General features: G+C 37.7%; 3 protein-coding genes across 8 annotated transcripts; 2 read left to right on the plus strand and 1 right to left on the minus strand.

The window, feature by feature from the left end:
- The first annotated feature begins 27,991 nt into the window (after positions 1-27,991).
- LTV1 (LTV1 ribosome biogenesis factor) lies at positions 27,992-42,517 on the plus strand. Its single transcript, XM_043964003.1, is given in 13 exon segments — positions 27,992-28,707; positions 30,832-30,963; positions 32,636-32,794; positions 34,526-34,613; positions 36,115-36,241; positions 36,585-36,840; positions 37,342-37,381; positions 37,384-37,468; positions 41,150-41,283; positions 41,590-41,642; positions 41,804-41,831; positions 41,834-42,004; positions 42,134-42,517. Coding segments are annotated over 13 exon segments (1,455 nt in total). The 5' UTR covers positions 27,992-28,704; the 3' UTR covers positions 42,313-42,517.
- A 1,186-nt stretch (positions 42,518-43,703) lies between these two features.
- ZC2HC1B (zinc finger C2HC-type containing 1B) lies at positions 43,704-74,015 on the plus strand. The gene is made up of 9 exons (XM_044003501.1): positions 43,704-43,729; positions 45,667-45,776; positions 48,755-48,816; positions 53,718-53,837; positions 55,532-55,670; positions 61,687-61,826; positions 66,131-66,239; positions 72,170-72,249; positions 73,883-74,015. Exons 1-8 carry the CDS (start codon positions 43,704-43,706, stop codon positions 72,232-72,234), a joined length of 771 nt encoding a protein of 256 aa, XP_043859436.1. The 3' UTR covers positions 72,235-72,249; positions 73,883-74,015.
- Positions 74,016-76,593: 2,578 nt separating this feature from the next.
- PLAGL1 (PLAG1 like zinc finger 1) lies at positions 76,594-238,897 on the minus strand. 6 transcript variants are annotated; one of them, XM_043964343.1, is made up of 7 exons: positions 238,309-238,579; positions 202,364-202,484; positions 117,647-117,818; positions 115,657-115,806; positions 96,251-96,425; positions 95,923-95,992; positions 76,594-79,694 (listed from the first exon to the last, which is right to left on the minus strand). In XM_043964343.1, the coding sequence occupies exon 7, from the start codon at positions 79,688-79,690 to the stop codon at positions 78,428-78,430; it is 1,263 nt and encodes a 420-aa protein (XP_043820278.1). In that variant the 5' UTR covers positions 79,691-79,694; positions 95,923-95,992; positions 96,251-96,425; positions 115,657-115,806; positions 117,647-117,818; positions 202,364-202,484; positions 238,309-238,579; the 3' UTR covers positions 76,594-78,427. The 6 variants fall into 6 exon arrangements, with proteins under 6 accessions (XP_043820278.1, XP_043820275.1, XP_043820274.1 ...); XM_043964340.1 differs by lacking the exon at positions 238,309-238,579 and adding an exon at positions 238,772-238,897 and having other exon boundaries at positions 95,923-96,425; XM_043964339.1 differs by having other exon boundaries at positions 95,923-96,425; positions 238,309-238,580.
- Between the last annotated feature and the right edge of the window lie 38,738 nt (positions 238,898-277,635).

The following is a 277,635-nucleotide window of genomic DNA, read 5'->3' on the forward strand; positions in this document are numbered from 1 at the left end:
AAGGTAAAGGGTTTTTTAATATTAGCTGTATAAGTATTGCATAAAGAGGTGTGGCAAGTTAATAATAGTTCATATGAACAAGAGCTCAGATTATATTAAACTATAAGCTCCATATGAGTCAGTAACATGACAAAGGGTATGAGTGTGTGTGTGTGTGTGTGTGTGAGAGAGAGAGAGAGAGAGAGAGAGTCAGAGTCAGAGTCAGAGTCAGAGTCAAGCTGTAGTTAGTGATGGTTAAGCCATATCTGGAGTATTCTATTGACTTCTAGATTCCACATTTTAGGAAGGACAATAACAAACATAATAATGAGGGCATTGGAGACCATGTCCCAAAGTTCAGTGGAAAGGACCACAGATGTTTAGAGTCAGGATGTAAAGAGAAGACTGAAGAAGACCAAGGAAGAATGTGATAGTTGTCTTCAAGTATTTTGAAGAGCAGTCATAGGAGCAAGAGGTGGAAGTTGTGGCGTAAGTTTGGTGTGAGGGAAAATTACCTGATACTTTGAGCTGTCCAAAAATGGAATAAGATGAAGGAGAGAATCATTTCCATTCATTAGATGTCTTTTAGTAAAAGCTGAGTAGCCTCCTAGGGGTGTTATAGTTAGGATTCCTGTGAACGTACATTTGCATTCTGAGAAACTTTGGATTTGAATCCTGTTTCTGCTACTCATATTCTGTGTGTGTTCAGACAATTCAATAACTGCCCCTCAATTTTTCCATTTATAATACTGATGTGATTGAACCAGGATCTCTAATGCTGCAGTAGCTTAAAACTGCTCTAAGAATTTTGGAACACCATGTATATATGGAATTTTGTATATTTCAGTATTCTATCTTATTTTTCACTGTAGGACATATGTTATGGTCCTAATTTGAGCCCGATTAATACCAATCCCTGTTCTCACCCCTTTTTCTTCCCTTCCTCCTCCCCATTTTAAGGCAGGATATGTCAAAAGTGAAATTTGGTCATTGTATTCATACTATTTTATCATATTTGGTGTTTCTTTTTGTGCATGTTATAAAAAGCAAAGTATAGCAACTAAATAAACATGCACACTCAATGATAAGGTTTCATTTCAATTAAGACCAATACAATAAACATTAAGCACCTACTCTGGAGATATAAAAACCAAACAGTCTCTACCATTAAGGGACTTATCTTCTATTTAGGGGCTATAATGTAGAGTGGTAAGTAAATACAAAGTAATTTGAGGAGTTCCAGGGTGCTAAAGACTGGAGGAACCAGGGAAAAGCTACACAAAGGAGGTGGCACCTGAGCCAAGGCAGAAATGAGGAGGAAGTATGTTCCAGTCATGGATCATAGATAGTCTAAATACACAGAAAGAGGAGATAACATGTCAGTGACTGTATCTATCAAGATTTCAGCACTGAGATTGTGTGCCATTATGTGTGTATGAGAGAGAAAGAAAGGACAGCATAGAATAGGTTAGGATAGGAGCAAGGATACAATTTGAGGTGTTTTCCTTGATCAGGTGAAGTTTTCAAAGAGTTTTGAGAAATGGAAAAAGAGATGAAGGCATTTGGTACTACTGGTTTCAATTTTCACCATAATGTAGTCAGTGAGGTAATTCCAAAAAAGACAAGAGGCCAAAAGTGGTATTGGGGGATAAAAGGAATACAGGTTTGGGACATCAGTTCTTTTCATATACTGTGAAAATATTAATATATTTAGAGGAAGAGAAACAGAATTTTATCTATGAGAAAATGTTTTGCAGTCTATTTTGAAATATCTAAGACAGAAAGCAAATTTATAAAAATTCTTCCAAATACTTTTAGCCATAAACAAGTCTCATAAATTTTATTTACAGATTAGAGGAAATTAAAATAGTCACTAATAAACTATATCTTAATTATGCATTCCTAAAAAGAGTTGTCTAGGAAAGATAATCACATTTAAAAGAAGACATTTAGTTTTCTGACATAGGCTCTGACTAGGAAAGAAATAATATACCAAAAGGTATATTTGTTTGAGAATAATTCCACTAAAGAAGCTAGACCCTATCTCTTGGCCTGGCCCTTTCAATGTAGTCTGGAAAAACAGTACAGTTCTATATCATTCTTTATTAGGATGACATCACTACTCCATCCCAATTATTCTCATTTAAATTTATCTACTTGTAAACTCAACACTCTTGGTTATGTGCTGGTTTCTCTGACTTAATGGCACGTGTTTGCACTTCAAGAGGTTTGCTCTTTGGAATGGTGTTTTGAAAATAACAATTGAGCACCATTTTTTTTTTAGCACTTTAACTCCTTATTTATATATACCTCTTGATCCAATGAAGTAATCTTCCACCAAAATGAGTTTCAGTTGTCATTAAAGACTCTGTTCCCTAATTTATTATTTATGTAAGTTGAGAATTTCCATATAGTGGTTTGTTGTTGTTGTTGTTGTTTTAAATCAAATTGTGGTAGCTGATAATATCAATGCTGTATTTTCTCCTTAAAGATAACAGTTTTGTGATTCAGAATAACTCTTTGGGTTATGTTCCTTGAGTTGTGTTTCTTTCTAGTAGTGATGAAACATTTATAGTCTATACGCTGTAACTGATTTCCCTAAGTGACTAGTGGCATGCATTTGCAAGAGAGCTATTAAGTATTAAGAATACATTTATGGTTGAGAGATGGAATGTTAGGAGAGTCCCATGAGGGACTCAAACCTGTCCCTTGAGTTTCATTAGAGCTATGTTTGTACTCATAGTTTCTCAGACAGTGCATCTCAATACTTTTGTGCATGTAATTTCTGCATTTTAGGCTGGATTTTTTTAACTATACATCATAGCGCCAAAAGAACAGAAATCATTTTGAAAGGTCATCAAGATCCAGAATGAAATTATTTATACTCAAACATACAGAGGCAAACTAGATAAAATATTAGATTTTAATTAAAAATTAAACCATAAAGTATTTGATATTTGTAGCAAAGTGTAGTCAGAAAACCACAGGCTTTGTATCTGATTATCTGGTGCAACCCCTAGCTTTCATGAAGGTGTAAGGTATTCTCCTCCTGAGATATACAAATAAAATGAATTATTCTATAATTCCTAAAAATGTATATAAAAATGTGACAAGGAATTTTCTAGGGGGACTCACAAGGAACTGTTAATTTACCTAAGGACCAAGGAATTATGAAAATTGAGAAAGCTATTATAGTGGTCTATTGGCATGTGCTTCTTACCTAAGACAGTCACTAATTAAGTATACCATAAATGCAAGGAATGTGTACGTGAATGTTATAACATTAACTGTTTAGACTCCCTGAAAAGAGATGTTGTTATGGTTCAGTCTTCATGATCCCATGGACCATACAGTCCATGGTTTGTTGTTGTTGTTCTTTGGTTGCTTAGTTGGTATTTTATTTGTTTGTTTTACAGAGATACTAGAGGGGTTTGCCATTTCATTCTCCAAGGGAGTAAGGCAAACAGAAGTTAAATGATTTTCCCACCATCACACAGCTAGTAACTGTCTAAGGCGAAGTTTAAATTCAGGTCTTTCTGACTCTGGGCCCAGCACTCTAACCATTGGGCCACCTAGCTGACTCCTCTAATAGAGATAGCATGAAACTTTATGTAGTAATAATAGCCCACAGTTAAATAACACTTTAAGGTCTGCAAAGCACTTATTATTTAGTTTTATCCTCACAATAAAAGTGGAAGTTTAACATAGTCGATAGAGTGGCCTTGAAGCCCAAAAGACCTGGGTTCAAGTCCCACCTCTGACACATACTGGCTATGTCACTTAACCTCTCAATTCTCTAGGCATCTCTTTCAGACTATGGGTTGCATAGAAAGTGCCAGCCTTCATCGATAGTTGGAGTTTCCTCATCTACAAGTTGTTTAAACTACTAAAATCACAAGTCTAGTTCCTATCCCTAGCTTTACAATACTGGGAAATAGGTTGCTATTATTATCCCCATTTCATTTGAGGACTGCAGCCCCAGAATCATAATCCTTGATCTGTGAGAGACCTGTTCTATATGTTAGGGGTTTTGCCTGTTGGTTCAACAAACATTTACTAAGTGCCTCATATGTATGAGATCATCCTAGATGTTTAAAATGAGTTTTATTCCCAGAAGTTTACAATCTAGATAAATTGCTAATCTAAGATAGAAAATGCCAGAGTCAAGCTTTATTGTAGAAACCAGGAATTCAATGGAATGTCTAAAATGAAAGAATAGAAAAGATGTTCATTTTGTCCTTTCTTGACACACAGTACTAAATCTCAGGTTGCAGGATTCCATAAAAGCAGGAGCCATGTTTCTCATGTTAGGTATATATCCTTAGTGTTTCAGAATTATACTGTACTTTCCTACAAGGAATTGATGTTCCTGACCAAACAATGGGATGTGTACCATGTTGCCTCTCCTACCTTATCACCTATTCATTCCTCTTTTCCTTGAAATCTGGCTTCTGGCCTTACCACTCCACTAAAGTTACTTTGATTACAAATCCAATGGACTTTTCTCAGTCTTTATCTTCCTTGACCTATTTTTAGTATTTGATACTATTAACCAATCCCTTGTCCTCCTGGATAGAATGACCATTTTCTACCTTATATTAAATTCATTTATTCACATGGTTTATCCTCACTTAGAGACTGTATATACCTTATGGGCAAAGTCAAGGACTATATATCATTGTTATCTTTGTATTCCCAATTGACTCATGCTTGAGGTAGGAACTTAATTTGTCAAAGTTAGTTGAAAACTGAATTGAGTTGAAACCAAGTCTATTAGTGACTTGTTTATGCTAAAGCAATAAATCCCTTTCTTACCTGGTCATCCTTGTGCCAGGTCAACAAATTTAACATATTGCAGGGGGTATGGGTGCTATAATCTGGGCTTTTCTTTGGTCAAAGCAAATTGACTTATATGATTGAAAGCTCTCACATTGACGTAATTAGCAAAGACCTTTAACCAAATTAACTAATAACCTGGAGATACCCCTAAATGCAGTTTGGTAATTATAAATTGGGGTTCATTAGTTTTAATCTTTGACTAATAAAAATTCCTTTAATTTTCTAACAATATTATTAGCTTTTATTACAAATATTTGAAAGTTTTATAAGATTCATTCAGCATTTAAGTGAGAATTCTGTGCATGTGTGACATAAATAAAAATAATAACTTATGCTAATATTATAGCTTAAGGTTCACAAAATATTTTCCTCACAACAACTCGGTAGGTGGTACATCAGTTATTTTATAGATGAGGAAACTGAAGCTCCAAGAAATTAAACAATTTGCTGAAGGTCATAGACCTAATTAGTGTTAGGACTGACATTCAAATCATCTAACTGCAAGCCCATTGCTTTTTACACTATACATACTGCCTCATGGCCTCAGTCCCTCAGTGAGCTTATAGTCCAAAAAAAAGGGGGGGGGGCCTTTGAATTTCAGAAAAACCTGGGAAGACTTACACAAACTGATGCTGAGTGAAGTGAGCAGAACCAGGAGAACATTGTACATAGTAACAGCAACATTGTGTAATGATCAACTATGATTGATTTAAATATTCTCAGCAATATAATAATCTAAGACAATTCCAAGTCTCATGCTGGAAAATTCTATCCACATTCAGAGAAAGAACTGATGGATTCTGAATACAGATTGAAGCATACCATTTTCACTTTGTGGTAGTCTTTTGTTTGTTTGTTTGTTTTTCTTTTTTTCAGCTTCTTTCACAATATGACTAATAAGGAAATGTTTTACATGATTGCACATGTATAACTCATTCAAAAAAAGAAAATATTTACATTATTTTTTTTATTTATTTTTGCGGGGCAATGAGGGTTAAGTGATTTGCCCAAGGTCACACAGCTAGTGTGTCTGAGGCTGGATTTGAACTCAGGTACTCCTGAATCCAGGGCTGGTGCTTTATCCACTACAGCTGCCCCCCTATTTACATTAAAAAAGAAAAAAAAGGGCCTTTCAATTTGAAGGAATATAGGATGATAGGAACCTTAGAAATCATCCAGTTCAACCCCTTTGTTTTACAGATAAGAAAACTGAGATACATAGAGGTTAATTATTTTTCCCAGGGTCACACAGGTAGTAAAATGCCAGTCAGGATTTCAATACAGGTTCTCTGAATATAAATCTAGTATACCTTTAACCATACCACACTGCAGAAAAGGGAAGTATGGGAGCATGTTTGCAAAACCAGTACTTAGAATCACAGGTCATTAGAGCTAGAATATACCCTAGAGATATTAAATGCATGGAAGAGAACTGAAGCCAGAAAAGGTAGAATGATTTGCCCTAGCTAATTAGTGGTGAGGTCTCTTGATTCCCAACATGATGATCTTTAGCTGAACATGGATCCCTGGGGCATTATTCCCTTGGAGGAGACCTCCTTCCAAGTTGACATCAAGCCATTAATAACTATTCTTTGTCTGGTCCATTCAACCACTTCTGAACGCATTAATTTGTACTATCACCTAATGAACATAGTTCCATTTTCTCCTTAATGAATAGCATAAGAAACTTTATGGGATGTTTTATTAAAAATCTAGGTAATCTTTATCTGTAGAATTTCCCTAATCCATCAGTTTTTAATAACCTAGGCAAAAAAGGAAATAAGGCTAATCTGGAATGATCTTTATGAGTCCAGCTTGCTCTTTGTGATCACTTCCTTTTTTAAACAGTTGGAATATTTGCCCTTCTCCAGTTGTAAAGCACCTCTTTCATTTACTTTGACCTTTCAAAGATTATTAACAGTGGTCCAGCAGTCAAGTCTTCCAGCTTTTTAAAAAAATCCTGGGGCAGCTAGGTGGCACAGGGGCAGATAGGTGGTGCAGTGGATAGAGCACTGGCCCTGGAGTCAGGAGTACCTGAGTTCAAATCCAGCCTCAGACACTTAACACTTACTAGCTGTGTGACCCTGGGCAAGTCACTTAACCCCAATTGCCTCACTAAAAAGAAAAAAAAATTTTTTTAAATCCTTATTATCCCCTTACTTAACTTAAGTACCAATTTCCTTTTAGTAATTTTTGTTTTGACCCCAATAGCTCCAAGATCATTTTCCATGAGAGGAAAAAAAGCAAGACAAAAATTGAGCAGCTCTGTCTTCTCTGCATGGTCAATATTATCACATCTACCCAGACCAATAATCCTACCCTTGTATGCCAAAATAGCTTTTTCTAAAAAACATCCCTTTTGTTGTCTTCAGGCTTTTTTAAACTTCAGATCATTATGAGCTGTGGTATTTTAACTCTATTCTTAAGAGAATTGTGCCTTACTTTTATATTCATCTTCTGTTACTGACATATTTCCATCTTTTGTACATATCATTTAAGAATTTAATTTAGTTGATGAGTTTCTTGTGCACCCACATCAGTCCCTTTAAACAATTCCCTTTTTTTCCCCTCTTCATTGGAATTTTTTGTTTTGTTTTTTAGTTTTGTTTTTGTGGGGCAATGAGGGTTAAATGACTTGCCCAGGGTCACACAGCTAGTGTCAAGTGTCTGAGGTCGGATTTGAACTCAGGTCCTCTTGAATTCAGGGCCAGTGCTCTATCCACTGCACCACCTAGCTGCCCCCCACCCACACTCTTCATTGGAATTTTTAAAATGTCTTTAGAAATTAATTTTTGTGAGTTTTGTCTGGGTAAAATTCACCAGTACATATTTATCCATGAGATCCACTTATATTTCTTATGGGTACTTGGAAGTCTGCTCTCTCATTGTTATGAGCATATTGACAATAAATTGATGCCATCAAAGGATACATCAAAGAAAAAAGAGCTGTGGAGTCTTGGAAGAAGTCCCCACATTTAGAGGGCAGTAGGTAGAAGTAGAGCTGGCTAAGGAGAGAGATATGAGGCAGAGATCATTCTGTGAAGAGACCAGGGAGGGAGAGAATATCTATATGAAAGGGGTTTCCAGTATGTTGAATGCTTTAGAGATATTTGGTGACCAAGAATAATCATGAAAAATGCAAGAGTGTAAGAGATCAAATGAGTATATAACAGAGTAGATGTAGTGCATATAGTCTTAGTTTTCCAGATGTTTGACAAGGAAAGGAACAGTTAGTTTCAGAGGTAGTGGGGGTGGGAGTTAGAGGTTCAAGGATAGGTGTTTTGTTTTGTTTTGTTTCAGTATAGGGAAGAGTCCTTAGAATATTTGTGGGCAGAGGGAAAGAAGCTAATGGAAGAGAGAATGAAGTTTCCAGAAAAGGGATAGATGATAGAGCAAGATCCAGAAAGGGGCCTGAAGACATGAGTCAGAGATGTAGGTGGAGGGATTAGCCTCTACAAGGAGGACCATCTCTTCCTTTGAGACAGGCAAAAAGAATGAGAGATAGAAGGATATGTAATGGGAGAAATGGGGTACGGGTTTGGTTAGGGGTTGGGGTTCTTAGGAATTCCTCTTTAAAGGCAGACACTGCCTATCACAGAATTAGGCTTGATTTGATTACTTAACTCTGGTAAAGCAGGCCACACCCTGTCCTGCATTCAGCCTTTCCAACTTCCACTGGAAAAAAAAGCGGTCATACTTTACTCCTGATCTGATAAAGTCCCTTTTCGCTTTTGCTCTGGTCAGTTTTAATTTTTTCGTTTAAGTCTGTTCCATCTAGGCTCAAGGATTCATGACACTGTTCCTATGTGTCACCTCTGGATCCTCTGGGACCCTCACAGCTGCGAGCATTCCAGGCCCTCTCCACTTCTCTCCCCTCCCCCTCCCTTGTGCTGTGATTTCTTCAACCCCCAGTCAGCATGAAGCAGTTTCAGAAGAATCTTCTCCCCCTTTCCTTATATATAGAGAAGTGGGGAAATATCATGGGGTTCAGAGCACCCCAGAAGTTGTCTGGGGCACATCAAGGAATCTTTTTGAGAAACTAAACCTGAGGACAGATATCCTAGAGAGATAATAGGAACCAGTTTGGACTGAGCTAGCTTTGGGACCTCCCACCCTCTATTCTGGTCTCCCTTATCCCTTGGAAGATAAATTTGGGTGTGGCTGCTGCCTTTGTGTCCTGAAGAGAAATCCATAGCCACCCCTCACCCAATTCCTCCAGCTACCATCAGTGGGGGATGGTCCTCCCTCACTAGGGGAACTTTCCACAGGCAGATGGTCCACCCTCATCAGTCCTCTATAAAAGTACCTGCCATTCTCCTGCTTGAGGAGCTTGGTACCTCTGAGTCACGTGCTTTGTGCCTATCTCACCATGAGAAGTCTAAGGATTTCTTTCATGGTTTCCTTTCCACTCCCCCCCCCCCAAATAAACTACCATTTTATTCTAACTACTTTTTGTGTGCAAGAGGGTGTAATTCTTTAAAGAGGAATTCCTAAGAACCCCAACCCCTAACCCAACCCCATATCCCATTTCCCCCATTACAGATGGATAGAAACATGGATCTCCAAAAGGATTTCTAGAAAAAATTGTGGCTATGTTTATCTCCAGTACAAGACTATTCGTGGAATTCTACTGTAGTTTAAATACAAAGTTTATTTCATTCAGTTCAATGATCCAAAGCTAGAATTTTAAAAATTAATACACATCAGGCACTTAGGCTTTATATTTATTGTTCCAGGTTTCATCGCCCCTAATGAAATGCAAGACTATTGTGAATCAATCATTTGCTGATAACCTTTGGGGAAAGCATTGTTTCCTGAAGACTTGAGATTGCACTGGAATTTGAATGTGTGTGTGTTGCAACTTAACCTGTGATAAAGAAAGTGGCCCTTGGTTTTATTGGAGAAGAACTCCTCCCTTTTTATTGGTGAGCTCTGATGCGGGGCAAAGGAAAAAGAGAAAGACACAGTAATCCTTTTTTTGTCCAGCAAATGTTGATGGTAAGAGATACTCTGCTTCAGCCATGACCAGCTGACATGGCCAAACAGACTTTTATTCATTTGAATTTTGACCAAGGAAGAAGAGCAGAAGACAATCGTGGGCTTCCTTTTTTCAGGAATACAGAGTTTTATGGTAATCAAGAAAAATGTGGAATGGGATTATGAGGCACTGGGAATCAAGGTGGAAAAGGAAAAGGAAAAAAATAAATACTTCAACTTAGTAACAGAAATCAAACTATAGATAAAATGTATTTTTTTTATATATAGGAATTTGTTGGGTAAGAATGATCACCCAAGAAGGATTTACAAGTATGACTACCTAATGATTCTGTCTGTACCAGGAAGACTATTCACATTTCATTATTACTTTAGTAAAAGACAGTAGTTTTAACTTATTTGGTGCCAGTGAACCCAGTTGCCAGGAATGAGTCTGAGTGTTTTCATACATATTTTTCATAAATGCAAGAGGCTTGCACAGACTCTAACAAGCATGCTTAAAGAAACAATATTGCATGCTCAAGTAGCAAAACTAAATATGCTTTACATATTTTTATACTCTTACTCAATGTACCTTCCATGATGTTAGAATTACAGGAGTGGGAGTAAATTAGGAAATAATGTGATTCTATAGGACTGCAGCAAGTTTAGAAACAGACTGTATGGTCTTTCTCTGAAGCTATTATCCCAGAAATGAGAACACCCTAAATATGAAGAAAAACAATTGACAATCATGATACCATTTTAATTTTGAACCCAAAGTCAAAACTCGAGTGAATTATAGGTGTCCTGCCTGTAATTAGTTTTGAACAGAAATTAACAGAACTGTAGTTTTTATTTATTTATTTTTATTAGTTTGAATGCTGCATTATTTGGGATCTTTGGACTGCTGCTAACAAAGAAAAATGTGTGGATTAATAAGTACTCAGCAAGAGACTTTAAAACTTCACATAAAATCTGTTACATTGTGTATAAAATACCTAGTCAAATAATTTGTAAAATGTATTTCTGAGTATAGTATTAACTATAAAAGCAAATGAACAGTAAGACTGGAGTATGGAAAAAAATCAGGTTTTCTTATGTTGGTCAAAGGTGAGGTCAGTATTGTTTACACTAAGGTATCCTCTATTGTCTTACTTGCCAACACTTCCTATCCAGTGTGTGCATTACGTGACTTCTCTGCTCCCAAATACCTGTAACCACAAAGAGAAGTTTTGTTTTTTGTTTGTTTAAAATCACTTTTAAATGTGTAAATACTGTTGTATGTTTAATAGTAATTTGTATGCCCCCCCCCCCTTTTTTCTTCTAATATATAAAACATATTCATGTAAGGCAAGGTCTGGGTGGGGTTTTCTTTTTTTTCCCTCAGATCTTGAGCTGGATTTTCCTGAATGTCTTTGGGTCATAATATTGAAGGATATAATTTTACATTTCAGAAGCAAGCATGAAACCTGGTAGCTAAATTTAGATCCTACTATTTATTGATATTTTCAGGAACAGCCAACTGGAGAGTTTGGGGATGATTTTTATCAAATATATTTAAGCATCAGCTAGCTCTTTTTATTTTAAGTAGGCTCCATAGTCATTTCTTCATGCTCTATATTGATATGCCCATTTCAGTAGACTGGAGAGTTCATATTCTGTCAGAATCCCATAAAACATTCAGAACCTCTTAATTCTATAGCAGGAACAAGCAGTACTCTTGTAGCCAATGAAAATGAGCATCCCTGGGTCATCCCTTGATGTAATGAATCAATAACAGAATCAATCAAGATTCTGGAGTGCTATCATTTTATAAGTATTAAAAGACATGTTGCATTGAGGAATTGATGAAAATAGGGTCCTTCTGCATGTGCAAGTGCTTTTAACTTAGTTTTTTCCATTTCTATAGTAATTTCTATAAATAGCCATAGAAATTCATTCTGGACTAAGATGTGGCAACATGATTTTCTTTTATATCATGTTGTGTTTTTTTCAACTTGAAAAAATACCAAAGAATATATTGTTTAACATTTTTATATTTAAACTTTGCAATCTTTAAAAATAACAACTACCACCCATGGTTACCAATAATTAAGCCCCTATGTAAATAATGAAAGACAGATATTTATACCAACCTTTCACACTAGTGATATGTCATAGAATGTTCACTGTTTGGCTGATTTAAAAAAAAAAAAGAACTCTTCTTTTTCAGTAAATATTGTATGTTATCTAGTTTTTTCTTACCTATATTGAAATGCACACAGATTAGGAGAAAAGCTGGTCATCTGAGTAAATTATATGTTATATATCACTATGTGCATAGACTTATAAACTGCATATAGTGTTTAATTATAGCGACTAGTGTGGAGGAAAGCTTGAAGGACTGAAAAGTTCACTAAGATAGGTCCTCATCTGGTATTTATGTAAGTAGAACCTCTGATCATTTTCCATGGGCTTTTTCATGTTAAAAGTCAAAACAAGAACGAGTGACAAGTCTGTGTCCTCATCTAAAACCCCTAGAAAATAGTTTTTCTATTTCAAATTGCTGTATGACTCTTGGATTTCTGACAGATTTCTTTAGGTAGACAGTCTAAATAATTACCGAATGGACCTGGGGGCTAGGGCTGGGATGGCAGGAGCGAATTGGCTATTCCCTTTAAATCATATAATACCTGAACAAAGTATACAATGATCCTTTTTAGGATAGTGCTTAACCAAACCTGAATTTCTAGCAAGCTTGATCAGCAATTAAAAAAACAAAACAAAAACTAAATCACATCAAATGGGCCCAGTTTTAAGCAAGTAAAATTTTGAGGCTTTATCACTAAAGTAAAACAGCCATTTCATAGATCAGCATCACCTAGTGTGTGATAATTTTCTTTAATCAGAAATCTAAGATGAACCCATAAGGAATACTGCTGTCCTTTTATTTCTTATATTTATATCTGAACTAAATCTGGTCCAAATTTGTTAAATTTTATAAAATGGCTCAAGGTATAATTTGGATTTATTAGATGTTTGTTTATATTTATGTGAAATTAGAAATGTTATTTATATGAAATATAATATAAAATCCCCAATTAACTAGGAAACATATTTTTGGCTACTCAGATAATTAAAGTGAAAAAAGTTATCAAGCATCTAATTCTTTAACAATTGGGATTAACTTTTTGCTTTCACTGTCTCTTTCCTTTTTTGAATGAATGAAAAACATTTAAGTGCTTACCATGTGCCAAGCACTATGCTAAGCATGTTAATAATATCCACCATAATATGAAAAACACATAATCTCAGCATTAGTTTCAATTCGACTACAGATGAGTATATTGTAAGGAAACATCAGAAGCACTGAATATACAATAAGAATCACTAAATATTGTAAATTAAAGATAAAATCCCTAAAGAATTAAGGCTCATAAACTTCCAGTTACTTCAGTCCTGCATCAGCACTTTTTGTAATAGTGGCTAATAATGAAGATGTGAGCATTAACACTGCATTTTCCAGTGTATTGCCACAGTATCATATGAAGTGTTAATAGCCATTTTACTTCTCTTTTGTGTAGTTAGAATTATACAGCTGCCAGAAATTAGCATCCTACTGTGTGCAGGATAGAAAAATAAAAGATTGTTTCCCAGCTATAGAGGCATGTCTACACATACTAAAATAGTGGCTTTCTCTTCCCACTTTTTATATTCTTAAAAACCAATTCAAAAGCATGTAAAGTTATCATGCTCTAATTGATGACAGCATCAAATTTTGCCCAGTTCCAAATCTTGCCCCTAAGCAATGTAATGGTGATATCACACCCTGTGCAAAATGTCTAAGTCTTTTCTGCTTTTATACAGGTTGGTTTCAAATTGCTCACATTTAAGTTCGGGGAATGATTATTACCACAATGAAAAAGTCACTAAATTGGGGCAGCTAGGTGGTGCAGTGCATAGAGCACCGAACCTGGAGTCAGGAGTACCTGAGTTCAAATCCGGCCTCAGACACTTAACACTTACTAGCTGTGTGACCCTGGGCAAGTCACTTAACCCCAATTGCCTCACTAAAAATAAATTTTTAAAAAATTAAAAAACAAAACAAACAAACAAAAAAAGTCACTAAATTGAGAGGCCTAATCATACTGATTAAACTGCCCACTTTGGAAAATGAATTTATTCTTTCAGAACATTAGGGTACCTATTGGGTACAAAGGAATAACTTAGGTTGCAATAAATTTTCTAAGTTGTGTCCTGGTGTCTGTTTCTAGCCAAGGCATTCCGCTATGACAATTCCTGAAGAGAAACCAAGAAATTTTAGTGTGGTATTTCCTTCTGCAAACCAACTCTTACTTTTTAAAGTTATTTGGGGAGTGGGAGTGGGAAATAATTTCTTATTTTTCTTTTTTTTTTTTTTTTTTGCCAGGCAATGAGGGTTAAGTGACTTGCCCAGGGTCACACAGCTAGTAAGTGTCAAGTGTCTAAGGCTGGATTTGAATTCAGGTACTCCTGAATCCAGGGCCGGTGCTTTATCCATTGTGCCACCTAGCTGCCCCCTTTCTTTCTTTTTTTTTTGGGGGGGGGGCAGGAATAATTTCAATTCACATAGGATTAATGGATGGTAAGTCTCATTTTATTTGTTCTTATCTGTAGGGCCAAACTTTCTAATCTGCCTATGATTTGAAGGAGTTGGAGACAGGCATCCTTTCCCCCAATAAAGTAGTCACCATCATTTCTTCCATCCTCATGGTGTCCCTTCTTTGAGTCTTGAACACTTTCCATTCTTAAAGAGTTCTCCATTACCCCTTCCCTGCCAAAAAGAAGTATCTCTGGTGAGGGAGTGTGTAATTCTGGTGAAGGAGTGTGTAAATGTGGGATTCAGAAGTATTCTGTATTAAACTAAGCATTTTTAGCCATCTCTTTAGTGGGGATCACAGGGCACCTTACTAAGAAGAAGACCCTAAAGAATGATTCAAAAGCTAGGCATTTAGCTGAATTTTAGTGCCAAATGCTAGTTTTACCTATTTCAAAATTGTGTCTTAATTGGTCAGACTACCTGCCAGTTTTCCTGGGGTTGTTGATTCATTTAATAAAAACCAAAAAAGGGGGTGAGGTAGAGAAAAAGAGGATAACATTCGACTTATAGAAACTGAAACTGCAGTTTATCAACTCATCATCATATCTGACCAGTCAAACTCCAACCCATGTGTTCAAAATCTATCACTGAAGCTACTGGACAGGCCTTTGACCATTGTAAGAAAAGCCAAATGGTTCAGTTTTTTCTAATAAGAATTTTAAATATTGTATTAAATAGGAAATATGGATTAACCATGCACTGAACACACATTGTTAATTTATCTTAGGTGACAGACATTCATGAAAATCATACCAAGTTTTACATAGGTAAAGCATTAAAAACAATACTGAAACATGTCCATTCTATTTGCTGCTACTTTTTGCAGCAGCAGATTAATGTTAGCAGTATTTTAAGACTGTGTTGAGAAAGTTAAATTTCATCAAAGACAGAGATGAATTAGCCATTTAGCCATCCTTTTTTTAAAAGTGAAAATGTTAAATGTATTGTTTAGACAGAGTTAATTGGATTAAAGAATGACTGTTGTGAACTTTTAGATGGTGCTTAAGAAGTCTTATCTTTCCAAATAGGAAGTGGTTTTTGTTTTTGTTTTTAGAAATAAAAGGAGTATGTAAGACAAAGTGCCATTCCATGCTCAGGTTATTTTTTATGGTATGTTTAAATCCAATGTTTGTGCCACTTACCAATTTTTTGGATTTTTTTTTCCCATACTACATAGTTGTTATAGTTAACAATATATCTAAGATTATATCATTATTACATTGCTTTGAGAAGCTTCACAACTAGAAGTGGCCCGTGATGGGTTAGTTAGCATTAAAGAGGTACTAATTCACCCAAGGTAAAATATATATAGGTCAACTAAAATCAAGGCACTAATTTTTGTTATACTTTTCCTTTTTCAGTATTTTATTCCATAATTTAGGATTCCCCATATCTCCAAATTTTTCTGCATGAATTTCACAAGGCTTAGTACTTGGTAAAGCCTAGAACTTGTCAGTCATTTATTTGCTTTTTCAGAGTATATCAAATGTAATAGAAATGTTAAAACAAAGAAATGTACACTTTTTTTATTGTAAACTTTGGTTATAGTGACAAGAATGGCGAGCTGTGATCAATATCTGATGGACTGATATTAGATTTCCAGTGAGTGATCTGATGCTGTATAAAACACAGGAGCGATACCCGTGAATGTAAATAACTGGTTAAAATGATGGTTTCTTTTTCGTTCTTGATATGTACTGTACTACAATATGTGTGTGAATATGGATATATACACACATGTATACGTATTCCACTCTTATAATCTGAAAAAAAAGAATATGTATTATCTTTTTATACAGTACCTGTGTTTGTGTTTATTATTTAAAAAGCAAAAATGTTTTATCTAGTTGTATAATATTTTAGGATATTTTGCTGTGCACAATTCCAAGTGCCTTAGAACATTGTGTAGCTTTCTTAATTATATATATATATAAATGCATATATGTGTAAAAATGAGAAATTTTACCTCAATAAAACAGTTGGGAAAATCCCCACTGAGTTTCAACAGTGTCTAAGTTACCTGAGGTAAGAACTTGGAAGGCTTATACTTCTATTTTAGGGTAACATGGGAATGTTCCTTAAAAGACCTGCTTTATCATCTCTACCTAACTTTCTGAAAAGTGTGAGTGTACACCTTTTATACTGATTTTATTCCTAAAAATTACTGTCCAGTGAATTAATATTCATGTTAATCAAGTCAATTTTGTAATGTTTTTGAATTTAACAAGTTAAATATTGTGCCATTGTGCCCACATACATAAAAGTAGCTCCTGCTCTCCAGAATTTAGAAGATAATGAAGCAAAAGGAATGTAGTCCATATAGCCTCATCTTTAATGACTTTAAAGTTTTACTTTAATATTTTGTTGGAAATCACTAGAATGTGTAAGAGGATGATTCTGGGTCGGTTTTGTCTAGTACAGGCTTTGTTCTCAGTATATTTCCAAAGAGTAGTTTTTCAACAGTTGTTGATCAATAGCAACAGAAGATCCCGCTTTATATAAACAGTGATTTTAGCCCTTCTGGTTTTAGGTGTTGCTTCTGCACTGGTTTCCTCCCGGTTAAAAATGGTTTGTTTGGGGTTTTTTTCTTTTTTAAGAGGCTATATTTTCGTGGTTCTTGGTAAAGGGTCATTTATAGCAAACTATATAATAGAATACAGTAGAACATAAAAGGTACGTTCTAAACAATGATAGCCATTTGGTTGGCAAGAATTAGTGATTTGTTTGCAATGAGCAAACACATATTTTTTAAAAAATTTTGCACCAAACATAATTGTTATAAATCTCTACCCAGGCCACGGACTCACCAATCCCAAAAGAGATGTGCAAGGAGAAAGTGTCTCCAGGGAACAGAGGTAGAAATATCCTCCAAAACCTATTGTATAAATGAAAAAAAAAATTTTAAACCAGGTATAAAGACTTTCAACAACAAAAAAAAGTCTACCCAGGTTAGTAACCTAACTCTAGGATATAAGTTCATGGCCTTTCCATTTATATATATATATATTTTTTTTAGTGAGGCAGTTGGGGTTAAGTGACTTGCCCAGGGTCACACAGCTAGTTAGTGTTAAGTGTCTGAGGCCGGATTTGAACTCAGGTACTCCTGACTCCAAGCTCGGTGCTCTATCTACTGTGCCACCTAGCTGCCCCCATTTATCATTTTTTGATTTAAAGATTGCTTTGGATACTGAGTATTAACTCCACCTTGGGCTTCTGGTTTTATGGCTTTTCATTTGCCTTAGTGGTAACTGGCTAATGGTAATTCAACAGTATTTTGCTGGCTACAACTTCATATATGGTAAAAGGTGGGTCCTTTAAGAAACTCACTGTACTAATACAACAAATGGTTTAAAGATTTTTTCTGCACAAACCAACTATTTCAAGTTTCAGATAATAGCTAGCATTTAATATCTTCAAACATAATTATCTCCAAAGAGTGGTCATTGATAATGAAAGAATTAATTAATTAGAAAGTATTTAAATGTTAATTCTGTGCAGCACACTGTGCTAAGCTCTGATTCAAAGAGAAAAAATAAGATAGTCCCTGTTCTCAAAGAGATAGATCATAGTGCAACTAATTGTAAAAGCTTGAAGATTTATTTCCTTACCTTCTAAATCAGTACACCCTTTTTAGAGACCCAGGAAGAGGAGTTAGAGGTTAATTTCTATAATATCATGAATAGATCTATCTCTGGAGAGACTGCTTTGGTGAGGGCAAGGACTCAAGACTTATCAAGAGTACTGTGGTAGGGCGCAGCTAGGTGGCGCAGTGGATGGAACACTGGCCCTGGATTCAGGAGGATCTGAGTTCAAGTCCGGCCTCAGACACTTAACACTTACTAGCTGTGTGACCCTGGGCAAGTCACTTAACCCTAATTGCCTCACTAAAAAAAAAAAATAGTGTCTGTCCTTATGGAGTTTAATGTCTATTTGAATGAAGTATAATTGCTTTCTTATTAAAGATACTAATCCTAATTGTTTAGTAAATCTATTGAGGCTTCTAAACCATCCTATTGAACTATTCATATATAATTTATATATTTGTAATTTTAGTATTATGCTAGTTTAGTTTTCTTTAAATCACTTTCAAAACTTTGCACATCATAAATACTAAACCTTTCTACAGAAAATTTTTATATGTAAGTTTTATCCAACTAATAAAACACCACTACATTTCATCCATTGCTTTTTTCTATCCACAGCCCCAATCTATTAGAGACCCTGTCATAGCTAAAGAATTTGGGGTGTTAAGGGCTAAAATTCTAGCTAGTCTGTCTAAAATATCTAATGAGTGGTCACCAATAAATTATAAGCTTTAGCAAGAGTTAGGCTTTTAAGCATTTATTAAGGAGAATAAGAATTTGGTAAAGAGAGAGAGAAACGCCTACATTCACCTATCTATTAAAGGGAGAGCACATTTCTAGCTCCACTCTCCACCAGAGTCCAAAGGAAAGAGACCCAGTCAGAGGGCCAGGCTCCCCCTTCTTCCTCCCACAAGCAGACGTCACTTCCTGATGCCAAAGAAAAGACTCCTGGTCTTGCCCTCAAAGACCTTCACTTCATGGGGAGCTTTTCTACAGTAAGTCTCCAGCAGGTGGCGTCATTCCAATCGTTACAGGGGCAGAGGGAAGGTAAACTACCCTTGAGCACTGTTTTCAGTGCTTTAGCAGAAGAGGTAAAGCAATGTGCCTGGCACATAGTAGGTACTTAATAAATGCTAATTGATTGGTTGAAACTATATATATATATATTTTTTGAAGCTATATATTTTAAAAAGGTACAAATTAGATGAGCTAGCCCTCAAAGAGAAGTTAAAGGAATAACTGTGTTCTCCTCCTGTCTCCCCAACAAAAAAAGAAATATAGAGACTAATTACACAATGGAAGAAGGGAAAGTGTTTTATAATTATAATATATATAATCATGGTAAAAAATTATTTAAGTGATATAATTTCCAAGTACATTCACAAAATGAAAGTTATATCCTATAAGAAATGTCTCACTGGGCAGGCAAACAACCCAAGAAATGGAATAAGATCATGAGGTCAAAAGGGTTAGAGAGGCTAGGCAAAGGTTAAGTTATATGCAGTATCTTAGATGCCAGGACAGGAAAGGAGGTAAGGATTTTTGGTGAATACCCAAAGTAGGCAAGTATCAGAGGTCAAGGCAGGCAAATGATCAGAAAGGAGCAACCATGCAAGTTGTCACTTCAACTGCAATCAAATACTGTTAGTGTGGATCTAATACATAGTTACATTTCAGCCAAAAACTTTTATGCATTCCTGCCTTACATACAAAGGACCTGGTGGAAATGCGTGGCTGGGGCTGAGCCTGCAGGTAAACTATAAAGTAGTTGCATATACTTGAGAGAAGGCAAAATAGCAGCAGTTGAAGGTAGGTTGTGACCCTCAAATTCACAACACTGTAGTTATTTAATATTGGCTATGCAAGATTCTTTCAATGTCTAGCCAACATTGTAGGTTGTGAATTAGGTACCTTCACAAGTCTAATAATTTCTACATTTGAAACAGCTAGGTGGCGCAGTGGGGAAAGCACTGGCCCCTGGATTCAGGAGGACCTGAGTTCAAATAAACCTCAGACACTTACATACTAGCTGTGTGACCGTGGGCAAGTCACTTAACCCTCATTACGCCCTCCCCCCCAAAAAAAAGAAAAAGAATTTCTACATTAGATGTTACTTCACTGTCCAAACTAAACAATTTCTCTTTTAGACAAAGCATGATTCTGATTCAGTAGGTCAAAGGAATTAAATAATAACTATGTGCAGGTACTGTGCTGAGTACTAAGGATATAAGGAAAGGCAAAAATAGCCCCTGCCTTCAAAAAGCTTTCATTCTATTTTTTTTTTTTTGAGAGGCATTGGGGGTTAAGTGACTTGCCCAGGGTCACACAGCTAGTAAGTGTTAAGCGTCTGAGGCCAGCTTTGAACTTAGGTCCTCCTGAATCCAGGAGCTGGTGCTTTCCCCACTGTGCCACCTAGCTGCCCCAAAAAGCTTTCATTCTAATGTAAATATCTAGGTATATTCAAGATATATGCAGAATAGAATGATCAGAAGACATTAGCATGGGGGCAGGAGAAGACTGAGAAAGACTTTTTTTTTTTTTTAGTGAGGCAATTGGGGTTAAGTGACTTGCCCAGGGTCACACAGCTAGTAAGTGTTAAGTGTGTGAGGCTGGATTTGAACTCAGGTACTCCTGACTCCAGGGCCGGTGCTCTATCTGCTGCGCCACCTAGCTGCCCCATGGGAAAGACTTTTGATGCAGAAGGTGGGATTTGAACTGTCTTTTAAAAAGTCAGAAAAACTAAGCCAGAAGTGAGGGGCCAGAATACTTCAGGAACGGTAAACAACCAGAGCAAAAGCACGGACACAGAATATAGAATTTCCTATTGGGTAAGCTGCAAGTAGGCCAGTGTTCCTGGATTGTAAAGTGCATAGAGGGGAGAAAACCAAGAATACTAAAGGTAGGAAGGGGGCAGGTTATGAAGAATTTAAAATTCCAAACAAAAGACTTTATATTTGATTCTGCAGGTGACAGAGAGCCACTAAGATTTATGGAATGTGTGTGTGTGTGTGTGTGCGTGTGTTGGAGGGGAGGTGGGCAAGGGAGTGTAATGAAAATGAACCTAGGATTGTAGGCTTAATATTCCTATGGGCCTACTAATTTCCCATAGGAAAAAATTGCTATTCACAAAAGAAATTGCACAAGAGAATGTTAGCAACTCAAGATGAATCCATAACTCCGTAACTTATGTAAAATAACTGAAAATGTGGCTTGCTTAATGGAAGGTATGTACTGTTATACTGGCATATAAAATGAGCACCTTTTCTGTACTGTGCCAATGTACTCATACTAGCCAAATGCTATATGAATATATATGTACAAGTATTGATCACTTCAGCTCACCATATAAAATAACAACATAATGTTCATATACTTTCAGCCTATAAACTTCCTCCAAAATTTATTAAAACCCTTTTTTATAGAAACCTAATATCCATAACTTTCAGATTTTGAGGAAAGCAGGTCTCTCAGAAAACACTGGACACAAAGTAATATTTCCTGGGTCCATGCTTTGGCACAGAATGTCCCATGGGCCTGTAACATACTGTCTCCTCACGTCTACTTCTTATACTCCCTGGCTCTTTGCTCAGCTCAAAAACTGCCTTTTGCATGAGGACTTTCCTAAGGCCACTGCCTCCCGCCACCCAAAAAATAACTTTATATCGGTTTTGTATATATTTGTGTGTATTTGATGTCTTCCCCATTTTAACACAAGTTCCATTAAAGCCTGGGATTTCTTCATTTTGTCTTTCTAATGCCTAGAAAATAGGTGCTTTAAAGATGTTTCTATAACTACTTAATTGATGGATAGTAATAGAAGAGATGTTATCAACAGCACTTTTCCATTTAAAAAATTTTGAAGGCTTCTTACTTTGACACTGAATGTCACATAATTAAAGTTTATTATTAGATGAATTTAGTCCAAATTATTTCCAATTCCCATAATAAAAAAAAGAATGATTAAAAAAAACTTTAAACATTGTAAAACATTTAAAAATATCAGGTGATTAAACAGAAAAAAGATAATTCTGGAAAAGATGTTTGAGAGAGGAAAATATTTAACTAATAAAACAAGAAATATCTCACTTTCTTCTCTAAGAGTTCATTTCACCCCCCCATAATTCTCTCCCCCCAAATCATGAAATTATGTTGAAACATATAAAATCCTTCCAAGAAAAGGAATGTAACTCTCTTGATATGTAATTACAATCAATTCTCATTCATGGTAGTTACATTGTATAAAATTGCCACAGACACTGAATTAGCAAATGCTAAACCATTGCTCCTAGGTCTAATACAGGGTTATTAAGTTCCTGCAGGCTATGCCAATATTATCTTCATCAACTAATAAATATATCACCTTGTTTTTTATGTGTTTCTGTTCAACGACATTATTTAATATATATTTCTTACAAATAATCACATGCAGTATTTTCTTTATAATAAAACAATGTCAATTACAGCATTTTTGTGTAGTGTACTTTACAATACTGTGATTGTGCTATTTTAACTGTCACACGCATGCACACAATACATATATATAATAGTAGATTTTACAATACTGTGAACATACCATATACTGTGCAATACAATAAAGTCCTGAAAAAAAATTAAACAAAGATTAAGCATTTAAAGTTTTACAAAAACGTTAACTAAAATCTCACTCATGATAGAGCCATAGGATGTGTGCCGGGGTAGTGCACTGTGCAGTTAAATCTCTCCACTGTGGCTTGCCTCAGGAAAACCAAAGGGAGAGGTTGGTGGAACTTATTCTGCAGAAGAGGAAGGCATTGACAAGGAAAGCATGTCAATACCTGGCAGTTCTACCTCAGTAGTTTGGCTCTTGCAACTTGTTGATTGATGGCTGTGGAGATTTTCCCTCCTGAACTGGCTTGACAAATTACATCAACTTTGCCTGCTTGGTTTTTTGTGTCAAATTTTTAAGCATCTTGGTGTATGGGGCAAACTCAGTAGAGATTAGGTGCTTTAATTTCAGGCTGTGTTCAAGCATAGGGTCACATTCTTCCATATCCCTGAACATTTTTTCTAATGCAGAATTCCATTCTGATATTTTGGCCTCTGTGAGGACCACAATTCTCAAACACTGATTTTTATGACCTTCCTCATCATTGTTGACTCTCATACCTTATTTTGCTATTTCATTCAGGTCTTCATTGGTGGGTACTGCCTTTTCTGTCCATTTCCCCCACATTTTTCATGTTGTCAAAGTGCTTTTCACTTATTTGCCTTGCAATATGCATTGTTTTGACACTTTTTCATATTTTCTCTAATACCTTCAAAGCCTACAAATGTTTTTGCAGTCTAGCCAAATATTTTTCCAACTTATTGATGGTAGCCTGCTTGATGCTGTCCCAGACTGTGCCAATATAATCAATAACGTTGACTTCCAATAGTCCATCATGGTGGTTTCATTGTTGGTATCAAGAGCCTCACAAGCCTTTCTATATAGTTCCCTCATGTAATGTGCCTTGAAAGCTTTTATTATGCCTATCGAAGGGTTAGATGAGAAATGTAGTGTTTGGGGCAATAAAAGGAACTATATTTGGGTGGGCATTTTTAAGTACTCCACAGCAATGTACTGGGGCATTATCCAAAATTTTAAAAACCTTGAAGACAATAGTTTTGCCCTGGAGATAGCATTCAACTTCTGGGATGAAGCAATTGTGAAACCAATCCCAGAATATGTCGGCTATCAGCCATGCCTTTTTTTTTTTTTAGATCTTTACAAGCATTTATTTTATTTTCCATTTACATGTAAGGATAGTTTTCAACATTCATTTTCATAGGATTTAGAGTTCCAAATTTTTCTCCCTCCCTTTCCTCCCTCCTCCACAAAATCGCAATCAGGTTATATATGTACAATCCACAAGTGTTCTTTTTATCAGTTCTTTCTATAGCAGTGTATGTAGTATGTTTCCTCATTAGTTCCTTGGAATTGTCCTGGATCATTGTACTGCTGAGAGTAAGTCATTCACAATTACTCATTGAACAATACTGCTGTCACTACGCACAATGTCCTCTCAACTCTGTTCACTTCACCATACATCGATGTTCATTAGTCTTTCAAAGTTTTTCGGGGATCATCCTGTTTGTCATTTCCTGTAGCACAAGTCCATTCCACTACAATCATATAACACAGCTTTTTCCATCATTCCTCAATTGATGGACATTCCCTTGATTCTCAATTCTTAGCCTCCACCAAGAGTTGCTATATTTTTTGTACAATTTTTCCCCCTTTTCTCTTTTTCATGATTACTATTGTTAACTGTTTCCCTTCCATCCTATTCCCTTCCCCATGATATTTATTCTATTATCCATCTTCTTTCATCCTATGACTCTTCAAAAGGGGTTTGCTTCTGTCTGTCCCCTCCCCCACTCTGCCCTTCCTTCTTTTGCCCCTCTCTCTTTATCCCCTTCCCTTCCTATTTTCCAGCAGGGTTATAGAGATTACTCTACCCAATTGAGTGTGTACATTAGTCCCTCCTTGAGCCAATTCTAATGAGATTGAGGTCTTTGAGCCAATTTTAATGAGTGTTAGGCTCATTCCGGCCCAGATTAAATAGATTACTCCACCTAGTTGGTGTGTCTATTAGTCCCTCCTTGAGGCAGCTCTGATTTTAAGATCTTTGAGCATTTTCTGAAGAGTGTACAATTCATTTCCTGCCCTGCTCCTCTCCCATCTCTTCCCCTACTCTATAAGCCTTTTCCTGTTACTTTCATGTAGGATTTCACTTCTGCCCTTCCCCCTCCCCCAATGAATTCCCTCAATTTAACCCTAAAGATGTTATCATCTAGCTAAGTAACACAGTGGACAAATCATCACCCCTGGACCCAAGGGGATCTCAGTCAAAACCTGCCCTCAGACACAAGACAGTTGCCCACTGTACGACCCCAGGTATGTCCCCCAGCTCCAATTTTTTTTTTTTTATGGTTCTCTAGAGTCTTGTATTTGAAAGTCAAATTTGCCATTCAGTTCAGGTCTTTTCATCACAGATATCTGAAAGTCTTCTTTTTCATTAAAGTCCCATTTTTTCCGCTGAAAGATAATGCTGAGTTTTGCTGGATAGGTGATTCTTGGTTGTAATCCCATTTCTTTTGCCCTTTGGAATATCATATTCCATGCCCTCCGGTCCTTTAATGTAGAAGCTGCTAGATCTTGTGCTATCCTGACTGGGGCTCAACAGTATTTGAATTCTTTCTTTTTGACAGCTTGCAATATTTTCTCCTTGACCTGAGAGCTCTGGAATCAGCCATGCTTTTTTGTTCTACTTCCATTGGAAGTATGGTTCAGGTTTTTCCTTTTAAGTGCTTGTGGATTTGGGGTTAGGGGTTTGCTCTTAAAGTTGTCCTTGGTATTGGCACACAACAGCAAGTTTGCACTGTCTTTGAAGGATTTAAAGCCAGGGGCATTGGAGGCCAATTGTGTGATATAGGTTCGTTTGCCAATATCTTTGTAAAATAAGCCAGCCTCATCAGCATTGAAAACCTGCTCTTCCACATTACTTTTTTCCTGTATAACACTTAGCACGTATTTTTAAAATTCCTCCACAGCCTCCTGATCTGCAGAACCTGTAAGTTGAACAGTTTTCATGCAGTATCGCCTTTTGAAATGTGTGAGCCAGCCAGCACCAGCAGAGAAGGGTTTAACATTTTGCTGACCCTGGGTAACATGACTATAAATTTCTTTGGCTTTCTTCTTCACAACAGTGCTTATCTACTGGGGTTTTTTTTAATTGGTCATCTCATGAATTCATAAAATTAGCCACTTTTCTATCTTTCCTATAGTTTTATCACACACACAACACAAGTTGATGTTAATTTAGCACTTTGTGGAGCAGCCTCCCATACAGACAGGCGAATTTCCTCTTCCTTTCCTGGATGTACTGTATTGTTGATTCATTATCATTGAATTCACTGCCAACAGCACCATAACTCATGCTGAATGAAGCTTATCTAACACTTGTATTTTCTCCATAAGGTACATCACAGCCTTCTTGTGCTTAGGAACACGAGACAGCACTAGCATTTCAGCACTACGCTTGGGAGCCATTTTAAATAGTGAAATTATCAACAAAAAGCGCATGATTGTGAAAAATGTGGCACTAAAATAGATACGAAAAGAACACTTGTTTACAGGATGAAAGCTGAAACAAGAAGTCAAAGAGACATCACTCTGTTTTGACCTTAGCTGGGAACATGCAGGAGGGGTGACTCAAATTTCTTGCCACTCTGCACGTGTCCAGGAATGACTGCAAAAGCACAGCCAGGGTTGATTAAGGAGTGACAAACAAGTTTTAGCAAGTAGCCAAATTTAAAAATATGGAGTCCACAAATAATGAGGATCAGCTATACTTGGTATTGATGGAGCATGTATGAAATATCTGAAGAATGAGCTGTGCATTCATAATTTTCAGTTAAGTATACGTAAGATTTTGAATACTTTTACCAGCTCATATGTTCACATAGGAAAAATATTTGCAGAGGTTTTGTAAGGAAATACAAAGTGGTTCAAACACAACCTGAAACTATTACAGCCTTGAGGACATATGGCATTCCCCCTAACCAAACTGCTACAGAGTGGGGGGAATGGGATAAACATTCCAGGTGTGCTGGAACCAGCTTGGACTTGCAAGCCAATTGTTAAATTTCAGTGTGAGTATTTAACCTCTGGAAATCTAGGAAATCCAGCTAATGCTATAGATAAAGACTTGATTTACTGTTTTGTTGCTTGGCTAAATTCAAAAAAGTGATGGAGAAAATGTTAATAGTGTAGATTAAACTTAAAAGCGTGCCTCACATACTTCTTTTCCCCTCAGACAGTTTAACATTTTCCAGCACATTCTTGGATAAAATCAAACAAATTTGCAATAATGGGATCAGACTTGGAGCTGGAAAGGGCCTATTTAAGGGCTGAAAGGTCATCTGGTTCAAAGGTGTCAAGCCCCCATAACATAACTAAATAATATTGAACAAAACACTACAAACGTTAAAAGATACTGTTGACTACTACAACAAACCCCACAAGACTACAAAATAATGTTAAATACTTTAATAATGGGATCAGACTTAAAGCCGGAAGAAGCCTCAGATGTCTTCTAGTTCAGGGCTTCTTAAACTTTTTCCACTGGAGACCCCTTTTCATCAGAGAAATACTTCGCAATCCGGGTATATAGGTATATAAAAGAGATATACCAACCAAAGATTTACTGCCGAATTTTTCGTGACCTCCACATTAAGTTAAGGTGTCCCAACCCACAGTTTAGGAAGCTTTGAAGTAGATCAGGGGTGTCAAACACAGCCTGTCCCCCAAAACTATCAGATTAAAATGTAATTGGAAAATATTATTTATTATCTTGTATTTTATTAATTACATGAAATCAGACAATATTAACGTGGTTTCCTAAGTCAATATGCAGCCCACAGGGACCCCCAAGTTATGGTTTCTGAATTTTTGCACCACTTGATCTAGTCCACTTATTTTTTTTTTAACTTTTTTTTTTAAGTGAGGCAATTGGGGTTAAGTGACTTGCCCAGGGTCACACAGCCAGTAAGTGTTAAGTGTCCGAGGCCGGATTTGAACTCAGGTACTCCTAACTCCAGGGCCGGTGCTCTATCCACTGCGCCACCTAGCTGCCCCCGATCTAGTCCACTTATAAACGAAGTCCATACCGTACGAGGGCGGGCAGAAGAAGCTGGGCATGTTTAAAATTTGGGGAGAGGATTCTGGGGGTCCGTGAGAGCTGCCCTGAAGTGCAAGAGGGATTAGATTTGCTCTGTCTGGCTCCCGAAGACGGAACCACGTGCAGTCGGAGAAAATTACAAAGGCTCAATCTCGACAAAACAAGAAAACATGATTCCAGCTGTCCCTAACAAGTCAGCATCAGGAGGGACTCGGTTCCTCCTCACTAGAAATCCGTAAGCAAAGACAAGGTGACCATTCGCAGGGGATGTTGTAGAGAGAGTCTCTAACTACTGTTTCTGTCCTTGCGGACTGGAGATGAGCGGACCGCCAGACTTGGAGAGGGATGGAGATTAAGGCTAACGCCATTTTCCGCGGAGGCCTGTAGAGGGAGCTGGAGAGAAAACCACGCTCCTTCCCAGCTCAGCAGCTTCCACGTCTCCCAGACAACGACGCCTCTGACGTCACGGGACGCCCCGCCCCCCGCCCCCCCCTTACATTTCGCTTCTCGGCCCCCAAAGGCACCTGGGCTACTGTCACCCCTCCTCCTTCTCAAGAAAGTGGATAAGATGACGCTTTCCCTTTCTCCTGCACCTCTGCACCCCACCCCATCAAGACATTCACCGAGTAGAGGGAGCAGGGAGAGAAAATCGCCCGCGTCAGGCCTTGCCCTAGCCCCGAACGAAGCTTCCGGGGGGTGGGGCGAGAGACGTTTCTCAAAAGGTCGCGAGGAGAGAGGAGAGCCTCGCACTTAGCTCCCTCTTCAGGGATTGGCTTGTCCCCTCCGACCTGCGTGGTGACGTGTAGGGAGCGCACACTCAGAACAGATCGGGGAGGTTCCGGAAGTGACCTACTAGGGCCCCGTGGTCTCAACGTGACGCGACGACCGGCGCGCGAGCTAGTGAGTTAGGGCGACCTAGCGTGGGTTACCTCAACCAGTGCAAGGAATACCCGGGAGTGTGTGACTGCGGCCGACCCCGCGGGCGTGATTCTCTACCGGCTGCAGCATGGTGAGCAAGGCCGCACTCCCGGCAGCAGGACTGACTAGGGCCTTGGGGCGGGGGGGGGGGGAAGGGGTGTAGACGAAAAGGGATTGCCCCCTGCTGGGCCTCGGGGGTCAGGCGTTGGTGCCAAGTTTCGTTCTGATCTCCCGTGGAGCAGTTCTTGATGTTAGGGGAGGCCGCTTTTTGGTAGTTGCACTTGCTGCGGGTGGCTCTGCTGCAATGACGAATCAGCAAACGACTCCAATGATGGAGCAAACTAGATCCTCCCCCACCTTCTCCCCTCTTCCCTCTCTCCCCCCTCCCCCGCCTCGCCTTCATTCAGTAGTAAGAATTTCTAAATCTACCTAGTTTACACTAGTAACCTAGTTGTCAGATTGATATTTCTAAAGCACAGGTCTAACCTTCATTTTCCTCCTCAAAAGGCTTCAGGGGGTTCCTTTTACCTCTAGGATAAAATACAATCCCTTTAAAATCGGATGCCAACCTTTTCTTTTTTTAAATCTCCATCCTTCTTCCAGCCTATATACCAAGCAAACTAGCCCACTTGCTGCACAACACCTCCCCCCCCATCCATCAAGCTACCTGTCGGTCTATTAAATAATTCAGTGTAACAAACATTTAGGTTCCTGTGATGTCTGTGCACTTCGCTTAAGCACTAGGGTTACAAAGATATAACAGACTCTTGTTCTCATTCTTGTAATCTGATGAGAGAAAATGACATATATGAAAATAATGATGGAAAAAGGTGGAAGAAATTTTAGGCAAAGTATTGTGAGAAATTTGAGTTGAAGAAGAGTATATTAACCTTGGGAAGGTGGCAAGAAAGGTCTGGGGAAGCTTCATGGATTAGTCTGGGATGTTGTATAGGGAATTCCTGTTTGAGAATAGTTTTCACTAGATAGATCAGGGGTTGGTAAACTATGGCTTCATCACCTGTTTTTGTACAGCTCTCAAATTAAGAATGGTTTTTACATTTTTTGAATAAAGTAGTTTGTTGGCCCCTGGACTGCATGACTAGGTTTCTTTTGACTCTTGAAATTCTCTGAAGAGATGACACCTGAGTTAAGGTCTTACAGGAAATAGGTGAAATCAGGGCAGGGAAGAGAATCCCTTCCAATGATGAGAGATTCTGTGAGGAAAGGGTTGGGAATGGGAAGAGGGCAAGATGAGAGCGAGATGGAGAGTGGCTTTTAGTTTGTCTGGAACCTAGGATTATAATAGTCTTTGAAGGGAATTGGTGTGAGATAAGACTGAAAAAATCAGTTGGAATTCAGTTCATCAGAATCAGTGGGAAACATGAAGTTTCATAAGTAGAAAGGTAATATATATATATAATTCAAATAGTGAGTTGGAAAGATTACTTATGGTGTGTTTAAAAAGAGATCAAGTAAAGGAAGTTGGGTGCCTGTTCTGTTGGTTCAGGTTACAATATAATACCTAAAATAGCACTTTGAAGTTTACAAAACTCTGTCCATTTATTATATCATTTGATTGTCAAGGAACCCTATGATGTAGGGGCTATTATCCACATTTTATAGAAAGGTTGAATGACTTGTCCAGGGTCATGTAGCTGATTATGTCTTTGGCTGGATTCAAACTGTGGTCCTCCTGGCTCCTCCAGCACTCTAGCCTCTCTATCTACTACAACACCTATTTTGCATGTAAAGAGTTTTGCAAACTTTTAATTGCTATTAAGAATAGCTACTATATATATAAATTTTATATATATATATATAGCTATTATAACGATATTTTACTTATTTGAACTAAGACTTTGAGAACACCTTGTATGGTGGAAGTTGAATCGACAGAACATTGCAGTTTCTTAGGGGGAAGGCTACAGGAGGGACGGGAGTCAAAGATAACTGAAGTTTTACCTGAAAAAATGTCAGCTGTCAACAATTTTAAAAGTTAGAATTTTGAATTTTAAAATTAAAATTTTAAAGAAAATTTAAGTTTTGATAGAAATAAGATGAGTTCAGTTTGGGACCTGTTAAATTTGAGGTGTAGGCAGAATAAGGATTAGTAGGCAAGAGAACTGGGATGAGTATGGGAGAAATAGTCCAGAGAATGAATCAGTATGTTGGGTCACCATTCTAAGTCACCTGTTCTGATGCTTCCTTTTTGAAGCCTCATAAGAAGAAGAAGCCCTTTATAGACAAAAAGAAAGCTGTGTCTTTCCACCTAGTACATCGAAGCCAGAGGGATCCCTTAGCAGCGGATGACACTGCACCTCAGCGAGTTCTATTGCCTGCACAGAAAGTAAGTACACTGCATTTTTCTGTAATCCTAGAGTGGGCTGTTGATATGTTTATGTTTTTCTGGCCTGTCAGAACAGTAATGACTAACATTTACACAGCACTATGAAATTTACAAGGTGCTTTACATACACTCATTCATTTGATCTTGATTATAATCTTGTAAGGTTGATACTACAGATATAATTATCCCTATTTTACTCATGAGGAAACCAAGGCTCAAACAGGTTGAGTGATTTCCCTTTGGTCACAAAGCTGGTAAATGTCATATGTGGAATTTGAACACAAGTCTTTCTGACTCCTAAGTCCAACGTTCTGTGTTATACCTTGTTGCTTCCATTAATGCATTGCTTGCGGTGGTTTAGGATTTTTTTCTTACAGCATAATCAACTCTTAATAGTAAAGATGTCTTTTTTCTCTGTGAGGGAAATTTTGTTTTTGTTTTCAGAGACTAACTATCTGACTAAGCAAACTTGATTAGTATTGACAGACACCTCCTGGCCTGCAGGTATTGATGTTGATCTAGTGTTATTCTTGGTTAGTTCATTTAATTTAAGGGTGATATTTGGGGGCAGCTAGGTGGCACAGTGGATAGAGTAACCAGCCCTGGATTCAGGAGGACCTGAGTTCAAATCCACCTCAGACATTTGACGCTTACTAGTTGTGTGACCCTGGACAAGTCACTTAACCCTCTTGCCCCGCCTCCCCCCAAACAATACAAACAAAACCATTACAGCTTCAATGAACAGGTGGTTTCAGATGATAATTTTTAAAGATAGGCCACATGGAAGGGAATGTTGATTGGACATGAGCCTTTGCAGACATCTCTGTATATAAATATATTCTGGAATTTTGTTCAGATATAAAAGTTTTGGTTTTTTGTATATCTGTTTTGGGGTTTATTGAGAGTGCTTTTTAGTTAAATCTGTAAAATGTTCTATCACCTTTACTTGATAAAATGAAATTTGGATTTCTTAATCTCTCAATATAAGTTGAGTAACTGCTTTTCATTTTGTTTAGATTTTAAATAACCTTGTTACTGACATGTAGTTTGGTCAGTTTGTGTGAAAGTCAAGGTTTGGAAGAAAAATGACTAAAATTGTACTTCCTGATAACATAACTCTTATTGTATAATAAATGTATCTAAAGTCATTACAAAGAGATTTCTTCACAATTGCATTTTACAGATAAGGAAATTGAAGTTCAGAGGGGTCAAATAATTTGCCCAAAGTCATATAACTAACATTGGAGGTTAAGTCTAAGCCTTCAAAACTTAAAAAAGAAAAAAAAATGTTTTCCCTGCTCCTCCTAAGCCAGTGGTGTAACTTTGAGTCCTTGATACTCCTCCTGATACCCTGACTGTTCCTGTTAGTGCAAACTACTGTCACCCAGTAGGTTAAGCATCACACTTATGAGAGGCATCATCTTCTGGTTCCTTTGTGGTAATCCTACTGTGTAATGATTGCTGCTATTCCCTCAAAGTCTGGAGAGGTTCATGTGAGCTTTTTGTGAGTAAACAGGTTTATCTCAGGCAGACAGGCTAATGATTTGAAGGGCTTATCACACCATGGACTGAAAGCGTCCTTGTGGTCAGTTTCCTGTGCTGCTCTGTCTTTTGAAAGGGTCCTTACTAGACTCCAACATGTATGGCTAATTCTTCTTTGTTTATATCACAGAGAGATGATGAGGAGAGAAGAGCAGAACAGAGGAAGTATGGAGTCTTCTTTGATGATGATTATGACTACCTGCAGCACCTGAAGGAACCATCTGGGGCCCTCTGAACTCTTCCATCATGCTCTCTGAGTATGAAACAAGAAAAAACATTACTGATTCCAGTAAGAATATACTTCATCTCTCTTAGTTTGAGAAATATCAGTTGATTTAAGAAAAAACAAACCAAAATATAGTTCTGTTGTTTTGGGGTTGGGTCTTTTTTATTGTTCCTTTTTTTAATGGATATATTTTATTTTATATCATGTTCATTAATAAATGTTGTTTTTGGGTGTTTGAAAACTTTTGGGGGAAAATACAAACGACCTCGTAGGGGCAGCATTGGCTGAGAATAAGTAGCAACCAGTTTGCAAAATGGAGTAGAAACTCCTGATTGGAGAGAGAATATTGGGTGAAAGTTGAAGTATAGGCATAAAATTGGGACAGGGGCCACTGTGTCCCAAAGCAAAGCCTAACCTATCAAAATTTATGCAACCATAGACAATGACCTAATGGACTCTACATGTAAAGTGCAAGCATAGGGACCAAGAGGAAACTTATATAGGGCTTGCCTATAAAAGATTTAGAACTTGGTATCCATTTAGTTACTCAATAGGATTATTGATAATAGTGACTTTGTGTTTATATAGCACTTTACAATTCACAAAGCATTGTCACATCCATTATCTTGTTTGATCCTATTATTTTAATATGACATGCCTCCATAAATTAGAAGGGAGGATCTGATAACAATTGTACTTAAATTTTCTGAAGTGTTGCAAGGTCTCAAACTAATACCCAGCATAAGAAAACTACAGAAATTAATTTTACTGCATTTCCTGTGACTGTCTTTTTAATGCTGAACTTCAAACTAATACTTAGAAAAAGAAATTTTTTTTGTTTGGTTGTTTTTGGGGGGGGGGAGGGCAGGGCAATGAGGGTTAAGTGACTTGCCCAGGGTCACACAGCTAGTTAAGTGTCAAGTGTCTGAGGCCGGATTTGAACTCAGGGAGTCCTGAATCCAGGGCCGGTGCTTTATCCACTGCGCCACCTAGCTGCCCGAAAAAGAAATTTTTAATGTAAGCGGTAGCTGAAAGGACATTTAAATAATTTGAAGCAAATAGTCCTTTCTGTGCCCTGAGAAGTACCTCATGGAGTAATATTTGGGGTTTGGTTTTCCCGGTGACATTGGTTGTAAAGTTGTGTGACCACTTCTCAAAAAATTGTAGCCAAAAGCCAACAAATCTTTTATTCATTAGTACCTAACACCTTGCAAGGAGTATAAGACACATCCCACATCCCTTCAAAGAGTAATAGCACTTTTAAATTAGAAAGGATTCTAAAAATTATCTAATCCAGTTTCATGTTCATCTAGTTGGGAGGATACCATGTGAAAGAATACTGATGGTAAACCAGGGGGTTGTTATATTTTCTTGAGCAACATGATAAGATAAAATTGCATAGCACTTAAGGGAAGGGACTCGTTAGAGAACTATTGGCAGTAATCCATAGCATGAGATGATAGATGGTCTGTGGCTTTAAAAATATAGAGGCAGTAGATATATGAAAGAATCTAAAAGAAGGCCAGATGGAACTTGGTGACTGGGTTTAGTGTGTAAGGGAGGGCTGAATCATACAAGATTGACTGGGAGGGTGGTCATCTATTCCATTAAGAGACAGAAAGGTTAGGAAGGTTTGGGAGGAAAGTTGAGTAGTTTGGAGCACCAAGTTTGAGGTAACAGTGAAACTTTCAAGTAGAGATGTGGAAGTAGAGTTCACGTGACATACTGTGTAATGCAATTCAGAGTGGATATATACCTACCTAAAATTAATATTGCTTCCCCCACCCCCTCAAGACACCTGGAATTAAGTTGCCTTCATCAGTATTTGCGTCAGAGTTTGAAGAAGATGTAGGACTGTTAAATAAAGCAGCTCCTGTATCAGGTATGTTTAGTTTAAATTTGTGGTTTATAAATTGATAGATCGCAACATATGTTAAAAGAAAAAAAATGTATAGTGCCAAAACAGAATTTTCCCTGCTCTGTGTAGGATTTCAGTAAGGATGTTCTAGAATGTTCCCTGAAAATTCAAGTTAGGCTTTATATTATTATTTTGTACTTTTATATGTTCAATTTGAGTCCTAAGACATTGATTTTTTTCAAATGAAAATGCTATTTTGAGAGGAGAAAAGAAAGGGTTTTTTTGAGTTTGGGTTTTTTTTTTTTGCAGGGCAGTCAAGGTTAAGTGACTTGCCCAGGGTCACACAGCTAGTAAGTGTGTCAAGTGTCTGAGGTCGGATTTGAACTCAGGTCCTCCTGAATCCAGGACTGGTGCTTTATCCACTGTGCCACCTAGCTACTCCCAGAAAGTTATATTTTTATAGATTATTGTGGAACCATCTCTATTTAAATCTGATTCTCAAATAGAATCCTACATAGATCACACTTAAATACTGCTAGTGCAATCTTGATACTACAAATTTGTTGTTATTCAAAATGTTCTCTTAGAAGGGTTCATTTTGTTATTTATAAATCCTTATTACCCTTTAATTAACATTTATTGGAAAAAACTAACAGCATTATATATATTGTTGCTCAGTTTTATTATTCCCATATGATGGTATAAAATAAACAAAACCTCACAGAAAGTCTTTGAAGACAAATCACTTGTGAAATAGCTCTATTCATTTCTGTCCTCTCCCTCTAAATACTTGAATTGTTGACTGATCTTTATATCATATAATGGATAACAGAATGGTCTATGTCAAAGTTCATGATAAAGCCCAGGGTTAGGATTTTTTGTCATATTGGAATTACATTCTGCTTGACAAGCAGCATAACGCCATACCTGCTAGCACCGTGTATAGAACCTTGGAGTCAAGAAGAACAGTGCTGTGTGATGCAGGGCAAGTCAGTTTACTTTCCAGTATCCTAGGCAACTCTCTATAAGTTGCAGAGGGGGAAGTTACCAGTTTATGTTGATGGATGGACTTTCTATACTTGGAGGCCCCCCATAACAATGAAATCACAGGTCCAGACCATAAAAATTTTGTTAAACAAAATAGGCTTAAAAGAATGATTTCTTTATGCCATTGTGGCCTGGAAGTGTTTTGTTTTTCCTCGGGGGAAGAACATAGCTAGTCAGGGAAAAGTTAGTAAGCCACAAAGTTTGGAGTAAAATTGGAGCTGGAAACTATAGGATACCTTTTTACTTTTCTTGCTCGAGCATTATCTTACTTCTAATTTAATTGAAGTTAAAACTCAGTTTACCTTTTGGAATTTTAAAGCTATGACTCATTGCTTGTTTTACTAAGCAAACACTAAGCAATCTCCATCAGCAGTTGGTAACTTTTATCTATGCTTTTTAGAAAGAACCGATTGTATAAAGTTTCATCTGTTGTCTTGGGAATTACCTTTCAATTTTTTCTACACATCTCTCTCTTTAGGTCCTCGATTGGATTTGATCCTGAACATTGTTGCAGCTCTGGATGATGATTTTGACTTTGATAATCCAATAATCTTCTTGAAAGATGATTTCATTTTACAGGCCAATGAGCCACAGGAGAAGAACGAATGGACATGGGAGTATGTGTGTCTGGAGTTATTGATAGGATATCATGTACATTGTTTGCCATTAGTGAAATGACTGTCCTAGAATTTTATAAATAAGAGATAGCGAGAATCATAGAATCACTAGAACTGTAACCCTTACTTTTTGTAGTAAAATGGGGTCCCATGGGGGGGTAAATTATGCTGTTGATGATTCCAGCAGCTAGCTTTCCTCACTCCTAAATGTTCTTTCTACTATGCTACTTTGTTTGATGGCATCCTTCAATTTCTTCACTCCAGATAATGTCCAGAAATAGGCTGCTTTATAAAGATTGCAGTTACACGTGGCTTCTGTTATACTTGATACAGTTTTAGGAGATATGAAATTGAAGGTGACAAGGATGGGAAAATATTTGGATGATGATATGGAAAATGGCAGCGATGAAGACATTATGACTCATGAGGGTCTTTTGTCAGATGAAGATTCATCTATCCAAGGAGAAACCCATAGGGATTTGTTTTTGGAAGAAGAAACTAAGAGTCGCTTCACAGATTATTCTCTGACTTCCTCTGTCATGAGAAGGAATGAACAACTGACTTTGCTAGATGAAAGGTTTGAGAAGGTAAGATTGTAAAGAAGCAAAATTTTGATAATGCTGTCCCCAGGAATCTGACTTGGGAGTCAAAGACAAGAAATGGTTTCTCCTTGAAATGATAGGAGAGTCTAACAGTGTTTACAAATTATGGATTTATTTCAATTTCTTTTTGACTTAGCATTTGGTATCCCTTTCCTCCCTGCTTCCCACTTCCTAGTTGAAGGGCATTACCTGTATTATTTCATTGCCCTGGTAAATGAGAACCCTTTTTCATCTGGGTTACGACAGAGAAAAGGTATTGATGATATAGCACAGATCCCACTCGCTATTTCACAGTGTTTTTAGTGTTGAATATATTATTAATGACCCATGAGTATTTAGTGGTAAGCAGTAGTTAATAGGGAAGTACTTTCAGATTATTCAGGAAATTTAAAAATTACTGTAACAATGATTAAAAATTTCAGCATACGAGTCTGTTAAGTAAAACACTATTTCATGGTATATTTTGTTCTTTTTGTCCCTCTTTAGTTCTTTGAGCAGTTTGATGATGATGAGATTGGAGCGTTGGATATGCAGAATTGGAAGGTTTTATTCATGCAGATAGCAACCGTTTACAAGAAGTTCTGAATGACTATTACAAGGAGAAAGCAAAGAAGTATGTCTGTTTTTTCCTTCTGCTTTTATGAAGCCTGCTCAGAAAGATCATTGGTCAATAGGCCTTTTGAAACATTTGCCATTTTGCCATTTTTGACTCTTGAGAAATCATAGTAAATAACTTATTTATATTTTTGGTGGTCGCTAGGCCAGTATAATTGACCTTTATCCTAATTCAAAATGACCTAATTCAAAATGGAGATTGGTACCTTCTGTCCCTCTTCTCTGGCATGCTGTTTGCCAAAACCCAGATAATTTTTTGACTGTAGTCAGGAAATGACTATGAATTCTGTTTGTTTTAGACTCACTTCTCTTTTATTCCTTTCTGAAATGCCATGTGTTCTTGATGTAAAAAGAGTTCTCAGACTTTAGACCTACAACCTCCTTCCTTCCAAGATTGACCTCTCCGTTAGTTGACAAGACAGCATGGATTTCAAAACTGTGTGACACTCAGGCTCTTCTGGAATGGCCATGAACTAATTAATTAAAAGCACATTTTTTAAAAAAGAAAGAGAAAATGGGGCAGCTAGGTGGCGCAGTGGATAGCCCTGGAGTCAGGGAGTACCTGAGTTCAAATCCGGCCTCAGACAATGACACATACTAGCTGTGTGACCTTGGTTGCCATCACTTAACCCCAATTGCCTCACCAAAAAAAAAAAAAAAAAGCACACACAAATTTTCTGTTACAGCTGTTTGCTTTGTTGATCTGTTGTGGGTAACAATAATTTTATGTGAACTGATTAAGCGTGACACAGACTGGTAAGAAGAATCTCAAAGAGGATAAAGTCCAGAATGAGCAAAGTCTTGTGAAAAATACTTAACAACAATAGATGTTCCATAAAAGATAAAGAAATTAGAGGGAAGCCGATTTCAATGTACATAAGGACCTTCCAACAGATAAAGGTGTCCCAAAATGGATTGTGCTATTTCAAGAATTTTCCATTAATTCAAGTGTTTAAGCAAAGACTAGTTGAACATTGCCAGGGATGTTGAAGAAAGGGATACCTTTATTGTTACAGATTGGACCAAAAATGTTGATGATTCCTTCCATCTTGCCTTTTGCTGAGATTATTGTAATAATTGGGGGCAGCTAGGTGGGGCAGTGGATAAAGCACCAGCCCTGGATTCAGGAGGATCTGAGTTCAAATCCGGCCTGCAAAAAAAAAGGAAAAAAAGAAAAAGGAGATTATTGTAATAATCTCCTGATTAGGGGGCAGCTAGGTGGCACAGTGGATAGAGCACTGGCCCTGGAGTCAGGAGTTCCTGAGTTCAAATTCGGCCTCAGACACTTAATACTTACCAGCTGTGTGACCCTGGGCAAGTCACTTAACCCCAATTGCTTCACTAAAAAAAAAAAAAATCTCCTGATTAGTCTCACTGCCTCCTCTCCTTCCCTTCAATGCATTTTCCACAGTCACCAAATTGATATTCTTTTTTTTTTTTTTTGAGGCATTTGGGGTTAAGTGACTTGTCCAAGATACACAACTAGTAAGTGTTAAGTGTCCTGAGGCTGGATTTGAAACTCGGTGCTCCTCAATCCAGGCTGATGCTCTATCCACTATGCCACCTAGCTGCCCCAAAAATTGATATTCCTAAAGACACAGATCTGACCAGATCACTTATTCTTCAGGAAATATCATCGGGTCCCTGTTATCTCTTGGAAAAATAACTTTTCTGACATTAAAAGCTTATCACAGTCTGTATTCAATTTACCTTTCCCAGTCAATTTCACATTTCTTCTCAGCTGCTCTTTCTTTTCAGCCAAGTTGGGGTAGCCTGGTGGTATTAGTGGATAGAGCACTGACCCTGAAGTTGGGAGGACTTGAGTTCAGATCTCACCTTAGACCTAGTGGCTGTATGATCCTGGGCAAGGTCACTTAACCCCAATTGCCTTAAAACATCTAGGGCCAGGGGGCAGCTAGGTGGCACAGTGGATAGAGCACCGGCCCTGGAGTCAAGAGTACCTGAGTTCAAAGTCCCGGTTTCAGACAGCTTAACACTTACTAGCTGAGTGACCCTGGGCAGTCACTTAACCCCAATTGCTCACTAAAAAAACAAAACAAACAAACAACAAAAAACCCAAAACAAAACATCTATGGGGCTATCTCCCCGTCATCCTAATATATATTTTGCAACTGACCCAGATGGCTCTGGAGAAGAAATGAAGTTGGTGACTTTGCACAGCTCTCCTTCACAAATCCAATTCAGAGCACGTCACGATATTCACCCTGATGTCATGGTCCTCTTTGAGAGTGATGAACAAAACATTTCAGCCAGGTCGGCCTGCCTGCTGCTACCTGTCCATGCCATTCCGTCTCTTCCTTCTGGGCTTTTGCTCAGAGGAGCACTTATTCCTGGAATGAGGGTTCCCTACTCACTGCTCTCTTGGAATCTCTCCTTTGCTTAATGGTTCAGCTCAAGCACCACCTCCTTCGCACTATCTTTCCTCAGTTGCCCCAGTTTTCAAAGCCCTCCTCCTCTAGAAATTATCCTGTCATTTTTATTTGCATGTATTTTGTATTGGCCTTCACTATTAAATGTTATTTCACCCCAAAATAATATAAATCCTATGAATACAGGGACTGTTTTGTCTTTATCCTCATAGCCTCAACACCTAGCAAGGTCCTGGCATGTATTAGGTGCTTGGTAAACTTGTTAAATGAATGAAAAAATAATGATCTGAATAAGAGATAAGCCTTCAGAAATAATTTTTCTAGACTTAAAAAAAAAAAACCTCACCCTTTTTCTGCCTAAGAGAATAGCAGTGTGAAAGGTAAAAGTAAAGACCTTGCAAGGAGCAGATTCTCCACCTATTCATGATAATAATTGTTGCCCTGATGGTATGCCTTTGCTATTTCCTCCCCAGTAAAGGTTAAGACACTTAATTAGTTGAGTAACTGGGCAAATCATTGACCTTTTCTTAGCCTCAGTTTTCTCATCTTTAAATTGGGCATAATAATAACACCTTCCTCACAGGATTGTTGTGATGATCAAATGAGGTAACATATGAAGTGCTTTGTAAACCTTAAAGTACTTTATAAATAGTGGAGATGATCGTGGGTTCCTGAACACTGCCAGCAAACCCTAAGCTGTGGCAAGTCTTAGCAGACCGTAGATGCTCCAAAATGATGAACTGAATCTGAGACCACTCTAGCCATGTTTAGGGAGGTCATCACCAGATTGGTCTCAGGATTCGACCTTTCTCAGCAAGTTCACCTTCTGTTAAGGACATCGTAGGACTGCACTCCATATGAATGGAAGGAGTTCTCACACTGACAAAATCACAGTTGTAGGAAATATTCAGCTGTAAAGTAGGTAATCCAGTTGTTTTTTATTTGTTTATTTATTTTAGGTAATAAAATTATTATCCCTATTTTACAGATGAGGAAAGTTTGACTTCCCCAAGAACTAGTAAATGAGTTAAGGATTGAACTGAAATCTGACTCCTAGTCCAGTGTTATTTCCACTTTACTCCTTCTTTGAGTATAAAAAATACCCAGCAGGGGGAGGGAGAAGTAGGAAAGCCTAAATGGAAGGGACTGGCATGGAATCCTCACTGACATTAATGAATGCTTATCTGCATAACTGATGTTATGATGTGCATGTTAGAAATTGTATCTCCATAAACATATTACAAGTGTTTTTTCCTTTATTTTGACTTTTAAAAAAATTCAACCAAAAGCTGTGTCAAATTGGATACTCTTGAACCCCTTGAAGAGAACTTACTCATCAATGAAAAGGATGAGGATGAAGAAGAAATTGTTTCTGTAGTTATTGAAGAGCCCAAAGAGAAATGGGATTGTGAATCTATTTGTAGTAAGTATTTTTATCGTTAATGTTTGTGATGTTATGGTGTATTCAGTGTATCATATTCTTATTACTTGGGTTATTAAGATTTCATATTGTATAAAATATTTAAAGGAACTCTAATATCTTTTGAGTATTGAAGAAATGGAGATAGCAGGTTTTTTCATTTTTCATCTCAGTGCTTGATTTTTCTTAAGCAAAATCTCTCACCTATGTCATCTCAGGCTCTTGATAAATGTAGTGAGTGAGAACTGCCTTCTTTAATTGGGTTTATTGGGTTTATTCATGTGTTATTATTGGTTTTTCTCTTTTTAGGTACATATTCAAATTTATACAACCATCCTCAGCTTATCAAGTGCCCACCAAAGGTATGCTGTATGCCAGTCTATTTCTTGGGTAAAGAACATGATGCCATTAAGGAAAGCATACTGGTGCTATCAGCAAAGGGACATACATCTGCAACAGAAAAGGGGGCAAATGAGGTATGTTATGAATCAAAATATCTCATTAGCTTTTATTTCTTTCGCAGCCCAAACACATCCAGATCTCCTCTAAAACAGAATACCTCTAAACGTCTTACCACAGAAAGGACCTACAGCAAAACAAATTGAACGGATGCAGATGATTAATGACAGTGATCTGCCTAGAGTATCGGTCCAGCCGCGTTGTAAAAATGAAACCAAAGAAGACCGAAAAGCGAGAAAACAGCTATAAAAAGAAAGAGCGTAAGGTAGGTAAATGGTTTTCCATGTGGTTATGAAAAGAAAAGCAATGGGAAAGAAAGGAATGGAAACTGAAGGGCTTGTGTTATAAGTCTTTTGTGTGATTGTCCAGTTACTGTAATCACATCCTTCTGCAGGACGCCGAGTGGAGAAGAAAGCAAACAGATTAGCCTTCAAATTGGAGAAAAGAAGACAGGAAAGAGAACTGCTCAACTTGAAGCAGAATGTTTGCCGGCCTGAAACTCTGTTTAATGGAACATGGAGAACTGGCCCTTTGTGCTCCTTTGTGGACTCTTTGCTGAGTATTCCTTTTTGACTGGATGCGGGGAAAAAAACAAAACTGACTCTCTTGCCAGTTACAAGAGGATGTACAGGGAAAAGAGGGTGTTTGGGATTGTTTCATACCAGCACTTTGTTGAATGAACATCTTTTTGCAAATATTTTTCAAATGCTTTGATTTGATATGCATATTTTTTATTTCCCATAGAGCAAATAACTTCATGAGTATTAAGTATTTATAGATTCTCTTGTAAATAACAGTTGATTAAAGAAAATATAAATTGAATGGCTTCTCAGTGATTTCGTGGGATCTCTGTACATTTGGCAGCATTCTTGAACATACTTGACAGCGTTTCCCTACACTGCAATGGATTAATATAGTTGATTATAAGTGGATTGATATAGAAAAGTGGTCTCATAGAGTTTAGCTTTGTTAAATCCTAGGTTTGCACCAACGTTCAGGTGAACTCTCCTCCTATGAGTCCCCTTTCTGTAGGGAGAGATAATTTGTAACCAATTTAATAGCAGTTTGCTTTTAAGAGAGAAAAACTTGCTTTTTATGCTCTTTTTTTGTGATTTGAGCTGAATGAGTTGAGCTAGTGTAAGTACTTGATAAAATATAGAAATAGACATTTAGGAGGCTTCTGTTGGAGTTTTCTGATTTTTGTTGTTCTCTTCTTTAAATCCCATCCCATTTTGTAAGATTCATGGATTGTTGTCATAATTGTCAATTGTTTTAGTAGCCTTGGACCAGGTGGCTGACTTGCTGCAAAATCACTCGGTAAGTATGATTTCTTCGGGAGTCCGTATCTACTGTTAGCTTACTTGTGTAAATCTGGTGTTTGAGCAAATCAATGGGAGGTGATGTACGGAATGCCTTGGGAGGAACCATTTCATCAGGGAATAGAAATTTGATGTCGAAAACTTTAGCATTAAGTTTAATAGCTGACTAGTTCTACCCATCTTCTCTTGTTGTTTTCCAAAGGAGGCATCGTGGAACAGTGGAAAGAATTTTGTATTTGGAGTCAAACCCTAGTTCAATCACAGCTTTGTCACTACTTGCATAACCATAGCCAAATCAGTTTCACCTGTCTAACCCTCCCTTTCCTCATCTGTAAAAGGACTAGATGATCTAAGGACCTTGCTAGCTCCAACAATGATCTATTTTTTTTTTAATTTTTTTTTATGTTTTTGGTGAGGCAATTGGGGTTAAGTGACTTGCCCAGGGTCACACAACTAGTAAATGTTAAGTGTCTGAGGCCGGATTTAACCTCAGGTACTCCTGAATCCAGGGCCAGTGCTTTATCCACTGCGCCATCTAGCTGCCCCTAACAATGATCTATTTAATGGAAATCTTGTAGCCTTATATTCCATAGTTCTGGTAGTTACTTGATTTGAACTGTGTATCAAATACTATCTGTTTAACTCATGGAATCATTAGAATTTGTTCAAGAGTGTGGAGAAAGCCACTGATATATTAGATGCTGTAAAAGCACCAAGGTCATATGATAGAAAGTCAATAAAAGTTTGCTGAATAAATATTGAGAAAAGTCAAACTAGGAAGGAAGCCCATGGGTTTTTGTTGTTGTTGTTTTGTTTTTTGCAGGGCAGTGAGGGTTAAGTGACTTGCTCAAGGTCACACAGTAAGTGTCAAGTGTTTGAGCCCGGATTGAACTCAGGTCCTCCTAAATCCAGAGCCAGTGCTTTATCCACTGCACCACCTAGCTGCCCCCAGGAAGCCCATATTTAAAAACCACTGTGAATGGAGGATTGACTCAAAGAGAAATCATTTGGTCTGATCCTTTTTTTGTGTGTGTTTTGTTTTGTTTTGTTTTGTTTTTTACAGATGAGGGAATGAAGGCTCAGAGAAGTGAAGTGCTTGTCCCTGATTACCTAGCCAGGTGGCAGCAGAACTAAAATCTCTTGTCTCATGATTTCCCAACTAAGTTGTCCTTCCACTGGTAAAAGCCTCCCTAAAGAAGAGGTGTGTTAACTAAAGGAGCTGCCTAGTCAATTGAAAACAATTTCTCAAACCGGAAAAGGGTTTGTAGATATTTGTTCTAATTCCAGATAAATTTATCTTGTGGGCTTCTAATTTCATTATGTATGAATTAAATAGTTTAAGAATATTAGTAATAGAACACTGCTGAGCTGTGAGCAGAGATGACAAATGTTAGCAAAGGAAACTGTTTAACTTAAACCAAACATTTCTGCCTCTAAAACCTCATACCCCAGAGAGGAGCAAGATAGTCTGATTTTGGTTCTGCAGAGCTGCCGGATATTCTTCCATGATGGTTTTTTTTGTTGTTGGTTTTTTTTTAAGTGAGGCAACTGGGGTTAAGTGACTTGCCCAGGGTCACACAGCTAGTAAGTGTTCAGTGTCTGAGGCTGGATTTGAACTCAGGTACTCCTGACTCCAGGGCCGGTGCTCTATCCACCTAGCTGCCCCCCGTGACGTTTTGAAAGCTAGAACTGGTGTATGTTGATTAAGGTTATCATCGATAGACGTGAATAAGTTTATTAGTATGTACTGTCTAAGTCACTGTGTTAGCCCTGGAAATACAAAAACTTAAAATGCAAGGTCTCTCCCATCAAGGGGCTCACTGTCTCCTTTGGGAGGAGATATAGATATAGATGTATATAGATATATATTAGAAATGTGTGTGTGTATATATATCACATACATGTGATAAATATACATACACATACACATTGAAAAGATAGCATATGCTTTGTGAGCACAAAGGAAGTGTCCTCAAATCCTCAATTTGGAGTTTTAGTGGGGAAGGTGAGCCTTGAGCTTGGGTACCTTCTTGAAAAAAGGGTAGAATCATCTTGACAGACAGGCATTTCAGGCAAAAGGAATGGAAGTCATGGGAGAAAGAAGGAATGAGTTTGTGTGGCATATCTCAATGATAATGAATAGGACAAATTTGTGATCATTTCAGACAACTAGGTGGCACAGTGGATACAGGTGCTGTAAGTCTGCAGTCAGGATGACTCATCTTCATGAGTTCAAATTTGACCTCAGACACTTACTAGCTGTGTGACTGTGAGCAAGTCACTTAACCCTGTTGCCTCAGTTTCCTCATCTGTAAAATAAACTGGAGAAGGAAATGACAATTCCAGAATCTGCCAAGAAAACCCCAAATGGGGTCTGGAAGAGTCTTACAGGACTGAAAAACAACATAATTAAGACTTAAATTTTTAATTTCATGTAATTTTTCCCAAAGATTATTCATGCTTTACTATTTTAGAAGTTAATTCCTTGGTGATAAGCAACTTCTTATTACCTTTTTCATTTATTCTCTGTGGTATACTATAGCTATACACCCACCATTGTGATGTCACTAGATAACTACCTTCTTAAGTGAAGAAACTGATAAAGAAGGGACCCTTTCTTTATTGAAATGTTAAAATTCAGTCCTTTAAATTGTTACTATGCTTGTGGTGTCTCAGATGAAACTTTTTGGCCTGATTGGCTATTCCAGTCAAACTCAGGTCAGTAATAGGTAAAAGTGAAAGACCTTTTAGTGGTTAATGACCCTTGTGACCTTAAAGCAACTAGAGTTCCTTCTAGAACAGGAAACATTGACCTTGCCAGAGTTTTTGATCTTGCATTTGCTTTATTTGCCCAATTGGCAAGAGAAATTGGATGAGAAAAACATCTTCCCTGCTTTGCCATGTCCTCTTAGGAATGGATGATCTGTACATATCTGATATAACTACCCCCAGAGACATCATCTCTGGTTCCAAGTTAAAGAGGATTTGTAATAAGAAACTAGTTAGGGCAGCTAGGTGGTACAGTGGATAAAGCACCAGCCCTGGATTCAGGAGGACATGAGTTCAAATCTGGCTTCAGACACTTAACATGTACTAGCTGTATGACCCTGGGCAAGTCACTTAACCTTTATTGCCCTGCAAAAAAAAAAAAAAGAAAAGAAAGAAACTAGTTAGCTCTAGTAGAAACCAGCCTTAGCCATCCTTTCCTGGTAATATGGGGCCAAATTACAATAGTTCTAAATTCCTCATATTCCTTTGGTTGCTGCACATCTGGTATCATGGATGTTTTGCAGAGAGTGGGGGAAGATGCCAAAAGAGTCAATTATAGATAAAAATCAATCTTTAGAGGCCCTCCAGTGTCTTACATATATTGTACTCAAATATTTCAAGTCAAAATATTTGCTGAATGAATTAAGATTAGGTAAAGAATTTTCTCTTTCAAAGGGATTTTAAAAACTTTTTTTTTAGGTAATTATGGTTTCCATGTACCAATTTGTGACCCTTTTGATATGGGAGCACCCTGTAACAGTGCACATCAAAAGCCATCCATTTATTTTACATTCAAGGTCTCTAAGTTGATGCCCTCCCGTAAATCCTATTAAGGTACCAGGTCCACCCTATATGGATGTACTGAGTAGTTTCTTCTAGATCTCTTGACATTGTATGGGTACTCATGGAGCACAGAGGCATCTCTTATTCTTTCCTCTTGCCATATGTCCAACCCACTTCCTTTACTGGTCTTCTATCTTCTTCATCATATCTTTTATCCCACTTCTTGTCTATTTCATTGGTTATATGCCACAGCCTATTTATACTACCCATATTTCTCTCCATTGAGCTGAAACTAATTCTTTGAAGATTTGGGGTTCTGAAATTCACAGCTATTTAACATCACTAGGAGCATATTGGTCATTAAAATGGGGGAAGGGGGGACTATGAGGTATTTGCTTGCTATTTTAAGAAAGCTTTGCAGTTTCCCAGCTGCAATCCAGCCTGCTGTGTTCAATTTGATACAATGGATATAAGAATTGACTTTGAAACCAGGAAGATGTGGATTCACAGCCTTTCTCTGACTAGTCTCTTTCCTTGCTCTCTCTTTCCTTTCCATTTGGCAGAAATTTGGAAATACTGTTAGTAAACACTGTGGAGAATCCAAACTTTGAATCCTTGGATTCATTTTTGCTTCATCTCATTCGTCCCCTATTTTTAACTAGTCACTGAGTTCTGTTGATTTAATAATAATAATAATAACTATAATGCCCTTGCATCCCCATTTCTTCAGGAACCACCTTAGTCCATTGCACTCAGTCACCATCTTATGGCCTAAGTGGTTTTCTTGGGAATCTCTTGCATTTCTAATCCATTCTGTATCCAAGTTTCCCATTTTTACTGTGGCTCAAGAACCTACAATAGCTCTCTACTTCACTAAATCCAGATTTATCTGCCGGGCTTTCAGAGTCTTCTATGACCTGCTTCCAATCTATTTCAACCAAATTTCAGACTACTTCCTAACATGAACTCTCTCTGCCAGTCAGATAGATCAGCCTTCTTTCAGTACATGTGCCATACTCAGTCATACCCATATGCCCTTGGCCATGCAGTTTCTCTTGATTTGGAGAACACTGTCCCTTATCTCTCCAGACTCCATCTCCTCCTTCAGGACTCAACTCTACTCCCACTTCATGAAGCCTTCCCTGACTGCTCCAGGCCACAGTCTTTCCTTTCCCTGAACATTTCTAGCTCTTGCCGTTTATATAACACATTTGGCTATTTTCATAAGTTTTAGACCTGGAAAGTGACTTTAATCATTCAGGTCAGGCCTTTTATTTTACAGAGAATACCAAAGCCCAAAGAGGTTAAGTAAATGACTTAAAGCTATGTGGCTCAGTGGATAGAGTATTGGGCCTGGAGTTAGGAAGACCTAAATTCTGTTTTTTTTTTTTCCTGTGGGGCAGTGAGGGTTAAGTGATTTGCCCAGGGTCACACAGCTAGTATATGTCAAGTATCTGAGACCGGATTTGAAGTCAGGTCCTCCTGAATCCAGGGCTGGTGCTTTATCCACTACTCCACCTATCTACCCCCAGAAAGACCTAAATTCAAATCTGGCCTCAGACTGTGTGGCCCTGAGCAAGTCACTTAACCTCTATTTGTCTTAATCCACTGGAGAAGAAAGTGGCAAACCACTCTAGTATCTTTGCCAAGAAAACCCCACGGACAGTAATGTCCATAGAGTCACAAAGAGTCAAATGCGACTGAACAACAACAAGGTCATAAAGGTATTCAGTAATAGAGCCAGGCAGGAATCAGACCCAAAAGTATTCAATGATTCCAAACCCAGTTCACTGTACCACACTGCAAAACATTAACTTTCCAGCATTCAAATTTTATGCTTTCCCTTTAATTTGGTGTGTATCCCCAAAGGTATTATTAGGAACTTAATTTTAAAATATCCTAAAAATGGAAAAGCAAATAATTATGCCAAGGCTGCCTGGGGGCTGTGAAATTTGCTTGCTCAGTGAGGTGAGAAGTTCACAATAGAAAAGAAAAACACAGGTGGATGTACAAAGGCCTTTTCTGCAAGTAGGAGGTGGGTAGGGAATCATATTAAGCAAACGTGGGCTGTTCTGAACATCAGTTTCTTTGTGGACAAGAAATTCTGTGTAACTAACATTTTGTATTTTTTGAATTTGATACAGATGGCAATCTGAAGTTATATCGTTGTGATGTCTGTGGGAGGAGCTTTGCACCAGATGTTCTGGTAAAATTAAGACATTTTGTGGATGCGTTTCATTGGAATTAAATGAACTGTAATATCATTGTGGAGGAGGGAAAAAGATTAAATGCAGATGTGGAAAAGAAAGAAGTGGGAGGGGAGAAGTACAGTCTGTTGCTGAAATTAAGGTGCACTGATATAAATTGGTATGGGTTCTTTTAAAACATCAGCTGAATCCCATAAAATGTCTTTTAGGAGTCATCATTTAGAAAAAAAAAAGATACCAGATGGAGGTGTGTCGTGAAAAAGCCCTAGATAAAAACACTGGCCAGCCCCTCACAGCTATTCTTGCTTTTCTAACAAGAATTTGTGAATTTATGTTTCAAAGCCAGTATACTATAAAACAAAATGGACTGAGGACTCGACATAGAAATCAGAAGAGCTGCATCCTAACCCTAACTTTGTCATTAAGCCAAAGCTTTGCCCAAGTCAGGAAGGCAGAACGTGGAAAATGCCTCTGAATCTGGAATCACAAAATGTTACAGTTAAGTCCAGTTCTACCCTTAACAACCTGTTTGATTTTGGTCAAACCACTTAAATTTCATGATCTGTTTCCTCATCTGTTTCTAAGGAGGAAGTTGGCCTAGATGATCTGTAAGCTCCATTCCAAATGGTTTAAAAGCTGTTTTTGGTTTTCCATGTCAGTGAGTTTAAGTAAAAGTCCCTGTCCCTTCCTATCTCTGAGGGGATGTTATGTAGTGGTCATATTAAATGATATACAAGGCAACTTGCCATTAGAACCCATCATTAAAACATACGACTATAACTCAAGTTACAGCTTCTGAACTGCATTAACCACACTGTATAAAGAACCTGAATTTAATGTGCTCAGCCTAGTATAGTAATACATGGGTCCAGTACCTTACCAGCATTCTATATGGAAGGCCAGATGAGAAATAAATCCAAGATGGTGACATCTTGAAGTTAGAAAGTTTTCCATAAAGAAAACTGGTTATATTTATGCGTTTTCTGACTAAAAATTATTGAAGCCTTGAATACAGGCTACAGAAGGTGTTATGAGTATAATGTCCAAAGTATGAAGACAGCTAGGGGCACAGTGGATAGAACTCCAGACCTGAAATCAGGAAGAAGAGTTCAATTCTGGCCTCAGGCACTTATTAGTTGTGTGACCCTGGGCAAGTCACTTAAACCCCAAAACAAAACGAAACTATGTTAAGTATGTCTCTTCTTTCCAGAGTAGTTAACCTAAAGTTTGGGTCTTAGAGAAAATGAAGGGGCTTGAACTCCTTCAATGTACTACCATGCATAACTTCTAGGGTACAAGTATCTCTTCTTTTAAATATGTTTCATCGTACCAGGAAGACTTGAGCTTGATACACTGGAAACTGTGATAAGGAGAAAGTTGTTGTATTTCAGCTGGGTTGGAGGTCAAGAAGACCTGAGTTCAATTTTGGCCTCAGACACTTGATTGCTGTGTAAACCCTGAGCAAGTCACTTAATTTCTCTGAGCCTTATTTTCCTCATCTGCAAAAAATGGGACTAATAGGAGCACCTATAGTTCTCAGGGTTGTTGCATGAGTCAAATGAGATAGTGTCTATAAAGCATTTTGGAAATCTAAAGAGAGGCATAAATGTGAGCTGTAATTATCATCATCATCATTATTACTCTTGAAATCTGGTACCTAATTTTAATACCTTAATACAGCTGACTTTGGAGTCCCTGACTAAGGGACTTCATGATTTTGTTTTCCTTTCTCCACTTCTCATTTTCTTCTTGGCTGGATGTATGACCTAACCCAACCAAGTGGTCAGTGAGTTCTGTTGGCTCTGTAAGGCAGTACTGAACTCTGATGATGGGTTATCCCTGACCACTTAGGTCATGTAACTCCATTTACATCAACTTCTATTTTCATGTGATATTTTTTTTTTTGGCCAGGGAACAATATTTTAATGTTGTGATAGAAACAGAGAGAAAAATATATTAACATAATCCTATAGAGGTATAACAGGAACTTCTAAAAGCAATATAACTAAGATGAAACTAAGATGAAACTAATAAACTAAGATGAAATTTGTTTAATGAGGAGATGTATAAAGACCTGTACTGAGGTTTCAAGGAGAGCAACTGCCCAAGTGTAGAATGGGAAAGGTGGGTCCTGCTCATTATCGCAGTGTGATGGAGATAGAAACTGGACCTGTGATTTTATTGGTTTTGACCTATATGTACAAAAATATTTATAGCAGCTCTTTTCTGGTAGCAAAGAATTAGAAATTGAGGGGCTGCCCAATGGGGAATGGCTGAACAAATTGTGGTATGTAATTATGATGGAATGCTATTGTGCTATGAGAAAAACCTGAAAAGACTTATGAGCTGATGCAAAGTGAAATGTACTGGGGCAGCTAGGTGACGCAGTGGATAAAGCACTGGCCCTGGATTCAGGAAGACCTGAGTTCAAATCCAGCCTCTGACACTTGACACTTACTAGCTGTGTGACCCTGGGCAAGTCACTTAACCCTCATTGCCCCACAAAAATAAATTTTTTTTAAAGTGAAATGTACTGTATACAAAGTAACAGCCATGACAGCTATTCTCAGCAATACAATGATCCAAGACAACTCTGAAGGACATGATGAAAAAATGTTGTCCAAAGAACTAATGGTGTCTGAATACATACTTTTTTTTTTTTGAGGTGTTTTTTTTTTTTTTTTGGTCTGTGTTTTCTTTTACAACATGGAAATGTTTTGCCTGACTACACATGTTGTGAGAAATGGAATGATACCCCCTGCTCGAATATAGTGAGCTCTGGCCTGAAAAGAAACCATGTGACTTTTTCTGGGGTTTCAAAGGTCAGTTCAGCGTCAGGAAGTGATGTTTGCTCGTGGCTCCTGTCAATCAGTGTTACCAGCCAATTAGCTTGGAGTTGTGTGTGGGTGGACAGCCCTGTTTCCGGTTTCTCAGCAGGCTTGGCGGGGTGAGGGGGAAGCTGCTGAAGTGTTGGCTTTTCAGTGGGAGACATCAGCAGGGGAGCAAGAGACAGGCAGGATAGGGAGAACAAGCAAATTTCATGCTTGATCCATCTGTTTCTCTTTACTAACCCCAATATACTTTAATAAATAAGTGTCAAGTGTCTGAGGCTGGATTTGAACTCAGGTACTCCTGAATCCAGGGCCGGTGCTTTATCCACTGCACCACCTAGCTGCCCCTAATAAATACTTAATGCCCAAAGATTGGTGCTATAAGTTTTCTAATTTAAGGTGACCACTCATTAGATTTTAGACATCATTGTTAGAATTTTAGCCCCTTATGATGTATAACCTATATCAAATAGCATACCTTCTCAATGAGGAGGAGTGAGGAGAGAGGAAGGGGGAGAATTTGGAACTCAGAAGTTTTTAAAATATTAATGATTGTGTTTAAATGTAATTAGGGGGAAATAAAATGCTAAATTAAAAAAAAACTCCTTGGTGAGGAAACTCTTGATCTATGGAGGTAGGCACCTTCTCTTCAACTCATAGTCTTAGTTGCCCAGAACATTGAGAACTTAAGTGACAGTCACTTGTTCAGGGTTACATAGCCATTGTGTATCAGAGGTAAGACTTTAAGATCAGCTTTCTATCTACCAGACCACAAATGAATATGATCTCTAGCTGCAATAACAGAAGGATAATGTCTAACTAAATCAGGGCCACTGCCTTCATACACTTTTCCTTGATATTCTCCTGTTCCACAATTTAAGTACCAAGCAGAAAGTGCTCCTTCCCACTGTGGTTATGCCTTTATATTAGCACAGAGCTTTGCACATAGTAAACACTTAACTAAGGCTTATTATTTCATCATGTTCTGTTCTGCATTTAACTACATGGTTTATTTTACTGTACTCTTTGATCTTTGAGGGACAGGGCTTATCTATTATTTATTTGTTTGTTTCTTTTTAGTCTCTTTTAGCACCTGCCACAGTTTCCTGCACATAGGAGGCATTTAATAACTATATTCTGATTGTATTGAATTGAGGGAAGAAATAGTCCCATTGTATGTTATCCCCATCAGATTTCTTCTGGAATACTGTGTTGATTGCCAGGCACCTTGACAAACTTAGGCCTTTCCAGAGGAGTGTAACCACAGTATATAGTGAAGTGATGTGAAACTCCATCTTCTAGGGGCAGCTAGATGGCGCAGTGGATAGAGCACCGGCCCTGGAGTCAGGAGGACCTGAGTTCAAATCCAGCCTCAGACACTTAACACTTACTGGCTGTGTGACCCTGGGCAAGTCACTTAACCCCAATTGCCTCACAGGAGAAAAAAGAAAGAAACTCCATCTTCTAAAGGAACTGAGTCAGCTTGGAGAAGAATGAATCTTGGAGGTAGGCAGGATCTATATTTGAAGAGCTTTCATTTGGATGTGGGTCTGGAATTCCTGTGTATTACTCCAGAAAATAGAACTCTAAGAAGTTAAGGGAAGGAAGATTGAGGCCCTATATAAGGAAGATCTTCCTAGCGATTAGGATTGTTCAGCAGTGGGATGGGTTGCCCATCACTAGAGGTGTTCAGGCAGATGATGGATGCATTCATTACTAGTCAAGGGTGTTGTTGACAAGGATTCTTACTTAGGATAGGGTTCTGAATGATATAACCTCAAAGGTTCCTTCCAATTCTAATACGTTTCTGCTATTCTCAGGCTGCTGTGAGTTATACTTTCTTATGTTGGAGATCTATACATACTACGTTCTAATAAGAATATTGGGTGGAATAGGCCAATACCAAAGTGACTGGATTACACACATAAAACAAAGGTTAACACTAGGACTCAGGAGTGTGATTTGCATAAAACATTGGGCTATGCAGATAAGCCCTGTGTAATGAAATGAAACAATCTTAGGTAGGCCTTAACATTTACAACATTATAATCATCTTTTCTATTTCCTAGGAAAGGCACGGGCCAATATGCAAAAGACTTTTCAACAAAAAACGTAAGCCTTTCAATTCCTTGAAGCAAAGGTTACAGGGCACTGACATCCCCACGGTCCCAAGGTCTCCCCAAACCAAGGTACCATTTAATCTTCCCTGTTTTCCAGTGACTGTCTTAGATATACTCCTACCTATGTTGGTTACTATACAATGTTCAATTAAGATGATCAAGAAAAGGCACATAAGTGAACTTAGGGTGGTTCTTCCTTAACTTGAAGGCATCAAGAGATGTGGACCCTGTTTAAGTTCAGTGTTGGAGGTAGTTGTTCCTGGTAAGTGATATTATGTCCATGACACATTTGAAGGGTGCTATCTAAAATAATGTTATTTGAACATTTTTCATTATCTTTTTGCAGATGCCATGAATAATACCCTACCTAACTAAGTGATATTTCTAGTAGTTTCAAGCAAAATAAAAAAACAATAAACCGAATCTTTGGGCACACAGCCAAAGCCCTACTGTGAACTTGTATGTAATGCATCTACTATAGATAAATAAAAACCAGAGCAGTTCTCTCATTTTGCTTTTCCTTTGCTGGCATTATTGAGCCAATGGTAAAAGGCAGAGGTGAAGTTTCAGGAATAGATCTGTGACATTCAAAAGAAATGACTGCTAGAAATTTATAAAGGGATAGATAAGAGACATAAAAATAGTTGGAAGACAAAGTTATTAGGCATACCTTATATTTTCTTTTCTTTCCTTTCCTTTCCTTTTCTTTTCTTTTCTTTCCTTTTCTTTTCTTTCCTTTTCTTTTCTTTCCTTTCCTTTTCTTTTCTTTTCTTTTCCTTCTTTTCTTTTCTTTTGGTAAGGCTAATTGGTGTTAATAACTTGCCCAGGGTCCCACGGCTAGTAAGTGTCAAGTGTCTGAGGTCAGATTCAAACTCAGGTCTTCCTGACTCCAGGGCTAGTGCTCTATCCACTGCGCCACCTAGCTGCCCCAGACCTTATATTTTCCTTAGCATCATACACATTTCACTGCAGCTTTTAGTGGTCAGATAATTTTAAGTAGAGAAAAGGCTTTTAATTGCCATGATTCTGAATTACATGTACTTACATGGAAGGGAATTTTAAAAGATGACAACTTTATCTTAGTTATTTCAAATGATTTTTTGAAATTCTCAAAACTTAACTGAAAAGGTTTAAAAATACACACACACATAGATATATACACACATAGGAGAAGCAGCATGGTATACTGTTGTATGGATAGAGAATGGGCCTTGGTGACAGAAGGATATGTGTTAAAGTCACACCTTGACACATACTGGCAATGTGAACCTGGAACAAATCAATAAAACCTCCTTTTGCCCTCTGGCCACTCACTGAATAAGTTATAGAGGACCAAAAGCTCCACCAGTAAAATTGTCTATCTAGATCAAAAGTATATGTATAGATGTGTTATACCTATAGGTATATGTATTTAGAATTGTGCATGTATTACATACATACATACATACATCATATGGTACTTGAATTGTGAAATCAGACAAGTGACTACGAGATATCATTCCCAAAAGGTTAGGGAAACAACTGCTTTACATCTAACTTGATCTTCAGGCATTATACGTTCCATTTAAAAATTGGAGTCTACAAAATGTCATCATCAGATTTTTTTCAGATCTCTTTTGGGTCAGTTATTTAAGTTGGAAAAAAAAATCCTTTCCTCCAGTTTCACATGGATTTGTATCCTCAACTGGGTTATTTTATTTTATTTTATCCCCATTTTTATTTAGGGAAGTGTAGTCTACTTTGATGCTTATGGTCTTTTATAGATGCCACCCGTGAAGAAATCTAATTGGAGACAACAACATGAAGATTTTATTAACGCAATTCGATCAGCCAAGCAGTGTACCTTAGCCATTAAGGAAGGCCGCCCTCTTCCTCCTCCACCCCCTCCAACTATCAACCCAGGTTGGGGCCTTTTATGTTTTGGTTGATCTCTGACATTTTACTTGAAGCTCTGTTTTCACCTTGGCCTAATACTTCTCCGTTCCAACCCCTATCCAGATGACAATCTACAAGGGAGTACTCTTTTTTAAAAATCACATTCTAATGTAAGGTAGTGTGGGATAATAGATAAAGAATAGGCCTTGAAGTGAAAGGGCAATTCCCCTTCCCTTCCTGCCCAGCTTCAATAAGCAGATGTTTTTGTCACTAGAGAGCTTCCTATACCAAGAAGGCATAGTCCTAGACCTCCAATATTCTAAATATTATACATTTGTTTTTACCACATTTTTTTTTTTTCTATTTCAAATTCAGTCTCAAAATGGAAAGGCAGCTTAGAAATATTATTTCAGCTTCTTACTCCAGATATGTGAAAGTAATGTCTTTCATAGTGAGTCATCTTAATATTTATCACTTTCCTTTATGTCCTTGTTCACTTTTGAAATATTCATCCAATTGCATGTCCTCTAATTCTGAAGCCCTTCAAGGGATCAATAAGAACAACTAAGGGAGAACTATAGAATAAGGAGATGGAAAAATTAAGAACTCTCCTTGGAAGTTCCATGATTACTAAATCCATTGATTTTTGCTGTTTTTATTTTCTTCAAGTCATCCTAATTGACTGGGCTGAATTTCCACTGAGAAATCATATAGCTCTTTTAACTACTCCATTTCTCCCTGAAACAAAGTCTTATCTCTGAGATGCATGTAAAAAGAAAAATAACAAATCACTTGAAAATTTGTGTAAGAATTCTGTCACTTAGGCCTGGGGCAATCTAGGGAGACTTATTTGAGGGGATGGAACTTGAGCTGGACTTGATAAGTCTTTCTTTGGGGCAGGAGAGGGGTGGTATTGGACACGATTAATCACTTAAGTTTAGAGCAGAGCAAGAGCAGGAGTGCTTAAAAATCAAGATGTTACTGTAAAGCTGGAGTCCATATCTAGCCATAGTTAACAGTCAGTGCTCTTGGATGTCTCAGATCTGATCTGCTTATTACTAAACCATTCAATTAGAATCTCATCTTGAACTTGTGGTAAAACTAAATTCTGCATATCCTTTTCCCTTCTCCTCCAACCCCCTACTTGTACATTGGATTTGGCACCTCAATACAGGAGCTTTTAAAGATCCCGTTTAGGACTCACTTCAGTGATATAAGCAGGATTCAACTCACCTCTAGGCAAATAAGCAACATGTAGTGTGAGGGTTTGGGCTTTTAATCTTTCTGCTCATTGTTTTTCCAGATATTGAATGTCATTGCATTCCTTAGTATAGATACAACTTGGTGATAGTGAATAAGTTCTTGGGTATATTTCTGTAGTCTTTTTTCCTAAGGTTTTTCTTTTAAAATTTAGCATCAATATTAACTAATTATATTGGTCTATAGTTCTCATTCTTTAATTATTCTGTAATTTGGGTTTTTAGGCTACATTTATCTCAGAAAAAGTGTTTTTGTTAAAGTTTTTTCTTAATTTTTGAGAATACATTATGTTGATGATACTGTGTATAATGTTCTTCTGGTTCTGCTGATCATAATTTGTATAGCATCATGGCATTCGTTGCTCTTTAAACTGGATAAAATTCAGAATCTTCATATAAATTTTTCCATTCTTACAAATAGTAATAGCTATTGGTTTTATATAAATGCTTTGTTTTGAACATCTTAGGGAAAGATATTTCTATGCTTTTTTTAGATTTTTAAAAATAAATGAGTTATGTATTTTGTCAAAAGCCTTTTTTGCATCTACTTATATAGTCATTTAATTGGGTTTTTTGAGGATTTTATGTTTCAACATTAATTTTTTTATTTTGCATTCCAAATTCTCTCCCTCCTTCCAGCTCTTCCCCAACTCATTGAGAAGGCAAGCAGCATAATTTATTAATATGATTAATTATGCCAATAGATTTCCTAATGTTGAGCCAACCTGAAAATCTTGTTACGAATCCAATTTGGTTGTATTGACTATTTTTATATATAGCTGTCTCATATTGACTAATACCTTATTTAATGTTTTTGTATAAGTATAATATAAGTGGTATTGGTTGGTATTCTATTTCACTAATTTATCTCTCACAATTTGAGTATCAATAACTTATCTGTGTATTAGAAGCTATTTCATAAGTACCTTTTAAATTTTTGTGAACCATCTATGTAGACAATGGTTTATTCTTTAAGATGTTTAATAGAATTTACTTATAAATTGATCTGGTCCAAGAATTTTTTTCTTTCTGAGATTGGGTGATTTCAGGTCTTTATTTCTTCTTTTCATCTGGTTGTTTTTACATTATTTGCAGATATTTCATCTTTTTCACTTTTGATTGACTTAGGGCAACAAATTATGATATAATTTTCATAACTTTAATTACATATCATATATATATACATATAATTATGCATAGTAGTTTCCTATGCTTTTATTTTATCTCTTTTCCTATAAATTTCCCTTAATGATTTTTATATTTGTAATTTAGTTTTCCTTTCTTTCTGGATCAAATTAACTAGTGGCTCATTGGTTATGTTGCCTTTTTTAAAAATTGGCTTTTTGTTTTCTGTTTTATCTTTTAATCTTAAAAAATATTTCTTCTCTTTGCTTTTCTTGAGCTAAGTAATTTATTAGTTTTTTTGTTTTAAAAAAATCTTGTGCTTGCTGTTCATTTATTTTCTTATTTGTTAATATAAATTTCCCCAAATTATAAATTCTCAAATATGACTTTAGCTTCATCCTATATATTTTAGCATCTCATATCATTCTTATTAACTTAATATAACTTATTGTTTATTATTTTTATCATTTAGAATTTTGTTATTTAATCTTCATCTTTTGTCCATATTTCCCTTATCAATTATAATAATTTTATTGTGTTATGGTCTGTAACAAATGTTCAGTTTGCCTTTCTACATTTATTTATGAATTCTTTAAACCTTTGTACTTAGATCATTTTTATAAAGGTTTGTTTATTACTTTAAAAACAAAGTATACTTTTAGATTCCATTCAGTAATTTCCATAGGTCTAAAAATCTAATTTTTCTAAAACTCTGTTTAGATATATAATTTGTTTCTCTTTCTGTTAGGCTTTCCAATGTCTGAAAGAGGTATGTCAAGATTGTCCAAATATGCCTTATTATGGTTTTTTGTGCATTTCAGTTAGCTTACAATGCTATGCCTTTTCAATTCAATATTCAGTTCGGTTAACATTTATTGAGTACCTAATTATGGGCCAGCACTATGCTAATAAGCTCTGGGGATACAAATAAAATAGACAGCCCCTGCCCTCAAGGAACTAACAGTCCAATAGGAGATGACAACACACCAAAGGAATTTTGAAAAGGGAGAGGCACCAAGGGTACCTGGTATTAAAACATGATGTTCTGTGGAGTTCAAACCAAGCAGGTTGGCTGATAGGAAATGGAGTATGTACTTGATGACGCATATGTGTTCAATAGGGATATTGTTTACCCTATGGCACATTGTTATGCAGCATTATCTTGAGCCTCTTGCCCCTCAGTTCAGCTCTCCATGTTCCCCCTATGTAACTCAGATTCTTGTCATGATCACTATAATACTACTGGCCCATGCCATATAAGCCTTTCCTTTTCCCTTATATTACAAGGTGTTTTACCTTTGTCACGAAATCATCTTGGTTTTAGCTCTCTTCCATGCTGGGGGAACATTGCACCAATGTCCTGGTCACTCTTTTTCTATAATACAGTGTTTATAAGTACTACTGTTTGGACTTCACCCAATATTTCTACTCTTCCACTTGCTGCTTTGCCACAAATCCTCATTCTGGCTTGAAAATTGAGGTGTATTCTTTTACAAAATCCTAACTAGCAGTTCTGATACCCCAAGGAAAAAGCATGAAGGTGGCCTTGTTGTTGTTCTGTGTATAAGACACTCAGTCTTTCAACTCAGTGCATTTTCAGTGGCTGCCCCCAAAATCTGGTATTCTTTCCCTCCCGGTCTCTGTCTCCTGACTTTCCTGGATTCTTTCAAGTCCTGCCAGAATACCACCTTATATAAGAAACTCTTCCTGATCCTCTTTAATGCTAATGCCTATCCTATGCTGAATATCTCTTAATTTATTTGTTTTATTTGTATATAGTTATTTGTATGTTATCTTCCCCATTGGATTAAACTTCTTGAAAGCAAGGACCTTTTCTTTTTTGACCTTTCTTTATATTTGCTGCCCTTAGCACAGAGCCTGGTACATAGTGAACAGTTAGTAAGTACTTCTTGACTTGATTTAAATCTATGATGCCTTTAAGTATAATGTAATTTCCTTGTTTATCTCTCTTAATAGTAACTGTTGGGGCAGCTAGATGGCGCAGTGGATAGAGCACTGGCCCTGGATTCAGGAGTACCTGAGTTCAAATCCGGCTTCAGAAGCTTGACACTTACTAGCTGTGTGACTCTGGGCAAGTCACTTAACCCTCATTGCCCCACCAAAAAAAAAAAAAAAAAGAAAGAAAAATAGTAACTGTTTTTACAACTGTGCTTTATCTAAAATCATGATTGTATGATTGCAATTCTTGCTTTGCATTTAAAGAATATTAAATTTTTATCCCCATCCCAGAGTTAACTGTTTTTATATTTTAAGTTTATTTCTTGTGTGCAAGAAATTGTTTTGTTTTCAGCTATTCTTTTATTTTACTAAGTGTGTTTGGACCATTAATATTCATGGTTATAATTGTTAAATTTGTTTTTTCTATATCAAATTTCTTCTTAAAAATGAGTACTAAAGGCCTGAAATTTATTTTGCTTAAAACTATCCAGTTAGGGGGCAGCTAGATGGCGCAGTAGATAGAGCACTGGCCCTGGAGTCAGGAGTACCTGAGTTCAAATTCGGCCTCAGACACTTAACACTTACTAGCTGTGTGACCTTGGGCAAGTCACTTAACCCCAATTGCCTCACTAAAAAAAAAAAAAAAGAAAACTATCCAGTCAGAATCTCCTTTTTCATTCCTAGGCATACCCGGTGCACCCCCCCCCCCTTTCCTGCCCAGACCCAGATCTCTTGATTTTACTTTAACTGATGTAATTTTTTTTTAGTACTTCCTTTGCCCAGTCCAAATAAAAGTGTGGTTCAGATTCCCCTCTCCCTTCTTTGTTTGAATTTCCTTTATCACATGACCCCAAAATTCCAAGAAATGCTAATTCACTTACTTCTCTGACCTTCTTTTATAAGACTTTGTATATGTATGTATATGTGTATGTGTACACATACATAAATAAACAAAGAAGTCTTATAAAATATTGTGTCTTGGGGCGGCTAGGTGGCGCAGTGGATAAAGCACCGGCCCTGGATTCAGGAGGACCTGAGTTCAAATCCGGCCTCAGACACTTGACACTTGCTAGCTGTGTGACCCTGGGCAAGTCACTTAACCCCCATTGCCCTGCGCAAAAAAAAAAAAAAAATATCGTGTCTTGGACCAGGGATAAGCTCCCCCAGTTGTCTATATATGAAAGTATTACCTCTCTCCTCAAATTTCTCATGTTTTCCCTGGACCTCTCTTATACCAGTCTCTGACTCTCTCTTGCATCGTTATCTTTTTCCAAGTCTTTCCCCTATGACTTCTTCCCTCCTCCACTTTGTCCCTAGTTAAATTAACCTCCTAGAAAACAGGGAATGCATTGCATCTGTCCCTCTATCCTCAGCATCCAATGTAGTGTCCTGCATATGAACAAGGTACTTCAGACCCTTAATAAATGCTCGTTTAATTTAATTTTTCAATTCCTGTCTTATAAGTTTCTATGTACTTGGGAATTTTGTTTCTCCTATATCCCCTTTATCTTTGTGCCAGTCCCTCTAGAATAGGCTATTTCCGACCAAAGTTTAGGACCTTATTCTTTCAGGCACGACTTTGTGGTCAAAGTCTTCTGGATTAGAATTCATACTCCTATTTGTGCTGTTCAGAATAATCTGGTCCACCAGAGTGTTTGGGGTTGTTGACTTAATTGATAATGTTTCTTTGTCATGTTTAGATTATATTCAGTGTCCTTACTGCATGAGAAGGTTTAATGAAACTGCAGCAGCAAGACATATTAATTTCTGCAAGGATCAGTCATCCCGCCGAGTTTTTAATCCAGCCCAGACAGCAGCCAAAATAGCATCCAGGGCTCAGGTAAATATATTTATCCATGGATTCTGATTTATGTCTTTGAATGTCAAGGAAGCGTGGGCAAAGGTCAGAGTCTTCTGATGCAATTCAGACTCATCACATAGAAAGTTCCTAACTAGATACTGAGAAACCTAAATTCCTTCTGCCTGGGACTCTCACCTGGAGCTACTCAATGTCATCATGGTGGTTAGAGTGCAGGACTTCGAGTCAGTCAGCCAATAAACATTTATTAAATACATACCACATCCTGGGCACTGTGCTAAGCATTGGGGACAGATTCAACATTCATGAACCTGGAAGTGGATGAGGGCAAGATCAAGGGTAGACGATTTTTGTGTGTAGCTGAGGTGAGATAGGGAGATAGATATGTGAAATAAGCAAGTTGGGCAACTGCGAGGTTAGGGTCTTTGAGGGAGTTTCAATATGTATGTTGAAATGCCCTAGTATGAGGCTAGAATTGGGGAGTCAGCAGATTAGAACTGAGAGTCCTGCTGCTCCTGGGGTGTAGGCTTCTATTCTTTCTGAAAGAGCATAGCAGCACCCAAGACCAGGATGCCAGCTAGAGCTGGTGGTGACTTCATCCAAGCACTGAAACATCCCTGACTAGAGCAATCTGCAGCCTTAGATTGGAGTGGAAGCAGTGCAGAGAAATGAGGGGCCCTTAGCATCAGCGGGATAAATTGTCCCTCTCTGTACGTGCCTTGGACGTGTGCCTCTACATGCATACCTCTCGACTTGTGAACTCTGTGTGTGTCTATTTTTCTTACTGACATTCTGTATTTGTGGCATTGTGGCCTAGGTTTATGGAGAAGATGCTTTGTTGCCACTGTTATACTGTTTTAGCAAATACCTTTCCTTTGAGGTGTCTGTGTCCTCTGGCTGACTAAGATCAACGTCAAAGTATTAGTGGATCTTGTTAACTATAGTTTTAAAAGTGTGGGTACCTTGAACCTGGGATAGTTGTCCCGCAGGGAACCCAGCATTCAAGTGTGAGTTGGAGGAGGTATCCCAAAGGGACAACCACAGTATGAATGGTTATCTGGTGTTTATTTTGGGTGCCTGATGCATTTATGCAAGGACCTACTGGAGAGATTATTCTCTGGTATCTGTCTTGGATAACCTAATATTAAAAGGATCCACTTGAGGAAAATGGGTACTTTTTTATCTCATTTAAAAACTATAATTAGTTTTCTGACTAAATTTCAAATTGGACTAGTTGCTTTGAGATAACTTTTGCGTGGAGGAATGGCTGAGTATTGATAACTGTTGTATTATGGAAGTTATTATGAGCAATATGAATGTAGATCTAGACTGTTAGCTCTTTTGGGACATGAGTCAGAACAGATTGTATGAAGGCCTTATAGACTATGGGTCCACATGATAAGGTTTACTTTATGATCTAGAAAATCAGTAATGCCCCTTTTGGGGCACCCCGCAGATTTTAAAGGCTTTTCTGAATTTGCTTGATTTTTAAAAAGTTGTTCAGCTTATCCTTTCATGGGGTGAGTTAGGACCTCCATTTGAAATATCCTCTGTATTGCAAGGATCCTTTAGAAAAACTTTGGGAACCCTAAGTGTTGCAGGAACCCACTGGAGAAATTTATGACCCGTTAGAAGAATTTTCCCACAGGATGGTTTGATTTCTCACTAGAAGGGGAAAAGGTAACTTCTAGTCAACCCTACCTCTGCATTACCTATTGCAAGGACCACACATGCTCTAGGAGTTGATTTGGAACCTGGATTTCTATGTGAGAAGAAAAATGTTTTTGGTTTTTTTTCTCTCTTCTTTTATTGTTGTTTCTTTCCCTTTTTGTTTCTTTTTGTTTTTGGGTTGGGGCAGGTCTTTACACCCATCTAGAAAGGGTATGATAATTGTCAAAAATGTTACTTATTTTTTAAAATTTGCACAGTGATGGTTTTGGGAGAGGTAGTAATTTCAAGGTCTGCTAACCATGGTAGGTCTAGACCTTCAGTAAACACTGCCAATTATCAGCTTATCTAAGAATTGTGCCCCATGAACTTTGCTGAGACTCACTAGTAACAAGTATCAGGAAGGAACTTAAAAGGACCCTGGTGAGCCTCCCCAAATCACTAGAGAACTATCCAGAATTGGAATATGGAATTGCAGTAAGTTCGTAGGCAGCAGGGAACCAGCCAACAGTGAGGAAGAGATTGAAGATCCAAAACTGAAATATGGACAAATGGTTCCTAACACTCTAGATAATTTTTAGAGGATGACAAATATTTAAAGGAGTTTAAAGAAAGTTTAAAGGAAGTGACTCAGTCTCTGATCAAATTAAGGAATTTTTCTACAACCCAGCAACTCAGAGTATGAATAAATTTCTCTTTCAACCTGATGGAATTATAGTGTGTTGGCTGAAGACAAATGAGGGACACACGTAATAATCTCTAGTGCTGAAGGATATGCCATGCCCTCTCTTCTCCTCGGGAGATGGTGATGCTCAGAGCTAAGACTTCAAGGGAGCAGAACTGGGGAGGTTCCTGCTGATTCTGGGGCGAGGGGTTTACTTCTTTCCAGAAAAAGGGTGTAGGCCAGGATTTCAGCAGCACCAAAAGCTAGAGGGCAGTGGTAATTACACCCAAGCATCCAGTGGAGACTGAGAGGACATCTGGGGTCCTACAGCTTCAGAGGCATGCCTTGCCTCTTCTAACATATACCTTGGCCACAGGTTCCCTATGTGTGTGCCTCTCTACTTCTGAACTTACTGGTACTGATACTATGTCTATTTGTAGGAGAGTATGCCCCAGTAGCCACATGTTTTGTGGCTACTCTTCTTTCTATACCATTTCAGTAAACACTATTGCTTCGAGCTAACCATGTCCTCTAGGACAACTGGATACCAGATAAACACCCCGGGGGCGGGGGGGGGGGTGCTCATGAGCTGTAGTTTTAGAAATGCAGAATCACAAATACCTTGAATCCTAGGGTGGTCATTCCTGGAGGACCCAGTCTGTAAATGTTATTAAGGCCAAGAGTTGGGGTTAAGGGGCGGGTAGACTGGCTCTATAGGTATATGTTTGTCTTGAGTGGTCATAATTACTAGCTGTGTTCCCAAAAAAGAGGTCAAATGAAGCTTTGGGTTTAGGTGTATTTCAGTTCTCTAAGGACTGAACCCTTCAATGTGCAGGGTTAACTCCTCTGAGAGTATGTTATTTGACTTTGTGTTGTATTTCATTTATCAAAAGACGCAGCCAGTTTAGTTAGAGGGTTCTGTGTCCCACCTTGTGACTGGCATTGTGCTGCCACTTAGCAGGGGAAATTTTCTCCTTTCTGGATTTCTCTATTCCCTGTAAACCAGGGAATCTGAATGACAGCATTTGTTTCCGTTTACAAAACTTTCTGATTACACCCTTGTTTCCTGTAGTAAAAAAGCTCCTTTTCAAAAGGAAAAGGCAGGGGAAAATTGCATTAGTTGTGAAAGACTCTTAACATGTATTAAGACAAATGAACTTTTGGTTTAAAAAATAAATTTTAAAATATACCTGCCTTAGCCTGAAGAGAGATCACCATGGGCTCCAAAAGCTCTTTGTTTGGCCAATACAGGCTCTCTCCTGGTAGCTGTCAGTGTAGTCTGCAAATGAGAACTCTCACTTGTGGCTGCAGGTGACTTATCTACTTTGGTTTCCATGGAAATCAAGTCTGGAGACAGTCACAAGGTAAGAAAGAGTCTTTATTTTAAACCAATTGTACTTGGATTTTTTCAGTCTTAAAAAAAGCTACAGCTACCTGTTTCCCAGACAACAAGTCACCTGCAGCCCTGTTTAGGGGACAGAATTGGGACATTGTATTTAAATCACAAATTCCCATTTTCCCTTTTTTAAAAATGTATAAAGTCACCTGGCTTTTCATGCAGTGAAAACTACAAAGAACTGCCATTATTGTCTGTAGATTTGTGGGTTACTGCTATAATTCTGTTATCACTTTTTTTTTCTTCTTTTTTTTTTTTTAGTGAGGCAATTGGGGTTAAGTGACTTGCCCAGGGTCACACAGCTAGTAAGTGTCAAGTGTCTGAGGCCGGATTTGAACTCAGATCCTCCTGAATCCAGGGGCGGTGCTCTATCCACTGCGCCACCTAGCTGCCCCAGGAGCTTTCTTACTAGGGAGTTATAGTCCCTATTCCTGGAAGCTAGAATGGTTTCCTGAACAGAGTAAGCATTAAATCCTTCTTAAATTGAAGTTTAGAAGACCATCCCAAGTGCCATCCTCTCATGTAGCCCGTTTTCTAGGAGCTTAATAAAGCATTGCCAAATATTGTATAGATGATCCATTCTTTTCTTCTCTGTAGAACAGAGCTCAAGTGATTCCCAAAAAAGAACCAACTGTAACGAGTGCCGTGGGAACGTTGCTTCAGAACAGGACAGTGGACCCCTCAAGTGACCGCACTACCAAAGCAGGTAAGGAAAAGCAGGGGGGGAGGTAGGGAATAAATAGCTTGATAGATAATTAATGTCAACAGAAACCCTAAAGGTTGATGATGGCAGCTAAAGCTATGAGCATACCAAATGACTGTACTAGAAGCAGAGAAATTTGGGTTAGATGTTAGCCTCTATATATTGTCCAGTTCAATATGAGCAAAGATATACTTCATCCTAACTTATGAATAGGATGAAGTATGGAGGCAAATGGCTAAAAGAGCAGATCCACTGATCAAGAACCAGATTTCTTGGAATGTTACCATCATTTTTAATTAAAGTGATGTTGCCAAAAATCTGGAACCCACAATACTAGGTATGGCCCATTAAAAAAAAGAAAAAGGCATTTTAATTTTTTAAAACTATCTTTATGATTTAAATGAAGAAAAGGCCATTGGAGTTTAAGATTTTTGCCATAGTTCTATAAACCAAATAACTCTGCTTTTTTTCTGGTTCATTAGAACTCAGTGTGGTTCCTTTTACTTTCCATAGAAGAAATCACTTATATTAGTAGTGAGAAATAGAATAGAACAGTTCACGATTTTCTCTTAAACAACAGTGATGAGCATTACTTGGAAAATAATATTTTTTCTAAGTATGTTGTTTTTAGTGTACTTTTTCCAAAAGGTTGTTCAGTTAAAATGACCTTGCTCTCTCTATCAGATAAATTTATACAAAATCGACTGTGATATGAAAGCAAAAGCCATCCCCTCTGTCCCCCAAGAAAAAATTTCTGGTTTTTCTCTTGAAATTTTTGGAGTTAAAAGATATCTTGCCTAGAGGTAGTCTGCAAGTCTTTATCAGTACTAACTAATCGTTAGCATTTTATTAGCTTGGTCAGTCCAGATCTTTTAAAAGCTGACACCCATGAAGGTGTTGCTGTCCTTCTCTACACTGTTAAGATTACTAAATGATCTGGGACAGAATGAGGACAGAAAAATGGGAGAATACTACTGTTAAGAGACCTGATGTTAAGGAAAAAAATACATCTCTCTCTTGGAAATGAGCATGTCCCCTCTTAAAAGTGAAAAACTTATGGGTTGGTTAATTTGCTTCCAAGAAGGGAGAATTTTCCTTCATCTCTATCAGCTTTAACAAGTAGATCAGAGGGCAGCTAGGTGGCGCAGTGGATAAAGCACAGGCCCTGGATTCAGGAGTACCTGAGTTCAAATCCAGCCTCAGACACTTGATACTTACTAGCTGTGTGACCCTGGCAAGTCACTTAACCCTCATTGCCCCACAAAAAACAAAACAAAACAAATTGCCTTTTGGGGCAGCTAGGTGGCGCAGTGGATAAAGCACTGGCCCTGGATTCAGGAGGACCTGAGTTCAAATGGGGCCTCAGACCTTGACACTTACTAGTTGTGTGACCCTGGGCAAGTCACTTAACCCTCATTTCCCACCAAAAAAAAAAATTACTAAATCCAACAAGTACATTAGATTGTAAAGTGTTGCTAAGGTGGCAGCATGATACAGTGTAAAAATATTTGGAGTTGGAGGATGTGGGTTCAAATCCTGACTCTGCTACTCACTACCTGTGCAGCCTTGAGCAAGTTAATTAACATCTATGGACTTTAGTTTCTTCCTTTATAAAATGAGAAGATTGAACTAAATGGGTATTTAAGCTTACCCCACCCCTCCAGCCCAGAGATCCTCAAGAAGTATACCAGTTAGGGGGACAAAATAGACAATCATGTAATATGTACTTTTTGTGTGTGTGTGTGGGGGGGGGGCAACAAGGGTTAAGTGACTTGCCCAGGGTCACATAGCTCCTAAGTGTTGTGTCTGAGCCTGGATTTGAACTGAGGTCCTCCTGAATCCAGGGCCTGTGCTTTATCTACTGCGCCACCTAGCTGCCCCAATATATACTTTTAAATTACTCAAATCAATAAATGAGCAATTATGTGCCTACTGGATGACAGACACTGAAGATTCAAATAATAACAGTTGCTAACATTGTTATCTTCTTAAAGGTTTGCAAAAGGATTTACCTAGATAGGTTCATTTGAACCTCACAGAATCCCTGTGGCATAAATGCTGTTATTATCCTCATTTTACAGATGAGGAAACTAAGATGGAGGGAAATCTAGGGACATGTCTGGATTCACATAGCTAACCAATTATTTGAGGCAAGATTTGGACTGAAGATTCTTCCTGACTCCCAGTCCAGCATTATTCACTGCACTTCCTACCGTACCCCAACAAATACGAAAGTGGGACAGTCTCTGACCTGAAAGAACTCATACAATACAATACAATATACAATAGCTTGACTGCCAGTGGCATAGTTTTTTGCCCAATCCACTTTAATATGTAAGAGTAAAATTTTAACAATTCTGAATAATGTTCTCCATTTAAATACTTCAAGTATGAATATCTCTGCCACAGTAATCTTGATAAATATGGTTCTTTGTGAGTTTTATACATCCTGCCTCAGGCTTATGATGCTTTGATTTTGGAGGGTGGCCTCACCCACCTATGTGTAAAAATAAAATCACCAAGGTCAATATGATAAAACATCAGATTCTACTTTCTGGGGATCAAGGGAATCTTAGGAAAGCAGCTAGCTAAATGCTGTAAGTTGGCTAATCCTGAGAGATGCATCTTCCTGAAATAGGTTCATGTAAATACCAAGAGAGATCTTTTAGTCTCAGCAGCTTTTGTTCATGTCAGCATTAAAATCCATGAGTAATTTGAGGCTTCCTCCCATTTTTTTGTACTTTGAAAGCTCTGGAGAAGAGGGGGAAAAAAAAGGCTGGTCCACTTGGTATCACTTTCATTCCAAGTAAGTCCTACCATAGCCTTTTTTTTTTTCTACCATAGACTTTTAATCAGACAGATCATCAGGTAACTAAAGTACCCACTCTCCTCTCCTCTTATGTCCCTCTTGATTTCATTATATTGAATTAAAAATAGCTTCCTCTGGAGCCTACACAAAAACTAGCTGAACAGTTCTTTTCATGTAACATATTTTGGGTCCTTACCATTTGCCAGATACTGTCTTAGGATATGGAAGAAAGAAAAATGAGTAAGACACAATCTATGTCCTCAGAAAGCTTACTGGTTAATAAGACACCAACAAGTAAGCTACAAGGCAAAATACAAACTAGCATCATGGGAATTCTGAAGAGGGAGTGAACCTCTGGCTAGGAGATAACAATAACAATTACAATTAATTACAACGATAATAATAATAACAGCTAGCATTTATACAGTGCCTATTATGTGCCAGGCATTGTGCTCAGTACTTCACTCATTTGTTCCTCACAACACTGAGGTAGGTTCTATCATTATTATTATTATTCCCATTTTACAGTTGAGGAAACTAAGGCAAACAGAAGGTTATGTGACTCATCCAAGGTCACCCAGCTAATAAGTGTCTGAGATGGGATTGAAACCAAGGATTCCTGGCCCATCACTCTGTTCACTATACCATTAGCTGCCTGGGGAAGAAAGACCTCAGAGAAAGGTGGCACTTGTTAGATGTAGAAAGATTGGTGGAATTTTAATAGCCAGAAAGCAGAGCACATAAACAGAGTCCTTATGACAAAAAATTAGTCAGTCAACAAGCATTTTTTTGTTTTTGTGAGGCAATTGGGGTTGACTTGCCCAGGGTCACACAGCTAGTAAGTGTTAAGTGTCTGAGGTCGGATTTGAACTCAGGTCCTCCTGACTCCAGGGCCGGTGCTCTATCCACTGCGCCATCTAGCTACCCCCAACAAGCATTTTTAATTAAGTGCTTCCTGTGTGCCAGGCACTGCTAAATGCTTCCTGAGGAGTATTCAGGAAATGATGATCTATTTTACCTGGAGCCAAGGAGATGTATATGGGTAATAAGATTAGATTGGTAGTTGGGAGCCAGATTGTAGGACACCTGGAATTTCAGATGAAGGAGTTTTTCCTTTTATTTGGTAAAATGCCGCCATGTTTGTTCCTTAGGACTGACACGAACAAGAATTAGTACATATTTTCCTTACCTTTTTTTCTTTGTTGTATAATGTACTATTGTGTATGAGATAGGGCAGAAGGCATCAAAACTCTAATTCGTAAAAGTGTTATATTAGCCCCCTAGAGTTATTAGCTACAAGCATTTTTTCCCCTAGTGTTCCAAATCTGGTATGAAAGAATTATTTCTAATATTTTGCTAGGTGCCCATCTGTGGCTTGGCCTAGCATGCATTGTGCCTGAACATTTTTTGAGCTGGCCACATCAAGAAGACAGTATCACAACTGCTTTTCCCTGCTGGGAGGACACAAATGAACAGCTCTTCTTCCAATCTCGTATTCAGAGGCCATGTGGAAGTTGTAACAATTAGACACATACACATAGTACCCCCAAAGTTGGTAGTTTATTGTACCACTACTGCTGCATTTTTATTGATCGGTGTCCTCACCTAGTTTTTGGAGACAGTACACCTAATTGTCCTCAGATATACCTACACTTCCCCTCCTAATCAACTCCCAATGGTAGGATGCACCTAGCACAGAATGTGGCACACAGTAGATAATGAATATTTGATTTATTGAATTAAAGGGCAGCTATACAGACTTGCCTATGATTCATTTGCTAAGGAGAGAGCCTGCATCCCAGACCAGGACAAAACCTAAGACACTGGAGCATTTTTTCCACTGTTTAACCCTTTGAAAGTTTATTATTCAAAAGGTACGTTTGTGCCTTTCAAAGGTCACACATCTTTGGATGTACCATTGGTGCTACAGGATGCTCTGATGAGTACATGTATCAGGCGAGTCAATCGTGGGGAGAATGTTTAGAATGCTAAAGGTTAGAGATATACCTCTTTCAAAACACACTGAGAAATATATGGAAAGTATAGGGCAATAGGTAGTGGATTTGAGGAGTAATAGGCAGAAGGTCTCCTGTTCCCAGATTGATCCCTCTGGCCTTACTGGTACCCCAGATTCTGTTATTGTAAGATTTATACCCTTGGATTAAAGTAGTTTAAAAGTCTTCTGTTGGGGGCAGCTAGGTGGCGCAGTAGATAGAGTACTGGCCCTGGATTCAGGAGGACCTGAGTTCAGATCCGGCCTCAGACACTTGACACTTACTAGCTGTGTGACCCTGGGCAAGTCACTTAACCCTCATTGCCCTGCCCAAAAAAACCAAAAAAACAAAAACAAAAAGTCTTCTGTTAAAATACTAGTAGTCTTGGGGCAGCTAGGTGGCGCAGTGGATAGAGCACCGGCCCTGGAGTCAGGAGGACCTGAGTTCAAATCCAGCCTCAGACACTTAAAACTCACTAGCTGTGTGACCCTAGGCAAGTCACTTAACCCCAATTGCCTCACCAAAAAAGAAAAAAAATACTAGTAGTCTTGGAAGAGGTAGCATCATATGATATATTTATTAGATCCTTTCCAATGTGATCTCACTGAGAAAGGGGGTAAAAATAGGGAAACAACATAGTTAAGTAATGACAAAAGAGGGTAGGAAGAGAGATCTAAAGCAAAGAGAACTCCTTGGATGATTCTTCCAAGTTAGGTGTAGAAAGATAATGAGGTGTAATTAACATTTTGCCCACTTCATGACTTTACCTGGGGTGCAGTGAGGGGTTGCGGGAATGGTAGATGCAAGAGGGTATCACATACCTTGTATGTAAATTACTGTGGAAAAGAGAATAGAACTTTCTTTTTTTTTTTTTTTTTGGTGGGGCAATGAGGGTTAAGGGACTTATCCAGGGTCACACAGCTAGTATCAAGTGTCTGAGGCTGGATTTGAACTCAGGTCCTCCTGACTCCAGGGCAGGTGCTTTTATCCACTGAGCCACCTCGCTGCCCCAGTATAGAACTTTTGAATCTAATGGGGAATTCACCATGTCAATCAGCTTCCTTTCCATTCCTTTCTTGTTAATGTTTTATTTTTGCATAAGGATGACTGTTCTGTGTATGTTTTGAAAGGATCATCCTCAGAGGCAAGAACTGGATTAAAAGTCAAGAAGTCAATGATCTCCAAAAAAAATTAAAGTCCTTTGATCAAGGTAAGAAATTAATTATGTCTAACCAAACCCTTGTGATAATCTTGTAAGGGTAAGGATGCAATGCTGTTTATGACATTATGTTGAAAATAACAACTCTAGATTTAGTGAACCACAATAGGCAAAATCCGAAGAGAAATTTGGATAAACCCTGGGCAGTGGTAACATACGAAAAGCTCATGTCATCTGCTTTTTGTTTTGTTTTGGAGGGGAGGAGAGGAGAGGGAAATACAGGGGAAATTTGCATTGTCTAATTTTAGGTTTTTAAAATCATGCTTAAATAGACTATTTATTTGCTATTTATATGTTAATTTAGTGTTAACTAAATCAAAGCAAAAAGATTCTAAGTTTTCCATTCATCAGGGGAAAAGAGGCTACTTCCTAGCTTTTGCCATACTGCCCCTCCCTGACCCCATCCCAGAATTTCAGATTTGGAAGGAACCTCATTACCTTACTTGCCCAAAACTGCCTGGAAAAGTATACCCACTGATAAATACCTGATAAATGATTATCCGCTTGAAGAGTACCTCCTATTTGGAGGAAGCTACTTCCTATCCAAGACATCAAGACTGAATTTGTTTCTTTGTAACTTTCATTCATTGTTCCTAGTTCTCCTCTGTGGGGCCAAAGAAGTATAGTCCGCCCCCACCTGATGACAGTCCTGAATAATAAAATAATAATAATAATAATAATAAGCATTTACTTCTGTAATTTTAAAATTAAATTTCCTTTCATTTCCCATTAGACTTACAAGTTCTTCTCCCCTTCTTTTCTTTCTATAATAATAAGAGCTAGCAATTATATAGCCCTTTGTAGTTGGCAAAGTACTTTTTAAATGTCATCTCTTTTCGATATTGAGGTGGTGGTGGTGGTTGTCATTTTTCAGTCTATCTGACTCTTTGTGACCCCATTTGGGCTTTTCTTGGCAAAGATACAGGAATGGTTTGCCATTTCCTTCTCCAGCTCATTTGACAGATGAGAAAACTGAGGCAAACAGGGTTAAGCAACTCACCCAGGATCTCACAGCTAGTAAGTGTCTGAGGCTGGATTTGAACTCAAGGAGACTGTCTTCCCAATGCTAGGTCCAATGCTTTCCACCCGATTATCATCGTCCCCATTTTACAGATGAGGAAATCGAGACAGAGATTAGGTGACTTACCCAGGATCACACAGCTAAAGTGTCTTAAGCAAGATTTGAATTCAGGTCTTCCAGGTCCTCCAGTCCAACACTATAAACTGTGCCATCTAGCTTTCTGCAGTAAGAGGAATGTGATTCCCCAAGACAGGTTGCCCCTTTCCTTCTGTTCCTGTGGTGCTTTCCAGTAGACAAAGGTGGTTGTTTTTTTTTTTTAATTACTTCCTGTAATAAACTTCTGTTTTAGTATTTGCAAAGTACATATCTATATTAGCTCAAGAACAGAAAAATACTACTATTCCTATTTTATAGATGAGGATTTGAAGTCAGCTAAGTTAAATAAATTACTTGCCCCCAGCCATACAGTTTGGAGGTGAAAGAAATATGATATAAAGCTAGGTCTTCCTCACTCCAAGTATTGTCAACTATGTCAGCCTAGATACATAGTAAGATATTACTGGTAAAAATAATATGTCACTTTTCCTAATTTCCTAATTTCAGACCGACCTATACAGAAGATTACTGGCTCCTCAGCATCCTCTATGGCTGCCTTCATTTTGAGCAAGTATTACCTTAATTAACGCCAAAGAACCACAGATTTCCATTTGCATTCCTATTATTCAACTTGGAATACCACTCAAAATGTGCATGTTTAATTGTAATGATTAAAACAATAACAAAATTTTCTCTTTGTTTAATCTTTTCTTGTAATTTTTCAAAATAAAATTAGTGAATGATGCATCAAACTGGTGTCATTCCTTTAAAAAAAAAAACCTTAGGGGGCAGCTAGGTGGCACAGTGGATAGAGCAACCCCTCACTGCACCCCAGGTAAAGTCATGAAGTGGGCAAAATGTTAATTACACCTTATTATCTTTCTACACCTAACTTGGAAGAATCATCCAAGGAGTTCTCTTTGCTTTAGATCTCTCTTCCTACCCTCTTTTGTCATTACTTAACTATGTTGTTTCTCCTATTTTTACCCCCTTTCTCAGTGAGATCACAGGAGGACCTGAGTTCAAATCTAGCCTCAGACACTTAACACTTATTAGCTGTGTGACCCTGGGCAAGTCACTTAACCCCAATTGCCTCACTAAAAAAAACCAAAAACAAACAAACCTTAAACAATACAGTATTTTAAGAGGCATCAAATTGGATTTAATAACATTAGAAACCCAACTTCAAAAGTTAAGACTGGGGGGCGATGGGGGGCGGGGGCAGCTAGACCCCATAACCATTATTAATTTACTGGCAGTTTCTGGACAAAGCCAAAATCTTGGATAATAATTTTTGCCATTGACTTGCAATGCAGCCCCCACCAACCCTTTATACATTTGGAGAAGTACTTGTCATTTATTCCTCATATCTTGTGAGTTTAAGGATCAAAGAATTAAGTTCTTTAAAAGCATTTAATTACACTTTTTGAACCTAAGGTTTATTTTTCTTCCCAAAATCTCATTTTCCTTATTTCCTCTCTTCACTCACACAGTCATCCCTCATCACCTCTTACCTAGATTATAGCAACAGCTTCATAACTGGTCTCCCTGACTCAACTCTCTCCCCATTCCAGATAACCCTACACAAAGTGACCAAAATAATTTGCATTAATCACTAATCTGGCCATGTGATTTCCCAACTTAATTGGTGGCTTCCTATTGCCTCTAGGATAAAACAAATTTATTCAGCTTTTAAAAGCCTTATACAACCTGGCCAATCTTTGTAGCTTAATTGAGCATTCCCAGCCCTCCCCCCCCACCTGCATTTTTCCAGTGAAATTGGCCTTCACTCTGATGCTAATTCACGACAATCCATCTCCAATCTCCCTATTATTGCACTGACAAGCTTCACTGGGGATGCACTCTTTCCTCACTTCTACCTCAAAGTCTTTCTCTTCCTTTATGTTCAACCACCATCTTCATGAACTTTCTCATCTGACCTATTTTGTATATATTTAGATATGTACCTGTCTTTCCCATTGGAATGAAAAGCTCTTGCACAAAGGAATTGTTTCACTCTTTCTAACTTATATCCCCAGTGCCTAGTACCTGTTGATTGAAAAAGATCAAACCATTTTGTTCCATCCAACCTGAAGGATTCCACCTTCCAAGATACAGTATTGAACAAATCCTTCAAATAAAACCTACAGGGCAGCTAGATGGCGCAGTGAATAGAGCACTGGCCCTGGAGTCAGGAGGACCTGAGTTCAAATCCAGCCTCAGACACTTAACACTTACTAGCTGTGTGACCCTGGGCAAGTCACTTAACCCCAATTGCCTCACTAAAAACAAAAAACAAAAACAAATAAAACCTACCTTGTTCTGTGTAGATGTAATACTAGGTACTAGCAACATTAACTGCATTTTGAAAAACCTTGTGGACCACTTTTGGGGGAAATCACTTGCTCCTTTTATAGATCATGTAAGTTAAATGGGTAATATTTCTAAGTGAACCAAGAGAAAATTTAGCTAAGGCCAGTAAAACATATCTGTCCTCCATTCTTTAAAAGGAGGAAATAAGTTGCTAATGAGGAATAATGAGCAGTATAAACTTGAATCACAGAAAATTATATAGAATTGTCTTAAAAACGTATTTGGCCCCATGGTCTTTAAAAAGTATTTTTAAAAAACCCAACAACTGTGTGTATGAAATATTCTTGGATTTGTTGTGTTAATCGAGGGCATGGTTTCCATCAAATAAGGAATAGCTTTGCTATTCCTAGCCCGGAAGGTGCTTCTAACTTGCCTCCCAGTTTTTTCAAATGCATGCATGCTGGGGCAGCTAGGTGGTGCAGTGGATAGAGCACCGGCCCTGGAGTCAGGAGGACCTGAGTTCAAATCCGATCTCAGACACTTAACACTTACTAGCTGTGTGACCCTGAGCAAGTCACTTAACCCCAATTGCCTCACTAAAAAAAAAAAAAAAATCAAATGCATGCATGCTTTCAGTCCCAAGGGGGAAAATGACCCTCTATGATAACTCCTCTGGTCCTGGCAACCCATGAAACAAAAACTGTCTTTTAAAAAAAAAATTCAGTGCATGGCCCAATACATGCTAGATAGATCCATCTTAATATGCATACAAAGAACAATGTTGTTACAATTCCTTGTAAACTGACAGTTCTAAAATGTTTTTGGTCTGCATATCACCTTCACTTCAAGCTAAGAAATTTACAGAGCAATGAGTTTATGAAAGGGACTTTATTGGGCAAAAGACTTTATGAACTCTTTGATCCTCTTAGTTAACATGTGGTAAATAATGCTAAATCATGACAGAATAATGGGAAATGGCACTTTAATAATATTCCAAATATGGATATCTATAAATTACTAATTCATGCCAGAAACAAAACTTTAGACAATATTATAAACGGTATTTTAAAAACCAATCCATACCTGGAAAACTCTTATGGACTATGACACCTTTTTAGACTATTATGTCTTCAGAGAAGTAAATATATATATATGGAGGGAGAGGGGAAGGGGGCATGGAAGAGGGGGAGAGAATAGGAGAAACTGTGATATTTTATAGTAAATGGATATTATTATATAACTTTATAGCTGAAAGAACCCTAGAAATTATTTTGTCCAACCCTTTCATTTTTCAGATGAAGAAACTGAAGCTGAAAATAGCTTATTTTCCTAACAAAAAATAAGTTATTTTCCTAATGTCCCACAGCAAAACCTTCATTCCTAAGCTGGGAGTCTTTTGCTATACCTCTATTTTTAAAGTTTGTTTATGCACTTTTGATATATCTAAAATTAAAATGTTAAAATAACCATTTCAGAAACAAAAAGAACCTACTAAATCCAAAGTACATTTTCTCCTTCACATTAAATAACATTCTTTTTTGGTAAAAATAAAATTACTGTTTTACTTCTTTTATTTGGACATAAAGTTCAAAGAATAGGATTTTTAAAGGCCAAATTGGATTAGTAATTCACATTTAGAAAACATAAATGCAAGGGGAGGGATGAGTAAAGATCAGAACGTGACTTCAAATAAATGTATATTTTTTAAGAATTGAAAAATATTGCATTTATTATGTGTTGAAAAACAGCATTTAGGATCCTAGGTACAGTAATATTTAAAGCCCAACTTATCAAATAAAGATCTTGAACAAGGGGTTTTCTTTGAGACAAAGTAATTTCATATTCCTACTGAAATAATAATAATAATTCTTGAAATCAGCAAATGTCTTTCTTGACTGACCTGTGCATTTTTTGCACAACATCAGAAATTCTAACCAAGAATCAGTCCACAGGGACTTTTCCTGCTGAATTTGTCTAAATAATCATTTAGGTCTTTAAGAGAAACTAGGGGAGTCAACAAAATATCCTTGTCATTCTGTTGAAGATGGAAACTAAATAAAAATGTTGGTTTCTTTTTTTTAAAAAACAAAGAACTTTCTATAAGAAGCTGTTTGGTTTTTTTGTAAGATTTTCATTTTGCTATGGCAGTAGTAACTAACTATTTCCAACCCTGAAGACAGAAAAATCCCTGAACTGCTGAAGTAGACTGAAGTCCACAGCCTAGTTAAATTTAATCCCCATAAAGTTATTTTATTTTTATTAAGAGAAAGAAAAAGAAGCATTCCATCTTCTCAACTTGAAGAAATCAGAAGTTTCCCAAAGTTCATTTACTAGGTAGGGCCCTTGTTCATGTAGTGGTCCACCTAGAAGCCATATAAAAATGGTCACTATTTGTATATCATCTTTACTATGATGCATGGCTTGAAGTTAATTTCCCCATGGCCCATACTTATATAGCAGCCCTCATTTTGTATGCCTGTCACGGCAGTATTTGCCGTTCCACTATAAAATACTCAATATAAAATTTGGTACAAAGCATGAACACTCATGGCAGATTGGCACGAAACATGCAGTTGGTTGGTTTTATGTGTCTTTTTCAGAATTCTGTGACATGAAGCAGTCACCCTTGTGCAGATAATCCTGTTTTTCTAATCTTGCATTATAGCTGGCCTTTCAAACACATGGCTTCGCTGCTTGAAACCTTTTCTAGGACAGAAAAGTACTCTTTTAAAATAGAAGTCATCTGAATGCATGGTGAAAATGAGGCAGGATAGCAGAGCTGGGGCTGGCAGGGAAAGTGTGAGGAATGTGAGGAAGATGTAGCTGATTGAGAGTCACACTGCCCATGGCTAGCTGTGGTTCTTGTGGCTGTTGCCCAAGACAGCTTAGTCTATGGGGTAGTGATTCCCTGGGTCCCAGCGGCATAGTGCTGTTCCCATGGACATTTTGGGTGAGGGAGGGAGGCAGCTGCCAAAACCCCAGGACGTGTGAGATATCCAAAGAGGCAGGTGATGATGATGCCCTGTTCATAGCATCAGCAGACATCACTATTTCCTTGTTAACATTTAATCTGTCCACAACCCCCTTAGCCAGATCGAGGTCTGGGCTAATTCTGGCTGCTGAGTGAGGCTCTTGCAAAGACAATTCCTCAAGGAGGTTCATATTGCAGAATCCCTTTGAACCTGTTTTGAGGGGCAGAATTTTGGGGTGGGTGAGTGGTGAGTATGAGGTAGAGCTTGGGTCATATTCAGGGTGCTGAAGGTTACAAGAAGGTGAGCCTGGAGATGCTGAAGGCGGGATGGCTGCTAGAGAATCTGGAAGTGGTTGTGAGTGTTGTAGGCTTTGTTCATAGGGACCAGGTGTGTTGTCTTGTATGTCCGCCTGCAAGCTATTCCCAAATCCATTCTGTACACAGACCCCTAAAGGAAAAGGTGATAACCCAGCAGCCCCTTCTTTGAGCTGAAATGGAGGAGAATGTGGATTGAGTGAGCCCAGCAGATCTCCATTTTGCGGCTGGTCTTTCATCAGCTCCTGTGAGTGCGTTTTCTTGGTATGTCGAGTAAGATGGTCTTTTCGCCCAAATCGCTGGGCACAGAACTGACAAAGGAAGTCTTTGCAGCCTGTGTGGACCACCAGGTGGCGCCGAACATCCTTCCGAGTGTAGAAGCATCTCTCACAATGGTCGCACTGATGCTTCTTCTCCTTGGCTCCATTAGGGGGTTTTCCCCCAGTGTGGGCCTTGAGATGATCCAGCAACACTTCGGTGCTCCCCAGCTCTAGGGCACAAACCCGGCATGTGAGGTCTCCACTGCTGGCCGCATGGAGGGCCAAATGCCGCTTGTAGCCCAGCTTGGTGTTATACTTCTTCCCACACTCATCACACCCAAAGGCCATTTTGTTCGGATCATGAGTCTGGAGATGATTCTTCAGGTGGTCTTTCCGGTGGAATGTCTTCTCACAGTGAACGCACTGATGGGATTTCTGTGGTGAATGGGTGGCCATGTGCCTAGGATGAAAAATAAATAAATTGGACAATTAAGAATTTCAGAATCTTTTGAGCTGAGGAAGGTGCTATTGCTTCAAGAGAGAACCATACAATCTCTGAAGGCAGAGCAAATACAATTTCATGTCTATACAGTACATATTATAGGAGAATACATTTTAGAAATATACATGAACAATGAGTTTAGCAAGGGTCCGAGCTTGATAATTATATACAAGTAAATGAAAAATGTCATCAAAAGAGGTCTCCAAATCTAATTTATCTGAGTGTTCTATAGGCAGGCATGTGCTAGAGGTGTGAAATGCTCATGTGAAAATTTCTAACTTGACCTCTTCAGAGTATTACTAGTCTAAAGTTACCTAAGTGTCTTTTGCATAACAGCATCCCAGTTGGGTGGTATTATCATTATTTTCACTTAACACAGAAATGTGGAAGGGAGGGAGGGAGGGAGGGAGGAAGGAAGGAAGGAAAGAAGGAAGGAAGGAAGGAAGGAATCTGTTAAGGTTTCCCAGTTTTACTTTGAGCCTTAAAAATGGGACTTTTGGAAAGACCAAAAGTCCCAATGTCCCATTCTTTCCCTGTCCAAAATACTCCTCTTTAGCCTCTACTCCAATATATAAGTTAAATTTTAAATTACAATTTCTTGAGGGCAGGAAATTTTGTATAAACCGATGAAGACTGACATAAAATTATCTGAAAAGAAATAAAACTGATGTTACACACGGATCTTGATCCTACAGAATCTACTGATGCTGGTTGGGAGGTGAAGGGATGGAGATGAGGCTGAAATGAAAATCTGTGTTAAAGCTTCCCCAGGAAGTACATTGAAAATGATCAGGGAAGGACTTCTGGCAAGATGACAGGGAGGTTATGTATAAACTCAGCTCCCCTTTTTACCTGAAAACAAATTAAAATGTACCAAATAAACTAAAAGAACAATATTTAAAAGGGAGGAAATGCTTACAGGGAAAGCCACACAGAGAAGAAAAAAGCTAGAAGAAAAATTGAATAAATGAGTAAGCAATTGGAATCCCAGGAAATAAAATGTAATGACCATAAGGACCTGGAAAGCAGTTGGAGGGTCTAATTAAAAACAAAAAAAAGAGACAGCTCTTGTAGTAAACCTGGAGTTCTTAATGAAACACTTAAAAAGTAAAGCAGTGGCTTAGAACTTAAGTTGGAAAACTTCATCTGAATAGTGTATACTCAAAATGGTAGAAATATAATAAAAAAACTTCAGAGATAATGAGAATTATGCAATCCAAGTCAAAAGACAGCAAAATTGGAAGAATGGAAGATATCCAAAATTAAAAGCAATTCTTGAAAAACAGAACTTGAAGAATCCAAGACACACTGGCCTCACCAAAAAATATGATAAATCTGAGGTTTTATTCAAACAGAAATGTGGCTGCCACACTTTGAATCTCCAAAATCAAAGGAAAAGTATTACAATCCAGGAAGAGACAGATCATACAGAAACTTCAGTCAGAATCACACAGGACTACTCACCATTAATGAAAAATGAAAGGAAAGGTAAGAATGTAATACACCAAAACATAGTGGGAAATAGTTAGCACCAAAGAATAACAATGTACGAAGTTAAACATAATTTTATAGGGAAAAAATGAATCTATGAGAATATATGGCTTGGCAAACTCCTTTTTAGAAAATATCAGAGATGGACAGTTATTTGAAATACAAATGCAGAGAACAAATTTAAGAAAGGTAGGCAAATATGGATATCTCCAAAGGACTAGCTGATCATCCAGGGCTCACATTTTCAAAAGGGAAAACACAATCAGCAGTCTTTGGGATTTTTTACTTTGTGTGAGGGTCACTGAGGAAACAAGCCTTGAGCTTGGTATTCAAAAAGTACACTAGAAAAGAGGCAAAAAGAAGATGGGAAGGGGGAAGAGAAAGAAGGAAAGAAGGAGGGTAGGAAGGAAGAAAAGAAAAATTTTATTTAGAGGAATCATAGGTAAAAATGATTCAAGTACAGAGGTGGGGATGATAGTAAGAAAACATCTCATGAATCACACAAAAAGGGGGCAGCTAGGTGGTGCAGTGAATAAAGCATTGACCCTGTACTAGCTGTGTGACCCTGGGCAAGTCACTTAACCCTCATTGCCCCCGCCAAAAAAAAAAAAATTATAGTACTGTGGGTTGAATTAGAAGAGGGAGGGGCTGTCTGAGCTGGAGAGGTGGGGTTAGAGAAGAGACTGATTCAAAGAAAACGCTATAGAGAAACAATTTTTTGTTTTGTTTTGTTTTTGGTGAGGCAATTGGGGTTAAGCGACTTGCCCAGGGTCACACAGCTAGTAAGTGTCAAATGTCTGAGGCTGGATTTGAACTCAGGTCCTCCTGACTCCAGGGCCGGTGCCCTATCCACTGCGCCACCTAGCTGCCCCGAGAAACAATTTTTTTAAGAGAGAAAGTGCAAGAACCCATTTTTTGGGAGAGGGGGAAAGGCAAAGACAGGATCAGGATGTACCGAAACAAAAACTAGAAAGGATTTTTTCTCACCACCATCACCCCCCACTTCAAAAAAAGAAAAAACAAACAAAAAAACCCTCCACAATATTTGATAGAAAAAACGGCTTAATAATTATAACCTGATTATTATAAGCTTTCCCATAAAATGAACAAAGGTGAGAATGGATTTGAAAATAAAACTGCACCAATATGTATATATACATATTTATGAAAAATATTTAAAATATAATGGTATATAGAAGTAAGATGAACAGTTAGAGTACATTCATCTCATATGAATGCAAAAAAGCAGAAACAGACAAGATCTCAAATCAATGTAAAAAAATGCATTCAGAAAAAAAGTGAAATTACATTTTGTTTCAAGTCAACATAATAAAATAAAAGCAAATCAAGTAAATCCTAAAAGATAATATTTAGACAATCATGGCGCTTTCCGCTTAAGATAGTGGAGGAGGTGTGAAGGTAATCAGGTTCCTCATATACCTATCAAAAAACAGCAAAAAGAAGAAAAATTCAACATGGGAGGTCAATATGAGGAAAAGTATGGTATGCCACCAAAAAGACTACTTTGATCTTAAACTTCATTTAGGGAGGTATGATGTCTAGCAGATGAAAGTGATGGTCCCACTATACTCTCTTCTGGTCAGATTACACCTGTGGTCTTGTTCAGTCCTGATGCATATATTTAAAAGAACATTGATAGATTGAACAACATATGTAGGAAGGTAGTCAAAAAGGCAAAAGGCATTAAAATCATGCCTTGTGAGGATCCTAAGAAGGTACTGGATATGTTTAGCCCAGAAAAGAGAAGATTTAGGGCTGGCTTCAGGTATCTGAAGGGCTCTCATACCGAAGAGGGATTTGATTTGTTGTACTAGGTCTATGAGAGAAAAATGAGTACTGGGTTGAAATTGCAAAGAGGTAAATTTAGGTTAATTAAAAATTCCTAACAGTCAATTCCTCCTCCTTGGAAATCTCCATGCAAAGGAAAGATCACCACTTTTCAGCTATGTTGTAGAGGGGATTCTTTGTTCATGTATTGGTTGGCCTATGGCCTCTTCTGAGGCCTCTTCCAACTCTGTGATTCTGTGAAAAACAGCTTTAAAAAGACCCCAAGAAAATAAAAACTTTGCAGAGTGCTGACAACAGTTTAATAATCATTTTTTTAAAAAACCCACCATAATGGAGTCAGCTAACGCATCAGAAACAACAGAGATAGGGAAGGAAATGATGCAAGATTTCCCAAAAGATGTTCTAAAATGACTAAAAGGTACAGTCAAAGAAATTAAACAAGAATTAAAACGAGTAAGAAAATTACAACAGCACTTAAGAGGCTGAAAAAAGTTATAATGCATGAGGAACTCTAACATGGGCATCTTACCCTCCGACCCCTAGTCAAGCTATTCCAGGCTCAGTGACCTATATGGAAAATATAATAGAAAAAAAATCTTAGAGTGAGTGTGTGTGTGTGTGTGTGTGTGTATGTGTAAATAAATATAAAACAAAGACCAAAGAAGTACACATACTGCTATTAATTATGTACATACTATATACTAGGCACTGTGCTAAATGCTTTAGAATTATTATCTCATTTGGTCCTCACAATGATCCTGGGAAGTAGGTGCTGTCATTATACCCAGTATTTATACCCAATATTATGTAGATGAGGAAACTGAAGCTAATAGAGCTTAAGTGACTTCTCCAGAGACACATAGCTAGCAAGGGTTTGAGGCTGAATTTTAACTTCCCTTTAGACCCAGTGCCTATCCACTGTAGCTGTACCCCTACTGCCATTGATTATAACCCTGTTGTTTATTCATTCTCCCACTGAATTATCAAGTTGTAACATTCCCCTGACATTTCATTTCACAAAGTTGTCTTAACTTCTTTTGATCTATCTAATTGATCTAACATCAGGCAGGGTAAAGGCAGTCCAAGATTAGGATTTTGGTCAGGGCATAGCCAGAGTTTCCTTTTCTTTCTTTCTTCAGCTACAAATCTCCACTGCAGGTTTGTCACCAAATACTGTCAAAGAGCCAGGGTCTTGTGTTGGATCAAAGAGTTTGCCTGTTCTGCTTTGATCAGGGGCAGTGGTACCAATTCAGTGACAGAAGTGTAGGCACAGGCACAGAGACAAGTCCTCTGCTTTCCTGGTACAGAACACATCAGCCAAGCCCCGGTAGTGAAGGGGAAAGCAGCTCAAAAGTGTCCACTAGGGCAGCTAGGTGGTACCGTGGATAGAGCCGGTGGCCCTGGATTCAGGAGGACCTGAGTTCAAATCCGGCCTCAGACACTTAACACTTACTAGCTGTGTGACCGTAGGCAAGTCACTTAACTAATCCCAATTGCCTCACCAAAAAAAAGAAAGAAAGAAAGAAAAGTGTCCACTGGTGGTAAGGTGTAGTAGCTGTTTATATGGTACCCTGGCAGTTTCTGGAAAGAGAACTGATCTGCCAGGTGCTGTTTTATGAACAGGCCACAAACATATCCCCATATCCTGAACATCACTAGAAAAGGAGTGAAGATGGTGTGGCCTAAAATCAAGGTTTCCTGATGGCTGCTTGCTAATAGGTCTGGTCTCATGAGACACCTGACTGGATTAAAGCAAGAATCTATCAATCATCTTAATCATTATGGAAGAAGCTTTGGGGTGACTGTATGCCCTCCCAATGAGAGGTCTGTGACATTTCAGTACTTCAAAATACACTAGAACTTTGTGTCAGAGGACTCAGTGGTCAGAAAACTCCGGCTTTTCTTTCCATGACGGATGGGAGGGAGATCTCATTGTTGAAAGCAGGCAGAAAGTTCACTTAATCTACCTCCAGTTCTATACGGGAATCCTCTGTAACATGGAGGAAGGGTTGCTGGCTGAGATGTCCTGTCTTTTAGATTTCTTGTTTCCTGTGTCCAACCTTGTGGTTGCTGAGGGGGTATCTCACCTGATAATGGCTGTATTGCTGACCATACAGAAATAGCACCCCAGTTTAGTCACCTCGCCCGTGCCAAAGGGGTTAGTTATAAAACATATGTGTAGAGGCTCCCCAGCTGGAAAAGCTCTTCAGGCTTTTCTAGATTTGAGTCTGTAGGATAGTCTCACACCTCTGCCCCAGATGGTCTCCTCTACCCACGTGACACTATGTCTCCTTTGCCAAATCCTCATCCAGATCGTGCCCTTCATTAGATGTCCCTCAGAATTATGTTCTGAGCACAGTCCTCTTCTCGCTCTATATTACTTCACTTGGTGATCTCATCGGCTTCCTCTCTATGCTGATGATTCTCAGACCTACCTATGGTGCCCCAATCTCTCTGCTGACTTCCAACTTTGCATCTCCAATAACCATTCAGACATCTCAAACTTACTGTCTAGTAGACACATGAAATTCAACATGTCCAAAACTGAATTTATCACAGTAAGTTCTTTATTGTTCAGTTATTTCAGTCACGTCCAATTCTTCTTGACCTTGTGAACCTCTGTCCGGGATTTTCTTGGCAGCGATACTGGAGTGGTTTACCATTTCCTTCTCTAGTGGCAGAGTTAAGTGACTTGCCTAAGGTCATACAGCTAAGATGTTTCTAAAGCTGTACTTGAACTCAGGTCTTCCTAATTCCAAGCCCAATGCTCTATCCACTCAACTGCTTAGCTGTCACAAGTACATGCTTGATAAATGTTTATTGATTGATTGCTGTGTGAGGGTGGGCAGAGATTAAGTTACTTCTTCCTTAACTCATCTTGAAGAACTTCATGAAGTCCCTCTCTGAACTGGTTCATCAGAGGCTGCTTCGTTTCACTGAAGATCATGTCTTAGGCTTCTGAAAGATCCAGAGTAATCAATCCATGACCAGACAAGCCCCTTCCTCTCAAAGAGAAGCTTGCCAAGCATGCCAATTTGCAATTTCAGGCTACAGTAGTTCTTTATAAGCTTGTTAATGTTCAACAATAAGCCACATGCCCATCCCTATGTTTTTGGAGCAGAGTTTCTACTCTGTTATGAACAGCACCAACCCATTGTATCATGAAATCCAACAGGCACAAGGCTGAATGCTGAGTTTCCCACAATCAGTAAGCAAGCCTTGGTGGCAGAGCTTCCTGTAAAGCAGGGTTTGAGCTTGGAAAGTTCCTAGCACCTTGGAGAGATTCAATGAGCTGGGTGTGCTCAAAGGAGTCTGAGCCAATTGCCCACAAAGCTGAATAGTCTCTTTCTTGAAAGCTACCAACCATGCATATAGAATGGTGCTCCGCAGCTGTACTTGCCCAAGCTAGCTTTTACTCATTTCTATCCTGCTTCCGGCAAACATGCCCAAGTACCTCCATCCTTCAAAAATCTTTCTTTCCCCTTTACATTTCCTTTAGTAACATCTCCAGTGCTCTCCCTATTCTAAAGACTCGTGATAATCTTTGACATCTCTCTCTTCCTTATTCTTGCTACCATCACATCCCCTCTAACACATTAACAAGTCCCAAGTCAAGACACTTGTTCTTGATGAAAGAGGTGACTGGTAGAGTGATCCAGAGCATCTTAATCCAGCCTTTACAACCTCACACCTGGACCCCTCTACCAATTCGTTTACTCATATATTTGCCATCCCAATCTATCTAGCATCCAACAGTTAAAAATCCCTTTTTTCAAGTATTATTTTTATTGTATCATATCACACCCCTGATAGCTTCTGTGGCTCTCAATGATCTCTTTCATCAAGTTAAAATTCTTAACCATGGACTTCAAGATTTTCCATCAACTGTCTCAAACTCTCCTCTTTTCCCTCCCCACAACTTGCCATGAACTCTTCAGGTTCTGGTCTGTTTTAACCTAATTGGTTGCATCTCTTGCTGCACTCCAGACTGTACTTTCTTCTCTCGTTAGGTAAGTCTATTTATCATTTCTCTTTTGATCTTTAAACCATCAAATGCAGCTTATGTTACAGTGGAGACAAGAAAGGAAGTAGGATGACAGTCCATCCCTCTAAAAGCCTAGAACTATATGGTCACTGTTTTACACATCACTTCCCCCTCACACACTCTTCTGTCATTCCCCTAACCGCTTTAGCTCAGGATTTAGGGCATGGGGCATGAAAGGAATTTGGGTAGTTGTGGGAGGAGACAGCAATTCTTGCTTAATCTGTCCAGGTTCCTTTTTTTTTTTTTTTGGTTCTACTTCAAGTACAAAATTGAACATGTTACTTCCCTTGGCCAGAACAGGCTTCCCACTCTCCTCCACCAAACCACATCCCTCTTCTCTTTCTAAATTCTGCTTATGACACCTCCATTAAGTCTTACTAGCATTTCAGTAACCTTATGTCTCCACTATCTTTCTCAAACATCTATCATTTATGTATATATTTAGAAATGCACTTATAATCTATCCATAGTTTTACTGTCTACATTTGCATCTCATCTATGGTCAGTACTGCTTTCAAGTAATATTAAGATTTTAATTAGGACCTCTGGTATAACCATTTCTCTTTCTATTTACTCTAACCTTTTTTGGATAAGGAATTCTAACTGCCAATTAGGAGGGTTTTAAACCTATACAGTGGGGGTGGAGGAGAGGCATTAAACGCACAGAACTCCTGATACAATCACCCCCAAAATAGCAATAAAATAACTCTTGGAGCAGAAAAACACACAAAAATACGGGCTGAGAGTTTTCTCCAGCTATAGATAGATTTCAGGGGGCCATGTTGGGCCACAAATGAAGTCTAACCCTGCAATCAGGCAGACACACCAGACACCTGCCCGAGGAATTTGCCCCAGTGCCTCTGAATTGGCTTCAGCACTGGGATCTTCTGGAACTAAGCTCGCAGTCAGGTTGAACAGCTGGCCAGGGAGGGGGGGGGGCCCGCGGAGGCGGTAAGTGCAGGGGTACCAGTGGACTAGGGGGAAGAATTCGACTGTCCCACCCCAGAAGGGAACCAGGAAGAAATCCTGAGCAGCAGGAAGCCCAGGTTGGGGAAGGGAGAAGGGGAGCAGGCTCATCAAAGCTAAAAACCACACCACACAAAGCTTTGCTGGTTGGTTGTTTAGTAAGTAAGCTTAAGGTTATCTCTGGACCAGAGAACAGGCCAGGTGAGATTAAAACCTGCCCCCCCCAAACCAAAACACCTGGGACCCTCTGAAGCTGGGAACAAGAGCGGAGCCAAGAAGCAGCCCCACCCCCACCCCCCCAGTGGAGAGTTTAAAATCAAATAAAAGCGAGGCCAGGCAGGCTGAGAAGAAGCCCAATCATCCCCCGAGCCATGCAATACCTGGAACAAGGTGTCCTGGAAGCAGTGCCACACTTTAAGAAAGAGTTAAAAGCCAAGAAATAGTAAGCCAGGATGAATAGGCAGAGAAAGCAGAAGACCATCAAAAACTTCTCTTGGGGTAAGGTAGACCACAATACAACCTCAGAAAAAGATAATAACAGGGTCAAAGATCCAACATCCAAAGCTTCCAATAAAAATATGAACTGGTCTAAGGCCGTGGAAGCTCTCAAAAGGGACTTTGAAGAGAAAGTAGGAGAAATAGAAAGAAGATGTAGAGAAAGGGAGGAAAGAATGAAAACAGAATTGAGAGCAATACAGGAGAATCATGAGAAAAAAAGCAACAGTTTGAAAAGCCTAAGGAGATTAAAAAACTGTCTGATGAAAATAACTGCCTAAGAATTAGAATTGAACAAATGGAAGCTAGTGACCTTATGAGAAACCAAGACACAGTAAAGCAAATCCAACTGAATGAAAAAATAGAGGGCAATGTGAAATATCTGTTTGGAAAAACAGCTGACCTAGAAAATAAATCTAGGAGAGAGAATTTGAAACTCACTGGACTACCTGAAAACCATGACAAAACAAAAGCTTAAACACCATCCTCCAAGAGATTGTGAGGGAAAATTGCCCTGATATTCTAGAAGCAGAAGCTAAAATAGAAATTGAAAGAATCCACCAATCACCTCCTGAGACCCCCAAAGGAAAACCTCCAGGAATATTATAGCCAAATTCCCAAACTCCCAGGTCAAGGAGAAAATATTGCAAGCAGCTAGAAAAAAGGAATTCAAATACTGTGGAGCTCCAATAAGGATAAAGCAAGATCTAGCAGCTTCTACATTAAAGGACCAAAGGGCATGGAATATGATATTCCAGAGGGCAAAGGAACTGGGACCTTAGCCAAAAATCACGTACCCAGCAAAAGTGAGTATAATCTTTGAGAGGCAAAAATGGGATTTCAATGAGAAAGAGGTCTTGCAGGCATTTGTGGCGAAAAGACCTGAACTGAATAGAAAATTTGACTTTCAAATGCAAGACCCTGGAGAAGCAGAAAAGGGTAAACAGGAAAAAGACTTCATGAGGGATATTAAAAGATCAAACTGTTTACATTCCCACATGGGGAGATAATACTTTGAAATCATAAGAACTAGCTCAGTAAGGAATTCACAGAAGACACAGGTCTGAACCGAATATGAAGGGATGATATCCATAAAGCATTTATGTTTTGTTCTTTGTGGAGCAGACGGGGTGGGGTGTCTTATGTCTGGAGCTGTATTTGGGCTTGGGGCCTCCTGGGTCCACTATGCCACCTAACTAACCCATGATGACATCATTAAAATAGGGTTGAGGTGTAGGAGGAATAGACTGAGGGAGGGAGAAGGGGAGAGATGGTCTGGGGAGAGGTAGTTCACATGAAGGAAATAAGAAAAAAGCTTATGGAGGGGAGGAGAAGAGGGGGAAGGAGTTGGGGAGTGAGTGAACCTTAATATCATCAGAATTGGCTCAAAGAAGGACTAACATACATACTCAAGTAGGTATAGTAATATATTTTTGCTCTGAGGGAGGGGAGGGAGATAAGGGGGGGCAGGGGAGGGGAGGGAGATAAGGGGGGGGCAGAGAAGGGAAGGACAGATTAGGGGAGAGAGCAGTAAAAAGCAAAACACTTTCAAGGAAGATGAAGATGTTTTGCATTACTATACAAGTATGACATATTGAATTGTTTGATCTCATAGGGAGGGTGGAGGAAGGAGGGAGGAAGAAAAATCTAGAACACAGAATTAGCTCAGGGACCTTGATCTCATCAGAGTGGGCTCATGGAGGGAATAACATTCATACCCAATTGGGAGGAATAATCTATTTAACCCTGCAGGAAAGTAGGAGGAGAGGAGGATAAGGAAGGAAGGGTGAAAAAAGGGAGTGAAGAGTGGGGAACAGGATAGTCAGAAGTAAAACACCTCTGAAGAGGAATAGGTAAAAAGAAGATAGAGTAAATGTCATGGGAAGGGAGTGGGATGGAGGGAAATAGTTATGATGATTGATTATAATGGCAAAACGTATGGTACCTACTTTGCTGGGCTTTTATGAAGAAAATTCTCTGTCAAGCTTAAGGTACTATATACAGGTTATGATGAACAGGATACTATCAGAAAAACCTGGAAAGACCTATATGAACTGAAGCAGAGTGAAATGTACTGTATACAAAATGACAGCAATAGTAGGGGATGATCTGCTGGGAAGCATGTGGTTGTTTTCAGCAAGGGAATGGTCCAATATAACCCTGAAGGATTTATGGAGATTGCAGCCCATCTGCAGAGAAAGAACTGACAGTATCTGAAAACAGATGGAAACACATTAAAAAAATTTGTTTTCTTTTCCTCTTTGACAATTCCTTAATATGACATTTTGGGGGTTTTTTGGACTGTTTTCTCTCACAACTAGCTAATATGGAAATTTTTCCATTACTACTTGTGTATAACTTATTTTGAATTGCTTGAGTTCTTGTGGGTGGGGGTTGGGAATGAAGGGAAGAAGAGAAGTTGGAACACAAAGTTTTAAAAAAATTTATGTTAAAATTTGTTTTTACATATATTTTGGAAAATAAAATTCTATTCAAAGCAAAAAAAAAAACCAAACCCTATACAGCACAGATGCTATGTGGTACTGAGTACACAGTTTAAGGTATTTTTTAATTAGTTGCATCTATACTGTAACATAAATACATTCTAATATAAAATATGTATAGGTTAACTGCCATTTTAAAATAATCTTATGTTCTCCTCTATATGCATAGGAAATCAGGGAAACATTTCCCAAACAGTAAAGCATTATGACTGTAGCCCTGTGTTTTAGTCTCAACAATTCGTTGACTGTATAGCATTGGCTGTTATGAAGACAAACTCTGGGAGGCTTTGGGTGTAGGTGATGAAGTTTGGTTTGGAAAGAGTTCTGGTAAGAAGTAGGGGGAAGATGAAAGGGAAGGGTAAAAAAATCTGAGAGGAGCAGGCGCATTCTACACCTTGAGGGACACGTAAGCGTAGCATCGCTATCCCTGATTTGTTTCCAACCCAGTGCTTGCCTGCGGAAGGGCTTTAAGAACCACCACCTGGGGGCAGCTGGGTGGCACAGTGAATAGAGCACCAGCCCTGGAGTCAGGAGTACATGAGTTCAAATCCAGTCTCAGACACTTAACACTTACTAGCTCTGTGACCCTGGGCAAGTCACTTAACCCCACCTGCCTCACTAAAAACAAAACAAAACAAAACAAACCACCACCTGGGGAGATAAAGGGGGGCCCCTGTGCTATGTACTGAATCCAGTTTGAGAAAGCCCCATCAGAGATATTCTCCCTTTGCTACCATGAGAGAAGGCATCAATTAAAGGACCCCTCAGCCAGAGTGCACAGTGAATAAGACTGCTGGTCCTGGAGTCAGAAAGACCTCAGTTCAAATCCTGCCTCAGACACTGACTGTGACCCTGGGCAAGCCACTTAAATCTGTTTGCCTCAGTTTTCTCCACTGTAAAATGGAGATTATAATAGCACTTACTAGGGTTGTGGTCAGGAGCAAATGAGATATTTGTGAAGCACTTAGCACAGTGCCTGATGCATAGTAGGCACTTCAGAAATGCTTCTTCCCTTCCCTTCTCTGACATCTAAAGAGGAAGCCTCTTTCTGCACTCTGTAGTAAGAAATTCACTACCTGTCATACCTTTATAGTCTGTGCTAATCAGCCCCCCCCCCACACACACCTGCTCTTCCTTTTCTGTTCTAATTTGTTCTCCCTATTACATAAAACTAATTTAGCATGCAAGCCTTGGATACGTGATCATTTGGAGAGCAGTCATGAGGGAGAGAGCAAGGTTGGGACTAGAGCCTTTAGAGCTCTGTTCAAAGAGGAAGACAAAATCAGGTGGAGGTACAGTAGTCCAACAATGTGCTTTCACAGACACCCCCTCCCCCAGACTTAGCAACTCACGGAGCTGGCTGTGACCAGTTTCTAAAGAGAGCCACAGCTAAGAGCAGGAAAAATAAGTGAAGACTAGAGAAAGAGACTTTAACCCAAATCTGAATTATCTTTAAATAACATGTGTGTATGTGTGCATGCGAGAGACAGAGACCGAAAGATTTTAGCAAGATTTAGGCAAGACAAAAATGGGATAGAGGAAAGGAATTATACTACATGGACTTTCCTGGGTCCTCTATCCTTGGCACTCAACCTGCTGATATATATATGTGTGTGTGTGTGTGTGTGTGTGTTTTCTGTTTTCACCATGAGATCCCAATGTTATTGAGAAAATAGAATATATTCTACTTTCTTTGTAGCTTTTCTATGCAGAAGCACTGGATCAGAGGATCACAGATTGTCATAGTTGGGGAATACCTTCAGCAGCTTCAAATCCTGAACAGTATCTGAAAAGAAATTCTTGCTACAGCATTCTCAGTAACTAGACATCTCCAGTGATGAGCACTCCTATCTATCTCCTAAGGTAGTCAACTCACTTATGGGCAGTTTTAGGTGTTAATTAATTTTCCTTTGTATCTGTCTCTCAGAAACTTCTACTTTACCAGTCCTACTTCTGTACTTGGCAGAGTAGATAGAACACTGGGCTCAGATTCAGGATGCCCTGTGTTCAAATTCAACCTCAAACCTTTATCATCTGTGTGACTCTGAGCAAGAGACTTAGCCATTGCTCACCTCAGTTTCCTCAACTGAAAAAATGGGGATAAAAACAGTAGCTACCTCTCAGGGTTCTTTTGAGGATCAAATGAAATAATATTTATAAAGCACTTAACATAGTGTCTGGCAAATAGTAAGCACTACATAAATGCTAGCTACTATTTTTGTTGTTATCAGAACTAATATGTTTCTTTGATTTGACAATCCTTGAGATACCTGAGGACAGCTAGACATTCCTGTTCCAGGCTATACCTCAAGAAGTCCTTCCCTTGATATAGCACCTCTATGTACTCCCCATATAGCATGGTCACCAGTACTCCTATCATTCTATCTGCCCTCTCTTGGACATGCTTCTGTTTGTTTTAAAAATAAAATCATCCAGATCTGTAAGAGGAACTCCCAGTCAGGAAAATCTCTACCAACAGTGCTCAGTGGGGCAGCTAGGTGGCACAGTGGATAAAGCACAGGCCCTGGATTCAGGAGGACCTGAGTTCAAATCTAACCTCAGACACATGATACTTACTAGCTATGTGACCCTGGGCAAGTCACTTAACCCCCACTGCCCCGCCCCCCCCCAAAAAAAGAAAGAAAGAAAAAGAAAGTGACCAGTAACTGTTCGGCAACTTTTAATCTTAGAGAGTAACCTGGGACACTGAGAATTTAGACTGGTCACAGAGACAAGATTTGTCAAAGGCAGGATTTGAACACAGCCATTTTGATTTTGAAGCAGTAGCTCTGTATACACCATACGACACTGTACTCCTTCTAAAATGTTACACCCAGAATGCCTCCAAATGCCACCTGACCATGGTAAAATGCACACAGTGGTTCTATTGCCTTCCTAAATTGACTCAGGGCTTAGAAGACGGTTCAAATCTCATCTCTGCCTGAATAACCTTGGACAAGTCACGTAAGCTCTAGGATTCAAGTTCCCTCATCTGTAAAACAGAGATAATAGGTTGTTGTGAAGATCAAATAAAATAAGATGCCTTTTTTCTTGCAGAATTAAAAATTCTATCTAAATGGTAATTATTATTACTAGCTTCAAAATCCAGATTATCCAATTTCATCTTTTATGAATTCTGAATTAAATTAAGCATACCTTGATCATTTCAGGAACAATAAAAGTGCTTTGAAAGAGAATACTGTGCTGCTGTGAAAACTGTGGGGATTACAGGTGTTTAACATCTGTGCATGACTGTGAAATATAATATGAACATATTGGCTATATCATTCATTACAGCATTTATCAATTACTATATTCAATCAGTCGACATTTATTACGGGTCTACTATGTGCCACAAGGGACAGCTACATCCCACAGTGGATAGAGACTTATCTTCCTGAGTTCAAATTTGGGCTCAGCCACTTACTAGTTGTGCAGACCTCTTAAACGTTTGCCTTAGTTTCGTCATCTGTAAAATGATCTGGAGAAGGCAATGGTAAACCATTCCAGTATCTTTACCAAGACCCCAAACAGGGTCACAAAGAGATGGACATAACTGAACTGACACAACAGCACTTTTGTATTCCCCAGTCCCAAGTTTGCAGGAGGCACACCATAAACACTTGCTAATTGGCTTTATATTAGATGTGTGTCCCTTAGAAATTACTCTGTATGAATTTTATTAATTTTCTATGCACGTTTTCCCCTGAACAGAATATAAGCTCAGTGAAGGGAGAGAATTTCATCTTTGTCTTTGTACCCACAGCACCTAGCACAATACCTGGCACATAATAAGAACTTGCTGAATTGAACTAGACTGATAATGAAATAACAGCACTTTCTGTAGGAGAAAAAACTGGAAACAAAGTAGGACTCATCAACTGGATAATGGCTGAAGAAGCTCCAATATGTGAGTATGATAGAATATTATAGCACCAAAAGAAAGAACAAATATAAGGAATTTGAGAACCATAAAAAGACATATTAATTGATGTTTAAAAAGAATATAAAACAAATAGAACAAGAGAAAAATAACTACATTAATAAACATTAAAAGATATCAGAAATCAATATCCTGCATGATTTTGCATGTATAATTGATATCATATTACTTGTTTTCTCAATGGTTAGGGGAGGGGGAAGGGAAAAAGAGAATTTGGAACTCAAAAAGATACATTTTTAAAAGAATGTTAAAAAGAAATAAATAATAATTTTAAAGTTCCGAATAAATACAATGGCCAATTTTAGTTCCAATGATATAGCACACTTCTGTGCATAGAGAAGTGGTGAACTCCATGTGTAGAAACTGGTCTATACTGCCAAATGTGGACACTGTGTCAGATTATTATGCTATACTGTTTTCCTAAAGAAGGGTTCTAAGGGGGAAGGCAGAAGATATTAGGTGATAACAGGTAAAAAACAAAAAAGTATCAATGAAATAAGTTTAAAAATTCATTATGAAGCACAACATCCCTGATAAAGTTTATCTTCTAAGGTAACATGACATCACACATATATGGTATACAGTACACACAGAAATAATCATCAAGGGTGATGCTTCAAACTGAAGGACCCACCAAAGCAACCACTGCATACAAAATGCAGCAAGCTTATCTTCTAACATTGCAGGAAAGGAAGATGAAAGCATGTTCTCACTGCCTTTTGGGACTGTCTCTTGCAAAAAGTCAGTCCCTTCCCCTGCATACTGATGCATGACGATACATCTGAGATGTCGTTGCCAATACCACTCTTAGAGGATCTGCATTTTGACTGAACCTCCTCAAAAGAAAGCTCCTACATTAATGCCATTCACTTAATGTTAGTTCAGTACTTCCCTTCCCCCCTACCCCCTGCCCCACCCCCAGTGATGTCTTACCTGATGAGCTTATATTTGGAAATGAACCCTTTTGCACAGCCTTGCTGCAAGCACTTGTAAGGACGTTCCCCTGTGTGGGAGTAAGTGTGGATAGTGAATTTTTCCAGGGTAAGGAGTATCTTCCCACATAATTGGCAAGGGTAAGTTGCCATGGACTTTGCTTCTCACCCCTTCGTCTTCAGTCTGGCTCCTGGGTTGTTGTCCCATTTAGGCACAAGTGGAAGAACAGTACTGTATAAGCTAACTAAACCAAAGGAGCTACATAAGCTTGAGGCCAAAAGAGATGGCACCAAGGTTCTCGGCGAATAATTTTTGCCTAGGTTTGTACCTCTATGTTTCTTTTGCTTTGCTTTTTTTAGTCTTCCAAGTCCCAGCTTCTTAGGCAATCTTTAGTTGGTGGCTGATAGTCTGTGTTTACTGAGGCACAGGTGAGATTCCCATGGTGTGAAATCGCTAAACTCATCACTACAGCTGGAGCATTTCCAAGTATCACCAGATTTTATCTGTAGAGAGAAGAGAAACAGTTCCTTTACATTAGCTAGTTAAAAAAAAAATTCTTTTCATCCATCAGTTTATGAACAAATACCTAGAAAGAGAAGTGAAACCTCTGAGAGCAGTAACAATACTTTCTTATATTCTTCCACTGAAGGTGCTGACTCTTACCAAAGAAGTCACAAACATACTTACCAGGATAAAGAGGGTGGCTAAGACAAAAAGCTCAGATTCCTTTGTGATAACTATGGTTTTTCCCATAAATAAGACCCTGTAGACAGAGAACTCTGCTTTCAGTTCAGCATTTAGCTCAGCTGACTGGATTAAAGAGAAAAAACAGGCAAAAACACCACTACCACCATCCAGTGTGTATGTGTATTTTGCTCATTCATAAACAAAATCAGCCCTGCTTATTCAAAAACTGGGATGTCCCTCTCCTCATATTGTGATTGCTATATAAACTGTTTAGCACACCTGTTTAAACTTCCAGGAGACATTGGGCTAAGAGTACATTTGTATTCACCTCAACTTATTTGGTTATAGGATTACTGTGCAGTAAGACTGGTGAGAGTAGTATTTTAGCTGAGTATATTCTTTATGTATTGGGTTGCAATGAATTGGCAATTTTGTGAAGATGAATATTATTAGAATAGAAACAAACTAAAGGGCTTAGATGTTAGCTAAGATTGATTATAAGCTTGTAGGTAACATCCCCCCTCCTTAGCCCTCACCATGACAATTTACAAGTTTATCACTGGACTTTATAAGAGCACGAGTTTGCAAATACATGTGATCCCATATGAGCCTCATAACAAATCTCTGAGCTAGGTTCTATTATTATTATTATTACTCATGTTTTATAGATGAGAAAACTGAGGCTGAGAAATATTAGATGACACCCATGATCATTCAGATAGGAAATGTCAGTAATGGAATTTGAACCCAAGTTTTCCTTACACTCATGACTGGCAGTCTCTCCCCATTCCAGTCCACTGGGCATACAACCACCCGATCAAACTTCTTTTGAAGCCCAGGTTTAGTTTAGTGCCTGGCTCACACACAGTCTTTCCCTCAACTCCTGTCCTCATACTATAGAGGCCTTAAACATATAAAACGATACCCTCTCAAACACCCTGCTCTTACAATTCCTCAATTTACTCATTTGACATGACTTGCTCCTCATTCAACCTCAGCCATACACAAAGATAGTCATGATCGTACCATCACCTACAAATACCCCATATCTGAGCACAATTTAATGCCATTCCAACCTCTTACTCTCCCTCACAACGCCAAACCTGCTCTTCATTCATACATCTCTAATGCCTTTCAGACAACTTAAAGTGAATGTCCAGTAAACGTCTTAAATTCGACATGTCCAAAAGCAAACTCGTTATCTTTCACCCTAAACCCTCTTCCCCCACTATCTTCCCTATTACTACAGAGGGCATCACCATCCTCCCAGTGCCCCAGGCTCTTAACCTAGGAGGCATCCTCAACTCCTCACAATCTCTTTCCCTTCATATTCAGCAGCATCTCTCAAATAGGCTTCCTTCTCCACTCTGATACTGTTACCATGCTCTGCAGGCCCTCATCATCTCACACTTGGATTACTGGATTAGGCTGCTAGGAGGTCAACCTACCTTCCAATCCATCTTCTATTCAGCCACTAAAGTGATTTTCCTAAAGCACAGATCTGACCATGTTACTTCCATGCCCAATAAACTCTAGTAACTCCCTATCACCACAGGAATCAAACACATTTGAAGCCCTTCATAATCTACCCTCCCTCCTACCTTTCCAGTTTTACTACATCCCACCATGTATTCTTCAGTCTATTAGACAAAAGCCTTCTTGCTGTTCCATGAACAAGACATTCCATCTATCAGCTCCAGGCATTTTCTCTGATTATCTCCCACACCTGGAACTCTCCCCCTCCTCATCTCCACTTACTACTGACTTTCCTGCCTTCCTAAAGTACCAATTAAAATCCCATCTTCTACAGGAAGCCTTTTCTCAACCCCTCTCTTAATGATTTCCTATTTATCTTGTATACAGCTTATTTGTGTATATTTGTTTGTAGTCTTCCCATTGGATTGTGGATTCCCTGAAGGCAGGGAATGACTCTTGCCTCTTTTTATATCTGTAGCACTTAGCATAGTACCTGGCACAAACAAAGAGTTTAATGTATGTTTACTGACTGACAGCTCTGATATCATGTCACTTCCATATTCAAAGGACTTCAGTGACTACTCAATGTCTACAGAATCAAATCCCACCTCCTTACACTGCCTAGTATGAAAGATCTACATAGGTCTCATAGATCCAGTTAACTATATTGCAAATATATTTTCCACTTCTTCCCTACACAATTATTTTGTTCTAGGCATACTCATCTACTAATTGTCCTACAAACAAATATGGAATCATAGAATTTTAGAGCCAGAATGGACATTCAAGATGAGTTGGTTCAACCACATCACACCTAGTACCTAAGCCAGCACCTCTAATGAGGTCTCCTAAATCTTGTTCCAGTGCTGTTTCCATTATACCATGCTACCTTCACTGGCTCATTCAGGCTCCCTACTTTTGCTTACAATATTCCCTTTGGCTAGAATGCCTTTTGTCCTCCCCCTATTTGAATCCTACCTATTCTTTAAGATCTGCCTTATATTATTTTTCACTTTATTTTTTGTTTGAATCTACTTGTAGAAAATTACTATGGAAATATCTTACATGATTGCACATGTATAATCCATATTTATTGCTTACCAGGAGGAGATAGAGTGAGGAAGGGTTAGTATTTGGAACTCAAAACATTTTTTTGATGTTAAAAATTGTTTTAACCTCTAATTGGGGAAAATAAAATATTTTAAAATTGTTTTTAAGTTTAGCACCGCGCCGCCCCCCCCAAAAGATCTGCTTAAGTCCTACTTTGTTCATGAAAGCTTCCCTCATCATCACAGATCACTGATCCCGCTTTTCTTGGAATGGAAAAGTGCACTATAACCTTAAAGTGCTAAATAAATGTGAACTATTAGTAATGGTAGCACATGAATGAGACTCATTATCTATGTTGCTCAGCTGGCACCTTCCTACAGGTGTCATTATATTGTCAGTTACATTTTTCTGTAAAACTTCATCTTTAGGGGCAGTTATGTGGTGCAGTAGATAGAGCACCAGCCCTGAGTTAGGAGGACCTGAGTTCAAATCCAGCCTCAGACACTTGACACTTACTAGCTGTGTGACCCTGGGCAAGTCACTTAACCCCAATTGCCTCACAAAAATAAAAAATTCAAAAACAAAAACTTGATCTTTATAACTAAATCGTAAGCTCCTTAAGGTCCGGGAATGCATTATATAGATATGACTTCAGAAAACCTGGATTTGACTCTCAGCTATCATCCTTATAAAGTTGTGGTCCAGGAAAATCACTTCTGCTCTCTGAGCCTCATTTTTTTCATCTTCAAAATGAGGGTGATAATAATCGATCCAAATGCTTCAGTTGTGAAGAAATCATTTTGCAAACCATAGACACTACAGGAACATGAGCTATTACCATTACAAATTATTATTATATAGGGCTTCTATGTGGCACAGTGGATGATAAAGCACTGGCCCTGAATTCAGGAGGACCTGAGTTCAAATCTGGCCTCAGACACTTGACACTTACTAGCTGTGTGACCCTGGGTAAGTCACTTAACCCTCACTGTCCCAGAAAAAAATTTGCCACCTTCAAGGCCACCTCCTCCATGAAGCCATCCTCCCCACTCCCAATGAAAGTGAACTTCCTATGCCTTATAGTACTTTTCTATAACCTCTCCCTTTCACTTACCACACTCTCCTTGTATCAGTTTGTGTGTATGTGTCTTTTCCCCACCCTCATTAGATTGTAACACCCTTTAAAAAAAAAAAGGCCTATGTTGCATCTAGTTTTGTATGCTCAGCACCTTTTACAGTATCTGGTACATAATGGGCCACTGATAATCATTTGAAATAAAATTTGATTTGACTTTAATGCAACCAATTCTGACATCATCCAATGATTCATTCCTTTACTTAAGTAATGCTTATATAATAGGAGAATTTCAATGGAGCCAAAAAGCTACAAAATTCTCCAAGTCCCTGTAGACTTCATTTTCCAGTTCTCCTCTGAGCCTGAAGGACCTCCCTACAGTGCCAAGTATTAGATTCTTCACAAAGTGAGTTTAAAGCATTTACTGTATTAGAAATCACCTCACTCCCTTCTTTATCCCAACTCTACACCACACACACACACACACACACACACACACACACACACACACACACACACACACACACCAGCCATGCAGTCTCCATTTGTCTCCACTTGTGGCCCACCCACAGTGAGACCAGTTCTAACACTTTACTACCAGCCTTTCCAAATGTCAAAGTCCAAGATGTAATGAACCACTGACACCAAAAAAATGTCTGTTTCTTCACAGTACTTCACAACCAGATGCAATTTTTTTAATGTATAGATAATTGGAGGACTGATTTTTTCAATTTGTTTTGTTATGCAGGTATATAAAAAAGGGTAATCTTAAACACACATATCAAACAAATGAATTGTTACTATGCAAGAAAAATGAATAAGTGCATATTGTGAACTGAACTGCCTCTGACTTTCCATTAATCTATATTCTTGTTCATCAGAGTGGTGTCATAAAGCAAACATTAAATAATACAATGATGAATGAGTCGTACAGTTCAGGAGTTGGATAGTGGTCCATCCAGTGTGGTCAATTTTCTGGATATTGTTTCTTACAGTCTTATGGAGGGAAGGAGGAGAAAGATGGAGAGAAGGAGACAGGGAGACAGGGAAAAAGAGAAAAAAAGAAATAAAGTGAGACAGAAAAGAAAGTACTATGTGTCTGAGTATATGTATGTATATATGTGTATATATATATATATATGTATGTGTATATACACACATATACATACACATACACAGCCCTACACACACACACACACACACACACACATGTATATATATATATATATATATATGAGATGTCATAGTGGGTCAGTCCATGCAACACAGTTTAAAAGGGGACTTATAAAAAGAAAAGCTAGTTTCTTTTTTTTTTTTTACTAACTCCCCTGCTATAGCTGCCTTTTGCAGGTTTCAAGAGAACCCTACAATTCTAACTCTTCCCTTGTTCTAAAAAAGAACTTAGTTTCATATTATTAAAGATTTGTTCTCTAGGTGTCCTGACTGCAAAATTCTGGAAAAACAAAGCTACTAAGCTAGTTACTTAACTATCCACTTCATATGACCTTTTTTTTTCTTTTGGACTCCCTTTCTACACATACACATTTCTAATTACTCTCCCAAAATTACATGTTCTAGTTGAATTTCCCTATGAACTATTCCACAAATATATCATGCTCATTTCTGCCTTTAGGCCTTCAGTGATGCTAGGTGGCACAGTGGATAGAGCACTGACCCTGAAGTCTGGCAGACCTGAGTTCTAACTTGGCCTCAGACATTTACTAGTTGTGTGACCCTGGACAAATCACTTAACCCTGATTGCCTCAAACTTCTGGGGCCATCTCCTGTCATCCTGATGTATATCTTGCCACTGGACCCAAATGTCTCTGAAAGACAGAATGAAGCTAGTGACCTTGCACAGAAGGTCTCTCATTTAAATTCAATTAGGTGCAAGCCATGACATCACACTGATGTCATGGTCCTCTTTGAGAATGAAGGACAAAACAACAGATTCCCACATAGCTAGCTTTCCACTCTCCACCTAGAAAAAGACTACCTTTTCTTTATGACTATGTTCTATATAAGATGGTCTTTGGTTTCTCCAGTCTAGCCCACACTTAGCTCTCCCTTCTTTCAACTCCTGTAGACCTTATTGTATGAATCTAATAATTCAGCACTTGATATGTGGTATCTTGTATTGCATACCTTGTTTCCCCACAAATACAGATTTTAAGTGCCTAGAGATGGACATCTATATCTTAAATTTATTCTGTTTTCCTCACAATGCCTAGTATAGTACTGAGTACATGCAGTAGTTGATCCTCAAAATAAAAATTTAAAAAAACTTTTTGATTGTTACCTCCCAGTATCTTCCACAATTTTTCTCAATTGATTCTCAAGATAGCATGTAAAACTTTTAGTCTATTGAAGTTTTCAAAGAAATTTTCAATGACGCTGTTCTCCAAAATTAAGTATGTGAACCCCAAGTAGTACATATGACAATAATCCATTGGAAACATTAGAAGAAAATATACTTTCTATTTATATATTTTAATCTTTTTAAAAAGAGTTTAGCTTTAATAATACTTAATACGCTGATTTACTTTGGCATACTATTTTGTCAGATATCAGATATGTAACATATGGCACTCAACATATCCTGAGGGAAAAATGGGATTTCCACAAAGTCAGAGAGTGCTACCCTCCCCCTCATTCTTTCACTTTCAGAGGTTTAAGACATATGTAGTTTGTATGTGTCCAGTTAAGTGCATTTATGGATTATACCACCTAGTTTTAAGCAAACCAACCCTCACAAAATGAACAAGTGGCTTTAAAATATTTCTACAAAGAAATCACAAGTTGAAGATAATACTAATACTGTAAACAATACAAATGAACAACAAAAAATGGCAGAGGCAATATTTCTACTCTTAGTCCAAGCTCTTCATTAGCCATATTTCAAGGTAAAAACAGTAACATTAATCAGATCTGTCAAGAAGTTGCCCCCTTCAAAGTTCCATTACCAAAATTATTTGAAATATAAATTTATATCCAGTCATTAATGATAAACTTTGCCTTCAGTGTATATCATGCTTTTAGATATTAACTAACCACAGCATGAAGTCACGGTGATGATGAGATATTAAAAAACTAAGCTTTTATTGATGAAAATTAAGTGCATTGCCTTTTTAAAACTCTCATAGCTACACACAAATGTGGAAACAAATTTTGAACCTGCTTTAAAATAGGAAAAGACAGTTTCAATGATTCTTCAACCCATTTGTGAAAAATAAAAATATGCAACATCTTGGGAGTCATTTGCTAAAGTATCAGAATGAGACAAAGAAATATGGAAGTTTATTAGCCAAATTCCATCAAAAACTAGGCAGGATTGAAAAATTAGTAAATGGAGCCAATGATGAGTTTCAATGATGTATCTGTGAATTATCTTTTCAGTTAAGACAAAAATTAGAAGGAAATAGTGTAAAAAAATGAAATTAGCACCAGACCTTCAAGTCTTGCTAACACAAAGTGTTAAACTAAGGTTTTGGGGTTTTTTTGAATGAAGCATATTCAATTACATTGATCTCATTTAAGTACTTTTAAAATGTTTTGTAGCATTAATAAAATTAAATTTATTTTAAATATTATTTATTTCATCTTCATCTCATTCTTTTAAATTTCTAGTTTGTGCATGTTTTATTGTATATATAATATATTCATATAGTAATATTTGTATGTGATTTATAAGTAAAGGTACTTATAGTGGGATATATGTTAAAAAATTTACTGATGGGTTATATGAATAAAAAAATGTAAAGCTCATATTTCAAGAAAAACAAAAGCATGACCTAATACTAGGTTCTTTGTTTATTACTGATGCATAATATACTAATGCTAGATATAGAAACATAAAACTTAGAGTTAGAAAAGACATTAGAGAATATTTATTATAAGCTATTCGTTTCATAAATAAGGAAACTAGGGTTTTGCAAGATCAAGTGATTTGCCCAAAGACACACAAAATAATAGGGCTGGGATTTGAATTTAGCATCTTTGACTCCAAACCCAGAGCTCTTCCCACTGTACAATACTATTTTACTCTTCTGTTTATGTGGAACAACTTTAATATCATTGGCCATACCATCCTAGAATGGTCAAAAGGCCTGATATAAGTCCTGTTTCTTCATCTGTTAGTTTTCATTACTTCTGAATGTGTGTTAGATCTCAGAAGGATCAAACACACAAATCTGAGAAGAAACCAGCCTACATTTGTACATGTTATCAGCACCTGCCTTCCCCTCCAACAGTAAACTGATCAGCTCTGAGGCCATTTACACATTCTCACCCCACCCCACCTCTAAGACTTACAGATAAACAGAGCCCACAAGGAAGGTCAAACTCCTCCAAAGACACAAAATACACAGAGAATTATGAAAAGGCAGGATAAAAACACAGTAGAAAATCAAAAAAGTAGAAAAAGTATCTCTAAGAATTGTCATCGTAATTATATTCACAGCATAAATGCCCAGAATAACCATTCTGAGACTCCTTTTTTTTCCTCATACTGAAAAGGCTTGCCAGTATCAAGTAATACTTTGATATCATTGCTGGGATATATGATGTAGTAGTGAGGGGTTATTATCATACACTCAAATTGTAATCACCAATTAACTGGCCAGAGGTATTATTAACTGGGTGGCTCTCTCTTTACTTCTCAGTAACATTGTAAGAAGATGTGTTTTCCAAGAAGCAGGGATGAGAAAAGAGTGCATTATAATCATGAGGAACCATTTGTGCAAACACATAAGAGTGGAAGGTAAAATGTCAAATTTGGGAACATCTACCAGTCCAATTTTGCTGGTACCTAGAGTTTAGAAAGTGGGGAAATGGAAAAATCAAGCAAGAAAGAAAACTCCAAGGTGATGCATCTGTATTTTATCCTACAATCACAAGGAAGTTCAACAGGACATTCAAGCAATGTCTGATAGGCAGCTGATGACAGGAGCCAGTAATTCAGGAGTCAAATTAATGATGTATATAAATACTTGGATATCATCTGCATAAAAATAATCATTGAACCCATGGTAATAAATGACATCACCAAGAGAAAGAAAAAGAAAAGAAAAAAGAAAAGGTTAAGGACAGAGTGTTCAAGACACCCATAATAAGTGAAATCTACTGCCCTGAGACTCTTCTCACATTTACTCTTTTTTTGTTTTGTTTTTGGGTGAGGCAACTGGGGTTAAGTGACTTGCCCAGGGTCACACAGCTAGTGTCAAGTGCCTGAGGCCAGATTTGAACTCAAGTCCTCCAGACACCAGGGCTGGTGCTCTATCCACTGAGCCACCTAGCTGCCTCCCTCACATTTACTCTTCTCAGACTGAAAAATGTTTTCAAACCATTCTTCCCATATGTTTGCTTTCTCACTACCAACTCATAATACATGTATATACACATATAATTTTAACATATATAGTTATACCATATATATCATGTATGTAACATACACATATATAATTTCCTAATTTTTATTATAGTCGTTTATTTGATCTATTTTCATTTATCTTGGTCTCTCTAATGCCAAGCATAATACACATAATGGGTGTTTAATAAACTTGTGTTGGCATTTTCTATGACTCCCAAATATTATCTTGTTGCCATACCATAAAAGTTTCCTTTTTTTCCTTTGCTACAAAGGTTCCATGTGCTATTTTCACATCATTTATGTGAATCACATTCCAATTCCTGGAGTATATAATGAATTATGTAATAAAGTTTCCTGTTGAAATTGACTTCAGTGAGGATCTTAAATGGACCAAAGAATAGCAAGATGCCATGAAAATTACCAAGGTTTATGTTCTTACCTTTCCCATGTACTAGGTTCTTTCCTAATGAATTCATGGCACCAAAAATCTTTGTATTTAGAGAAATTATGAAGTATGATTTCAAAAATAATTAAGTAGCAAAAGTTAAATTTTATAGGAGGTTCTCTATATTATGGATACTATATTTTAAGTAATGTGAAGCCACACTTTTAAAACAGTGGGAATATAAATATATGTCTTTCCTAAGCACTCATTTGGCTGGCAGCAGGGAAAATCCTGTGCTAGAAGGAATAATAACTGGCAAAAATTTATAGATACAATTCAGGGACCTGATGAGAGACCTAATAAATTCTATGACAGGTTGTATAAGCATGCCAGGCAATATATTAAACTAGACACATTAGACCCTAGAGATGCCCATGTTATCTGTTCTCATTTTATATGCCAGTCCTTACCAGAAATTCAAAAATATTTTGAAAGGCAGTGTCCAGGCTAAATAGTTTGAGTCCAGACAGACTTAAAGAAATAGCAACATACATTTATGAGGGAAATGAGAGGGAGGAAAGGAACAGACAAAGCATTTTAGCTCTAGTACAGGAAATGACGAGGCAGCGAGGCTGGGCAGTTGAGAATCACTATCAACCCCCTAAATTTTGCCATTACTGCCATAAACAAGGACACTTTATGCAATTTTGTAGGATTTTGAAATGAGAATAAAATGAAAACAGATATAGTTTCTCTCAGAGGAATGCAAAGAGGCAGAACCAAGATAGATATAATTTCTCTCAGAGGAGTACAGGAAGGCAGAACCAAAACAGAGATAGATCTTTTCAGGGGGGTACAGACAGACAGAGAAAAAACAGACCTTTTCAGAGAGATATAGGTGAGCAGAATGAAAACAGTTACAGGTACTCTCAAAGGGGTACAGATTAGAGAGATATAGAAGATTGATGGTGTATGGGGGTGGGGTGGAGGACAGTGGAATCTGAAGATTTTACCTCAACATGGTATGAGCAAAGGGAATTTTTACTAGAGTGAATTCAAAAGGTGAGGTGGTGGTCTGAGAAAAACCTCCCAGCCTGCATTAGAGAGAAAAACAGTCTTTATTCAAGAAGGAACAATGTAAATGTTGGAAGGACCCTGGGCAATTAGGTGTTCTGGGCACCTAACAGTACCTTTTCTTGATGGCTCCAGATCATTATCATTAGCATTAATAATTGTGATGCACCACAGTCATAGCTGAAGTTAAAGTATTTTAAACCAAAGCTTCTTAAACTGTGGGTCTGGACCCTGTATGGGGTCCCATAACTGAATGTGGGGATTGCAAAAGCCATGGCAAAGGTAAAAGGTTATGTATAGCTATTTTACATACCTATGGTTGTGTAAAAATTTCTTGGGCTTCTTAAACTTTTTCCAATAGTGACTCCTTTTCACCCAAGAAATTTTTACACACTGATGCCCTCCTACCCTACAGCTCTCCCCACCTGCTAAACTCTGGAGCACAGTGTGGTATAAGGTTCTTATAATCTCTTCTGCATCATGAACACTTTTCACAAACTAGTGAAAGCCTTTGGAACCTTTCTCAGAATAATGTTTTTAAATGCATAAGCAGAATAACATAACATAGAATAGCAAAGGAAACCAAATACACTGAAATACAGACCTACATTTTGGTCTTAGCCCTTAGGCACATGGCCATGGTTTCCCAGACATAGTTTCCTCATTTGTAAATCTGACATAATAATAACATCTGCCTCATAATTAAATAATGTATTTAAAGCACTTTGCAAGCCTTGAAGTGCTATATAAATGTAAGCTTTTGTTATTGACATTAATTTCCTCGATGGCAAAATGGAAAGGATAATATTTGTGCTACCTACCTCACAGGTTTGCTATGAGGAAAGTGCACAATAAACCAAAAGTGGTTTCATTTATTAAAGTGCTATACAAATGTAAATTGCCATTATTACAATACTTCAAGAATTCTGTTAGGAAGCATGGTGATGCCCTCTCTCCTTCCCTCCTCTAAATCCAGCTACACTGTAGAGTTAATATATCTTTATAGGTTACAGTATTTGTACATTTCCTGCCCGCCCCCCTTATAACCTCTGTCACCACAGATTGCAAAACGTTGTATCTTTTCTCTCTTCATGAATGTCCCTATTGTCTGCTGCCAGAATGTTTACTTCTCACTGCTTTCTTTTTTCTTCCCTAAACTGTTCTTTCTTAGCTCTTTTGTCTCCTGTTGCTTCTTCGTGGATCTTAGCTTTCCCCTGAACACTGGCCTTTAAGACACATTGCTAATACAAGACAGTTCTTTTCCTTTCTCATAGCATGATGGCTATAATCACCAAGTTATCTGTTTTTCCCCAGCTGTTTGTTGCTCAGGGGCAATGGCCCCTCACATCCAACCTCAGCCACTTGCTAGCTGTATGATTCTGGGCAAGTCACTTAACCACACTTGCCTCAGTTTCCTCATCTCTAAAATGAGCTGGAAAAGGAAATAGCAAGCTACTCCAGTGTCTTTGCCAAGAAAATCCCAAATGGGATCACAAAGAGTTGGATACAGCTGAACATTATTTATGCCAAAGCATTAATTAGCATGCATAACATGAAGATGATGCAAATGTGCTTACTTTTAAAAATATAGAAATCTATTATAGTAGTGAAGAAAGTCCCAGTCATATATCATATCCTAAAAGTCATAAAGATGACAAAGTATGTGCTGATGGAGTGTCTGATGGTGCAAACTGAGCATCATATGATCTCTATAAAATACAATCATACAATGCAATTTTCTTGTATGACCCACCTCCAAAACACATAGTCACTTCTACATCATCATCTTTCTGGAGGGAAAAAAATATTATAGTAACTGTCTGATATTTCTGGTCTGCATCTCTTGACCCAAGACGTTTATATAAGCCTGGTCATGGTGTCTTCAATCATATAGTGCTTCCCTAGAGGGTTTCTCTTATCCTGTATGGAACAGAATAACAATAACTAAGCTGAAAGGGATAGTCATTTATTTTTATGACTTACGTACTTCTTGGGAAGTTAGTGAGGGGTTTTCTGGTCCTTCCCCCCCTCTGTTCCACAAATCTCATCTCTCCTTTTTATTTTTTCATTTCTCCCAGTGCGTTTGCCCTCCCCAAACTGCTTATATGAGATGAGTAGGATCAGTCTAATAAGACTGTAGTGAATAACTGGAGATGATAATGATATGCATAATAATAGCTGACATTTAGAGAGAACACTAAGGTTTACAAAGTACTTGATAAACACTGTCTCATTTGATCCTCACAATAATCCTGTGAGGTGGGTACTTTAAGGATTATCCTCATTTATACAAGAGAAAACAGGTTAAGAGCCTACCAATCAAATCAATGGAGCTTAAAGAACTACTGAACTCCTCAGAAAACAATGCTCCTATCTGCACCCAGAGACAGGGGTGAGGGGAGTGGCTACTCTCTAGCTTTGAAAAATAAGAGTACACTGGCTAGAGATGGAGAGAGACACTAACACTTAGCCCATTGATTGCACTGATTGGCCACTGGCCATTCTGACTCCAAGGACAAAGTTTGTGAGCAGAGTAGAGAATCGGCCAAAGGGAGGAGGTACTAAGAAAGGACAAAGCCTAACTCCTTAAAAGTATGCATGGAAAGCATAGATTGACTGAAAATATCATATGTAAATTGTGTCATTTTCCCCTTTGATTTGTTCCAGCAACACCCCGTCCCCCATCCCCCTTGTAATGCTCCCTGCAGTGCCTAGCAATAATATTTCAAAACTTCCAGAATCTGTAATTTCTGATGACACAAATCACAATCCACCTATAATTTATGAGATCGTCTTCAAAAGTTTATGTAGCAAAGGGAAAAAATGCTTATCACCAGAAATAGCATCAAAACCCTTAAAAATCCTAAAAGAAAGGGCGTTGGGTTGTTTTCAAGAAGCCAGGAAGAGCAGGTGTTGGAGAGCCCTGGAGAAATAGAAGAAGTACTCTCAGCTGGGAACCAGTAGGGGACATCGGTGAGCTAAATCCTGGAGCTTGGGAGGGGAAAAAGGATAGAGTCATGAGAACGACTGGTGGCCCATCATGCCTCATATCTAAGCTCTATTTAAAGAGTGTGCTCCCAATATAGCATATTTTCTATAGTATCATGTTTTGTGTTTTAAGATGATTTCCATGGTCTTAGTTTAAAACCTTTAGGGCAGGGTAGGGAAGAAAGATCCTATGTCCTTAATAGAGGCACACTGAACTGCCTGAACTCTTCAAACAACAGAACAGTTTCTTTTCTAGTCTAACAACCAGTCTAGTGTTAGCACTACTTCTAACCATGAAACTCATCATCAATCATAATCAGCTAGATTGCATGTGTTCTACTGTGCATATATTTCCACCTGGAAAGTTACCGAAGGTCGTGACAGAGTGCTGGCAGATGAATAATTCTGGTGTTGTGGGACCATTCTATGAAATGACACACCAGCCATCCTTGTCTCTAACGAAGCAATATTTTAACACTTGTCACTCTGGACAGATAGCATGTTTTCCCTAAAATATCAACGCGGAGTTTTCAAACCCCCTGTTACTAAAAATAATGGGCAAGTGATGGAGGTCTGCCAGCAGACCACACAAGGCGATTGTCATCTGCCTTATTTTGTTCACACCAGATTCCTTTGGGGGACAAGGGAGAGGCAAATAGTGATAAGGAGATTAGGGCAAGAACAAAACAAGTACCTGGGGCTGACTTTTATTTTTAAAGACAAGATCCAGGGATCTGGGTCAGGGCTGAGAAAGGGGAAGGAGACAATGACCAGGCCTTTTTTTCCATAGTGACCAGTGGTAGGTGGGGAGGGGGAGGGATATCAGAACAGAATTGCAGTTCTAGATCTTTTCAGACCTCTTAGAATGCAAATCATCTACTGTTGGTCAAGTGGTTTAATGGCACTGAGTTAATTATAATTTCTTTTTTCATTATTACTAGTGACACACAGCTGGAGATCTTTGTCAAGAGGACACATTTCTACTTTTAGTATCAGAGCACTCTAAACTTCACTTTGTTCTCTTGAGCAATCATTTTAGGAGTGATGTTCCTGAAGCATATGTCTAAATATATCCTTCCCCTTACTACTCAATAAACTCCAGTGGCTCCTTATTACCTCTAGGGGTCAAGAGACCAGAGTTCCAATCAGGCCTCAGACATTTACTGTGTCACCTTGGAAAGTCATTTAAACTCTAAATGCTTCATCTGCAAAATGGGGATAATAACAGTTATCTTCCAGAGTTGTTGTGAGGTTGAGATGAGATCATATTTGTGAAGCATTTTATAAATCTTATTTGCAAAATAAGGCTCTGTTTTGTAAAGCCTATTCTTATCTATGATCTAACTGAAACTCTTCTTTATTGGCACTAAAGGTTCTTTATAACATGGCCCCAATCCACTTTTCTAGACTTATTATACACCTTCTTCATTCACTCTAAGCACCATCCAAACTGTTCTCATTTTTTCACATAAAACACCCCTTCTCCTCTTCCACGCTCCTGCATTCTACTCCACATGACTGGATTGTGCTAGTTCCTCACTTTTTCATATTAGCCTCTAGCCTCCTTCAAGACTCAGTTCATGAACTGCATTCTGCACAGAGCCCCTCTTCATCCCCAACAACTAGTGTCTTACTTCTACCACACATTAACTAGTATTTATTTCGTGTGTAATTGTATCTCCTCGGAAAGGCTGTTAAGCTTCTTCAGGGCAGGAATTATTTCACTCTTGTCTTTGAATCCCAATCACTTATCATTGTACCTAGTACACAGTAAGTACTTGATCAATCCTTGTTGATTGAATGAATGCTTAGAAGCTAGTTCTAGACACATGACTTCTTAGTTATCATCTGACCTTCGATATTTTTCCCCTGCTGGGAATTTTTAAAGGTTCTTAAAGGCCATATTATGTAATCCTACCTATCATTCTTTTGCCCACAATATTTATGGCAAATAATCTGCTTGGGAAATTAGGAAGGAATCCTTTAAAATTTGTTCCAAAGATTATCTTGCAAAGACTATTTCTCCTGATTTGATTCACTTTAATTAACATTCATTAAGAAATACAAGTTGGGGCAGCTAGGTGGCAAAGGGGATAGAGCACTGGCCCTGGAGTCAGGAGGACCTGAGTTCAAATATGACCTCAGACACTTGGCATTAGCTGTGTGACCATGGGCAAGTCACTTAACCCTCATTGCCCTGCAAAAAAAAAAAAAAAAAGAACATACAAGTCATCGTGCTATGAAAAAATAAAATAAATGCCTCCTATAAAAAGCTTGCTATCTAAGGGGCACTTCAGGGAAATTAAAGATTTCCCTTTCAGCTGTGCTGCACATATGATGAGTCTTGGAGAAAAGAAAGATTTCAACAGGCAGAGTTATGGAGAGACCATACACAAATTCAGGGAAGAGGAGGATGCGACTGTCAACATCTTGGATGGATTTGTGTTCATAGTGCATATGAAAGCAAATGAAATAAGATTAAAAATTATGTTATAGCCATTGTGAAGGGTTTTAAACACATGGCTAGGGAGTTTATATTTAATCCTATAGGGAATAGGGAACAATTGATGGTTTTTGAGCAAAGGAACAACACAGTCAGACCCATGCAATAGGAAGATTATTTGGATGGAAGGTTGGAGAGTAGAGAGACAGGAGACAGAATCTGTTTAGCAGGTTATTACAACTGTCCAGGTAGATACAAGAGTTACTGTAGAGATAAAATCAACAGAACTCAGCAACTGAATGAATGTTAGACAGATAGGGGTGATAGAAGAGTTAAGAATATTTCAAGGGATCAATAAATATCTATTCATCAATAAGTAATCACAGAACTGAGGATACAAAAAGAAGCAAAAGATAGTCCCTGCCCTCAAGGAATTACAATCAAATGAAGGATAGCAAGTCTGAGTGACTAGGAGGATGGCAGGAAACAGAAGCTTTGAAAGACTTTCTCCCAACTGAAGAGAGGGTCCCCTTTATCATTTCTATGGATTTCAGCAGTAAATTTCTCCCCAAAAGAAAAACTTTTCAGCTAAGTCATAAGAAAGGATTCTTCTCTGAAATAAACCTTTATTTAAGTCCTACTCTGGCTCTCCATTTGGGTTGCTTTGGGTCCCTTAAAGCCCAGTGAATGATAAGAAAGCTCTGGAAGGCTCATGCTAGAAGGGTTTCAAGAATGGAACCCTCAACGGTCTGTCATCTGAGCACCCATCTAGCTGTATTCTGAAAGGATTATGTTTTTCAGCTATCGTATCAAATGAGAAATGCAGAGCATGCAGAGGAGGGTAACCATAATGACTGTGTTGAATCCATGCCATAAGAGGACTAGAACTGGGGACGTGTACCCTGGAGAATATTCACATGGGACATAAAGAGGTCTTGGAGTATTTGGAGGGTTGCCATGTGGAAGAAGGATTAGCCTTTTTGAGAAAGGAACCAGAAACAATGGGTAGAAGTGAAAAGTGGTAAAGGGCAGACTTTAGGAAAATATTCCTAACAATTAGAGCTATCCCAAGGCAGAATAGGCCGCACGAGAAGGTAGTGATTTCCCCGGCATCCCTCATCTGAAGTCTTTGAGCAGGCACGACAACTTATCAGGCATACTGTTTTAAGGATTCCTTTTCAATTTTGGATTGAATTATATGGCTGCTGGGATCCTTTCTAACTCTAAAATCCTGTGATTCTGTAAAAACTGATTTAAAATTTTAAGGTCATCTATAGGGACTGCGATTCTCATTGGTGGAAAGAAGAAGCAAGGAGCCAAAAAGGAACTATTAGGGAGAGGTACAGAAGGGCACTGATGATGAATTTATAAATTTTTCAGATTTCAAGGTTTTGTCTTGGCTGCTTGAAGAGGAAAGTGAAATATCATTATCCTACTCCATTACATCTGTCGACCCAAAAATAAGGTGTTGACTAGCCAGGCTTATTATTGCCTTAGATTGTTTCTGCTGTCTTGTGAATGGTTTGTCGACACAGGGATCTAACAGTCCTGTTTTCTTAGTGGAAAAAAAAATCCAAGTAATTCAGAACACTAAAAAGCAAAACTGAAGCAATAAAGCACAATAAAATATAACTTTTTATTATTCAAAAAGGTAAACAATAACCAAAGAGTCATGATCCATTGCTTTGCCATACTATGAAATGGCAAATCTGTACTACAGACTGACATTTAAGTGAACTTTGTCATTATGAATAGTGTTCAACAGTTAATTAATTGCCGTTTTTTTTTTGTATGTGTGCTTACAATACACTTAAAATTGAATATTTTTAATATTTTTCTGGCTGTTTATTTGGTAAAAAGCCAAGAAATACATATGATGGTGGGAGGGAATGGAGAGATAAGGAGTCAGGGTGAAAGAGTGGGTGGAGAGGAGAAAAATAATGCTATTCATATAAGTCTTGGAAAAAATAAATTTAAAAGATTACTATGGTAGACTTTATTTTTGTTTGGTCACATGCTCTTGCCTCATCATCACATGGAAACATATTTCTACATTCTCTGCTAAGGAATTAGTGAGAGGCAGCATGGATAGAAGATACAGACCTGGTCTCGGAAACAGAAAGACTGGGGTCCATGTGCCTCTCACACATACAGACTGTGTAAACCAAAGGAAGTCACTTCATCTTTCAGTGATTCAAGAAACCCTCTAAAACTCTTACATTGAAGTGATTGATCTGCATGGGTTGAATGAATTTTCTCACAAGAAATACCTTGTACCCATGAAATCATAAGTCCAAATGAAGAAAATAAAAGAAACCCTAAGCATTAAGGATCAAGTTTGTTGATTTCTGTAAAGCAACTGACACAATGATGATTTAAAGTAGTAGTAAACAATCAGTATAGATTAGAAGTTATTTCTTGAACTGGGGAAAGTCAGCAGAGTTAAATTTATAAAAAAGCAGATGTCCATCAATTGGGAAGTGGCTAAACAAATCATGGTACATCATTGTAATGGAATATTACTATGCAAGACTTACATGAACTGATTCAGAATGAAGTAAGCAGAGCCAAAAAGTAATTTATAAATAACTACAACAATGTACATGGAAAGAATTAAAAAATAATAAAAAATGGAGATTTCAAAATTACAAAGACTAAGCATGGTCCTAAAGAAGAACTATGAGAAGACATTTCTCCTGATTTCTTTGAAAAAGTGTGACGTCCTCAGTCATAGCATATATTTTCAGACTTTAAAAAATCAATTTACTGGGGGCAGCTAGGTAGTACAGTAGATAAAGCACTGGCCCTGGATTCAGGAGGGCCTGAGTTCAAATCTTGCCTCAGACACTTGACACTTAACTAGCTATATGACCCTGGGCAAGTCACTTAACCCTCATTGCCCCACACAAAAAAAATTTTTATGTAGGCTGGCTCTTTTGAAGGGAAAAGAGATAAACAGAAGAAGAAATCAGGTAACATAAGCACACAAAAAAATCAATAAAATTATTTTTAAAAAAATCAATCCCCATCACAAGGAAAGACTTACTGAATAGAGAACTGAAGTAATGACTTCAGTGACATCAATGTTTATTTAATGCCAACCTTTCTATAGAGCCACTTTTTGGCTGCCATCCCATGATATGCTAATAATATTTGTACATTTTTCCAATTTTTCAGCATTTACTTACTTGGTTGGTTCCCAATTTTCATTTCCATCCAAAAAGGAAGTGAGGTAGGTAAGATGAGACAGGCACAAGTAGTAAACCTGTATTTAGTTCAGCTGTGAGGTGGTCTGTGAAGCACTATTTTCTGATAAGGCTTTGGCTGCAGTCCTCACTCTTTAAGAATAAGACATTAAATTACAAACACTGTGATTTAGTGCCAGTATCATATTTCACCCCCCCAAAGTAGATAGCTTTACTAAAATAACAACAACATATATTTAGTAAGTGCCCACTAAGTGCAAAGCAAAATCTTTTTGTAATTGCACATAGTGTATTTTTCATTCTATCCATAACAGGAAGGAATCATATAATTGTGAAGCTTACAGGAATCTTCAATAGCTTAATTTTATAGACAGAATTCTCTTGGCTAGTAAATTATTTATCCTTGCTCAGATCAAGGTATATATTTTCCTACCACCAATAATGATGATGTGTATACACTAATTTGAACAAAAATTGTTGATATCAAAAAAGGCAATAGTCATCTTTGAATATGACCATCAGTAATGTGGGCAGCTGGTGGCTCAGTTGATAGAGTACCAGGACTGGAGTCAGGATAATTTATTTTCCTGAGTTCAAATCTGGCCTCAGACTCTTAGCTGTATAACCCTGGGCAGGTTACTTAAACCTGTTTGCCTCAGTTTCCTCATCTGTAAAATGAGCTGGAGAAGGAAATGGCAAACTATTCTAGTGTCTTTGCCAAGAAAACCCCAAATAGAGTCTTCAAGAACTAGACCTGACTTGAAAACGACTAAACAGCAACAACAAATTGTTGTGTACATATGTTCTATCAACATAAAAATTAAAATGCATGGGGGCAGGTAGGTGGCTCAGTGGATAGAGCACTGGCACTGGATTCAGGAAGACCTGAATTCAAATCCAGCCTCAGACACTTAACTAGCTGTGTGACCCTGGGCAAGTCACTTAACCCTCATTGCCCTGCAAATAAACTAATTAATTAATTAAATTTTTAAAAATTAAAATGCACAATCCACAGTCTTGAAATTTAGCACCCAGTCATGATCACAAAAATGCAGATGTATGTATGTCTATACACACATATGTATATGTATATATGTACACAAATAACAGTAGTAATAGTAATAATAATAGTGAGCATTTATATAGTGCATAATATGTGCCAGGCATCGTGTCAAGTGTTTTACAAATATTATCTTATTTTTAACCTCACAACAAACCCTGAGAGGTAGGTGCTATTATTATCTCCATTTTATAGTTGAGGAAACTGAGGCAGAGATTAAGTGATTTGCCTAAAGTCACACAACTAGCAGAGATTAAGTGATTTGCTTAAAGTCACATAGTTAGTAAGTGTCTGAGGACAGACTTGAACTCAGGTCTCCCTGATTCCAGAAGCAGAGCTCTATCCACTTCACCACTTAGCTGCTGACTACCTAGATATCTGTGTGTGTGTGTGTGTATTTATACACACACACACACACGTATGTATATATACACACACATGTATATATCTTATATACAAACAACATATTTATTCAAATGCAGACAATCCTGAACTTGCAAAAGATATGGATGTGGTAGGAGGAAGTGGGGGAATAGATGGGACAACAGTAGTTCATAATATGAAATTCATTTATAATTCTGATATTTATAAGTCTAGACCTTTCTATACATCCATCCTTTGGTATTTCCCTTTCCCACATATTGGAGGGGGGAAAAAAAGGTAAAATTTTTGTTCTCTCTAATGATCCCCTTCTTTTTTTCCAGATTTGGGGAAAAAAAACTGATTATGTTGGTAGAGAGTTATTTTAGGTGCTTTGTTTTTTGCCAAGAAAGACTGACTTTTCACTGGCTAGGACAGAAGGCAAACAACTTGAGTTTGATGCTGTCCTATCACACACTCTCACACACACACACACACACACACACACCACACCACACCTATTATCTCTCCATCTCTCATTCCTCCACCTACCTCCTTAGCTTTAGCTTTCTCTTAGCCCTCCTAGGCTAAAAGTACAGGACAATCAGTACCCTCAATATTCTTGCAACCCTGTGAAAAGTTTCGGGGACTCTCAAGCGATCATCTGGTGTTGTAGCAATTGTCTGGTCCTCGTGTCTGAACCAAAGAGATGTAAACCCTAAACCTAAAATTTGAAGAGAAAGAAAATCTTTACTATATACTTAATTTATTCACTCAAATGTTTATTGAGCACCTACTAATGTGCTAAGTACTGAATAGAATAAGCAAGAAATATGTATGATTGCTAATGTGAGTTGTAATGAACAGGTCCCCAGAGGAAAAAGAGTGACTAGGGTATGAAAGCTTGAGAACCATGGGGGCAGATACAAGTGGCAGGCAAATACAAATTGTGAAAACCAAAGCAGGTTACTGAATTGAGCAAGACAGTAAAAAGGGGAAAGTCTAAACAGACAACACCTGGGTCAAAACCATAAAGAAGTTGAACAAGAGTTTACAAAGCTATTTCCAGTTACTGTTGAGACAAGCTGTAGAATGACAAGTTGTGTCAGACTGTGGCTTCCTCTTAATGGGGCTCAAGGACATGGTAGTCACATGCAACAACTGCCCCTTAATGGAGTCACAGCAGAGAAACCAGGGATTCTGTTTTTCTATGCTCAACAATAACTGACAATTGCCATAAAAATTAAGACGACAACTGTGTATGGTACCTTTCACAGATATTGTTAGGGTATGAAGTCTTAATCAAACAAGGGATAGAAGTGATTATGAAAGAGAAAACAGATAATTTCTCTGATATTAAACTGAAAAACTTTTGCATGAACAAAATTAATGCAACTAGGACAAAAAAGAGATAGAAAAAAATTCTTTGTATCAAATATCTTTGATAAGGGTTTGATATCCTATATATAAAGGCAACTAATTGTGTGAGATTGAAAGCCAATCACTAAAATATGAATGGTGAAAGGAAATTAACTTCTCAAAAGAATGGCAAAATATTAACGAGTATAAGAAAGAATGCTACAAATCAGTAACAATGAGAAAAAATGTACATCAAAACAAGTCTGAGGTTTCATGAACACCCAACAAATTGGTGAAGATGATGAAAGATAGGAAATCACTGCTAAAGGAGTTGTGGAATGATGAGTACCCTAATATTCTTGTTGGTGGGACCATAAATTAGTTTAACCATTCTGGAAAGCACTTAAACTAATTCTAAGAAAGTGACTAAAATGTTCATACCCTTTAACCAGAGCTTCTACTGCTGGGCATATAGCCTATGGTGGTCAATAATTTTTTTAAACAATAAAATATTTATAATAGCACTTTTTATAGCAGTAATGAAACAGAAACAAAGTAAATGCCCATTTATTGCAAAATAACTAAAGAGGTCATAGTACTTAAATTATTAAATAGTACTTATTATTGTTTGGAATACAGAGAAGCTTGAGATGAAAATTATTAACTTATACAAAAAGAAGCAAACAGAACCAGAAAAACAATATAGACAAAGACTACAAAAACATAAAAGGGAAGAACAACAACAAAATGATCAGAACTGAAAATAGAAATAATAATGACCAAGCTTAGAAAGAAAAAACATATATGAAAAGGGATCTCCTTGAACTCCTTTGTAGAGCTGGCAAACTATGAGTGAAGAAAACTGAAAATAATATATACTTTCTGAAGGTGTTGGTTAGTTTTATTGAAACTTTTTGGGAGTTCCTTTTTAATCTTTGTTTTAAGGGATGACAGCTTTATGGAAGGGATACATTGGGAAATGTAAGTGATACAAAAAAATGTCAATATAAATTTATTTTTAAAACAATGGCTGATATTTACAGAGAGCTTTACCATTTATAAGGCCCTTTAAACAACCATTACTTTAGTTGACCCATTCGACAGTGATGTAAGGTATAAATATTATCTTCATTTCACAGAAGGGGAGGTTAAGTGACTTGGCAAACATCATAGAGATTGTAAGTGGAAAAGCCATAACTCAAACCAAGTGTCCTGAACATCAAATGGATAAGCTTTCCACTACCTCACACTGCCCTTCTAAGAAAGCTCTTACTAAATCAGACACAAGATAATCATAGAGAAGAGGCTTTTTAGTCACTGCTCAGTTCCCTGATCAAATGAGCCTTCTCAGGTGGCAATGTTGGTATTTGTAAAAATTAATTTAGTTGACTTTTCTAAAAATTTACAAACTTAAAACTAGAGTAATTAACTTAATCCTACATTAAATCTTTGGTGTATCAATGCTTTCTAAGAACAGATTTATCATTTCAGCTGGTTTTCAACTCAACTATTTCCCCCACCCTTCCATGCTAATGCAGTATCTTGCAAGGAGGAACAGAAATATAGTTGCATATGACGCTGAGTCTAGAGAGTGTTCCTGTATCTGACAAAATACAATAATCTGTGGAACATGTATTTCTCAATTGGACACAGTACTCATACCCTTTAAGAATAAAATATCCAATTACAGAAGTAAAGTGATTTAGTGCTAATATCATATTTCTCCCTCTTCTATCCCTCCAAAGCTAACTTCAGCAACAAATAGATATTTATTAAGCAACAACGTTGAGCAGGTCTAAACTAATGAGACATTGACTCGTGGTTAGCTCCCAGATGTAGAAATAAAGTTCTATAAGGAACTGTGAGAATTGGAATTGCACCCCCTACTGGAGAGATGTTGGGAGGGGGAACTCCACCAAGAAGGGAGAGCATGTGATTTGGAAGACATGTGACTTTAGCATCCGGGAATTAGCTTGGAGGCGGGGTGTGTGTGTGTGTGTGTGTGTGTGTGTGTGTGTGTGTGTGTGTGTGTGTGTGTGTGTGTGTGTGTGTACACAGCCCTATTTCCTGTTGGAGAGGAGGCTTATGGGAGGAGGATGGGGCAAGGCTCGCTCTTTTGCCTGGGACTTGGGTTTGAGTGGAGCTGAAATACTGGCTCCCTGAGATAGATAGATGAAGGAATCTTGGCCTCTTTCTCTCTCCTCACCAAATTCTTATGCTCCTTAATAAATACTTAAAAGTCTAAACTCTTGCTAAAGCTTATAATTTATGGCGACCACTCATTAGATTTTTTGACAATCTGGCTAGAATTTTAGCCCCATACAGATAGCAACTTTACAGAACTGAGCTGCCTCTGGAGGATCACAGAGTTAAAGCTAGAAAGAACCTAAGAAGTCATCTAGTCCAACCTTCTATTTTAAAAAATGAAAAAAAAAAATAGCCCAGAGAAGCAAATTGTTTGCCCAAGGGCACATAGGTGGTAAATGAGAGAGGCCAGGACTGGAATTTAGGTTTTATGACTCTTGTTGAATTGTTTATCATTCATGTCTCAGTTTTCATGACCCCATTCGAAGTTTTCTTGGCAAAGACACTGGAGTGGATTGGCCATTTCCTTCTTCAGCTCATTTTACAGATGAGGAAACTGAGGCAAACAGGATTAAGTGACTTGCCCAGTGTCACAGAGCTATTAAGTCTCTGAGGCTGGATTTGAACTCAGATTTTCCTGATTCTAGTGCCCATGTTCTATCCCCTGTACCACCTACCTGCCATCTCTAACTCTAAATCTAGTGTATTTCCTGCAGCCCCATCCTACCTTTTATATCCCAAAATCTTTACCTCTGAAGTGTGACAGAAATGTCACTTGAGAAAGTGTTTTTAAAAAGCATGAATGGTAGAACTTGATTACAATTAATTTTGACACTGATCACTACATAACTCTAGTTGGGTCACTGCACTTCACCAAATGGAAGTTAGAATTTGAAAGTTCTATGCATTTCCAAGTACAGACAAAATCTAAGACCCACAGTTCATCAGCTTTCAATTTATGTATCTTCCTAACTGCCAGAAACCCAGGGGGTGTCCTGGAGGGCTGTTAAATTTTCAGTATGACCTTTTACACCTCAGAAAGAAGCAATCACTATAAAACCAGGATGTGACTTATTGTTTTGTCATTTTGTTTTTTAAACCAAAGAAAGTGTTCATGCAGATTAAACTTAAAACTATGTCTTGCCTAATTTCTTTTTTTCTGGAGAGCCCCATTGTTAGACATTGATCAGTACATCATACCTCAATCTGAGTGAAAATACACAGGGTAAAAAAAAAGTGAGGAAAGTTTATGAATAAACACAATGAGCTTTTTGCCATCAAATGGATAAATATGGGACATAGAGATTGATTTCTAAAACGATGTTGGTTAAGTTGATTTAAGGAACTAGTTTGTTGGTGATTTTATAATCAGTGTCGTGAGCAATTGCTGGAAAGACTTGTTCATTTGAGGAATTGAGACAAAGAACGGCTGTTATAGAGGATGTACCTAATCACCAGAGCCGCTGACCTTATCATTGAGGGCTACTCCTCTTTGATTCATTCAAATAATAAACTCCTGAATAAACTTTTAAGCAACCCTCAGATATGTTGTGTTTGGATCCATTTAAGAATGTGTTTCTAGAGTGAACATTGATCACTTCTTCATGTGATGCTTTGAATAGGTAGAATACGGAAAAACTCAAACTTAGACAGTCAGACTATTGCGTGAATAGGGCTACAGTGGTGGGAACTGAAAAGTCTGGTTTCCTCACAGGAAATGTGTGAGGGCAAAAGCTGATATGGAGAAGAGAAAGGCATATTTATCAAGTGGATCATATAAAACTCAGCAGTAACATGAGATATCTGTGGTAAGGAAACTTGAAATAACATAGAAAACTATTTGAAATATCTGGGAAGGGCAATCAAGACTTGGGTGGGGTTTTTATTGGTTTGATATTAAAAATAATAACAATTCAACATAAACAGCCTAGTTCTTAGAATGTCACAAATATGAAAAAAATGTTGTTGTTGAGTCATTTCAGTCGTAACTGACTTTTTGTAACCCCATTTGGGGTTTTCTTGGCAAAGATACTGGAGTGGTTTGCCATTTCCTTCCTGAACTCATTTTACAGATGAAGAAACAGAGGCAAACAGGGTTAAGTGGCTCGACCAGGGTCACACAGCCAGTCAGTCAGTGTCTAAGGTCAGATTTGAACTCAGGTCTTCCTGACTCCAGACCTGGCACTCTATCCACATAAAAATAATATCCTGAAACTCCAGAAAGGCCTAATTCTGACAGCAAAAAGCTATGACCAGAATCTGATTACTTCATGGTCAAAACAACAGGAATGAAGGTGAATGGCAAACTTTAAGGGACACATCATATACTAATATATTAATAAAGTCACAACCTCTCTGAACTCAGTTTCTTCATCTGTAAAATGGGGGTGATAATATCTAATTCACAGGGTTATGGTGAGTATCACATGAGATGATCATATTGTCATGGGGTGCAGAGCACCCCAGAAGTTCTCTGGGGCACACCAAGGAATCTTCTCCTTGAGAAACTAAACCAGAGGACAGATAACGCCTAGAGAGATAAGCTGAACCAAATCGGACTGAGCTAGCTTCAGAGTCCTACCCTTCATTCTGGTCTCCCTTACCCTGGGGAGATAAGTTTGGGTGTGGCTGCGGCCTTTGCGTTCTGAAGAGGGATCTGTAGCTACCCCTCACCCAATTCCTTTAGTCACTACCAGTGGGGGATGGTCCTCCACTCCTCACCCAATTCTCCCAGCTACCACCAGTGGGGGATGGTCCTCTCTCACTAAAGGAACTTTTCAAGGGCTGATGGTCCACCCCCATCAGTACCTTCCAGTCTCCTGTTCGAGGAGATTTGGTACCTCTGAGCTATGTGCTTTGTGCCAATCTCCCCATGAAAAGTCCAAGGATTTCGTTCATGGTTTCCCTCCCCCCACCCTTCCCTTCCCTTGCTCCTAAATAAACTATCACCTTATTCTAACTACGTTTTGTGTGCAAGAGGGTGTAATTCTTTAAAGAGGAATTCCTAAGAACCCCAACACCCCAACCCCATACCCCATTTTCCCACCATATCAATATGTAAAGTGCTTTGCAAATGTTGAAACACTGTTCTGAATATTGGCATATACACATATTTAAATATACCTTTATGACAAACTCAGTGTTCATATATTTTGAAAGACGTACACCAGGATTAGCTGGAAGGTTAGAGTTCTTAGAATCACAAAGAAATAGCTCCTGCTGATAATAAGGCCTCTGATGATTTTTTTTCCAAGTATATATTATTGCCATAAGATCACAGGATCATAGACTTTGACCAGGCACAACTCTTGGAGACCTCTGATCCAATGCCTTCATTTTACAGATGAGGAAACTGAGGATCAGAAAAGGTGACTATCTTCCTCAAGGTCAGGATTTCAATTGAGATTACCTTAGCCCAAATTTAGTGTTCATCGTGCCAGTAACTTCTATGTATTCATACCTTATTGCCAAATTCCACAATGTAGTGGAAAGATCACTGCACCCCCGGGAATCAAAAGATTCGGATCTCAGTCTTGTCTTTTACATTTGCTAGTTTGCTACAGGCTCTTAAGCTCTAGCACTTAAGCTCTTGTTTTAACCCAATCAACATAACATGGGAATTTCAATGCCTGCACTACCTACCTAAGAGGGGCTATTATGAAGAGAATACTTTGTAAATTTCAGAAATGTCCAGTGTTTGTGTATATATGAGTGTGTGTGTGTGTAATAGACTACTATTGTTACTGAAATAAAAGAAGTTTCTTCTAAGGCAAAACTCTGACATACAATTCTGCCTATCTCTCGGATATCTTGCATACTACATATTGTCAGGACTTGTTTCCCCAAGCAAAACTAATGCATGCAAACAGGGAATATTTCCCTCAGCTTTCCACATCGATTTCAATTGTTTCAAAAGAGCTACAAAGAACATTCCACACTGTGAAGTACTAACTTTAATTCATAATATGCTGTTTCTTTTGCATTTAAGCTCCTACACAATTCTTTTTTTTGTTCTAAAATAATAACCATTTCCTCATATTTGATAAAGAGAAATAAATCAAATAACAGGAGGTCTAGGACATGATTTCTCATCTATTCTTTTGGTTTATCAGAGGAGAAAAAAAGGGTGAGAAGGAAATGGAAAAAGGAAAACTTAAAATGAGGGAGAATCCTACCAGATGGCGCACCTCTCCTCTTTTCCTTTATACCTTTCACCCTCCTATTCATTGTATTAAGTAAAAACCTCTTTGTTTGTTCAACAAACCATTACAATTATAACCAGTTTAATAAGGAAGAACTTGAACTCTATATAGCTGTCCTTGCAATCCATGTGTGTGGTCCATTCCACAGCCTATTTACAGGACTGTTTCAGCTGACTATTAAATACTATCCTTATCTTCAGACCTCACAATAAGCTACCCCTTTTCTGATTGTTATATGTGTACTGCTACTTCCCAGTCCACATTTATATCGAAAGTTGTGCCTCATTGTATGCTTGAAGGGTTTCTTATGCCCACTCTGGTTGTGAATTCCTCTCTAATTCAGCTCCTTTACATAGAAGTTGCTTGGGCTTCCTGACACCATCCTTCTTTTCTATGTGCCCTGCCAGCAACAATCCAATTCTGAAGAATACATTACACCTAACACATAAAACCTAAAGGCTAATGAAAGGGTTAGTCAAGAGTGATGGTGGTGGGGAATATTTACGGGAGATATTTAACCCATCTTCAAATATATCAAGTACTATGCTGTGAAAGAAGAATTCTATTAAGTTCAAAGAACAGAACTAGAATATTTAGGTGGAAGTTCATGGGATTCTCCATCTGATTGTATCTTTTTCTGCACACTGCACTACCAATCACTCATTCTTCCACTCTCGTGTTTGTATCCTTGATTCTTTGCTCTCCTTCACCTATTACATGCAATCAGTTACCAAGTCCTATCTATTCTATATCCATAACATTTCTAGTACCTGTTATCTTCTCTTTACTTCCAGGATCATCCTTGTTCAAATTAAATAATGTATGTACAGTAGGGGCAGCTAGATGGCGCAGTGGATAGAGCACCGGCCCTGGAGTCAGGAGTACCTGAGTTCAAATCCGGCCTCAGACACTTAACACTTGCTAGCTGTGTGACCCTGGGCAAGTCACTTAACCCCAATTGCCTCACTAAAAAAAAAAAAAATGTATGTACAGCACTTTATAAAACCTAAGTGTTGTATGAACACTAGTAGTAGTAGTAGCAGCTGCTACAGCAGCAGTTATTAGCAACATCATCAGCATCATCTCAAATCTGCATTATGACTAGCTGAGGCTAACAGAACATACGCCTTATAGGACTTCCTGCTTCCACTTTCTCCTGCCCCCTATTATTTTTTATACCACTACAAGAACACCCTTTCTTGTACATTGCTCAAAAATCTTCAATGGCTCCCCACTGCTTCCTATATAAAAAGTTCAAACTCCTTTTCTTGGCATTCAAGCTCCTCTACAACCTGGCACCAACTTGTACACAACCTCAGCACAACTATACCTTTCCAGATTCATCTTATATTACTTATTTCCTTGTCCATGCTTCTACCAAACAAGAGAGCTAAGAACGTCAGAATCTCAGAGTGGAAGGTACCTCAAAAGCCATCACAAACCTGGTGGAGAATTCCTTATATAGCAATATCCTCAATAAGTAATCAGGAAAAAAAGAAAAGAAAAACAAATTTAAAAATTAAAAAAAAAAAGTAATCAGGAATCACTTACCACTAAAGATGGCCATGACATTTTGGGATAGTTGTGCCCTCTCAAGCTTCCTTTACTCAATTGTTCCTTGTATAAGAAATGCCCTCCACCTCCCAAGTCTGCCTGTTGAACTCCGCTAACCCATCCCTTTAAAGATCAATTAAAATACTCTCTCTTCCATGAAGCTTTCTCTCATTCTTCTGATTGGTAATTAAGGTCTTCCTAGACCTCATTATGATACTTTATTACCTGTGAAATGACCTTAAACAAATGACTTCCTTTCTACAACTCATTTTCCTCATCTTCAAAATAAGGGTCTGAAAAGGATCATAGACATAGAGCAAGAAAGGACCTCAGAAGCCAGTTAAGCCAACCCCCTTCACTTTATAGATAGGAAAAGTCCAACCAGGTAGTACAGGTAGTAAGACTAGAGGGAAGAAAAGAGGGAAAACTAGAAAGCAGAACTTCTCATTCTAGTACTAGTATTCTTATTTTAAATTTTTTTTTGGCACGGCAATGGGGGTTAAGTGACTTGCCCAGGGCCACCCAGCTAGTAAGTGTCAAGTGTCTGAGGCCGGATTTGAACTCAGGTCCTCCTGAATCCAGGGCAAGTGCTCTATCCACTGTGCCACCTAGCTGCCCCACTAGTATTCTTTCCACTGTACCATATTGCCTCCCTAGATGATACCTAAGATCCCTTCCATCATCCAAAATAATACTGTTATCTATTGTCATCTATGTTATCATATTCCTACTAAACTGCAAGTTCATTGCAGAGGGCAGAGATCCCATCTTATCTAGGCTTTGTACCTCTTCTAGCACCTAAAACATTACTTTGCACACAAGGGGCACTTAAAAATGTTTCTTCATTTGACTTGTTGATGACCATAGTAAGGAATCACAGAATCACAAGATTTAGAAATGGAACCTTAGAGATTATCTTGTCCAATTGATTCATTTTACTAATGAAGAAATGGGAAGTAACTTTGTTCAAGGTCACCCAACAGGGCTACAAATCCAAGTACTCTGGTTCAAAATCCAAAGCTCTTTTCCTGAAGTAACACTTTTTTTGCAGAGAGAATGACATTTGGGGGGGGGGCGGGGCAATGGGGGTTAAGTGACTTGCCCAGGGTCACACAGCTAGTAAGTGTCAAGTGTCTAAGGCCAGATTTGAACTCAGGTACTCCTGAATCCAGGGTCGATGCTCTATCCAATGCGCCACCTAGCTACCCCTGAGAATGATTTTTGATTGATATAAGGAATAATTTTCTTATTTGGAGCTATCCAAAATGGAATAAATTGCTTTGTGAGACTCCTCATTGGTGGAAGTGGTCAAACACTCTAGATGATTTCCTGACAAGGACGGTCCCTAGATTTGAGTAGATGACTAATAAGGTCTTTTCCAATGCTAAAATTCAATGACTCTGTACCTCTAAGTCCCCTCAATGTGAAAGGAATAGCTGTGCTTTGTATTTGCTTCTGGAGGCAATAGGCAGTGACTATAGCTTATTGAGTAGGAATGATGACACAATCAGAATTGTGTTTTAGGAAAACCACTTGGGTGGCTGAATGGAGGTTGGACTGGAGTGGGAAGAGACTTGAGGCAGGCAGACCAACCAGCAGGCTATTGCAATAATCAAGGTGTGAGGTAATAAGGGCCTGCACCAGTAAATTGTAAAAGTTAGTATTTATATAGCATTTTATTTTTAAATTTTTTTTGCAGGGCAATGAGGGTTAAATGACTTGCCCAGGGTCACACAGCTAGTAAGTGCCAAGTGTCTGGGGCTGGATTTGAACTCAGGTCCTCCTGAATCCAGGGCTGGTGCTTTATCCACTATACCACCTAGCTGCCCCCTATATAGCATTTTAAGATTTGCTAAGCATATTACATAACAATCTGATTTGATCTTCACAACAACCTTATGAAGTAGCTGCTATTTTTCCATTTTACAGATGAGGAAACTGAAACTGAGAGAAGTTAAGTTAATTTCTCATGATCACACAGCTATGTATCTGAAATGGAATTTGAACCCAGGTCTTTCTTACTCTGAGTCCAGCACTATCTACTTAGGTTATGTGAAGTTGCTTTGTAAACTGTTAAGTGCTATACAAACCTCACTTCGTGCTTTACTAAGAAAATAAAGGTCATTCACATGAGATCCCTCTGCTATCTTACTCTATATCTCAAAACCTCTTGACATTCCCCCTCCCCTGCTCATCAACAGAGAGAAGAGTTGGGCGCTTTCTCCTGTCTTTACCTAGCCTGCCAATAAGAAACTGGAATGCCAGACCGCTGACCTTTACCCTTCTTAATCCACCCTCACTGTTCCATAACCCAATTCCCACCAGGCACCTCAAACTCAACAGTCCAAAATAACTTATCTTTCCCAAACCAATCCTACTTCCAAACTTTCCTTTTTCTGTCAAGGATGCCACAATCCTTTAGAAAGTCATCCAGACCAGTAAGCTCAGAGTCATCCTCAACTCTTCACTTTCCCTCATGAAGCCAATCAGTAGTGAGATCTTTTTACCACATAACTGCCATCCTTTCTTCCATTCATAGAGCCACCCCACCTAGCTCAGGACTTTATTGCCTAATGGTGTCCTTTCTTCGAGTATCTCCAGAGATTTGCTAAAGCTTAAAGCAGTCCATATCACTCCTCTTCTCAAAATGTTCAAGTAGCTCCTTCTTTCTTCTAGGACAAAATACCAACTCCTTCATTACTTAAAGTCCTTTACAACTCTGCTTCAGTGTCTTCTTCCAGGCTTAATACACCATGACTCTCGTCCATGCACTCTACAATCCAGCCAAATTGTCCAACCTCCCGTTGCCTAGGAGTGACTTTCCTTCTCCTGCACTGTGTTGTTGCACAGGCCTGGAACATACTCTATCTCTACTTCCACCTCATCAAATTCCTAGTTTCTTTCACAACTCAGCTCAAGTACCATCATAAAGACTTTTTTGATCTCCTCAGCTACTAGTGCCTTCTCTTTGGAAATTATTTTGCATGTACTTTACATTATTTAAAAATAATGTATTGTTTCCCCAGATTGGATGTAAACTCTTTGAGGATTGGTACTATTTTATTTTGTCCTTGTATCACCAGTACCTAGCACAGTGCTTAGTCTACAGGGACTAGAACTGTGATTCCATCAATCAACATTTATTAAGCACCTACTATGTGTCAGGCACTTTGCTCAGCACTGGATTCAATATTCAATAGAATAGGCAACTCTTGGGTGAGAAAACTCCCCCTACAATGAGACTCTGCATCTTCTCTGAGACCACTGAGAGGGGTAAGTGACTTGCCAAAGGGTCACACTGCCAGTATGTGTCAGAGGTGGAAAGCTCTCTCTGTACTATGCTGTAGTTGCTTCTCCTGCTTAACAAATGCTTGCTGATTGAGTCTGACAATCAATAAAGAACAGTAAAGTGCCCCAGTACTTGCTAAAGTTGAATTTTTTGTCTGTCTTTTTAAAAATGTATCTTTGAAGTTTTTTGCATTGTCTTGGCAGTCCCTCCACTCTCTACTTAAGAGTCTACTAATAAACTAGGGAACCAGGGTCTTCTTTACAGTACTCTTTTCTTTTCAAAGCTGGGGAAGCACTTACACTGTTTCAACTTAAAATGGTTCTCAATATGTTGTAAAGCCTTTTGCATTTTGTTAAAAGGTATAATAGCGATTCACATTTATAAGGTCCCTTCAAGTTTACAAAGGGCTTTACTTTAACAACCCTGTATTGAAAAGTCACTTGCTTGTGTTATGTGTGAGATCTATATGCAAATCCAGTTGGACAGGCTAGAAAACTAAATTTGCTTTTAGCAACTTCCGAGAGGCCACTGTTGTGTTTTTAATGAAAGTTTAAATTTCATAACAATATGCAGAAGAAATTAATATTTTTAATTAGTAGAATATCCACAAGTATAAACTTGATGCAATAAAACAACCTAAAACAAATCAAAAAGAGAAAAGCATAGGTTTAATCAAAAGTCAAAACATGGTCACTTAAATATTTAAAAACTTGAGATAATGCTAAGATTTATGCAAACTGAGGTTTTAAAAGATTCAAATTTTAAAACTTCGTTATTCTGTATTGTGAAAATTGGTTGTAGTACTTGACTCCATTTCTCAAAAGGAATCACAGACAATTTTCTCATTTTAGGAGAAGTTTTCTGAAAGTAATCTGTTAATAAATGTTCCTTTAGAAATATAAAAAAGGCAAACATTCTAAAACAGGAATTAATTTATCACTTTTATAATTATCTAATTCTACTGTTCTATTTTATTTTCTTGCCTTGACAGTAGAGTCTATATTCCTATTCTTTTAAAACAGGAAAACACTTTCAATTTAAATTTTAAAGTATTAGATAATTCAGGCAAAAAAACCCTCACAATTTGGGGGTGTGCATTATCCAGATAAATGCCTCATGTCTTCAATTGACTTTACATGACTCAGTGTTCAATAAAGCAACATTCTAAAAGTCTATCTTTCCTCTCAAGCAGCTCTCAGCATTTGCTGCAATGGTTTAATTGGGTGGTCCCAAGAGGTTGTGTTTTGTAGAGCTTTACATTAATAAAATGTCATGAAAAGACAACAAGAGTAAAATTATCCTGGACAATTCTTTTTGTTTTGTTTTGTTCCTATTAGGCATCGACAGGCTTTATTCTCGATAGTCACCCATGAACAATAACCAATTTGTGTATCCAGAGACATGGGGGAGGTTCATTTTCTGCTTCACAAGGAAAGGATACATATAACGTGCAATATGCAAACGAGGGAGAGGAGTAGCTTAGCTTTATTGTCAAAACATTCAAATTATCACAAAAAAAGAAAGGGATTCTTTTCTGAACCCAACAATACCCCCTTGGCCATGGAGGGTTCACACAGGAGCTTATTCTTAAGCTGCTCAATGTAAGCAGCATGGCAGAAATAAAAAGAACCTGGCACCTTGGAGATAAAGTAGTTCAGACTTTCCCACCTGCCATTTCATTGCCAAAGAAATGCAGCCATAACTAATAACGGAAAAAAGCCAAATGGCTAAGAAAGTAGCCTAAAAATATTAATTGCCCACTAAAGAAAAGATCACTTGCATTGTGGAGCAGTAATTTAATAAGCAAGGGAAAAGTAACATTTAGCAAAAATAACTCATCTAAGTTTAACACTCTCCTCTTCACAGACCAAAGGATAAAAATTTACTTTTTTAAAAATTATGATAATAGATTACCAAAAATGTTTTTATTACAAATTATTTAAAAGAGGCAATAAAGACCATATTTTCTACTTTAAATAAAGTTCACAATTCTCTAGGATGGATATTTTATAGCTTGTCGTAACTAATAATATTCTTTAACAGAAAAAAAATCAAAATAAAATTTTACATGTATATTCAGTGCTCTCTGATCACTTCTTCCCCGGAGTACATTTTTATATTTTCTGCATATTTACATCATTTGTTTCCAGGAATTCCAACATGTCTTTTCCTCAACCTTTGAGGACGTCAGTTTCCTCATATGTAGAATAAAGGATGTGTAAAATCTCTTATTTCTAATGTTCTAATTTTCAAAGTTTCTTTTATTACATCAGGGTCATCTTTCTAATAGACACTGACCCACTCAGTGACTCTAAAGTAACTGGGGGATTTCCTTTTGGTTCTTTGGTCTCATTCACATCTAGCTACTTCTAATTTTAGGTAAGCAAATTTCTCAAGCCAAATTGTTTTTAATGTTTCTAATGCGATAAGCTAAAAACACCTGAAAGATTATGCCTAATGGTTGTTGAAAGAATTCACAAAGAAAAAAGTTGTATGGGATTTGTTTTTGAAAAGCCTCTCAAACAAGCACTCTATTTTTAAGAGCATCCGTTGCAAGAGGAAATGAACCCACCTTCCTTCTCTGATTAAGAAGAGATAATGGAATCTTAAATCAGTGTGGTATCTCAGAGTAAGCAAAGAAGTTCTATGATGTTCTAAGTAATGCCTGAAGTCTCACATCTTGAGATTCATCCACCCCCAAAACAAGAGTATAATTTTAAACAACAATGAAGAATTGCATCTCCATTCTAAGAGAATTTTCTTTGTGATGACCTTAAATTACGTACTCAGAACTTTGAATACTATACTATTCTGAAACTTGCCACCAAAACTCTTCAAAATTACATAACACATTCCAGGTGAGGGGATATTGCAAAGGAAAGACCACAAAGACTTGATGAGAACAGATAGGTAGAAGGCATTAAAAAATTCAAAAATGTCTAGTTGGGGTGATTGGATGCCTTTTTGTTTAGGTTAAGAAGTGATATCTAAGTGGAAATATGTTGTAGATAGCTGCAAATACGGGGCAAGAACGGAGGTAAAGAGTGGAGATTTAGGAGCCATCATAACACAAATGAGAGCTAAAACCAAAAGAATGGATGCTCTTTCTATAGTAAAGTCTATAGATATAGAAAGAAATGGAGTCAAGGACTGAACTTTCAGGAAGCTGGAGGGACAATATTACGAGGCAGTAAGAAGAAAAAAAGTCAACAAAAGAAAAGGAAGTGGTCAAGAACAATGTCACAGGATTGAACGGGAGAGTTTTGAGAAGGAAGGTCTGGATGATTGAAAGTACTGTATGCAACAGCAAGTGGAGACAGAGAATAAGGATAAAGAAAAATGTATTGTATTTATTTGGCAATTACAAAATAATGTAGGTTTTAAGGGTGAAGTTTCAGTGAAGTGGTTGGACAGAACCTAGATTATAAGAAATTAAGAATGGAGACCACATAATGAAGATCACACGTTCAGAAAGTTTGGCTCTGAAAGGAAGAAGAGAAATAGATCTGTAACAAGTTGCAGAAGCAAGATCCAAAAAAGTTATGGCAAAGACTTCAAAGATCTCACGTCACAACCTTTTCTTTAGAAGAGAAAAAAATTACAGTTTATATGCATAACTTATTTATATATAGGTGGTATAGTAGATAGAATGCTGAACCTGAAGTCAGGAAAATCTGAATTCAAATTCAGCCTCAGACACTTACTAACTGTGTGATCTTGGGCAAGTCACAACCTCAATTCCATCATCTGTAAAAAAAGGATAATAATATCACCTACCTCCCAAGGTTGTTGTGAGAATAAAATATATGTAAAGTACTTACAAACCTAAAAGTGTTACATAAATTCTAGCTATCATTATTATTTCTCAATTAGGTTTATATCCCAAAGACATCCCCCCAAAAAGAGGAAAAGACCTATTTGGACAAAAATATTTATAGCAGCTCTTTTTGTGGTGGCTAAGAACTGGAAATCAAAGGGATGCCCATCAATTGGGGAATGGCTAAACAAGCTGAGGTATATGTTGGTGATGGAATATTATTGTGCTATAAGAAATGACAAGTATCATGATTTCAGAAAGTCCTGGAAAGACTTGTATGAACTGATCTATAGTGAAGTGAGCAGAACCAATGACAGCAATGTTCTTTGATGAAGAACTGTGAATGACAACTATTCTTAGCAATACAATAATCTAATAATCTAATGATGAAGCACACTATCCACCTCCAAAGAAAGAACTGCTAGTGATTGAACACAGACTGAAGCATAGTATTTTTCACTTTCTTTCTTTTTTTTTCAAGTTTTCTTGTACAAAATGACTAATATGGTAATGTTTTACATAATTGCATATGTATAACCTACATCAGATCGCTTACCACCTCAGGGAGAGGGGAAGGGGGAGGGAAGGGAGGAAAGGAAGGATAAAATTTGGAACTCAAAACTTTAAATTAAAATGTTTATTATTTTTAAAAACTCCTTTTATTCCATGCTTAAAGGATATATTCTTTCAAAATCTATGGCTTACATAGCAAAAGCATAACATATTTTTTTTAAAAAGGAATAATTGCCCAAACTGGGCACTGAGTTCCCTCTCCAAAAATGAGAAAGTAGGCACAACTAGGTTATGTGTAGTGCCAATGAGAAACATTTAGAGGAAATTGTGTGCAAAGTAACTGTGGCCCAAATATGGCTCCAATTTACGTAGTGATAATTTATATGGGTTTTATGAGCTCCTTTTAACTCTGCTGCTCAAGCAAAAGGGGATAATTACCTCAGCAAATGCCACATAGCAGAGCAATTAAGTTATTTCTCAAATAAAGGACACTTTGTTATAGAAACTTGACATAAACATGTGTTATCTTCTAGTGCTTAGTTTTTAAAAAGTGTTGGGGGGAAAGTATTTCAATAAACTATTTCCTAAGTTTAATGATAGTGTGTTTCCTATTCTTCCACCATTCCTATGGAGGGAAGGGGGAGGAAGAAAACTGACAATTTAGTGAAGGAAGGAAATTTTGGAGTATAACATTTTTCCTGGGAAAAGTGGCCTGTTTTATTTCATTATTTTTGCCCTGCCAGTAGGTCCTAATTTATAAACAGGTTTTGTACAGTTGCTCACTTGTAAGAGGAACTTTGGTTATAACATAGAAAACAATGCCCTGGGTGTCAGAAAGATCTGGGTTCTAATACCCATTATACCACTTACTAGCTGTGTGCTCCCCTAGTTCTTCTACAGTGGTAATAACACATATAATATCTTTTTTCAGGGCTGTAATTGAGATCAAATTAAATGAGATATGAATCTGGAAAACTGATAAGGTGAGCTGGTATTCGAAATTGCAGTTTAGAATTTGGAATTCTAAATTTCCCCCATACAAAATGTCAGTTTTCTAGGTCAGCCCACAATCCATCAATAGCTGAATTATCATGAAAGTGTTATTAAGTTCTTTGTTCAAGAGGTGGGGGTAAGGAATAGAAAGAAAAATGTTTCCCCTTCTTTTCCTGGGGAATAGAGTAAAATTTAAGTTGGAAAATATTTTTTCTGTCCTTTATGCTTCCACGCCCAGAATGCCTTTCAACCCATGGGGACTGTTTACTGTTCTTAATCCCACACTGCAAACATACACTGTCATCCCCCCTCCATCCTCTCCCCAAAGCAGGTTTGCCTGACTCTGCAAAGAGCTGCATCCCCTGAACTCTCCTATTTACCCCAACTCCCATCAAAATTCCCATCTGTGTCAAAGCATATGCTTTTAGCTAAAGCTGAGAAGAAAAGCAATCGGATTTTAGTAATTCATAGGGTAGATAGTGCTCAACTTAGAAAGAGGTTCCCTTGCAAAAGGTCACCTGTGCTTCACTGCCTAGAACTGGGAATACATTTTCTTACAGAAACCATTTTCTACATGGTATCTTTCCCTCTCAGGTTACCTTCTAACTACTCTGTAAATATCTTGTAGGCGTCTTGTTTTTTACATGTTGTCTTCCCCTTTAGAATGTTTACTAATTGAGAGCAGGGACTGTTTATACCTTTCTTTATAATGGAGAAAAAGAGAAAAAATTCTCCCATACCTCTGTATCTCACCTTTGCCAGTCAGCCTCTATTCCTTTCTACCAGCCCCAGCATCTATGGGGAGAATTGGGGGAGAGAGTGTGGGAAGTAACAAACTTCTTACTATTTCATTACAATCTCTGCCTTTCCTTCCTCTAATGTTCTTTAGAGATTTCATGGACTTCTGTGGACATATACTGGCACTTCATTGTTACCAGCTACTCAATCAACCAGCATTCATTAGACTCTTACTATATGCTAGGGACTGTGCTAAGCATTGGGAATATAAAGAAAGGTATTAAACTGACCTTAACAAGAAATGGCTGAATAAATTATACCATATGAATGTAATAGAATACTATTGTGCCATAAGAAATGACAAAAGATGGGGTTTCAGAGAAACTTGAAAAGACTTGTATGAACTGATGTAGAGTGACATGAGAAGAGTAAGGAAAATAAAATTTATACAATAACAATCCTATAAAAACAAACAACTTTGAAAGATTTAACTCTGGTTAATGCAGTGATTGACCACCCTTCTAGAGGACCAATGATGAAACATGCTACTTACCTCCTGACAGGTTGATAATAACAACATTTATATAGGATCTATTATGTGCAGGCACTATGCTAAGTGTTTTACAAATATTACCTCACAACAATCCTGGGAAGTGGGTGTTACAATGATCCCCATTTTACAACTGAAGAAACTGAGACAGAGATTAAGTGATTTGCCCAGGGTCACATAGCTATTAGTGTCTGACACTAGATTTGAACTCAGATCTCCCTAACTTCTAGACAGCTAGATTGTGCAGTGCATAGAGGGCCTGACCTGAAATCAGGAAGACTCATCTTGTTGAGTTCAAATCCAGCTCCAGACACTTACAAGTTGTGTGACCCTGAACAAGTCATTTAACCATGTTTGCCTAAGTTTCTGCATCTATAAAATGATCTGGAGAAGGAACTGGCAAACCACTCCAGTATCTTTGCCAAGAAAAACCAAAACTGTGTCATTTAGAGTCAGCTATGATTGAACAATAACAACAACAACTCCCGAACTCCAGGCCCAGAGCTATATCCACTGAATCACTTAGCTGCCTAATGACAGATACAAGACATAGCTAAGTTAGGAATTTGTTTGTCTATGAATATTTGTTACAAGATTTTTGCTTTTATTTTGTGTGTGTGTGTGTGTGTGTGTGTGTGTGTGTGTGTGTGTGTGTGTGTATGTAGGGTGTATGGGGGGCGGTGCAGGGAGTAAGAGGAAATACAAGTTTCTGGCTATGATAGGTAATGTAGCATAGTGAATAGAATCCTAGATTTGCAGTCAAGAAGGTCTGAGTCTAAATCAAATCTATAAGAATATGAGTCATTCCCCAAGAGAGAAGTGGTCAAAGGATATGAACAGGCAGTTTTCAGAAGAAGAAATCAAAGCTATCTATAGTCATATGAAAAAAATGCTCTAAATAAATACTGATTAAAGAAATACAAATTATAACAACTCTGAGCTACCATCTCCCACCTATCAGATTGACTAATATGACAGAAAAGGGAAATGACAAATGTTGAAGGGGATGTGGAAAAATTAAGACACTAATGCACTGTTGCTGGAGTAGTGAAATGATCCAACCATTCTGGAAAGCAATTTGGAACTATAGCAAAAGGACTATAAAACTGAGCACACCCTTTGACCCAGCAATACCACTATTGGTTTGTAACCCAAAAAGATTTGAAAAAGACCTATATGTACAAAACTTTTTATAGCAGTTCTTTTTGTGGTGGCAAAGAACTGGAAATTGAAGGGATACCCATCAAGTGGGAAATGGCTGAAAACATTATGGCACATTGATTGTGATGGAATATTAGTGTGTTAATGACAAGCAGGAGGGTTTCAGAAAAACCTGGAAAGATTTATATGGATTGATACAAAGTGAAATGAACAGAAGCAGGTGAACATTGTACACAGTAATAGCAATATTATATGATAATCAATAGGGAATGACTTAGCTATTCTCTCTGTCGGTGAGTTAGGGGGATATCTACCCCAAGCATGTGAAGACCTTCCCCAGCTAAATGGGTGGATGAGAACAATTTGTTTCAGTGGTGATGAAAGTACCAGAAGAAGGTGCTGTGGAGTCTTAGAGCCTGGTTAGGCATAAAAGACACCAAGGTCATCCATTGCGCCCAGAGTCATCGCCAGTCATCTTGACTTCTGTCCGGCCATGTGGTTTCAGTAATTCAGAAAGAGAGAGTAAGGCTGACAACTTTGTACAACTCTGCTTCATTTAAATCTAATTCACACTCAAGTGAAGACATCACCTGTGATGTCATGGGTCCTCTTTGAAAATGAAGGATGAAAGAAAAAGGAAAACAAAGGATGAACAACAGCTATTCTCAGCAATATAATGATCCAAGACAATTCTGAAGGACTTACGGTGCCCAAGTTATGCAGAGCTTTGGTACTAACCTTTGACTCAAAGTTTTCTTTTTGTAAAGTATATGAAATACTTCCCAAATTGCTTCCACTAAAAGTGTTAAGCAGCTAAATTGTCAATTAATTCTTTTAACATATTCCAATAGTAAATTAATTATCTAGAATGAAGCAAAAAAAGGGAGGAAAATAGATAAAATACTGACCTAGTAATCTGTAGTCTGTAAAATGAATTGCTAAATTATATGCAAATAAATACATATCAAAAGCAATAACTGCTATCTAAAGAATGTGAAATATATTTAAGAACAAAGATTCCCAGTTCTATAAAATTGATGATTTGAGGCTTATATTTTAATTTTTTTAAAGGCCTTTATTGATTTTTAGGATGTAGGGTTTTATGCTCTGAGTTAATTCTTTTTGTTTGTTTGTTTGTTTGGTTTTTTTGGCAGGGCCTCATTGTCCAGGGTCACACAGGTAGTCAAGTGTCTGAGGCCGGATTTGAACTCAGGTCCTCCTGAATCCAGGGCCAGTGCTTTATCCACTGTGCCACCTAGCTGCCCCCCTTTGAGTTAATAATTCTTAATAGTAATTATTGGAAAGTGTTAAATTGAAATCCTGTATAACACTATATCCAGCTAGTATAAAACATTAGCAAAAATTTGCCTTATTTAATCAGCAAATAGTTGATCTCAAATTGGTTTTTCCCCTTTATCCTAGATTGAGGACACAAAAATTCATTGTTAAAATGTTATAGTAACTTCAATGATCTTTTAACATGATGCCAAAATCCATGTGTAATGCAAGTTTGAAAGATTTCTCAACCTTTGGTGACAATACTACTTGCATGTCTAAAAAATAGATTATTTTATTTCAATTGTACATATAAGTGGACAAGAATATTTTTGAATGGTTCTTCTGTAGATGAGTCTTTTCCAGGATTCTTCCTAATGTACCTCCTGAGGAAGTAGTGAAAATTAGGAGTTTCTTTCAAATATAATTGGAAACATCAGGTTTCCATAGATTAACAATCACATTGCTAAAAGGAAGCAGAAGCGGTAAGGCACATAACACAATAAGTATATAAAGACAAAAATGAAACAATCCTTGTCTTTTAAGACCTTGAGAGGGATCTAGAATGTATGTAACTAACACACACACGTTTTTGAGTATTGGGAGAATATTAACAACTGAGGATTAGGAAAGGCTTCAAGAAGCAGGCAGTATCTGAACTAGACCTTGTTGGAAGAGAAGGACTGGGAAAGGTGGAGAGGGAGAGGGGACCTGCATTCCAGGCACAGTGAATGGGCTTGTGTACATGCATATGGCTTTGAGATGGAGTTCTGAGTATAGAGAGTGGGTGGCAGAATTAGTTAGGCTAGAAACTAGAATGTGAGAAGGGGAGTAATTATTATAGGATTCTAGATTTAAAGCTGGAAGCAATGTCAATGTTCATTTAGCCCAACCCCCTCATCTTGCATGTGAGAAAATGAAGGGAAAGTTTAGATAATTTTCCCAAGGTCATACAGCTAAGAAGTCATAGAAATAAAATTCAAACCCAGGCCCTCTGACTCCACCTCTAGCGTTCTTTCCACTGTACCATGTGGTAAGATACAGGGGTGTTTGGGTTGTTGCAGGAGGACTAGCACCCCTGGTTTGAGGCCTTGTCAAGTCCTTTTCACAGCTGCTCATTCACCTTGAGTGTCCACCTTTCATCCAACTCTCACCTGTGGCTTTAAGAAGCTGTAGCAAATGCAGCAGCCACACTCCAGTAAAACTATCTCAACAGATGGGTTAAACCAGGTTGAGGGTAACTGATGGAACTCAAACCATCAATGAGATAGGGGGGATATATACTCCAAACATGTGAAGACTTCCCCTGATGGAATGGGTAGATGAGAACAATTTGTTCCAACAGCCACGAAGGCAGGTGAAACAGATGCTGTAGAGTGCTTAGAGCCAAGGCAATCCACTACATGCTGGGTCATCACTAGTTGTCTTGACTTTTGTCCTACCACTGGACTTGAATAACTCTGAAAGAGAGAGGCTGACAACTTATTGCAACTCTGCTCATTTACATCCAATTCGCCCATAAGTCAAGAAATCACCAATGATGTCATTAGGGCAAACAACAATGGTGGTATGAGACCATGTTACTGAACACATTTTCTGTACACAGGTGTTTTGGTAGGAAGGGCTATCATTTTAGGAAGGAGAACAGACTCACTAAGTTCTCTCTTCAGTTTACCCTAAGATAGGCTCTGTAGAAGATATTTAGAAAGATTTAGACACAGAAATCATAGCAAATCCATGAAATTAGATGACAGATCTTCTAAGAAAGAGAAAGGGTTCAGAAAAGAGTCCAAGGAACTTTGCAAACAGTGGTAAGAATGTGTTCAATAAGTTGCTCTAGGATGGGCAGGACTGGATTTAAGTATGTGGTATGGCTGAAGAAATACCAAGGTAGATACGCAGATCAAAAATCTCTCTTCTACCTCCATGATAAAGTATCTGAAATTCTTCCATTGGAAATTTATTCCTTTTGATCTTTTAGGTTTTCTTGTCTGGCACAACCTCCTATTAAAAGGCAAATTACCTATATGTATCCTTATTAACTAATACCTTAGCAAAGGTTTGTTTACTGGATGATTTTCAGCTGTGAAAGAAGACAACAATATTATTTAAGAATCAGACCTAGTCTCACATCTCCACCTGCTTTTCACACATCTCAAATTGAATGTCCAGAAGACATCTTAAACTTAATATGTGCAAAATGGAATTCATTATCTTTTCCTGTTCCCCATACATTATCTTTCACTCCCTTCCCCAACTACTACCTTCCTTATTAGTTAGAAGACAACGCCATCCATAACATAAAACATCCATAACATTAGTTAGAAGACAACACCACCCATAACATAAAAGTTGCAATACGTCAAGTATGGACTAAGCTGAAATTTGCCCTCGCCCTTCAGAGGAAGTGTGATGTAGTGGGAAGAACACTTGACTAGGAGCCAGAAGACATCATTAGTTCTAGTTCCAACTGTGCAATAGCTTTGTAAATCACTTAACCTATAAAATGAGGAATATGAAGTAGATGACTTCTAAGATTTCTTCTTTCCTAAAAAAAAATCTATAATTCTATTCATTTTAAGGTCTAATATAAATACAAGATTTCAAAGAAATATTTAAATTCCCTGAACAGCCCTATACCTGAACTGCTTGAAAGCAACATATAAAGGTTCTAATTATGAATACTTTTTAGCCAATTATTAGATCAGATCCACAAGGAATTACATCCCTGGTAACTAACACTTGGTTATTATACTACTTGAAGGTAAAGTGTATTGTTAAAATAGTATCCTAAAACTTAGACAAACCTTCCAACCAATTAATACAAATCAATACTTGTTTCTAAATGTCTTACTGCCTAACTAGTAACAATAACTGCCATTCACACAATGCTTTATACACATGATTTCACTTGAGCTTAACAGTAACCCTAGGTTATATAAGTATATATGTAGGTAATATAGGTACTATTATCCCTAGCTTACAACTGAGGTTCAGGGATATTCATAATAGCTAATAATCATAAGTAATATTCACATAACACTTTAAGATTTACAAAACAAATTACCTACATTATCTCAGTTGATCCTCACAACAATCCTATGGGTTAGGTACTATTATTAACTCTATTTTACAGATGAAGAAACTGAGGCTGAGAGGTTAAGTGGCTTACCCAGGATCACATGCTTAGGAAGTCTATGAAATGGTATTTGAACTGAGGTCTTCCAAATACTGTGCTCTAGACACTATTCCAGCCTGCTTTTCTATGAGTTTTGCTATAACCAGCCAGAGATTCATGAGGAATTTATCTGTCAGATCTTCAACTATGAAATTGTGCTATATAGCTAAGTATTCAAAAATAGAACATTGTTATTTTACATATGTAACTTATTTCAAAATTATAAATGTGATACAACATAATACAATATATCAATCTCTGGTAGGACCTCTCAAATTAGAAAGGCTTAGAGGCTAAATATATGAATGAAATGTGGGTGCCCCAAAGCTGGATTTTGGTTTTTCAAAGGTTAAAAAACAGGAAATCCTCCTTTTTAGGGGTATTTCCCCACCTATCATAATCTCCAAACAACTTTGTCACCTTTCTGAAAAGCCAGCAAGTTGTAAGTCGCTACCAGAATGTGTAAACACAACAGGGAACACTTTATATCTTTAAATGAAGTCACTTCCTGTGGCTTTTATGTAGTGCTTTCTAATCAGGGTGGACAAAGACATACCTCATTCCTGAAAATTGAGTCCATTTCAAACAACCCAAATGAAAAGTGCTATTTGATTTGCTACTTTCCCCTCTAGCCTTTTTGCCCCCCAGCCTCTCCCAGCTCTGGAATGAAGTCACATAAAATTACTTCCAGAAACTAGAGAGGATTTGGCAATCATCATAAACTCTAAGTGCCATACCTAATGGTGTCTTATTTACAAGTTAATTCATATATACATACACATATATGTTTACATATGTGTGTACTTATATGTACACACATATATGTATGTGTATGCACATGGCTATTATTATGTAGGGTCTAGGGGCATATGTGTAGGAATTTAATGTATAATTTCACATAACTATATCACATTCTTTATGTTACATATTTATGTATTATATTATCATAGAATATAATACATATTACATCACATATTTTGTTGTTGTTCAGTCATGTCCAACTCTTCATGACTCCATTTAGGGTTTTCTTGGCAAAGATAGTTACAGTTACATTTTACATTTTGCTAAGGCAAATGGGTTAAGTGACTTGTCCAGGGTCACATAATAAGTGTCTTAAGAGGATGATTTGAACTCAGGAAGATGAGTTTTCCTGATTCTAAGTCCATTGCTCTATAACTGTGCCAACCTAGCTGCTAATATTACATATAAATCATACAATTATAAATTATAATGTGTATAATTATACAAAGAAAATTTACATGATAATCATATGTAATATACATATTGGTATCTTATATAACTTTTGTAATCATAATTTAACTATTTGTATATAATATTATAGAATATAATACATATTATACATAAGCCTCACTTTTATATAATTATATGAATATGTAATTAATATAGTTATTACATTGAAAATATAATTTTTGATTATATATAAATCATACACATAACACAACTCTACTTATGATCAGAATCAAAGTAACTTTCTTTTTTCTTTTTCTTGGGGGGGCAAGGGCAATGAGGGTTAAGTGACTTGCCCAGGGTCACACAGCTAGTAAGTGTCAAGTGTCTGAGGCCAGATTTGAACTCAGGTCCTCCTGACTCCAGGGCCAGTGCTTTATCCACTGTGCCACCTAGCTGCCCAACTTTCTTTTTTCAAAATAAACTTGAAGATTTTTCAAAGAATCTCTCAAAGTATCCCCAAAATAAAATACCTAACCTGGCTATTGTACCAGTCCAAACAAGTATTTTACAAATAATGATAAAAAAACTCATTTCTCCAACACCAGAAAAAATAATTGTCTTATGTCTCAAGCTTTTATCCATGGTATAACTTGGAACAAAAACCAGATTGTTAAATTAATTTCTTTCAAAATTCCCCAATAGTAAGCCATTATGTAATGAAAAGAAGTTAAGTTTTATGTTACTGGTGTCTCATTTCATATATATTAACATATCAAGCTTTTCTTGTTTGCCTTTCATTTACTCTCTCTTACTAAAATTTGCTAATTTCAAATTTCCTTCAAAAAGAAAAGGTGGCTAAGAGACTTGGGAAGAGGAGTCAGAAGTCAAATCTTAAGTGTTCTGGGAAATCAGAGTTAATAATAACTACAATTTTCCTCTCTAGCGATCTCCATTTATTCATCTATAAAGATTTTTAAAGCAGTTAGACTAAATGATCACTAAGGTCCCTTTAGGCACTAGCATTTTATGATTTGCCTTTTACTCAGATATTGTAAAGAATGATGCTTTGTGTTGTTTTATGTCTTTTGAAGCAGAGGTTGTAACAACAGTTTACATTTGGTTACACATATTGCTTAATTGGTAAAGTTTAACTTATTTAATACCAAATCATGCAAAAGTCAAAGTTTGACCAAGTGTGGTCCAAAATACTATGACTATGCTGAGTTTTCACCTTCTGTGCCATTTCCCCCCCTCCCTGAATGATTTAATCTTTAATTTAAAAAATAATAATAATAGACATAAGAGGGCCAGGCTAGAACACAGGAGCCATGCCAATCACTTTTTGGGGGGGAGGGAAGGTGACAGTGGGTAAGAGATTTCCCATGGAGCCTAGCACAGTTTCAAGGGCACCGCAGGCACTCAGTAAATACTTACTGATTTTTTTAAAGTGAGGCAATTGGGGTTAAGTGACTTGCCCAAGGTCACACAGCTAGTAAGTGTTAAGAGTCTGAGGCTGGATTTGAACTTAGGTACTCCTGACTCCAGGGCCAGTACTCTATCCACTGCGCCACCTAGCTGCCCCAATACTTAGTGAATTTAAGAACTAATAATTTTCCATAGAGTAAAGCTAAAGCAATAACAATAATGGAGTAGTAACAGCTTCATTGGTAGAATTCTGTTAAAGCACTGAAAACTGTTCCCTTCTTATCTTAAGTTGCTACTTATATATTAAGATAGATCTAGGTAACACAAAATTTTGACTTCTGGTCACTGCCTAATACTTTACCATCATTGGCAGTTTGGGGATTTTTTTTTTCGCCAGTTAGCAGTAGTTAGAAAATAACAACGTATTTAGGTTATATGTGTAATTAAAACTGTTTTATATTTTAGTTTTCTATAGGTTAATAACTGTGTAATTAAGGGGTGGGCCAAAAGTCATGAAAGGGGTACAATATTTTAAAACTCCTTTATTATTGCTTGTAATTTACAATACCATAGCATAATACACTGTAAATGTAGGAAATGAATTTGCATGTTGTGTTAAAACTCAAGTCTCATAAATGACCAAAAATAAAGAAAATATAATTTTCAAAAAGTTATAAAAACACTGGGACTTTTGGCCCACCCTGTACAAAGGGATTTTTGCCTGTAGACTAGAAAGGGAAGATGAAGAAGTAAGTATGGTATGGGGTGGGGGGTGGGGCAGAAAAGAATAGGCATTTTGGAATCTAGGTACCTAGATTTGAATCTCAGTTCTATGACTTATTAATGTGTGACTCCACGGGAATAGTCAGTACTTCATCTTCCTCATCTGTAAAAGAAGACTGAACTAGATGGTCTTTGAGGGCCCCTTCTAGCTCTGGTTCTAGGGTTCTTTGAGCAATATGGGTGGAGCAGGTTAATGCATAGTTATCGGATAGTTACTATTTGTGTAACCTTGAGAATGTCTCCCTAGAACCCATCTGGGTTGTGATGGTTGTCAGAAATACCTGAACACATCACCAAAGGCATTCTTATTCTTTCCCACTCATTTGGCCCTCTGAGAATCCACCTGAGACAGCAAGGTGGAGGAAGACTTGGACAGCGCAGAAGAAATAACCTTACCTGTCTTGCTTTCTTGTGGTCTTAGATGACTCCCCACACTGAGGGCATCCCTACTTCCCCTCCCACCTTTTCAAGTACTGCTTGATGGGTCACAGGATTTGGATGAGATGGGAGCCAACTACTCTATTCCTTCGGAGAAGGTAAAAGACTACCAGGACTTACCAAATACCCTTCAGTTGTTTCCTATAGCTCTTTAGGCCTTACCATTTACCCTGACTCTCTACTCTACATTCCCCTGGCACTGACATCTAACTGACATATTACCTAAGGTTGGCTGAGCCTTGGCATCCACCTTATTATTACACCCTTAGGACCGCCAGGCATTTCCATTTCTAGCTGAACTTTCTTTCATGTACTGTCTCCTCCAATTACAATGTGAGCTTGCGTCTCTCTCCCTTTTTCTATTTGTATCTCCTGGGTTTGGCACACAGTAATCCCTTAATAATGGTTTATTATTAATTAATTGATTCACTGGCCTCAGTTTCCTCATGTGTAAAATGAGGGAGTTGGACTAAAAAGCCTCTGAAGTCCCTTCCAGCTGCTATGATAATAATCACTCCAAGATTTACTGCAACTGCTAGATATCCTTTATTTTAAGGAAATTCAACTTAAAATCTAGTTGTTTTTGGTTTTTGTTTTTAGTGAGGCAATCGGGGTTAAGTGACTTGCCCAGGGTCACACAGCTAGTAAGTGTCAAGTGTCTGAGGTCAGATTTGAACTCAGGTCCTCCTGACTCCAGGGCCGGTGCTCTATCCACTGCGCCACCTAGCTGCCCCTAAAATCTAGTTGTAATGTGACTTATAAAATAGGGCATTAATTTGGTGAACATTGCCTGACTCACAGTTACAAAAGTCTCAGGTCCTCTCAAACCCCAGGTGTTATCTAGGCTTCCCTCTAGTCTCATGTGACATCCTTGGGACAAAGCTAAAAATATCCGTCGGAACACAGAGCTCCTGGCTGCCCCAGGGAACCAGAAGAAAAAAGGAAGGAAGGTTAGGGGTAAGAGCTAGCCATGGCCTGAACAACTGTGTGGGACAAATGAGGCTTAACAGCCCCAAGAATGCAGTCACTTGAGATTTTTAGCAACCAACCACTCAATAAATAAAATATGGGATCAGTTAACACACAAGAAGTGGGAGGACAGTAGGGTATGTTGTCATTCAGTCGTTTTTCAGTCATGTCTGACTCCTCATGACCCCATGTGGGGTTTTCTTGGCAAAGATACTGAAGTGGTTTGCCATTCCTTCTTTAGCTCATTTTACAGATGAGGAAACTGAGGCAAACAGAGTTAAGTGACTTGCCTAGGGTCACACAGCTAGTAAGTGTCTGAAGCCAGAACTCTGGCCTCAGTTTCCTCATCTATCTTAACTCCAGATCTAGCACTGTATTCACTGTGCTACCCAGAGGTCCACAGTAGGGACTTTTGGGTATGTGAACTCTAGTTCAGAAAAAGTACATTCTTTTTCATAAAATTACTAAAATCAAAGCTAAATGACACTATCAGTGATGAAAATCTGAACACAGAATTGAGATGTGCCCTGACTGACTCTCTTGACCAACTATCCCTTACAGATCTCTGGAATAATTTAGTCTGTAAAATGCCAAGCCAGTAATAGCATTAGGCCTAAAATGACTATTGTACAAACTGACTTGATTTATTTTGGACAGCTTTGGTATAAGTGCTTTTAAAAATGTGCCATTTTTTTAAAAAAAACCTTTTTAAAGGTATACCATTATCAATACCAACCTCATTCAGTATATATATTTCTGATCACGCAGCTAATTATAAAAATAAACAGACCTGAGATTCCCCTGAGCTATCACATACTACTTAAAGAAGCAGTGAGTTTTTGGGTTTTTTTTTAAGAAACTATAACAAACCATTGTTCTACATACTGAAAAACTCAATCATAGGAAAAGAAATTCAATGTGAAGACATATTTATTTTTTAAATACTAATATGGACTTCAGAAAAGCCTGAAAAGATTTGTATGAACTGATATATAGTAAAGTGAGCTGAACCAAGAGAACATTGAGCACAGTGACAGCAATACTATCTGCTGAAGAACTGTGAATGACTTGACTATTCTCAACAATACAATGATCCAAAACAATTCCAAAGGACTATTGATGAAACATACTATCTACCTCCAAAGAAAGAACTGATAATTGATGGAATAGACTGAAGTATACTATTTTTCACTTTCTTTCATTTTTTTCTTTTAATCAAGTTTTCTTGTATAAAATGACAAATATGGGTAATGTTTTACATTACCCATATTTGATTGCTTGCTGCTTCAGGGAGGGGGGAGAGAAGGAAGGGGGGATAAAAACTGGAACCCAAAATTATAAATAAAAATGTTTATTACATTAAAAAACCACTCATATGTAAATCTTCCTTTACCTGGTTCTTGCTTCTCCTATTTATCTAACTATAGTTAGTGCCATGCAGTATGAGATACTCTGTGACTAAAGCTACTAGAATGTGGTAGAGTAGAAAGAGCACTGATTCCGGGAATGGATGGATGGATATATAATAGATGACAGGTGAACAGATTGTCATACCATTTAGAATTTACTATATGCCAGACACTGTTTCTTAAAAAGCACTAGAAGGGGCAGCTGGGTGGTGCAGTGGATAAAGCACAGGCCCTGGATTCAGGAGGACCTGAGTTCAAATCCGATCTCAGACACTTGATACTTACTAGCTGTGTGACCTTGGGCAAGTCACTTAGCCCTCATCACCCCATGAATGAGTGAATGTTTTTTAAAAAGCACTAGAGGTACAAATACATGCAAATAAGGTAGTTTTTGTTGACATCTAATGAGGGAGATGACATATAAAGGAGTCTTGAAAAGAGGAAGAAAGCACCCACAAAGGAACATGGGGGGATAGTAAGAAGTTCTATGCAGGCATGAATCTTGGCAAGACAAGGCAAAAGCCTCATACATTTGAGCATAGAGAATCTGGAGAGCAGCCCAAGTTTTCAGCAGGGTAAAAATGGATGATCTGAAAGCAGAGCCATGGGACAGAGTCAGGACCTAGATTCGAATCCCACCTCTGACACTGATTTTTAGGCAAATCATTTCACTTCCCTAGGTCTCAGTTTCATGAACTGTAAAATAAGTGACATCCGGACTCAGACACTTGACACTTACTAGCTGTGTGACCCTGGGCAAGTCACTTAACCCCAACTGCCTCATTCCCCCCCCCAAAAAAAAATTAGTGATGAACTAGATGGCATCTGAAGTTCCTTCTACCTCTAGAGCTGTGGCCCTATGTTGTATTTCCATCTTAAAGAGACGTTATTAAGCAATAATTGATTATTTTAGTCTCCGAGAATGTCTTTCCACATAAGATATAAATCTATGGGACAGCAACTTAAAACCTACCACTTTATAGGCAACTTTTCAGAAATGTCTATTTCACCATTCACTAAAGTCCTAATCTGATGCTTCACTGTAATACAGAAATGACTGTAGATGACTGGATAGGGCACTGAACTTTGAGTCCAGAAGACCTAGATTCAAATCCTGCCAAAGATACTTAGTAATTGTGTGATACTAGAAAAGTCACAACTTCTCTCTGTGCCTCTGTTTCTTCACTGTAAAGTAAGAGAGTGGACTTTAAGGCCTCCAAATTATCTTCCAACTCTACAACAATAGTGCCAATTATGCTCTGGCAAGTCCCCTCAAACTGGAAAGGATTAGATCAAGGTTTCTTACCCTGGGGGTCCATGAATTTGCTTTTCTAAAAGATATTTTGATAAGTGTATTTCAATATCATTGGTTTCCTTTGTAATTATATCTATGTATACATACCTACCTCTCTCCCTCTCTCTATATATCTATCTATCTATATCTTGCATTTTTTTAAAAAGTTTCTACTCTGAGATGGGGTCCATAAATTTCACCAGGCTGACAAAAGGGGTCCATGACACAAAAAAAGTAAAGAATATCCGGCTTGAAGTACAGGCCCAAGAATGGGTTGTTTGCCCAGGACCATCCTAGCCAAGTATGGCAAGATTCATCATCACATAGTTGACTACCAGGAAATGAAATATTTGGGCCATAGAAACTCATTCATGTGTTTACTTAAGTGTGGAGGGATTGTGACCTAATCAGTGAAAGAATACTCACAATGACAAAAATCATGGCTTAGTTGCATTATCTTTCCTCTGTTGATCAGTACCTGTACTTGAATTAACTACTTCTGATGGTTTATTGTTGGGTATTTTCCCCCAATTTAGTACTAGCTTAAAGATCAGGAACTAATTCTTTTGGCAGTGTTGTTTTCCTCAGGAAATAATTTTACATTTAAATGAAGGGAGGGCTTTTCTCTGCTTTTGACAATGACAGTCTAATTTAAAGCACAAGAATACTGATTAGCTTAGATGTTCACAGAGGGTAAAAGTGAAGCAAAGATTTGAAGTTTCAATATTTTCTCCATATCAAATCTAAATTCAGTGTGGTAAATGAAAAAAGTGTAATAGAAGCAATTGGCCTTGAACTCTGAACTAAAAGGCAAAAAGGCAATAATGGAAATTGTTCTCTTGATGAAGCAATACAAATTTTGACATATAAAGTGATCTAAAAATACTCCAATTCATTCTTGAAAAGGTTTTGTTTCCCTAAGTGCCTATCAGTCAACTAGCTTCACTAAACTTAAGTTGGACATGCCCTAAATTGTCATTAGGCCAATTTTTAAAAATTATATAAAAATACATATACAGAATGTTACAAGTCTTCATTCATTTTTAAGCTATTAGGACTTAAAAGACTGGGAACTGATTGTTTTGGCACCATTGTTTTCCTCAGGAAATAATTTCACATTTTAGCTATTTGGGCTTAGACCTCCATTAAGACTTTGGCAACACCTTAAATAGTTATAAATATATAAATAAAATATTCCTTTATAGGAAATATGCATTCATTATATTAAGAATGGCATGAGCATTACAGTTAACATAAAAGATAGGACTAAGCTTTAGAATAGGCTTGAAATTTCAAAGTGAAGAAGACATTTGTTAATATGAATAGCATTTTCTTAATGCTACTCATTTCGTTTAAATGTTATTTCATTAGTTGTTGGATTTGGTTATTTTTTTTTAATGAGGGTATTTTGATTTCATTTTTGATCTTTCGGCTTCTCTACTATATTGAGAAAAAAGTGAACCAATTTCCTTAAAAAAGAAAAAAAGACATGTTGCATACCACATTCTCACATGTAACATAGTTATTACAAAAAATACCCTTGTTCATTTTAGACTATACCCTTCTGTAATTCTAATGTAAGCATGAGAAACCACCGTCTTTCCTTTGGGGTGAATTTCCAAATACTTCTGTGTTAAATTGAAGTCTAATTTTCCCTGTCCCTTGTTTTCACAAGAAGGCCCATTCCACACCATGTGCTCCTTTTCAGCTGTCAATAAACAGAAGCAGTGAATTCCCCCATGGCTTTACAAAGCTAGTTAGGCATAGCCATTCATTCCTCCAGGAAAACAGGGCATTGATTTCAGAGAGTTCCCAGGGAGCAACTGCAACAAAGAGATCAAAGGCCCACCTCTCTTTCCTTCCATTGCTTTCATTAGGCCTGGCCCAGACGAACAGCGACAGGTTTCCTCAAGACAAGGAGAGGGCCTGGCAGACCACCTCATGGTTCAATTCAAATTCATCCGCTTCCTACATTCCAGTGACAGTCCAGAATGCTAACCATGACAAACCAGCACAATCACACGGCATAATATACTGCCCGCTAGTTCATCCAAGGTCACAAGGAGAAAACAAGCACCAAGGGAAGGCCTTTGCTACTGGGGCGTGCTGAGCTTCAATGGCCCTGTGACATTTCATAAATAAACTTCTCCTTCTCACTTTCTCTTTCTTTCTTTCTTCCTTCCTTCCTTTCTTTCTTCTTTTTTTTTTGCAAGTCATTTCAACTCCAAAAGAGAAAGTCTCAACTTCACTATTTGCCATTTCATTAACATCAATACACCAAAACGAGACAGTAATACTTTATTTTTGCTTTTAGAGTTCCATTAATTGTAAAAGTATTGATTGCTATACAACTGCACCCCTCATTAGCCCAACAACTGTGTTAAAGTTGTATAATTCAACCCAATAAGCCAGGTCTTTAGGATCCATAAAGGACCAGTCTTTAGGATCTATAATACTAATATTAAAAAAGGAAGGAGGAACTTCAACTTGTGGGGTTTACTCTCCAATTGTAGGGCATGGAATACAGACTTTGAGGTCGTGTTTACAAAACAGTAAGTGAAATGGGGATCTACTTTGTTTAATCAGTTTATTAGCCAACTAGATATACACTGAACAGATGAACCGAAGAACAAGTAAATTTCTAGTTCAGTTGTTCTCCTACATATAGGGGGACCATCATATTATATGGATTGAAGTAATAAGATATACAAAATCTTTCATTTAACTGCTCAAATATAAGGAAAAAAAGTTAAGTTTAAATATTTAAAACCAAAAAACATAAAACTGTACTAGATGGAGACCTAGCAAATTCAATGTTTTAACACAGAATCACTACTTGGCACCAGTAACACTAGCTTCCCACGCTGCCCATCCAATGTGCTTCAACCCTGACCTGGGGGGATCACCTCCAAAGACCCTCAGAGTCATCCATTCACTCATTGTTCGTTTGACTGCCAACAAAGATGCCATTTTGTATAGGGCCAGTGAACAGTCACCCAAGAGTAAAAACTTCCACTTATTTGCCCGTTGGGACATATGTGAACTATAAAATGGAAAACTATGGGAGAGGTAGTTTGAGTTAGTATGCAAAGCACAGAAGCTGAGGTTAGGGACTTTAATTCTCTCAGATGTGCATTGCTTTTGGGCCTATACAAAACATTTAACTTATCTGCTCCTTATTACTCAGTGGAGACAAGAATACCCATCTTCTTCACCAGGATTGTGAAATCAAGGTTCCTCGTGCATTGTGATCTACTCATGAAAGATAACCTTGTGAATTCAATCAAATATCATTATGATACAGAAGAATTTTAATAAAATAATTTTAAATATAGTAGAACTTTTTGCTTAAACGAGTGCTATAGCAAATCCTACTATAAAACAAAGACTGTCAAATGAACAGTTATCCACTAATTGGGCTATTTCATGAACCCAGATTTTTATGTGTTGAGACTGCTTAAAGGAAGGCATACCTGTAGAAAAAAAGCTTACCTAGCCAGGAGTCAAATCATGTCTCTTAAAACAAAGTAAAAGTCTGTGCTAACAAGACTGGCCTATACCATAATTGTTTGTCCCATCCTTCCATATGTGTTCTTGTAAATAGTATTGAACCCTATTCCATATGTACCATGTTACATTGTATAAGCTCTAAGTAATATATGAAGTGAAACCGATCTATAGATAAGGGACTAATTTGTCACTTTGGTAACTAAATCATTCACGAGAGCCCTCCTCTGAATCCTTAATGTTGGCATGGCAATGGACTTGGCTTCTCCAAAGGCTAGGGCAACACAGCACAAGCTCTGGCAGATTCTACCTTACTAAAAGGAGGCTTCAAGTATAGGTAGGACAACAGACTGTTTGCTATTTGAGAATCAGTTCGGATTAATACCAAGTATGTTGGCCCCTAGGTGATAAATTCTTTGCACAGCAACCCAAGAGGCAGAGAAAAAATAAAAAATACCATAGTCTTATGTGAGTTCTTTTCACTTCTGCAGCAAGAGTGGTAGAAGAGTGGAAAAAAGGGACAATAAATGCTAACATTTAACATTATTTTTAGACAAGCTATAAACATTAACTTAACTGTAGGTACTCCAATGACCAACAAATTTACATACTTCTGAAATAACTAAATGGAAGAATGAGTCAGAGGTTCTTCTAAGAGGAGAAAATAAAGATGTTAGCAGAGCTGGTTTCATTGCATACCCAAAGGAAACATTTCACAAGATACTTGATTATCTTGTCAACATGATGAGCATAAGTAAAAGAGCCACCACAAAGATAATGTCAGCTTATGTAGCAACGTGTTACAGAGGATGAGAAAGCAGACAAATTCTATCAAGTTCTTAATCAGATCCTCAAACAAAGCCAACAAATAGCTTAATAATTTGCTGTTTCAATGCAAAGGTGGGCACAGTGGAGAATGTTGGGGGAAAATGTGGTTTTCGATTTAGAAATGAAAGGAAGCAATGGCTTAGTAGCTATGCAGAAATCTTGAATCCATATATCATGAACTATTTCTTCAAGAAGAGTGTGAAGGCATAAAAAAAATGAAAATGACTAAAGATTAATAGTTAGAAAACAACTGGTTATCAACATGAAAATCATTTTCCAGAATGATCTGCAGACTATCAACTTGTCATTGAAGAAATAAAAATCAACACCAACTAGAAGGACAAAGACAAAAGGAGTGAGACATGAGAAAAAGAATGAGGTAAAGGCACTTCCATGACTATCATTCTTTCTTATGGAAATGTAAGTGATGTTTTAAAGAAAATGCCAAAATAAAGTGGCTAAAATAGCCCAGAAACTACATCAGCCAGCAAGAGAACTCTTTGCCAAGTAGAGACACATGACAACCAAGGGTGACACATGTTTGGAACATAAACTCATTTGTAAAAACGTATGGAGGATGGTGGAAGCTTTTGAGCAGTATCACCTCATAAAACAATGAGAAACAGTAGGAAAACACGTCTGCAGGAACCTTGGTACAATGCCCAATTAAGCTAGTTCTTTCCAAGACCATTTAAAGAAGAAAATGGAATGACAAGAAAAGAATGAAAAAAGCAGAATGACCAACATTTCTATAATAAATGTTTTTCTTCATTGATGACAGTGAAATGTATTCATACAATTGTACTCTAACATCTCAAACTCCTGTTACTCTAAAGAAAGATGTGGAAATGGCACTAAAGATATGAGAGATAGGAAGAACAATTAGATCAGACCTGGTTTACTTATGAGGAAATTCAAGCTGGAGGTGACACAGTTTTGAAAAGACTTATGAGTATCAATTTTTAAGGTATGGGAAACAATAAGAGAAAAAAAACACATTATTATTACTCAGGGGGAAAATGTGATCAAGATGACTTCAGAATATGGAAATATGTTTTATATTATTTTGTATGCTTGCCTTCTCAGTGGGTGGGAGGGAAAGAGAATTTAGAATTCAAACTTCAAAAAGAAAAGAATGTTAAAAATAAATAATATTTTTAAAGTGAAGAAAAAAATTACATCAGTAATCAGCAAGCCATAAATCTGCCTTTGCATCTCTATTAAATCTTGGGAATGATTTAAACATTTTCTCAGGTTTTTCTTAATGAAATATAAGAGGGGAATCAGAAATTTTTTGAAAACAATATTCTATACTAGACCGTATCAATATCTCACAACTGAATAAAGAAAGGTACAGGGAATATGAAATTCCATTATGTTGTAACGATTGGAATAACGCCACCTGCTGGAGACTTACTGTAGAAGAGTTCCGCCCATGAAGCGAAGGTCTTTGAGGGCAAGACCAGGAGTCTTTTCTTTGGCATCAGGAAGTGACGCGGGCTAGTGGGAGGAGGAAGGAAGAGAGTGGCGCTCGCTCTCACTCTCTTGCCTTTGGACTCTGGTGGAGAGCGGAGCTAGAAATGTGCTCTCCCTTTAATAGATAGGAATCTAGGCCTCTCTCTCTCTTTACCAAATTCTTATTCTCCTTAATAAATGCTTAAAAGTCTAACTCTTGCTAAAGCTTATGATTTATTGGCGACCACTCATTAGATATTTTAGACAGACTAGCTAGAATTTTAACCCTTAACAATGTTTATTGTTTGTTGATGATGATTTTTTTTTTGGCAGGGCAATGAGGGTTAAGTGACTTGCCCAGGTTCACACAGCTAGTAAATGTCAAGTGTCTGAGGCCGAATTTGAACTCAGGTCCTCCTGAATCCAGACCTGGTGCTTTACCCACTGCACCACCTAGCTGCCCCAATGATTATTTTTTTTCAAAAGCATCTCATTTGGTAGCACGAAACACGGCCTTACTGGTTCTCCTTCAAAAATGTATTACATATGTCAAGATCAACCCAAGTTTTTGATAAATTCAACAACAAAGAAAATCCTGTTTATGATCTTCTGTTTAACCAAATATGTTTGCACTGTCATAAAGTATTTCCAGTGCAGAGTCCAAATCAAAGAGAAAATTCCTTATAGATGGTATGGTCTACATATGCTTCTGTTGTTGCTGGCATTATACTAATTTCATCAAGTTCTCACTTTAGTCTCTTAAAAGTGATCCACTCTAATTCAAGAGTTGAACCTGACAATTCACACAGAAAAGCCTAAGCGGATAAAGAATGCCTATTGTCTAGATTATGATATGCTATTGAATGGAAGGTCAAAGGAATTTGAACATCAACGCTTATACCTTGGACGGAAAGGGGAAACGGACCACAAGCACTAGCCTGGAATTAAAGACAGTGACAAAACAGCCTGGTTGGGGAATTGAACAATACCTTCAAGGATCCCTGGTGTTACAGACGACACAAAAAACTACCTTTTTAAACACCTGGTTTTCATCTAGTGATGCTAGATGGCTATTAATAGTATTTTTTTTAAATAGTGGCAAATCAAAATTGTGGATGACCATGAAGTAATGAAGCAATGTATGACAAACATAACTAACCTATACCATATGGCCAATGATGAATTTTGTGAAAGAAATATTGTAAAGCAAATCATTCAGAAGATTTATGATAGGGAGGAAAAGGTAGTACAATCATGTAGCAAAAGTGAGGGATAAAAGACTGACAATTTTGTAAAAAGGATCATGGAAAGCCTCCAGCATGTTGGGTAAATGGCCCTATGAAAATTTATGGGACAAGAGTTTTATGTAAGGAAAAAGCATAGATGGATTGGGATCTGCATTGTTGGAGGGAAGACTGGCATTGATGAGATCATGAATGCAGTAAAGAGATCCAAAATGGATCTTCTACCTTTTAACAAATCTTAATCTAAAATGAAAAATGTTGATATGAGATTTCAGTATACTATGAATGTTAGTGCCACCAATGTCTTAAAGCAGTTTAAATATGAAGTTATCATTCAATTATGTAAATAAAACCAGTTTTTTTAAAAAAACACTTAATAAAGAGACAATATATACTTTTTCCCCATAAAACTAAATGAAGTTAAGTTTTAGGCCTATTATCTACCACTGGGCTGTGTGATCTTAGATAAATATGTTCAATTTGATAGGCAGATAAAGGGATTAGACCTGAAGTCAGAAGTACTGGGCTTGAATCTCATCTCAGACATTAACTATGTAACCCTGGGCAAGTCACTTACCCTCCCTGAGTCTAAGTTTCTTCATCTGTTTAATGAGGGAGTTGGACTAGATGACCTAAAAGGCCCCTGCCAACTTTAAAACGTCATTATCTCAAATCTCTTTGATTTGAAGGGGACTTATTAAGTAAATCAAAATATTGTCACAGAAAACACCAAAGCTGAGATAGGAAACTAAAATAGAAAATATTGGAGACATATTCCTATGAGGAGTATGTCATCATATTAACCTTTTTGCTTCTGGGCATTAAATCGCTTAATCTCAATCAGTCAGACAATAAGCCCTTATTAAGTATTTACTACATGCCTGGCAATGACTAAACGGAGGAGTATTTAAAAAAAAAAGGCAAAAATACAGTCCTTGTACTCAAAGAGCTCACATTCTAATGGAGTGGACAACAGGAAAACAACTATGCAGAAGGTGGACTCTGAGCTGAATCCTGAAGTAAGCCATAGTAGCAAGGAGGCAGAATTGAGAGGTAAACATTCCAGGGATGGGGGACACCCAGTGAAATGATATGGAGTCAGGAGATGAAGTGTCATTGGTAAGAACAACAAGACCAATGTCGCTGGATCAGAGTAATTCATTGGCCACAAAACTGTTCTTTTGAAATGGCTACATACAAAATATGTATATGTACATATATATGGCTACATACAAAAATATGTATATGCACAAAATATCTATAATGATGTACAAATTATTATACTGAGGACCATCATGTTCTTGTTACTGATATAATGACATTTTGTAAGGGAATAGATGTAGCCTGGGAGTTGTGATCTGAGGAAAAGAAAGCTATACTGCTATATTATTAGAAAATTTAGACTGTCCAAGTTGAAAGGGCCATTTGAACAAAGAACAGCCTTCGTGCTCTTGATATGGGAAAGGTATTTTGAGGATTGTAGATTCCGGCTACAAGAAGGAAAATTAGCAAAAGGAAGTATTAAGCCAAAAAATTTCTGCAAAGAAATTATGAGGCTCTACAAAAGTGAGTAAATATGTAAGGTGATTAAGAAAGCAACTAATATTGTATTCTGTAAATAATATGTACTTTTTAAATGTTAGTTAATGAGGATGAAATTAACTGATTAAGTAATAGTATATGAATGCATATATGCTACTAGGCAATAGTACAAGAATGTCAGTCACATAACAGACTAAACTACTCAACCACCAGACCAAAGCTCTTATCATATCTTACTTTTCTAAAACTTTATTCATTTCCTTAGCTTTTTTTTTTTTTTTGGTGAGGCAGTTGGGCTTAAATGACTTGCCTAGAGTCACATAGCTAGTAAGTGTTAAGTGTCTGAGGCCCGAATCTGAACTCAGGTCCTCCTGAATCCAGGGCGGGTGCTCTATCCACTGCACCACCTAGCTGCACCCTTAGCTTATTTTTTAAAATATTTTTGTTAAATTTGTCTAGATCTGAAATTAGTACATTGAGGTGTCCAATGATACATTTTTACTATCTATTTCTCACTATAAATTGATTTTTTAAGTATTTAGATGTTATTCCATTCAGTGCATATATGGAAAAGAAGAAAAAAAGCAATGTTAAAAGAAAACATGATATCCATGAGAAGCATATTGATCTCAAAGACACAATGTATAAAGACAACTTAAGATTTACAGATATCCGAGGAGGACATGACAAACAAAAAAAGCTGAACAACATAATGCAAAAAATAATATAAGAAAACTTCCCAGATCTTCCGAACATAGAATATAAAGTACCTATTATAAGAATAACACATACTACCTCCAGAAGAAAAAGAAAAATTATGCTGAAAACTCTAAGGCATAGCAATTAAGTTTAACAACTCCAAGGACAAATAGCAAATTCTTCAAGTGACTAGAAAAAAACCTTCAAATATAAAGGAAAGCAAATTCAAATAACACAATACTATTTGACACCTTCCAGAAGCCACAGAAGGGAATGAAATAAGGTATTCATTCCAAAGAGCAAATGTGACATACCCTGTAAATCTGAGCCTAACCATTAATGAAAAAAGATGGACATTCAATAAAAAAAGAGATACTCGAAGCATTTTTAGAAAGAAAACCAGAATTGAACAAATTATTTGATTCTCAAATACCCCAAACAACAGGAATACAAAAAAAAATTAAACAAATACAGCAACTAAGGACAACAACCACAATATAATGAGATACCATTAAGAGATTTCTTTAGGGGCAGCTAGGTGGCGCAGTGGATAGAGCACCGGCCCTGGATTCAGGAGGAACTGAGTTCAAATCCGACCTCAGACACTTAACAATTACTAGCTGTGTGACCCTGGGCAAGTCACTTAACCCCAATTGCCTTACCAAAAATTTTAAAAAAAGAGAGAGAGAGAGAGAGAGATCTCTTTATAAAAGTATACAAAAAGAAAAAAATGGAAGCAGAAAATAAATAGAAGTGATGAAGAAAAAAGCCTGAAATATCATGGACCAATCCTAACACCTCACCTACAAGCAAATTATTGTTTTAATGGGATTAAACTACAAAAGGGGAAGATGCATAAAAGGGAAGAGAGAAGGAAGAAGATAAGAGAGGAAAGTATGATGTACCCTAATAAAATCAAATATTAACAATGAAGGGAAAATAACCCCTATCATCTCTTGGGAAAAAAAGAGCTTGGAGAATAATGAGCAAAGATGTAAAAAGAGGGAGGAAAGAAGGAAATCTTGCTTCAATTGTGGAAGGGGATCCTAGTGAAAAACACTCCTATGGAGAAAGAGATGGTGTATAAAGGGAGGCTGGAACTTTATAATGGGTATAATCTGTGGGGATCTGCTTCTTAGATAAACTAGTCATCATAGCCCCTAGATGGGGATGGGGAACTAACATCCAGAAGAAGGAGGAAGGCTTAGACCCAGGGAAGAGACTACATGGTAAATGGGTAAAAAATGACCATGAGGAAGAGAAATGTTAAAAATGAGCTGCACAAACGGGAATATAGGAAAATGCTTACCATAATATAATACCCTTTCTAGCACCCAAAGGAACTTGTATTTCCAAAAGTGAGGCATAAGAGAAAAAGGAGGCAACATTTATAAGATAATAACATAAAAACTATTTACAAGAAGAAATCCAAAACAGGTAACTTAAAAGCTTTAATTCCATAAGGAATACAGAGAATAAAAAAGTACGAGGGCCATGAATCCAAGAATAAAAGTAAAGAATAGACAGAAAAGCAGATAAATAATGAGAAAAATTAGACAAATCAGTCCTTTTTAGAAAAAGGCACAAAAATATGAAAAATTTAAAACTAATGATAAAAGATGTTGAGAAAAAAAGGAGGATTTTATTTAACTACTTAGCTGAGAGGAGAATAAAGAGGAAAACTAAATAACTATAATAAATGAACTAATAAATAAAACTCTAAAACTAGGGAAATGGATAACAAATCAGGGAGGGAAGAGCTTGATGGCAAAGGAAAGAGAGTCAATAGTAATAGGGTTGCCTTAGTATATTAATCTAAAACAACTGAAGAGATAAAGTATGATGTCTATGGAGGAATAGAAAAAAATTCCCTTTCATAATTTTAAATGTGAATGGATTAAGCAATCCAATAAAATGAAAAACAGTGATAGATTATAGAAGAAAACCAAACCCTATAATCTGTTGATTATAAGAAATGTCTTTTTAAAAAAAGACATACATACAAAGAATTAAAATGAGGGGCTAGAAAAAAGTTTACTATGCACTAAATGAATGCCAAAATGCAGAAGTTGCAGCAACAATTTCAGATAAAGCAAAAACAAACTTCTAATGGAACAAAAACAGATCAATAAGTAAATTATATCACACTGAATGGAACCAAAGACAACAAGTCAATATCAGTATTAAACTTATATACTTCAAAGGCCTTAGCATCTAAATTCATAAAGGAAAAAGTAAATGAATTACAAAACATAGATAGTAATACCACAGTGTCAAGTACTCCTCTCTGTTTTAAAGAAGTTTAACAGAAAGATAAACAAAAGAGAAAATATAGAATAGAATGAAATGTTGAAGAAATTAGAGCTAGATTTATGATATCTTCTAAAAGGGCCTGCTAAAGGACAGAGATATAGATAGATAAAAGATTCCTCAGTACTATAATTAACCTATATAAAAATGAATCAGTTATTAAGGCACTGGAATATCAAAAACAAGTGTAAAAAGGTTAAAATAGTAAACACATCTTTACAGACTATAATGCAAAAAATATATAGTAACCAATCCTGAAGCAAAAACAAAGGACACATGCAAATGAAGATTTAAAAATGAAATTCTTTTTCTTTTTTGGCGGGGTAATTAGGGTTAAGTGACTTGCCCAGGGTCACACAGCTAGTGAGTGTCAAGTGTCTGAGGCTGGATTTGAACTCAGGCCGAAATTCTAAATAATGAGAGGGTCAAAGAACAAATCACAGAAACACTTAATAATTATGTCCAGGGGCAACTAGGTGGTGCAGTGGATAGAGCACCGGCCCTGGAGTCAGGAGGACCTGAGTTCAAATCCAGCCTCAGACACTTGACACTCACTAGCTGTGTGACCCTGGGCAAGTCATTTAACCCTCATTGCCCCACCCAAAAAAAATTTATGTCCAAAAAAGTTATAATGATGAAACAACCTACCAAAATTTCTGGGATGCAGGTAAAGTAGCCCTCAATGGAAAAGTCAATACTTCAGAATATATAATAACAGAATAAAAGAGAGCATTAATTAATTGAATAGGCACTTAAAATTATTAAGTCAACAAATAAATGAATCTAAAATACATACAAAAAAAGGAGATATTAAAAATTTGAGGAAAAAGGTAAACTGGAAATAAAACATAGAAATGATCAATAATACTAAAAGCTAATTCTTTGAAAAGACTAATGAAATTGATAAACCTTAAAAAGAGGGCAGAAAATCATATCGACAAAATGGTAAATGATCAAGGTAAAATCAAAAGAAAACCAGAAGAAATTAAAAGAATTATTAGAACTTATTATGCACAGTCTTATGCTAACAAAACTGAGAACACAAAAGAAATAGGGAATACCTTGAAAACTATAAAATACCCAAACCAGTAGGAAACCAAAAAGAGATCTTAAATAATTCGATCTTTTAAAAATGGAATAGAACTCATTTATGCTCTTATGAGGGAAAATCCCTACAGAGAATAGGCACTGAAGGATCTTTTTAAATATCATAATAATTATCTATCTAAACCCAAAAGCAAGCAGCACAAGCAATGGGGATATACTAGAACCTTTTCCAATAAATTCAAGAGTAAAACAAACATGACTACTCTCCTCACTATTAATTAATGGTTCTGGAAGTGCTAACAAAAGCAGTAAGACAAAAGAAAGAAATTAAATGTGTATAGATAGGTACAAAGGAGATAAACATGCCCCATTTGTTGATGACATGATAATTTGCTTAGAAACAATCATTAACAGTGCTTTTAAGCATAATCTTTTTATGCATAATGTCATTTCCCTGTTTATCTCTTTTAATCAAGTCTGTTTTTACTGTTACCAGGTCTAAATCATGATTGCTCACCTGTTTTTCTGAGTCCATCTCAAGCATAATAATTTAATTCCAGCCCTTCGTTTCAATTCTTTGTAAATCTCAATGTTATAAGCATGTCTCTTGCAGTCAATACACTACTGAATTCTAATCCATTCTTCTATCCATGTCCACCTTATGGGTAAGTTCACCAATTCAAGCTCCCAGTCATGATTCTTTATTTCCCTCTGTCTTATCTTATTCTTCTTTTTGTCCCCTCAATATCAGTGATGTATAATAGACTCCATGTTAATTATGTTAATTATAACAATTAATGGACCTACCAATTTTCACACCCATTCTCTCATCCCATCACTGAACAGAAATACAAAGGAGTACAAATATTTCTCAGCTGTGCATGAACATTTACAAAAATTATCTATGTATATTAAAGCATAAAATCTCACAAACAAGTGCAGAAAAGTAGTTTATTAGAAACATCCTTTACTGACTACAATGCAATAAAAATTCTACTCAGTAATGGCCCACTGACTAAAGCCTTAAAAATTTATTAGAGACTAAATAACTTGATCCTAAAGAATTGGTGGGTCAAATAACAAATCAGTGAAATAGATAATTTGCTCTAAGTAAATGAAAACAATGAGATAACATACCAAAACTTTAGAGATTCACCCAAAACAGTCCTATGGAGAATATGTGTATCCCTAAATACTTTCATCAACAAAAGAAAGGACAGATGAATGAATTGATCATGCAACTAACAAATTAGAAAAGTAACAAATCAAAATGTTCCTACTAAGCACAAAAATAGAAAATCACAAAATCAAAGAAAAGATGAAAAAATTGAAAGCCAAAAAAGTTACTGAACTGATAAACAAAACTAGGACTTGAATTTTTGAAAAAAGAAAAAAAGATAAACCATTTGCTAACATTATTTAAAAAGTGAGAGGAAAACCAAAATAGAGGTATCAAAAATAAAAAAGGAAAAATCAGAAGAAATTAAGACTAAATTAAATTATTAGAAGCTATTTTGCCATACTATATGTTGGCAGAACTGACAATTTAATTGAAATGAATGTTTACAAAAATATAAAATACACAATTTTTTTTAAACCACAAAATAGAAAACAACTCAATCTCAAGAAAAGAAATTTAAAAAGGCAAATAAACTTCTAAAGGAAAAAGTCCAGGACTTGATGGATTTAGAATTCAACCAATAAATTATATTGTTATGTAACCCGTAAAAATAGGAAAAGAAGGGATCCTACTAAACTCAACCTATGATACAAATATAATCAACACAGAGAAAGCTAAGACAAAAACAACTACAATCCAATATTTCTAATGAACATCAATGCAAATTTTTAAATATATTAGGAAAGAGGCTACATACTAAAAAGATAACAATAATTAATAATAGCTAATATTTATATAGCTTTGCTTGTAGCCTTAGAAAAATGTCTGGAACACTGAGAAGTTAAATCTCTTGCCCATGGTCATACAGCTAGCACATGTCAGAAGCAGGGTCTTTTGGCTTCAAATACTGGGTCTCTATCTAGTATGTCATACTTCCTCATCTAAAAAGATGAAATATAAAAGGGATAAATATAAAGTCTTACACCTGGATTTAATAAGATAACCAAAATAATAATAGTAGCAATAATAGTAATAATAACTTCTATGTTTGCGAACACTTTACAAATAATTCATTTTATCTTCATGACAACCTTTTGAGTTAAGTGCTATTATTACCCTCATTTTACAGATGAGGAAACTACGGCAAGCAGAGATTAAGTGACTTCCCCGGATCACATAGCTAATAAGTATCTGAGGCTAGACTGAACTCTGATCTTGATTCCAGGTCCAGTGTTCTTCACAGGTCTGCTATGCCTTCACAAACACAATATAAAGGAGAAGTGGCTTGGTATCTAGGTTCATCTGAAAACATTCTGGGTTTTAATGAACAACAGGCTAAGTATTAGTCAAATATATTCTATGATAGCCCAAAAAACCCTAATATGATCATAGTCTGCATTGAGAAGCATAACATCCAGTAATAAGGTGATAGAAAATATTATAACTATAAAAAAAGGTGTATCTATATTTATGTTTCTCTATATGTAGATCTACAGGGATGTACATATCGCTATATATACATACATATCTGTATATGCCAATAGATCTATTACATATACATCTATAGAGACATATAGATATATAAATCTATACATATCTATAGATCTATAGAGAAACATATAGATCTATAGAAATATCTATACACATAGATTTCTATCTTATATGTACTCATAGACATAACTATAGATCTATAATTCTATATAGATATAGATATATACACTAATTTATAGCTAAATATGCCCAGAATAGGGTGACTAGAAAAGAGAGGATTGGAGGGAAGGAAGAGATGCTATTTGTGTTTAATTATCAGAAAGGGTGTCATGTGAAAGAGAATTAGATACGTCTTACTAAAACTAGAAGCAACAAGTAGAAGGTGCAGAGAAGCAAATTAACATAAGGAAAATTTTCCTAACATTAGAGAGGTCCAGAAGTAGAACAAGGACAGTAGGCAAACCTGCATTAGAAACCTTCAGGCAGAGACTGGATGATCAGCCTCTTTGTGTAGCAGATGACTGATCTGAAACCAGTTAGATTAGAGGATCTTGGGGCAGCTAAGTGGTGCAGTGGATAGAGCACGGGCCCTGGATTCAGGAGGACCTGAGTTCAAATCTGCCCTCAGACACTTAACACTTACTAGCTGTGTGACCCTGGGCAAGTCACTTAACCCCAATTGCCTCACCCCCCCCCAAAAAAAAAGATTAGAGGATCTTAAAGTTAACTTCCAATTCTTGAAATTCTATTAGTGCTAGAGACCCAGAATCTCAAGGAGATGTCATAGGAGGAAAACCTGGAGAATTTTAGCTGTCCACAAGTTCTATATAAGCTAGGCTATATGACATAACTTTAAAAGGCTAATTTGACTTTCAGGTAGATTAACCTAAGTATAGTGTACAGATAAAGGAAAGCAATAGTACCAAATGTTCAAACAGAGAAAGGATAACTATTTGGCAAGAATGCTGCAAAAGAGATTCCTGAACTTGAAGACTTTAAAGGTCCCTTTCAAATTATATGATCCTGAGATTCTAGTAATAACAGATTTTTAAACATGCACACTTATCTCCAACCTATTATACTTTAGATAAAGTATTTTGTTTTCAATACTACTTTAGGTATCTATTATTAGACAAATGACATTAAGAAAGAACATACTGAATCCACCTACGAAATAGAGAAAATTTAAACTTTTTTTTCTTCCAGTAATACATGTTCTAAATTTACTCCAGCAGGGAACTTTTCAATAAATGTTAAACTAAATAATACTTATGATTGATAAAAAGATAAAAACCCCACAATGTTCAGCTATTTAAAACTCTCAAGCTAAGCTTTTAGAAAGTCTATGAGTCATAACAATTTATACAGTTCTTCTAAAACTGTAACTCACTGAAGATTCAAAAAGCAACCTGACCACATATGGATATAATAGCAATACTGTACATGCCACAAAAATAATAGGGTATTTTTTCAAGCTTTTCAAAATAGTCAAGCATTTCGAAAGATTTAATTGACCATAGATCAATATTTCCTAATAAAATTTTCTATTCAAATCAATAGTCTTTTAAGTACTTCTAAAATGGAATCTGGAAAAATAAACTTTTACAGAAATATTCATTCTTTGCTCTGATTTAGTCTTCATTGTGATATGCTGTATAGTTTAGTTTTTATTTTTTAAAAAAACCTGACAGTGAATCTTTTCTACTTAAGTTTATCAGATAACTGACATTTATTTAGTGGTATGGGGAGTTGAGAGTTAAGTTTTCTCAGGGTGAGTTATTCACTATCTTCATTTCTAACAGTTTAAACTGGGTTCTTGGAATTCAAGTAATGGATTAGTTGCTAAAGCTATAAAATTTATATTTAAAGCCCTGGATCAAGAAAAATTATTGCACAGAACCCTGCAACACAATACAGTCAGGCCAATTCACCAAATGGAGATAATGGCAATGCAGCTTTGTAAATAGCTACCAACATCACACAGCTTACTGTCCCCAATAGAGGTACAGTGGTAATCAGTATTCTTTTCATCTCACCTGACAAATCGTTTCCCTCCCCGGGAGAGTAGACCAGTGGCTATTTCCCAGGGTGTTAATGTCACTCATGCCACATGCCACAAAGCTGTTTTGTGCCTGCCTGTAAAGTCCAACAGGATGTATGTGTGATTCAAACTTTCTGCTGTTAACACTTTCCCATTAATTGTAACTCTTACTGGAAATCACTGTATGTTCACAGATGTTCTTAGGCCAGAATGTGAAGTACATATAATTGCTCAAAAGAACTGTTTGTTACCCAATAACACAAAAGAAAATTAAAGCACAGAGCTTTTAAAAAATTTGAGGAACTAGTCATACCAGACAGCTCTGCACAACAGCTTTGCTTCTGCTCCTACTCCTGCTCCTCCAGTAAAACAAACCGATAACAACAACAAACCACCCTAAGAGCAAAAGGCTACTTCATGGCTCAATCTACACCTTTCTAATCATCCCTTCTATCAGCTCTCCAAGAAGTGGTCTCTATACTTGAAGGTCTTCAGTGAGGAAGACCACACTACCTCCAGAAGTAGCCCACTGGATTTCTGAATAGCTTTGTTAGGAAGTTGTTCCTTTCGCTAAGTTTAAATGTGTCCCTGTAATTTCCACCTTTTTATTCCTAATTCTTCCTTGTGGGGGAAACAGTAAAAGATCTAATCCCTCTCCCACTTCACAGCCCTTTAAATGGAGCCCTTCAAATACCTGACCGCAGCTTTCACAAGCCTGCTAGATCTCTTTTTCAAACTAACAATGACTAGTTTTTTGTTTTTGTTTTTTTGTTTTTTTCCTGTGATCCTTGTCTGGTTTCTCTTTAGTCCTTTTGGTATCCTGGCTGCCCTCTCCAGGACTCATTCTAACTTGTTTATAACTCTCCTAAAATGTGATGCTGGGAATTCAATATGGTATTCTGAATATCTCCTAACAAGGACAGAGAACAGAACTATTGCTTCATTCTAGGGTAGGATGTCCCGCTCAATACTACCTGGAATAGTCTCAATATTTTTAGCTACCATGTCAAATTTAAAGTGAACTTGAAGTCCTCTAAAACCTCCAGAGATCTTTCATAGGAACTGTTGTCTATCATGCCTCCTCTATCCTTTTACCTCTGAAGTATATTTTTTTAAACATAAGCTTGAAGCTTTATATTTATTCACATCACATCAAATCTGGCCTCAGAAGACACTGTGTCTACCTCAGTTTCCTCAATTGTAAAATGGAAATAATAACATCACCTACCTTGGAGGGTTTTTGTGAGGATCAAATGAGGTAATATTTGCATAACACTTAGCACAGTATCTGGCATTTAGTAGGTGCTTAGTAAATGTTTGTTCCCTTCTCCCTTACATTTTATCTAGTCACACTGAATACATTTTCAGTGTTTTTGATATATTGATTAGCTTTTTAAATGTTTTTTTCTCTTATTCCTCTTGGCATCCAAAGCAGATACTGGAGACATAAAAAAATTATTTTAAAAAGTTTAAAGAAAAAGAGAAAAATATCCATCCAGTCTTGATTTGACCCTTCAGTTAGCCATGTTGAGAACCCTGAAATCCAGATTCTGATTTCTTTACATGCTAGTTATCCCTCCCATCTTCATGTGATCTGCAGATAGGAAAAACATACTGCTGATGCTTTTATCCAAGTCACTGATAAAAATGTACAATGGCCTAAGTAAGGCCAAGGACAGATCATTAGCACACTCCATTACAGATATGCTATCAGATTTTTATTGACTACACTTTGGACAGAGCTCAAAAAAGTAGTAGTAAATCCATCTAACTGTAGTATCATCTAGCCTATCTCTCTCTGTCTGATCTACAGGTAAAGCACAAAAGATTCTGCCAAATATTTTGCTGAAATCTAAATATGTCTAGTAGTATTCCCCTGAGGTACTAGTCTAATAATCCTGTTAAAAATTTTTTAAAAATAAGAACATAAAGGTAATTTGCCATGACATTTTTAATAACACTGTGCTGGCTTTTTAGCATTGGCTAATGTCCTTTCTAAGTTCCCACAAATCATCCCTTTTAATGTGATCTAGAGTTTTTCAAGGAAATATGGTTAAGTAGTTTGTGTAATCCTCCCTCTTTCCTTTTTAGAAAATTGAAGCATTTGCTGTTCTCCAGCACCACTCCCATTGTAAGCCCAGAAATCACACCTAGCAATTCTTTCAGAAATGTAGTTTGTCAAGTCTAGTAACTTGAACTCACTAAGGATTGTCAAGTCAAATCAAACCATTAAGTATTTGGAGAGAGCAGATTCAGGTGAAGGATGAGGTCAGAAGCCTGATTGCAGAGAGTTAAGAAAACAGTGAGAGGAGAGGAAGTGGAGACACTAATTGTAGAAAGCTTTCACACACAAAAAAAAATTAGTAATAAAAGGAAGGATATCATAGGATGATAGCTAGAGGGGATAGATAGATCATGAAAATTTTTTTTGAGGTTGGGGAATTACATGAGCATATTTGAAGGCAGCAAGGAAGCAGCCAGTAGACACGAGGATAGTGAAGAGATGTTGAGGAGACTAGAGATAGTAAAAAGGGCAATCTGGTGGTGAAGACAGGATGAAATGGAATAAAGAGTGTGTGTAGAAACATTAGCCTCAGCAAGAAGAGATGCTTCTTCATGTGAGATGGGGTAAAGGAGAAGACAGTGGGGGAAAAACATCTGAGTATCACATTATAGATTTCCTAATCATCTCATTTGTCTTGGTTTTCCAATCTCTACTACTCATTTTTGTTCTTTCTTTCCTAGTCTAAAAAGTATGGAATTAAAAGGGAGAAGATGGGGCAGCTAGATGGCACAGTGGGTAAAGCACCAGCCCTGGATTCAGGAGTACAAGTTCAAATCCGACCTCAAACACTTGATACTTACTAGCTGTGTGACCCTGGAAAAGTCACTTAATCCCCATTGCCCTGCAAAAAAAAAAAAAAAAAAAAAAAAAAGGAAAAGAGATCTTTAAAATCATTTTACTGATAGAGAAACTAAAGAGAGAGGAGAAAAGGGAAGGGAGGGGAGGGAAGAGGAGGGAGTTATTTGCTTCCATTTGAAGTTAGCAGAGTTTAGATTTCAACTCAGGTATTCTGACTTCCATAACTCTTTGTTCTACATCCTTCTGTTCACAAAGCAAAAATCTTTAGGTAAAAAGTTTGGGGTAGGGGGCAGCTAGGTGGCACAGTGGATGAAACACTGGTCCTGGATTCAAGATGACCTGAGTTCAAATCTGGCCCCGGACACTTGACACTTATTAGCTGTGTGACCCTGAGCAAGTCACTTAACCCTCATTGCCCCAACAAAACAAATATATATATATATATATATATATATATATATATATATATATATATATATAAATATAATAGGGGTAAAGGATAAAAAAAATTTAACTTAAATTTATGTATTAAGTCTATGAACATATTTAAGGGTAAGAGTGGAAGTATATGGGGAAAAAATACCAAAATAACTTTTATCAGAGTTACTAGTAGCACATTTACCCAAACTATTTCATGACACCTGAGAAAACATAGTATTGTGACCAGTGATCCAACCTGGGAGCCAGAAAGATCTGGACTCAAATCCCGTCTCTGGCTGTGTGATTCTAGGCAAGTCCCTTTACTTCTCAATGCTTTAGACATTTCTAGGACTGTGAGCTGCAGAGCAGGTGCTGAAAGGCCTAACCAATTTTTCCATCCTTGCAAGGCCCCTTTCTCCTGATCATCTCAGGAAGATCTGCTCTCTGAATGATTAGGGTAATGATCAGACAAAGCCCTTGATTATTTCAATTAATAGGAGTATCTCTTGAGTTTATTTCTGACTACAAATAAAAGGAGAATCCTTAGAGGTAATGGGTAGAAGAAAGAAATAAGCAATTACAGAGCACCTACTATGTGTCATGCATTGTGCTAAGTGATTTTTACAAACATTTGATCCTCACAACAACCCTTCAGAGTTATCCCCATCTTACAGTTGAAGAAACTGAGACAAACAGGGCTTGAGTGACTTACTGAATATCATATGACTAGTTAGTGTCTGAGGCCTATTTTGAATTCAGGTCTTCCTGATTCCAAGCCTAGTATTCTATGCACAGCACTACAGCTGTCCCTGATTGAAGAATTTTAGGAAAATTATCTCTGGAGTAATAGTTCTTAAACTTCCTTTACATTCTTAAAAATGAAAGAGAAGGGGGGCAGCTAGGTAGCGCAGTGGATAGAGCACAGGCCCTGGATTCAGGAGGACCTGAGTTCAAATCCGGCTCAGACCCTTGACACTTATTAGCTGTGTGGTCCTGGGCAAGTCACTTAACCCCAATTGCCTCACCAAAAAAAAAAAAAAAGAATGAGAAGTCCAAAGACTTTACATGGGCTATATCCATCAATATTTACAATATTAGAAACTGAATGTCGGGGCAGCTAGATGGCACAGTGGATGGAGCACTGGCCCTGGATTCAGGAGCGCCTGAGTTCAGGTCCGGCCTCAGACACTTAACACTTACTAGCTGTGTGACCCTGGGCAAGTCACTTAACCCCAATTGCCTCACCAAAAAAAAAAAAAAAAAAAAAGAAACTGAATGTCTTCATATTATTATGGAAACAGTTCAGATCTTCTGAAACAGTCTTGGGACCCCCGGGAGTCTGCAGATGATCACACTGAGAACTGCTATTCTAGGGTGCACTGACGCTTTTAAGTTACTGTTGTTCTAAGCCTGTTACCTAAACTCTAAACCCTTGCTTAATCATCTTGACTGTGGAATTTTTTTCTACTGTTTGAGAAAACTGTACTTCCAAAATGGCCTGTGTTAAAGAGATTTTCAAAGGCACAGAGTAACTCTGCCTGTCTTTGGCTCGCTCTCTCTCTCTCTAAGCGGAAATGTTTAAAATTAATTTAATCTAAATTACTTAAAATTGTTTCTGGCAGACTTGTGTCTAAACTCAGTATTACCCGAGTTCAAATCCGGCCTCAGACACTTGACACTTACTAGCTGTGTGTGACCCTGGGCAAGTCACTTAACCCCTCATTGCCTTGCCAAAAAAAAAACAACAACAAAAAAATCAAGTCTTTAAAATGAAACAAGGATTTTCTCTCATGATATGACCAGCTTCTTTTCATTGTTTCAATTTGCTCAGAACAGGGCAGACTACTTCCTTCATGGAACTAAGTCTCAAAGGTAAGAATTCATTTTCCAAATGTCCATCTAACAGGGTGAGAAAGCTGAGATTTCTGTGGGAATCAACTCACATGTGGATTCCACATTTTCTAACACTACTCAAAATAAACAGATGATGCCTGAATCAAACATTTCTAAAATTGTGGTTCACCATCAAGATATAGAATATTATTTCTACAACATACACAAACATATATCCCTGAAATTCATTTCAAAATTCAAATTAAAAACTTGATTCCCAGAAATATTTATGTGTGTGCATGTGCAGACACACACACATATATATACACACATCTCATATATACATATATGTATCTGGACACACACATACATTTTCCCCTCTGGGAATCAGGTTGGAGAAAAAAACCACTAATTATATGATGAACTTACATGCCCTACTCAATGGAAAGAAAACAGAGTAGATATACAGAATATAGAAAACAAAGAAAATTCTGTTCTTCACAGACCACACCACAATTCTGACTAGACATCTTTCAATTCATGCTAGTGGTTACCAGGTACTGGCTCAAAGCCACGCCCAACCACTTACTGGAAAACAACTCAAATACAAGACTAAAACCTCCCATCACAGATTTTTTTTTAAAGGATTAGATTCTCTCTATAGCTAAAGAAGTGATCTATAAATATAGGGACAAAATTTATCACAAAATAACAATTTAGCTGACACTTATTTCAACAAAATTCTGCTGAAGGTTGTTATTGTCAAACTAATTTTATGAATTTTTATTAATCCAAACCTTTGGTTTCATTGATGCAAGTAATTCCAAGTATGCAAACTCCATTCACCAATGCAGACCAGCAATTTATCTGTATAGTCTTCAAAAATTCATCATGGCATTGAGAAGCTAAGTGGCTTACCTACAGTTGTACATCTAACAGGCATGAGAGGAAGGAGTTTAACCTAGATCTTCCTTACTCCAATGCTGACTCTCTTCACTTAAGCCATGCTGCCTCTCAATGGGGTTTTAGCAGAATCTCTTTGTTGTAAAGTTTCAAAGTATTCGTGCAGAGAGCTTTAGCCAAGGGGGAACCAATATAAAGACTACAAACAAGTAGAAATACTGCTACTATATTACTTCTCAAAGATGTCTGTTACGTGGCTTAAACAGTGCTATTACTAAGATGCCTACTACATATCCAGAGTACAGATGCAAAAATGTGAAGATATACTGTTTTTCTTAACAAAAACTGACCTGGATAGAAGAATTAGCAAAGTATAAAGGAGAGAATTTCTTTTTTCTCTCAATACCCAATCGAACATATATCCTTCTGTGCTTGAAGGAGAAAACTGAGTGACTTTTCTACACTTAAATACAACTGAATATTTCAAAAACCTTACATTCCACAAAATTCCCCAAAATCACCATAAGGGATTTTATTTTTTAAACATAAGATACTCATTATGTACTTCATTTCATGTTTATTAAACCCATGACACTGCATATATGAATGCTTGAAGAAAGGAAAACACTGTATAACCAATGCTGGACTACCAGTTAATCTCCTGAATTTAACTAGAACAAAGCTAATGTAAAAATCCATTCATGGGAAATCAAGTGAAAGGAATTTTCTTGGACTATGTTCTCTTTCAGAGTACTGAACAAGCTTTTTTCAACCTTTAGGATTGTCATCTGAATATCCATTTTAGCCAAGAGGAAGCATAAGAGATCATTTTATTTGACAACACAGAAAAAAATAATTAGTTCTCTCAGAGAATCGTTCTACTTTGAGAAAATTCAGTGAGAAATACCGATAGAATTCGTAAAGCCAAACAGGGTTTTTTTTTTTTTGGTTGGTTTTTTTTTTTTAATGAAAGACTTGGCCTCTATATTGTCTTCTTTCATTTTCTTACATGACTTACTACAAAGAAAGCAAATACCCTAGGCCAGCCAAATTTCTAATCACTACCACATGATGATTAGAATCACACTGGGGGCATACTGAACCAACAGCACAGGTTGAAGACAAAAAGAAATTGAGGTGCTCCTATGAGAAGTATATACTACCAAGTACTTACAATAAGTAAGGAAGAAATTACCCTAACTTTTAAAAATGAAAATAACGGCCTTTCTTTTTGACATGTGTTACTTTCTTAAACTAAATTAGTTTGAGAGCTTCAATAAGTCTAAGTTCACATTTCCAGTATTCGACAAAAGAAGAAAAATTTGAATTATTATTTTCAGAATGCTTACATTTTACCCTAATCCTAGGATATATATTTTCATATTTGCAGTCATATCAAGGATAAATTCTATTTTGGTATTCAAGTTTGAACTATTTACTGTACATAATTCAATGATCCATGTGTTAGTCAATATGAGCATTATCTATTACATAGTTAATAACCCTGCCAAGAGAATTGCTTTGGCCAAAAAAAAAATTAATCACCTTGGCCAATCACTTGATAAGCCTCTCCTAACTTTGACAGGCTGATCCCTAAATTATAGGCATATAACTCATAACTACACACCCATACTCAAAGCTTCTCTATCTTCCATTCCAGCTCAACTCTCTAGATTATTCTATCTCCCACTAGCTGCCTTGCCCATTGAGTGATAACGCTGCCTCTAGGCCTGCAAAGTAATTGTTGAATCCCTGCCCAAGAATGCTGTTTTCTTGAGGTACCCCAGCTACCATGCTCTTTTTACCACCCGTCCTCAAACAGTTCAACTCATTTTCTAGACTACTCCATTTTCCACCAGATGCTGTGCCCTTGTTATAACACTCCCAATCCAAACCACCTCTACCTGCCTTTCAGTTCCTCTTTTATGTTCAATCTAACCCTACTAGAAAGAAAGCTTCTTTAGAGTAAGGACCATCGGGGCAGCTAGGTGGCGCAGTGGATAGAGCACCGGCCCTGGAGTCAGGAGTACCTGAGTCCAAATCCGGCTTCAGACACTTGACACTTACTAGCTGTGTGACCCTGGGCAAGTCACTTAACCCCAATTGCCTCACTTAAAAAAAAAAAATAAGGACCATCTTGTTTTATTGTCCTTGTATCTCCAAAACTTAGTACAGTGCCTGACACAGAAAGCACTTTTGAAAAATAATTGCTCTAGATTTATCTTTTAGTTTTTGGTTTTTGATGAACTACATATATCTTTTTAAAAAGTCTTTTGTTGGGGCAGCTAGGTGGCGCAGTGGATAGAGCACCAGCCCTGGAGTCAGGAGTACCTGAGTTCAAATGTGGCCTCAGACAGACACTTAACACTTACTAGCTGTGTGACCCTGGGCAAGTCACTTAACCCCAATTGCCTCACCAAAAAAAAAAAAAAAAGTCTTTTGTTACAGGGGTATCTCAATGGTAGAGGTTGGAAGGGATAGATTCAGAAATACAGGCGATATGAAAAACATTACAATAAAAGTGACATTTAAAAAAATAATTTTAAAAATATAAATAATTGATCTATCATCTTTGGATCTATCTCTTCATCTTGACAGTAATGCCAGACTTTCTGTCTGGACATAAACTTCAAGAAACCAGGGTCACTTCCACATAGCATTCATATTTACTAAAATGTTACCAAAAGAGTATTAGGAGTTCTTCTGTGTGGGAGAAAGAAATCATCTAGTCCCTAGAAAGAAATTACTTTTAAAGCCTATTATCCAAAATGTTTCTTTAATTAAGAAGGTACCATTCTTCTTACATAAAAGAAGTGCCTTCTACTAAAGTCCTTATCTCAAGTCTCCTAGTGATGTGGAAATAATCCCTGGGTTTGCAAAGGCTTTACCAAAAAAAAATGGCAGATCTTGTTATGCTTTATAGAAGATGTGTCAAAAATGCATGTAGCCCACAACATTCCTCAGTGTGGCAGGAAGCAGACTGAAATGTAATGGGGGGCAGCTAGGTGGCGCAGTGGATAAAGCACTGGCCCTGGATTCAGGATTCAGGCTGGATTCAAATCTGGCCTCAGACACTTGACACTTACTAGCTGTGTGACCCTGGGCAAGTCATTTAACACTCATTGCCCCGCCCCAAAAAATGTAATGGGAAATTTTTTTTAAATAAAAATACAATAAAACATAGATAATGTTAATATGTGGTTTTCTAGGTCAGTATACAGCCCACAGGGATCCTTATATACCGTTTAATGGTCCCCATTTCTATTCAAGTTTGACCTCACTGCTTTATAGACTCTCAGTATGGGCCTGGTGATGGACTACACTTCTGCCACTTGTGAACTGTCTTAGTTAAGTTTGGAAAGGCTTCTCTAAAATTCATTTCTACCATTTAGCATATATAGTATCCTGTTATGCCTTCTTGCCTCATCTATGACAGAACTAGAAATTTGGGTGTAAGAAAAAAATTTCAAAACCCCTCTACATTTTATTCTCTCACAGATTAAAGTTTTCAAAAGGCTGTTCAGAGTACAGAAAAACTGTCATTTCTTAATTGTCTAAAGTTTTTTTACTTTAAATTTTTTTCAAACAAAAATCCACTTTCTCTTCCCCCACACCCAATGAGAAAGAAAAACAAAAGCACTATTATAAACATGTATAGTCAAGCAAAACAAATGTCTCCACTAACCATGTTCAAAAATGAAATATTTCTCATTTTGCATTCTGACCACCTCATCAGAAAGAAGGTAACATGTTTCATTATGAGATGTCCAGAACTGAAGTTGGACACAGTGTTGACCAGGGTTTCTAAGTCTTTGAAAACTTGTTTTTGTTTTTTGTTTTTGTGTTTAACAACATTGTTGTTAGTATATAAATTGTTCACCTGCAATTGTTCTGCTCACTTCATTCAGTAACAATTCATACAAGTCTTTCCAGGATTTCTGAAGTCATCACCTTTATCACTTCCTAAAATACAATAGTATTCCATCACATCCATATACCATAATTTATCCAGACATTCCCAATTGATGCCACCTTTCCTTCACCTTCCACTCTTCTTTTAAAATCATCACAACATAACAGAAACACTTTCAGGACTTCTGTCTAATTAGACTCCCTCTCTGATCCCTAACAATGATAGGATTCCCAAAGGACATGATGTCCCCATATTAGAATATAAACGGTGTATGTTTGTTTAATCCTTTCTCATTATTCATTTGTATTTACTTTTTTTCATGTTTCTCTTTAGCTCCTGTGTCTGAACTTCAAAGTTCCTACATAGCTCTGTTCTTTTCATCAGGAATGCTTGGAAGTCCTCTATTTCATTAAAAGTCTATTTTCTCACCTGTAAGATAATACCCTGTTTTGTTGTGTAAGTAATTCTTAGCTGTAACCCTGTATTCTTTGCCTCCTAGAATTCCATTTTCTAAGCTCTCTATTACTTGATCATAGTGGCTGAAAACTTGTGTGTGTTGTTAACTCTGGTTCCTCAGTACTTGCATTCTTTTTTTTCTGGCTGTTAACAGTATTTTGTTACTTTGACCTAGAAACTCTGGATTTTGGCTATAATGTTCCTAGTAGTGGTCATTCTGGGGTTTCCTTCAGGAAGTGACTTGTGGATTCTTTCTATTTCTACTCTGCCCTTGGGTTCTAAGAGATTTGGGTAGTTTTATGATTTCTTGCAGTATGTCTGGACTCCTTGCAGTCTTTTGACTTTGCCTTAGTACATCAATTCTACTTTCTGGAGAGTTTATTGCTTGAATAAAGTTTTATAATTCTTGTGCCAAGTTATTAATTCCCTTTCCAAAGCTTTCTTCCATAGTTCTTGGGTTTTTTCCTATTTTCTTCCTCTTGCAGTCTCATTTATTTTTTTAAATTCCTGATTTTCTTTGCAAATTTTTTGCTTCATGTTTTTCCAGGAATTCTAGTTAAACTTATACCCAAGCTGTTTTTCTTTGAGCTTTTGCTTATAAATGTTTTGGAGTATTCACTTCTAGTTTGGGGTCTTGAATATCCCTATCACCATAATCAGGGTTTTTATTTGGGGTGGGGGATGCCTTTTAAATTTTTAATTTTAATAAATATTTTCATTTAAAGTTTTGAGTTCCAAATTCTATCTCTCCTCTCCTCTATTCCCTCCCCCTTCCCTGAGGCAAAAGCAATCAGATATAGGTTATACATGTGCAATTATGCAAAATATTACCATATTAATCATTTTTGTATAAGAAAACTCGAATAATAGGAAAAAAATGAAAGAAGGTAGCATGCTTCAGTCTGTGTTCAATCAATATCAGTTCCTTCTTTGGAGGTGGATAGTATGCTTCATCATTAGTCCTTTGGGATTGTCTTGGATCATTGTATTGCTGAGAACAGCTAAGTCATTCATAGTTCTTCATCAAACAATATTACTGTCACTGTGCACAATGTTCTCCTGGTTCTGCTCACTTCACTAAACATCAGTTCATATAAGTCTTCCCAGGCCTTTCTGGAACTCATCCTGCTTGTCATTTCTTATGACACAATAATATTCCATTACAATCATATACCACAGCTTGTCTAACCATTTCTCAATTGATGAGCATTCCTTTGCCACCACAAAAAGAGCTGCTATAAATATTTTTGTACAAATAGGTCTTTTTCTCTTTGGGGGGATATAAACCTAGCAGTGGCATTACTGGATCAATGGGTATGCATAGTTTTATAACCCTTTGGTCATAGTTCCAAATTGCTTTTCAGAATGGTTGATCAGTTCACAACTCCACCAACAATTTTTCCATATCTCCTCCAACATTCAAATAATTTTTTAGTGGTGGGATTCTTTTCCTGTTTGCTTATTTTTCCAACCTACTTCCTGACTTCAAACTTTATGTTAAGGCTATGTTCTCTGTACTTCTGGAGGTGATGTTTGTGCTGAATTTGAGCCTTCTCTTGGATCCTTCCACTGCTCTCTTGGGGATATTGAGTATTATGCTATTCCAGGATCTCAGGGACAGATCAGGCTAAGGACCTGCAAGCTTTCAATATTCCCACAATGGAGGCCTGATTCAGGGCTAAGTATAATCATTGTCCTCCTGTTCTGAGCTCTGCAAATTCCTGACCTGGGTTTAAGTCTGAGCAACAAATCTGTGGACTCCCTATTTGGACTCAGGCACAATAAGAAGGCTAGAAAGCTCCACTAGCTGGAATGACAGAACTACAGACTCCCCTTTGGTCTGGGACTCCTGCCCTGCAGGCTTCAGACTAAGCTAGAGGCTAAATCAAGACTATTCTTCTCCTGGAGTCAGTGTAACACAATTGCAGCTTTCCTATGAACTTGATCCTTGTTCAGTACACAGCTTAGGATGCACAACCACTCTTTAACCTGGAATGCTACCTGTAGATGTAGACCCCTTCCTCAGTCTGCCCTAGAGCTGTAACCTAGAACTGGTTAGTCAGTTATGTACCAGTTGATAACTGGTTCCTGTTCACAAGGTCAGATTCCACTGTTTGGGTCTAGAATTTTTTGCCCTAGTACACTGCTTCTCCCTGCACTAGACTGTTCCTAACTAGATCCTGTCCTCTATGTCCACAGACCTCTCTGTATAGCTCCTTTTACCAACCTAGATTAGGAAAAATAACTCATTGGGGTTTTCTCCTTGGATTTTCCCAATCAAGACTTGGTCTGGTGAGTTTTCTAGATCTGTGTGGAGGATATGTATATATGGGATGAAGATGGGGGTTGAAGGTGGGGGATGAAGATTAAAGAACTGATAAACAATATTCACTCTGAGAGTCACCATCTCCAAAAACAGGTAACAAGTGATTCTAATGAGGACTCAAGAAAACAAATATAGATATTCCAAGTTGGCAAAGGTGAAAGAGTACATAGTTTATACACACAGTGCATTGGAATCTGTCTCAAAAAGTTTCCGATGTGCTACAGCTACTAAAAATTAACTAACTCCTTCTACTCATGCCTGTGGTAGCCCAATTAAGTAGAAAAAAGGGACAATGCAGGTATATTCTTTGGGAAACTATGCATAATATTCCTTCAGGTTTCAAAGAATTATATATGAAGATAAAACAAGGGATCAGATAGGTGAGGACTCCAGGCAAGGCACAGCAGCTTAGATGTGGTGGTAGGTACCCCCAGATGTATTCCTTCTTCTTTTATGAATTTATTTCCTGTCTTTATTGCCATCCTTTAGGAGCTAGGAATGGGAAATTGTATTATCTGTCTCCCTGAGGCATCCTGTGTCAGTTTTTGTACCCATGTTGTCTGATATCCAGGACATCGTAGATAACAGATATGCATATACACAAAATTATAAGACATAGTCTGAGAACACTCTGAGCCACAAGACTCAGCATCAGGGGCCTTGGGAATCCCAATAACATCTGCTCTATGAAAACTACCTGATTTCCTTTGTCATTTATTGGCTCCATTATGCCATTATTTTCTTCCAAGGAACACGATGTCAAGCTCCCCTGATCTTTCACACAGGCATACCCACAACAAAAATAAAACTTTTTAAAGTACATAGCTATCATTGACATTGTGACAAAGTAGGCAGCATCAAACTCTTGGTTGTATTCTGTACCTAAAATTCCAGGCAAATTGGGAAAGTCTAGCAAACTAGACTTCCTCAAGTTGTTATTTAGTAATTTTCAGTTATGTCCAACTTTTCATGACCCAGGGTTAGGTGACTTGGCCAAGATCACACAGCTAGTAAGTATGAGGACAAATTTGAACTCAGGTCTTCCTGACCCCAGGCTTTGCACCTATCCACTAAGCCACCTAGAGCTGCCAAACTTCCTCAAGAGCATAAACAATAAAAAGGAACAATTACAAAGATAAAGGGAAAATCACACAGGAACACAAATGCCACACAGATGTACAAAGAATGTCACCCAAGAACACTAGGCATCTACAAAAAATTTTGTACATAGGCAAAGTTCTCTCAGAAAAAGTTGTTGTTTTGCCATATATCAGGTACTCTGTCTTCCTTAACACAAAATGTGCCCATATTTAGCCTATCACCTAATTTCCACAAATTTTCTTAAAGTATACATATAGTTTGGAATGACCTATCTCTTCAGGGCTTGAGATTTATTCCTATCATCAAGGAGGTCTGAAATCTTGTATTTTCTAGGAAATTTTCTCCAACTTACTGGAGTAGCGTTAGTGATTTCTGGCAAAATATTACTACCACTTTACTCACCTGCCTATTAATTTTCAATGGGCTTATGTAAAAAGTAAACATGTAAATTGTGCCTTTCTTCAATTTTTTCTCCTTTTAAAAATGCTCCAGAAAAATGACAAAACGTTTTGGTTTTCACTTGAGGGTCTGAGACTATGAAAACATAACAACAATATCACAGGTGGTGTCCTTATATCTACCTTTGCTTATAAAGTTCCTAGAAGGAGCGGTGGGGATACTGTATGTCTAACTAGATTTGAACAGGACCTAAGATAGAACCATGAACAAACAATTATTCAACAAATGCTTTGAGAAGTGAAGATGATGAAAGAATGAACCCTTTTTAATCCCAAATTAGATCTGCTTCAGCTGAGATCCTGGTTCCTAAGAGCCTGGGCCCTGTGCCCATAAAATGATGAGAGAGCTTAGACTATGAATTCTAGAAGGCAAGCAATCAGTTATCAGGTGTGAGAATAGACTCTTTTTTTTTTTTGTGAGGCAATTGGGGTTAAGTGACCTGCCCAGGGTCACACAGCTAGCAAGTGTTAAGTGTCTGAGGCCAGATTTGAACTCAGGTACTCCTGACTCCAGGGCCGGTGCTTTATCCACTGCGCCACCTAGCTGCCCCGAGAATAGACTCTTATACATTCCCCCTTCTACAAAGATTGTTTCTGTAGGGCAGTGTATCCAGAAGATATAGAATCCTTGAGGAAAGCTAACCATTCTTTCAGCATTAACACTTCTTAGATAATTAATTGCTCTAACTGATCTACTTTTAGGAGAAAACTTTCAATCCTACCTCTTTGAAGGTATAATGTTAAGGATAAGTTAGGTTCTAACCTTCATAGAACTTGCAAAAATCTTATAGAAGTGATAAGATGTGTACAAATAAGATACTTTATAAGATTTTAATAGAATATAATAAATATATGTATAAATAAATATAATACTTTATAAAACACAAATAGCACTTTAGAATATAATTAAAGTGTACAATGTGCCAATAGATCATGGGGAAAGAAACAGATAGAAAGGGGGAGGAAGGGAGAAAGAAAGGGAAGGAGAAAGAGAGACAAAGATATCAAGAGAGATACAGAGACCTTTCATTTGAAAAGATCAAGGGGGGCAGCTAGGTGGAGCAGTGGATAAAGCACCAGCCCTGGATTCAGGAGGACCTGAGTTCAAATCTGACCTCATACACTTGAAATTTATAGCTGTTTGACCTTGGGCAAGTCACTTAACAATCATTGCCCTGCAAAGAAAAAAAAGAAAAGAAAAGATCAAGGAAAATTTCATGGACAAAGTGGCATCTGAGCTGAACCTTGAAAGGTAAGTAGGTTGCCAACAGGAAGAAAAGAGGGGAAGTGCATTTCAGGTATAAGTAACAAATGTCTAGGTATAGTGTTAACACAGGCAAAGAGAGAGAAACGTGTATGAGGACAGCATATATTCAGTTTGGCTGAAGGGTGCCATATGTGAGAGGAAACAGTATATGACAAAGCTCGAAAGGTAGACTGGAATTAGAGACTGTGGAGGACGTTTAAAACCAGCCTAAGAATTCTGAATGGAACAGATAATGAGAAGCCACTGAAGATTTTTGACCAGGGAAATGTCATGATCAGAAGATTAATTTGAATACCATGTGCCAGATGGACTAGAAAGAGGGAAAGTCAAAGTGAGGAGGAAACTAGTTAGGAATCTAAGTACAACAGGTTAGGCAAAATGCAATAGGGACCGAACTAGTATGGTCGTCATGGGCAAGGTAAAGAAAGGGTTAATGTGAGAGCTCCTATGAAGGGATTGGTCCATGGACCTTGGCTATAATACTGTGTGAGAAGCCTGGCATTATGAGAAACAGATCAGTAATAGTAGGGGAGAAAAAAAGAGTAAACCCTAACCAAAGTTTAGTTGAGAAACATCTATGATAATCCCAATATTGATAATATAGAACCCTTCATATTTTGCTCTAAAGTAGTCCCAGAAAATATCAGGAGACCAACAAATTAGGCTTTATATATGTTATACTGGGATTTAGAACTGAGCAAAGATTTGATTGTGCCATATTTTTAAACTCTCTCCTCTTGAGGACCTTTGTAGTCATATGCCCTAAGCATTTTGTTCCCAGATGTTTATTAGCAATTTTCAAGCTTGCAGTTAAAATCTCTTTGAACATTGCAAAGAAAAAGGTGTTACCATTAAGGTCTATACCACTGACTTCACACATCACAAAAGCAGGAGCAGATTTCATAACAAATCAGTCCTGTTTCACACAAACTATCAAAACTATCAGCAGGGGCTGAATCAACTGCAGTAGAATTTCAAACTTTATTTTTGTTTCAAAAAGAAATTACAATGAAATGTACCACTAAAAACCAGAAATTAATGAAGCTGTTTCTTCAGTGGAGTAAAACCTCAAAACAGATTACAGGTAACTCCCACTTTTTCCTGGAAACAAACCATTAAGTGATCAAATTTTCCCATAGGAACAAAAACATCACTGGAGTTTTGTCCCTGATAAAGAACTTTGCTTCAAATAAGACTGCTGGTCCAGTATACTAATAGACCCCCACTGTCTTCTATTGAAGGCCTAAAAGTTTTGGTTACATTTTATCAAGTTAGAGGTAACTTTTTTGTTTTGTTTGTTTTTGCAGGGCAATGAGGATTAAGTGACTTGCCCAGGGTCACACAGCTAGTCAAGTGTCTGAGGCTGGATTCGAACTCAGGTCCTCCTGAATTCAAGGCCAGTGCTTTATTCACTGCACCACCTAGCTGCCCCCTAGAGGTAACTTTTTAAAGTCATTCCAAAAAAAAAAAAAAAACTGGGGGGGGAGGGCTGGACAATGAGGGTTAAGTCACTTGCCCAGGGTCACACAGCTAGTAGGTGTCAAGTATCTGAGGACAGATTTGAACTCAGGTCCTCCTGAATCCAGGGCTGGTGCTCTATCCACTGTGGCATCTAGCTGCCCCCAAGTCATTCCAATTATTAAAGCCTGTGTCACTGGAAATCTTAAACAGATAATAGACTTGTGAAGGATTCTCTCTATTTTGCATTGGACAAGATGACCTAAAAAGTTCCACTTATCTTTCAGATTCTATGTAACTATAAATATAATCAACAACATATAAAAACAAAGATGTTAACTAGAAACTCTTTCAAACATTTTCAATCATAAAAATGATACTTCAAGTCATAAAAAAGCATAAATAAACTGTGTATGTTGATTCCCCGACTAAAGTCTTACTCTAATGTCTCATCTTGATACGGAAGTGACTCTGATTTATCAAAGGGTATATTGGCCTATATATAAAATTTTCATTAAATGTTTTATATATTATCAGAGTATAAGTGCTGAAAGGTCCTATTAAGCTGAAAAGATGTCAAGAATGACTCAGGTAACACGCTATGTCAACTGTCCAAGAACCAGCCTAGAGGGTCCAGCATGCGATGAATCCTTCAATCTTAGCACTCAAAATATAGTTTACTGAGGTGTGGAAGGATTGTGATCTATTTGGTTGAGGAAGCACCCAAAATAATTAAAATTATGGATGCTTGAAATATGTAGTGTTCCAATGCACTGTATATATAGTGTGTGTATACACATATACATATACATACATATACATATATATACATATATATATTGGGGGGCAGGGAGCAATGAGGGTTAAATGACTCGCCCAGGGTCACACAGGGAAGTGTCAACTGTCTGAGGCCAGGTCCTCCTGAATTCAGGGCCGGTGCTTTATCCACTGCACCACCTAGCTGCCCCCCCCACCATATATATATATATATATATATATATTTTTTTTTTTTTTTAGTGAGGCAATTGGGGTTAAGTGACTTGCCTAGGGTCACACAGCTAGTAAGTGTTAAGTGTCTGAGGCCGGATTTGAACTCAGGTACTCCTGACTCCAGGGCCGGTGCTCTATCCACTGTGCCATCTAGCTGCCCCACACCATATATATTTTTAAAATCAACTCTACAGTGTTGTAAATTTCATTTAAAACCACTATCTTAATTTTAACAAATACTAAACATTTAATTAAACATAATCTTGGTTATTTCTCACAATTAAAAGGGCTTGGGGGCAGAGGAAAAATAATTTAGATAGCCCAGATGTTAGAGTACTTCCCTCTTTCCCAGAGATGGTACTGTTACTAATGGCATCCTTTTTCTCATTCTCCCCACCTAACAGCAACTCCTGGGTCTCCTCTGACCCAAAGAAAGAGGATCTTCCAGATGATGCTTCTTCAGAGAACCAACTCAAGTAGAACAGGTTCCTCAGGGATAACACTGATTCATACAAATACATAGAGGAACCAGTATAATTCTCCATTGCTAGTCTATTTATACCTACCATGTGCCCTCCATTACCCTTTGGATGACCTTCAACTTTAATTGTTTTTAGACTCTGATATGCCATGACTCACAGCCATACAGCATCACGGAAGAATACTGATGTTAAAAAGATGGGCCTTTGTTTTAGGGAGAAGAGTGTGGTAATTAATAGCACTGCTCAATTTCCCAAATGCAATCCAACCCACTCTCCTATTTCACTTTCAGCTAAGTTCACCATCCATTCTCAGTGTTTGTACTACACACACACACACACACACACACACACACACACACACACACACACACCCCTCTACGTGTATACCCTGATAGACAAAGATAAATATCTTGTGACAGGTAAAACTAAATGTGTGGTCACCTTATTCCTGTCCCCAGTGTGGGGAAAGCTAGCTAGGATTTACTTATAAATTAGAAGTTTTAGCATCAGTTTAGGCATTAAGCATTTATTAAAGTATATTAGAGGTTAGCAAAGAGAGAACACGTGTCTCTGAAAGAATTGGAACGCCTAGCTAGGATCTAGGGGAGAGAGAGGAGAAAAAGCTGCCACCTAGCAAACTCAGGATACCAAGAGGAAGAGCCTGGGTCTCCTCGAGCAGAAGCTCCCTTCAGGTCAGGAAGAGAGGCGGTCCCCAAACACTGCTCCACGCTAATTGGCTGGTAGCATTCAAGTCCACTGATTGACGTGACTTGAAGGTGGTCCATGAACAGAACGTGCTGAGGTCATGCTGCCTAGGGGCACTAGTAATAACATTCTCACACTCTTACACTTGGGTTCAAAATCAAGTTTGATAAGATGGCTAGAGAGCAGTTTATCTAGAAAAAAAAAATTGGGTGGGGTAAGTGGACTACAAGCTTGATGAGATAACAGTAAAACTCAAAATATCTAAAAGTATTCCTGCTCTCTCATTCATGTGAATGCTCCTTCCAATGAAACAACATCTGCCTATCCTGTTCAACTCTTACCCACATCCTCTCATAATTCTTCCACAGAGAAGTCTATCTAATGTGTTAGGGGCCTTCCTTACTTTCTCCTAACATTACAAGGATTATACAGGCTGTGCACTGGTTATCCCTGCTTCTCACCATAACCACCCTATCCACAACACTAGGTGGCACAGTGGATAGAATGCTAGGGAGTCAAGAAGATCTGAATTCGAATCCACCCTCAGACACTTACTAACTGTGTAACCTTTGGCAAGTCAGTTAAACTCTGCCTCAGCTTCTTCATCTGTAAAGTGAGGATAATAATAGTACCTGGATTGTTGTGAGGATAAAATGAGGAATTTCTAAGCATTTTGCAAAACTTAAGGTTAGCACTATTTAAGTGCCAGCTATTATTGTTATTACCAAACATATCTTTGATGACATCCTTTATTTGGTTCTTGCTCATCGTTTCCTATATGTTTTGTGTTGCAAGCTATTCACAAACACCATATACATCTCCATTGCCCTCTGAATGCCCTTAATTTTGAATTCTGCAGAGATTGTAGCATTTCATGATTTGTAGCCATACAAGTGTAGTATATTATTTTTTTTAAGATAGGACTTTGTTTCAAGAAGTTTGGGGTAATTAAACAAAATGTAATTTCCAGAAGCAACCTAGCTTGTTCTCCTCCCATTTAATTTGGGCCCAATTTTTGTGCAATTGCAGTGTCTTTAGATGGGCATACATCTATAAATATGTCTTTGTGTATACTGATGGATGAGTTCAATACACTTCTGACCTAAATTCATGCCATAATATGAACAAGAGATATTTTTCATCCACTTGGTTTTTCTCATGTCTATGATTTCCTATGTAGATTTAGATCAAAGCTAAAACTCTTGTATAGCTACAGACCTTTTCTAAGAGATTCTGTAATTGATGCTTGATATGAAATTAACACAATGTCATCCACAAACAAAAACATCTAAAGAGTCACATCTATAATATATCCCTTTCTGACTTACACTTCACACTACATCTCCTCTGTGAAAATAGTTAACATTCAGTGAGTATATATTTCCTATTTGATTTTTTCCAGATAGTAAAGACCAGAAAGTCAAATAAGTTTATTCCTATTCTCATGTCTTTGAAGTAATCTTGAAGATTTTTATGTATTCTTGAGAGATACCGTGTCACAAGAGAGACTTTGAGGTGATATTTTGCTCAACTAAATCAAATGCTTAAAAAAACAACAACCGGGGCAGCTAGGTGGCACAGTGGATAGAGCACTGGCTCTGGAGTCAGGAGTACCTGAATTCAAATCTTGCCTCAGACACTTGACACTTACTAGCTGTGTGACCTTGGGCAAGTCACTTAACCCCAACTGCCTCATCAAAAAACAACAACAACAAAACAACCAGCAATAATCAGTGGGAATACATATTCTTTACATTTTTCAATCAATCATGTTATGGGAAAGATGTGTTCTTTAATGTAATACTGCTTATAAAAACCTGTCTCTTCCCAAATAACCTTCAACAAGGATGTATGAATGGATTATCTCCCCAAAAAGGATATATAATATATAGTTTATATATATCAGAAAGTTGTCATGTATGACAACAGTAATTAATGTTTTCTCACTTACACTGTTTAAATTGATATGGTTCAAATTTTTTCCATCCTTTTGTCATCTACCCCTCCTTCTGATATCTTTTTGTTTTTTGTTTTGGTTTGGTTTTTTAGGCAATTGGGGTTAAGTGACTTGCCCAGGGTCATACAGCTAGTAAGTGTCTGAGGCCAGATTTGGACTCAAGTCCTCCTGAATCCAGGGCCGATGCTCTATCCGCTGCACCACTAGCTGCCCCCAGGTGACACAATTATGAAGATGTTGAGGGCTCAATTAAAAAGATATCAGAAGGGGGTTAGCTAAGCAGCACAGCGGATAGAGCACTGGCCCTACAGTCAGGAGGACCTGAGTTCAAATCTGGCCTCAGACACTTGACACTTACTAGCTGTGTGACCCTGGGCAAGTCACTTAACCCTCACTGCCCCACCAAAAAAAATTTTTTTTTAATTTAAAAAATAAAATAAAAACCATAATTGTGTCACCTCCAGTACAAATCTCCTGTAGGTCTACTTGGTCTAATCTTGCTGTTTTTCTTATTTTTGTTCTCTTTAGTGTCCTGAGACTTGAAGGAAGTCAGGGAAATCAGGAAGCGAAGATGAGGAGAAAGAGAGTTTCAGGCATAGGGAGAAGCCAGTGAAAATACAGAGTTGGGAGATATAGTATCTTGTATAAGGAACAGCAGGTAGGCCAGTGGCAATGAATCACAGAGTGCATGGATAGGAGGAAAGTGTAGAAGACTAGAAAGCAAAGGGCTTTGAAAGCAAAGTAGAGGGTTTTGTATTTGATCCTAGAAGCCATAGGAAACCACTGGAGTTTACTAAGTATGTAAAATGGTCAGATCTGCAGTTAAGGAAACTCCCTTTGATAGCTGAGTAGAGGAAGGATTATAGTAAGTAGAGAGACTCAACACATGGAAACCAATCAGCAGCCTATAGCAACAATCCAGGTGTGAGGTGTTATGGGCCAGGATGGAAGCAGGGTTAGCAGAGAAAAGTTGTGAAGGTAAAATCAACAGGACTTAGAAATAAATTGGATATGGGGAAGTGGGGGGGGGGGGAGGGGATGAGCAGTTGAGGATGACACCTAATTTGTGAGCCTGGGTTACTGGGGAAATGATGGTACCCTTGACAGTAATAGCAGTAAAAGCTAGAGAAATAGGAGAATTTGGGGGGTAGGGGGTGGATGAGTTCAGTTTTGTATATACCAAGTTTAAGATGTCTACAGGAAATCCTATTCAATATGTCCAGTAGGGTTGTTGTAATTGTGAAACTGGAGGTCAGGAAAGAGGTTAGGGATAAATAAATAGATCAGAGAATTATCTGCATAGAGATAATTGGGATCTCATGAAATCACCAAAAGAAACTGTATAGAGAGAAAAGAGAAGAGGGCCCAAAATATATCATTAAGGGATATCCACAGTCATCAGATACAACCTGAATTAAGAACCAGCAAAGGGGCAGCTAGGTGGCGCAGTGGATAGAGCACCAGCCCTGGAGTCAGGAGGACCTGAGTTCAAATCCAGCCTCAGACACTTAACACTTACTAGCTGTGTGACCCTGGGCAAGTCACTTAACCCCAATTCCCTCAAAAAAAAAAATCTGTATCAAATGATAATGGGGGGGGTAAGTCTAGTTGATGGTACTCTATGCAATTACAACAGCTACAATCCCAACGCCTCTGAAAAATCAGAAATGGATAAAAGTAAAGATACTGACTCTGATTTTCACTGTTTATTAGAGAAGTTTTACTGTTGTAAAACAGCTGTCACAAGAAGACCAAAAGAGCCAAAAAATCACTTCAGTCAGCAAACACATGATCTTCTTGCCATGAAAAAAGTCATGATAGCCAAGGGCCATACTGTTTTATGATATAAATATAAAATTATTTGCAAAATATTCCAGATATAGATGATAGAAAATTATGAGTATTAACTTTATGAATTGTGAACTTAAAGGAAGCATAATGCAACGAAGGGGGAAACAAGCCCAGAGAAAGTGTGAGAGACCCAACTAAGGCATTGTAACGATTGGAATGACGCCACCTGCTGGATACTTACTGTAGAAGAGTTCTGCCCATGAAGCGAAGGTCTTTGAGGGCAAGACCAGGAGTCTTTTCTTTGGGAGGAAGTGACGCGGACTAGTGGGAGGAGGAAGGAAGAGACTGGCGCTGACTCTGGGGCTCTTTCCTGAGGACGCTGGCGGAGAAGGGAGCTAGAAATGTGCTCTCCCTTTAATAGATAGGAATCTGGGCCTTTCTCTCTCTCTTTACCAAATTCTTATTCTCCTTAATAAATGCTTAAAAGTCTAACTCTTGCTAAAGCTTATAATTTATTGGCGACCACTCATTAGATATTTTAGACAGTTTAGCTAGAATTTTAGCCCTTAACAGATGGCTGACCACGAAGAGGAAAGCTGAACCTCACTTCTGATCTTCCGGTTGGGTAAGAAATTTCTCCTACCCTTTAAACTGCTAAGTACTGGCGCACTGGCTGTGTTTTCCCTTTAAGTTTTTTCAAATGGACCTTTTAAACTCCCTAATTACCCTATTTTTGATTTTAGTCTGTTTAACCAGACAAATGGGAGATAAGATCATGTTAATGCTTTGTTTTTGTGGATTTTCTATTTTTCTTTTTATTTTTGTTAAAAGAGCCAGCAACTTACTCACACAAGGAAATATCTCTCCCTCTCCCAACCATGCTTTTTCAGAGAAACCTGAAGAGATTCCTGCAGCTTTTCCCAGTTCCAACACTAATTGTTGCTCTAATTTTGCATGCCTAGAGGCAATGACCCACCCTCTTGAAGCTTTTAATCCCCTAGCACTTGGGGGCAAAGTGGGGGAAGAGGAATCCAGGCCTGAGTTCAAAATCAAGTCTGATTCAAATTGCGCTGGTCCCTCCCCTCTTCTCCAGACCCCACCCTCTACTCCTCCCATGGCCAAGCCCATTGCTTCCCCTGCCTGGGAAGTCCAGAGAACTGATGCGCATGCTCAACTTTCTCTAACTACATTTGCAGCTTCAGGCTCAGCCCTTTCCCAGCCTGGCTGTGCTTCTGAGGCAACCTTAGAAAACCCTTTAAATTCCAGATATGCTTGTTTTGTTCATAATTTTGCTAACCTGCTTTTGTCTTTAATTAGTAATCTTATAAAGCATTTGTATGGTGAAAAGACTGACAGACAATATAGAGGGGTTAAAGAAGAAAAACTTAAGCCGAATAAGAATGACAATCATCAACATAGTTCAAGACTCCGATTCTTTTGCCATGGAAGGGTATATATTTTACAGAAATGTAGAAGTAAGCAGCAAGGTATTGATATGAGTATTGGGGATTTTAGATACCGGAATCAAAAGTGTTCTGAATTCATTCAGAGTATTAATGTCAGTTCAGAGGTTACATAGGATTTCTATGCTATTACATATACATTTTGAAATTAATGGTATGGGTTTATTTTCGTAGAGATTTTCCTGCTTTTGAGATTGTGTTTTATACTTAGTTTTTAAAACAAGGAGAATATTTGTAAAAGCTTTTTATAGTCATGTGATCAGGTTTATATTTTATAATACTCTTATTAATATTAAGTTCATATTCATTTAGATTTCCCTAGTTTGAATTTCATTGTCTTATTATTCCACGTGTATTTTCTTCTATTCATTCATCTATCTAATTTTGAAACATGGTTTTGATTTCATAATACAATGTTAATTCTAGGAGTATTGTGCTCCCATATTCTGAGTTGTTTGTTTTTGTTATTTTTTCTCAACTGATTATTTGATCAAACTCTTTAAAGCATTTCCCTGGCAAATTGGTTGCCATGGCAAGTATAAATTGATTCTAGAAGTATTATTTTTGATAAGCATATTCCAAAAAAAAAAAAAAAGAGGGGAACATTTGTAAAAGTTTTCTTTTTTCAAAAAAAAAAGTTCTTTGAGATTCTGTTATGCTTTAACTTGTATTTAAATATATTCAGATTTTTCACAAAAGTAATTGTATACTAAGTTTTTTAAAAAGGGGTATTATTTGAAATTGTTGCATAATTATATATTGTGTTCTGAGTCAAGATGTATTCACATTTTTTGCAATCATTTATTATCCTCAATTTTTAAATCCATATGAGACTTGGATTATGGGAATTTATCATTTAAGACATTAATTGCCTTTATTCTGAGTTATCAGATGCCAGTTGGCCAAGATGCCATCCAATCACAAGAGGAATACATGCAAGAGCAGACACTGAACTGTCACATGAGGGGAGACATGCATGAAGTCAAGGTATGGCCGAGGGAACGGCTTTTGACTAATGTTGAGGTTGGATTCTCTTGGTTTAATATTTTATTTTATTTTTCCCCACAATATTGTACAGATGGCTGGAAGTATTCATCCCACCCATCTCATTTCTACACCTGGCTTCTATGCTCCCTCCTATATGCCTGATGCCATGGACATCTCAATCCCATGTATCTGATTAAGTCTGACTCAGTTTCCTCCAATATGTTCGGTGGCATGGACATATATTCCATCCACCTATTTTAGACCTGGCATACTGCATGGGCAGTATATATTGCTCAAGTGTGGGAATGCTCATATCCCATCATTTCTCTGTTCTTTTATGGTAACCCCCATAATTATCTCAGGTGTCATGATAAATACAGTGTTGAATTTGGCCTTGACACCTGTTACCAATTATATTAGATTTTTTAATTTCTCATAATGGCATGAGGATAATTAGGCAGATGATGCAAAAAGTGATGAAACAAAGATAAAAAAATTATTTTTAATAATTAATATCGCAGCAATTGTCTTCTCAATTACCCTCCATAAGGGGGGGACTATAGTAATATTATAATTTTAAAGAATGGTTCAATTTTTGTTTTATTATATGTTTCATGTGTAACAACTAAGATTCTGAATTCCCTTAGACATGTTTTTGAAAACTTTCATTGTTTGATTTGATTATTGACAAAGCTATTTTAAAGTTGTGTTAAGCTCAATTTTGTAGGAAATTTCCTGGCTAATTACCAGCATCCACACATCAACCCCTGAAAAGACTTCCATTCCACGACTACACCTAGAGGACATCTGAGAAAAGACTTTCAGAGACTTTAAATGAACAGTTTTGATTTGTTGTTTTTGTTGTTTTTTTTCTCTTTCTGTTATAATATACACCATCTGTAACATGTATTCTCTGCAGAGGCCCTCCCTTTGCAAGACTAATGTCAAAGCGTCGGTTCATGAGGACAAAAAAAAAAATCGCCCCTCTGGACAAAACTTTCCTCTCTTCCTTTTCTATATTGTTGTTCACATATTATTAGTTAGCAATAGTTATTATATTGTTTTTTACTGTTCCGTCAAGGAAACATTTTGTTTCTTGAGGAACAACAGGGGGGACTGTAACGATTGGAATGACGCCACCTGCTGGATACTTACTGTAGAAGAGTTCTGCCCATGAAGCGAAGGTCTTTGAGGGCAAGACCAGGAGTCTTTTCTTTGGGAGGAAGTGACGCGGACTAGTGGGAGGAGGAAGGAAGAGACTGGCGCTGACTCTGGGGCTCTTTCCTGAGGACGCTGGCGGAGAAGGGAGCTAGAAATGTGCTCTCCCTTTAATAGATAGGAATCTGGGCCTTTCTCTCTCTCTTTACCAAATTCTTATTCTCCTTAATAAATGCTTAAAAGTCTAACTCTTGCTAAAGCTTATAATTTATTGGCGACCACTCATTAGATATTTTAGACAGTTTAGCTAGAATTTTAGCCCTTAACAGAATATTATCCTGAAAACATTTGTAGATGAAACTGGAAAACAATAACTAGAAATGAAACAGATGCACCAATAATGTTTTGTAGAGGGCTATCATCATCACTGATGGCAATGTACATAGAACTAAATAAATTAGTATGTGGTATATGAGGAAATAAAACTGACACATAAGAAGATGAAATCAGAAATCAGGAAAAGCAGCTGTACTTGACTAAATACAATCAGTAGTAGTCTGTTTTGGGGGTATCACAATTTTAAAGGTACTTAGGGATCCCTAAGATCATAAGATATCTAAAAGAGGAAAGTATTACAAAAGAATGGAAAACACTATGGGTGTTTTTACCTCCCACCCCCCCCAAAAAATCAATGGGGCATATATCAGAAATTACTGCCCCTTAGTTCTACTTTCTTACTTTAATAAAAATTTGTAAGAATTATTTACACATACCCTGAAGGTATCTTTGATGACCCTGGTATAATAAAAGAAGCACTCAATTTTGAATCAAAGAACCTGACTCTTGCTATTTATTACCTGTGTGAATTTGGCAAGCTTTTTGAACCTCTGTGGCACCCAGCTACCTCATCTGTAAAGTCAGGAAGCTGAGCTATATATAAAATATCCAGGGTGCTTTCCACCTCTAAGTTATGAATCTATGAAACACAAAAAGTCTGGCTTTCACAGCTGATTTTCTACAGAAGATCACATCTTCATAATTACAAAATACAGGATCCTACTGTTCATTGCTTAATAATTACAAAAAAGAAATAATTACAAAAATCATTTGGCATGTTAAAGCAAAATGTATCCTGAAAGCCTCTCTTCACACAAATGTATCCCAGGTAAATATTAAGCTCATACAAAATTCCTTGATAGATGGAATCAGAGATAATTCTGTTCATGAATCCTCTGATTATCAATACAAATGAGGCATAAAACAAGGGAGACATATGCTCTCCAATGATGTTTGCTAGCATAAGGCAGGATGTCCTGGGCAAAGTCCAAATGGGAGAGAATTCTGCAGAGATGCTGAGGTCTTTCAGATACTCCTGTTTGTAAATGACACTATGAATGCATCAAGCTCAAACATACTACAATGCTTCTCCAATGAAATCTACAGTCATCCAAGGCAAATTAATCAAGTAAATGAAGAATGCATATTGTTCAGATTACAACAGGCAATGGTTGTATGGGAAGCCCAAAGACTTATTCCACCAGTACATATACCTTGGACAGACACTACAAATGGACAATAATAGAGGTAATAATAGTAACTGAAGAAGGAGGAAGATGTTAAATTGTGCTTTAGAAATTGTGTGTCACTGTAGATTGATGGTGTCAAATTCAAATAGAAATGGATCCCTGTGAATCACATAGTGACTTAGAAAACCACAAATTAACATTATTTGTGTCTTTTATTTGATTTGTTAAACATTTTCCAATTACATTTTAATCTGGTTTGGGCCTCATTGGGGAGTGTTATGGGCTACATGGGCAGACTGGGAGTTTGACACCTCAGCTATAGATAATCCCAAACTGTTCCTTGCCACCAATGTCTCTTTTTTTAAACAACAATATCTTCCTGGTCATGCTATATGGCCACAAATCACGGAACCACACAATCACAGAAGAATCAAAATAAATGACATTTAAAAGTGAAGGAAATATTCATTGTATGTATATACAGATTTCATAAGGACTTTACTAGCCATGAGTTATGCACAGGAAATAACATAAAAGACATTATTACAGACATATAACCAGAAAAGGAGGTAGAGCAGTCATACTATCAATCAAGAGTCAAATATATCAAGATAACAGATGGACAGCCCAAGTGTTGTACTAGTGCAAGGGTGGGGATAAGGGAATTGATAAAACCATTCATTACCTACTTAAAGTGACTAACAAGATACTCTAGCCCTTGTATATTTATAAGATGAGAATACCTCTATTGAATCAATCAAGCAACTCAAATCATTAACCTAATACATACCCTGCCAAGCTTTGTGGGTCTTCTATAAAATAACAAGGCAGTTCAGAATCTAGCATTATGCTAGTAGTTGAGAAGAAAAAGTACTTCTAGCCAAATCCCTACGAAGGAATCATTGGCGCCAGAGGTAGTGGGGAGGAGGGAACCTTGGTCTCTTCAACCCTGCCTTGACCACAGAATAAACCATGTGCATTTTGGAGGGTCAAAGATTTGGACATCTTAGCAGTGCCCTAGTAGTATCCCAAAAAGAGCAGTGACTCATGATAATAACTGGAACTCCTGAGAAAGACAAACTAATCAGACTAGGAAAGGCAGCTTTAGGACTCTAGAAAGTGCCCAGCAGAAAAAACCCACACTTTACCTATTAGGAACTTCATGAAAGTCCCATGAAAAGGAAAAAATAATTTTGAGCAACCAAGAACTCAGAGTTACTGTTCTGCTACATGTGCTTTCTAAGCTTGAATGTACTTTCCCATGGACTTGTCTGTACTTGTTAAAGAGTGTTGCCCCCATATTTGAGAATGTTTTGTAACACCTTACTAAATACTCATTTCTAAAAGCTAAGTAAGTTTGAATGACAAATTGATATTGATTGAAAATTACTGAAGGAAGCACACTGCTGGGGACTTGTAAGCTATATATCCCCTTTCCCCATCCTCTCAGGAAATGATTACTCTAGAACTCTAAGGAAAGAAGTACCAGACACCATCTGGGAACTCAACCTGACACTGTGAGTAGGGTTTGGAAAAGTAGCACCAGAATCTCTGCTATGCTGATATCAATGAAATCTTAGAAGACCTAGAAGGAAATCTTCCGTGCAGTATTCTAGGAAGAAATTATAGAAGGGCATGAACAAGGATTACAAAGTATAACTCAATTATCACCTATCTTAGTGGAAAAAACTGCTACTCATATAGTGATATCACAGATCCACGGATATATCCAAAAAAAAAAAAAAAAAGAGAGAGAGAGGGAAAAGAAAAGAAAACTTGAACTGGGGTGGCAGCAGTAGGAATAGAGAATAGGCAGATAGCCTGAACTACTTGTTTTGAGGTAACATTTAGTGCCTTCATTTGATAGGGCCCAGTTTATTTTATTTTTTATCATTTTAGAGATTTATTTTAAAAGGACATTGAGAGTCTAGAAAGGCTCACTGTAATAAACTAAAAATAATGAGATTGATTTTTTAAAAAAGGAAGAGCATTTAACTTCTATAAATTCTTTTTCTTTCTGTTATTCCTACAAACCCTTTAACTCAGTGGAAAAGAATGCTGGTTTAAGTACTAGTGGTTTTTTTTTTCTCTTGAAGTAGGGATTTGAGAGAAAACATAGGAACTTAAACATGCTCACTGAAAACCTGAACAGTGTTCACTTCAAGCAAGTATTTTGGAAGTTATCAAAATTAAATTATAATCACTTACACATCAACGAAAATTTTCTCCTTAATCTGTACTAATTTACCATACTGTTTTTTTGTTATTTTTTTTAGTGAGGCAATTGGGGTTAAGTGACCTGCCCAGGGTCACACAGCTAGTAAGTGTTAAGTGTCTGAGGCTGGATTTGAACTCAGGTACTCCTGATTCCAGGGCCAGTGCTCTATCCACTGCACCACCTAGCTGCCCCGCATACTGTTTTCTTAATATAAACCTGTTTAGTTTGGGATATTAGGGGATTTCAGTGTTTTTCACTTTAGGAAAAAAAAAAAACAAAAAATTTTTAAAGTCAGACAATGTGAACTGTTCTGAAATATTTGAATTATTTTGTTTCAATCTGTAGCACTTTTGTTTTAAAATATTGGTTCTGATAGGTTAGATTTAGAATAGCCTCATTCAGCCATTCATATGATTTAATTTAGACAGAAAATTCAAAGCAAGTAAGTGTCTACAAGTAGGTCTATGACGACTTACACAATCATTACAGCAGAAACAATGATGTGGAATTTTAGTAACAAAAGCAAAAAGTATTACTACAGATGTTCTTCATGGTTTGTTTGATTTTTTAAAAGTGTTTACAAACGTTACTGTGCACCTACTCAAGGTATGGCATTGTTCAAAATAATAGGCTGCACAAAGAACAACAAACCCTGTTCTCAATGAATTTAGAATCTAATAGGACAAAAAAAGGGCAAACAAAAGACATAATGCAAGCCATTATGTGATAAGACCAATAGACACAAATTATGTGCAGAGAAGACTGAGAAGAATCATTTCTGGATGGGGTAATGAATCAAAGCTCAAAAAGGAAATGGTATTTGATATATCTTAAAAGATTGATATATTGTATTTTTTTTGTAGGTAAAGACAGATGGAATGGCATTCTAAGAGTATGCCATGCATAAAATTGAGTAGGCAGCAGGGTAAAATGGGCAGTAGGAAAATGTATAATATTCCAAATTGGCTGGAACTTAGATTTTTTTTGCTGATATCTAATAGTGAGAAATAAAGCTGAAAAAGTAGGTTAGAGCCAAATGGGGTGGGCCTCAAATAGCAAGCTAAGGGGGTTGAACTTTATAAGAAAAAAGAAGTCACTGGGGTTTTCTGATCAGAGAAGTATCATAATCATAGTGGTGATGGCCTACAGGATGGATGGAATAGCCCAAGACAGTCTAGAAGCAAGAAGTCAGCATTTTAGATATAAGAAGGCAAAAATATGAACTCTTAGTGATGGGAATGGGGAAAAAACGTGAAATAGGAAGAGATATTTGAAATCTTTATTTATTTTAAATGAGAAACCATTTATGTTTCCTGAATGACAAAATTAAGACTTCTTTCAACCACTGAAATACATTTCCAAATTGGTGTGGGAGGGATATGTACGTTATCTTGCCACACTTGAAGGATATTATAATATTCATTATGAAATGGTGGAGAAACTAAAATCCTATGGGCTTTTAAGAACCTATGGGCTGTGTGGATATGCTTTACCACCATTTACTTTGTCCTTTGTTTCTGTTCATTTCCAAGTACATCCTTTCTTCTGTCTCTAGGCTCATTCAGCTTGCAATATTACAAACTCTCCATATAAAATTAAGTTTAAGGTGTTCAGACTATAACTTAACAGGGAAGTCCTATGCCACTTCCACTAATGTCTGCACTGATATCTCTTCTCAAGAAATAAACACATCCTTCTTTGTGTTCACTCTCTACCAAAATAAGCCCTTGTTACTATAGAGAGACTAGCCATGAAGGTGCAAGGCACAAGAAGTGCATGTAAGATAAAATCAAGAAAAGATCAAAGATAAAAGTAAAAAATACACTGATGCTTCGATTAAAATACAGAACAGAATTAATGGTGGTATGGAGAAATTGAGCAGAAAGCAATGGATATAATTAAATGGCTTGGGTGAAAAGGAGTAATGAGAAATGAAGGAATCAGAGACTACATACTCTAGAGAAGAATGATGGGATATCTCATATACTTCAAGTTTAATAAGTGTATCTTGATTTAAGTGATCTCTCTCTGTGAAAAGTCCAGATTTATAAAGAGAAAAATTAGGATTTAATTTTTCAGTCCTTCAAAAAAAATTTGTAATTTCATCAGTGTGGGAAATCCCTACACAAATGCATGTTTACAAGACGCTCTCTGCCCTTGGGCAGAAGGGGAAAAGGAGAAAGAGAAGAGAACAGGGAGAGAGGAGAGGGGAAAAGGGAAAGAGGAGAGGGGAGAGATGAAAATGATGTAGAGAGAGATAGATATCAACTGGTAGCCAGTTCTGGTAAAGAGTATTTCTGAATTTAGTTAGGCCGGCCTTCAGATGAGAGAGAGACACAATACAGTCTGTTACAGGCTTGTACTTCAAACCTTTCAAGGCTGATACCGACCTGCCCAAGCTTATTATCTGTTGGCACAGACTTCAAGAACCTACACTCACCTCCATGCCAAGAAAAAGACATCATGGAAGGACTTTAGTGTAAATAGAAAGCGATTATTCACATTTTTTTAAAAATTAATCTCTTTACAAAAGGTTTTACAATAAGATTCCTTCAAATGGTGCATAAGAATATGATTTGATTCACACACACAAAAAAGTAACCGCATAATTTTTCAGGAATACATTTACTGCACAAAAGAGGTAAATATGTAAGGGGTTAGTCCCAAAAAAATGTTGGTCAGCTGTTTTCTAGCTACACAGAAAAAATACAGGAAAAAATAGGTATTTATCAGGAAGAATTAAGGTAACAGTCATAAGAAATGGCTTTCTGATTATTGGAGCTATGAGATACTGAAATAAGATATTAATGACAGCAATTCATTTCACTCTATGGCTCTTGGTGTGTATAGGGAGGTATTATCTGCTTAATATAAACTAGATAAACTTTCACAACTTCCTCAGCTCTTTGCTTCATAGAATTATGAAATCATAAGTCTAAAACTGGAAAGGACCCCAGAGTTCAAATAAATCAATCCTCTCATTTTATGGATTTTCAGGATTTAAGGAAAGCTAAATGATTTGCCCAAAGGTACAAAAAAATAGCCTGTCATAGATTTGAACCTAATACATCTCAGACTATACAGCCAGTGCTTTTCCCACTGTACTATACAAGCCTCCTAATAGCTGACAGATTGACAAGCATTTTAAATAGGAACACACATGTGTAGACTATAATTGCAAATGAAATGCAATTCCAGGTACCTTTAATCAACCATGTCTACATTTCAATTTTCCTGCATTGGAAATAGCTTACATTTAAGGTCTCAAATTTAAAGTTTCAGCCAGAAAATGAGGTAGTTCCATTAAGTTCTTAATTAATCTGTTCAAACATACCTGAACTGAGATAATCCTTAATTTTTAAAGCCTCATTTGGTACTACAATTAAGTTTTAGCCATCTCCATGAATTTTATATGTTTTATTGGTTTAAGATGGCAACAAATGTCTATAACACTTTGGTCTTTTCAGTAAGAAGTTATATGACCAGATTTTTAAAACTTAAGATATTTTGGGGAGACTTAAATTTATATCATGTGAAGTTAATAATTTTTATAATTTTTCCTCACTTTTTAAATTCTAGTGTGGTGGTGGGGGGAGTTAAAACTTTTAGACTTAGTTACTTGGTGGGTTTTTTTTTTGCTCCACATTATTGCAATTAATAGGGTCCCACCTGTTTTCACAAGGAAAACCAGACATTTGTCAGTTATTTCTACACTACACATCTCCTTTCTGGCACAACTCCAAATTTCACAATTAACATATGTTGCCCAAAAAGGAACAGTGTTTATTATGTACGCATATGGAGGGGCTACTAAATGGAGAAAGTCACCACTTACAAGACTATACATAAAACTATCTAAATGTGTTTAGATTTACACATAATATTATAAGGGCTGGTTAAGAGTTATAACAATCTACCAAATAAGTACCCCAAATTCCTTTAAACCAGTTCTTTCACCAAAAGTACACATGCAGTTATAATAATAGATTTTATATAGCACTTAACATGTGCCAAGCACTGTACTAAGCATTATTCAAATATTAGCTCATTTGACCCTCACAAGAACCCTGAAATGTAGGTACTATTATTATCTATGTTTTACAGTTGAGGAAACTGAGGCACACATAGGTTAGGTCATTTGCTCAAAGTCACGTGGTTAGTAAGTATTTGAGGCTGGATTTGAAATCATGTCTTCCTAACTCCAGGTCCATTACTCTATTCACTGAACCACCTGGCTGCCCCATCATCACTCAAAAGTCAAAAATCGGATGTGGTTTAGCAGCTATTAGAAAAGTTAATATACTTTATACAAACATTGGTGATTACCCTCTCACACGTTTCCCCAAAATGTAGCATGTTATAACAGAGAGAATCCTTAACAAAGAATCAAAAGGCTTGGGGTTGAATCTTAACTCCTGTATTCAGGAAAATCACTTGACTTGAAACTGATCATCAGTTTCCTCATCTATAAGCTAAAAATAATAATCATACTACCTACTTCTCAGAGTTGTTCTTGGGAGCAAATGAGAAAATGTATGTGAAGTGCTTTAAAGCCATAAAATATCACATAAGACATTTACTGATTTGTGTGTGTGTGAGTGTATGCCCATGAACTATGGAATGTATGAGTAGTTTATTAGATTTAAGATAAAAAGGGCAGGATGTAAACTTTTTTTTCATCAAACGATTTAAATTAATACCATAAATTCCATTTCAAAAGATTTATTTAAAATGTTTCATTATTATTTTCTACTGAGCTAAGATATAATAGCATCTAATTGATTCCATGACAGGAAAGGAATTCAGAAACCTGCAGTCTTCTTATACTTTTAGCACATTTTGGCCTATGAACACATACATTAGAAAACAAGTTCCACCTCTGCCAATTACAACCTAATTATGCAACTATGGGCAAGTGACTTTACCTCTCTCGGCCTCAAATTCCCAATCTGCAAAATGGGTATAATAATATCTGTACTACCTATCCCACAAGGTTGTAATAATATATAAATTTTATGTGATGTTAAGCACCTTTTTCATGTGATCTGGCATTATCATATTAACTGCATCAAATATATATATATTTGGGGAGGAAAAAGAGGAGAGAGGAGAGAGAGAAGGAGGGGGGGGTCGAGAGAGAGAGAGAGAGAGAGAGACCTAAATCTCTATTAGTCTAAGGAGAATGTGCTTCCCCCTAACTAGATACAAACTCCCCAAATAATCCTCTTCTCACATATTTCTTGAAGCATATGCACATGTCATATATATGCACAGAAACACACACCTATACAAAACACACTTCACACTATTAGCAGAAGCTATAATGCTTGAAAATTATTACTGGAATGTCTAATACTTTTTTTAAGCCCAGACCTAAGGTTTTTGAGATAGCATATGTGAATTAAATGGAGAAAAATCAAGCTCTTGGCAAAAATTCAAGTTCTTACATCAGACTTCTTACTGAGGAAGGGAGTTTCCACACCTTACCTTGGAATTCTTGTGTAAAGGTTCCATTTTTTTATTCTCATCCTATGGCATGGTTTCTTCCTGGCTTAAAACACATAAGCCATCAACTACTGCAGGATGAACTCACAAATCCAGTCTCTCCCTGAAGTATAAAAGAATAAGAGTTTAAGATAGCAACCTGAACTTGGATGAAAATCTGTGCTCTCATTTTTTGGGCATAAAATTAATTTCCTGGATTCCAAATCTTGTTAGTTTACATAGCTGAAATTCCTATATCTAATTCTAATGAACTGTAGAACTGTTTCGAATTTTAGATACATCATGTTCTCAGACATTAATTTCATTACATTTCCTCCCTCCCCCAAATGCATTACTGGACTTAGTCTGGGCAGTTGAACCTGGTTAGTCACTGGAGATGCAAGCCAGCAGTAAAAGGAGTGGATGAAGGCCAATATCTGACATAAGCACCACGGATAGCTCCTCCAACTGAATCTGATATAAGTGAGGCCTTTCTCTCCAAACAGGCAATTCCAGTGTAGTAAGTAGTGTAATTAACTAGTCCCACAACCCCCCAAGCAGATTCTTCTCTATTTAAAAAAAAAAACCAGGCCTCTTAATATTTATCTAGCTTCTTTGGTCTGTGCAAAGGAGAGAATGCAGAGTGATAGGCTATGTCCTCATCCCCCCAAGATACCTCAACCATAGACTTTTTTTTCCTTTTTTTTTTTTTTTGCAGGCAATGGGGGTTAAGTGACTTGCCCAGGGTCACACAGCTAGTAAGTGTCAAGTGTCTGAGGCCAGATTTGAACTCAGGTACTCCTGACTCTCCAGGGCCGGTGCTCTATCCACTGCACCACCTAGCTGCCCCCAACCATAGACTTTTATAAGGAATGCCGTGCCTAGGTTTGGGGTCTGCCTTGGATGATCTCTTCCATTTCACTCTCCATTCCATGAAAGCTAATCAACAGAAAGGGAAAAGAAAATAGAAAGATGATTACTGGTTTGTAAGGAGTCTCAAACAAAGTATATCAAGTAGAGACCAAAATGGAGATATATGGGAATGGGAGTTAGCACAAAAGAGGCTTATAATTTAGCCAAAATCTATATAACAAGACTTGGAGGTGGATAAATCTAGGACTACTGCTTTAGATATCTATGCTATTATGCTCAAAGGAAAAATAAAATCTAAGGTGTACTAATTTACTTCTATTAATTTAATTAATGGTAGTAATTCATAAAAAAGATCATTTTTCTCTTAAAACTTTGAAACCAAAAAGTTCACAAATGTCCTAATAGAACAAAAGTACTAGAGACAAGGGAATAAGTGGCAAGAGCAGCTGTGAAAACAACCTGTGTTTTGGAATTACTTCCAATGATAGTATGGGCCTAGAGGTCATGGGGTGGGTAACATGTACTAGAAATGCCAAAGAGTTCAAATCAAGGAAGCAAATATAAAGAAGCTGACCAAGGCTAAGTAGTGAAAATTAAACAAAGGAGGGATAGTTGATTGGGGTAAAGTTAGACTTTATGACCCTAGAGGTAAGGGAATCATAGAATTTCAGATTTGGAAAAGTTTCAGTGGTGATCTAGTCTTGACCAAGAATTCCTTCTACATCATTTCTGACAAGTCATCATCCAGCCTCTGCCTGAAACCTTAAGTGAGGATTCCTCTAAGCAGTCTTTAATTCTTTTAGATCGTCTGAATTGTTAAAAAGTCTTTCTTTACATCAAGTTTAAATTTGTCCATTTGCAACACCTACAAAGTTTGCCCTCTGAGGCCAAGGAGAATAATTCTAATTCCTCTTGAACATAATTCTTTAAATATGTGAAAACAATTGTTTTCTGAAGCATTCTCTTTTCCAAGTGAAACTTCTCCTGGAGATTATGTCCTTTCTAACCTAAGTCTATGGATTCTACAAAAACCGGAACTTGAGAAACTTGGATTGAAACTAAGGGGAAGGAGGGCTAAACAAATAAGACATAGCTGCTACAGCCAAACTTGTATGTTAAAGTAGTCATAGTGTAACCATTCTGGAGAGCAACTTGGAACTATGCCCAAAGGGCTATAGAACTGTGCATACCCTTTGATCCAGCAATATCACTGCTGGGTTTATTTCCGCAAAGACATCCCCAAAAAGAGAAAAAGGCCGATTTGTACAAAAATATTTATAGCAGCTCTTTTTGTGATAAGAATCGGAAATCAAAGGAATGCCCATCAATTGGGGAATGGCTAAACAAACTGTGGTATATGATGGTGATGGAATATTATTGTGCTACAAGAAATGACAAGCAGGATGACCTCAGAATGGCCCAGAAAGACGTGTATGAACTGACGTATAGTGAAGTGAGTAGAACCAGGAAAACTTTGTGCACAGTGACAGCAATATTGTTTGATGGAGAACTGTGAATGACTTGACTATTCTCAACAATACAATGATCTAAGACAATCCCAAAGAACTATTGATGAAACATACTATCCACCTCTAAAGAAAGAACTGATATTGATGGAACAGACTGAAGCATGCTATTTTTCCACTTTCTTTCATTTTTTTTCTTTTAATCAAGTTTTCTCGTACAAAATGATAAATATGGTAATACTTTTCAGAATCATACATGTATAACCTATATCAAATTGCTTGCTGCCTCAGGGAGAGAGAAGGGGAGTGAGAGAGGGAAGGATAAAAATTGGAACCCAAAACTATAAATAAAAATGTTTACTACATTAAAAAGTAGCCATAGTGAGGATTCCTAAGGTCCCTTAGAAATAACTGTATTCTTGAGTGTTATTTCATTGTTTTAGTGACAAATTTTTACCAAGAGAAACGTTTTCAATTTTATAATGAAGAATAATAGCTAACACAAGTAGCACTTTAATGTTTATAAAGCACTTTACATATATATTTCATTTTTTTTACAATAACCCTTTGAGATAAGTGCTATCATTATTCTCTTTTTACTTATAAGAAAACTGAACCTGAGAGAGGGATATAATTTAGGATTAGGGTTAGAGTTAGGGAGCACCCAGGGTCACACAGCTCGTCAGAAGCAGGTTTTAAACAAGGAGCTTCCTGATTCCAAGGCTAGCATTCTATCCACTATGCTACCTAGCTACCCCATCAATAGGAAGGAAAGATATGTAATTTATAAAAATATTTTTCAGTGACATAACTTTTCTATAAAGGTGAGGTACACTCTCAAATGATTTTTACTCTAATTTCTGGTAATATCAAAGTAATTGGTTCGCAAACAGTGGAGAATTGTTCTCTCATAACTGCTAAAAATTGAAATAAAATTGTAAAAACCAAGAAAAACATAAATGATTATCTAATAAAAGCTATATTTTTAATAAGCAGGGAGATACACTACTACCTACATCTTTACTTGTTTTTGTAAGTGTATGTTTTTCTAATTTCAGACTGACTCATAAACTGTTTTTCCCACTGAGATAGTCATCTAACTAGTCGACTTTATTAGCCATACATGATAAAATATGGGAGTAGGAAGCATTGACAAGAATGATGAAGTAAAAAAAAAGAAAGAAAGAAAGAAATCATTGTTCCTGATCTTTTAGGATTAATGTAGGGGAAAAGATGACATGGGGGGGGGAGGGTTCAAAGATAGGGAGGGGCTGATAGATATCATGGCTCCCTGAAGTCCTGCTGAGTTCAATTTTTGATGTCAAGAAACAGCTTCTAGACCATATGTGGATAATCTACAATAAAGATCATCAACATGTAAATAACTGGAAGTTGACTACTCTTATAATGACAATTTGGAACTTCAAAGACACTCACATTTTAAAGAAACTTTTCATTATCTTAAAATAAAATTGTACTTAGAAATACAATTTCACTTAAAGTGATCTATCTCAGACATAAGATATCTCATATTCAAAGTTTATAGATTCAGATGGTAAAGGAACCCAATTTAACAAGTAACAGAAGGAAAGAGCCTTGAAAATCAATGCTAATCATGACCTTTCAAAAGAGATAGCTACTCACTTATTTCCTGTTTTAAATTCACATAGTCTGATAACATCATCTGCCATTCAAAAATTTTTGAAAACAGCTTCTTGCTCTAATTCTGGGTAATTTAAATACTATGATTCTGTGCAAAGTACTTTAAGATGAAGCCAAATAGTTTCTGACACATCCAAAACTAAATGATTTTAATCTATAATCTTTTGAAACTTTTTGTTTCAGTGCTTGTTCATTAAGTTTCTGTTTTTATTTTAAAGGATTGGGAGTTGGGGAGAATGATTTTTGTTTTTCTTTCTCCTTTAGAGCATTTTTAAATGGGCTTTATATTCCTCTTTTACTTTGTTTATATTTTCCTGTACCCTCTCTTGTCCAAACCACTTTTTTAACCTATTTCCTTTTCTCTTTTGCTTTATTACTTTTTGTTCTGCTTTATTCTATGTCTTTTTCTACCTATGCAAAAAAAAAAAAAAAGGTGTACGTTATGCTTATGCTTCTCTTAAGGCAAAGTGATCATTTGGAAAGTGAGAATAGTCAACACAGTATTTTTACCTTCCTGAGAACAGAAAAAAAATTACATGACTTCTGACAGTCACCCTTCAAGCCTTGAGAACTAAGTATATAGGATCAAGATAAATCCAACCTCTGGTATCACAACTGATTTAGACACACTAAAATACCTTACAACCAAAATGCTCTTAAATACCATGATAATGAGGTAAGGTGATTAAAAAGAGTTAGGTGATGTGTAGACTGCCTATAACCTTACTAGGCCAACACATTCATGAGACCCAAGAAGCACTAACTACTTGGCCAGATGTTTTCTGAAGACTTCACAAAATTTTTATTTCACTGATGTAGTTACTCCCTTCATCTACACATCAAAATCCCTGCTGAAAATCTTCAAGAGTTGTGATCCAAAATACTCCAAAAATCCCCTCTTGGGTGACTTATCTTCTGGTGAGGAATCTGTATCCTAAGTTAGTTATGCTGATCCTTAGACAAGAATCTATTTCCAGATCAACATACTAAGACCTACAAGATTTAGCATTAAGGCAACCAATAGTGAAGGAATTAGTATAGTCTGGTCTGAAGGAGACTCACCATAGTTTAAAAATATATATCTAATTCAACAGAATTACTAGGTTAGATGTATAAAACAAAACAAAGTTTTTTTAAAAACTCTGAATAGGGGGCAGCTAGGTGGCCCAGTGGATAAAGCAACAGCCCTGGATTCAGGAGTACCTGAGTTCAAATCCAACCTCAGATACTTGACACTTACTAGCTGTGTGACCCTGGGCAAGTCACTTAACCCTCATTGCCCTGCAAAAACAAAATGAAATGAAACCTGATTATATATGCACTATTTTTAGGTGAATAAATCCCAATAAAATCTTTTTTGCTCAGTGACGCATATAAAACAAGTATAAACCATCTACTGAGGGAGGGGCAAAGAGAGAATAGTTCTTTCAAATATCCTTTTCTCAAACAAGTTTAAAGGACCACATTTCATATGTTCCCATAAAGGGCTAGACACAGGCTAAGATGTGACTAACAAAAACATCAGGTTAATTTTCTCTTTTAAAAAAAAAATTAAAAAGAAAAACCTATGTGGAAATGTCACTCAAACTTTTGTCTTTGGGGGCGCCTAGGTGGCACAGTGGATAGAGCACCGGCCCTGGAGTCAGGAGTACCTGAGTTCAAATCCGGCCTCAGACACTTAACACTTACTAGCTATGTGACCCTGGGCAAGTCACTTAACCCCAATTGCCTCACTAAAATAATAATAATAATAATAATAATAAACTTTTGTCTTTGGTCAAAAGAATCAAGGTGTGCAGTGGATAAAGCACCAGCCCTGGATTCAGGAGGACCTGAGTTCAAATCCAGCCCAACATACTTGACATTACTAGCTGTGTGACCCTGGACAAGTCACTTAACCCTCACTGCCCCGCCCTAAAAGAATCAAGGTGGCATAACAGAAACAAAGATTTCCCTCTGAAGCCTCCCAAGAATATTTAAACTAAAACCTTATAAAAAATAAACATTTAAGGGATGAAACACGTGTTTAATAATTGCTTTATCATATTCCTTTGCAGTTCGATTTTTTCTTTTTTTCTTCAATCTCCCTTAGTAGTTTCATAAGAGCATACAAATTTTGATTCTTCAATATTAAAGGACAGATTTCCTTTTTCCAACTCTATTTTTTCCCCTCTACTACTCCCCTCCTATCTATATCTCTCATTAATAATCTAAGACTCTTCTATTGGGGGCAGAAATGGGGGAAGGAAAGTGAAGGAGGAGGGGTAAGAAAGTTGTCAGAGGTAATTTTTTCCAGATTAATTGCAGTGATATGCAATACAACAATTATCCCTTACATACCAACAACAGAAAAGAATATACTAAGAGTCAGGAGGTAATATGTACTAGATGAGTGGCTTTAAACAATTCACCTCAACAGTCTGGAGCACAATTGCCTCATATGTAAAAATAGGAATAGGCAGATGGCTGGACTAGATAATCACTTAAGGATCTTTCAGCTCTAAGGTTTAAACGTCTGTAAATATTGGAATTACAGAAAAGATGCAAACTATGATACTTCCTAAAACTTCTGTTTCAACAAAATAAAATAAAAGCATGAGAGACAACCTATCATTTTTTAATTTCTTCAAAGAATGTTACAAATACTGTAGCTCAAAAGTTTAAATATCAGAATGGCATGCCAGTCATATAATGTCAATACCATTAAAATTACAATTGAAGGGCAGACTCTAGTATTACAAAGCATTAGGTCTGACAGAGACTATCTCTGGCCTTGGGCTGTGTTTACAGATTTTATACATTTATAGACAGGTTGAAGGATCTTTAGCCATTCAGAAATTTCACAAAATTCCCTCAGACAACTTCAGTCCCACTATATACTCATTTGAAATGGCACACACAGGTTACGATAAAAGCCATTTTTCTACACTAAACAAAAGAAAAATTCCTGCTAGTTTTAAAAGTCAAAAAAGACAAGCCACTGCAAGTTATTAGGAAGTTAAGAGTCAACCATGCGTAGTTCAAAGCTTCAATTGTTTTGGAAATGCCAAGTTAATAATACAGTAGAAAGGAAAACTAGCTGTCTTTTTATTGGCTTTACTTATACTATGTTCATGCTATGTTTACTAGTGAGGCCTATTCTTTTGTAGATTATAGACTATGACCACAAATCAGAGCTGAAAGGAATCTTAGAAGCCATGTAGTTCTGTCATTTTACAGATGAGGAAACTGAGAACAATACTATAGATATATTTTGAATAATAATAGGAAGATGATGAAATAAGAAAGTGAAAAGGAGCCTGGCTCATTAGCACCCTCAAAAATGACAACAGAAATGCCAAAAAATAAAGCAAAATTGCTAGAAATTTTTACAAGAAAAATTAAAGCTCACCAAAGCTATACTGCGCAAGCCTTTAAAAAACAAAACTAGCAATCAAGGGAGGCAAGGGGAAAAGGATCAGGAAAAAACACCCTGAAACAATATCAGAAGTAAAATCTTAAAAATGAAAGAAATGTAAAGAGATAACATATTCATATCTAGCCCTCATCCCAACTGCCTGTTAGCCATCTCCAACTGGAGTTTCAAAGTCATCTCAAACTTAACTTGTCCAAAACTGAACATGTTCCTTCCTCCAAAACCGACCTCCAAAATTTCTGTTTCCAATCTCTCAACTTAGTAACCTCAAATTCATTTTCAACATCTCATTCTCACTCACACACAACCCATCTTACAAGTTGCCAAATCTTGTTGATTCTATCTCCCCAATAGAGGTAGTTTCCACTCCCTTCTTTCCAGCCACATAACAACTATCCTAGTTCAGGGCTAAATACTTTTCACCAGAACTATTTCGGTAGCCTTGGAACTGGTCTTCCTCAAGTCTCACTCCTCTCTAATCAATTTTTCACCCAGCTGCCAAATTGATATTCCTAAAACATAGGTAAAGCCTACTTAAAAAGCCTGAAGAATTGTCTTTGCCCTCAAGAACAAAATGTAAACTCTTCTGTTTGACATTTAAAGACCTTTACAATCATGTCTCCAGCTTCTTTCCAGAATGATTCAACTTTACTTCTCCTTATGCACACTTACCCTCCAGACCCCTACCCCAAAAAAGGGCACAAACAGGATGATTTATGGTAACATAATTTTAAAATATTAGCTATGGAAATAAGGCATGACAAAAATTAAATGGCAAAAATTAGCAATAAGTAGGTTAATATAGTTATCCTGTTAATTAAATAACTATATCTTGAAAATATGACACAACAAAAAATAAGGTAACAAATGAGAAAGAGGGGGTGGGCATAAGTCCCCCACATCACCAGCATTTTAACATACTCCTAATGAAAATCGAGAAAAAAATGATAAATAAATACTATTTATAGTAGTAACAAAATGTATTCCATCCAAGATAAAAATCAATAATATCTATAGAAAAACATATAGATAAATAGCTTAAAGATAATAACAAGCAGTTCTCAAGAGAAAAAACCCTGATTATCTATAGCTATCCAATATGCTCTTTTTGGGGTGGCAAAAAAACCTAGAAATTAAAGGAATTCCCATCAATTGGGGAATGATTGAATAAATTGTGGTATATAAAAATGATAAAAATCTATTGTGCTATAAAAAATTGAGGAAATAAAATATTTCAAAGAAACCTGGGAAAAGATATTTACATATTTAAAAATTTTAAAATACTGAAAAAAACTATGCTTTACAAAATTGTGGAGAAGATTAAAATGTTTTCTATCAAACAAAAGGAAAACATTTTGCAGACAGTGTATATATAGTTAATAATATAAAAATTAAAAGATAGGCAACAGTAAAGTCCCAGCTGTCCTGTTCCTGCTTATAAAAAGGATAGAACTGAACCCCATTAATAAATATCACCAGAGAGAAATATTCCACAACTTCACTTAATACTGTGTAGAAGGATGTAGATGAAAAAGTCAGTGAATTATACCAAACTAAATCAAGCTATACATAGTGTTGTGAAAATTTCTAAGTTCCAGTGTTAGACAAAGAAAAAACCAAAGTCTCCAAGCCAAAGGAAATAGGTTTATTGAGAGAGGGATCCTGTCTCACAATAAAGCCAGTCTCAGATCTAGGACCCAAAGACCCTGAGCTTCAGGATACCCTAAGTCAAGAAGTACAATGTTTGCTATAATGGCATATGTATTCTTACAACATCATACCCTTTTTTTAAGGCATAAGGGGTAAGCATTTGCATTATACGTGCCTCAAATATGAAGAAAAAACACCTATTTCCTCCCTTAATAACAAACATTTCATCCCTCAATAACATAACATGGCATTATCATTTGCAATATACCACTTTTCATATACTTTTGTATTACCTTTAACAGTTCTGATTGTTTAATTGCATCTATTTTTAGTAAGTTGACATTTAATTTGATTATACATTTGGGGGTTTGGGGGCGTTTTTTTTGCAGGGCAATGAGGCTTAAGTGACTTGCCCAGGGTCACACAGCTAGTAAGTGTCAAGTGTCTGAGGAAGGATTTGAACTCAGGCCCTCCTGACTCCAGGTCCGGTGCTCTCCACTGCACCAGCTAGCTGCCCCCTTGATTACATATTTTTAACCAACAAGATGTAACTTGTATAAGTATGTTTCTAACATTATTAGCTATTATGCATCTTGTCCCTGGTTAAAGCAAACTAGACCTACACTTAATTCCTCATCATCTAATGAAGCTTCTAAAGCATACTATATAATGAAGCTATAAAAATGGCTTTGTAAATTACATACATAGAACAGAAGTTTATCAAAGTCTACTTTTACATCTTTTCCAATAGTCTGTCACTCAAAGCATTATCAGCTTTTACTAAAGGAAAGTCTAAATCACTAAGAAACTTAGGACTGGGGGAAATTTCCACTCACAATAGTATCAAAAATGATTTCATTAAAAAAAATTTTTTTAGAAAAAAAGGTTGAATTTGTAAACTGGAGTGATGCCCATCACTTTGGGAATACAAATTGTGGGATGAGATTAGGATGGAACACTATTGTGCTGTAAGAAATGATGAGCAGGATGCTATCAGAAGGACTTATGAAAAATGCAATCCATCTACAGAGAAAGAACTGATATCTGAATACAGATTGAAGTATAATTTTTTGTTACTTCCTCTTTCTAAAGTTTTTTGTCTGTTTTCTTTCACAACTTGACTAATGTGGAAATGTTTTGCATAAATGCATATGTATAACTTATATTGAATTGCTTGAGCTCTTAAGGGGGGTGGGGAGGGAAGGAGGAAGAGAATTTGGAACACAAAGTTTTAAAAATCAATGCGAAAATGTTTTTACATGTAACTTGGGGAAAATTCTAAATAAATGAATGAATGAATAACCAAAAAAATTTTAGTTAAAAAAAAGTATCTAAAAACAGGGTCAACCCTGAGGACAGTTATAAATATAAATAGTCCTAGATTTCCAATCATAATAAATGTCTCATTATTTCAATAGGAAGTACCTGAGATTAGACATAACAGAAGTTCATAATTTCATATAGAGCCCCCATTTTGTTGTCCTTTGTCTATGAAAATGTTCTTGTTTGTTGAGGCTTATTAAGTTCATGATAACAAGTTTAAGGAATGGCTTACCAGTTCATGAGCCAATAGCTTTTAGATAACACTTTAAGGTTTACAAAGTATTGCACATGTATATCCCTAGATGTTATTATTATTCCCATGTTATAGATGAGGAAACTGAGGCTAAAAAAAAGTAAATGACTTGCCCAGGGCTACACAACTACTAAATGTCTGAGGCAGAATTTGAACTTATTTCCCCCGTATATTCCCCACAATCTTGCCAACCGAAAAACCTAGCTGCTTTCCAACTTTTAGAGCTTGAAAAAGATTTAGAGATTATCTAGTCTCATCTCTTTAGTGTAAAGTTGAGGAAACTGATTATCTAAGACAGTAGTGTTTTGCCCAAGGGTGCACAGGTAACCATCCAGAATCTGAATCCATCTATTTGCTCCAAAGCTAGTACCCTTTCTACTATGCATTCAACCAAGGGATATAACCTTGGTTCCTTGGTTACATCAACATGAATTGTATTTTGCTGCAAAATCCAATCTTCTATTTCCATTTGGTTCCATTTGCCAGATCTTCTAGAGATTTCTGAAGACCATAAAAGACATTTAACTACTATGACAACATGTAATAGAATGATTACTATCAAAAGCCTTAAAAATACTTTTCAACTGTGGGCTTCCAGATGGGGATGACTCATTCCAAAAGAAGTCAAATATAAATTGAAGACGTTAATATGAGGTTTACATTTGTCATGACTTTATCAAAAATACCATGACTAGAATAATACGTAAGTTATTAGGAATCAAGAAAGGAACTATAGGTACAGATTTAACACCTCAAGAAGGAAGTTTGGGAGAAAAAAAAGGAAAGGGAAAAAGTAAAGAGAAGAGAGAAGAGGAAATGAAAGGAAAAATGAAAGGTAAGAGGAGCAAGTAGGAGGAACAGGCGGGAGTGACACCATATAGCTTGTTTGCACCTGCTCAGAAGCAGAGGAGTAGAATTCAAACTTCCAAAAGAACAGAAGCCCACTCCTCCTTCCAACCCACCTGAAGCACTAACTGTACTGTTTTGAAAAGAAGATCTGCAGAAATTTTAGAAGCTAGTTGGTTGGATGTTTCATTTAAGCAAATACTCTCTTAATTAAATAGATGAAAGCTTCTTTGAGGGTTCCTCTTATGAAATCAGGTTAAACACTTAAAACATAATCCTTTCAACCTTCATAACAACTGTGCTTTACCAGGGACCTCTTAGGTATGTTTGCTTGGTTTAGTATTAATTTTTTTTTTTGCTCACTAAAAATCTCAACACTTCCACTCATGCTTTTAGTTTTAAAAAAAGAAGTATTTAAAAGAGAGTTATCCCTTAGTACAATAATTAGTAGGCCTGGATTTCCTGTCATATTAAGGATGTCTCTTATTGTCTCAACAAGGGATACTTATTTTGTTTGGAAAATAAGCATATGCCATAAAACAAACACCTAGAAGAGGAAACAAATTGGGGAAGATGATGAAATCACCCCTCAAAAAGCTCACTAACCAGGTGTTACAATTAAAAATTTAGGAATGGGGAAGGAGGAAAGGGCAGATTGAGGGAGAGAGCAGTAAAAAGCAAAACACTTCCAAAAATTTAGGAATGACAGCTCTAGTACCTCTAAGAATTTAACTAAAGATCTCAGTAGGTTTCCCATCTTATTTACATATTATAGTTGTATCCTATTAACCAATGCCTGTTCCTTTTCTAAGTTAATCATTTATCTACCTGAGGCTTTCTGTGCCAAAAGATGAGTGAAGCAAACAGTTGACCCGTAAACCATTAACCACTCTTCTGTATAGTCTGTCTGGGCCTAATTCTCTGGATGTCTCCCTTTTAAAATTCAATCTGTAAAGTGTTCCAGGGAATGAAAGACATGAGACAAAAATATGATGTAAAATGAAGGCTATGAGGTCTAAAAGACTTAGTTGCTCTTAAAAAGAATGAATTGCAAATAAGGTCATAAAAATTCATGGTATTGTACAGATAGAGTGTATTGAGAATCCTTAATTATCTTTGGAAGTTGAGTTGAATTAATTTTACACAAAGATTTTTTTAAAAAGAACATTCACTAGTAATCTGAGACCTGATTTTATTGAAGAGAAAAGGGAAAATTAGGTGTTCTTTTGAGATATTTTGATGTCAAAAAATTTTAAATAAAAATTTCCTTGGAGGGATTTGGCAGCACATTTCAAAAAAACTCTGTCATTTGATGTATCATGAAGATCTACCAGGCAATGACAACTAAAAATACAAAAGTGTTTTCACAAGTGAGGTTCAAATGATAGTGTGCAATTAAGACTAGAATTTATCCTGTGACTCCTGTCACCAACAAGACCCTCCATATTAAGGGCAAAACCCCCCCCACAGAACAACATGTGTAGTTTAAATTTAGGAATGATTCAATTAGTTGTTGCAGCAGGCTAAAATCTCATCAGTAATGTGTTTTGTTGTTAATTTTAAATGTACATGAAAGAAAATTCTTAGAACAAATATCAAAATCATATTACATTGTCCCAGAATTCACTGTGCAATGGATACTCTTAACCAAACCTATTCATTTAGTTCTTTGTCTTTACATTCAGAAAGTGACTCTATATCTGACAAATAGTTATTTCATTATCTTAAAAAGGTTAATGTTTGGGGCAGCTAGGTGACGCAGTGAATAGAGCACCGGCCCTGGAGTCATGAGTAGCATAAATAAAATGTCAAAAAACTGATTATCTAATTAAGAAATTAAACTAGTTTAAAGCACTTTAGAAATACCTATTTAAGTATAATATGTTAGGCTTCTACTGTTTGTAGGGTGCTTTGATATGATATAAATCATTCTTTAAAACAAAACTTTTATTAGGTTACACTTGGCTAACCTTGTTCAGGGTTAGTCCTGCAACCAGGGAGTTGGAAAGTTCTTTAAAAATCACAGACTAATTCCTTCATTTTACAGATGTGGTAACTGAGGCTCACAGTGATGGCCAAGCAGGAACTAAAACTGGTGAAGTTCTTAATTCCATTGCCATTGCTCCTTCTACTATACCATCCTGCCTTTCCTATATTTGGAAGAATGACATTTTATTTATTTTAGAAGGGTTCCATAGGTCATAGCTATACTAACTTAAGTTATTTTTACTCATTACCTGAACTAATTTTTATTAACTAAGTTTTATTGAATAGACATAAAAATGTTTAGAAAGAGATGGTAATAGGAATACCTATACATTTTATAAATTTCTTCATGGGATATAAGAACCCTTTAAAGGGTCAGGAGATCTGACAAAGGTCAAAATACTCTATAAAATTGAGAACAATGCTGTCCCATGAGATCTCCACCCAAGCAAACAATCATATCAGCACAGTTTAAAAAAGAGAAATCTGATTAAGTACTTGTAGAAATTAGAGGGAGGGAGAACTTTAGTGCTGGGAAAGGAACTTTATGTATACTCTGTAGATAACTAATAATATGTTCCATTTGTATGATACTTTGTACTTTTCCAGGCACTTTCATATTATTTGAAACAACAGCCTAATCAAGTAGTTGATTATTATTTCACTGGGCATTTTTATTCTCATGTTGTGGGGAAGAAAACTGAGTGTCTGGAGAGCTGGGAGTTGCTTAAGATCATAGCATGGGAGCAGCTAGGTTGTGCAGTGCACTAAGTAACCAGCCCTGGAGTCAGGAGGCTATGAGATCAAATTCAGCCTCCAACATTTACTAGCTGTGTGACCTCCAAAAAGTCACTTAACTCCACTTGCCTCAAAAAAGGAAGGAAGGAAGGAAGGAAAGAAAAAACAAAGAAAAGCTAACAGCATCTCAGAGCTAGGATTACACCTTAATTTTTCTGATTCCTCTAAAACCCTTAAGAATTCTGGGATACAAAACTAATACAATGTGATTTAAAAAAAGAAGAAACAGGGCAGCTAGGTGGTGCAGTAGATAAAGCACCGGCCCTGGAGTCAGGAGTACCTGAGTTCAATTCTGGCCTCAGACACTTAACACTTACTAGCTGTGTGACCCTGGGCAAGTCACTTAACCCCAATTGCCTCACAAAAAAAAAAGAAGAAGAAACACTTTAACATTAGACTAGAGGAAACATTAACCTTTTTTTTGTTTTTGTTTTTTTTTTTGGTGAGACAATTGGGATTAAGTGACTTGCCCAGGGTCACACAACCATTAAGTGTTATGTGTCTGAGGCTGAATTTGAACTCAGGTCCTCCTGAATCCAGGGCTGGTGCTTTATCCACTGCACCACCTAGCTGACCCCCAAGTATACATCTTCTTTAAAGGATAAATTTCTGCCTGTTTCATTTGTACAAATTATCCAGAATCCCATATTAGTAAGATTTTACTATAGTCATACACTAAAACTCCTGTTCGAGGTGCTATGTGATCCTTGTACACTATTACTTGTTAAATATATAGACTAATCTGATTACTGAACATTTGGAAATTTTAAGTATAAAAATTGAAATCTTAAGTCTTTTTAGATATTAAACACAATTAGCAACATATTTGAAGCCCAGGAAAAAATATTTATTGAGTGAGGTGTTAAGGGCTAAAATTCTAGCTAAACTGTCTAAAATATCTAATGAGTGGTCGCCAATAAATTATAAGCTTTAGCAAGAGTTAGACTTTTAAGCATTTATTAAGGAGAATAAGAATTTGGTAAAGAGAGAGAAAGGCCTAGATTCCTATCTATTAAAGGGAGAGCACATTTCTAGCTCCGCTCTCCACCAGAGTCCAAAGGAAAGAGAGTCAGACCGAGCCGCCAGTCTCTTCCTTCCTCCTCCCACTAGCCCGCGTCACTTCCTGACGCCAAAGAAAAGACTCCTGGTCTTGCCCTCAAAGACCTTCGCTTCATGGGCGGAACTCTTCTACAGTAAGTCTCCAGCAGGTAGCGTCATTCCAATCGTTACAGAGGTAAAATAAATTTGAAATAATGTGTAAGAAATTGGATTGATGATTTCTTTAATTTCTCACTGTGTGTGCATCTGTATATATACACACATTTACAAGTGTCTATACACATATGTATAGACATATAGATGTATGTGTTTCCTGTCTTTTTATCTTGGGAGATTACATTTCATTTTAATTTTTTCATCCTGCTTGTCTTTACACAAAATTTCCTGCACTGTTGCTGCATGCATTAAAAATATTTGTACTAGGGGCAGCTAGGTGGCGCAGTGGATAGAGCACCGGCCCTGGAGTCAGGCGTACCTGAGTTCAAATCCGGCCTCAGACACTTAACACTTACTAGCTGTGTGACCCTGGGCAAGTCACTTAACCCCAATTGCCTCACTAAAAAAATATATATATATTTGTACTATAAAAATTTTAATTTTCTATGTTAATTTATTTTTTTCTTTATAGCTTTAGATTTTAAGGGAAAACTATTTATACTGAATTTTTATTTTAATTTTGCATTTGCTGAATTATCCTTTTATAAATCTGACATACAATTTATTTTTGAAGTACATTTTCAACTTTTTCTTATGCTATTTTGTTTTCTTCACTCTCTCACCAAAGTTATCAGTTAGGTTATGTGAAGGAGAGGGGATATTTGATTTTATATTCCCCTCCCTCTTCCCAATTCAGTTAAAACAGCATAGTCAAAGTATAGGTGCTGCTATGGTAACAAGGTGTTAAAACACAGGATGCCTCAGGAAGTATAAGCACCTCTCTATGTTGGAAGGAGCAACAGGGCTGGCTGCACTGAAAACTGAACAAACCTCTGGAGATAGTACAAGTCAAAAGTAAAAGAACATGGAGGCAGAAACCTCCACTTAAAAAACGGAAGTGTTAATGCTTTACTTGGGAGACTTGCCCAGGGTCCTTTAGACTGATTACAAACCCCGAGTGCTTAATCCCTAGGGAGGAAGCCCCAGATATTTTATGGGCTTTTCTGAGTTTGTTTGCTTTTTTAAACCAACTCTGCTTGTCCTATCATCAGTTAAGTTTAGAACTCCATTTGATTATTCTGTATTACAGAGAGGAACCTTTTTATAAAACAAATGAAAGAAAATACTGGGGATTAAATGGAAGGGCTTGGTTACATTCAAATGTAATATTTTGCAAGATAAAGAAAAAGGAAAAAACACTAGGAAAACATTTGTAGTAAAATATATTAAGTAAAAGACCAACAATTTTTTTTGAGGAACTAATATGTGTGCACATGAGGCACGTAAAAACATACATACACTGTGTACATACGTACACAGTATGTTTACATACACAGACACTGCCATGGAGGGAATGGGAAAAGAATGTGAACAGATAATTTCTTAAGAAAATACAATTTATGGGCAGCTAGGTGGCGCAGTGTATAGAGCACCGGCCCTGGATTCAGGAAGACCTCAGTTCAAATATGGCCTTAGACATTTAACACTTACTAGCTGTGTGACCCTGGGCAAGTCACTTAACCCCAATTGCCTCACCAAAAAAAAAAAAAAGAAAAAAGAAAAAATACAATTCAAACATGACACAATGTTTTAAATTCCTTAATAATAAGATACATTTAAAATCAATGGGGGGGGAGGGGAGAGGGGAGAATAAGCATTTATGTATCACCCACCATGTCCCAAGGACTGTGCTAAACCCTGAGGATTGAAAAAGACACAAAAGTTACAACGTAGATGAAAAGGTCACTAAAGGAAAGCTGAACTCTGATCCTCTAATAAACCAATAATTGTACCAGAATACAGATAATAAAATATTCTTTCGCAAGAGATAACTGGATTAGTAGTTTTGATATATATTTTATCCCATTAAATTGAAAAAATGTCCCAAAACAAAACACCTCACTGTTGGCAATACTGCAGGGATCATAAAACTGTGGGTTTTAGAGATGGAAGGGACCTCAGGGCTGATCTGATATACCCTCTTGTTTTTCCATATAAAGAAACTGAAGTCCAGAACAGATAACTGTCCATATCACACAAGTAGTATAATAACAAATTCAAGTCCTATTATTCAAAGGGCAATTATGTGGAGCAGTGGATGGAGTACTGTGCCCAAGGTGAGGAAGATTCTTCTTCCTAAATTTAAACCCTGTCTCAGAAACTTGCTAGCTGTGTGACCCTGGGCAAGTCACTTAACCCTGTCTGCCTCAGTTTCCTCATTTGTAAAATGAGCTGGAGAAGGAAATGGCAACTCACTCTAGTATCTTTGCCAAGAAAACCCCAAATGGGGTCATGAAGAGTGAGGCACAACTGACAAATTATTTCAAATCCAGTGTTACTTTCCCTTTACCAGGAAATAAGAATACCATTTCACGGTTGGTCAGAGTACAGATTAGACTTTTTAGGAAACAATCTGGCATAAGAGCAATCTGATAAAAGACTAATTAAAAAACTGATCACCACATTGACTCAATAATCTTGTTGCTAGAACTCTGTCCTAAAGATACTATAAAAAGAACAAGAATTCATCTATATATAATACCAAGATGGCCAATGATTAGAGAATGCTAAATAAATTGTATATTAATATAGTAAAATTCTGCTTTCTTGTAACAAAAAAAAGGATAAACACTAAAAGGAAATATGGAAAGATACATATGAAGTAATGCAGATCAAGAGCAACTGAACCAGAACACCATATAGGCTGCCTACAACTCTATTTTTTTTTAAAGGCAAATATAATAGTATTTCATATGGATTTATAAGGGAACCTTTTTGGGTGATCTTTCTTATCTGATAAATTCAATTGTATCAAATATATGTGTAACTCCCATTTTCTCTCTTCTACAAAGGCTACAGAAACTGTTTCATTCTCTTTAAGAGCAGAAAAGTTAGGAATTACAGCTGTAACTGTCATGCTATGAGGTACTTTGCTCTAAGAAGTCAAGGAAAATGTGTGGGGTTTTTTTCATTATTTTTTTTTTATTATTTTTTTTAGTAAGGCAATTGGGGTTAAGTGACTTGCCCAGGGTCACACAGCTAGCAAGTGTTAAGTGTCTGAGGCCGGATTTGAACTCAGGTACTCCTGAATCCAGGGCCAGTGCTCTATCCACTGAGCCATCTAGCTGCCCCTAGGAAAATGTGTTTTTAACAGGGGTTTATGGAAAAGACAGAAAGAAGGCAAAAGAAATTTCTTATGAGACCTTTCTTAACTGTTATTTTATGAAGAAGTTATAAAGAAGGATTTTACAAGCAATGAGTCTAGAAAGAAACTTATGAATAAGGGCTTGAGAGAAGCTAGAGTTGGTTGGGGGTTTTTTTTCCCATCAATTTGGAGATAAGCTAGAGAAGACAGAGAAAGAAGATGGAGGGATCTTCTTTCTTTATCTTCAAAAAGATTTTGTTTTCCTGAATAAACTAAATAGAATAGGACTGTTCTCAAGAGTGAAGATAAATCATCTAAAGTTACAGGGAGGTGTTGAGGCAGGGGCTATGATTTTTCTCTTTGCTAAAACATTGTAAATATTTGTGTTTGTTAGGATGGATTTTAGTATTGACTGGTATATTCAATAACTATAATATTTTATAGGGATTATTCATGACTACTATTCAGAAAGAAGTCTTTTCCAGTTGAATAAATCAGTAATATTTGATGAAGCAACCATACAATCAACAAGCACTTATCATTCCTTTACAATGTTCCATGGTGACACAGTGGATAAAGCACTGGACCTGGATTCAGGAGGACGTGAGTTCAAATCCAGCCTCAGACACTTAACACTTACTAGCTGTGTGCCCCTGGGCATCCTCATTGCCCTGCCCCAAAAAAACCCAACCAACCAATATTCCAGGAATTGTGCAAAAGGAGGGAGGAGAAAAGGTGTGGTACTAAGAAAGGCAAAAACAGTTCCTGCCCTCAAGAAGCTTACTTTTTTAATGCAGAGTACATACAATTTGAATACAGAGTAGATGAAAGTAATCTCAGAGGGGGAAGAATCTAGTAGCTGGGTGTCAGGAAACCACAAAAAAAAAGTGGAAGAGAGGTGACACAGTGAATATGGCCATAGACCTGGAGTCTGGAACACCTGAGTTTAAATCCTTCCTTAGATACTAGCTGTGTAACCCTGGGCAAGTCATGTAACCTCTGCATGCCTCAGCTTCCTTATAAGTAAAACAAGACGATAAATATCATCTTCTTCCCAGGATCACTGTGAGTACCAAATGAGTTTGTATTTGTGAAGCACTTTGCAAACTTTAAATCACTACAGAAATGCTGGCTATTGTTATAGTTGTTATTTGAGCTAAGTCTTAAAGGAAGTCAGGGATTCCAAGAAACACAGATGAGGAGGGAAAGTATTATAGACATGGGAGACAGCCTGTGGGAAAACATGAAGAAAGGAGATAAAATGTCAATAAGAAGAATAGCAAATAGGCCAGTGTAACTGGTTCATGGAGTGCTCAAAGTATACAACTAGAAAGGTAAGAAGGTGCCAGGTTGTGAAGAGCTCTAAATACTAAAAAACGACTTTATATTTGGTGCCAAAGGTCATAGGAAGCAACTGAAGTTAGAGGCATCTAGGTGGCATAGTGGACAGAGTGCCAGACAATCATTCAAATCTGGCCTCAGATACTTACTAGCTGTGTGACCCTGGGAAAGTCACTTAACCCTATTGTTTGCCTCAGTTTCCTCCTCTATAAAATGAGTTGGAAAAGGAAATGGCAAACCACTCCAGTATCTTTGCCAAGAAAACCCCAAATGGCATCATAAAAAGTTAGACATGACTGAAAAGACAATAAGAACAACAATGAAAGTTAACTGAATAGGGAAGTTACATACATGGCCAGACAAGTTTTTTAAGGAAAGTCACTTTGCTGAGATGTTGAGGGATTTATTGAGTTTGGGAGAGACGTGAGACAGAGAGACTAATCAGAAGGCAGTTTTGAAAGCCCAGGCAAGAGGTGAAGAGGCCTCCACTACCTTGGTGGTTGTGGGGGACTGGAGTGAAAGGGAAATATATGAGATGTTGTGAAAGTAGAAACAACAAAATTTAGAGGCTAATTGGATGTGTGAGGTGAGTGAGGGTGAAGTCAATGATTACACACCGATTCAGAGTCAGGGAGGATAGTGGTACCCTCTGAAGTAATAGGCAAGTTCAGAAGACCGGACTTAGTAGGAAAACTGAGTTCCATTTTGGACATGTTAAGTTGGAGATACCTATGGAACAAATAATTTAATATACCCAATTTGTTGTGGGTGATTAGGGATTAGCAATCAGGAGAGAAACTAGGGTGGGTGTGTACAGATATGTATAGATATACAGAGCAGATACATATAATCTGAGAATCTTCTACATTAAAAAGACAATTGAGGGGGCTGCTAGGTGGTACAGTGGATAAAGCACTGGCCCTGGATTCAGGAGTACCTGAGTTCAAATCTTGCCTCAGACACTTGACACTTACTAGCTGTGTGACCCTGGGCAAGTCACTTAACCCTCATTGCCCTGCAAAAAAAAAAAAAAAAAAGACAACTGAAACCATAGGAACAGATGAGATCACCAAAAGCAATAGTCTAGAAAAAACTGAGAGAAAAAGGCCCAGTCTTAGGTGGACACCCACTGTTAATGGTCATGAAACTGATCAGATTCAGCAAAGGAACCTAAGGAAGGGTCAGAGAAGAAGAACCCAGCAACACAGGATCACAGAAAGAGGAAAGAGTAGCTCGAAGAAGTGATAAAAAGGATGTGATACCACAGAGAGATCAAGAAAGATAAGAATTGGAAAAAATGGCATTAGATTTGGCAATAAAGAAATCACTGGTCACTTTGGAGAGAGCAGTTGTAGTTGGATAAGGTCAGAAGTCAGACAAAAGTGGTTTTAGAACTGAGTGAGAGGGGGCAGCTAGACAGTACAGTGGATAGAGCAGCGGTTCAAATCCGGCCTCAGATGCTTGACACTTACTAGCTGTGTGACCCTGGGCAAGTCACTTAACCCCAATTGCCTCACCAAAAAAAAAAAAAAAAATTGAGTGAGAGGGGAGATGTAAGAACAATGAGTATAGATGGCTTTCTCAAGGAGCTTAGCCACTAACTAAGGAAGGAGAGGAGAGATATAGAACAATAACTATCAGAGATGGTAGTAGCAAAAGAGGGTTTTTTAAGGACAGGAGACACATAGGTGTGTTTGTAGAAAGCAGAGAACAAGCTAGGAGATAGGGAGAGATTGAAGATTAGAAAATGGAGATGATTGTAGGGGTCAATCTGTTGGGGACAAGATGGAACAAGTTTGCATATAGAAGGGTTTACCTTGGCAAGAATAAGGGCCACCTCTTCATTGGAGATTGTAGTGAAGGAGGAGATAATAGGGGAAATGTGTGAAGTGCAAGGTAAAGTTCTCAGCTAAGAGGATGGGCTTGAAGGGTTATCATGGAAGGCTTGGGGAGAAGCAAGGAGGTTTAGAATCAGGGTAAGGACTCTGGATTTGGCTGAATAAGTGAGATATGTTGAAATTTTATTAAAGGCATTATTAGGGGCAGCTAGGTGGTGCAGTGGATAAAGCACCAGCCTTGGATTCAGGAGGACCTGAGTTCAAATCTAGCCTCAGACACTTGACACTTACTAGCTGTGTGACCCTGGGCAAGTCACTTAACCCTCACTGCCCCCTCCCCCAAAAAGGCATTATTAATTGAGGAAGGTAGGTGGCATAGTAGATGGAGCTCTGGGCCTGAGGTCAGGAAGACCTGACTTCAAATCCAACCTGAGCCACTTACTAGTTGGATGACTTTTGGCAAGTTGCTTAACCTCTGCCTCAATTTCATCATCTGTAAAAATAGGGATAATAAAAGCATCTACCTCCTACAGCTGTTGTGAGGATCAAATAAGATAATGTTTGTAAAGTACTTAGCACAGTTCCTGGAACATAGTAGGTGCTATGTTCGCTGCTGGAAGCGAAGTGGTGGTTTCGTGAATAGAGTGCCAGGCCTGAAGTTAGGAAGACTCATCTTTCTGAGTTCAAATCTGGCCTCAGATACTTACTAGCCATGTGGCCCTGGGCAAATCTGCCTCAGTTTTCTCATCTGTAAAATGAGCTGGAAAAGGAAACAGCAAACCACCCCAGCATCTTTGCTAAGAAAACCCCAAATGAAGTCACAAAGAGTCAGACATGACTGAAACACCTGAACAATAATAATATAAATGGTGCCTTCTAATATTATAAATATTATAATTACTAATTAATACCACTGGATTACTCTAGAACTCAGAATGATAAATTAAGGCTAGGAAAACATCAAGTAGTAGCTGAGGATGGACTTAGAAGTTTGGTGACCCATGAAGCTGTATTATTTACATGGTAGAGGTCATTCTCCTAATCCTGCCTTCTGGTATAATCTTGTATGGCTGTGAGTCATGGAACACTACAGTCTCTGAAGAATTAAAAACAAATGTCACATGGAGGGCAAAGGGGAGACACATGGTGGGTGTGAATAGGCTCTAATACATAACAAGGAATTTCCCAGAAGAACTGTAGTACAGGAAGTCATTAAGGAAATGTAAGATCACAAAAGAAAATGGGCAGGTCATTGAAGGATAACTAATAGACACCCCAACTACAAGGGCCCAAGCACATTGGTACATATAGATAGATATCCTGTGACAAACTTAAGGAAAGACATATACAGGTTTGACAGGAGAGGCAAGAATAGATGCATTATGATTGGTATAGTTAGAATATGCCACTATTAGATCATAGATCCACATGAGTATAATTTTTTTTAATTCTCCCTGTATGATTAATACTTGAAGGTGTTAAGTTGTAGATTTATTCCATTTGCTCAATTTTCAGTTAATGAGTATACATACCAGAACTTTTGTGCTGACTAGAAAGCTATCAAAGGCCAACAATTTTGTGACTAGCAAGTATGCATAATAAAGACAGGACTGTAGCACAAAGGTGAAAACATAGCTCCACAAACTTCATCCAGCCCTTTTGTTCTTGATTCTAGAATTATTTGCATGGCAATCAGGAAGTATTATGAAAGCCAAAAGGAGCCTTGTAATTCCATCACCACACAGCCCCAGTAAGGTATTTATTGGCTGGAGAATCCAAAATGGGTTTGAGATGTAGAGTGACAATTAGGATTTTAGCAAAGGTAAAAAGGAATTTTCTAACCCCAAGTTAGGATTAGCACCAAAGAAAAAACTTAATCTTTCCCTGGTAATCCGCTGGCTTTTGCTCACTGCACCTGATTAGGTATAGGGTTCATAACCTTAGTTTACACACTAAAGATCTTTAACTCTCCCTTGCCATTTTTCCTTATCATTTAATTTACTATGCTATTTTATTAAATATTTTTGGCTTTGAACCAGTATGTTCTTATAATGATAAACACATTGGTGTGGGCTCATGGGTTATGGTTTTAAGTGGCTACTGATTCACAAACTATCTTGAACAAAGTAGTGTGACATAGACCCTGAGTGCCAGAGATATTTGTTGTGAACGCTGAGTTTATAATAAACATAATGAATTTCATTTTTCAAAGGAGATGGTCTTTGGGGCAGCTAGGTGGCACAGTGGATAGAGCACCGGCCCTGGAGTCAGGAGGACCTGAGTTCAAATCCAGCTTCAGACACTTAACAATTACTAGCTGTGTGACCCTGGACAAGTCACTTAACCCCAATTGCCTCACCAAAAAAAAAAAAAAAAGTCTTTGGCCTCAAGGACCTTGCCTTCTTATTAGATAGAAAACACGTAACACACATATACATATATCAATTGATTATGTAAAGTGTCGAATGGTTAAATATAAAAAATAAGTAGTATTGGCAATAGAGCAATGCAGACAGACACAAATATTATCTTCATGAAGAAATTTCCCATCTAAAATTGGTTCTGATCTGCCTAGATCCTTTAAGTATTTGGGTAAAGTTGTTATATCCACTAACAAATGATTCAGAGTATTGCCAAAGAATATTTCAAACAATTAAAAGCATTTAATATGTTTACTAAATCTTAATACTAACATTCTTTAACTCCAAAATTTAAAGATGTTATTATGAGTGATCATATCTTTCATAGAATCATAGAGTTGGAGCTAGAAGAGACCTAAGAAGTTGTATAGACAACTCCTTCCCCTCCTCATACAGATGAGGAAACTGACTCAAAAAAGTTAAGTGACATGTCCATGGTTATATAGGTGTTATGGGATACATCAAAGAACCTTCTCCTGGAGAAACTAAACCAAAGGACAGACACACCTAAAGAGATAAGTGGAACCGGATCAGGACTGAGCTAGCTCCGGGACCATCACCCTACATTCCAGTCTCCCCCACCCCTGGGGAGATAAGATTAGGTGTGGCGGCTGCCTTTGTGGTGAGAGGAGGAGCAGAGAGATGGCTTGAGAGATCCGCAGCCACCCCTCACCCAATTCCCCCAGCCACCAGCAGTGGGGGATGGTCCTCCCTCAATAAGGGAACTTTCCACAATCAGATGAGCACCCCCATCAGTCCTCTATAAAAGTACCTGCCTGTCTCCTGCTCGAGGAAATGAGGAGATTGGTATCTCAGAGCCACGCTCTGTGCCATGCCTTCTCCCCATGAGAGGTCCAAGGATTTCTCTCTTGGTTTCCCTTCTCCAACCCCTAAATAAACTATTATCTTATTCTATTGGATTTGTGTGCAAGAGGGTGTAATTTTTAAAGAGGAATTTCTAAGGACCCCAAACACAACACCTATCCCAACCCCCCCCCATTTCCCCATAACATAGGGAATAGGAAATATTGAAGTCAGGATTCAAATCTTGATCTTCTAACTCCAAATCTAGTTTTCTTTCCAACATACTTGACTCCTTTCACTCTTCTAAAACTGTGTATTCTATAGCCCCTCAGCAAATTATAAACATATATAGTATAAGTTAGAACCCACTCTTGCATTATATATTGAATTTAATTTAAAAACAATATAAACTTATAAATGAAAAAGTTCCAAGAGAATCATTATCATTTTAAAATGTTTGTATTACAGGGGCAGCTAGGTGGCGCAGTGGATAGAGCACCGGCCCTGGATTCAGAAGGACCTGAGTTCAAATTTGAACTCAGACACTTGACACTTACTAGCTGTGTGACCCATGGCAAGTCACTTAACCCCAACTACCTCACCAAAAAAAAAACAAAAAACAAAAACAAATTGTTTGTATTACAACAAATGAATTTTTAAAAACAAACATAGCCCAATCTTAAGAAACTACAAAGAAATACAACCTCCTTAACTGCTGTGATCCACATCTTCACTGGAATGATTTCATATTCCATCCCTACTTCACTCTACATTGCAGAAAACTAGCCTACTGCTGTTCTCTGTATATGATATTTCACCTCCTGACTCCTGATGCCACCAGTTATGAATGCTCTTCACCAACACCACCACCACTGACTAAAAATTATTTGTATTTTTTAATTTGTTTAACAATGTACATGTTGTTTCATCTCAGTAGAATGTCAGCTCCTTGAGGACTGATAGTATTTTGTGTTTGTCTCTGTATCCTCACCACCTTATATGTAGTAGACATTTGATAAGTTCGTGTTGAATTGAACTGAAAATGATATTGTTATCACACCATTGTCACAGTGCTTTTATAAGATATGTACATAAATGTTTTATCTAATATATATCTGGGGGAAAGTGGGAAGGAATTTTTCCATGACAAGAGCTGCTTAGATACAGTAGTATCCTACAGAACAAGGCTTTCACAAAAATCTAAAGATGAAAAAGACTCAATGGATGGTAAAAGTTAAACAAATCCAAGGGCTATAATCACAAAATAAATTCAGAGGTTTTATAGATGCTGCAAAGAATAGAATTTCTATGTGGTTCAAATATAAGAATTCTGGTGGGTATTTCTTTACATAATCATTTATTTACAAGTGGATTATGGATCATATAATGACTCCATCTAGAATCTGTGTCACATAAATCTCATCATATACATTCTCTCTTTCCCATTAGAGATTCATGCTACTCTTCATTTTCTAAACAAGCATCCTGTTCCCATTCTCTGTATGTACTCAACAACTCTCAGTGTTCTCTGTCATAACCACCTAGCAGCTGGTTTCCTAATATGTCCACTCCAACCTTTACCAGTATCAGGAGAATTTCCTGGTTCCTCCTTCATAGCCCAGTGGCAGGAACCAGGAATTAATAATTTAAAAAGCCATGAGGGGCAGCTAGGTGGCACAGTGAATAGAGCACCAGCCCCGGATTCAGGAGTACCTGAGTTCAAATCTGACCTCAGACACTTAACACCTACTAGCTGTGTGACCCTGGGCAAGTCACTTAACCCCAATTGCCTCACCAAAAAAAAAAAAAAAAAAAAGCCATGAGCCCTCAAATCACACCCACAAATATCCTCTATTCAAAGTTTATCACATATCCAATCAGTTGCCAAATCTAGTAGTTTCCATCTCCACATCTCTCATATCTGTCCCTCTAACTCCAGTCACATAGCCACCACCCTAGTCTGGGACTTCATCACCTCTCACCCGGACTATGACAAAAGCCTTCTAATTGATTTCCCATGTTCAAGTCCCTCCCCTCTCCAATCAATCCTTAACATAACTGCCCAACAGTTTTTGTATGTCATTATCCTACTCAATAAACTCCACTGGCTCCCTATTACCTCTAGGATCAAGTATCAACTCCTGTGTCTGACATTTAAAGCTCTTTATGGTAATCTGGCCCCAAATTACTCTTGCTAAAGCTTATAATTTATTGGTGACCACTTATTAGATATTTTAGACAGACTAGCTAGGATTTTAGCCCCTTACAGTAAGCTACTTCCATCCAGGTAGTACAATCCAGGCACATTAGATTTATTGTTGTCATACATCTAATCTCCCACCTCTGCACCTTTGCACTGGCTGCCCAGTATGACTAGAACATAGTCCCATAGTCCTGTCAAGGCCAAGTTCAAGTGCCAACTTCCACACAAGTATATATTCATTCTCTCTGTTTCTCTCTAAACAAACACACACACACACACACACACACACACACACACTTTCTCCTTTGGTAAGACTATAAACTTAAATCCTTGAGGGCCAAGACAATTTTCATATCTGCTTTTGTATCTTCTGGCAATATTGTAGGCATTTAATAAATGCCTATCAATTGAATGATGACAAAGAGGAGGGGACTGGTGTATCAGTGTGGCCAGTTAACTTCTTTCTAAGTTTTATCTGACTGAAAGAGTAATATTTGTGTGTGCTTGATCTTTATAAACTGTCTTGGACCAAATATTTTCTGTGTTAATATCTCTCCAACTACATAATAAGGTAATAGATACTAATTAAAAGCATGTTGGCTTGACCAATTGACTATGAAGTCAGAAAAAAAATTGACAGATGGAAATAGAAATAAGATAAAATTGGATAATAAAATTGGAAGGGTGGGTTATAAAAGTTATTCTGATGCCAAAGAAGGTTTCTGGCAAGAAAAACCAGGTCACTATCAAACAAAATTCTTCCCTACAAATTTCTGTGTCCTTGTTCTACAATGAACAGAACCTTGGGTATACTTTATCCACTGAAGATTAACAATCAACATTCTAATTAATACATGACCCACATCCATGGGCTTTCTATCCATATTCAGGATCCTCAGGGACTGAAGAATATGTAGAAAGGGATATAAGGACAAATATCAGAAATTTAGACACCAATGCTACCAGAAGCACTGAACAGTTGGAAAGCAGAGAATATTTTTACAAGGGAAGTTGTAACATCCCTGGACTTTATAGATGACTTAAATTTCTGTCTTCCCCCTTAAACCTTCACCATTATCATATGTACTAGAGCAATACCTCTCCAGCTCAGGAATTGCTCTATGATGTCTAGATGGAAGTATTATTGAAGAAACAATCGAATAAACCCATATTTGCCTAGTGGTGACCAGAATAGAGGTAGAGCAATTCAGATAGGCAGTTACCACCCAATATTTATCACAGAATTAATTGATCGATCAATTAACATTTATTAAGTACCTACCATGTACCAGGCACCATGTAAATCACTGGGGATACATAATGAGGCAAAAGACAGTCCCTGTCCTCAAGGAGCTTACAATCTAATGGGGGAAAAATACATGCAAATAAACATACACAAATATATTCAAAGCAAACTATATATAGGATAAATAGGAAATAATTAACAGAGAAAAGGCACTAGAATGAAGAAGGGTTATAGGAGGTTTCTGATAGAGGGTGATTTTAGCCAGGAAGGTTAGTAATCAGAGCAGAGGAAGGAGAGAGCTCCAGGAATTCAAGATAGCCAGAGAAAATGCCAAGGAGCTGAGAGATGGACCCATCTCTTGTTCATGGAATAGCCTAAATGCTAGTGTCACTGAATTGAATACCTGTTGGGAAGTCAAGTGTAAGAAACATTAGAAAGGTAGGAGAGGACTAGATTATGAAAGACTTTGAATGCCAGATAGAGAATTTTGTGCTTGATCCTAGAGGCAATAGGAAGCCACTGTAGTTTACTGAGTAGAGATTCACATGATCGGATGAGTGCTTTAGGAAAATCACTTTAGCGACTAAATGAAAGATGGGTCAGAGTAGAGAGAGCCTTTAAGGCAGGCTACTGAAATCATCCAGGCATGAGTTGAAGAGGGCATGCAGTAGAGTTGGTGGCAGTATCAGAGGACAGAAGAGGGCATATTCAAGAGATGTTGCAAAGGCAACAGCTTGGATATGGGGAGTGAGAGATAATGAGAAATCCAGGATGATTCTTAGTTTGAGAGCCTAAGGGACTGGGAGGATGGGTTGCCCTCTAGAGTAATAGGCAAAGTATGGGGGGGGGGGAGAAGGAGATGAGTTCCATTTTGGATATATTAAGTTTAAGATGTCTACTGGACATCCGGTTCAAGATGTCTGAGAAGCATTTGGAGATGCTATATTGGAGGTCAGCAAAGAGACTGGGGCACGACAGATTTAGAAATCATCAGCATAGAGATGGTAATTAAATCCCTGGGAGCTAATGAAATCATCAAGTGAAGCAGTATGGAGGAAGAAGAGAAGAGTGTCTGTTCAGGACAGAACCTGAGGGACACCTATGTTTAGAAGGCATGATCTTCAGTAGGATCCAGCAAAGGAGCAATCACATAGATAAGAGGAAAACCAGGAGTAATGTCCTGAAAACCTAGAAAGAAAGTAATGAGAAGAGAGTGATCAACATGTCAAAGGCTACAGAGAGGTGGTTAAGGAGAATGAGGATTGAGAAAAGGCCATTAAATTTGGCAACTAAGAGATCGTTAGTAACTTTAGAGAGAGCAATTTCAGTGGAATGATGAGGTCAGACACCAGACCATAAGGGGTTAAAAGAAGAGTGAGAGGAGAGAAAGTGGAGGCACCTATTGTAGATGGGATTTTTCCAGGAGTTTAGCTACAAAGGGCAAAAGAGATATAGGACAATAGCAGGGATGAAAGGATCAAGTGAGGGTTTTTTCAGGAGAGGGGAGACATGGGAATGCTTGTAGAGAACCAGTAGAGAGGGAGAGACTGAAAATAAGAGAAAAGGTGGGGATGACAAAAGGAACAATTTGTTGGAAGAGAAAGCACAGAATGGGATCACTTGAACAAGTGGCAGGGTTAGCCTTGGTAAGAAGGCCACCTCATCATGTGAAACAGGTGGAGGAAAAAGTAGCAGAAGGTGCCTCCAGTGATAGGAGATGAAAAAGAGGGGAAAAGAGGGAGTGTACAGTGAATAGCCTCAATTTTTCTGTAAAATATGAGGCAAGGTTTTCAGCGGGGTGGGGGACAGGAAAGTGTTGTAAAGGATGATAGTGATTGATAAGAGAAGTATAGCAAGACTGCCTACCAGCAGTGAGGGCCCAGTTGAGGTTATGTAACATAAATTTGTCATGGATCCAGTCAGAACTGGTGAGTGCTTTTCTCCAGCTTTTGTCAACAGAACTTGTATAGAAGCAAAGGCAAGGCTTGGCTGGGTGAAAATGTGATATGATAAGGGAGCTAGGAATTCAAAAGAAGAGGACAGTGTAGAGCTAAATTGTTTCACTAAGGAGTCAAGATAGGGAGAAGAGGAAAGAATGGATAGTGCAAGAAAGAAGGCTTAAGACAGAATTGAGGGGTTAAGGGATTGAAGGTCATCATGCAGTATGAACAAAGAGCAGAGTTACATAAGGGAAGGAAAAGGGAAAGGTAAAAAGCCAATATAATATGGTTGTATAAGGGGATTTCAGAATTCTTGAACAAAAAGGTGGAACATTTATAGGTGATGGCAAGATCAAGAATATGACCATATCTATGTATGGCTGAGGTTCATGAAAGGTGAAAACATTGAAGAAATGAATGGTTAGGGTTTTTGAGAGAGAATCAATGTGTATGTTGAAATCCCTATATATGAGCACAGGAATTGAAGAGGGAAAAACTATGAACTTAGTATCAAATTCACTGAGGAAAGGAGAGTGCACTGGTGTAGAAGTGGTAGGGAGTAATGTGTAAACAGCTACCAGGATTTTGACTGGGTGGTAGATATGAATAGCATGAGCCTCAAAAGAAGAGAAGTTACTGATGATGAAAGGAGAAAAACCTGGAAGTGGCAATGGGGAGCAAGATGTCTTCCAACTCCCTCACCTCAACCAGTGAACAGAGGAGAATGAGTGAGGGTGTAGCTCTTGTTGGAAAAGGTGGCCAGAGAAGCTATGCCATTAGGGCAAACCAAGTTTCAGTAAGAGCTAGCAGATGAAAGGAATGGTAAAAGAAAAGATTGAAGATGAATCGACATTTGCCGCCTATGGAACAGGCATTCCAGAGGGCACAGTGGAAGGGCTGGGTGGAGTCAGGTTGAAACTTTGGGGGGTGAGGGCTGGGGTTGAGGGCTGAGGGGGGATGGGAATGAAGAATTGGGTGATAGCAATATGTGGAATGGGTTTTTTTTTTTGGTTGGTTGGTTGGTTTTTTTGGTCAGGCAACTGGGGTTAAGTGACTTGCCTAGGGTCACACAGCTAGTAAGTGTTAAGTGTCTGAGGTCATATTTGAACTCAGGTCCTCCTAAATCCAGGGTCAGTGCTTTATCCACTGTGCCACTTAGCTGCCCCTGGAAGGGGTTTTTGATGATGATCTATAAAAGTCCTGAATCACTGGGATGTGAAGGGTTCGACCAGTGTTGAGAATGTTCATCATTGAGTGGACAGTGCCACTCCTCTACACTCTATGGACAGGCAAAGCAGAAGATAGGTAGGAGGCCTGAAGTCAAAGGGAGAGTTGTTGTTTGCACTGGAGATTCTACATATCCCAGTTGGGAGATTGGGCTGGCAGTAGCAGTAGAAGATGCCTTGTACTGATACAGATGAAAGTAGTTGCTCTGGGGCATATGGAAGATACCCTGCCTTCTCTTTCCTCAGGGTACACAATGCACTCAGAAGGAAATGAGGGCTCAAGGCACTAGAGTGTAGTCTGAAGTCTCACTTGAGGTTAATTATTTGGTGGCAGTAGGAAGAATAATAGATTTGGAGATGGAAAGGATCTCAGAGATTATCTAGTCCAATGCCCTGATATTACATGTAAAGAAATTGAGACTCATGGGGTCAAAGGATCTTCCCAAGGTCATACAAGCAGTAGTAGCAGAGATAGCAAAGTAGACATAAGGGTAGCAGAAGAGATGAACCTAAGTACACTGGGTAATCCAAGTACAACACTTTACACTCCACTATGAACCCTGGTCAATAGCAGTAATAGAATGGCAGCAAGGTCTGGTAGGAGAAGGACTAGAACTCACTCCAAGGTCCCTGATATCACTAGATCTATGATCTCCATTCTGATCCTTATTAGTTTATGACATTGGGTAGATCAGTTAATAATGATAATAGCTAACATTTATAGAGCCCCTACCTTGTACCAGCCACTGTGCTAAGTGCTTTACAACTACAGTCTCATTTGATCCTCACAACAACCCTGGAAAGGTACTATTATTATTCCCACTTTACAGAGGAGGAAATTAAAGCCAGCAAAGGTTAAGCTACTTGCCCAGGGTCATACTCTCTCTTATCTTGTTTCCTCATCTGTAAATTGGAAAAAAAAAAAACCAAAACCAACAACAACAAAAAATACAAGACTTGTCCAGCCTAAATCACAGGGTAAGGTTTAAAATGTGACATAATATCTGTGAAAATTCAACTATACAAATGTTTGAAAAGCTAAAGGTCCAAACACTTTAGTCAAGGTACTTCACAAGATTCTGACCTACCTTTCTAATGTTATATTGCACTACTCCCTTTCATTTATCCTATACTGCAGCCAAGCTAAACTATTCGTTCTCTTTTCCTGTACAGGTCTATATATTCCCATTTCCCACCTCCAAACCTTTGTTCACACCATTGTCCACATGTGGAATGAGCTCTCCATCCTTTAAAGCCCAAATAAAGTGATACCTCCCCCACAAAATTATCTGAGTTCACTTGCCAGTAGTGATCTTTTCCTCATCTAACTTCACGCTATTTGGGGGGGGGGGGGCGGGAAGGGGGAGGAGAATGGGGAGGGAATGTGTAGGGAGCAAGAACAGATAAGGATAGCACTGTTACAACTCCATTCTTTGTACTTGTCTTGTGTGTTTATTAGAATTTATATTCTAATTTATGTTTCTCTAATGTAAACATAATTCCCAGTTCCTTGAGGAGAGAGAATATTTATTTTCTTCTTTATATCTGTTGCTAATACACTCAATATCTGAATTACTCATTTAACATTATTTAAGTGAGACTCTAGTGACAATTCTGAGCATTTTTTAAATCTTTTTTTTTAACAAATTTATCTGACAGCCCCTAGCACTTTGATAGCTCTGCATTTTTAATGGATAAGCTACCAGAAAATTCAGAAAGAAAAGACATAGTAATTACTCTTCTTAATAGGGTACCAAAGAAGTCATTTTGATTTCTAAACCATGAATGTTAGTGCTTGGCACATAGTAAATGCTTAATAAATAAACACTAAAGCTTTTGTCAAACCTAAAAAGCAATTGCTTTGACTATCAGTTGAATGATGGGTGCTCCATGATTTGACCTACATTTATATCTTCATACTTAATTTTACAACAGATGTATCAGGCAGTAGTGTTACCACTTAAATGTGTAAGCATTTTGCATTTCACTTACAGTGATCCAAAAAGCCTTAAACTGAATAGGATATTGTGCTAGAAACAGGGTGCAGTTTTCCTAAATGAAAATAATCTATTATATTACATACATGAAATAGCAACAGAAAAAAAGATATTGTTGTATATGCAACTTCTCAAACTGTATTCTTTAACATATAAAACACACAGTGGGGAAAACTGGACCTTGCTTATTGTTTGGGTGATATGAATGTTCTAGATCATTTTCTATATCAGCTCTGCTATTGACTCTACTATCTACATCTTCCACCTAACATTATGGATTTTATTAGTTCTATTCCTAATATCAATTGTGATTTTTCTTTAAGCAGAGCATCCATTAAAGTTGTATCTATGTACATAACCCATTTAATTAAATTGTATGTTGTGGACCTGGAAAATAATAAAATATTTATAAAAAATTGTATGTTGTACAGTGTTACAGTTTCATATCTTTGTTATTCTGCCTACAAAACAAGATAGACAGGATCATCTTACAGATGAAGAAAATGAGGCACATCAAGGTTAAGTAAATTGCTCAAGGTCACATACACTAGAACCCATTTCTCTTGACAACCAATTTCCTTCACTAAATTACATGAATCCTAAAAATGAAATTCCTAATTATTCCCTGAATCATCTGATTTATTTCTCCTGGTCAAAATAATCAGACACTTAAGCCTTCCCTCCCCCCACAGCATAACGGTGCACATAAGAATCTCTTAAATGCTTTTTCATTCATTTACTCAATAATTGTTATGATTTTGAAACAGCCACCTGGCTAGGACCTTTCTTAGTGATGGGTCAGAGTTTTACTTTTTTCCACTATTAGCTGTTATTTCATTTACCACAAATAAAAGCAGAGTGAGAAAGGAATTGTAGATGTAAAAACTAGAAATACCTTAGAGGTTATCAAATGAAACCCAACATTTTACAAATGAAGAAACTGAGGCCCAGAGAGATTAAAAATTATTTCCCCACACAAGCAATAATGACAGGGCAGGAACTCAAAACGACGATGCTTTGAATCCAAAGCTATCACTAGGCTCATACCTCCTCCCACCCACTCTCATCTAGACCGACACTATTATTTATTTCTTTATTTCAGATTCACATACATATAACTTCCACAAACTATTTAAGGCAGCTTAACGACACTAACAGTTGCTGCCCGAAATTCACAACGTAATAAGGTGAAAGCAAAATCTGATTTAAAAGCTTCACATTAGGAAGCAGAACAGAAGTGGAAACAAAGAAAGAGAAACATTTAACTACGACTTTTGTGTGGTCTGAATTCTTTTGGGACGACAGACCCGCCCTGGCCCTTTTCTATACGAATCAATGGCTACTTTCCCAGCACTCTCTATATCGCCTTTTCTAAACAATTACATCATAGGATTTAGAACTAGACGGGGTTTTAAAAGATTATTCCCCTTCAATTTAAGAGATGAGAGAACTAAGATTAAATGACTTGCCCAAGGTCACCCAGGTAGTAACCGGTGATGCCAAAACTTGAATTCAGGTCTTCTGACTTCAACTACAGAGCTCTTTCCACTACCTCATCTCCCTTACCAGAAGGGAGACACTGGAACTTGGGTTTTTTTCACATTTTTTCCCCTGTGTGTGCGCGCGTGTGCGTGTGCGCGCCTACAGATAGCATTACCTCCCAAGGAGCCCAGATCCCCAAAGGCCCAGGTTCCTTGAGCAAGTAACACCTCATGGGTAGGAAAAGTTGGCAAAACATGCCCCCCCCCCCCGCCGCCAGCGAGAAGGGAGAAGGCAAAAAGGCTTTAGACCCGACCGAGCTGTAAATCGTAAGGACTTCACGTCCTACTTCAGTCCTCCTCACTTCCCCCACCCCCCAAGGAGAGAAGAAACAGCCAATATCGGAAACTCGAGAAAAAGAAAGCGACCCAGGAGTACAAAGGCTGACCTTCTCTTCTCAGCCCAGGAGCTCCAGACGCAACCCTGCCCTCGGGGAACCTGCAAACTCCCCAGCTCCGGGGTGGCACAACCCCAACCTTTTCCTTCCCGGGACTCAGGCGTAAGCAGTTTGCTAAACGGGTCAACGACTCTCCCAGCCCCAGGGAAAAGCCCAGGAGTAGCTTACACCTTCCAGCCCGTAAGCGGGGTAACTGCTGGAAGGGAGCTCTCGGAGGCAGCGGAGGAGAAAACAAAACCCAAAAGACCTAAACGTGTGGCTTGCAGTTTCGGGGCACCGGCTGCGCTGCCTCCTCGCCCCCCCCCCCTTCCCTCCCTCCCCCCGAGTGCCCAGCCAAGAGACGTTTTGGCCAAACCGTGAGCTACCTGGGCTTGAGCTTTCAGCGTCCCCCGCCACTGACTCCGCCGGAGAGGAAGCGAAGAAAGACACTTAGCAGGCATGCACGCCCCCACCTGAGAGGGGCTTCTCGCGGCCGCGGCTCCTCGCGCAACCTCGCGCGCCGCCCGCCCCGGGGATGGGTGAGCAGCTCGCGCCTCCCCCCCGCCCGTCCGCCTTCCGGGCGGGGGAGGGGGGAGCGGCGGAGAGGGGGAAGCTGCGCCCGCACCTACTCAAGCGAAACAAGCCAGCTGGGGCCGCCTCTGCCCAGCCCCACCGAACGTCCAGCCCGGCCGCCCGCCCCGCAGCATCCCCGGCCTCCCCACCCCCAGCACCCCCGCCGCGCCCTGCCCCACCCACGCCTGGCTATCTGCTTAGCTCTCCCTTCCCCGAGCCTCAACTTCCCTGCCCTTCGCCTAAGCTCTCCGAAAGCCGGGGCCAAGTTTCTCCCACCTTGAAAAGTTCGCAGACCGGAGAGGGGGAAGCCCTCGAACCAACTTCGGGCGCCCCCTGGCCCCCAGCCGTCTGAGGGCAGCTCCTCGGGGAAGCGCGACCTCTCCCGACTCTGCGACTCGCGACAGTGTCCTCCCCCTCCCGTCCTCAGCCGCGCGGGCCGGCGAGGTCGGTCCGCTGCGCTCCTGTTCCAGCCAGGCACCGAAAAGGAGAAGAGGAGGAGGAACGGCAGCGGGCGGGGAAAGGGGTGGGTGGGTGATGTAGATCCCCTCTCGACTACCGGCAATGTGGCTGTGCAAATAAAACCGCTTCAGGGGATTTCTGAGCTATTTATTTTCCTCTACACGTGAAACAAAGACTGTTTCTCCTCCACCAGTTTGAACGTGATAACTATTACAATCCATGTTCTGATGACTCTGGAGTCATGCAATCAATTGTAGGCGCCTTAGCCAAGTTCTGCCACAAGCATTTCTTGTTAGGATCAAAATCTTCGATTGATAGGGACAGCAAACTTAAACGTACCTCTTTGTGACAATGAAAGAAACTTCCATTTTTCTAACGCCTTCAGGTTTTCAGAATGCTCGCTTCAGAAAAGTCCTGTGAAGTAGGTACCACGTGTACCATAAATCCCCATATTACAGATGAGGAAAATGAAGCCCGGAGAAGTGGCTTGTCCCAGGATCACGTGGCTATTTAAGTGTTAGAACTAGATCCTAGCTCTTTTGATTCCGAGACCAATGCACCTTTCACTCCACTAGGGTCTTCCCCTTTAGCTAAACTTCATAAGGTTTAGTGCTTTAAGTTTACAAAGTACTTTACAGCGGTTATCTCATCTAATAATAATAATGATAGTAAAAGCCTACATGTAAATTGTAAAGTTTGTAAGCCTCGTTTGCTCCCATTATCTCATTTGATTCTCAGAGCACCTCTTCTAAGGCAAATCCTAGAATTACAATTATAAGGTAGCCATGGGCTCTGGTAGGAATAGGAAATAGAGACCGGCGATTCTTGTTTAGACTTGGGAACGCAAATTCGCTATCTTTCTTTATTCATGGATGCCTTCATGGAGGAGGTACACACTTTCTAAAACTTCTGGAAGTGAGAGAGTGGTAACCTGGAATGAAGAGAGCTTTCAGGGAATACTACGAATCCTCGGAAGTGGACTGGAGTGGATAATGGGACTAAAAAAGACATTAAGAAACTGAATCTAATAGAAGAGGAATGGCCAGGCTCTAGTACAGGAAACAAATGAAGTGAAGTGGTCCAATTTGGGCTCTGTGACAAACTTTGAAGCAGAGATGAAAGCTCTTGAACCTGACTTGAAGTATAATATTCTAAATTGAGAGTAGGAGGTATAACTAATCTTCATTTGTAAATTGAATGAGTGGTTTATTGTGAGGAAAGACAAATTTGGTCATTTAAAATAGAGATGCAGATTTCTTTAAACTCACTGAATTCTTGGAAAGTCATATGTAAATCAAATCTTATGTATTTAAAATATAAATACATAAATAATGTTCCTGGTTTAAATGCAATTCCTCTTCTAATGGAAATAACCCTCTCTATATATATTTTTTAATTTTCCAAATTTCTGGTGAGTTTACGTCGCTTTCTTTAAGTTAGCCAAACATTATCAAAGACAGAAGGAAACTCAAAAGTCTCCTAGACCAACCTGTACCTAAACAGGGTTCCCTTTCCCTTTCACATTCCAGCCAAGTGGCCATCCAGACTTCATTTGAAGACCTGTGGTGAGGGAGAACCCATCCTGAGGTGACCCATTGCACTTCTGGATAGCTTGAGTAGAATTTAATAATCTTCCTTTCTTCAACCTTAACCCTTTGCACCTTTGCTTCTTCCACTATCTGGGGCTATACTGAGCAAGTCTAATCCCATTGATTGGAGTTATAAAACACTCTCTCCTCAGTCAGATGAGTGTGACTTCCCCTTCCTCTCTTTAGAAGTTTCGGGAAGCACCCTGAGTAATTTTAATAACCCCACCCAGATAAACCTAGGGGGATTGTGATGACTTATTAGAAACAATGAAAAAGATAAAGTCGTGTTCTCAGGAGACTGGAGTTCTGGGAGGTACTGATGTTGAGGAAGAGGGCAATGTACATAGTCACTGCTTGGGCACCACAGAAGAGAAAAGTTACCCTGAGCCAACATGGAATTAAGGTGAAAGATGTACTTATATGGTATAAGGACAAGCATCTTTCTGACTCCTGGTACAATTCATGTGTGATATCTGGGACCACGGGAACCCCAGTATAAGAGAAAGCTTCCAAATTTGATGTACATGGAACTGTAATGCAGAAGGACAGGGGTTCGAGAGAAAGCAATTTCCCTAGGAAAAGGAATGCCTTCCATCTGCTGGGAGCCTAGAAGAACTGCAGGTGGTGTGAACTGTTGGAAAACTAGCACTAGGTTGTTTGTCATTTGTCCTTCATTTTCAAAGAGGACCATGACATTGGGAGGTGATGTCATGACTTGCAGTGAATTGGATTTAAGTGAGGGAGAGCTATTCAAGGTCACCAGAGTCACCCTCTCCCAGAGTCATCTGGGTCCAGTGGCAAGATACACATCAGGACAACTAGAGATAGACCCCCATGTTTAAGGCAATTGGGGTTGTGACTTGTCCAGGATCACACATCTAGTATCAAGTGTCTGAGGTCAAATTTGAACTCAGGTCCTCCTAACTCTAAGATCAGTGATCTATATCCACTGCACCATCTAGCTGCCTAGAAGTCATGAAAGGGAGCACTGATAAAGAGGAAGAACTCCCTTTCCTATCATCTCCAACTGAAACCCTACCCAAGGCAATAATGTAAGAGAATATAAAAGTTTTTGAGGAGGGTTGTCCACCAGCAGGTATTGTTCTTACATGGATTCTCATGAGTTCTGTTGGTGCTTTGAGCCTTTCGAACCTATGGGCTTAAAAGTGGAGTTGGTGACTTATACTATGAATGCATGGGGGAGAGTCAGATACTATTATTTACATATTAGCTTGTTGGCAGCAATGAGCTAAAGAAGTAAGAAATTCCCTTGCTTGCACCTCTCTTCCATATATCTTTCAAATATCTGAAGACCATTGTTATGCTTCCCACAAGTCTTTTCTTTAGACCTTCAATCATACTAAGCTACCCAAAATTCAAATTCAAATCAACACATATTTATTAAGAAGTAATTGGAGGGGGGGGAGCTAGGTGGTGCAGTAGATAGAGCACCGGCCCTGGAGTCAGGAGTACCTGAGTTCAAATCTGGCCTCAGACACTTAACACTTACTAGCTGTGTGACCCTGGGCAAGTCACTTAACCCCCATGGCCCTGCCAAAAAAACAAAACATATATATATATATATCCTATCATTTGATCTTTTTTCTTTCTTTCATTCTTTTGGGGGGGGGGGCAATGAGGGTTAAGTGACTTGCCCAAGGGTCACACAGCTAGTAAGTGTCAAGTGTCTGTGGCCAGATTTGAACTTAGGTCCTCCTGAATCCAGGGCCAATGCTTTCTCCATTGTGCCACTTAGCTGCACCATCTCATTTGATCTTAACAAGAACTTTGTAAGACAAGTGCTTCAGATATGATTAACTTTATTTAGAGAAGAAGAAACTGATTGAAAGATAGTAAGTGATTTCCCCAAGAATACATAATGTTTAAGACAGCATTTGAACCCAAAGTCTTCCTGCCTTAAAGTCCATACCTCTAGCATCTAAACTAACAGGGATAATATTTCTAATACCTATTTTACAAGGTTACTGTGAGGAAAGCAGTTTGTAATCAGGGATATACTGGAACCAGCTCTAACTGGCTTTTAATAGCCTGTTAAATTTTCAGCGTGAGCATTTATACCTCAAAATTGGCAGTTGCTTAAAAACAGGTCTTATTTTATTGTCTTGTTGATCATCTGCACTTAGAAAATGTTAATAATTCAAATTAAACTTAAAAGTATGTGTACATACATTTTCCTCCTCCACCCCCGACTCAACCCAGTTGTTAAACATTTACCAGCACACCCATTTTACTGTATAAACATTGCTTGAGCTCAGCCAGAGGGCAGTAGAAGGCTGGGGGGAATGATATTCCCAGACCGAAATCCTGGTGACTGAATAATTAATAGTAGTAGTAGTAGTCGTAATTAATAATAATAATAATAATGTCATTTGTATAGCATTCTAAACTTTACAAAGTATTTTCTATTCATTAGCTCAACACTTACAACACTTCTGTTCATAAGCCTTAAAAGACTATTTAAATGCGAGTTATTATTTTGTGCAAGGATTGGTGCTAAACACTATGGGGGCTTCAAAGAATACACAAAGTCCTGTCAAAATGTCCCTGTCCACATGAAGTTTATAGTCTGGTAATTATTAACTGTTTTAAAATTTGCTTCATCTTTTGAGTCTTTTATGTGATATGTTAACTTCACTAAAATCCTACTATTGATGTCTTAAGGTGGCATAGAGGTGACTTTAACTTCTCGAAGGTTATGCCATTAGAAGTTTTGGCAGGCTAAAATAAACTAGAAAAGGTTCAACATGGGCAGCTAAGTGGCACAGTGGATAAAGCACTGGCCCTGGATTCAGGAAGACCTAAGTTCAAATACAGCCTCAGACACTTGACACTTACAAACTGTGGGACCCTGGGCAAGTCACTTAACCCCCATTGCCTCACCAAAAAAAAGGTTCAATACAAACTGGATGAAAACTTATGAACAGAAGGTTAGCCACCAGTTGACTTTTTTCTTTTAACCATAGAAACTCATAAAACCAATTTATTTAGAGGGTTTCAATCTTCATTAACAGATCAAGGATTCCCGCAGATCAAATCACAAATCCTTTTTAAATTGAGGTATATGCTATAGTTGTTGTTTAGAATGGCTATAGAAAGATATTTGAGTAGGAATAATTAGCCACTTGGGCTTATGTCAATTCTGTGATCATACATCCATCATAATTTTGTATAGTACATAATTGCAAGCACATCGGGTTGAAGAGGACATAGGCTACCTTTAATTGCTTAAATTTGACAAGCTGCAAATAGATACAGATTTATCAATTATTGTTTGGAAAGTGTGGTTTTGTTTGCCTTTTGGGGCCAGCTCTTGTGGCTTTATCAATGATTTCTTTTTTAAAAAAATTTTTTATTTTTAGTGAGGCAATTTTTTTTTTTTTTTTTAGTGAGGCAATTGGGGTTAAGTGACTTGCCCAGGGTCACACAGCTAGTAAGTGTTAAGTGTCTGAGGCCGGATTTGAACTCAGGTACTCCTGACTCCAGGGCCAGTGCTCTATCCACTGCGCCACCTAGCTGCCCCTGGCAATTGGGTTTTAAGTGACTTGCCCAGGGTCACACAGCTAGTAAGTGTTTAAGTGTCTGAGGCCGGATTTGAACTCAGGTACTCCTGAATCCAGGGCCGCTGCTCTATCCACTGCGCCACCTAGCTGCCCACTCTTGTGGCTTTAAACTATATGCTAGTCAAATTTTTACAATTCCACAGATTTATTTATTGAGCCATTTAATTATTTTTTAAAACTTCATAAAGTCATAGAAGGTTCAAGCTGGTAAGAATTGGCATTTAGTCTAACATAACCCTTTTTTAAAACAGCTAATAACAATGAGACCCAGAGGGACCAAGTAACCTGTGCCTGTATTTCCACAATGTCTTCATTTCCCCCTGGGGAGTTTATCCTCAGATTCTGTTCCAGATCCCTGATGAAGTATTAACGCTGACTTATAAATGACATCACATGCGTTTTCCCAACAATGAACTGAGAGGGGAAATGCAAGATCAGAAGAGTCAAAGAAAACAGGTTGGGGGGAAAAATAAGGAAATGGTTGCAAGAGAAAAACAGAAAATGGTTGATTGTTGCTGTTTCTATCCATAGACTTTAATACAATGTACTACATTCTAAACTTTCTCTAAAGCAATGCTTCTTAAACTGTGGGTTAAGACCCCATGTAGAGTCTTGTAACTGAATGTGGGGGTCGAGAAAAATTTGGCAACAATAAAAGGTTATATATACCAATTTTATATACCTATATGCCCAGGGTCATGTAAAAATTTCTTGGGCATGAGTGGAAAAAGTTTAAGAAGCCCTGATCTAAAGCCTATTCAGTTTAAAAAAGAAATAAAATCTCTCTCAACTCAAGAAAGATCCTTCTTGATTCTTGGAATGTAGGTATTGAAGTTTTACAGAGCAGTAGAAACCATTATTTACAATAACCAGAAAAGTCTAAATACTATGTAGACACATTATAATCAGTGGTATATCTGGGGAACCCAGAACCTGGAATAAGATAGCCCCCTGGCCTGTCTGCAGCTACTTGTTCTCTAGATAGTCACAGAGGAACAGTAGGAATCTTCTAGATGCCAGCAACTACTGTGACATTAGACATTGGACTTTGGCCTCTTGTGTACCCTCAGCATGGTGGGAGCTATTATGAATTCCCTGGTCCTTATGAGGTGTCTTGAAAGTTGTGAATCCCTAGGGATAGAAGTTCTCTAAGCTCAGCAATGATTGTACATTCTGGAATGATTTGTATGTACAAGAGACCAGTATATTACACTTTATCTTTGTTGTTCCTATTTATAATTGTACTATTACATAAACTGATGCTAAGTTTCTAAATGAACTATTAGAGTCACAAATGATCAATTTTGAATATTTATAACTCACTAGTAATTAGACAACACCAAGAGATAAACATAGCATATCTTTTTTTAATCTTTTCTTATTTTTTTCTTTCTTTTTTTTCCCCCCAGGGCAATGAGGGTTAAGTGACTTGCCCAGGGTCACACAGCCAGTAAGTGTCAAGTGTCTGAGGCTGGATTTGAACTCAGGTCCTCCTGAATCCAGGGCCAGTGTTTTATCCACTGCATCACCTAGCTGCGCCCCATAGCATATCTTTTATAAAGCAAAAATAAAATAAATTAGAAAGACAACAAAAACAGAAACATGGGAAATTCCAGACCAGGACTTTAAGTTCTGGCAACATCAGAGCATCTCAGAGCACATGCCTTCCCTAGAAGTACCTTTCCCTCCACTTGAATCACATCAAACTCTGCCTAGACTAGCACCATTACCTAATTCTTTGGCAGGGAAGAACATATGAGTAGATAGAGTAGCCAAGATTGAGAGAGGATCCCTAAAGAGAGAGGGTGGATAGGTAAATAAGATACCAACATTAGGATTGGGGATGAAAAATAGGGACTAGATCTGAGCTATTGAGTAACAGGGCTGGAGGCTGAGGGAAATGATACTAATGGTACAGTGAGGAAGAAACAAGTTTTCTTCCTTGACTTCCTTCTATTCCTACTTCCTTCTTTTCTCTCTCCACCTGATAAATGAGGGCATTGGAGTATGTGATGGCTAAAAATCTAACTGCAATGTTTAAAAATCTAATGTGTGGTCACCTTAAATTAAAAGCTTTAGCACCAGTCTTTGGGCACTGAGTATTTATTAAAATATATTAGGAGTTAGCAAAGAGAAAGAAAGCCTCCTTCACCTAGCTATCCAAGAGACTGAATGCCCCTCAGTTCCACCAGAAGCCCCCTTTTGAACTGGAAGAGGGCAGTACACACACACACACACACACACACACACACACACACACACACACACAGAGCTCCAAGCTAATTGGCTGGTCCATTGACTGACATGACTTATAGGTGGTCTATGAATAGACATAACTTCTGGATGCCAGGCAACTTCTGGACACCAATCTGACCTTCAAAATCTCAGAAAGTTCACCTCATGCTTCCTTGGTTCTCACAAGTATATGATCTCTAAGGTCTGTTATACTTCAAAATCCTATGTGATCGATATTTTCCTCTTTCCTCATCAACTTATCCCTTTAGTACCATAAGCCCTGGAGTGAGGTAAGAAGTGGAACAGTTAGAAAAGGTATTCTAGTTGGAATACTGTATCCTCCTTTACAGATGAGGAAGCTAAGGACCATAGATGTTAAGTATTTGCTCAAGGTCACAAAGGAAATATATACCTTTTGTTCAAGAGAAAAGCAGGAAGGAGGAGAGAAAAATGCCTAGGGGCAGAAGGCACTTTGTAAGTAAGGTACATAAGTTGGATTTCTGTCCATTGTACGTCTGCATTTATACCGTTTCCTCTTCATTACATAAATCTACGCTAATCCAAAGGCTACTATGAAGGAACAAACATACATAGAGAGAACACCTGGAACACACAAACACACACAGATATTTCATGAGCCCAACCAACAAATTACTCTTTATTAATTAGCCTGAGGACAAAATTAGTTCAAGTCAAAGGCATTTAATGAAGTATCATGGAAACATACTCTCCCCCAAACATTATCATACATAGGGAACATACATGAAGAGGTACACATAAGAGGAATATGTCTAGCTAGGGCATTTGCATGGAGAGGCAAACTACTACTCCAACCCGTCAGAGAGAGTTCTTTCTTCTGCTAATGAAATCATATTGTTCCTATCAGGCTTGTTGCTCGCTAACCTCTGCCAGAAGAACACATCCAGCTAGCAACTGGATGATACTCCGCTTGATGCATCATCTACTGAACATTCAGTCTCGCCAGGCTGCTATCAGGCATGGCTTCAAGGGGCAAAGTGGTTGCCAAGCTTCACCCTACTTCCAGCTCCAGTTGGAATCCTTAGATGTAGTACTTTCTTCCTCGTGGGAAGAATAGGTTTTGCCATATCCTCTGTTATGGACTAACAAAAGGCTTCCTTAGAAGGGTAATAATTTTCTCCCAGATTTTTCTCTTCAAGTTGTGATCTATCTCAGCTAAATAAGATCTTTCATTTTTAGCTGATCTCTCACCAGTGCATGAGATGCTTTAGAACACATACCATAGCCACAAATACTTTCGGGCTCAGATCTCTCTCTGAACTCCACATCCTCAGGGATTCAGCTTCTCCCTCTGACAACTTACAGTGACTTAGGGATAATATTCAATGGTTGGTTTTGTTTTTTTTTTTTTTTGCAGGGCAATGAGGGTTAAGTGACTTGCCCAGGGTCACACAGCTAGTTAAGTGTCAAGTGTCTGAGGCTGGATTTGAACTCAGGTACTCCTGAATCCAAGGCCAGTGCTTTATCCACTGTGCCACCTAGCTGCCCCAATGGTTGTTTAAACAATACTTGATCATCATCCAGATGGAAGCAACTCTCCCAAGGAACTGCCAAGGGCTCTATAGTTCAGCATCCCTTAGTTTCTCAATTCCTAATGCCTCATGTAGATGAATGGATGTAGGGAGGGTATAAACAACAAAAGAAGTGACATTGACAAAACCAAATCCATTGAATAAGATCATTATCTTCCCCCTGCCTAGCCACATTCCTGATGGTGGTGGTGGTGATGGTGACGATGACGATGATGACACCAACAATGAAGACAATGATTATGATGATAAATAACTAACATTAATATATAGTGCTTACTATGTGTCAGGCACTATACTATGCTAAGCACTTTAAAATTATCTCATTGGGTCCTCGCAACAACCCTGCAAAGTAGGTGCTATTATTATCCCCATTTTACAGATGAAGACACTGAGACAAACAAGAGGTTTAAGTGATTTTGCCCAGGGTCACAAAACTAGTAAATGTCTGAGTCTGGATTTGAACTCAGGTCTTCCTGACTCTAGGTCTAGCACTCTATCCATTGTACTACCTATCTTTCTCTTCTCTTATATAAATATATTACATGTATATGTGTGTATACATATACAGGCAACCAAAGCCTAAAGCCTCTTCAGGCTTTCACCTTGCTTATGTATTATGTAATAATGTTGATCAATAATGATATTAATATTTAATAAAAAGATCTATAATTTTATGAAGAATTGATTATTATTTTTTATGTTATAGAAAACTCATGAAGGGCATATTTAATCCAAAGAAGCTATGGAGTGTAGTAGTGGGAAAAGAACCCAGGATCCTAACTGATCTTCATGAAATACCATCAAGTATCTCTCAGTGGTGCTAGACCCCACACCCAAATACCAGTTTAAAGAATTCTCAGAGGCCAGCAGTCATCAATAGAGGATCTGTGGTTATAGTTGAAAAATTCCCTTCACTGAGGGAGTCTTGTATCCCTACTTCTCTTTCTCTTCCCCCTCTATTCTTGATTCATGAGGAAGAGTTTACAATAGAGAAATAGAAGCAGGAGGGTAAGTAGATATGGGAGAATCTTGGAAAAATTAATATAGAGTTGTGAGGCAGGGTATACAAAAAGTGATATCGATATGTTTGAGACTAATACAGATTGTTAAAATGTGTCATGTTAAGGTGATAACATGATTAAACCTGAAGAAGCTGCCACAAGAGAGGTGTACAAAATTGTTTATACCTTTTCATCTACTTTTTTGTGGCAATTGTTTTCATTTCAGGTCATCAAAGGATTGGGTAAACAAAGATCTATCATCTTTAAGAAACTTTTAAATGTGGAAATCTTTTCATTTTTAGAAAAAAAACCCACCTGTTTATTTCAGAAAGTCTATGCTGAAAAGCCATTTTTTAAAAAATCTTGACAGCTGTTTGAATTTACTTTCTTCTTCAGGTCATAGATTCACAGTGTTGTCTCAACCTCATCCCAAAGATAGGTATTTAACAGATGGTTCTTAAATAGAATTGCATAGAACACCAGAAATAAAGGCAAAGTAGTTTAGTGGAAAGAACATAGAATTTAGTCAGAAGAACTGGATCTGAATTCTGATTTTTCTCTTTATAAGCTGAATGATCTTAGGTATTTAACTCTTTTTCTTTTTTTTTTTGTTTTTTTGTTTTTTTGTTTTTTGGGTTTTGTTTTTTTTTTTTGCAGGCAATGGGGGTTAAGTGACTTGCCCAGGGTCACACAGCTAGTAAGTGTCAAGTGTCTGAGGCCGGACCCAAACTCAGGTACTCCTGAATTCAGGGCCGGTGCTTTAACCACTGCGCCATCTAGCTGCCCCCTTTCAAATTAATTAATTAATTAATTTGCAGCATTCATTTTTTTAAAAAAAGCTGAACTTTGAATTCTTTCTCTCTCATCCATTCTGGAGTCAAGAAATATGATATCAATGATATATGTGAAATCATGCAAAACATTTCTATGTTAGCCGTGTTGCAAAAAAGGAAAGAAAAATAAAGTGAAAAAATTATGCTTCAATCTGCATTCAGACTCTACTACTTCTTTCTCTGAAGGTGAATAGCATTTTTTATCTTAAGTACTTTAGAATTGTCTTGGATTATTGTATTGATCAGAATAGATAACTCATTCGCAATTGAGCATTGCACAATATTGCTGTTACTACTGTATACAATGTTCTCCTGGTTCTGTTCACTTTACTTTGCATCAGTTCATATGTCTTCCCAGGTTTTTCTGAAACCATCCTGTTCATCATTTCTTATAGCACAATAGTATTCCATCACAATCATATACCACAATTTGCTCTGCCACTCTCCAATTAATGGGCATCCTCTTTATTTCCAATTCTTTGCCCGCACAAAAAGAGTTGCTATAAATATTTTTGTACATATAAGTCCTCTTCCTTTTCCTTTGATCTCTTTGGCATGCAGGGCACTTATCTATTTGGGCCTAAGGTTTCTCATCTATAAAGCTGGGGTTTGAACTAGATGGCCTCTTAAGTCCCTTCCAGTTATACTGACACCTGATCGTCTTTGTTGTTTTATAGATGAGCAAATTTGTCTGTTAACTAAACCAAGAGGGTTTAATCAACTTTAACTATAGTCACTCAAAGCCAGATTCAATTCTTTCAAACCCAAGACTAGTGTTCTCTCCACTATCTCTTTTATTTTCCATCTTAATTTTCTTCTCTACATAGTTGTCCTTTTCTTTCTCATCCTTCAGTGACTAAAATAATAAGATAAAACAAAACAACTTTTTATGCCCCAAATGATGTAATGATCATCATGCTCTTTCATCCTCTCAAGATAGTCATAACATTTGCTTTCTCCAAATCATACTTGACCTAATTTACCTGGGAGGGGTATAGTATCTATGATTCATATATTTTATAGTTAGTAGTGTAATGAGGGCTTGACCAATGGAGCTGCCAGCTCACCTGGAAGAAGGTGGGGAGTCTGCTTCTGTAGAGGTATGATATTTAAGGAAAGAGCACTGCTCCCTGATTTGGAACATCCAAAGACATTCTGTAACTAGTTCTGTTAAGATGATAACAGAGAAAAGATGGATCGTTGATTGTCTGCATAGATGGAACTGGGGTGCATTCAACAAATGCTAACCAGCCAAATTGGTTTCCTTTCCTCTGGCCCCTTTTTACTGGCTATGTGAGTACATGACCCTAATGTTGTTATTTGTGTTGTATTTATTCTTCCTCCTCTTAAGTGAAAGAGTATTAGAGATGGCTAAAATCTTATAAGCTTTGAAAGGTCAAAACAGAAAGTACCAAAGTTGTAAGACTGGAGTCCATGCCATGATTTATAGAAGGCTGAACAATGATGAAGCAGGTCCTCAAGAGCAATTGGCTTGACCCAGCCCAATGGGAGTGGAGACACAGACTTAACCTATCCCTCAACTATGCTGCCTTTGGAAATTAATTTAGTGTGATGAACACTTTAGAAACTAGTTGCATTTGAGCCCACTTTCCCCAGGGACTGAAGTGCTGGTATAGGGAAGAATGTGCTCCCTGGTATTGAGGGTAATGATTTGTAACTTGTTTTTGCTATATCTTTGCCATAAATATCTCTTTGTAAAAAGCTAATTGATATTAATTGGCTAATACTAATGGTATGGAAAGAATACAACCAGAATGGGGGCTTAAGCATTAGAAAAAACCCCATCCATTAATTCTCAGAGGTATCCCAAGAAGAGTAGCTCTTAACTTGAGGTTAATTATTAAGGCATTCGTGGATAGACAGACTTCAGAGAATCTGTGAACCTGGGTGGAAAAAAATTACATTTTTATTTTTACTAACCGCTAACTAAAATTTTGCATTTCCTTCTATTATAAATATTCTTTCAAAAGCATTATTCTGAGGAGTCCATGACATAAAAAAATGAAAGACTCTCTGCCCAAGGACCTTTGAGGGAAAGATGTGTCTAGCTCTGGGAGAGTCAGTTCAGTCTCCTTGCAGTAGTAAGATCCTTGTCAGGTATTAAGAAAGGGATAACCAATGCACAGCACACATGCTCCATTGATGTCCATGCAATGTTAGGAAATCTAGGTAAAGGATCCCATCACTTTAGGTGAGTTTTACCCACCCCCCCCCCATGAAGGAAAAAGATGAGAGATACACAGGATGAGAAGGGGCAGGGAAAGGCAGTGATCTGTACCACTGGATAGAGCTCAAAGACCAACCAAAGGTCAAAGAAGTAAAATTATTGGAAATTCCAGGATTTTTGCATGTTAGTTTCCAGTGGTGAATCATTTTTAATGGCAATATTTGCAGAATTATTTATTTGACATGTATTTCATTGCTATAGGGATGAGCTTATAGTCAACTAGGGGATTGCAGGCACAAAAATAATGTTAATACAAGATAGAATGTGAAAAGTCAGAAGAGCAATACACACAAAGTGTCATGGGCATTCAAAGGAGGGAGACTATTTCTAGCTAAGGAGACCAAGTAAGGCTTCATGGAGGAAGCAATGTCTAAGCACACTACACAGCATATAGTTGGTATTCGTTCAATTGATTGATTAGTAGGTAGGCTTCTGCCAGTCACGGATGACCATGGATCAGCACCTTAAAGAGCCACAGGCCACAGTGTGGCTGTGCAGTCTGATACGGGAGCCGCAGCTCCTGCCGCAAGGAGGACATCGGAAAACTGTGCTCTCTGTTGCCCTTCAGTTCCTGCGTCTCATTCGTTTTTCTTCCTCCAGAGCTTGGAGGCCCATCTCAGCTGTACGCAAGCTGCTCCCGAGTACTGAACTCCATCGGGAGTGGTCCTTGGCCATCTCCTCCTAGCTGCCGATGTCTATTCCCAGAGCCCTCAAGTCTCGCTTGCACACATCTCTGTAGCGAAGCTGGGGGTGTCCAGCAGGTCTTTGGGCTGAGGCTAACTCGCCATAGAGTAGGTCTTTAGGAATGCGCCTGTCTTGCATGTGGTGCACATGACCAAGCCAGCGCAGCCGTCTTTGTTTCAGTATCGTGTAGATGCTTGGAAGTTGTGAATGTTGGAGCACTTCTGTGTTGGTGATCCTATCTGACCAAGATATGCCAAGGATGCACCGAAGGTAGTGCATGTGGAAGCTGTTAGGCTTTTTCTCTTGTCTAGTGTATGCAGTCCATGTTTTGATGCTATACAGTAAGGTACTCAGGACGCATGCTCTATAGACGGCAAATTTGGTTTGTCTTGTCAGTTTACTGTTTGCCGAGACAGGCTTGGCAAGCTTAGCCATGCTTGAAGAAGCTTTCCCAATCCTCTGATTGATCTCAGAATCAAGTGACAAATTGTCACTGACAATAGAGCCAAGATATGAGAATTGGCTTACGACATCCAACTGGTAGTTACCGATATGTATCAATGGAGGCGACATAGCACTCTGACACAGGCTTTGCAGGAAATTGATTGATTAGCAAGCCTGATATAACTGCCACAGGAAGACAAATTGCTAGCTAGAGATTTGTGGAGGTCAAGGGAAGCTCTTCTATATTACTCCATTTTAATCCTGTGATTTAAAAATGATAATTTCAAATAACCTTTAAAAAGGAACTTCATATTTCTTCTAACAAGATCAAATTTGAACTTTTTTTTTTTGCAGGGCAATGGGGGTTAAGTGACTTGCCCAGGGTCACACAGCTAGTAAGTGTCAGGTGTCTGAGGCCAAATTTGAACTCAGGTCCTCCTGAATCCAGGGCCGATGCTTTATCCACTTCGCCACCTAGCTGCCTCCTGATCAAATTTGAACTTGAATCAATTTCACCTTTATGAACTCTTAAGTTTTCTCTTTTATAACTACAACTTACCACAGAATGAAGCAAAGCATATCAATTCCAAGCACATTTTTTGCTATTATCTGTAAAAAGCAAAGTATCAACACCAAAGGGGAGCCAGCAATTCAGTCACTCTGCACCTGCAGAACCTTCTAGCAAGCTAATAATGACTGAATCCAGCAGCAATCTACAGAAATTCAACCACACGCAAGCCAACAGACCCAAACCTGGGTCAGGAATTTGTTGAGCTCAAACCACGAGGGCACTGAACAGACCTCTCTTTGGATCACACCAATTTGGGAGCCCTGAAGACTTGTAGGCTCCCTGACTGAGCTCTGAAAACAGAACAAGGGCATAAAAGAATAGGATCTCAGGCCAGGGATCTGCCTCAGAAGTAAGCAGAGCTCAATACTAATATAAAATCCAAAGTCAAGAAATAGGCTGGATGGGGGCGACTAGGTGTTGCAGTGGATAAAGCACTGGCCCTGGATTCAGGAGTTCCTGAGTTCAAATCCGGCCTCAGATTCTTGACACGTACTGGCTGTGTGACCCTGGGCAAGTCACTTAACCCCCATTGCCCAACAAAAAAATAAATACATAAATATTAAAAAAAAAAGAAATAGGCTGGAAGAATGAACAGACAAAAAAAAGGATCTAGCTGTAAAGACATAAATACAGAAAAAGACAATGACTTGAAAATGTCTACAAGCAAAGTCTCAAAGGAAAAAAAAAAACACAGAATGGACACAAGCCCAACAAGAATTCCTAGAAAAGTTAAAGAAATTAAGAATATCAATAATTTTTTTTCAAAAATCCAAATAAAAGTGGGAGAGGAAAAAATGGGAAAAGAAATGAGAGCTATGCAAGAAAGTTATGAAAAGAGGATTAACATTATAATTCAAGAAATTACAAAAGAAAACTACCCACATATTTTAGAACCAGAGGGCAAAGTAGAAATTGAAAAAATCCACAGGTCACCACTTGGGAAAAAAAAAAACAAATTAAAAGTTCCAGGAATATCATATCCAAAATCCAGAGCTTCCAGGTCAAGGAGAAAATACTAAAACTATGCAGAAAGAAAGAATTCAAGTACTTTAGAGCTGCAACCAGGATCATACATGATTTATCAGTCACTACTTAAAAGGAACATAGGGCTTGGAATATTATATTCCAGATGACAAAGGATCTAGGATAACAACTAAAAATAACCTACCCAGAAAAACTGTGTATAATCCTTTGTGGTTGTTTAGTTGTTTCAGCCATATCTGACTCTTTGTGACCTCATTTGGGGTTTTCTTGGCAAAGATACCAGTGTGGTTTGCCATTTCCTTTTCCAGCTCATTTTACAGAGGAAGAAGCCAACATAAGCAAGGTTAAGTGACTCACCCAGGGTCACACAACTTGTAAGTGTCTGAGGCCAGATTTGAACTCAGGATCCAGCATTCTATCCATTGCACCACCTTCATGCCTAAGGAGAAAAAAATGATCATTTCATGAAATAAAGGACTTTCAAGCATTCCTGATAAAAAGACCAAAGCTAAATAGAAATTTTCACATTCAAACACAGGACTCAGGAGAAGCATAAAAAAGTAAACATGAGTGAGAAATCATGAACTAGAAAAGGTTCGACTGTTTATATTTTTATACAGAGAAATAATACATGGAACATCATTATCACCAGGGATTTTAGAGAGTCTAAGGAGACAGAAGGCCTGGGTCCAATTTTATTATGCTTGGATGATCTAAATTTTTTAAAAAGAGTTATACATGGGGGCAGCTAGATGGCGCAGTGAATAGAGCACTGGCCCTGGATTCAGGAGTACCTGAGTTCAAATCTGGCCTCAGACACTTACCACTTACTAGCTGTGTGACCCTGGGCAAGTCACTTAACCCCCATTGCCCTGCAAAAAAAAAAAAAAAAGAGTTATACATGGAGAGGATGAATAGGGAAAGTTACTTTATATATGTGGGGAATACAAGAAAGAGTTTATACAATGAAAGAGGAAATGGGGGTGGAACATGTAACACAAACCTCACTCTCATCTGAACTAGTTCTAGGAGGGAAAAATACACATACACAGACAGGTACAGAAATTCATCTTAACCAACAAGGAAGTAGGTAGGAAGAGGGTTAAGAGAAAGGTGAGGAATAAGAGGGAGAGTAGATTAAAGGAAGTAAGAATCAGAAGCAAAACAGACTCTTAAAGAGGGGCGGGGTTAAAAAGAGGATATTTTTAAGAAAATAGGGTAGAGGGAAATTCACATTATCAATTATAGCTGTTAAGGTTAATAATGATAACCCAATTATGTAGTTCCTAAAGATTTGCAAAGTGCTTTACGTACATTGTCTCATTCCATCCCCACAACAACCATAGTAAGGCAAATCACCAAACTTTTAGTGCTACAGGCCACTCTGTAATAAGTTGCATAGAAAGCATTGATTTTGGTTGTTAGATCTTTTGGAGCTATATCTATCAAATCACAGGTCCTGTAAAAAAAAAATCCAACAATCCTGTGATATAGATGCTATTATTATCCCAATTTTACAGAGTTAGGGAAACAGAAGTGAAGTGACTTGCCAGGTCACACAACTAGTGTCTACTCTGAGATGAGATTCAAAGCCAGTTCTTTCTGACATAGTTTGCCACTCTAGCCACTATTCCACAATACCCCTTTAGTTAAATATAGTCTTTAAATTGGCTTTCTAGTAGTAGTTATCAGTCACATTGAGCCATTCAGATTTTCTCATCTGGTCAGCTGTGACCAGATGTTATGACTGTGATAATACAAATTTTCAAAGAAGGACTAAGGGTATAGTTTTTAGCCACATTACAGACTTTTTCTCTGTACAAAGATAACTAGTTTTAATGTGGAATAATAGCCTTAGTCTCACTTGCAACATACTTTAAGCAACTCAACTAACTGGCTTTTGCATTCTTGTTCAGATGTGTGATCATGAAGCATGTAAAGCATGCATAAATCCATTTAATACATTAAAACATCTAGATTGTACTAATAAAAATGAATAATCCTTAAATACTTTCATTGCTACTTTTCAGATTTTAAGTTATACAGATCATATGATTTACATTTGGCAAAGAATTTCTCATTTATCAATGCCTATTTTATCAAACCAGGTTTGTCTGACATATAAATTTATTGAGATCCTTGACCAAATCCTATTACTGCCTTCCTCACCCATTTTCTAAATCGTATTTCTGTGATGCCAACTTTAGTAGTGAGAAAGTTAATTAGCACCACATATCTTAGTATATCTTTTCAAAAAAAGTTCTAGGACAGAGTAAAATGGGTTAACACTGTTTTGGCTTTCCTGTGTCTCTATCATTAGAAGGGGGAAAAAGCATTTTCTCTGAAGTCTAACACTAATTATCTGTTAAGTGCCTTGCCTCAGAAGAGCAAGAATCTGGAGGAGATAAATGAGAAGGGAGATAGACCCTGAACCCAGAGGGAATACTGAATACAAATAGAGAAGAGACCAACTCAACCTCATGAAAATACATTTATTAACTTTACACAACTGGGACTCTAAATTATGGGTCAGTTTAAATTACCTAGGAAATTGTTTGGATTTTGTCGATCAGGGTTACAAGACTATTATGATTCTACTTAGGAGTATTAGCTAAAGTGTGTTCCTAGCAAAGTTCACTTTCTTTAACTCAGTGCTTGTTTTCTTCTGTTGGAGTTAATGTTTAATAGGTACATACGCTACCAAATAGGAGTTTTCCATTGCTGGTGGGACAAAAATAAGGAGAAAGAGAGGGAGGAGCAGAATTGCCACAGTGACCCCAATAGGAAGTAGAAAGACAAGCAGGATTAACAACCAGAGATTGATGATGAAATATTGAAAATCAACTTTCATAATAGATGGTGACAGAAGACAAAATCGGGGTGAAACATGAAGACATTAAATATACATAACTGAAGATTATGAGTTTTTCTTGACTTAAAAAACTAGAAGCTATTTTTCTTAACTTGTGGCACATCCTGGCTTTGAGCACTGGTTTAAAAGCCACTTTTGACCTATAACTTTTCTCAGATTGATTTATTCTTAGACCATTGCCCTGTTGCCCTGAAACAGTTGCAGAAAAGTGTCAGGAATCCACTCTAGTAAGGATGAAAAATAGGGAATGCACCGTGGTTTGGACAAGATGTTCCACTCTAAAAAAGGATTATAAGGGTTAGTGACTAGGAGTTCAATGGCTAGATAACACTTAGTCTGAAAAAGCTCTGTGGAATATTATCATCACAATTATTTGAAATAGTTTTAGAAATACTAGGTATAGCAAGAAGACAAGAAAAATAAATCAAGAGATTAATAATGGGCAAAGAGTAAACAAAATTATCACTTTTATCAGATGATATGGTCTACTTAGAGAACCCTAGAGATTCAATTAATATTAATTGAAGAAATAATTTTCACACACTAGCAGAATATAAAAGAAACCATTAGCTTTTTGCACATTACCAACAAAACTCATTAGGAATATATAAAAAGAGATATTCCATATAGAATATAAACAATATTACCAAGACACATTGGAACTATGTGTATACATGTATAAAATATTCTTTACAGAAATAAATTTTAAAAACCCTAAATAGTTGGAGAAATGTTGGTTGGGTCACACTAAAACCATTTTTTAATGTCCATACTACTTATAACTTACTTATTTAGAACCATACTAATCAAACAACCAAAGGATTAGTGATAATAGTTCCTATTTATATGTCACTTTAAAGTTTGCAAAGCATTTTACATATATTATTGGGGCATAGGGTGTGTTCAGGGAAGATAGTACCTCTGGTGGGAGGGTTGCTGAGTCCTTTTCAGGACTGCGTTCCACCTTTAGTGTCCACCTGATTCACCCAACTCTCACCTGTGGCTCCAAGAAGTTATAGTACATGCAGTGCCCACATCCTGGTAAACTCTTTTGGTAGATGGGCTAAACCAGGTTGAGGGTAACCAAGGGGTCTTGACCCCTTTAGTGAGTTAGGGGGAGTGTCTATGCCAACCATGTGAAGACTTCCTCTGGTGGAATGTACAAATGAGGAAAAAATTGTTCCAATGGTCATGAAGGTAAGCTGAAGCAGATGCTGTGGAGTGCTTAGAGCTTGGTTGGACATCAAAGATGCCATGGTCATCCATTGCATTCCTAGCCATCACCAGTTGTCTTGACTTTGTCTTGCCCCTGGATTCCAATGACTCTGGAAGAGAGAATGAGGCCAATGATTGCATGCAACTCTGCCTCTCAAATCCAATTTATGCATGAATCAAAAGACATTACCTATATCATTTTGCCAGTTTTACCTCCCTCAAAATGCTGTGACTAAAAGTGAATGACAAAGCAGCAGGTGCAGATACACTAGAAGCTATAGTCACAACCCTGTACACAGGGGGCTCAAGCCAAAGGGTCATCTTCACACTGAACTCAAGCAGCAGTGGGATTCAGAAGCCACCTGGGTGTCTGAGCAGCCTTTTAAAAGTATTGCACTAGGGGGCAACTAGGTGGTGCAGTGAATAAAACATTGGCTCTGGATTCAGGAGGACCTGAGCTCAAATCTGTCCTCAGACACTTGACACTTACTAGCTGTGTGACCTTGGGCAAGTCACTTAACCCTCATTGCCAAGTCAAAAAAAAGTATTGCACTAAAAAAATAAAATAAAATAAAATAAAAGCATTGCACTATTCACCTTCCGGTTTGAGCAAAGGGCAAGAAAAGTTACCCTAAAAATTATCTGTTTCTGAGGTATCACCTGACACCTATCAAATTGACTAATATGACAAAAAAGGAAAATAATAAATGTTGGAGAAGCTGTGGAAAACTTGGAACACTAATGCATTATTGGTGGAGCTATGAACTGATCCAACCATTCTGGAGAGCAATTCGGAACTATGTCCAAAGGGCTATCAAGCTATGCATTCCCTTTGACCCAGCAATACCACAATTAGGTCTTTTCCCCAAAGAGATCATAAAAAGGGGAAAGCACCCACATGTACAAAAATATTTATAGCTGCTCTTTTTGTAGTGGCAAGAAATTGGAAATTGAGGGGATGCCCATAAACTGGGGAATGGCTGAACAAGTCGTGGTATATGAATGTAATGGAATACTATTGTGCTGTAAGAAACGATGAGCAGGCAGATTTCAGAGAAACCTGGAAGGACTTACATGAACTGATGCTGAGTGAGATGAGCAGAACCATGAGAGCATTATACACAGTATCAACAACATTATGTGTTGATCGAATGTGATAGACTTGATTCTTCTCAGCAATACAATGGTACAAGATAGTTGCAAAGGACTCATGATGGAAAATGCTCTCCAAATCCAGAAAAAAAAAAAAAAGAACTATGGAATCTAGATGCAGATTGAACCATACTATCTCTATTTTTTTGTTTTTGTTTTTCAAGGTTTTTCCTTTTTGCTCTGATTCTTCACTGCATGACTAATGCAGAAATATGTTTAATGTGATTGTACATATATAACCTATATTGGATTGCTTGCTGTCTTGGGGAGTGAGAAGGGAGGGGAGGGAGGGAGAAAAAATTGAAACTAGAAATTTTATAAAAACAAATGTTGCAAACTATCTCTACATGTAACTGGAAAATAATAAAATACTTTTATGGAAAAAATTATCTGTTTCACCCAACACTGGCCTGTTTATCATGGCAGCTGGGGATCCCACCCAGTGGTTGAAACACACAAAAAAATGTTCAAAAACTTTTGCAAAATTGATTCTATCCACCATCAGTACCTGGAATGTGTGCACACTTATGGACAACACAAAATCTAGCTGACCTGAAAGATGAACAGCTCTTGTTATGAGAGAATTTAGCAGGTGTTACATCCAAATAGCAGCTCTGAGTGAAACAAGGTTGGCAAATGAAGGCCAGCTTTAACAAAGTTGGAATTGGAAACACGTTTTTCTGGAGTGGCTACAGTGAAGGGGAATGCCATGAAGTTGGCATAGGTTTTGCAAACAAAACTAATCTAGCCAAAAAAAAAAAGGAAAGAAAAAACCCTAATATAGCCAACAAGCTTGTATGCCTCCCCAAAGGAGTGAATGACAGACTCATGACAATGCGATTACCACTTGCAGGAAAGTGCCACATCCCCGTCATCAGTGCCTACGCTTCGACTATGATGAACCATGATGAGGCCAAGGTTGAAGACCTGGAGACTCTTATCAACAATGTGCCAAAAGAGGACAAGCTTATAATTCTGGGTGACTTTTCCTTGGAAGGAATAGAATAGGAAACAACAACAGCAACAGTCACTTACTACTGAAGACTTGTGTATCTCATGACCTTCTCATCACCAACCAACACTATCTTCTGTTTACCTAAATACAAAGAATTTCACTTATGAAGCAAACATTGGCATTTACTAGACTATGTCATTGTAAGGAGCAGAGACAGATAGGATGTGAGAATGACTAAGGCCATGTGTGGAACACGGTGCTAGACTGATCATAAATTTATCCTTTCCAAGTTGAATTCATTAGAAGCAGAGGCCCCAACACAAGATAACTATGAGAAGACTTACAGTCAACAGATTAAAGTGCTTCTCTAAAAGGGACCAGTTTGTTGCTAACTTAGAAGGAAAGCCAAGCCAACACATGGTTAGCAACAGAGGTGTGCCGCTTTCAGAGGTTTGATGCACAGTACTACATTTATTCACCTAGACCAGAACACTCACAAATATCAGAATTGGCTTGATGAAATGATAGGGAAATACAGAAGCTGCTAAACAAATAATAGGAACTCCACAGGATTTACCAGGAGGATAGTTCATCTGTTTCTAAGAAGGCAGCATTCAACTTCATCAAAAGTAAAGTGCAGGGGCGGCTAGGTGGCGCAGTGGATAGAGCACCGGCCCTGGAGTCAGGAGTACCTGGGTTCAAATCCGGCCTCAGACACTTAACACTTACTAGCTGTGTGACCCTGGGCAAGTCACTTAACCCCAATTGCCTCACTAAAAAAAAAAAAAAAAAAAAAGTAAAGTGCAGCGGGCAGCTGGGTGACACAATGAATAAAGCACCGGCCCTGGATTCAGGAGGGCATAAGTACAAATCCAGCCTCAGACACTTGACACTTACTAGTTGTGTGACCTTGGGCAAGTCACTTAACCCTCATTGCCCCACCAAAAAAAAAAAAAAAAAAGGAAAAGTACAAGCAAAGATTAGAGAGATGTAGGATTCTTGGTTCAGTAAGAAGACAGATAAAATTCAGTTTTACAAGGATAGTGTGATGTTTAAAATCTAGTGTGTGGTCCCCTGACCTGATCCCAGTGTGGGGGAGAAATTAGCTAAGATTTACTGATAAATTCGGCAACAGTTTAGGCTTTTAAGCATTTATTAAAGAGTAAAGATAATAAATGAAGTACAGCCTATTTTCTTTCCTCTCTCTCTCTGCCACCAACCTGAAGTCCCAGAATGAAAAGGGCCAATCCAGGGAGCCAGCCTCACCTTCCTACTTCCTATCTCCCTCCCCCGGAAGGGTAGGTCCTTAAAGCTGATTGGTTGAGGGTGGTCTCCTGTTGATGTCCTAGTCCACAGCCTCTGAGAACAACACCCCACTCAGGGGCAGCCAGGTGTGATCTCAATTTAATCAACCTTAAGTAGGTTCTCAGTCAGTCTCTCAGTCTAACCCAATTCAATCAATTCCAAATCAATCTTCAGGTGGGAGCACCTGGGCTCTGCCAAATCCCATTATTTTATCACAATAGTAAAATCATAAAATGGCTTTTTATGATGCCTGAAGGCTATTTATGGGCCAAAGACCTAAGGTGAATCTCAACTATTCAGTGTTGATAGAGCCACATTGATTAGTGATAAGGACATAATCTTGGAGAGATGGTCTGAACACTTCCATAGTGTTTTTCAACAGACTATTATTTATTTTTTATTTCTTAATTTTTATTTTTGGTGAGGCAATTGGGGTTAAGTGACTTGCCCAGGGTCACACAGCTAGTAAGTATTACGTGTCTGAGGCCACATTTGAACTCAGGTCCTCCTGACTCCAGGGCCGGTGGTCTACCCCCTGCACCACCTAGCTGCCCCCTCAACAGACTCTTATTGATCAATGTTCAAGCCACTGGCCATATACCTCAGGTTGAAGTCAATCCCTCTCCAGCAGAATTTCCAACTGAAGAAGAAATTGTGTGTACCAGTCAGCTTCTCTCATGTGGCAAAGCACCTGATGCTGATTCTATTCTAGCTGAGATTTACAAGGCAGGGGGTCCACTGCTCATACAAAAGCTAACTGAAATTTTCTGTGTTATATGGCAAGAGTAGGTTATCCCCTAGGAGTTCAAGGATGCCTCCATTGTTCATCTCTATAAAGGAAAAGAAAATAGATTGTCCTGTGACAATCACAGGGAGGTTTCTTTCTTTGGCATTGCTGGCAAGATTCTTGACAGAGTCCTTCTTAATAGTCTAATCCTTCACTTCAAAGATGATCATCTACCTGAAAGCCAATGTGGCTTTACAAAACGCTGAAGAATGGTTGATATGGTATTTGTTGCCCAATAATTCCAGAAGAAATGCCAGGAGCAGAACAAAGGTCTGTACACAAAATTTGTTGATCTGACCAAGGCCTTTGAAATGAGGCTTTTGATGAGGGCTTGTGGAAAATGTAGTTGCCCAGAGAAGCTCATCAGTATTATATGTCAATTTCATTGTACTTAGGAAGGTTCTGGATAACAAATGGTGCTCTAGAGCTTTCACAGTTATGACTGCAGTGAAACAAGGACGTGTGCTTGCTCCTGTGCTTTTTTTTAGCATGATGTTTTCAGCAATGCTGTCAGACTCCTTCAGTGAGGATGAAAATGGCATCAGTTAGCTACCACACTTATGGTAAAACATTTAACTTGAAAAGGGTACAAGATAAGACTAAAGTGGAGGGAGAGTTGGTGCATGATTTTTTTTCCCAAAGGAAGCCCCAGAGGTTTTATTCATCTCAGACCGTTGGTGGTGGTGGAGGGGTGTGACAAAGAGGGACCATCTCGGTTACTCTGGATACCTGAGCAAAGCAGTGGGGTTCATGAAAGGGGCTAGGGTACCTGGGAGGCTGGGGATAGATCTGGCTCTGTGACATACTAGCTATGTGACATTAGAGGAGGTCACTTCAACTCTAAGTTTCCCCATTTGTAAAAATCAGAGTACATGGTCTTTCAAAAGGTCCTTTCTGGACCCACTATTTCAGGCCAAAAAGTCCTTTCTACCTCTTACTCCTTTTGATTCCATTTCCAGGTGCATGATTTTTTTGTTCAAAGATGTTTGTGCCCTCAATGCAGCCTCTAAAGCTGAGATGCAACAAAGTATGGATCGATTCTCTGCTGCATGTGCTAATTTTGGCCTAACAATTAACACTAAAAAAACCCACAAGTTCTCCACTATCCAATATCACACCATCCATATGTGGAACCATTGGTTACAGCAAATGGAGAAATTCTGAAAACTGTGGATAAGTTCACTTACCTTGGCAGTATATTGTCTAGGGATGTATACATAGATGATGAGGTTCATGCACAAATTGTCAGAGCTACCTTAGTGTTTTGGAGGCTCCAAAAGACAGTGGGTATTAGATTGCCAATCAAACTGAAGGTCTACAGAGCTGTTGTGCTGACCTCATTGTTGTATGCCTGTGAAACATGGGCAGTATACCAATGCCGTGCCAGGAAACTGAATCTCTTCCATTTGAATTGTCTTAGGAAGATTCTGAAGATCACCTGGCAAGATAAGATACAAAAGTCCTTTTTTTTTTTTTTTTGTGGGGCAATGAGGGTTAAGTGATTTGCCCAGGGTCACACAGCTAATAAGCGTCAAGTGTCTGAGGCTGGTTTTGAACTCAGGTTCTCCTGAATCCAGGGCTGGTGTTTTATCCACTGTGCCACCTAACTGCCCCCACCCCCAAGTTCTTTCTTAAGCTGAACTGCCAAGCATTCAAACTTTACTGCAGAAAGCACAATTCCTATAGTCTATGCACATTGTCAAAATGCCAAATGTACATTTACCTAAAAGATAATTTTATGGAGAACTCACACATGGTAGGTGCTCACATGGAGGTCAGAAGAAGCAATAGTAGGACACTCTCAAGGTCTCTCTGAAGAACTTTGGAATTGACTGCATGACATGGGAGACACTTGCAAAAGACCATCCAGCATGGCCTGCCCACATCAAAGAAGGTGCTGAGCAAAGCGGAATTGTAATAGCTCAAAAGAAAAGTAAAATACACAAATATACTCGAAATGTTCATGTAAACTATTTGTGCCCAACCTGTGGAAGAGCTTTCTGAGATCAAATAGGTCTGGTCAGTCGTGGTCAGATAGACTGTACCTTGACTCCAACATAGTGATGTCATCTTGGTCTTCTTCAAGAACAAAGGACAACAACCAACATACATTATTTCTCACAACAACCCTGTGAGGTAGGTGCTATTATTACCCCCATTTTACATATGAAGAAATGGAGGTTTAGCAAGGTTGCATACCTTGCCTTAGTTTGCATATCTATTAAGTGTCTGAAATAGGATTGGAACTCACATCTTTTTGTTGTTGTTGTTGTTGTTTTTTGCAGGGCAATGGGGGTTAAGTGACTTGCCCAGGGTCACACAGCTAGTAAGTGGCAAGTGTCTGAGGCTGGTTTTGAACTCAGGTCCTCCTGAATCCAGAGCTGGTGTTTTATCCACTGTGCCACCTAGCTGCCCCTGGAACTCACATCTTTTTAACTGACTAAAGAACTTTAGCCTCAGTGTTACTATCATCTGTTCTTAATTTTAAAGAGGTAGGAAAAAATATAACAAAATACATCTGGAAGAACAAAATGTCAAAATCAAGAGTAATAATGACAAAAGTAGGGAGGGGGGCAGCTAGGTGGCACAGTGGATAGAGCACCGGCCCTGGATTCAGGAGGACCTGAGTTCAAATCGGACCTCAGACACTTAACACTTACTAGCTGTGTGACCCTGGGCAAGTCATGTAACCCCAATTGCCTCACAAAAAAATAAAAGTAGGAAGGGGGAGCTAGAAATTCCCAATATCACACCATGCTACAAAGCTATAATCAACAAACCATCTGGTACTGGAAATAGAGTGGTGGAGCAGTGGAATAGATTGGGTATTGTAAAGAATTAATTGTTATTTGAGGTTTTTATGCCTTGGAGTGCACTGGCCTGGGGCTCCGCAAAGCACACGGTGCTCCACCCACTGGTTGTAGCAGTTGCCATGGTGCTGACACCTCTCATCATCACCACTCTCTGCCGCCTACTTGGGCCTGGCAAAATTATAATGATTGGAAGCCTAGTGAGGGCAGTCATGTGACTGTCAGAGCGGCCATCCCATTGGCTGCGGCTGTGTGTGGTTTTTCTGGGATTGGGGGAGGAGAATTGGGCATTCTAGGGGACGCTGGAATGACAGGAGGTTGTAGGCGGTAGTATCTTTTAAGGTTGTATAATTTCCCTTTCCCCATTTTATTTCCTTTCCCTTGATCCTACTGATCCTGTTTGTGGGTTGTTTTTTTTTAAGTTCGTTCTTGTTAAAATAAATCCTGTTCTGTTTTGAGGGAAGCTGCCAGTCTCCTTCCTTGCCCCAATATTGAGGCGAGCCACTTAGCTAACACTCCTCAATTAAAAATTGGTCCCCACAGTATATAATACATAGTAGTAAATGATCATAGTAATCAAGTGTTTGATAAAATCAAAGATCCACACTTCTGAGACAAGAACTCAGTATTTGACAAAAGGTTCTGGGAAAACTGGAAAATAATTTGACAGAAACTAGGTATAGACCAACATTCACACCATATACCAATATAAGATCAAAATGGATATATGATTTAGACATAAAAGGTGATACCACGGGCAAATTAGGGAAGTATGGTATAGTTTATCTATCAGATGTATGATAAGAGAAGAATTTGTGACCAAACAAGAGATAGAGAGCATTACAAGATGTAAAATTAATAATTTTGACTATATTTTAAATCTAAAGGGTTTTACACAAACAAAACCAATGCAACCAAGATTAAAAGGAAAGCAGAAAGCTGGGGTGGGGGTAGAGAAATTTTACAGCAAGCATCTCTGATAAAAGGCCTCATTCCCTAAATATATAGAGAACTGAGTCAAATTTATAATACAAATCACTCCCCAATTGATAAATGGTCAAAGGACATGAACAGGCAGTTTTCAGAAGAAGAAATCAAAGCAATCTATAGTTATATGAAAAAATGTTCAAAAAAAAAAAAAAAGAACTGTGGAGTATAGATGCTGAATGAACCATACTATTTCTTTTGGTTTTGGTGCTGTTGTGTTTTTTTTCTATTTTGAGGTTTTTCATCATTGCTCTGATTTTTTCTCTTATAACAGAACTAATGCAGAAATAGGATTAATGTTATTATGTGTATATATATATGTGTGTAGATATATCTATATGTATATAGATATATAGATACATAAATATAACCTATATCAGATTACCTGCTGTCTAGGGGAGGGAGGAGGGAGGGGAGAGAGGGAGAAAAATCTGAAATTGTAAAGCTTGTATAAACAAAAGTTGAGAACTATCTTTACATGGAACGGAAAAAATAAAATACCTTATATGTAAAAAAAAAAAAAGTTCAAAATCACTATTAGAGGGGGCAGCTAGGTGGCGCAGTGGATAGAGCACGGGCTCTGAATTCAGGAGGACCTGAGTTCAAATACAGCCTCGGACACTTGACACTTACTAGCTGTGTTACCCTGGGCAACCCTCTTTGCCCCGGAAAACAAAACAAAACAAAACAAAACACCACTATTAGAGAAATACAAATTAAAACAACTCTGAGGTACAACCTCATACCTATCGGATTAGTTAATGTGACAGAAAAGGAAAATAATAAATGTTGGAGGGGATGTGAGAAAATTGGTATACCGATGAACTATTTGTAGTTGTGAATTGATCCAACCATTTTGTTTTGTTTTATTTTGCAGGGCAATGAGGGTTAAGTGACTTGCCCAGGGTCACACAGCTAGTAAGTGTCAAGTGTCTGAGGTGATATTTGAACTCAGATCCTCCTGAATCCAGGTCCAGTGCTTTATCCACTGCACCACTTAGCTGCCCCATACAACCATTTTGGAGAGCAATTTGGAACTATACCCCCAAAGCAATAAAACTATGCATACCCTTTGATCCAATAATACCACTGGTAGATCTGTATCCCAAAGAATTTTTTTTTAAAGGGAAAAGGACCTATATGTACAAAAGTATTTAAAGCAGCTCTTTTTGTGGTGGTAAAGAATTGGAAATTGAGGGGATTCCATCAATTGGTGAGTGGCTGAACAAGTTGTGCTATAGGAGTGAAATACTAGCGTGCTATAAGAAATGAGGAGAAAGATGGTTTCAGAAAAACATGAATTGATTCAAAATCAAGTGAGCAGAATGAGAGTAATATTGTATATGGTAACAGCAATCTTATATAATCATCAATTATGAATTACTTAACCATTCTTAGCAATACAATGATACAAGACAATTTCAAAGTACTCATGATGAAAAATGCTACCAACATCCAAAAAAAAGAACTGATAGAATGAATCTGAATGCAGGTGGAGGCATACTATTTTTCACTTTATTTTTTGTCTCGTTTTTTGCTCTGTTTTCTTTCACAACATAACTAATATGGAAATATGTTTTACATGATTGCACATATATAAACTTTATCAATTGCTTATTGTCTCAGGGAAGCAGGAGGGAGAAAAGAGAGGGAAAGATTTTGGAACTCAAAAAAATGTTTTAAGTGAATGTTAAAAGTAGTTTTACATACAATTGGGAAAAAATAAAATATGATTAAATTTTTTAAAACTATTTGGCACTTATTAAAAAAATAGAAAAGTTGACCAGTGCAACAGATTTAGTAAACAGCATACAGAAGTATGCTAAAGCAGTAGCATAGTGTTTGATAAACCTGAAGACAACAACTGGGGTAGACCCTCATCATTAGAATTGGAAAGCAGTCTATAAGAAATTAGATTTTTGCAAATACTTCATACCATTATATCAAAATAAACTCCAGGGGGGCAGCTAGGTGGCACAGTGGATAAAGCACTGGCCCTGGATTCAGGAGGACCTGAGTTCAAATTCGGCCTCGGACATTTGACACTTACTAGCTGTGTGACCTTGGGCAAGTCACTTAACCCCCATTGCCCCCCCCAAAATAAATAAAAATAAATAAATGAACTCCAAATGGCAATATGACCTACATATAAAAAGTTTACATCATACCCAAATTAGAAGAGCAAGGAAGGAATTACCTTTAGAACTTTGGATGGGGAAATGTTCATGCATGACTAAACTTTAAAGAGGACTGCAGGAGATAAAATGGATAATTGATTATATAAAATTTAGGGGGCAGCTAGGTGGCACAGTGCATAAAGCACCGGCCCTGGATTCAGGAGGACCTGAGTTCAAATCCAGCCTCAGACACTTGACACTTACTAGCTGTGTGACCCTGGGCAAGTCACTTAATCCTCATTGCCCTGCAAAAAACCAAAAAACAAACAAACAAAAAATCAAGAAACAAATAAAATTTTAAAAGTTTTGCACAAACAAAATTAATGCAGTTTAAATAAGAAAGGAAGCAGTTAACAAGGGGAAGAAATCTTTGTAGCAAACTTCTCTGACAAAGTTCTGGTATCCAAGATATATAAGGAACCAATTCAGATGTCTAAGAAAAGAATAACTCCCCAATAGACAAATTCTCTCAAAGAAATGCAAGCTATCATCAGCCATATGGAGGGGAAATGCTCTAAATCACTAGTAATTAGAGAAATGCAAATTAAAACAACCCTAAGCTTCTATTTCATATCCATCAGCTTGGCAAAGATGACAAAAGAGGAAAAAGATGATTGTTGGAGGTTCTGGGGTGCGGGGAATGGGCACACTAAGGCACTGATGGCAGAACTATGAACTGGTCTAGCCATTCTGGAAATCAGTTTGGAGATAGTCCCCAAAAGCCACTCAACTGCGTATACCCTTTGACCTATAGGCCTATAACAACAACAACAACAAAATCAAATAGCAAAGCAAAGGACCTATGTATACAAAAGTATTTGTATCAACTCTTTTTGTTAGAACAAAGAACTGGAAACTAAGAAGGTGCTTATATATTGGGGAATGACTGAACAAGTTATGGCATATTAATGTAATTCAATATTATTGTGCCACAAGAAATGACAAAAGAGAACAGTTTCATAGAAACCTGGGAAGGCTGGTATGAATTGTACAGAATGAAGAGAGCAGAATCTGAAGAATGATGTATCCAGTAACAATATTTTAAGGAAAAACAACTTTGAAAGATTTAGGAACCCTGATCGATGTTAATAACAATGATTCTAAAGGATTGAAGATGCTACGTCTCCCTACAGAGTAAGATACGGCTAATGTGGGAATTTGTTTTTCTTAACCATGCAAATTGTTATTGGGGTTTTTCTTTAGTCTTTTTTTTTCTCCACTTGGGCAGGTGGGATTTGAGAGAGGAGGGTGGCTAGCCATAGGGTTTTCAAAAGAAAAGAAAGAAAACCAGGTTCATGAAATGATTTTCTTCCACAGAAGAGAACAAAAAGAAGTGCATGAGGAGACACGAGCAGAACAACTTTAAAAGTAGCATGTTGAATTTATTTAATTAAAGGGAAAAGCAAGCTATATGGAATAGAGATTCATAGTTGTACCAAAAAATCCTTTTCCTGTTCTACTTTGCATATGGAAGTGTTTGTTTTATTTGGCATTTGTCAAATTCAGAATAAAATTAATTTTTTAAAAGAGAACATTGGTTGTAGATTCAGAAGACCTGGGTTCAATTGCCACCTCTAACACTACCTTTTGATCTTGGGCACATTATTTGCTCCCTGGGCCTCAATGTGCTCATACGTAATGCTAAAGGGTTGGCCTAGCTGGCCTCTGAGGTCCCTTGCAGCTCAAAATCAATGTACCTGATCTGTGATCTTATGGGCCCAGATAGCTCAAGATGAGGAATTTCCTCTAAATGGACTTTCTCCAAATATTATACCTTTAGAGTCACCTAGCACACTAAGAGGGCAATTGACTTGCCCAGAGTCAAACGACCTGTATGTTTCAGAAGTGGGATTCAATTGAACCCACCTCTTCCTGACACCAAGGCAGCTCTCTATCCTGTGGTGCTATGACCCCATGAAAACTGGCCAACAAGATCAACCAGGGAGTAGGTAGATATCACAGCTCTTTTAAAGTTTCAAAGTAAGTTAGTGCACCAACAATGAAATTAATACTTATGGACAACCTAACAATTCATTCTTAGCATCCTTTTTCTACCACTCTCCCATCAGCATAGTAGAAAAGTAAGAGACTTGAATAGGATTCAAACATAGAGTTGATGACAGATGAAGAAGGTAATGCTAACTGGTAGGTCATAGAGCTTACTATCTGAGAAGTGGGAACCCAGTCCAGCATTTTCTGGGAAAGCCTCTGTACATATCAGTTTTAGGAAGGCACTGAAGCTTGATACATAAGGGCATACACAGTACAACCCATTAGAGTTGTATTACTATTCAGTTTCCCACTTATATAACTTCTTTGCTATATTTAGGGTTTGTTACAAATATCCCAGGACAGCCTCTAGAATTCACCCTTTATATAATGATGAGGTGAGTGGAAGGAAGAACTAGGAGTAGAAACCATAATTTGTATTTTTAAAGTGTTGCTTTATTGTGTTTTTTTTGTTCTGATTCTTTTCTCACAACATGACTAATGTGGAAATATGCTTAACATGATTGTAATGTATAACCTATATCAGATTGCTTGCTGGCTTCAGGAGGGGGGAGGGGAGGGGAGGGAAGGAGGGAGAAAAATTTGGAACTCAAAGTCTTACAAAAATGCATGTTGAAAACTAGCTTTACTTGTAATTAGAAAAAAATTTAAAAATTTTCAGAATACTAAAAAAACCCAGAGTATCTATTCCCACACTTCCAGTTACTTCTCTATCAGAAGGTAGGTAGCATGCTTCAATATGGGTCATCTGGAGACATGGTTGATCATTAAATTTATCAGAGTTCTTAAGTTGTTCAAAGTTACTTTTCTTAACAATGTTGTTTTTTATATAAATTTTTCTTCTGGTTCTTTTATTTCACTCTGTATTACTTACTTCCAAGGATATACATATTACCCAGAACTCTCTGAAATAGTTTCTTTTGTCTTATTCTAGTCTCTTTTTTTCACACTTAAAAATTGTTTTTGAGACTAGATGGAAATTTCCAGCTCTAGTCCTTCCAATATTGACTATTTATATCTTTTATCATCTTTTACAGTTTGAAAAGTGTGAGGTAAAAACTTGGAGTTGTAATTTATGTCTCTCCTATTATTAGTGTTTAGGAACAGTTTTCATAGTTTGTTCATCATTTGTATTTCTTTTGAAAACTGTCACTATCCTTTGACCATTTATTGGGTAATGGCTCCTGGTTTTTGTATATTTGTGTTAATTTCCTATATTTTATGGATAGCAGATTTTTATCAAAGGTAATTTGTTGGGAAGACTTTTTTTCCCAATTTAATTTCTCTTCATTTTCTAACTACCAATTTTCTTCATGCCAAACAGTTTTAATTTTATATAATCAGAATTGTCTATTTTGTCTTTTGTGGTCAACTCCACACTTTAGTTAAGAATTCTCTCCTCTTAATATAAATCTGAAAGGTTCCTCCTTCCATATTCCTTTAATTTTGTTTTGTGTTGTGGCTTCATATTTAGATCATATATCTATTTAGACATATATGAGAGAATTACATAACAGATTTGCAGTTTGATAATATAATCTCCTCATTTGGTTCCACAAAATATAAAATGCTCATTTTATTTGGAGTTTGTTAAAGCTTAGAATAAAAAAAATCCACGAGAGAAAAAGTTTCAAAAGTTAAGAATAACTGAAAGACAACTTGTATCCTCCACTGTTATATTCACCATGTCAAGAGAAATCAGGGAAGATTCCCAGCATATTAGGGAAACCTTCTGTGGAGAACTTATGGGAGTATATAGCCAAGAGTCACAAAGGATAGAGAGGCATAGATGGTTGCTACTTATTTAATTTATATTCTTTAGTAAACTACATGGGTGGCACTTCAGGTCCAAGTCATTTTTCATTATATCACTGCAGTCCAACCACAGACAATGAATGTCTCTCAATTATGAGTCTTTATTCTGAAAAGGGTGTTTTGTATTTGTATTTTTATGTAGCCCTTGTCCTGAAACCCATTATTATGGGACTCTGCCCTTACCAGTGGAGATGAAAACCCTGCCCTATGTGAGGTGTGGTACAACCTAGAGTGCATGACAAGGAGTAAGGTTATAAAAAGCCTAGGTAGTAACCAGATCATGAAGGGCTCTAAAAAATAAATAATGTTATTTATATTTTACACTTCTTGAATACCTAGGTGAATGACAAGGTCATACCTGTGCTTTAGGAATATTAAGTTGGCTGCTGTATGAACTGGAGAGGGAAGAGATTGGAGGTGAAGAGAACAATTAGAAGACAATTGCAGTAGTTCAGGCAAAGGGTGATAAGAGGTTATGATGTAGGAGGCAAAAAAGGGTTAATAGAAAAATATAAGACCCAAGCTCTAGTACAGATATTAGCTCTAAAAGGGAGTCAGATCCCAGTTAATGGATAACTTATGTTAGGTTCTCTTACCCATAGTGTTCAACATCCATAACGGACCAGAACAGGTCAGGTCAAAATAACAACAAAGGAAAAAGACAACCTATAGAAATTCTATATTTTGAAACTAGCCATGGGGATCAGAAAGAGACATGCGCAGAAAAGGCCAAATTTGTCCCCAGATTCACCTTATGACGTGTAAACCCCTAAAACACACCTCCACTGAAAAAGGTACCCGCCTCGGGGGTTGGCTTAGGACCCCCAGGAACTCCAAATTAGGATAAGCCCTCCCTTTTAACATCCCTAAGTGGAGAATATTATAATGAGAAGGACAGGCCCTCCCCTGTACCTCCACAAGGTGGACATTATTATAATGAGACTGATAATCAATTTATCTATACTATAAATATAACTGTCTTTCCTTTCCTTATTGGAAAGGTTCTCTCCCTGTGGTCACCCACAGTATTGCAATAAAACTTAGGAAATGAGTCACTGAATCTTATAATTCTTTTGGGACGACTCACAATCAATTGGACCCCAAATTTCCATCCCACATCAGTTAGGGGAAGGGAGGGAGGGAGAGAGGGAGGGAGAGAGAGAGAGAGAGAGAGAGAGAGAGGGAGAGGGGAAGAGGGGGGGGGAGGGAAGGGCAGGCACACAGAGAAGCCAGACCGACAGACAGACAGACCAACAGACAGACTGTCCTAAGTCCTGGGGATACAAATACAAGCAAGCAAGATAGTTCCTCCTCTCAAAGAGCTTACAGTATAATGAAGGAAGACAAAACATAAAAAGGGAGCTTATGGGAAGAGAGGGAGGACAACTTGGCATTGCATGAAAATGTTCTAGAAATAGAGTGGAGGCCTGGATCCAGGTATGGTCAGGCCAAAGCTAGCCTTTCAGACACCCAGGTAGTTCCAGGGGCAGAGGCCAAGTGGGCAGAAGATAAAGATCATGACCCAAATGGAGACTCATGAGTTGAGATAACCTAGAAGTCTGGAAGAAGCCTGGAAGGCAAGATAAGGCCAAAGCAGGCTTATCAGAGAACAAGGGTTTTGGTCACATGAGTGGTAGAAGGGGATAGATGTGAGAGATGTTGTAAAGGAAGATTAGAAAAGATTTGGTGACTAATTGGAGCCTGGGGTATAAGGAAGGAAAAAGAGTTAAGGATGACTTACAAGTTGTACACCTGAATGTTTGAAAGGATGGTAGTGCCCTCTACCATGACATATTTATTTTGGAATTATATACAATGCTGCTATAATAATCACTGAACGGATACTTTCTTTTTTGTTCTTGATAACACTTTTAGTGCATATTCCCAACAATGGAATTATTGTCTGATTTTTTTTTTTTAGTGAGGCAATTGGGGTTAAGTGACTTGCCCAGGGTCACATAGCTAGTAAGTGTTAAGTGTCTGAGGCCGGATTTGAACTCAGGTACTCCTGATTCCAGGGCCGGTGCTCTATCCACTGCGCCACCTAGCTGCCCCTTCTGATTATTTTTGTTACTATTATGCCTACTGCCATTGCTCTCCAAAAATAGTCTACCAGTTCACAATTCTACCCGGAGTAAGTTTTCCTTCAATTACAGGTTATTCTTCTTATCAATATGTTTTCTTCTGAGTCATTTATGCTGGTGCATACTAACCATGCCTGCTCCTTGCTTGTCTTACTACTACAGACCTAAACACAACTAAGGGGCTCAAATATTCAGAAATCTCATTTAGTAGTTAACCCTTTAGCTACCTAATCACAAATATCTTAGTAACCATAGTCTATATAATAGCTCATATAAATAGCAAAGTATTGCAAATCAATCACAAATGTTTATCTATAATGTGCTTAATACTAAGCTATGTGATGCCTCAAACCCAGGGGGGAAAGATAGTCCTTGTCCAGTGAAAGCTTATAGCCTCCAGTTAGAATCAATACAAATGGAATAGATATATGTTGAGATCTATAAGCACACACATCTATCTGTACATATATGTGATATATGTAATATACATATGTGTGTTTTTTTAATTTACCCTTTTAACTTTTGAATATTTTTAGAATGTTTTAGTCTGTGGTTTTATATTTTGTGGGAAGTCAGGAAGGAAGTGAAGATAAGAGTCTGTTGAAAGAGTAGGGTAGTGTGATAGGAGGGAAGGCTGGAGGACTAGATAATAACTGGGAAGAGTGGGAACAAGATAAGGGAAGTCAGGAAAAGAAAGAGGTGGCAACAGGAAGGAATGATGTAGGTCCAAATTACAAGTGAGAAAAACTGGCTGAAGTAGCTTTAGGAAGACAGATGGCTCTTAGATTTTGCTCTAGGGTCTAGCTGAGAATAAAAATGATTATGATGATGACAATTTTTATAGTACTACATGTTCCGTCTTTCTCAACACCTTCAGTAATTATATCCTTTGACCCTCGTGGCCTTGTGAGCTAGGTAGAAAAAAAAATCAATACTCTTCATCTTACAGAGTTGGAAATGACAACACAGTAATTTTAAAACTGGTTCAAATTTATCCAAACGAATCTGTGATAGAGCTGGGACTAGAAACTAAGCACCCTGACCCTAGTCAGGTGCTCTGAGATGGACAGAAGCTAAACATGAAAAATGACATCGTTTGCATGAATATTCTATATAGAACAGTGTATTTCTTCCTGGAGTTTCTAATGTACCACCAAATAGACTTGAGGTGATGGTGGCAAACTTTGGGATACATGAATGGAGATCACCCATCTCTTTCATGTTTTGTCCTGACTCAGGGGACTTGGTCCTTCACTATCTTTAGATTTCCAATATCGAGTCAGTTATTTTGTTTTATTTTGTCTTTCTGGAATTCTAATGGATTGTATATGGAGTCACAGGAATATGCCAACAGGGATGCAATGAGAATAGAAAAGTAATAAATAAATACCAAAATAAGTTCCAAATGGATAAGTAAACTTCATGTAAAAATCCATGTCATTAAAAAAATAACATATAAAAAAACTATAGGAGTTAGCTTTCAGATCTATGGTTTGGTAGAAAATGCATAATCAAAGAAGGGGATAAAAGATATTCCAAAAGACAAAATAGGCAATTTATAAAGCTAAAAAAAATCTTTTTGCATAACCAAAATGAATGTAATAGAATAAAATTTGTTGTTGTTTTTCTGTCATGTCCGATTCTCTGTGACCCCATTTGGGGTTTTCTTGGCAGAGATACTGGAGTGGTTTGCCCTTTCCTTCTCCAGCTCATTTTACACATGAGGAATTGAGGCAAACAGGGTTAAGTGACTTGCCCAGGGACACACAGCTAGTAAGTGTTGGTGCACCACCTAGTTGCCCAACTAGAATAAGGAGAGCCTCATCTTCACATTAATTATTTCTGATAAACATCTGATATCCAAAATATATAGAGAATTGATGCTAATGAATAAGACTAAGAGCTATTCTCTAAGACAACTGGATGTAGGGAAACCAATCATGCAACTATTGAGTTGTTCTGGGTGAGAGAGTGTGAGGGCTTGAATTAGGGTGGTAGGAACATGTGAGTAGTGAGAAGAGAGAAAAATGGGTGACTTCATTTATTCAAACATCTACTAGAGTTTCTCTCTAGCCAAAAGAAGAGTAGCAAATAACTTGATTTGCCTCAGTTATAATTTTGTCCTTCAAAAGGTATAGAAATCGGGGGCAGCTAGGTGGCGCAGTGGATAAAGCACTGGCCCTGGATTCAGGAGTACCTGAGTTCAAATCTGGCCTCAGACACTTTACACTTACTAGCTGTGTGACCCTGGGCAAGTCACTTAACCCCCATGGCCCTGCCAAACCAAACAAAACAAAACAAAAGGTATAGAAATCTACAAGGGAAAATTCTATTCTGGATCTGACTCTCACTAATAAGAGAGAAACTGGTTATGAAGGTTGAAAACATGGGAAGCCTGGGAGTATGTGACAACTTCCTTCTAGAGTTTGTGATAGAAAATTCAAGCATAGACTGACATGTGCCCCAAATTTTGGGAAAGTAGATTTCAAAGAGTTCAGAGGAAATATAGGTAGGGCCTCACGGAGTAAAATGCTTCAGAATAGTCAGACCAGGAAGACAAGGTAATGCTCAAAAATGAAATTTGGAAAACACAAAGAGAACCAACCAATTTCCATGAGGAGGGCAAATGGAATTTATTTGAAGATACTGATATGAATGCATCGGGAACTCACTAACCAATTCAGATTTAAAAGAAATGTACAGAAGATGGAAGCCACAGAGGGGAACTATGGCAAAGGAACTTGGCTCAGCTAAATCAACTCAAGATGGAC

The sequence above is a fragment of the Dromiciops gliroides genome, chromosome 4, assembly GCF_019393635.1.
Source record: "Dromiciops gliroides isolate mDroGli1 chromosome 4, mDroGli1.pri, whole genome shotgun sequence".
In the NCBI taxonomy this organism is placed as follows: Eukaryota; Metazoa; Chordata; class Mammalia; order Microbiotheria; family Microbiotheriidae; genus Dromiciops; species Dromiciops gliroides.

What these genes read in the sequence shown, in the direction of transcription:
- ZC2HC1B (XM_044003501.1), top strand. Translation starts at nt 43,704, where the DNA reads ATGGAATCATTAGAATTTGTTCAAGA. An exon ending in TCATTAGAATTTGTTCAAGA is followed by an intron (nt 43,730 to 45,666) that starts GTGTGGAGAAAG and finishes CTGATAAAGAAG; the next exon opens with GGACCCTTTCTTTATTGAAA. An exon ending in GCTTTGCACCAGATGTTCTG is followed by an intron (nt 48,817 to 53,717) that starts GTAAAATTAAGA and finishes TCTATTTCCTAG; the next exon opens with GAAAGGCACGGGCCAATATG.
- PLAGL1 (XM_043964340.1), bottom strand. Translation starts at nt 96,074, where the DNA reads ATGGCAACTTACCCTTGCCAATTATGTGGGAAGATACTCCTTACCCTG. An exon ending in TCCAAATATAAGCTCATCAG is followed by an intron (nt 79,695 to 95,922) that starts GTAAGACATCAC and finishes TTTTCATCCTAG; the next exon opens with GCACATGGCCACCCATTCAC.